At 33.3% G+C, this 243,793-nt stretch overlaps 1 protein-coding gene across 1 annotated transcript; it reads left to right on the forward strand.

Moving 5' to 3' along the window:
- Positions 1–38,203: 38,203 nt before the first annotated feature.
- RPS6KA5 (ribosomal protein S6 kinase A5) lies at positions 38,204–242,860 on the forward strand. The gene is made up of 17 exons (XM_051977407.1): positions 38,204–38,847; positions 111,608–111,679; positions 119,792–120,010; positions 142,105–142,220; positions 152,978–153,085; positions 164,079–164,162; positions 174,226–174,329; positions 184,588–184,738; positions 188,529–188,690; positions 190,304–190,429; positions 190,816–190,949; positions 192,060–192,153; positions 196,370–196,540; positions 210,931–211,122; positions 224,017–224,176; positions 234,971–235,134; positions 237,586–242,860. Exons 1-17 carry the CDS (start codon positions 38,715–38,717, stop codon positions 237,820–237,822), a joined length of 2,427 nt encoding a protein of 808 aa, XP_051833367.1. The 5' UTR covers positions 38,204–38,714; the 3' UTR covers positions 237,823–242,860.
- The last annotated feature ends 933 nt before the right edge of the window (positions 242,861–243,793 follow it).

A 243,793-nucleotide genomic window follows, 5' to 3' on the forward strand; every position in this document is an offset into this window, starting at 1 on the left:
CTCTCCTGATTGGTCTCTGTCTTTTGCTTCTCTCCTTTGCAATCTACCCAACTACCAATCTGATATTTCTAAGATAAAGATAAGTCTATGTAACAGAAAACACTTTCCTTCAAAATTCTTCAATGACATCCAAGAATGAAATACAAAATTTCTAGATTATTTAAAGCCTTTCTCAAAAGTAACTTCTATCTACTTATATTTCTAGTCTAATTTTCCTGTTACTTCTCTTTCTACTCTGTTCTAAACCACTTGTAGCTGTTTCCTATGCATAACATTCCCTCTCTCATCTTTGTGTCTTTGCATAAGTGGTTTCCCTATATCTGCAATACACTCCTCCTACCCCATCCCAAAAAGGCCCTCAGATTCTTTAAAAGCATGGCTAAGGAGCTATTTCCTACACAAATCTTTTCCTGACCCTTCCAATTATCAATATTCTTTTACTCCTGAAATTATTTGATATTTCAATGTTTATACTTTGTATCTTGTTGTGGTAGAGTTGTTTCAGTCTTGTCTGACTCTTGTCAAAGCAGTGTCTTGGTTTTCTTAGAAAAGAGACTGATGTGACTTGCCATTTCCTTCTCTGGCTCATTTTACAGAAGAGAAAAATGAGAAAAATAGGATTAAGTGACATCTAGGGTCACACAGCTAATAAGTGTTTGGCCAAATTTGAACTCAGGAAGATGAGTTTTCTTGACTCCACATTTTGTATATTTTAGTATTTATTTATTTAGATGCATGTTATATTGTCCCATTAGAACAAATGCTTTATGAGGGCCATCCACAGTCACTTCACCCCGTTCCTCTGCTCGCTGTCTAGACTTTTCCACTCATCTCCAGCAAGCTAATTTAAATTTGTGTTTACTTAGTTGGATGCATATTATACTACCCAATAGAATGTAATCTTCAGGAAGTACCCAGGCCATTCATTCTTACTTTTTCCTTTTATTCCTTCCTATTGAAGACATGCTGGTCACAAGGCAAGAACAAGAAAAAATAACTAGACGGACAGAAATCCTTGCCGTATCTGAAGAAAACAAAGAGAAGTCCTAATATATAGGTAAACATTGATGGAAAACTTTTGGAAAGATGTGGAACAGAATTATACCAGATGGGCAGGCAGAAATGAATGGGTTACAATTAGCAACACTAGAAGGAACATTGGATTAGGAAGGTTGGACTAAATGTTCTCTGAGATCTCTTCCAGCACTAAATCCTGTGATCCATGTCACAATGGGGCTATATATAGACTCAGTGTGGGGATATAGAGGACAAGGACTAAGAATTTTTCATGTATCTTAAAACTAGCAAGTGTTTAGACTTCCTTCTGGGTATGTAAGGCTCTTCATAAAGCCTTCCCAGAAGAGGTACTGAAGTTACTTTTTAGAAAGGGTAAACACATACACATTTACACACACACATTTGTCACACACAGACAAATCACTACCTGTCCTCCACCAAAAATCTACCTTCCATTCTGCCAAGAGACAAAAAAAAGCTTTGACACCCACCAGCAAAAGTATTTAACAAGGTGCTGCCTGGGATGACATATTTATGTGAAAAATATGCTGATCACTTTCAAAAGTTACAATATTTTAAATATATTACCTTTAAAATCTAGGTCAGAGAGAAACATGATTATATTTGGGAAAATGGATGGAAGGTTAATTTTGGGATTTTTTTGTTTATTTGTTTCTTTTTGGGGGGGGAGGGGGAGGTCTTATGCTGTACCTGTTTCTTTAAAACTCTGTTTTACTTTGCTCTCAATTTTCTTTTTTCCTACCTGTCTGTCCCTCTCTCTGCAACACAGAATTCAAATCCAAACTGATTTTTTAAAAATGTTTTATACAATGCAGATGTAATAGAATTGAGATTTTTTTGTCCTTAGCTTATAGATTTTTATCACTTTATAATTATAAATTATACATTTACATATTCAGTTATAAAATTAAAAAACTGACAGACCTTTAAAAGTCATCTAGTCCATGCCTCTCAATTCAAATATGAAGAAAGAGAGGACAGGAGAGAGAAAAATAATAGAAATAGAAATGCAACTTGTATACAAGTTTATTGATGCCTATGTTCTTTGTTTTTTCTACATTATAACACAATGGACATCTTTCTTTTTTCCTTTTTTTATTGTCCATCTAATTATATTTGATCTGGGTCTTAATCAATAAATAAATTGAAAAACATTTGTTAAGGATCTCTATGTATGTGACAAGCATTCTAGATTCTAGAGATACAGAGAAAAATAAATAAGAGAACTCCTACCATAGACAATTGAAGGATGTGTGGGATTTTTTAAAGAAGCTGAGGTAGATGGGGAAGGCATTCACACAATCCAGGCCTCCTGATAGTTGTAATGGCTAAATGTACTCATCAAGTTAGATAATGATATTTACAAAATTACAAATGTAGAAACCATAAGTGTGTGAGGTAGACTTTGGAATAGTTTTCTAGTTATCACACTTCAGGTCACTAATAATTTACTGAATTTACATAGAGTGATGGTAGTGAAATCCTATTCTGAGATTCGCTGGCCCTCCTTCCCCTAACCCAGGTGAGATGTGCTGATCTGATTTTGATGGGTCAGGAAGAAAGAGTTCATGTATGTTAGCAGAAGTCAGTAATGAGAGCTTACCCTCAGGGGTGATATGTAACTTGAATTCTTGATGAGGAAAAAATGTAGAGAACCAAGTCAGTAAAAGTGCACCTTTTCATACATAGTAATGATAGGAGTGTAGAGTCAGAATATTTTAAGAACAGAAAATAATAATAATAACTAACATTTATAAAGCACTTAGTATATACCAGGTACTATGTGCTTTACAATTATTATCTCATTTAATCCTCACAAGAACTGTAGGAGGGAGGTATTTTTGTTATTTCCCTTACATATAAGGAAACTGAGGGAGGCAGGGTTAAGCAACTTTCCCAGAGTTATATAGCTAGTAAGAGTCTGAAGCTGTATTTGAACTCAGGTCTGCCTGACCCTTGAATAGTACTCTCTGTACCATTTTGCTTGTACCAATTGCCCTATCACAAAGAATTAAGTAGTGGTTCCTATATACTTTTTGCTGAAAAAAAGAAACGAATCAATAAACAAATTTCTGTGGTTAAAGCTGTAAGTAATGGGACCTCCATCACCACTACCATGGAGAAATGAAAAGAAATGTGACAATAAAAAGTACACTGGTCTATGTGGCACTGGCTAAAAAAATAGTGTGGTGGATTGGTGAAATAGGTTAGATATACACAGCACAATAGTTAATGACTATAGTAATCTCCTGTTTGATAGAATCCAAAACTCCAGCTTCTGGGATAAGAACTTGCTATTTGACAAAAATTACTGGAAAAACTAGAAAATAGTGTGTCAGACTAAGCATAGACCAACATCTCATACCTTATACCAAGATAAAGTTGAAATAAGTTCATGATTTAGACATAAAAGGTGATACTATAAGCAAATTAGGAGAGCAAGGGATAGTTTATCTGTCAGATCTTTGGAGAAAGGAGAAATATATGACCAAATAGGAGATATTGAACATTATAATGCAGAATGGTTAAGTTTGAGTACATTAAATTAAGATGTTTTTGTACATTCAAAAAAAAAAACCCCAAAGTAGCCAAGATTAGAAGGGAAGAAGAAATTTGGGAAACAATTTTTATAACCAGTGTTTCAGATAAAGGCCCATTTCTAAAATATATAGAGAACTGACTCAAATTTATAAGAATACAAGTCATTTCCCAATTGATAAATGGTCAAAGGACATGAACAGACAATTTTCAGATGACAAAATGAAATCATCTATAGTTATATGAAAACATGCTCTAAATCACTATTGATTAGAGAAATGCAAATTAAAGCAATTCTGAGGTACCACCTCACACCTATCAGATTGACTAATATGACAGAGGAGAAAAAGGATATATGTTGGAAAGGATGGGAGAAAATTTGAAGACTAATACATTGCTGATGGAGTTGTGAACTGATCCAATTATTCTGGGGAGCAATTTGGAACTATACCCAAAGGGCTATAAAACTGTGCATACTCTTTGATCCAGCAATACCATTACTAGGTCTATATCCCTAGGAGACTATAAAAAAGGGGAAAGGATCCACATGTGCAAAAAATGTAGCAGCTCTTTTTGTTGTGGCAAGGTACTCAAAATTGAGTGGATGTTCATCATTTGGTGAATGACTGAATAAGTTATGGTATATAAATATAATTAAATATTATTGTTCTATAAGAAATGGTTAGCAGGCTGATTTCGAAAAGCCTGGAAAGACTTACATGAACTAATGCTGAGTGAAATTAGCAGAACCAGTAGAACATGTACACAGTAACAGCAAAATTGTGTGATGATGAATCATGATAGACTTAGCTTTTCTCAGCAATGTAGTGATTCAATTTCAATAGATTTGGGATGGAAAATGCCATCTATGTCCAGAGAGAGAGCTATGGAGACTGAATGTGGATCAAAGCATACTATTTTACCTTTTTGTTTTGTTTTGTTAGGTCTTGTTCTTATTTCTCATGGTTTTTCCCTTTTGTTCTGATTTTTCTTTCCCAATATGACTCATATGGAAATTTATTTTTTTTAAAAAAATGATTGTACATGTATAATCTATATCAGATTGCTTGCTGTCTTGGGGAGGAGGGAAGTAAGGAAGGGAGGGAGAAAAAAAGATCTGGAACTCAAAATCTTACAAAAAAGAATGTTGAAAACTACATGTAATAAAAATAGTATTAAAGGAAAAAAAGAAAATGGGCTCATTGAAAACATAGACTATGTTTTTGTCTTTCTTTGTACCCTTAGTACTTAGTGCAGTTCCTGGTACATAGTAAGCACTTAATAAATGCTTGTTGACAGATTTATTGACTGGTTGACAGTTGACAACTAGCAGTTATGTGGAAAATAGATTACAGTAGGAAGAGGCTTAAGGAAAGGAGGAGATTTAGGTCAAACACTTTAAGGATGGATAAGATAATCATTAATCAAAGTTTTGATTACCAACTTTGATCTATTTTCCTGAGAAAATCCTTTTCTTCTCAGCCTATGGCAGTTTTCCTAGGGAAGTCTGAAATGTTTTTTTTTTTTTTTAAGACCACAGATATTGTTTCTTAATGTTGCTAGAACAACTCAAACAAGGTTTCTCATATTCTTCCATAGGAGAAAGAATGAACCTAGATAAGTAACACATGTAAAAGGACATACACATAGGAAAAAAAACATGTGATAGAACATGTATAGAGTGGGTCAATTCATATCCTTGATGTTATGGGGCCATAAGTTATTCTGATAATGAGCCTATCCTCATGATCTTTATATAAGCCCTCCTGGATAGGGTATAGTTTCTGTATGACATATGGCATGTAGACTTGGTCAGTTGTTCTCTGCTGGCCTCATGTGGTCACTGATGGTGTTCCATTGGTCTTGAGGTCACTACCATATGATCCCGGGAAAGATTTCTAGTAGGACTGAGCAAAAGGTTTTGGAAATTCTCTTTGCTCCCAGAGCCTGACTTCAAATAAAGTCTTTAGCTGAGCTACCTCCACCTTCCTAAGAGGAATAATGGATACAGCTATGGGCCTCTTTTTGGCTTGAAGTTCAAACGCCTCTTGATGTGACTCTTTTTAAAAGTGGAGCCATCACATACCCAGTGATGAGATACTCTGTAAAAGTATCTTTCTTTTGAACTACTTGGCTATATAGATGATTTTTGAGACTCTTTGGAATATAGATCAGTCCTAGCTAACAGGTGCCTGTAGGATTAAATCTATTTTAGTTTCTATCAGGACTCACTCTGGCCTCTGTTTGGTAGAGTCTGGATCTTTTATTTCATGTGTGTATGAAACTATATTGCAACTTACACTTCTAATGAGTTGTCTGAGGCAATTGAAAAGTTCAAGCAAGTTGCCTAGTATCATAGCCAACAGTTGTCCTGAGACAGACCTGATCTCAATCTACTATAGCCTCTTCATTCTGACTTAAGGTTAGAAATTCCTCATAGCTTCTTGCCTACTGTTCAACTGCTAACTTGCACATAATGATCATCAGTTTAGAGTCCATGCTTCCAAAAAATTGCCTAGGGCTCTCTGTATTCAAACCTTTTGCCACCATATTGCTCAACTCCAAATTGATTTTGATTTTCCATGCAAACAATGGGAAGGAGAAAAGGCACAAGAAGAAACCTAAGTCCTAGGAATGAGGTTATTGTCTTCTTCCTGCTTGGTTGCATTCTTGCCATATGTATAGACACACACATTACATACACATATATTATACACACATAGCATACATTGCTGAGTAGCTATATATGTCCCTGGCTATTTGATATCCACATATATGGAGACAGAGAGAGACAGACAGGCAGACAGACAGACAGACAGACAGAAACACACACACACACACACACACAATCTTTTGATTTTTCATGCAAATGACTGAAAGAGGAAAAAGCACACGAACAAAATTAAGTCTTAGGAACAAGGTTACTGTCTTCCTCCTGTCTGATTGGACATAAATGCATACATATAATCAGAGAGACATGTACATACAAACATGAATATATATGTTTTTGTGAATATGTATGTTATATATAATATATTTGCTGGCTAGTTTTATTATATATATGTTGCTGGCTGTATTTATGTTATTAGATATTAATTATATGATATATGTATATATAATGAAGCGGACCATTTATATTATATGTTACATGCATATTTTATATTACAAACATATTGTATAAATATATACATATGTGAGGCCAATAACAAAGCCACAACTTTTATATGCCTTTTGGGTCTGTCCTTTTTAGCCCCACCCCACCAAGAAATATATATTTCCTGACCAGATCCACCACTTCCTTTAGCATGTTTTAAGGTTGAGTTTGATTAATTTCTTAGAAATAACTTCTAGATTAATGCTGCTCCATCAAGCAGTTCTAGAAGGAAAAGATAGATTGAATAATAATAGCATGACTGCTTAGAAGAAGAAATAATCAATTGATATAAATGGTCAGCTTTAGGGGCAAAATTAATTGGCCTTCTCCAAAAGAACCATTTCTTACATTTTTTATCTTATCTGGGCAAAGTGTAGATGTGAGAAAAGAATAATTAAAAAACTAGCTTGGGGGAAAAAAGAAAAACAAAACCTTTGTAACAGAAAAAAGAAAATTTAATAATTTTTTGAAAAAGAAACTATCTTGGGTTGCTGTGCTGATAAATATGTTTGAGTAGTTAATGGACAGCTGGAGATAGTTTATGCCTCCAAATTCAACAGCTCAAAATAAGCAATGTGAAGTACTTAATCCTTGGTTTCCTGCAGGACACAGCACTAAAAAAATTAAGTCTGTCTCAGTTCTGTTTTCAGAGGTCAGCAAAAGCAGGCTGACTCATTAGCTGCAGTCACACCTATCCTGAATTAAACTCTGCCTCTGCCTCCTCCTCTACAATTGGTTTATAGGTTCAAGCTGCCCCCTCCTTTTACCTTCATGACCAACAATCGGCTTTGCAACATATCTTCAATGCAGTTTCTTAAAATGCCTGAACTGCCTTGAATCGAAGAACAGCAGAGAGGGAATACTAGAGTTTTTACTGAGCCAAGTCCAGTGCTAGACCAAGTCCACAAATATACTAAAATATAATGAGAGCAAAAGAAAAATGTTCAGGTGAATGTTGAAAATAGTGTTTCCACTTTGTTGCATGTATCACATACCCAGCACTGTGCTAGGTACTGTGGGGGCTAGAAAAAAATTTGATACAGTTCCTTGCCTCAAGGAGTTTCTTCTTGTAAGGGAGATAAGATACATTGTCATCATCAGTTTCATTTATATAGTGCCTAGGTCTCAATATTACAAAGATACTGTAGGTGCATCATGCTGGCTATCCATCTGTTCCTTCTTGTTCTTGTTTCATTTTTGATCCACTCCTTTTCTCTTTTTCATTACATATTTCATGCACTTTACTATGGGTGACATGCTGCAGCCTATTTATACATGCCACACAACTCTTCACTACTCTTTGATCTTTTATTCTTCAAAGATTTTTCCTTGGGGTACACACAATAATTCAACAACCTTTTTGCCATGTGAGATACTATATTCAGAGGTAGAGCTGCTTTGATACTTCAATGAATTCATCATTTTTTTGGATATAGGCAAATAAGTGGTGCAACAGATATTGCCTCTAGGCCCATGAAGGCAGAAAGATCTGAGTTCAAATGTGATCTTGTGCAAATCGCTCAACCCTTATTCACTTCAGTTGCTTCAATTGTAAAATGGGGATAAGGGCACTTATTTACAAGAATGGTCTAAGGATCAAATGAGATAATCTATGCAAAGTGTTTAGTACCGTGCCTAGCACATTATAGGTGCTTATTTCCTTCCTTTGACAAAATCATATCTACATATTTACTGTGATTCTTATCCTACCTTCCTATAAATTCTCCATAAAGGATATACACAATATGCAGAAGACCTTTCTTTTATTCTATTTGTCAGTTAATAAACATTTAAGTGCCTACTGTGTACCATGCACTGTGCAAAGTGCTGTAGTTACTAAAAAATGCAAAAGATACTCCCTACCCTCAAGGAGCTCACAACCTAATAAAGGAGACAAAAAGAAGACAAATATGTACAAAGAAGTTATATACAGGAAAGATAGGAAATAATTAAAAGAGGGAAAGCAGTAGAATTGAAAAGTTGGGAAAGTATTCTTATAGAGGATGAGATTTTAGTTGAAACGTGAAGGAAGCCAGGGAAACCAGGAGTTGGAGTCGAGAAGGGAGAACTTTTGGGCATAGAATTTTCTTCCAGTTACTCTTATGTTATTGTTAGTAATGTCCTATAGCCTATTTACACCAACCATATTCAAAGTATTCCAAAAGTCTTAATGCTGTTTAAAGCTATTAAAACTACTAAAGAAAAGATCTGGGAGAAGATGGTCAACAGTATAAAATGCTGCAAAGAGGCCAGTATAGATGTACATCTATCAAAGGGTTTAGAGAAAGGATAGGTGGAATCCTATGTCTTAAAATGCTATAGAGAAAATCAACCCAAAAGGGGAAGAAAGCTATAAAAAAATCAAATTATATTACTCTCAAGAGAATTTGCTTAAAGAGGAAATAACAAACACTTTTGAATATAGAAATCTATCAGCCCACAGAAAGTAGGAAGGGAAGACTAGAAGAAAGGGGATGGACACAGAAGAGAGAATGGATTAAAGGAGGTGATAGTAAAAAGCAGAACAGACTTTTGAGGAAGAACAAGATAAAAAGAGAGAAAAGCATAAACAAGGAAAAATTAAGATGGAGGGAAATAAACAACTACTAGTCATAACTGTGAATGTGAATGGAATGAACTCACCCATAAAACAGAAGCAGCTAGAATAGATTAAAAACCAGAACACAACAATGTGTTGTTTACAAAAAATACATTTGAAACAGACACATAAACAGTATAAAAATAAGTAGGTGGAATAGAATCTATTATGCCTCAGCTGTGGTTTAAAAAAAAAAGCAGGGCTAGAAATGGTCTCAGATAAAGAAAAAACAAAAAATAGACCTAATTAAAAGAGATAAGTGGGGAAACTACATTTTGCTAAATGATGCCATGGACAATAAAGTAATATCAATACTAAGCATATATTTGCCAAATTGTATAGCATTTAAATTCTTTTTAGTAATAGTTTTCTATTTTTCAAAATATATTCAAAGATAGTTTTCAGCATTCACCCTTGCAAAACCTTATATTCCATATTTTTCTCTCTCTCTTCCTACCTCCCTCTTCCCCCTAGTCATCAAGTAATCCAATATAAGTTAATCATATAGCATATTAATTCTTAAAGGAAAAGTTAAATGAGTTGTAAAAGGAAATAGACTGTAAAAATATATTAGTAGGGGACCTCGACTTTCCTGTCTTAAAGACAGATATCTAATCATAAAGTAAGCAAGAAAGAAATTAAGGAGATGAAAAGAATTTTAGAAAAATTAGATAGGATAGACCTCTGTAAAAAAAAAAAACTGAATGGAAATAAAAAAAAAGTAATACACTTTTCTCAGTTGTACATGACAAAATTGACCTCATATTAGGGCATGAATCATCACAACCAAATGCAGAAAAGCATAAATATTACATACATTCTTTTAGACCACAATGCAATAAAAATTATATTTGATATGGATTAAAAATTAATTGGAAACTAAATAATCTAATCCTAAAAAATGAATGATTCAAAGAACAAATAATAGAAACAATCAATAATTTCATTAAAGAGAATAACAATGAGACAACATACCAAAATTCATAGGATATAGCCAAAGCCATGCTCAGGGGACAATTTATGTGTCTAACTGCTTACATTAATAAAATAGAGAAAGAACAGATGAAGAAATTAGACATGCAATAAAAAAAACTATAAAAGAATAAATTAAAATTCCCGTTCAAGCAACAAAATGTAAATCTTGAAAACCAAAGGAGAAATTAATAAAATTGAAAAAATAATAAAATAATAATAAAACAGAAGTAGAAAAATCAGAGTAGGAGCTGGTGTTTTAAGAAATAAAACAACAAAATAGATAAGCCATCAGTTAAACTGACTAAAAAGAGGAAGAAGAAAACCAAATTGCCAGTATCAAATCATTGAATAAACAATCAATGAAGTTGAAATCAATACAATTATTAAGAGCTAATTTTGCCCAAGTATATGCCAACAAATTTTATAATGTACACTTACAAAAATATGTTATCCAGACTAATAGAAGAAAAAAATAGAATACTAAAATAACCCTACCTTAGAAAAAGAAATTGAATAAGCCATACATGAACTCTCCAAGAAAAAATTCCCAGGACCAGATGTATTCATAAATGAATTTTATCAGAATTTAAAAAAATAATTAATTCTAATTCTATATAAATTATTTGGGAAAATATGCAAAAAAAGAGTCTCAACAAATTTCTTTTATGACACATATGGTGCTGATACTGAAAAAAAGGAAGACCAATTTCTCTAATGACTATTGATATAAAATTTTTTTCATAAAGCAGAATCAAGGAAATTACAGGAATATATCTCAAAAATCATACATTATAATCACGTGGGATTTATACTAGGAATGCAGGGCTGCTTCAGTATTAAGGCGCTCATGTGTGAGGTATAGGTATATGTATATAAAACAAATGACTATATCAAGAAAAAAACAGCAAAAATTATATGATTATCTCAACAAATTCAGGAGGAGCTTTTGACAAAATATAACACTCACTCCTATTTAAAAAATACTTGAAAGCAGAGGAATAAATGGAGATTTCCTTAAAATGATAAGTAGTATTTATCTAAAACTATCAGAAAGCATTATCTGTAAATGGGGAAAAGCTAGAAGACTTCCCAATAAGATCAAGTGAAGCATCTGACAATGATGGATGCCTAGTATAGCAACAAAAAAGAAAAAGAAATTGAAGTAATTAGAATAGATCATGAGGAATCTTTGGAGATGTTATGATGGTATACTTAGAGAATCCTAGCAAATAAAGGAAAAAATTAATAACTTTAGCAAAGTTGCACAATATAAAATAAATCCACATAAATCATTAGAACAACAAGTCCAGAAGAAAGAGATGGATGAGAAATTCTATTTAAGATATCTGCACATTATGTATATCTGGGAATTTACCTTCCATGACAAACTATATGAATACAATTACAAAACAAAACAAAAAATAAAGTCAAATCTAAACAATTGGACAAATATTAATTGTTCAAGCATAGGTTAAGCCAATATAATAAAGATCACAATTCTACCTAAATTAATTTGTTTATTCAGTATCATACTAAACTATTGAAAAAATATTTTATAGAGCTAGAGAAATAATAAAAGTCATCTAAAAAAACACAAAGTCAAGAAAACCAAAGAAATCATTGAAAAAAAAAAACTTGAAGGAAGATGGCTTAGCCATCAGATTTCAAACTGATATTATAAAGTGGTAGTCATCAAAACAATGTGGTACTAAGAAGTGAAGTGAAGGACTAGTAGTAAATGACCTTAGTAATCTAGTATGTGTGATAAACTAAAACATCCAAGGTTTTAGGATGAAAACTCATTATTTGACAAATGTTGCTGGGAAAACTGAAAACATTTTGACAGAAACTAAGTAGAGACTCATACTATATACCAAAAATGTCAAAATGGGCTTATGATTAGACAAAAAAAGGAGAAATGATAAGCAAATTAGGGAAGTATGGAAAATGTTATCAGATCTATGGATAAAGGAAGAATTTATAACTAAACAAGAAAAGAGAACAAGAGGAGTATGAAATAGATAATTGTGATTACATTAAATTAAAAAGATTTTGCACAAAGAAAATTGATTTTGCCAAAATTAGAGGGAAAGCAGGAAACTTTTTATGGGTGGCAAAGAAATGCCTATCAAGTGTGGAATATCTGAACAAATTGTGAAATATGATTGTGATGGAATACTATTAACAGGATGATTTCAGGAAAACCTGAAAAAAACATATAAACTGATAGAAAATAAAGGGAATAAAGCCAGGAGCTCATTGTATAGAGTATTAACAATATTGTAAAGATAATTACCTATGAATGACTTAGCTATTCCAATCAATACAATGATCCAAAACATTCCAAAGGACTTATGATGGAAAATGATATCTACTTCCAGAAAAATAACTGATGGAATCTAAATGCAGATCAAAGCACATTTTTAAAACTTTTTTTCCCTTGTTTTGGTTTGTCTTCTTTTGCAACATGACTAATATGTATGTTTTTCTTGACTTTACATGTTTCATATTGTCAAATCTCTCACCTCAATATTTTAAAATGCTTTACTTAAATATTTTTACATGAATGTTAAATATTTTTGCATGTAATTAAAAATTCATAAAATAAATGAATGAATGAATGAAGAAAGAAATGAGCAAACAAGCAAACAAAGAAACAAATAAATAAAATACATCATGAAGAAAAGAATTAAATTAGAAGACACAAGGTGACTTGCTTGTTTTATCTGCCAAGAAAAATGGTTTTTCAATTAAGAAGAATACAACAAAAATTGTTCTCATGAAGCTGAAAGTAAGAATATGCAAAATAAGAGAAATATAACTGTAGACTGGGTATTATAAGAACTGCTAGAGACCTAAATATCCTATTAAAAATTATAAAAGGCCACAAGACTAGAGGAGAATAAGGATACCCAAATTTTCATACGTGGTAAATGGAATATGCAGACAATAGATTAGCCAGTTTTCACTTTGATTCCTGGAAAAATTATACAACAAGAAAAGGTTGTTTTTTGAGAATTTAAAAAGAGAAGCAATAATAAATATAAGATAGCAATTAAGAATAGTTCCTGCCATTTCCTTTTTTGATAGCATTATGAAACACTGTAGACATAGTGTACATAGATTTCAGGAAACGATTTGACAGAATCTCTTATGTTACCCTTGTAGACAAGGTGACGGAAAGTGTGGCCTGGGTGGATTCAGATCTGATCAAATGACTGGGCTAAAGTTATCCTTAGTGGGTCAATTATAATATTAAGGAAGGTTTCTAGTGAAGGGTACCAGGAATCTGTCCTTGGCTTTCTGCTATTCAACCTTTTAAAAAAATCACAGACTTCAATGAAGTCTGTTCAAGATAGGATCCCCAAAAGTTTAGAGTCCTAGACCAGTGTCACAAAAAGTCTCAAAAGAATTTGCAGGTTCAGATCCATCTCCAGGTCAAGGGGCAAAGTTTATTATAATTGTAATGCCAATTAAAATGGGCTAAGTTCCAAAAAAAAGTTAGCAAAGAATCAGGGGCAAGAAGATAAATTTATAGGGAAAAATTAGAGAGATCAAGTATTTCATGTCATTGATAAGCTAATTTTATGGTTTAGAGGTGGAACCAAGGAGTGGTCTAGTTCTGACTTTGTTTTTTGTTGTTGTTGTTGTTGTTGTTTTATTTAAGTTTTTTATTTTTCAAAACACATGTGTAGACAATTTTTCAATATTAACCCTTAACCTTGTATTCCAGTTTTCCCCTTCTTCCCCCATGCCTTCCCCTAAATGGTAAGTAGTCCAATATATGTTAAACATGGTAGAAATATATGTTAAATCCAATATATGCATACATATTTATACAATTATTGTGCTAAGCAAGAAAAATCAAATCAAACCAGTTTAAAAAAAAAATACCAAGAGAGGCAAAATAAAATGTAAGCAAACAACAACAAAAAGAATGAAAATTCTATGTTTTGAATCACACTCAGTTCCCACAGTCCTCTCTCTGGATGCAGATGGCTCTCTTCATGACTAAACAATTGGAACTGATTTGAATCATCTCATTGTTGAAGAGAGTCATGTCCATCAGAATTGATTATCATATAATCTTGTTGCTATTTATAATGATCTCCAGTTCTGCTCATTTCACTCAGCATCAATTCAAGTAAGTCTCTCCAGGACTCTCTGCAATCATCCTGCTGATCATTTCTTATAGAACAATAATATTCCATAACATTCATATACCATAATTTATCCAGCCATTCTCCAATTGATGGGCATCCACTCAGTTTCCAGTTTGTTGCCCTAGTTCTGACTTTGTACACAGGTGTAATACCCATAATTCTCTTAGCAGAGCCCATAATTCTCTTAGCAGAGCTCACAAGAGGAACCTTCCAGAAATGTGTTTTTAGGCTTGAAATGTCATTAGGTCAAATAGCAGACACTCAATTTTGTCCTGCACTTGGGTCATCTTTAAGCACCTCATTATTGTTGTTCATTAGTCTCAAAATTTCTGTTATCACTGAACAACTGTTACCTGACAATTAGCAATATTTATAACCATAAGATGCTGATCTTATAAACTGGGATAGGATAACCTAGGGGAAAAAAACATATCATTTCCAACTACATCCCTCCCAAGACCTGGTGGTTTTGGGGTTTTTGCTACATCTTCCCTAGAAGCTGTACCACATCAAAGGGATAGATGATATATTTATCAAATTTTCAGATTGTAAGGATCTGGGAAGGATTATTTTTTCTCAATGATATTTTATTTTTCCAATTACATATAAAGAGAATTTGTAAAGTTTTTAATTCCAATTTTTTTCTCCTTTCCTCTTTTCTCTCTCCTCTCCTCAAGACAGCATGCAATCTGATATAGATTATATATGTACAATCATTTAAAACATATTTCCATATTAGTTATGTGGGAAAGAAAAAACAAAAGGGAAAAATCACAAGAAAAAAAAACAAAAAAGAGGTGACAATAGTGTGCTTCAATCCTCATTCAATCTCCATAGTTCTTTCTCTTGGTGTAGATGGCATTTTCCATCCCAAGTCAATTGTAATTGACCTGGATCACTGTATTGGTAAGAAGAGTTAAGTTTATCATAATTGAGCATCACAGAATCTTGCTGTTACAGTGTATAATAGTCTCCTGGTTCTGCTGACTTCACTCAACATCAGTTCATGTAAGTTTTTCCAGGCTTTTCTAAAAATCAGCTTGCTCCATCATTTCTTATAGAACAATAATATTTCATTAGTCATATACAGTTCATTATACATCTGCAATTGATGGGTATTTACTCAATTTCCAATTTACCAATCCCTGGTAGCTCAGAAATTTGCATTTCTCTAATCAATAGTGATTTAGAGTATTTTTTCATATGACTACAAATGGGTTTAATTTCTTCATCTGAAGATTGTCTGTTCATATCCTTTGACCATTTATCAACTGGGAAATGACTTGTATTCTTATAAATTTGACTTAGTTCTCTGTATATTTTAGAAATGTTGAAAGGGGGAATGAAGCTATTTGAGAAAATGAGAGGAATGAGATCAATAGCATATGTAGAAAGATTGACCATGACAGAGAAGGTTATTTCATTTTTTGAGGCTGAAGCAAATAAAGAGAGAATAAGTAAGGAAGGTGAATGGTAAGAGACCTCATGACATCTTCTATTTCTGGATAAAATAAAAGATGAGATCATCTCTCAAGAGGGGTAGAAATGGAACAGTAGACTTCAGGGTCTAATTTCTAGTTTGGGGAGATCAGAAACAGCCTTATGAGAATAAGGTGCTGAGTGATTTAAAGGCAACTTGAAATGATTGGAAGAGAACATAAACTATAAACTTAAACGAAAAATTACAAAACTAATCAAATTCCCCAGAGCTATATTATCCTGCCAGGAAGATATTTTCCCCAGCATTTTTACCCTGTTTCTATTCCAATAAGTATGATAGTCATACTATAAAGGGACAATTAAAAAAAAAAAAAACCCTTGCCAGAGGGCACTGCTCTCCCAGCTTTTGTATACTTTCTACAGGCAGGATCAGAGTGGGATTGAAGCTTTTGGCAGCAATTGCGTATAGTTTCTGTCCTGCCCCTCCAATTGTGATAATATTATCCCTCTTTCTAATAACCCTTTATAAAAGGAAAGGGTATATGACCTGCCCATCTTTCTCCATAAGTATCTTAGGGTTTATCCTTGCAATGGCATAGACTTTTATTCTCTGTCCAGTGAAGTACAACATGACAAATTATATTATATCCACTTCCCCAGTGTCAGCTATTTAGAGATACTATTTATATTAATAGTTCAATTGATCAATCAATGAATCAACAAGCATTTGTTAAGCATGAACTGTGTGCCAGGAACTGTGCTAGGATGCTGAACGTACAAAAATAAAAATAAAACGGCCTCACTGAACTGACATTTTCCTGGAGGAAATAAGGTGTAATAAGAATTATTATAGCATTAATATTTTTCTTTAAGGTTTGTAAAGCTCTTCATAAATATTATATCATTTTTATCTTCACAATGACTCTTGGATTTAGGTGCTATTATTATCCTCACTATACAGATGAGGAAACTGAGGCAGAGATTTAAATGACTTGCCCAACAATACACAGCTAGGGAGTGTCTGGGTCTACATTTGAATTCAGGTTTTCCTAACTCCAGGGCTCTGTACTTGCTCTCCACTGCAACACCAAACTGCCTTTATAACTAGACACCCAAAATATACACAAAGAATGGCAAATGGAAAATAATTTCAAGAGGGAAGGTATTAATACTTAGAATGAATCTTTTCACATAGGGAGTTGGTGTTTGAACTGAGAAATAGAATTGTGAGTGGTGATAGAAAGCAGTGTGAACATCCAGAATAGAAGGACAACAATTTGACCAGCTGGGCTGACATATAAAGTGTGGGCAAGATGAATAATATATAGCATACCTGGTAAAGTAGACTGGAGTCATTTTATGAAGGGCTTGAAATGCTAAACATGTATTTGCTTTTAATTTTAAGTGCAATAGGGAGCCTGTAGTGTTCTCTCCTTTTCTAAAATATGATGGTTCTTTGGGAGGAGGTTTCTCAGGGAGCTTTTGGAGGCAGCCTTAGTTCCAGCTCAAATTAATAATCACCTCAAATGCAGCCAGAAATTAAAGTACAGTCCTTTATTATTGTCTCTTCCAAAATAGCCCAGTTAGTTTTCTTAGAGGCCTCTCTCCTTGATTCCAAGAGCTCTTGCTGTTAGTCTTTTGCCTCTTCCAGCTTCAGCCTCACTTCTTCTAAATCCCCAGGTCAGCCTGACTGCAGTTTCTAGTTTCTCAATCTCCTCAACTGACTCCTGCTTTCTCCATCTCCTGAAGTCTCCTCCTCTTCCTGGAGGCTTCTAGCTTATATAAGCTCTCTAAAGGTGTGAACTCTAAAGTATGACCTCTAATGTGTAAACTCTCTTAAAGGCTGAGCTCTAATGTGTGAACTCTCCCAAAGATGTGAACTCCAAAGATATGAACCAATTACATAAGCATTGTTTCTATCAATTCCAGTGAGTTAACACTTTGTAAGGATTCTAACATCTCCCACTTTCTTTTGATTTTAGAAAATAAGGTGTCATGACCTCCCTGACTTCTCAAGGAGGTGAGAACCCCCAAAAGAAGGTGATCACGCCTTCCCTGACTGCTCAAAAAAGAAGTGAAAACACCATAAAAAGAAGATGGCCACACCCTCCCTGACATCTCAGGAAAGGAGATGAAAATATCAAAGGAAATGGGAAATCAAATCAGATTAGCAGGTTTCTGAAGGGGCTCACTCTTAAAACAGGTATACATAAATCCATCAATATGGCAGGTATTACATACACATAATTACATAAATTACATAAATATATAGCAATATAACACAGGCTAGTAGTAATGTAACAAATAACATGAATCAATATGAAGAATTTATACATGTCCATAAGTCCTAGAAATAGTCCAAAAGGAATCCATTGTTCATTAGTTCATGTGCCAGGAATCCAATAATTCCTGCAAGCTTTGAAGTACTGCAATAGTCTCATCAACAATTTTTCATCTCAAGGAATCCAAATGATTCCTGTTAGTTTTCAAGTCCTTGAAACAGTCTCATCTTGTGTTAGGGAATCCAATGATTCCTGAAGATTTTAAAGTTCTTTTAATAGTCTCATTGTCAGCCATGCTCTTTCAGTGTCAGATGTTTCTTAAATCTTCTCCTTTGTTTTGAGATTTTTCTCTTTCTGTTTCTCTCTGACAGACAAGGCGAATGCGGCTTGTTGGCACCCATCTGATTCCTTCTCCATCTGTAGAAATACAAGCAAACCCTCTCTCCCAGGCAGTTAACCTATCTAATTTCCTTCTATTTACCACTTTTAGGATTTCTCATCATCATCTGGCAATTACATTGGAGCTGTTTGCATTGGACATTGCCCTGTTAAAAAGTCTGTATTCTCCCCAACTGTAATCTCTTTCTGCCATGTGATTACTTTTAGGCTGATTGATCACCTCAGAATCCTGACCTTCTAAAGACTCTCTGGGTATAACCTCAGCTGCCATCATGCCCCACCTGTCTTTTGATTGATATCTTGGAGCTGGGCCCTGCCTCTCATTTCTCTGGGTCAATCTACATTCTAAGGCCCAGTGGAAGTCCTTGTGGCATTTTGGACATGGGGTTTTGGGTTTTCTCTCAGCCTGTCCTCTCATTCTATCTTTTTATCTACACTGAGCTCTAAGATGTCCTATTTTTCCACACTGAAAACACTGATGAGTTTCTCTAGAAGTCCCTTGCAAAGAGGGACCCTGTCTTCCCATATTCATCATAGTCTGGGTATAATAAGCATTTGTGCCCACTATGGCACAGCATTTCCTCTAAATGAGTATCTTTGTGTAGTCCCCATATAATTCTTTTGCAAATCTCATTAGCATTTTCCTTAACTAGCTGTCTGGTCATTATTTCTGCAGCTGCATTTTCTCCAATGGTTCTTATTACAGCTGTCTGCAAACATCCCACAAAATCTGCAAAAGGTTCATTGGGACCTTGCTCTATTTTTGTGAAGGCTTTACATTCATCTTTCTGTCCGGGGAGGGAACCCCAAGCTTTTATTGCTGCCTTAGAAATTTGCTCATACACTGTTATGAGATAATCAATCTGTTCTGAATTCTCTCCATACTGACCTTAACCAGTTAGTATGTCAAAAGCGATTTGTACATTAACTCCTGTTTGCCTATTGTGTCTGGCTGGACTCCTAAATAATTCATGATATTCTGAAAGCCACAACAAGTTTTCTCCAGGTTCTAAACATGTCCTTGCTATGGATTTCCAATAACTCGGGGTTAAGATTTCATAAGACAGATTATCTAGTAACATTTTAACATAAGAGGATGCAACCCCATAAAGAGTGCAACCCTTTTCCAAATCCTTAATTTTTTCCAAATTAAAAGGAGTGTATCTTCTCCTTTTTTGACCTGAAGAGCCAATCTCTTTAATCACAGGATATGCATTTATAAAATCAGATACATCTTGTCCTTCATTTTTTGCCTTAATTAATGCCTTTTCTAATCTTGCCACAGGCTCCTTAATAGGGGGTTCTGATTTCATTACTGCCTCTCCCCCTCCTCCTTCTCCTTCCACTCATGAAGGGTTAATTGAGGGGGAAGTGTCATAAGATGTGGAATGATCTAATTTCTCCTGCTGGGAATTTTTATCTGATTCTTCATCCTTTTCACCTAGTTTAGTTGGCACCTCCCCCTTCTACTCTTTCTTCTTTTTCCTTATTCTAATACTTATACAATTTCCTAAAGCCAGTTGTATTAAATTATATGTATTAAGTGTATCTTTGGAAATTGAGAAATTTGGAAATTGGAAATTATTGTAGAATTGACAAAGTTCCTCTCCTACTAATTTCCACATTGAACCATTCTGGAGAGCAATTTGGACCTATGCTCAAAAAGTTATCACACTGTGCATACCCTTTGATCCAATTCTTTTTCCATAGAGAAACAAGGACATATGTACTTTACAGTTTCTAAAAGCTCAGTGATTTGCTCCAAAATTATAATCAAACCTTGGCTTTTCATAACCTTGATAATGCTCGCTAAGCATTTTCCTTCAAGAGAAACAGAAGGCTTTTTTCTAAACATTTGTCCCATTTTAACTGAAATACTATTTTAGTTCTTTAATAAAATTTCTTTGTTGTACTCACCCTAATTTCTGGGTTGAGAAGACTCTTCCACTGAATCAGGATTAAAGGCTTTTCCACTGAAATCAAGGTCCTGTCAGTTCCACATTCAGGCGTCAAAATGTGGTGTTCTCTTCTTTTCTAAAATATGATGGTTCTCTGGGAGCAGGTTTCTTGGGAAGGTTTCCTGGAGGCAGCCTTAGTTTTAGTTCAGAGTAATAATCACCTCAAATGCAGCCAGGGATTAAAGTACAGTCCTTTATTGTCTTTTCCAAAACAGACCAGTTAGCTTTCTTTGGTTCCAAGAGCTCTCGTTGCTAGTCTTTTGCCTCTGCCTCTGCCAGCTTCAGCCTCTCTCCTTCTGAATCCCCAGGTCTGCCTGATTGCAGTATCTAGCTTCTCAATCTCCTCAACTAACTCCTGCTTTTTCCATCTCCCGAAGTCTCCTCCTCTTCCTGGAGGCTTCTAGCTTATATAAGCTCTCTAAAGGTGTGAACTCTAAAGTGTGACCTCTAATGTGTAAACTCTCTTAAAGACGTGAGCTCTAATGTGTGAACTCTCCCAAAGATGTGAACTCCAAAGGTGTGAACCAATTACATAAGCCTTGTTTCTATCAATTCCAGTGAGTTAACACTTTGTAAGGATTCTAACAGGAGCCCATGAAGTTTCTTGAACAAAGAATTAGACCTGTATTTAAGAATATCCATGGGTAGAATAGGTTAGGTCCACAAGACAGAATACAGTTAGTCAGTGACTATAGCAATCTATGATAAACCCAAAGACCCAGCTTCTACTATAAGAACTCCCTATTTAACAAAAATTGCTGGCAATATTGGAAAATAGTATGGCAGAAACTAGACACTGATTAACACTTAACACTCTATACAAAGGTAAGGTCAAAATGGGTTCATGATTTAGACAGAAAGAATGATGCTATAAGCAAATTAGGAAAACAAGGGATAGTTTAGCTCTCAGATCTGTGGAGAAGGAAGGAATTTGTGGCCAAAACTATAGAATGTTTTGAAATGCAAAATGGATAATTTTGATTACATTAAATTAAAAAGGTTTTATATGTAGTCAAGATTAGAAGGAAGCAAAAAACAGGGAGAAAAATTTTACATCCAAGGCCTCTGATAAAGACCTCATTTCTTGCAAATTAAGACAACTCTGAGATACCACTACATACCTGTCAGTCTGGCTAGAATGACAGGGAAAGATAATGTGGAATGTTGGAGGGGATGTGGGAAAACAGGGACACTGATATATTGTTGGTGGAATTGTGAATACATCCAACCATTCTGGAGATCAATTTGGAATTATGCTCAAAAAGTTTTCAAACTGTGCATACCCTTTGATCCAGCAGAGTTACTACTGGGCTTATATCCCAGAGAGATCATAAAGAAGGGAAAGGGATCTGGAAATTGTTTGTTAACAATGTTTGTGGCAGCCCTCTTTGTAGTGGCCAGAAACTAGAAACTGAGTAGATGCCCATCAATTGGAGAATGGCTGAATAAATTGTGGTATATGAATATTATGGAATATTATTGTTTGGTAAGAAATGACCAACAGGATGATTTCAGAAACGCCTGGAGAGACTTATACAAACTAATGCTGAGTGAAATGAGCAGGGCCAGGAAATCATTATATACTTCAACAACAATACTATATGATGATCAATTCTGATGGACCTGGCCATGTTCAGCAATGAGATGAACCAAATCAGTTCCAATGGAGCAGTAATGAACTGAACCAGCTACACCCAGCGAAAGAACTCTGGGAGATGACTAAGAACTATTACATTGACTTCCCAATCCCTATATTTTTGCCTGCTGGCATTTTGGATTTCCTACACAGGTTAATTGTACAATATTTCAGAGTCCGATTCTTTTTATACAGCAAAATAACAGTTTGGTCATGTATACTTATTTTATATTTAATTTATACTTTAATATATTTAATATCCACTGGTCATCCTGCCATCTAGGGGAGGGGGTGGGGGAAAGGAGGGGAAAAATTGGAACAAAAGGTTTGGCAATTGTCAATGCTGTAAAATTACCCATGCATATAATGTGTAAATAAAAAGCTATAATAAAAAAAAATAAAGACCTCATTTCTAAAATATATAGAGAATTGACCCAAATTTATAAGTATACATGCCATTCTCTAATTGTGAAATGGTCATGGGATATTGTAGTGTTCTTCTTTCTAAAATATGATGGTTCTCTGGGAGCAGGTTTCTCAGGGGAGGGGGACAGAGAAAGGAGAGGACACTTCTGGAGGCAACCTTAATTTTGGTTCAGATCAATAATCACCTCAAATGCAGCCAGGGATTAAAGTATAATCCTTTATTGTCTCTTCCAAAGTAGCCCAGTAAGCTTTCCTTGGTTCCAATAGCTCTTGTTACTAGTCCTTTGCCTCTGCTTCTACCAGCTTCAGCTCTCCTGAATCCTCAGTTCTGCCCAAGCTGCAACTAGCTTCTCAATGTCCTCAACTGACTCTGCTTTCTCAGTCTCTTAAAGTCTTCTTCACTGACTCTAAGAGCTTCTTATATATGATCTCTTAAAGGTGTGAACCCAAAGGTTGACTCCTCCTCTGAGAAAGTGGGATTGTGGGAGGTGTAAACTTGTGAATCTCCCAAACTTGTGAACTAATGTGTGAGCTAATGTGTGAATTCTCAAAGGTGTAAACATAAGCATTGTTTCTATCAACTCTAGTGAATTAACACCTTGTTTCAAGTTCTGGACCATAACAGGATAATAACAAACAATTTCCAGATGAAGAAATTAAAGCCACTTCTAGTCATATGAAAAAATGCTCTACATCACTATTGATTAGAGAAATATAAATTAAGACAACTCCAAGGTATCACTGAACACCTCTCAGATTGGCTGAAATGACAGGAAAAGATAATGATAAATACTGGAGGGAATGTAAGAAAACTAGGACATTAATACATTGTTGGGGGAGCCATGAAGTGATCCATCCATTCTGGAGAGCAATTTAGAACTTTGCCCAACAGGCTATCAAACTGTGTGTACCCTGTGATCCAACAGTGTCTCCAGGGGATCTGTATCCCAAAGAGATCATAAAAAGGGAAGGAACCACAAGTGCAAAAATGATTGTGCAGCCCTTTTTGTAGTGGCAAGAAATTGGAAACAAAGTGGATGTGCCTCAGCTAGGGAATGGCTGAATAAGTTATGGTGTATGAATGTAATGGAATATTATTGTTCTATAAGAAATGATCAGCAGGCTGATTTCAGAAAAGCCTGGAGAGACCTATGTGAACTGATGCTAAATGGAGTGAATAGAACCAAAAGAACATTGTACATAACAGCAATAAGATTATAAGAAAATCAACTGCATTTTTTTATTTTCAAAATACATGCAAAGATAGTTTTCAACATCCACCCTTGCAAAACTTTGTGTTCCAAATTTTTCTCCCTTCCTTCCTCCTTTTCCCCTTCCATTAGAGAGCAGCAAGTACTCCAATATAGGTTAAACATGTTCAATTCTTTCCAAATTATCATGCTAAACAAGACAAATCAGATCAAAAATGAAAGAAAATGAGAAAGAAAACAAGAAGTAAGCAAATAACAACAACAAAGGTGAAAATACTATGTTGTGATCGACATTCAGTCCCCACAGTCTCTCTCTGGCCACAAATGGCTGTCTCTCCATCACAAATCTACTGCAATTGGCCTGAATCACCTCATTGTTGAAAAGAACCAAGTCCATCACAGTTGATCATCAAATAATCTTGTTGCTGCTGTTACAATGTTCTCTTGGTTCTATTCAATTCACTTAGTATCTGTTTATGCAAGTCTCTCCAGTCTTCTCTGAAATTCTGCTGATGGTTTCTTATATTCCATAACATTCATATACCATAACTTATTCAGCTATTAGCACTGCCTAGGTGGATTACTTGTTTCTTTCAAGAACTATAAATGCACTAACTTACTTCACATATTTCTGAGTCCTTTTTATCTTTGTAGCATACTTCTAACAATGCTTACCAACTGGAGAATGACCAAACAAGTTGTGGTGTATCCATTAATGGAATTTCATCACTGAAATATGATGAATGTAAAGAAGTAAAGAAAAACTTATATAAGCCAATGCAGTGCACAATAAATGAAACCAGGAAAATGCAAGGACTTCCACAAGGTAAATGGAAAGAAAAGCAACCATAAAACAATAGAAATTGAATGCTTTGAAATTATAATGACCTAATTTGGCCCCAAAGAATAGATGTCAAAGGGCATTTTCACTCCCTTCTGTGCAAGGAGACAATAAGTATGGAACACTGAAGGTAAGGCCAGGCTTTTTTGATGTGTTGGTTAATTTGAACTAATTACTGGACTTCTTTTTCCACTTTTTATAAAATTTTTTGTTATAATGATTCTTTAGTAGGATTGGAGGGGGATATACTGGGAAATATATGGTAACATAAAGACAAAAAAATCAATAAAATTTATTTTTAAAAGGAGAAAAAAGAATAGCATTTTAATATAAGGAGGCATGGATTGGAGAAGGAAGTAGCTGGCAGCAAGATGAATTTGGACAGAGACAATTGCAATGGTTCAGGCATAAGGTGATAGTGACCTGAAATTGGGATGTGGCTATGTGGGAAACAAATACTGGAATATAAGAGATGTTGCGTAAATGGAATTGATAAAACTTGGCGACTGATTGGATATGGTTGAGTAGAAAGAAGAGAGTCAAAGATAACTCTATGGTTCTGAACCCGATTGATTGGAAGAATAATGGGGAAGTTAAGGAAAAAAAGCAAGCAAAACATGGTTTGTAGATATGACCTTATTTCAGGTATACCTAATCTGGCATCTGTGAACTTATTTTATGAAAAATGCATTGATAACTATTTCAATGTAATTGGTTTCCTTTATAATCCTTATGCCTTTAAAAACATTAATTTAACATGGGGTTGCCCAGGAAATCATTATATACCTCAACAATGATCCTGTTTGAGGATGTATTTTGATAGAAGTGGATCTCTTCGATAAAGAGAGCTAATTCAGTTTCAATTGATCAAGGATGGACAGAAGCAGCTACACCCAAAGAAAGAACACTGGGAAATGAATATAAACTGCTTGCATTTTTGTTTTTCTTCCTGGGTTATTTATACCTTCTGAATCCAATTCTCCCTGTGCAACAAGAGAACTGTTTGGTTCTGCACACATATATTGTATCTAGGATATACTGTAACCTATTTAACATGTAAAGGACTGCTTGCCATCTGGGGGAGGGAGTGAAGGGAGGGAGGGAGGGGAAAAATTGGAACAGAAGTGAGTGCAAGGGATAATGCTGTAAAAAATTACCCTGGCATGGGTTCTGTCAATAAAAAGTTATTTATAAATAAATAAAAGATAGTCCATGAAATTTTGTTCTTTGTTGCCTTTATATGAATGATAAAACCAATTCTACAAATTCCTTTTTTTTAACCTTTCTAACCTTTTAAACTTTTAATCTTTCCATCTAATATCTAACATAATACAAGACTATCAAGGCAAATATGATACAGTTCCTCCAAGAATCAGTCCTCTTGGTGGTCACTAAATAAGGATCTCATATTTAGAGTACTAATAGTCAGTTTATATATATATACACTCTAAAAACTGTGATTCTTAGCATCCTGTGCCTCATTTTCTTCCATGAAAATAATTACAGCATATGCAATACCATGAGTTGCATGAAAAGCTCTATGAGGAACTCTATAAGACATTCAAAACTAAATCAACATACACTGACACAAAGTGATTTCATTGGAAACTGGGGGAAAAGTAAGCATGTTGCAAATACATGGTAGTTCAAGAGAAAGAAATAAAAGAAGAAAATTACATAGAAGCTTAATGCCTTTAAATCATGAATATTCTTTAAGAAAATAGTAAGATCTGGATATAGCAAGCAACTAATAATGCTGTAAGAAAAAAGAGAAACAGATCCCTTTTAACAAATGGGAAAAAGATGTGTTACTGAAATGGGATTTATAGTGTTAAACTATCAACTTGTCAAGGCAAAGAACAAAATTAACAAAAAAAAAAGAAAGCATAGGACAAGATATGACATACACACAATTGAAAACAGCTCTATCCTGGACTATTTAAATAAATCATTAACACTACAAAATAGAAAATAAATATCAAATAGTTATATACAAAAGTTTAGCTAATATAAATCTCTTGCTACAACAAGAAGATCAATTGTCTAGAAAGTGCCAATAAATATTTGACTTACTTGCCAAATGGGGAGAGATGGCTTCCAAAGGCAGGTTAGAATATAAACTCATTTGTGAAATCATATGAAGAACACTGATGAACAATTACAGCTGTATTGTCTCATAAAGCATAGAGAAGCAAAAACTTGTCTAAAAAAAGTTTAGTATGAGATTCAACTAAGCAAAATTACCCCAAGAGTATTCAAGGATGAAAATAAAAAGAGGAACACAAACAGAAAAAAAATGGAAAGTCTGCAAAAATTAGAGTAGAGCATTTGGACCTTTCATTATGGTCCCTGAGGTGTTTACAAAGGGAGGAGAAATGGTGCTAAAAAGAATAAAGATAGAAAAAACAGCTGGATTGAATTAAGTCTATAGAGGAGATTTATATTAGATGCAATTGTAAGGGGAATAAGAAACAAATTTATAATGTATGAAAAGGAAGGAAGATATCAAAGGCATAGAAAAAAATTTGGCCTTATTGATTCCTGAAAGAGGTGATCAAGAAATAACCAATAACTTTGACCTATGTGCCTACTCTTTAACTAGATAAAATCTTTATCAGAATCATCTATACATTACTTGATGATGGTAATAGTAGGAAATAAGTAAGCTTTCTCAAGTGATAATCCGTTGATTACCATATCATAATGAACTGTAAAAAACAGATTTTGTGTTATTGTTTATTGATTAATGCATTTCCTCCCCCCCCCAAAAAAAGCAGTGAACTAGATAAACTAAATTGCCTTATGATATTTCCTGCCAAGATGGGTGCTTGCATTAGAAACAGACTGCCTTTCTCTCTCATGTTTACTCCACCAAAATGCTGAAATTGAACAAACTGAATAATTGAGAAATCCAATAAGAAGTCATATAAGTAACAATTTTCACCATAGAACTGAACAAAAAAGTCAATAAAAAATTCAGCATTAGTAGGAAAGGGATTCTCTCAAGCAAAAAGATCACTGACATGACCAGAAATTGATAATGTATAGATTGCAAAGTTTTTGGCGACATTGGAAGTCCCAGACAGCAGAAGCCAGCAGTTTTCACTATGGTGCCTTAGCATTTAGATCAGAAAAATCAAGGCCAAGTTGGCTCTGAGATCTCTAACAGTGTTATCCTGAGACATCAAAGTAGGTCCTGCAGTCTGTATTTCAAAGATCCAAGGGAACCTAACCCTACAAGCAAGAGAAGTCAGCACATGAATCTTGAAGACCAAGAGTAAAAACATGTAAGGCTAACTACCCCACCCAAAAGTGCATCAAAGAGTGAATTTTGTTCCTAGCACAAAATCTCAAATCAGGATCTAAAACCAGAGATTTAAGTAACTTGAAAACAGTAAACAAAAAAAAATCATCTAACTTTAAAAAACCTGCAGGTAAAGATACAAAGGGAAAAGTGGATTTTCCATAAATACTTAGAATACTTCATATTTCCTACATATACTTAGAATACTTAAAAGAAATGAAGTAAAAGGTTTTTTAATGAAATAAAAGCCCTGAAGAAACAAATTTATAGAAGAATGAGTAGTTTAAAAGAGAAAGTGGTAAATCTTATTTAAAAATAGAATACCTGAAAACCGGATTATGCCAGCAGAAACCCATGACTCTATGAGACAAAAATATTAGAACAAAATCAAAATACTGAAAAATAGAAAAAATGTAGGATATTTGAAATAAAAAAAAAATCTCCTACCTGGGAAACAGGTCAAGGAGAGACAACTTGAGAATCACTATAGTTCTTTAAAACCATGATATTAAAAAAAAAAAAAAAAACTTTTTATTATATTTTTTACTATTTTTAATAGTATTTTACTATACTTTTAAAAATCATAAATGAAAACCATTAGAACTAGAGACATATAATAGGCACTTAATAAATGTTTATTGACTAATTGAGAAGGCAAAGTAAAGACAGAAAGAACACATCTATATCTCCTAAAAGGAACTTTAAAAGGAAAAGTCTCAGGAGTGTTAATAGTCAAAATCCACACTTCTCATGTCAGTTAGTCATAGTGTGTATGGTAAGTATTGTGCTAAGCACTGTTGCTATTGTTGTTGTTTTGTTCTCAAAGAAGACCATGACATCAGGGAGGTGATAGCATGACATGCAAGTGAATTGGATTTAAGTGAGAGAGGGCTGTGCAAAATCATGAGTCTCAATTTCTCTTCCACAGCCATCTGAGTCTAGTAGCAAGAAATAGATCAAGATGACTGGAGATGATTCTGTATTCAGTGGAAGACGCTGACCTTTTTAAGCTAATGATAAGTCTTAGTTTGACTGAGGTAATGACCATTCAGTGATTAAGGCTAGGTAAGAATTGAGGCAGAGAATGGTCTCTTTTACCTAGTCAAAAAAAAAAAAAAAAAAAACCATTAAGGATACAAAAAAAAGTAAAACAAAACAAAAAAATGCGCTTAAAGCTCACATTCCAACTGGGGAGACAACATCCATTTTCCAGTTTTGGGGAAAGTCAGTGAAAAGTCACCAGATCTGAAGGTGGAGTGCTATATGTGAGGAACAGCAAAGAGATCAGAGAATAAATGGAGAGAATAATCAATAAGAAGTCTGGAAAGGTAGAAAGGGATTAGTCTGTGAAGGTCTTTTAAAAGCCAAAAAAAAAAAAAAAAGATATTTTATTTGATCTTGGAAGTGATAAGAGAGCTGCTGGAGTTTACTGATTAGGGAATTAATCTGATCTGATTTTAGGAAGATCAATCTGGCAGGTGAATTGAAGATGGATTGGAATGGAAACAGATCTGAGGCAAGGAAACAACTAGCAAGTTACTGCAACAGCCTAAGTCTGAGGTAATAAGGCAGAAGGGGGTATAAATGAGACATGTTGTCCTATTTATCTGAGAATTATCTACATAGAGATAACTGAGTGTATGAAAGCAGATGAGATCATTAAGCAAGATAATACAAGGAAAGAAGAGAAGTCCAAAGTCCAATTGATAATGGACAATACACTTTGTTAGTAGATATAATCTGAATCCAGAAAAAAAAAAATAAAACAACACTAAGGAATGGTCATATAGTCAGGAAGAACACCAAGAGAAAGAACTGTGAAAACCTAGAGAAGAAAGAGTATTCAAGAAAAAAGAGAGAATTCAGTTTAGAAAAAATGCTGCAGTTGTGTGTGTGTGTGTGTGTGTGTGTGTGTGTGTGTGTGTGTGTGTTTACAGAAGCAATGAACCAGGGCAAGGAACTAGTCAATATCATACAAAACTTGGCAGCTTCTATTAAAAATGAAAAGGAGGTGGTGGAGCAAAGATGGTGCAAGAAATTAAGCATTTTTGCTGAATTCTCCCAACTTAATTCTCTAAAACAACTTTTAAAAAATGCCTCCAATAAAATTCTGATAAAACAAAAAAAAGGCATAATGGCTCTCTTTTTTTTAGTCAAGGACTAGGACATCATTGTTATTCAGTCATGTCAGTCATGTCTGACTCTTCTTGACCCCATTTGGGGTTTTCTTGGCAAAGGTACTGGAGTGGTTTGACATTTTCTTTTCCAGCTTATTTTATAGATGAAACATTGAGACAAATACAAGTAAGAAACTTGCCCAGAGCTAAATGTAAGTGTCTGAAGCCAGATTTGAACTGGAAGATGAGTTTTCCTGACTTCAGCTCCTACAATACATCTATTAGGTCATCCTAGTTGTCCATTCAGTACTGATTAGAAGGAATGAAAGAAAGAGGTCAATCTACAGATATTAGGGAGGGAGCTGTCTGAATCCAGCATGTTGACAGTGGCAACATTCATGGGGGCGGCAGCAGCAGCAGCAGAAACACCAAGAGTGCTCAGCACTTAAGGATAGTAAGGTGACTAGACACTTAGAAAGATATTACAAAGGCTCTCTGTACTAGCATTGTGCACAGGACTAGGTAACACTTGGTAGCTCCTTCATCCAATCATAGTTCCAGAAAAAAAGAAGTCTGTCACAAAGGGACAGAGACCCTACCTGGATAAGGGCTATAGTGCAGACTATAAATATAGTGACCAGAACTATCCTAAGATCACACCATCTTAGAAGCACTGAAAATCTACATTGTTCCAGATCTGACCATAGACCAGACCATCCTCACATCCTTTTCCCCAGAGATGAGCATAACTCAATTATAACATAATGTCCAAGGTTAAGAAATAGGTGGAGAAAATGAAAAAAAAAAAAGCATTACTATAAAAAAAAACTTTTATGGACAAAGGGAATATGAAAACAAACTCTGAAGAAGACAAGAAGATCTGAAGAAGATCTGAAAACATCAACAAGCAAAGCCTCAGAGAAAAATGCAGAGAAGCTACATACCCAACAAAAGTTTTTAAAAGAGAGAGAGACAGAGACAGAGACAGAGACAGAGAGACAGAGAGAGATTTTAAAACTCAAATTAAAACAATAGAAAGAACTGAGAACATTGCAAGAAAATATGAAAAGAGAATGGAGGAGGAGGAGGAAGAGGAGGAGGAAGAAGAGGAGGATGAGGAGCAGGAAAAGGAGAAGAAAGAGAAGAAGAAGAAGAAGAAAATGTACACTATCTCATTGGAAAAACAACTGATCTGGAAAATAGATTGAGAAGTGAAAATTTAAGAATTGTTGTACTACCTGAAATTCGTGATAAAAATAAAAGAGCCCAGACATTATTATTTCAAAAAATATATAAAGGAAAAGTATCCAAATATCTCAAAACCAGAGGAAAAAATGTATTCTAAAGAATTCACAGATTACCTCCTATAAGAGATCCCAAAATGAAAACTCCTAGGAAATTTATACCCAAATTTCATAGCTCCCTGGTCAAGAAAATATTGCAAATAGTCAGGATCACAGAAGATTTAGCATTTACCACTATAAACAAGTAAAGGATCTGGAAAATGATATTCTGGAAGGCAAATGGACTAGGATTACAAGCAAGAATAACTTATCCAGCAAAACTGAATATAATTTTACTGGAGGCAGAAGAGGAGAAATGGATATTTAATGAAATAGAGGACTTTCAAACATACCTAATAAAAAGACTCGAGCTGAATGAAAAATTTGACATTTAAGCACAATACTCAAGAGTAGAATAAAATCACAAACATATAAAAGAAATCATATTGGACTTAATAAGGGTCAACTGTTTACCTTTTTATATAGCAAGATGATAACATATAATTCCTAAGAACTTTATCATTATTAAGGCAGTTAGAAGGAATCTACATAGCCAGAGAACATGAATGTGAATCTATTATGTTAGAGTGATCTCAAAAAAGAATGAAAGGTGAGAAAAAGGGATGTACTGAGAGAAAGGTGAAGGAAGAAGAAGAATGGGGAAAACTATCTCACATAAAAAAAGACATACAAGGAAGAATTTTTACAATGGAGGGGAAAATGAAGAGGAGGTGTTAACAATGCTTGAGCTTCAATTTCATACGAACTGCTTCAAAGAGGGAAATAAATATAAAATTGGGTATAAAAATTCATCTTATTGTAACCACAAGGAAGTAGAAATATAAGGAACTAAGGGGAAGAGGAGAGATTAAAAGGAGAATAGATTAAAATCAGTCTGTGATGAAAAGCTAAATATATTTTTGAGGAGGGGGCAGGGTTAACAAAAAAGAGAGAATGATAAATAAAAGACAATGTTTTGGAGGAAAATAGACAATTAACAGTTATCACTATGAATGTAAATTGGATGGATTCATCCACAAAATGGAAGTGAATAGCAGAATGGATTGGAAACCAGAATCCAACAATATGTTGTTTATACACACAGATTTTTAAGGGCCTGGAGCAGAATCTATTGTGCTTCAGCTATAGTAAAAAAAAAAAAAAAATTAAAAAAAAAAGTAGGGGTAGGAATCATGATTGCAAACAAAAGCAAAAATATTTTGCAAGAGCTAGAATAGATCAAATTTTTAAAAATATTCAGGGAAACTACATTTTGCTAAAAGGTACCAAAAATTAAGACTTCTTAAACTTTTTCTACTTGTGACTCCTTTTCATTTGAGGAATTTTTTTTTATAACCCTGGGTATATAGGTATACAAATCAAACATTTACTTATAATAAATCATAATTTTGTGACCCTCACATTCAGTTACCATAAGGGGCCATGATCCATGTTTAAAAAAACTTTGTCATAGACAATGAAGTAATATCAATACTGAAAAGAAATGCACCAAATGGCATAACATCCAAATTTTTGAAGGAAAAGTTAAATAAGTTATAGAAGGAGAGAGATATTAAAACTATATTAGTTAGGGATACCTTTTTCAGGTCCAGATAAGTCTAGCCATAAAATAAACAAGAAAGAAGTTAAGATAATGAGTAGAATTTCAGAAATTAGATAGATGTGATAAATCTCTGGAGAAAATTCTCAGCTGTGTATGGCAACTTCACAAAAACTGACTAGGTGTTAGGGCACAAAAGACCTTCTGAACAAATGCAGAAAAGTAGAAATATTCAAAATGATAATATAAAATGCATTAAAATTACATTTTAAAAAAAGGGCCTTTGATGCACAGATTAAATAGAAATGGGAAACTAAATAATCTAATTCTAAAGAATGAGTGGATCATTCCAAGAACAACTCATAGAAACAATCAATAATTTCATTAATGAAAATGATAACAATGGGACAACATACCAAAATTTGTAGGATGCAACCAAAGCCATGTTTAAGGGGAAAATTTAAATCTCTAAATGCTTATGTAAATAAAAGACAAAAATAACAAATTGAATTAAACTTAAAAAAAATAGAAAAAGAACAAATTAAAATTCCCCAGTTGCAAAACAAATCAAAAATCCTAAAAATCAAAGAGAATGTTAATAAAATTATAAGTTAAAAAAATGAACATATAAAACTAGGAACTAGTTTTATGAAAAATACAATAGAACAGCTAAATCATTGGCTTACTTAATTTTTTAAAAGAAAGAAACCAAATTACCACTCTTAAAAATGAAAAGCATGAATGCACAGCCAATGAAGAAGAAATTAGAGCTATTATTAGGGTATTTTGCCTTACTAAATGCTAATAAAACTGTCACTCTAAATGACATGGATGAATATTGCCCAGATTAACAGAAGAGGGAATAGAATATTTAAATAACCATATCTTCAAAAGAGAAATTGAACAAGATATAAATGAGCTTCCTAGGGAAAAACAATGCCCAGAGTCAGATATATTCCAACATTATATAAACTGTGTAAAAATAGGTAAAAAAAATACCCACCAAATTCCTTCAATAGCAAATATTGTTTTAATACCTAAACCAAGAAGAGGAAAATCAGAGAAAGAAAACTATAGACCGATTTTCTTAATAAATCTTGATGTTAAAAAAGTGTAAATAAAATACTAAAACACAGAAAGGAAGGTTTTGAATACAATATTCTAAAAGGCAAAGCATATTAGTTTACAACCAAGAGCAATGTACAATGGACAGCTGAGCATCATTCTACAAGGATAAAAATCAGTCTTTGATGGAATAGTGGAATTTCAAGCATTCCTTATATAAATGCCAGAGCTGAGTATGAATTGTAAAATACAAATACAAGAGTCCAGAGAAACCTAGAATATAAATTTAGTTTAGCAATTAGGAAGAGTTGTATGATGATCAATAACTAACATTCTAATAGAAGAATAGAATCCTAATTGAAGAACAAATGTTCCTTTAGAACGTTAATGTCTTCAAATAGAATTGAGGAAGTTAAATAACAAAACCAGAGGTCCTGGGGGTAAGTTGTTTCTTTTCTGAGGGTTTGAAGAGAAAAAAGAGAAGGAAAGGTAAAAGGAGGAACACAGGGTAGAAAGGAAGAAGAAAAAATGTGAAATTTGCTATTTCTCATAATTGGGGTATGTGAGAAGAATATACAAATATGTAGAAATTGTTGGAGGGAGTGAGCTCCAAATCAACTTCACTCTTATCTGAAATGGACAAAGGAGTTTTAGAAGAACAGAAAATCTAAAGGGAGTTCTTAGATGGACACTTAGACAATCAGTAAACAATTGAAGAAATATAGTATATGAACATAATGGAATATTATTGAGCCATAAGAAAGGACAAGAGATGATTTCAAAATATCCTGGGCAGTGGGAACTAAAGCAAAGTGAAATGAATCAATCCAGAAGAATAGTTTATAATGGAAAAGAAAAACAATTGAGAAAGACTGATCAAAGGAATGAACAACTATGACTTTGCTGGACCTATGATGAAACATCTCTTGATAGAGAGATGACGTTCCCAAGGCGCAGAAATATATATTTTTGGTTATGGTTCCTTATGTAGATTCATTTTGTTTGACAAATCATGTCACTTGCACTCTGACTACCCTATCCACTTATCCCCATTCACCAGGGCTTGGACTCTTGTCTTTGGGATCTTGGTCTCTTTGAGTAGAACTTTCACTTTGTCTTCTAGAATCCAGGCCACCTTTCCACTTCCTGGCCATATTCAATCTTATTCTATTTCTAACTTCCCTTTATGATGTTTTCCCCATTAGAAGAGAGGCTTCTTGAGGCCTGAGACTGCCCAATTTGTTTGTATTTATATCCACAATGCTTTGCATAGCACTTAGTAAAAATTTTTAATTAATTTATTTCAAAATTTGAGAAGTCCAAAGGAGAATTCAATACTGTGCTCCCAAAACCTATCCTTCTAACTTCTCTATTTCTTTGAAAGGTGTCACCATATTTTTAGTCACATAGGTATGCAAACTCAGACTTTATCCCAGATTCTTCCCTCATCTTCACCACCTCACATCCAACTTACCAAGTCTTGTCAATTTTTTTTTCACATTAGATCTCATATATATTCCCTTCTCTCCACTCATGTAGTCACAACCTAGTTCAATCTCACATAACTATTCTCCAGGGCTATTACAATAACTTTCTAATTGGTCTTCTGACCCTCATTCTCTTTTTTTTTTATTTTTATTTTTTATTTAATGATTACTTTATATTGACAACATTATTCCTTGCACTCGTTTCTTTTCCGATTTTTTTTCCCCCTCCCTCCCTCCACCCCCTCCCCTAGATGGCAAGCAGTCCTTTATATGTTGGATATGTTGCAGTATATCCTAGATACAATATATGTTTGCAGAACCGAACAGTTCTCTTGTTGCATAGGGAGAATTGGATTCAGAAGATATAAATAACCCGGGAAGAAAAACTAAAATGCAGATAGTTCACATTCGTTTCCCAGTGTTCGTTCTTTGGGTGTAGCTGCTTATGTCCGTCATTTATCAATTGAAACTTAGTTATGACCCTCATTCTCAATTCAACAATTCATTCTTCAACAGCTATTAAATTGATAATCTTAAAACCAAATTCTTATCACATTGCTCTCTTGCTCAAGAAATTTTGGTGGCTCCCTCTTGCCCCAAGTACAAAAAGAAAATTACTTTGTTTGGCATTTAAAACCTTTCACAATCTGGCTTGAGCCTTACCTTGAGGATTATTCCATGTCATTGTTCTTCATGCACATTATGTTCCAGAGAAATTTGCCTGCTTTCTATTTATCATGCATAATATTTTCATACGGATCTGTCTTTACCCCAGCAGTCTCCCAAACTTGGATTGCCTCCCTTCTCCCTACTCATCTCTGTTTCAGAGAATTCCTAGGTTCCTTTAAAGATTAACACAAATGCCACTTCCTATATGAAACCTATCCTAATGCTCCTAATGACCACTACCCTTTTCTTCTAGCATTCCATCTAATCTGCCACATTATTTGAAGCTGGGCTAGTGGTCTCATCCATTTGTTCTGCTCACTGGCTTGGTTGTTTCACTTCAATTTCCCTTATAGCAACGAGTTAAGAGTCCATTTTTAAAACAGGTCTTGCCAGTGGAACTGTTAGAAATTTCTATCCAATATCATCATTGATGGTGATTCTACATCATTTAGTATAACTTGTGAGTGACATTTCTGAAATGAGACAGATAAATGAATTCAAATCTCATAGACAGAAACTTTGACTGCATTACAATCCATTCTATAATCATTAAGCAATAATGTTCATTCATTCAACAAATAATAACTGCCATGAAATACTTTAAGTTCCACATAAATAATTTTAAATAAACTGTCTTCTTTGATTCTCACATTTATTTACTTATTATGTGCAAGGCACTTAGATAATGGGTTGACAATTGATTGGACATGGGAATGGGAGGGCTGGGGCAGAGTGACCAAGAAGAAACAGAGATGACCAAATATGTATATAGTCTTTGATAGTCATCTGATGTTCTATAATTTTCATGTTTACTTGATCAGTAGGTTATGAGATAGGTTTCTATAGTTTGTTACCTTTATCTCTTTCCAATAAAATTAAAGTTTCCTGAGAAGAGAAACTAGTCTGCTTAAAACGTTTTTAGGCACTTAATTTGTCAGTATCTGAAGGAATTTTGGAACATTGACAATGAGAATTGCTTTTTTGACACCAGCTCTTTGGAGTCTTTCTTATCTAACCAATTGTATATTAACTTCCAATGATGTTTCCAATTTTGGGGCCCCAAACTTAATTTTTACAATTTTTATTAGTTCTTTTTATTTTCATTGTTTTCAAATACTTAAAAGCCTCTTGTTAATATATTAGTGAAAAGTCATTATATGAAAAGTTAATTTAATGCATATCCTACTGGAATATATGAATCATGTCACTTCTCTTTGGGCAATGAAGAGAAATCAAACTTTAGCCACATGGGAACCAGCACTGATAGACCAGAAGAGACAAGACTGTAAGTCACAAAATAGATAGCATTCTGGATTGAGTTACATATATGGGGTGACTTGTTAAACAACTTTGTGTGCTACTTCTTTGTACAATTTGGGTTTTTTATCTACTAAATTACTTATTTGTGAGCTTTAGTGTAAGTCATATCTCCCACCTAAAGCAGTAGAAATAAGCATGTAGTGAAATAAAATATAAAATTCCTAATATTTTATATACAGTCGAAGTGCTCCTTGGAGCAATTTGAACATATGCACAAATCTTGGATTTCAGCCAGAAAGTTAGTGATTCTGAATAAACTCACAAAAGATGGGCATATACTTAACTTTTTTTAGTATTCATATTATTCTCTTTTAGTCCGTTGTCAATTTAGTCAATTTTTGAGTTGACTTCAGGTTAAAGATTAGTTGTTTCTAGCTATATCAACCAAAGCTAATTCGTTTACACTGCTTAATCTTTTTTCCTTTGTTTACTTAAAAGAAGTTATCATTTTTCAGCACTGGAAACATCTTCTAGCAGTGAAGTTAGGGGATATGAATTTGATACTTTATGCTAAAAGGACACACACGTGGGCCAGAAATGCTGTTTTTTTTTGAGAGTCCTTCCCGCTTTATAATGATTGACAGATCATACATTCCAATCAGTTTTCACCGCCCCTCCCTAGGAGAAGACCAATCACAAAACCTGACACCTCGGGATTGCAGTCCGAGAGAATGTTTACTAACAGAACCTGGTGCGGGAAATGGAGAGGTGTGGCCTGGGAGGGATGATGGGCAGAGGTAGGTACGCCTGCGCACCAGGGGAAAGGAGGCTGGGTCGAGAATGGGGCGGAATCTCGCTGCTAGTTTATCCAAGTGGCAGAGCCCCTCCCTCCTTCGCCTCCCCGCGAAGTAACAACAATTCGAGGAGCAGGGAGGGGCGTCTGATGTGATGGTCCAATGCAGGCTCGTCTTGGCGGACGCGCGCACCCTGAGTCCAATGGGCGACGTGGTTCCAATGGCTTCTCTACCTTGCTGGCTTGAGGGGGAGGGGAGAGAGAAGCTGAAGACTGGGCTTTGAGGGAGGAGGCGGAGGGGACGGGATGAGTTTGGTTGCGCCGTACTCGCAGAGTCCTCGGTAGGGGGAGGAGGCAGAGGAGGGAGTCGAACGGACAGAGCGGGAAGAGCCCGATCTCTCCGTTCGAATTCTGGAGCTGACACGCGAAGTCTGCCGGAGCTGTCAGCTTTCTGAGCGTTCTGTGTCACCCGAGGTTCCCCACGTAAACGTCCCCGTGAGATCGAGAAAGAGAAAATGGAGGAGGGTGGCGGCGGCAGCAGTAGCTGCAGCGACGGCGGTGGCGGTGTCAGCACCATCGCCATCGCTGCGGGGACCAGCGCGGACGGAGGGGACCAGCTCTTAACTGTCAAACACGAGCTGCGAACCGGTGAGTGACCCCGCCCTCAGCCGGCTCGGGCGCAGTGGGGAGGCAAGGGGGGCGGGGGCTCTCGTTGTGGGGAGGCAGGGGGAGGAGAAGACGAGGGAATGAGGTGCCGCGCGACACTGGGCCGGGAGGAGAGAAGGAGAAGGAGAGGGGGAGGGAGGCAGAGGCGGCGGAACAGAGTTATGCAGCGCAGATCGGAGAGCGACCATTCGGTCCGGGCGGGGCGGGGGGGAGGAGGCAGGGAGGGGATAGTGAGAGCCCCGGCGGGTTCGGAGAGCCGGTCGGGAGGAGTAGGAGGAGAGAGGAGGAGAGGGGGCGGGAGATGCCAGAGGGGGCGGGGCATAAGGCGGAGCCCCGCGGGAGATTGGTGGAGGAGCAGAGAATGGGGTCGAAGGCTGCAAAAATCTGCTTGGGGAGAAGCTGTGGGGATTTGGGATCAGGTGCGTTGGTGGAAGTTTTGGGGAACAGTCTCTGGTTAAAACGCCCTCAAAGTGTCTTAAATGTCTTATCTTCGGCTCTTTCTGCGTTTGTTTTCTGTAGTTGAGAGCATGTGTTGGAGCTTCTTGTAATATTAACTCTCTGGTGGCACTTTATTTCATAGTATCATTTCTAGGGCGAAAGGGACTTGTTAAAAAAATAACAAAGTTAAATTGTCGCGTAACATTTTAGTGCGTCTCTTCAAAAACAGTTTGTGGGTGTTTGTGGTTAACTACCACGAGGTAGTGTGGTCCACGGAGTCGAAGATGGGTACTCTTTCCTTCCTTCTCCTCCCCCTAATTTTAATAAGGCAGAGAAACACTAGTATCTAAGAGTGACCTGATTTTGTTTATGATTAAAATAAAACCCTATACTTAGATTTTGAGTATTTCATTAAGACTTTTAAGCTTCTGTAAATTATAAAAGCTGTGTAAGGCAATTCAAGCATCAGGATTTAGTAGATAGATGCCATTAAGCTTCTTGTTTAAAACTTATACATGGCAGTGATTACTCTAGGATTTGCCCTGGCTTCTGGATTTTCTTAGCTGACGAGAATCTCCATTTTTAGAAACACTCGAGTGGAACAATTATTAAAATAGAGGCAGTTTGGATTTATGAGTTCAAAGTTAAATCTCTGTTCAGATTGTAGAAACAAAATAATTGTGACAGTAATTTTTATTAGAATATTTATTAGTAGTGTTTATTGGGTTTATTGAATATTTATTGTGCCTATGGAGTTCTCCATCTGACACACTGAACTGTTTTTTATATAGCTGCAGAAACTATGCCATAGGTTTTTGATAGATCACAATAAACAATATAAGCATATTGTTTCTATTTTTTCCAACAGGTCAGAGAGTTAGCTTTGTCTTCCTGCTGGTTAGTTTCTTATTCCTTTTATGACACTTTGTTCAAGGTGTTTGGGTCAGTATTCCATTTAGTGCTAGGTGTGGTAACAGAATGATACCTATATATTTTTCATTTTCATCACCTAATTTCCATTGAAATCCAATTATGGTATTTTTCATTGTAATTTTTGGCGGTCACTATTAGATTAGGATGTTTCTTGAATTAATTACGCTGATCTTTTGAGTTTTAATGTCAACCTGTAGTTAATCTTAATTCTTGTTCTATTTATTAATCAGTTTTAACATATGAATAGTGTATTTATCAGTTCCATTGTATGAATACAAATGGTATTTCAAAAAAGCTACTGTAGTTTAAAAAAGTATATCGATTTTATCTTTCAATATTTTAATCCTTCAATATTTTATATGAAACAGAGATGGTATGCTACAAATGTTACTTGAGTAAGATCATTAGATATTTACCATGGCAAAAGTCAGCAAAAAGCTTTCTGCCAGATGACTAAAGAATAACCCATTTAATGGTATTCAAGAAATTGCTCAGTTTTCTTTTTTGCAAACAATGTTAGTTTTGTAGAAAATGAAGACTGCTCCTTTTTTGCCTTACTAGCAGCATATGAATCATTACCCCAATTTTACGTTGCAGACTGATAGTGTAAATTATAACGAACTCATTAATTCTATTAATTGTGAAAGGAAATGAGCATTCATCTTGGGCTCTGATTGAAAAGACAACTGGTCAGATAATGTAGTGGAAAAAAAAACACTACTGAAATCTAACATCCAAGAATTATTCATCTTTAGTCTATGGTACTGTAAAAGATTCTACAGCAGGAGTTCCTAGCCTCCAAAAGATTCATGGATAGATTTCAAGGGAGGAGAGAACTTGGATGGTAGAGAAAAAATTACCTTTTTATTTTCACTTTCCTCTAATTGAAATTTACCAGATTGCAAAAGAGACTCATGACACAGAAAGGTACTCTGGCTTCACTAGAGTAATTCAGTTAAATGTGGGCCCTGCCCTCTTTAATGTAGATATGTCAATGGTATGGTATTTGTTTACATTTCATGATCCTTTACTTGGTACTGAGCACAATGTATTAGGTGCTATGGGAGGGAAAGGGCAGCTAGGTGATGCAGATAGAGCACTGAGCTTGGAGTCAAATTGTCCTCAGACACTGTAAGCTCTGGACAAGTCTGTTTGCTTCAGTTTACTTTTTTTGTAAAATGAGCTGAAGAAGGAAATGGCAAATCACTCCAGTATCTTTGCCAAGAAAATCTCAAATGAGGTCACAAAGAATAGGACACAACAAATGGGAGTGAAATGAATCAGAAACAAGTATTTATTAAGTGCCTTGAACGTGCCAGGCATTATTCTAAGAACCTGAGGGGAAAAAAAAGCCACACCATGTTGTGCCCCCCAGCGCAGTCAGTGGTTGAAATTGGGGATGGGGGGGTGGGGAGGGGGAAAGGACTGCAATTATCTACTGAAGAGGGAGCCCAGGAGACCAGCAGATCAATTTGTCTAGTCCAGAAGCAGTAGAGACTAGTAAACAGCAGTACCAAGTCACCTGCTTCATCCAGCTGGACAGCAGATTGGCTCTTTTCACTATTACAATGCACTTTAGAAAGAATAAGCACAACTGAGCCATTGCTGTAATGGAGACATCATGTCTAACAAAAGCATGTCTAACAGCCAACTCAGATGAAAAGTAGACACTCTTACAGTAAACTTTGTGAGGATTCCAAGTTCATCAACTCTGTAGTTTCAAACTTGTTCTTTTGGGCCATATGTGTCCCTATGTTGGAGCAACTAGGTAGCACATTAGATAGAGTGCTGGACCTGGGGTCAGGAAGACTTATCTTCCTGAGTTCAAATCTGGTTTTAGTCACTTACTAGCTGTCTGTCCCTGCACAAAGTCATTTAACCCTATTTGCTTCAGTTTCCTCATCTTAGAGATGAGTTTTATAAGTAAATAACAAACCACTCCAGTATCTTTGTCAAGAAAACCCCAAATGTGATCACAAAGAGTCTTATGCAACTGAAAAATGACTGAACAAAATCCCCTACCTCCCTACCATTATACTTAAAATTAGTGCCCATTCCACCTCCTTTTGGGTTCTGTGTATGTTTATGGAAGAGTGAACCCCTGGTGAACCCTGTTTTGTAATTTATCTCTTTGCTATGCCATTTGAGTAAATGACTTTGCTAAAGAACTAATAGAGTCAACTGGCTAATTAAGGTGAAGTACCCTGGTGGGGGACTTATGCATTAGTATTTACAATGATAGCCACTTTATAAGATTACCCTTAGAATCCTAGAAATAATAAGTTATATCTAGAGATTCAACTTGCCAGTGGGGTGAGTGAACCCTAAAGAATGTTGAGTGAGAGAGGTGATTATTACCAGTATGTGTTTATATAAAAGGAAGTAGATTCCCTTACCTCTTTATAAAATCTTGCATTTTCATAGCATTGCTCTCTCCTAGTTTTCTTGTTTGTGTTAATTCTTTTCAGTCTTCTTTGTGGTTCATCTTCTACTTCCTGTCCTATTTGTACAAGTATAGATTAGAACTCTGCCCTGGGCCCTCTTCATCTTCTATAATGTCTGTCATCTCAATAGTTCCCATAGATTCAATTATTGACTATGTACATGACTCCTAAGTTTACATATCCAGCCATCATATGAGTGACAGAGCTGTAAGTTGGCATCTCTTCCTGTTCCCCGAACAAGTTTAGGCATCTCTGTCTGGATTGGGGCCCTCTTCTTGCCCTGATCCAGTCTTTCCCTATATTAGAATGCCTCTCACTACCATTGTTGGCTAGTTCTTAGACTCTGTGTCAGTGGATCTGTATGTCTATCTACCTTTGCTGACCTGGTTTGAAAAAGCAATTCATGCTGACTTTTTCCCCCTCGAATTTCTCATTCAGGTCTTGAGGTAATATAAAATGCATTTATGAGGTAGAACTTGATTATTTCTTTCTGGTACTTTACCATCTTAATTGTGCTAGAACTCATTGTTTCCTCTGAAACTTATTTTTCTTCTCAGCTTCCATGTTTCTATCTAACTCTTCTAACTGTCCAGGCTCATAACCTCAGGGCAATGTTAAACTTTTCACTGTCTATCTAGACCTCAAATTTAATAAGTTTCTACAATTTATCAGTTGTAGTCCCTTATTACCACTTAATTGAATTACCATGAGTTTCTTCTTTGAGGGGAGTGATAGTAGGAGGAGTCACTGAAGACTATTAAAAGAAAAAAATTAAAACATTTATTTTCTCTCCTTCCTACTTCTATTTAAATTTAAAAGAAATAAAATAAATAAGACCTTTGACAAATAAATATAGTCAGTTGCTACAAATTTCCACACTGTCCATGTCCAGTGTACAAGACATTCTGAGTCTTGACTATTACCTCTCTGTTAGTAGGTGGGTAGTTCATTTTTATAGTTCATTATTACATAATTCATCTGGAATCACAGTTGGTCCTTGAGTTGAAAGATAGATTCTTTTAAAGTTGTTTGTCTCCTGATTCTGCTAGATTTATTCTTCATTGGTCTTCATCTTCCTAGATTTTTCTGAATCCAATCTAACCCTTTTGTCATTTCTTATAGTACAGTATTATTACACTATATTCATACATCATATTTTACTCAGCCATTTTGCAGTTGCTGGGCATATCCTTAGTTTCTAGTTCTTTGTCATTATAAAAAAAAGCTACTAGAAATATTTCTGTACATTTGAGTCTTCTTTTTTTGATTACTATGAGGTATAAACTTATTAAAGATTTCACTTTGTCAAAGACTATGTACATTTTATTAAATTTTTTTTGTCCATAGTTCCAAATTGCTTTCCACAGTGAGTGAACCAATTTATAGTTTCACCCATTCATTATAGTTTTACCCATATCATTATGCCTGTTTTGGGTCATCTTTGCCAATCTAATGGGTATAAATTGTAACCTCAAAGTATCTTTAATTTTCATTTCTCTAATTATTAGTAATTTGAGACTTTTTTTCTCATATGACTTTTGCTGACAGGAATGTAATCCTTTGAAAATTTTGTACATATCTTTTGACTATTTATGACTTGGGGGAATCGCTTTTCTTCTTATAAATTTGAATCAGTTCTTTGGAATATCTTGAAAATGAGACCTTTAACTTGGGATGGAAAATATTATCTGCATCCAAAGAAAGAACTATGGTGGCTGAATGTGGATCAAAGCATAGTATTTTCACCTTTTTTTTCTATTTGTTTGCTTGCTTTTTCTTTCTCATCGTTTTTCCTTTTATTCTGAGTTTTCTTCTACAACATGACAAATAAGGAAATATGTTCAACTGATTGTACATGTATAACCGATATCACATTGTTTACTGTCTTGATGAAGGGGGACAAATGAGGGGGGGAAGAAAAAATTGGAAATCAAAATCTTACAAAAATGAATGTTAAAAACTGTCTTTACATGTGATTGAAAAAATAAAATACTATTTAATTAAAAGAAAAAGGAAAAGGGACCTTTATGAAAGAAAGTATTGGGGCCTTCTAATCTCTGTGCCTCCAGACTCTTTTAACAGTAATCCATCTTCCATATAATTGTTATATCTGAACTACATCATTTCCCTGCTCAACTTGAAAAGCTTTAATAGTTCCATATTGTCTCCAGAATCAACTAGTGTAGCATTTAAAACCTTTCACTATCTGACAGTAATTTGTCTTTTCATATTGTTTTCATAGTACTTCTCTTCACTTAGCATATATTTTAGCCAAGCTGGCCTATTTTTTTTTTTTTTTTGTTTTGTTTTGTTTTCCTTTACTTGGTATTCTGTGTCTCAACCTTTTTGCAAAGACATAAGTCCTCCATTCCCGAAACGTTCTCCACCTTCACATCTTTAGCTCTTGGAACCCAGCTCAAGGGCTTTCTCCTATAAGAAAAGCCTTTCCTAATATCCTCCTCCTTCCATTGTTGGTACTTCGCTTCCTGGTAAAATTTTTTTGTGTTATGTTATTGTCTTACTTCTTTTTATGTTGCCTTCCCTCACTAAAATGTAACAAGGACAAGAACTGCTTTAATTTTTATCTTTGAATGCCTGGAACATAGTAAATGCTTAATAAAGTCTTATTGACTTGATCTTTTAATTTAGAAAAATCTTTAATTTTAGAACTAATAGAAACCTTAGAAGCTATCTAAAGTTATCTTATTTTATAGATGAGGAAGTTGGGGTCCACAGAGATTAAATGAGTTGTTCAAAGACACAGTTATTAAATAACAAGAACAATCATTTGAATTCTTTGTCTCAAAATCCATCTTTTCTCTGTACCATACTTTTCCTTCCCATTCCTTTAATTATTCAGCAAGCATATATTTAAATGTTTATTGTATATTAGACTGGAGACAGAAAAAAAAAGAAACTAACTGCCCTCCTAGAGCTTACATTCTTTTTGAGGAATCAGCAAGTACACAGAGAAGTAAATACCAGACATATGCAGAATAAGTTCCTGGAGAGATAACATTAAAAATTGTGGGAACTAAGATAGATTTCTAACATAGGAAATAACACTTGAGCTGTGCTGTAAGGGAAATTAGGGATTTTCCAAAGTGAGAAGTAAATGCATTTCAAATGGGGGGAACAACTTGCAGAAACACATTGACATAGGCTTTAAATGCCATGTATGGAGAATAACATTTAGACCATATTATCTGCAATATAGATTTGTGCAAGACAATGGTGGGTGATTAAACTTAGAAAGCCTCCACTTTACATATGTTGACCTGTCTGGTTTCAATTCCATACATTATGAAGCCCCTCCCAAGATAAGTTGATCACTTCTAAACCATTCACCATTCTGCTAATTCAAGCCTTGGTTGACACCCTCAACCTTCCCTCTTTTCTACTTGAAGGCCTAGAAAGAATGGACAAATTCCTCCCAATGGAATCTTTTAGAGAATACAAAAACTCCACTTTGCATCTTTTGCCCTGCCTGGATTCAGCCACATAGAACAATATGCCCTATGCTATATGCTCCCTGAGATCTCTCCACCTTTCCTGCCTCTTTTTGTGTGTTGTTTCTCTCTTTAGATTGTAAATTCCTTGAGAGCTGGGACTGTCCTTTTAAATTACATTTTCAGTTTAACACAGTTCCTGGTGCATAGTAGGTACTTATGTTTATTGGAAAAAAAACCAGGGCCTGATTATGAAAGACTTTCAATGTCCCAGAGCACAATTTGTATTTAATTCCAAAGGCAATAGTTTTTTGAGCAGGAGAATAATGTGGTCAGATCTGTGATTTAGTAATATCATTCTTGTATGAACAGATGTAAGCTTGGAGAAGTAAGAGACTAGTAGTAGGGAGACTAATTAGAATGCTGTTGCAGTAGTTTAGGCAAAAGGTATTGAAAGTTTTGACTGTGTGAGGGAAGAGATAAGAATGGATATAAGAAGCCGTGAACTAGAATAAAGATCAAATTTTAAATATAATGTGGAAAAAATAGAAAGAGCCCTACATTTAGAGTCAGAGTAACTGTGTTTTAATTCTGGCTCTGCTGCTAAATCACTATGTGACCTGAGACAAATCATTAAATTTCTGTGTAGGCCTTAGTTTTCTCATCCACAAAATGACAGAGTTGGAGTAGTTAATAGCTAAAATTTCTCTCGGTTACAGATCCTTTGAGATAACTAAGATTATTTCTTTATTTTAATAGCCATACAGCTTTCTTCTGAGCTTGAATCTTTTCTCTTAAGGATCCTAAGTTCCTCTTTCTTTATATTACTTAACCTTAAAACACAAAAAAATGAAATATGCTTAAAATAAAATAATAAAAGCAAATTTGTTTTTTGTGATTCTATATCATTGGATATTTGATGCATAAATCAGAGGGTACCATTTTTGGAATTTTATTTGGTGGCTAATTTAATGTACAATTTTGGGAATATTATCTTTTACCATCCCGCTTAGTATTTTATTTTTTTAATTACATGTAAAGTGTAGAGCGCTGAAACTCAAAAAGGTATGCTCAAATCAGACAGCAGAACACTTAAGGCTAATTACCTACTCGATGTGAGATAATGGCTCTATATACATATTTAGATGAGCTGGTGATATGATGGTTTTCTTCACCATTGGTGCTTGCTGAATGTTTTGGTGATAAGATAATCATAGGTAAGTATTGGAGGGCTGGGAGAGAAGTCAGAGCCACTTGGCTGTAGGATGAGGAGGAGAGAGGTTGGAGGCTAGGGACTCCAGAATCCAGGATACATCTTTGGCAAGCCACAGGGCAGCTTGCCTGCCTCCTTCACTTCTCCCCCTAAAGACCAAGAACTTTGAGTAATCCTGACTCTGACTGATTCTGAGGCCCTCCAAGGAGCTAATCCAGACATTACAATAAAGATAGTTTTTAACATTCATTTTTACAAGATTTTGAGTTCCAATTTTTTTTCTCCCATTCTCCCTTCCTTCCCCTGCCCTTAAGACGGCAAACAATCTGATTGTGATATAAATATAAATATATAAATATTCTTTGCCCCCACAAAAAGAACTGTTACAAACATTTTTGCACCTGTGGGTCCTTTTCCGTCTATTATCATCTCTTTGGGATAGACCCAGTAGTGTGGAATTGCTAGACCAAAGGATATACATAATTTAAAGCCCTTCTGGCATAATTTGGGAAAAATTTTGAAGATTATTTGTATGTGTGTTTATAAGATTGAAAATGGATAGTTTCTATGAATGGTTAAAGACAAAAGAGGATACATTGTATTCTAGTCTAATTGGTGAAATTGTTAAAAGATACTTGTAACATTTGCTACAGATAATGACACTTTCTCTGTAAAATTAAAAATATTCATTTTTAAGATATATATTTTAAATTTGGAAATGATAGAATTAGGTGTTATTGTATTTTTACTTTTAAACATAATAAACTTCTAATGAATAAAATCTTTAAGTAAAAAAAAGTCTTTTTATACATATCTTTGATTTTTTGACAAATTTACGATTTTATCAGTGTAAACATTCCATGACTCTCCATCCTGTACAATATGTGAATGTGTGTGTGTGTTTTTTTTTTTTTTAAATAAAATATCATCCACAAAGAACCAAACTAACACATTGGAGACCTTTTACTTATCTTTTTTTTAATGTCTGGGGATAGGAATGAATGATATAAAAAGACATAAATATAACATTTTCCACATTGTCTATACTGAAACTTTTACTGAAAACAGACAGATAACCATTCTATGACTTATTATTTAAAAGTTGCCTTAAAGAAAAGGAAATTGAAGAAATACCTATCAGTTGGGAATGACTACACAAATTGTGATATATGAAAGGAATGATACTATTATAGTATAAGAAATGATGAGCAGGCATATTTCAGAAAAACTAGAAAGATTTACATGAATTGACACTGAATGAGGGGACCAGAACTAGGAGAATTTTGAACACAGTATAAGATTATGTGATGATTAACTGAGATACTTATCTCTTCTCAGCATGCAAAGTGCTATGTACTTCTAGAGAAAGAACCATGGAGTCTAAATATAGACTAAAGCATACTATTTTCACTTTTTTTGTTGTTTTGTTGTTTATTTGTTTGTAGTTTCCCCTTTTTGTTCTGTTTCTTCTTTTAAACAACATGACTAATGTGGAAATATATTTAACACGATTGTACATATAGAAGCCATAATCAGATTGCTTGCCCTTTGAGGAGAGGGAAGGAGAAAAAATTGGAACTCAAAATCTTATAAAAAATGAATGTTGAAAACTATCTTTACAGATTATTGGGCGGAAAATTCTTTAAGAACTAAATATAAATTACCTGGTGACACTGAGAAGTGAAATGACTTGTACTCATGGTCTCTTAGCCAGTGCATATCAATGTCAAGACTTAAACCAAAGTCCAGGTCTTCAGGAACCAGATTGATAATTTTCTATTCACTATATTTTGTTGTCTTTATTCTTTTTTATTTATATGTTTTCAGAAAGAGAAATTTTCCCTGAAAATTATTTGATTATATTTCATATATTTTAGTGCATTGTTTTATTGTCATTATTTTCTTTAAAATGATAAATTTTGGGGGCAGTTAGCTCTGAAGTCAGGAGGACTTGAGTTCAAATCTGGCCTCAGACACTTAACACTTCCTAGCTGTGTGACTCTGGGCAAGTCACTTAATCCCAGTTGCCTCAGCCAAAAAAAAAGGTAAATTTTTTTGTTTCTCAGGTTTGTTCTTGCAATCACTTGTTATTTAAGATAGTATTGCTTGGCCATAATTTAGGTTTATTTATTACTATTTTTGTATTATGATTATAAGGTTTCATAGGGACATTATGCATTTACAAAAATCTATATCAATTAGAGATATCAATTTGTTATTTTCTTCAACTTTTACTGATTTCCCTGATTTTTCATTGTTTTAAACAGTATTTGTTTCATGGAAAGTGTTTGGTGGTTATAATGATTAAATGTGAGTTTTCTTTAATCAAATTCTCTTTTATTAAAATATTTCTCTCAAATCAGCACTAAATTTTTTGGACTTGTTTTGATTGCTGTTCTTAGTTAAGCCAACTCAGATTTTTCTTTGGTTCAGGTTAATTGAAATGAAATGAGATACTTACCTTCCTTATTCTCTCTCTCTCTCTCTCTCTCTCTCTCTCTCTCTCTCTCTCTCTTTCTCTCTCTCTCTCTCTCTCTCTCGGCAGATTGAGACAGTTGGGGTTAAGTGACTTGGCCAGGGTCACACAGTTAGGACATATATCTGAAGCCAGATTTTTAACTCACATCCTCCTGACTTCAGGGTTGGAGCTCTATCCACTGTGTCATTTAGCTGGGCCCCCCTTATTTCAATTGACTCAAAAATAGTTTTCAAAAAGTATTTAGCAAAAACATAACATTAGTTCACAGGCTTCAGTTCCCTCTTTCTTGATATTTACCATAGTGCTATACCTTCTCAAAAGAATATGTTAACTTATCTGGCAGTGAGAAGACTATTAAGCTTGAGGAATGCCAACAACTTATGCATTTTGACTTTTTTTTCATTAAAAAGTCTCCAGAGTCTCCAAAGGGAGTCTCCAGAGGGAGACTATGGTATGATAGCAAAAATTGTGTGTTAACCAGCTGAATGGTAGGAAAATGGATCACATTTTTCTTCTGCAACATGATAAATGTGAAAATATGTTTAAAAGAATTGCACATGTTTAATATTGGATTACTTGCTGTCTAGGGGAGAAAGGAAGAAAAATTTGGTACACAAAGTTTTGCAGGGGTGAATGTCGAAAACTATCTTTGCATGTATTTTGAAAAATCAAAAGCTACTTTTTAAAAAAGTGAATCACATTTGGCTCTTGCCTTGTTAGCTAATCAGGCACTTGTCTCTAACATAATTTTAGTACCCCTTTCATTCTTTTTTACTCAACATCCTGCAATCTACTCCTTCATACCATTGGCTTCCTGTGGCTATTCCAGATATAGACCTCTCAGAGCAATAACCAGTCAGTCAGCCAGTCAATAAACATTCATTAGAGCCCACTATGTACCAAGCACTGTTCTAAGGCACTCACTTAGGTATTTCTGGATGGTATGAAGGTAAAATTACATTCTGCCTGCTCAGTGCTCCTATACCATAGCTTGTAAGATACCGCCCTTCCCCCTCCAAACATATATAGGCATATGTACATACATACATACATACACACACACACACATACACACACGAACCCTATATACAATTCATTTTACAGCACAAAAGAGTTAATAGCATAGGATGAGCTGAACAAGCTACAATTTGCATTGCAAATCTTATTATATTACCTTTCTTGTCAAATCTGCCATTTTCCATAACTTCGCTGTTTCCGCCAAAGATATCAGCATCCTAGTTTCCCAGATTCTTATCCTCTTTATTATCCTTGACTACTCAACTGAAAACTGCTTTCAAAGTTTCCAGTGATTTCTTAATTGCCAAATGTGATGGCTATTTCTTTTTCTTCATGCTTTTTGTCCTCTCTATAAAAGCTTTTGACACTATTGGTCATTCTCTCATCCTGGATACTTTAAGAAACCTACAGAAGAGAGAATGTGTGCTATTTAACAGAATTCTCATATATTCATACTTGAGGAAAAAGCTTGGAAATAGAATTTTCTAAGCTGTTTAAAAAATCTAAATGGTTTTAGTGGATTTTCAAATTATTTGCTAAAAATATAAAAATTTAACACTTCCCAATTAGTTTGCAAGAACATTGGGAAAGAAGGAAATTTACTAGTTGAATTTAAATTTAAAAATTCACATAACGGGTGGGATTAAAAATAATAAATACTATAATTTATTAAATAAAGCCAACAATGAGCTTCTTCCATTTTGATCAATATTTCTTTGTGAGCTATTTTTTTCTCCCAACTAAGATAGCCAATAAAGTAAGTCACTGAAATAAACTAACCTCAGAATCAAACTTTCACATCACTGAATCACAAAATGTTAAATAAAGATTTTTTAAAATAATGAAACATAGTCAGTCACATGGTTCTTATTAAGCTTCCATATAGCCACCTTCTCCTAATTTTTAACTTATATTTTTGTGTTTTATAATGGGCATATTATTAGTACAATAGTACATATATATTTTAAAAGTAGGTATACATATATTAGGAGTGCAATTAAAAAAAATTGGCACAATCTCAGCCTTAGGCAAACATTGATGCTAGTCCCATGAATCAATTAAATCAGGATAACAGTTTCATTATCCTTTTAGGAAAAAACTAGCTTAAGGGGAAAAAAAAACCTTTCAGTTTTACTAACCTACACCCCAACAAGATAAGTAGTAGATCTTGGTGCTTGGAAGATTTGTTGTTTTAACTTTGGAATTTTGGGACTTGATTCTATTTCAAGGAGAGTTGAACATAGAGTTTCAGTCTAGATACTATAAAGCTGTCCTTTTTTCTTTGTTTCCAACACTTTGGGACAGTTTTATTGTATGATTTCCTGAAGTAATCTATTTAGACTTTTAATTTCATTGCATTTTTCTGGAAGAGCAATAATTCTCAGATTTGTTCACCATACTTTGTCTTCCAGATCAGTTTCTCTGGCTTAAAGAAAATTCACATTTTCTTTCCAGCCTTGTTATTTGACTTTTTTTCATATTTTTCTTCTATTTCTTTGTCATTCAGTTTCTTATGTCATTCTTTAACCACCCCCCCAAATCAATTTTAAAGAAATCTTTAACTATGTTCTTTGAGCTATTGTTTTTATTTGTATATTTCAGTTATTTTTTGAGATCTCAAATATCTGTTCTCCTTTTCCTTATTATTGCTTCTTTTATTTTATTTTATTTTTTTAAGAAACTGGGTCTTGTTATCTTGCCCAGGCTAGAAGAATAAGGCAATTTTCATAACTGGTCTCACTCTGATCAGCACAGAAGCCTTGATTGCTATTTCTGACCTGGGCCTATTTCATCTCTCCCTGGACAACTTAGGTAGGATCTTGCTCCTGAGGATTCATCATATTAATGCTGGACTTAAAACAGAGGCTTAATCAATTTAATCTACATGAGCTCAGAACTCCTTAACTCAAGAATCTACCAGCCTCAGTTGCCTGGGTATCTTCATTCATGGATTTTAATTGATCATCTAAACCATTGGCATCAAACTCAAATAGAAAGAGATCCTGGGGAAAGCATATTGACTTATAAAAGCACAAATTAACATTATTTGTATTGTATTGTGTTTTAATTTTGTTAAACATTTCCCAATTACATTTTATATAGTTCTTCCTCAGCTGATTAACTTGAAGTTTGACAGCTTTGCTCTTAAACACTTTGGAAATTCTTGTTCCATTATAATTTCTGAGGACCTAGTTGCCTTTGCAGTATTTTCCCTCTCTGGAGGAATGTGGGATAGTGGATTGAGAATTAACCCTAAAGTCCAGAAGACCTGGATTCAAGTCCTTCTTCTGACATACACTAGCTAAGTGACCTAGGGCAAATACTTTGTACAGCTTTCAAAGATTATAAAATAGTAGTGTAATTTAGAAGAAACCTGGATGGTCCCTTTATCAAAGAATCCAAGCTCCTGTATATCCCTGTCCCTGGGGCATTTATATCACTTTCTTTTATTCCATTACATTCATTCATTGTATTAAGTTTATTTTTTGGCTTTTAACTTTATTTTTTTCTTCTTAGTATCTCTGTCAGGTTTTCCTTGTGATACATTGTTATCCTTTTCCTTTGGTTTGTTATTTTACAGTAATTGATGTCTTGTTATTTTGTGGTGATGATGATAGGTCACCAGGTCATTTTGCCCCTAATCTATTCACTTATGTTTGTTTGTTTGTTTTTTACCAATGATATTCTCATTACAATGTATTCTCCTCTTTCACATATTTTGAAAATTCATGTGTTAAAGATTTCATTGCTGCCTGCACATATTTGCTCTGTGCTTGATCTAGTCCAATTGTGTTCTGACATAATTTTCTTAAGTACAATTAGATGCTAAGGTTTTAGAGTTAAAATATATATTCCCCTATGATCAATAATGAAAATACAGTTAAATTTGTTCTATTTTTTCCTACTACACACTTTCCTGTTTTATCATACATTGTTGGCATAGTCTGGCTTAAGATAGATCCAATTCTTGTAGACTTGTTTTCTACTATTTTTCATTATTTTGTTAGGTGATGTTCTTTGTTATTTTTATTATCCTTCTATAGAACTCTACAAACATGTTCATGTTCTAAACCAGAGTTTCGTTGACTGACATATCTCTGCTTAACATGTATTTTCAGGCTGAAGCAGTTTTGGGGGCTTTGGCCTCCATGTTGTGGTGATTATTTTACTTTGAAATAGATTTTCATAATTTCTTACTCAGTGTGTTTTTCTCCTCCCCCCTCTCCCCACGCATCATTTCCTGTTTTTCAACGTCAGTAATTTATCTGAATAGGTTAGATTGGAGTCCTAATAATTGCAGTTAGTATATTATCTTCTAGTTTGGTCCCATTCTTAGTCTTCCTTCTCAATACTTCGAAGTTGGTGAGTTCTGTTCCCACCACAGCTTCAGCTATCACTTCCATGATTATATTTCAGGGTTGGGTTTCAATACTTTCCCCAAGCTTCAGATACTATTTTCAATTGTCTGTGAATACTATCATTCAGATGCCCCACTTGCACTTAAAACTCAACCTAACTAAAATTGAAATCATTCTCTTTTTCCCAGTCCTGCAGAATAAGGAATTTGTTCTTGACTCTGGGCTTGGAATGAAGACCTCATTGAGAGCATGTCACATAAATGGATTTATAGAGAAAAGAGAACCACAAAAAAAAATTTGATGAAATTTTTCAAAAACTTGGAAAAGGTATTTTTTTTTCTCTCATACCACATAATTTTCACCTTCTGACAGTATCTAAATTAGTTCAAGAAGTTTATATTTTAAAAAGCCAAGTAAAAGACAAGGTTTTATGAGAAAAGTTATTTTATAACTTTAATGATTAGGTTAGTTCCAGTAAATGAGATGCTAACCACATATTCCTAGGTTAGAGTTTTGAGGGAGAAAAACATGCTGAATAAAAATAATTGTGACCAGTTCCTTAAAGATGAATATATTTTTACAAGATTTGCATTTAATTGGTATTTGCGTCATCTGCTCTGAATCAGTTTGAATTTTTTGGTGCATCTTAGTGAGATATACTAATTCTATGTTTTGTTTAGATTTCTTCTAGTAGTATTAAGTAAATTTGATTTTTGAATAGTAATTAAGTTTTCATCAAAAGGATTAAAGGTCATTTCTCCTCTTATAAGTTGCAGAACTTTTAAAAATTTAATTATATATATATTTATATTTAAATTTTTTCATTTTTGTTAAAATTTTAAAATTTGAATTCTACATTTATATATCAGTTTTTTTATATTATTGAATAATCTTAACTCCAGAATATTGGAATGAATCATGATTTTTTTCCTATTTTACTTGGCTGTGAAAAGGCCTTGTAAAATACAGTTCTTAAATGAGGAAGTTAAGTATGCACTTGAATTTTTATGGAACTTCCTTTACTGCTGTATTAAAAACTCATTCCCTACATTGTCTTACCTTTTATGTAGATAAAATTCCAACTATGTACATTACAAAGTACTCTTTAGTTCACAATTCTATAGGTTTTGCAATCAGGGATTGGTTTCATATGTACTTATGCTAGATAGTAATTTTGCTTTTTAGTGTCCTGAAGATGTCATATCTTTGCTTTTCTGTAACTAGTTTTAGAATAAAGTGTTTGAAAATAAGGCTGTCTCTTTTTATTTCAATGCATAAAAAATTCAAATATAAATCAGATATTTTCAGTGATGGTTATTTTGCTTTAGAAAGGATTTTTTTTTTTTTTTTAACATTGCCCAGGATCCAGGTCATTAAAGTAAAAAAAAAAAAAAAAGAAAAGAAAAGAAAAATTATATTTAAAGATTATATTTCTCTTAAATTTCTAATATTGCATTCTAAGAGCCACCTGGGAATGGGGAGAATATGTCTTTCTGATTTAGCCACTTAAAGCTTGTGTGATGTTGGGTATCTCACCTCTAAGCATCAGTTTCCTTATGTCTAAAAGAGTGAATTGCCTAAAAGTGTCTAAAATAGTAAAATTGAATTGCCCCATGTTGAAAGAAAAGTATATAGTAAATTTGTTTTTCATAATACAGGGAACTTTTAAAATAAAATTGCTCACTTTTTAGTCAGACAATAAACATTTGTTAAGCACCTGCTAAATATAGGCCAGGGACAGTATTAGGCGTTAGTATTGCAAACTTTTTATGTTTGGAATTTGATATTGCATTAATTTTTTAATGTTTAGATCCCTGTTATAGTTTCAAAACTACAATGCTTTAGATTATACTCATTATTTTGCCATGTTGAAGCTATCCTTGACTGATTCACATGTGTAGGTAATTATTCAGAAGATGAACCCCAGAAAACAAAACTTGTCAGCATTTTGCATATGATAATGTGAAAAAAGCCCTGTGTATAAATCTCTGCAAGGACCCAGAATAAAAAGGCGTCTGATTGTTGATGGTTATATAATTTTAAAAGCAGGAAGACTTTCATTATTTCTATTGTTTTGTTTATTTGGAACATATTATCTTAAAAAATATTTTTTTGAAGAATTCTCCTGAGTTGTTTTTTTTCTGTTTTTGTACATTTCATGTCTTTATGGTTATGAAACCAGATGAAATAGGCAATTTGTGTAATGATACTTTAACTGTACATATTTATGTATTTAAGAATGTTATTTGTTCTTTATATTTATATTTAATTTACCTAATTACTCTATTACATGCCTGTAGTTTAAGTCTTAACTTTTAAGTTTGATTTTTGTATTGTAATGAGATAAAAAAACTTTAGCCATTTTTGAAAAGGGATAGGATCCATGTATTTTTAAAAAGCCATTAAATACTTCTATGATAAATGCGAACAATTTAGAAATTAATTTGATATATTTTTAAAAATCTCTTTTTAATAATTAGCATGAATTTGATAAACATTAATGTGGATATTTTGCTGCACAAAGACCAAAAATAAGATCTCTACTACTTATAGTTTCATTTGATAATGGTGTAAAAGCATTTTCTCTTTATTGAGCTCACTTATCTTCAATGTTATGTTTCAGTCTCACATTTTCTGTTAGAGAATAAATAAGTTCTATCAGTTTAGTCAAACTAGTGTTCTATGTGTAAGATTGTATCTCTTACAAACATGATGGATGCTATCTGCTATTCTTTCTGTCGGAAAAAAAAATATGCTTCCTTTTATGGAGAGGGTATAGGTAGAAAAAAAGTGTTTTGTTTATCCAGCTCTTACTATCTTGGGATTTTTCATAAGATATAAGAGATATATTTCATAAGAGATAAAAAAAATTACCTCAGAGGTTATTTAGTCACTTTATAACTGAGGAAATTTCTTTTCCATAGTGTAGACAATTGGCTCAGAGATAGCAGATTCAGGATTCACACCAAGAAATTCCAAATCCACTGTTATTTCCAGTATTGCATATTGTCTCCCCAGAGAAGTAAAGATAAACAGCTTAGGTTTACCTAAATCAAGAAAGACCTAGTTCCTGTCTTTCCTTCAGGCGCTTGCTGTGTCACACTGGCAAATCACTTAACCTCTGCTGGTCTCAGTTTTTTATTCTATATAACAACAGCACCTACTTTCCAGGGTAATTGTAAGTATAAAATGGAAATAGTTGTAAAGTACTTTGCAAACCTTAAAGCGCTATATGAAAGCTAGCTGTTGTTATTGTTGTTATTTGACAGGTTCATATTCATTCTACTTTAGGTGAATAAGTGTTTTTACATTTGCTGATTAAAGTAACCTCAACCCAAGGGCAAGTTCTAACTTGAGCAATGGAAAATTATAATACTATACCCACTGAAAGAATCTGGTCAGAGATAGTTTGTAATGGAGATAGGAAATGCCAGACAGAATCAAATTATTAGCAGAAATTAATGTAAAGGAAAACATCATGGTCAGTAAATTGGGTTCTGAAAAATATTTTTTTCACATACAATTATATTTTTAAAATGTACAACTTTTAAAATTTTAAAACAAAATAACCATAGTTTATATAGTAAAATATTCACCAGTCTTGAAAAGTACAAGTACAATATTTTTCTACTATCTTCAGTGGGTAAAAAAAATACCCACTGTGCAGATATTCTGAAATGTTTTCCAGAGTGGGGTAGAGCCAAGATGGCGGAGAGAAGCCAGGAAGTTGCTTGAGCTCTCCCCAGTTTCCCTTAGAAACTACAGTAAATCAAATCTCTAAATAAATTCTAGAGTGACAGAACCCACAAAAATTCAGAGTGAAATAATTTTCCAGTTTAAGATATTCTGGAAGGACTTCAAGAAAAGTCTATCTCATTTTGGTAAAAAGGGAATGTGGCCCTGTGCAGATGGTGCAGGGAATGTAGAGGAAGGCTCTGTGTGGCTCAGAATGGTGAGGGGTCACCATTTAATTAAAAGCTGGAGAGATAGCTAGGAGCAAAGCAAAAGTTTATTGTACATTTTCATGAGAATTGGGTGCCACACCCTTCTAGCAGGCAATTGAAGGGAAGAGGCACTTTCTGGGACAGGGTTTACACTTTAAATAGTTCCTAACGCAAATACCCCTCCCACCACTGACCATCATCCTCATTGGTTGAGGGTCTTACATTTTAAACGCGGGAACTATCCAAGAAATTGAACTTGGCCAATAAGTACATATTTCCCATATTTGATTGAAGTAGAGAGAAAATGATGTCATGGGAAGATAGCAGGAAGGGGACTTAAGTGTGCCTTTGAGTTAATGCTCAAGGACCTTCAGGCCCACTCCAATTCTGAAATAAATAAAGCATTACTCAGTTTTTATAACTGTCCTGAGAGATTTCACCTCATCTTGTTCAGCTCTAAGCCACAGTAGAGACCACCAGTTGAAGTCCTTCTGTCCTGGCTTGGTGAGCACTGGCTTGGCAGACCAGTGTGAAACCTTAATCCCAACTGTGGAAGATAAATTGGGAGCCCCCAAACTCTAGCTACCTGCACAGTGTACAGGACTAGACTAGGCCAACCTAGCATAATTGAAAAACTGGCAATACCTAGGACTACATAGTGGAAAGCCAGTAAGAGGCTCCAATCCCTCTGCAAAAGTAGTTTGAGTCTGATCAAAGATGGAGCCCCTTTGTTTCAAGTCCTCTCAGCCATTAAATACCTTAGTATGGTTACATCACTACAGCACACTGAGCATGTGCTAATTATAGTAGCATTACATCACCACAGAACACTGCACAAGTATTAACTATAAGCATCTTGCCATTGATATGTAAATATCTCTTACTGCAAGGAGGGTGAGAATGCCAAAGGTAAATGGGGAGCCAAATCAGACCTTGTCAGCAGGTTCTCTCTGGGCTTAAGGGTCTTATACCTTACCAGAGTTTCCCCACTATTTGTGGCCCTCTACAAAAGGACAGCAGAAAAGATCTATGGTAACAGGTGGGAATCCAGTGCACAATCCCAGTGCAACCCCAGCCCCAGGACCAGCAAAGCAGTACTCTGTTGCTTTAGCATTCTAGATCTTACAGTTCTAGTGAGGAAGAGACACTCTTGACCATTCCAATGCAGAAAAAGACTATTTGTGGTCAGGTTCCTAGAAAGATTTCTTAAAACAATTGCACAAAATCCCTGAAACTTGGCACAGTGCATCCTCCACCCTGGAAACAGAACCTTACTTTAAAAAAAAGTTAAAAGTTTCTTAATGAGGTTTAGAAGTAGGGATAAGGGAAAGAATCTGGAACTCAAAGGTTTTAAAAATGAGTAGACAACAAAAAAGTTTCTGACCATTGAAAGTTACTATGGTTACAAGGAAGATCAAAACATAGCACTCAGAAGAAAATAACAAAGTCTAAGTTCCTATATTCAAAGCCTCCAAGAAAAATAAAAATTGGGCTTAGACTGTGGAAGAGCTCAAAAGGGATTTTGAAAATCAAATAAGAGAGATAGAGGAAAATTAGGAAAAGAGTTGAGAGAGTTGTAAAAGGAAATACAAAAAGTTCATGAGAATACCTTAAAAAGCAAAATTCACTAATTGGGAAAGGGGGTACAAAAACTCAGAGGAAAATAATTCCTTAAAAATTAGAATGGAGCAAATGAAAGCTAAAGACTGCATGAGAAAAAAAGATACAATAAAGAAAAATGAAAATAATGAAAGAAATAAGAAAAAATATGAACTATCTCATTGGAAAAATAACTGACTTGGAAAAGAGATCCAAGATTTTTCTTCCCAGGTTATTTTTACCTTCTGAATCTAGTTCTTCCTGTGCAACAAGAAAACTGTTTGGTTCTGCACACATATATTGTATCTAGGACTGCTTGCCAACTGGGGGAGGGGGTGGAAGAAGGGAAGGGAAAGGAAAAGTCAGAACAGAAGTGAGTGCAAGGGATAATGTTGTAAAAAATTATCCAGGCATGGGCTCTGTTAATAAAAAGTTATAATTATTAAAAAAAAAAAAAAAAGAAAAATTAGATCCAAGAGAGACAATTTATTATCTTATTTGTTTTTCTTTCTTTTTTTTTTTTTTTAACATTTTCATTTACTTACAACTGAAATTCAAAATAGATAAAGAAAAACTGAAAAGGAAAAAAATTGTCATGTGCACAGTAGAACATATTGAGAACATTCAAAATATGAAACAATACATTTCCATTTCAAGAAAGCATAAATAATAAACACTATACATTGTATTCAGAATTGTCCATTTTTTCTTTGCTTCCTTTTAGGTTTTCTTGTTTTCTGCTATGTACTTTTTATTCTTTTTATTCTCTTTCCCCCATCCCATCCTCAAGTAGACAACAGTTAAGTGCAGATATATGTGTGTGTATGTGTTTATTTGTGTGTATATTCATCCATATATATGCATGCATATGTATATAAATATATATGTATAATATATATATAGATATATAATCATATATACATATACACATGTATGTTGTATATACTTGTTTGTTCATGGTTTCTCTAAAAGTGGATAACATCATCCTTCTTAAGTCCAAATCTCAGGACAGATAATTTAAAAATTGGTGGTCTACCTAAAAGTCATGATGAAAAAAAAGAGCCTGTACATCATCTTTTTAAGAAATTATCAAGAAAAAATGACCTGATATTATAAATCCAATAGGTAAAATAGGAATCCACCAATCCCCTCCTGAAAGAGATCCCAAAATGAAAACTCCCAGATAAATTATAGCCAAATTCTGGAATTCCCAGGTCAAGAAGAAAAATGTTGCAACCAGAAAGAAACAATTCAAGTATAGTGGAGCCACAGTCAGAATAACACAAGATTTAGCAGCTTCTACATTAAAGGACTAAAGGGCTTAGAATATAATATTTTGGAGAATAATGGATCTAGACTAACAGCCAAGAATCACTGACCCAGCAAAACTGAATATAATCCTTCAGGGAAAGGAGGGATTCAATGAAATAAAGGATTTTCAATCATTTGTGATAAAAAGATTAGAGCTGAATAGAAAAATTTGATTTTCAAATAAAGGACTCAAGAGAAGCAAAAGGAGGTATCAGAAAAGAGATAAAGGGACTTAAGGTTTATATATTTACATTCATGCATGGGAGGGTAATATTTGCAACTCATTAGAACTTTTTCATTATTATGGCTGTTTGAAGGAATATATATATAGACAGAGCACTGAAGGTATGAGTTGAATGTGAAAGGATAGTATCTTTTTTTTTTTTTTTTAATGATGACACTAAAGGAATGCATTGGGAGAAAAGGAAAGGGAGAAGTGGAATAGTGTGAATTATTTGCCATTAAAAAGAACCAAGAAAAAGCTTTTACAGTGGAGGGGGAGTGAGTGAACTTCATTCTTATCAGAATTGACTCATAGGAAATAACATACTTAATATGGGTATAGAAATCCACCTTACTTTGCAGGAAAATGGGAATGGGGGGAGGGTGAGAAAAGAAAGGGCATATTGGAGGAGGGCATGGTCACTAGCAAAACACTTTTCAGGAGAGACAAGGTGAAAGGAGAGAGAATAAATGGGGGGAAATGCAGTTAGCAATAGTAATTGTAAAAATAGTTTTGAAGCAAATTTCTTTGATAATGCCATATTTCTCAAACAGAGAAGAAACTGAGTCAAATGCGTAAAAAATAAGAGCCATGCCCCAATTGGTAAATGATCAAAAGATGTTATCTATGCCTAGGCTCTAAATTCATACATATCCTTTGACTTTCAAAAATCTATTATACCTAACTTTTCTAAACTTTTCTAAAATTCTAAAATTCTAAAAACCCCACACACTTTATCCTAACAATATCACTACTAGGCATTAACATAACATTAACATAACATAACATAAAAAAAGAGATTTTTTAAAAAGGAAAAGGACCTATATGTACAAAAATACATAGTATATATAGCAGCTCTTTTTTTAGAGCAAAAAATTAGAAACTGAGGGGGTGTCCATCAATTGGGGAATGGCTGAATAAATTGTGGCATGTGATTGTCATGGAATATCATTGTGCTATGGGAAATGATGAGATTGATGCTCTCAGAAAAAAAAACAAAAAACAAAAAACAACAACAACAACAAAAAACAAAAACAAACCCTGGCAAGTCCTCCATGAACTCAAGCAAAGTTAAATATACTATATACAAAATAATAGTAATGTTCTGGAATGACCAGGTGTTGGAATCTTTACAAATTGCTAACTAATTAGAGTTGATCTGATCTTACAAGAAGATGTTTTGGGCCAGAACCTGAAACAAGGTTCTAAGTAGAACTAATTAGTACAATGCTTGTGTTTGCACCTTTACTCATTGGAGTTCACAAGTATGCCAGCTTCACAAAGTAAACTTTGTAACTTTGTGAGTTCACACCTCCCTTGAAGCTCTTTGGGCCAGAGAGCACTATGGGAGAAAACCCATAATTCCATTCTCTCAGAAGAGTCAGATATAAGGCCAATGAAGAGAGATCTATTTGAGAATATTTTCCACTTGGCTAGCTGGTGGCCGAAGAGAGTTCAGCTGGATTGGAGAGGAGCACTCTGGTGCAGACATAGAGCACTTTGGGAGATTGAGAGCCAGAAGCCCTCTCTCTCGGTGGCAAGGCAGATTCAACTTGGAGCTGGATTGAAGGCTGAAGAAAGCAGAGGCAGAGGCTGAAGGACAAAACCCTTGGATTTGGAGATATTCAGAGGGCTCTAAGCTAAACCGGCTGTGTTTTGAGAAGAACAAGAACTCCAACATTTGAACTCCAACAACCAGGTATAAATGACTTTCCTATTCTCAGAAGTACAATAATTCACAACTATTCTGAAGGACTAATGATAAAAAATCCTATCCATACCCAGAGAAGAAACTGATTGTGTCTGAATAATGTTTGAAGCATTCTTTCTCTGTCTCTCTCTCTCTTTCTCTCTCTCACTTTTTTATACTTTAAAAAATTATTTTTAATAATAGCTTCTTATTTTCAAAATATATGCAAAGATAGTTTTCAACATTCACCCTTGCAAAACCTTATGTTACAAATTTTTCTCCTTTCCTTCCCCTCACCTCCAATATACGTTATAAGTTTATTTTTCTTGAGGGTCCCTTTCCCTTGCCCCCAATATATGCTTAATTTTATTTTTCTTGAGAGGTTTTAAAATTAGGATTAGAGATTTGCATTTTCTTTCACAACATGACTTTTATGGAAATGTCTTCCATAACTTCATATGTGGTTTCTTAGTGGGGTCTAGGAGTAGGGTTAAGGGAAAAGAATCTGGAACTCAAAAGCTTCAAAAACAAATGAAAAATCATTTTGAATATAACTGGAGGCAAAGATAAGTAAATTTATGTAAAAAAGCTAACTGAACAAAATAAAAATTTTAAAAAATAATTCATAAAAAATTCATTTAAAAAGAATTGAACAAGTGGAAGCAAATGACTTAATGAGACATCATGAATCAGTAAAACAAAATTTTAAAAATGAGAAAAAATAGAAGAAAAGGTAAAATACCTCATTGGAAAGACAATTGACCTGGAAAATAGGTCCTGGACAGATAATTTAAGAAGTATTGGACTACCTGAAAGGCATTCTCAAAAAAAGAACCTAGAAAAGATATTTCAAGAAATCTACAAAGAAAACTGCTCAGATATCCTAGAACCTTTAAAACAGTAGTCCTCAAACTTTTGTTTTCAGTATCTTTATTCTATTTAAAACGATTGAGGATCTGTCCGAAGAGTTTTTGTTTATGTGGGTTATAGTTATAGATATTGATCACATTAAAAATAAAAACTAATTATGAATTTGTAGACTCTCTGAAAGGATTTCAGAGATTCCCAGGCTGCTCTGGACCAGACTTTGAGAACCACTGCAAATAAAAGGTAAAATAGTCATTGAAAAATCCACCCATCATCTCCTGAAAGAGACCTAAATTGAAAACTCCAAGGAATAATAAAGCTAACTATCAGAATTATTAGATCAAGGAGAAAATACTTCACACAGCAAAAAGAAACAATTCATATATCAAGGAGTCACAGTATTATCTAGGATCAGAGAGTCACAGTATTATCTAGGATCAGAGATCCTGATATGATATTCTGCAAGGCAAAGTAGCTTAAAGTACAATTAAGAATCAATGACCCAGCAAAATTAAACATTTTTTTTGGGGGGGGGAAATGGACATTCAATAAAGTAGGGATGTTCAATCATTTCTAATGAGAAGACTAGAGTTGGACAGAAAATTCAGCTTCCAAATAAAGGACTCAAGTGAAACATAAAAAAAAGTAAACAAGAAAGAAAAAAAATGTTATTTAAAGGTTAAATTATTTCACTGCATTTCACTTGTAACTCTTGAGAACTATATATTTGTTTAGTGAAGTTAGAAGGGATACAGGTAGAGGGTGTGTATATACGTTAACTTTGATGCAATGCTATACAAAAGAAATGAAGGGTGGAAAAAGGAATGTCCTGGGAGAAGAGGAAAGGGGAAGTAAAATTGGAGTAAATTACATCACATAAAGAAGCACGAAAAACCTGTTACAGTAGAGGGAAAAAGGCAGGGGATGAGCATTATTTGAACCTTAATCTCATTGAATTTGTCTCAGAGGGAATAACTTAATATACCCCATCGAGTATAGAAATTTAGCTTACCCTTTAGGGAAGTTGGAGGAGGAAGAGAAAAGAAAAGGGAAGAGGAAAGTCTATTAGAAGAGAGGGCAGAAGTAGAAGGGAAACAGGTTAAGGGAGCAATGGTAGAAGGGAGAGCATATTGAAGGAAGTGAGGGTCAAAAGCAAAACACTAGTGAGGAGGAAAAGGGAGAAAGGAGAGAAGAAAGTATTAATGGGGAAAAATAGGATAGAGGGAAATACAGAATTAGTAATAATAGCTATGAAAGTGAATGATAGTAGATTAAAACCTAGAATCCTACAATATGTTGTTTATAAGAAACACATTTGAAGCATAGCAGTCCTGATATGAGACAAAGCAAAAGCAAAAATAGATCTAATTAGAAGAGATAAGGAAAGAAACTACATTTTGCTAAAAGGTAACATAGATAATGAATTAATATCAGTATTAAACATAAACGAACCAAGTGGTATAGTATCCAAATTCTTAGAGGAAAAGTTAAGTGAGTTGCAGGAATAGACAGCAAAACTGCACTAATGGGGGAATCTCAATCCTCTTCTCTCAGAGCTAGATAAATCTAACCATAAAATAAATAATACAGAAGTTAAGGAATTAAATAGAATTTTAGAAAAGGTAGGTATAATAGACTTTTGATGAAAACTGAATGGGAATAAATAGAATAGAATGTACCTTTTTTTTAGTGATACATAGCACTTACGCAAAATTTGATCATATATTAGGGCATTAAAACCTCATAGTCAGATGTAAAAGGAGAAATATTAAATGTATTCTCTTCAGATCATGAGGCTATAAGAATTACATGTAATAAAAGGCCATGAAAAAATAACCAAAAAATCAATTGTAAGTTAAGTAATCTAATCCTAAAGAATAGATGTGTCAAACAACAAATCATAGAAACAATAATTTCATCCAAGAGAATGACAATAATATTGAGACACATACCAAAACTTATGGGATGCAGCCGAAACAATTTTTAGGGAAATTTTATATATTTAGATGCTTACATGAATAAATAAAGAGGATATCAATGATTTGGGCATGCAACTAAAAAAGCTAGAAAAAGAATAAATTTTTTAAACCCCAGTGAAACATCATAGTAGTAATTCTGAAAATCAAAGGAGAGATTAATAAAATTGAAATTAAGAAAATTATTGAACTAATAAATAATAAAAGCTGGTTTATGAAACAACCAACAAAACAGACAAACCTTTAGTTAATTTGATTAGAAAAAGGAAAGAAGAAAATCAAATTGCCGATATCAAAAATGAAAAGCGTGAAATTACTATCACTGATGAAAAAATTAAGGCAATAATTAGAGCTATTTTGTTATGGGCCAGGACTTGAAACAAGGTACTAAGTCAGTGGAATTGATAGATACAATGATTATTTAGCCTGGTATTTAACAGTTCTCTAGTTCAGTACATGTACTTAATACTTACTAGAATTCTACAAGATTCACACCTTTAAGAGAGCATATATAAGCTAGGAGCCTCAACCAGGATTCAGTCTGGGAGATTCAGAAGTCACAGAAGGCAGTCGGGGAGATTCAGAAGCCAGAGAAGGCAGTGGAGGAGAACTAAGGAAGATAGAGAAGTGGTGGCAGGCTGTCCTGTGGAGAACTGAAACCAAGATCGAGAAGGCCTCCAGAAAACTAGTGAAGGAGATAAGACTTTGAAGGAGATAATAAAGGATTTGGACTTTAATACATGGCTGCATTTGGGGTGATTATTGAACTGAAATTAAGGCTGCTTCCAGAAGCCCCCCAAGAAATCTGCACCCAGAGAACATTACATTTTAAAGAAGAATATTACACTGTTTTGCCCAACTGTACACCAGTAAATCTGACAGTCTAATAATGGATGAATATTTACAAAAAATATAAATTTCCCAGATTAACAGAAGAGGAAATAAAATACTTAACCCCATTTTAGACAAAAAAATTGAACAAGCAATCACTGAATTCTCTAAGGAAAAAAACTGTCCAAAGGCAGATGGATTTACGAGTAATTTCTATCAAACCTTTAAAGAACCATTAATTCCAATACTATATTGACTATTTAGAAAAAATAGACTAAGAAGTACTCCTACCAGATTCCTTCTATGACAGATATAGGGCTGCTACCTAAACCTCGAAGGGCCAAAATTACAGACCAATTTCCGATTTAATGAACATTGATGGGAAAATCTTAAAAGAAATTTGGCAAAGAAATTACAGTAATTTATCACCAGGATAATATACCATAACCAAAGGGTATTTAGACCAGTAATTCAGAGCTGGTTCAATATCAGGGAAGCTATCAGCATAATTGACCCAAACAATAACAAAACTGATAGAAATATTATGATTATCTCAATAGATGTAGAAAAAGCATTTGACAAAATACAGTACCTCTTCCTAAAAAACCACTAGTGAGCATAGGAATGGAGTTTTCCTTAAAATGATAAGTAGCATCTTTCTAAAACCATCATCAAGCATATGTATTGAGAATAAGCTAGAAGCATTTCCAATAAGATCAGGGGTGAAATAAGGAAACCCATTATCACCACTGGTATTATATTAGAAATGTTAACTTTAGTGATAAGACTTGAAAAATTAATTGGAGGAATGAGAGGAAGCAATGAGGAAACAAAAATATCACTATAGGTGTTAAGATGTTATTTAGAGAATCAACTAAAAAACTACTTGAAACAACTTTAGCAGAGTTTCAGAATACAAAATGAACCCACATAAATTTTCACTATTTCTCTATTATCAGAAAAGCTCAGCAACAAGAGATAGAAAGAGAAATTCCATTTAAAATAATTGTAGACGGGGCAGCTAGGTGGCACAGTGGATAAAAGCAACAGCCCTGAAGTCAGGAGGACCTAAGTTAAAATGTGGCCCAGACATTTAATACTTCCTAGTAATAAAGTGGTGGATCAGTGAAATAGGGTTAGTTACACAAATATATAAAGAACTGTGTCAAATTTATAAGAATACTAGTCATTCCCCCAATTGATAAATGATCAAAGAATATGAACAGATGATTTTCAGATGAAGAAATTAAAGCCATCCATAATCATCTGACAAAATGATCTATATCACTATTCATTAGAGAAATGCAAATTAACTCAGTTCTAAGGTTGGCTAAGATAACAGGAAAAGATAATAATAAATGTTGGAAGGGAGTGGGGGATAACTGGGATATTAATGTATTCTTGGTGGAGTTGTGAAATGACCCAGCCGTTCTGAAGAGCAATTTGAAACTATGCCCAAGGGCTATAAAACTGTGCAAACCCTTTGATCCAGCAGTGCCATTAGTGGGTCTGTATCCCAAAGAGATCAGAAAAGAGGGAAAAGGACTCACCTGTGCAAAAATGTTTGTAGCAGCTCTTTTTTTGGTGGCAAGAAAATGAAAACTGAATGGATGCTCAGCAGTTGCAGAATGACTGAATAAGATGTGGTATTTGAATGTATTGCAGTATTATTGTTCTATAAAAAATGATAAACTGGCTGATTTCAAAAAATCTTGGAAAGACTTGCATAAACTGGTGCTGACTGCAGTAAGCAGAACCAGAACAGTACACACAGTAACAGGAAGATTATGTGCTGATCAAATGTAATAGACATAGCTCTTCTCAGCAATATCTAATCTAAAATAATTCCTATAGACTTGATGGAAAATGCCATCTGTATCCAGAGAAAGAACTATGGAGACTGAATGCAAATCAAAGCATACTGTTTTCATCTTTTTTTTCTCCTTTGTTTTTTCTTTCTCATGGTTTTTTTTTTCCCTTTTGTTCTGATTTTTCTTTCCCAACATGACGAATATTGAAATATTTTAAAATTATTGTATATGTATAATCTATATCAGATTGCTTGCTGTCTTGGGAGAAGTAGAGAAGGAGGGAGGAAATTTTTGATACTCAAAATCTTACAAAAATGAATGTTGAACACTATCTTTACATGTAATTGTAAAAATAAAATACTACTGAAAAGTTAAAAAAAAAAAAAAAGAAAAAGAAAAAGGGAGGAGGAATTTAGTACCTCCCCCCATCCCAACATGTATTTGTACATAATTAGGTTTTAAGGTGTAAAGAAGCTGGATCTGTACTTTATGATCCCAGGACTAAATAGAAGCTTTGACAATAATAGCAGTCTGTATGCATGTGTTTATGTCTATTTGGAATAACTACTTCAATTCTACTTCTTCTTCTTCTTCTCCCCTCCCTTTCCTTTCCTTCCCCCTCTCTATCATTCTCTCTCCCTCCTTTTCCTCTTACTCCCTCTTCTTTCTCCCTATCCCCCTCCTCCCCATCCCCCTCTTTCCCATCCTTCTCTTCCCTCCTCGTTCCCTCTCTTCTTCCTTCTCCCCCTCTCCTCCTCGTCCTCTTCCTCTTCCTCCTTCTCCTTTTACTATTGAGTGGCTTGTTCAGACATAGCTAGTAATTGTTTATGGCTGGATTTGAACTCAGGTCCTCCTGACTCATTGGCCAATGTTCTTTGTAGCTGTCCCAACTACTTCAATTCTTGTTTTTCTAAGATTTTCCTTTCTACTGCAATAATTTAGTCAACTTTTTAAAAATCTTTATGTTCATTCTTTCATTTACTGCCAAATTTTTTACTTTACTCCTTTTTTGTAGCACTCCTAATTCTTCTTTTACAGGTAGTTTAATCCCTTGGTTCTGTAGTAATGTTTATCCTTTTAGAGCAATATAATTTGAAATTCATAAGTTTTTCAATTTTAGAAATATTAAATTTCCATTTGTATTGCTTTTTCCCCCTCCTTGACATGCTCCAGATGGAACATATTTATCTAGAAAATGTATAGTCTTTTGCTCTTGCAGGGCAATTAAATGACATTTTAGAACTATTTAGGAATATAATTATAATATAATTAATTTTTGCTCTTCACACAAGATGGTATAAAATAACATTATTAGACAGATAATTTGTTGCCTTATATAAATGTTTTATCTATGACAGTTATTTGTTGTAAATATAATGTTCTTGTTACCTTAAATAGGAGGTTTAATTGATCTTAGAAATAAACATGATGGTAATAGTGTTTTAAATGTACATTTCAAAGGAAAATTTGCAATAAATTTAACATGAAGATGTTTGCCAAAGCATTTTAGATGGCAAATTGTTTATATTGATACATGAATGCTATATGGAAATAGTTTGCTGTTTTTCCTTTAAATATTATGAACAAAAATGATTATTGTGGAATTCTTTAAAACAATTTTTTTCAACTAATTGAGTTTTGTTTTTCTAGTTAGATTTTTTTCTTAAGAGATTACTCAGAGTTTATTAGTTTCTATTAAATTAAAATAAAAAAATAAAAGAAATTAAACAACGTTACTAAGTCGACTTGGATAACTTTTCTTGCCTTCACTTTTGGTGTTTTGCTTTTATTTTCCTTTTAAAACATATACATACACACACACATCCTCTTCACACTTAAGCATATTGCCTTATTTAAGAGTCAGAGTGGAGAAATGAAAAGATAGGAAAAGAGAGAGTAAGGGAGAAATAGGTTGCATGGATGTACTGATTCCCAGTGTACTTCAGAAGGAGGACTTTTAGGGAGGAGAGAATACTCCTGCTCAGACAGAAGGCCCAATCTGGTTTTGCTGGGTTCACTGACAAGCTGCTTCCTCATGGCCTCCTGAACCAGGTCACAAGTGATTGTGCTATGAACAATGTAGAAAGTTTTCCTGAGTCCTCTGGAGATTCCAATCCAGTTGTTATGAATGGGAGACTCAACTTCCTAAAAAAAGCACGCCAATAATGATCTAAATCTGACTCTGCTAGACTTGGGTGGTGAGGGATCATTTCTCTAGAGTATTTGTACTGCCATAGAAGCTGTTCCTGGAAGTGAAACTCAGATGTTTTTGGTTGGAGTCATGGGTTGCTACAAGTGAACCATAGTATAGGATTGCCATTTTACTTGTCTTTATAGTTTGTGATGATATAAATCTTAGATTAAGTACAGAGTAGCCCCTGATTTCCCTGTTAGGAAGTGGAGAACATGGCTGATGATCACAAGTATCATTCCATTACAGAGACCATTTGAATTGGAAATCATTGGAGATTATACCACAACAATCAAAATGTGAGAATTTTTTGTCTCTTTCCCCTTAGAAATTTAATACAATTTTTTTATTTTTAGTATTTTTGATAGCTTTCCTAACATTTTTGCAAATTTTGATCTTTTTAAACAAAGTTTACAGAACATAATTTAATATTTTCTTGATGAGTCAGTTAGCATTAGTTAAAATAGTCCCTGCCCGAACCTTTATTCCTTCTTGGATGTCTAGCATAGTACTTTGCACACAGTAAGTATTCAATACATTTGAATGAATTCATCATTATTATCAATTATTATGTTGTACAATAATACAGTCATGGCTTCAAATACTGTTGAAGTGTATAGAACTATTTACCCCTTTATGCTATGCCATTATGCTAAATAGTCCAGAATGAATTTATAGTTCACTGTGGGATAGCTTTTTAGGGGAGGGTAAAGGTGGTTCTTCAGGCATCAAGTATTTGTTAATTGCCTATTAAGTTGCAGGCATTCTAGGTATAGGAAATACAAACACAAAAGTGAGAGTCCCTATCTTTAAAGAGTTTCTACTATACTAGAGAGATGCAGAATGTCCACAGTTAAGCAGAAAACATGTACACAACAAATGTAAAGTGAATATTTTAGCTGCAGATGGCAGAAACGTTAGCAAATTAAAATGACATCTTGAAAGAAAAATGTACATGCATAATTGACTAGCAAGATGATAATTTTTCCAGAGAAAATTAAATACTTTAATAAGCAAAAACACATTTTAAAAGTCCAACACATTTCTGATATGAAGATTGCTGAATTGCTAAGTTTAAAAATCCTCTTTGGATAGGAGAACCGTGCCACCTGTAGCTGTTGATATGGTTGAAAACAATACTTGGTGAATCACTACAAAACAGCTTCAAGTAATAAAAGAGAATTGTTCATTTAAGATTCCAGATCTTGAGGAAGAATTGTGGGAAGATGATGGAATAAGTCAGAAAATTCCACATTCTAGATTTCCCCCACAAACAAAAGAAAATGATAACTCAGAGCTTTAGACCTCTTAAAAACAAAAGAGTTGGGACAGAGCAAGGGTCCTCCTAAGATTACTACTGAAGTTGGTGTTAATGATCCTAGGAGAGGATTAACCCTTGTGAAGTAGAAACACCTTCAAGCTAGCTCCTGAAACTGTAAGCAACCTCTGTAAAGTAATCTCTGTAGTGGAGAGTAACCAAAGGAATTTTCACCTTCTGGACAGAATAAAGAGTGGAAAATTGGAGCAAGGTTTGGCTAGTGTCAATGTTGAAAAATTATCCATACATATGTTTTGAAAATAAAAATTTTAATAAAAAGTACATAGAAAAATATAAAATAAAAAAGAATCATATCATATTCAACTCTAGCCCAATCTTTCTTTTTTTAAAATAATTTTTTTATTTTCAAAATATATGCAAAGATAGTTTTCAACATTCACCCTTGCAAAAATCTTGTGTTCTAAATTTTTTCTCCCTCCCTCCTTCCACTCTTTCCTTTAGACTGCAAATAATTCAATATATGTTAAACATGTGCAGCTCTTCTATACATATTTCCACAGCTATCATGCTGCACAAGAAAAATAATATTTAATAGGAAGAAATAAAACAAAAAGCAAGCAAATAACCAAAAAAAGTGAAAATACTATGCTGTGATCCATACTCAGTCTCCGCAGTCCTCTCTCTGGGTGCAGATGGCTCTCTTCATCACAAGTCTACTGGAACTGCCCTGAATCGCTTCAATTTTGAAAAGAGCCTTGTCCATCAGAATTTATTATCATAGAATCTTGCTGTTGCTGTGTACAATGTTCTCTTGGTTCTACTCATTTCACTCAGCATCAGTTCATGCAAGTCTCTTCAGGCCTCTCTGAAATCATCCTCCTAATCGTTTCTTACAGAACAATAATATTCCATAACATTCATATACCATAATTTATTCAGCCATTCTCCAATTGATGGGTGTTCACTCAGTTTCCAGTTTCTTGCCACTACAAAGAGGGCTACCACAAACATTTTTGCACATGTGGGTCCCTTTCCCTTCTTTAAGATCTCTTGGGAATATAATCTTAGTAAAAACACTGTTGGGTCAAAGGTGTATATATATCCAGTTTGATAGCCCTTTGGGCATAGTTCCAAATTGCTCTCCAGAATGGTTGAACCAATTCACAACTCCACCAACAATGTATTAATGTCCCACTTTTCCCACATCCCTTCAACATTAATCATTCTCTTTTCCTGTCATTTTAGCCAATCTGAGAGGTGTGAGGTGGTACCTCGGAGTTGTCTTAATTTGCATTTCTCTGATCAGTAGAGATTTTAGAGCACCTTTTTTTTTTTTTTAATTATAGCTTTTTATTTACAAGATATATGCATGGATTATTTTTTAGCATTGACAATTACAAAACCTTTTGTTCCAACTTTTCCCCTCCTTCCCCCTATCCCTTCCCCCGGATGTCAGATTGACCAATACATGTTAAATATGTTAAAGTATAAGTTAAATACAATATATGTATACATGTCCAAACATTTACTTTGCTGTACAAAAAGAATTGGACTTTGAAATAGTGTAAAATTAGCCTGTGAAGGAAATAAAAAATGCAGGGAGCACCTTTTCATATGACTAGAAATGGTTTCAATTTCTTCATCTGAAAATTGTCTGTTCATGTATAATAGGATTTTTAAAAGGAAAACCATCTGGAAAAAGGTGAAAATAGTAATTAATACTATATAAATAAGTGTGATAGCAAGAATCAACACAGAGGAATTAGATGGGGGAGGAGGGCTAGTAATTATGAAACCTACTCACATAGGGAATGCGTTAAAGAGGGAACAAAACATACATATATACATACATATATGTGTGTATGTATAATATACACATGTCATATATATATATATATTAAACACACACATACACATAAATATATCTGTGCTTAACTACAGCCTGCTTGGAGGAGGTTGGGGAGAGGAAAGGAAGAAAAGAGAATAAAATAAAAAGTGCACAGCAGAGAACAAAAGAAAATCTCCAAAGGAATAAAGAAAAGATGGACAGTTATTAATATAATATTTTCAATTATTACATATGCTTTTATAGAATGGAAATTTATTCTTACATATTTTGAATCCTTCCCAATATTCTGCTGGGCACACGATAAGTTTGGGGTTTTTTTGTTGTTGTTTTGTTTTGTTTTTTAATTTGTTTTAAATAAAAGCATTAAAAATAAAATAAAAATTTAAATTAAAAAAATAAATAAGATGAATGTTTAAAAAAAGAAAGATTCCAGATCTTAGTAATTCAGAGGCTATGCAATGCAATCCTCTCATTTTATAGATAAAGAAATTGAGGCCTAACGAGATTATGGGTTATACTCAAGTATTAAAGGTCAGAGGAGGAATGTGGATCGAGGTCTTTGTACTCCATAACCTGTGTTCTTTGTGTTCTAATAGCTGAATTGCAAACAGACTAACTACAGATATCATTTAAAAGACAGTCACCTAATTATGTGCACACATTAGTGAAGATTTATTTATAAATTTATTGATAGCTGTGTTACATTATGAAATCTTCCATTTAAATTCAGTGAAAATTATATAATATAAATAAAGTATATCGATGGAATTTTTTAATGTCAGAACTAAACACATGTTTACAAACACTAGATAACAATATGCTTTTCATACAGTCTGGATATGTTACATGTCTAACAGTCACTTATATAAAGAAATATGAGTAAGGAGTTACATATATTTTTCCAAGTTGTATTATAATAGTAGTCAGCTTTATTTAAAAAAAAAAAATCCATTATAAGAAAGGATCTTAGAAAAATTGTGTGATAAAGTGGAGGCAAAGCTCAGGGCACTTGTCTTAACATTTTCAAATATGCTTTCTCCTACCAGAGTACTTCAAAGGATATTTGTGCTAAAAAAGAAATTGCCATTTTTTTTGTGGATGATGGTAAAGATGAAGTTTGTTGCATAATTTTGAAAAACTAAGTATTAAGTAAAGCAATACACAATCTTCAAATTTGTACTCTGCTACAGGATGATAAAATAATTGCATTTATGAAAAAGTTAAAAGCTTTGGATAACAAATTAATAAAAATTAATAATAAAAAATATTAGAATACAAAATTTAACATTTTATTTGTTTTTTGATTTTTAAAAATTTGCCTTGCAAAAATAAATTTAAAGAAATGTCTGTTAATTACTTAAATGGCTTGCAATAGCAGTTTTCACTTTTACTTTTGAAGGCCTACGAGTTTTAAGGAACTTATTTACTAAGGATAAATATGATCCTTTGGTGTTGATCTGTCTGATCAAAAGTGGTTTATAGACTTAACTTCTAATGTTAGGTTGAATGAAGCATTTAAGCTTGAACATTTCCATTTCACCACAGGTAAATAAAGAATTACCTGGCTTATCAAAATAACAGAAATCTTATGATTTTTCTAACGGCTTATTTGTGTGAAATGGGATTTTCTGTTGTTGCTATTACAAAGGGGAAAAATTTCTAATACTTTGTTATTGTGTTGAATGTTTAAAACTTTGTAATAAAATTATGATATTAATTTTATTTTAATAAACCATATGTTTTTAACATTAATTATATATGTTATTTTGTAAAATTATATGGAGCCAGGTATTTTGTTTGAAAAAGGATGAGCATGTTACTACCTAAAATTTGGAAGCCACTGTATTCAAGTATTTTTTCTCATAAGTTTATAAAAAACACACATACTACTAATGTGTACTTCAAAACTTCAGGGCAGTATGGCACAATAGAAAGAGCCCTAGTCCTGATGTTAAAATTGGGTTTGTGTCTGTCACAGTACTATGTAATTCAGGGCAAGTAATTTAATTTCTCTAAGCCTTGACTACCTCTTCTATAGAATGGGAATGATAATTCTTGTAATATTTATTTCAAAGGATTTTTGGGAGGAATGCATTTTGTAAATCTTTACACATTAAATAAATGCAAGGCGGATTTAGGTCACAGCAATGTCATTTACTGCTTTATGATCTGGAACAGATCATTTAACTGCTCTTATACTCTTATACTCCAGCTTAGAAGTGGAGGTACATTGACTCATCTCAAAAGTATCTGTTCTAAAATTCTATGGCTGGATTATTTGTAGGATGTTTCATTTTCAGAAACATCTATAGGATAAAAAAATTGATAAGTCATAAAATCACAGAATACTAAATAAAGTAGGAGAGGACTTTGAAGATCATCTAGGCTAAACCTTTTATTTTTCTGGTGATGTAATTGAAATGCAGAGAGGTAAGTTGATGTTTTTTCAAGATCTCACCTCTTTAGTTTTGGGGGTATAATTAGAGTCTAAATCTCTTACCTCTTAATCCAGTTATTATTCAATTATACCACACTGCCTCTCATGAATACCTCCATCATTTCATAACAAATGAATAAAATGTTTACATCATTTAGAAAATTTGAGGTAGAATATTTTCCTGCTGAATTATCTATAGTATTAGATTGAAGAATGGAATTTTCCTCACGTATGTTTTCCTCTGGGATCTGGCACAGCAAATTTCAAGTTGTAAACTTTTTCCTGAAGTATTGATAAACTAATTTTTTTCTTTTTTTAAAAAAGTTATTTTATTAAAAAAAAGAAAAAACAGAAAAGGAAAACAAAATAAAATGGAACATTGTCATGTACCCAGTAGACCATCCAGGAGGATACAAAATATATAACAATAAATTATCAGTTCAAGAAAGGATATATAATAGTAGAAAACATTATATTAATGAGTGTCCATCTTTATTTTCTTGTAGGTTTTTTTTGTTCTCTGCTGCCCATTTATTTTACTTTATTATTTTTTCCCCTTTCATCTCCTCTCCTTTCCCCAAGCAGGCTATAGTCAAGCAGGGATATATTTACGTATACATACATATAGATAGATATATACACACATACATAGATACATACTTCCCTGCCCACCCCCCCCCCATACAGCCATACATATCTTTCCTATCTTTACTAACTCTTTGCTTTGATTCTGCTCCTTAACTTGCTTTCTTATTCTTTACTTTCCCCCACCCTTATCTTCTCCCACCTTTTGTTTTTCCCTCCACCCATCCCTCCCTCCTTATTTTGGAGGATACTATATCCTTCATAGTAGATATATAGTGTTGCCTATCAAACCCATTCTGAATATGAGTGGGTTTTCAGAACTGTGAGCCCTTTTCCTCCTTATGTCTCTGTGCCTACTCTTATTCTACACCTCATTTGTATAATATAATTACTATTTTTACTTAACTCTTCCCCAATCTTTCTTTTGAGCTACCCAATTGCTGATGTCAATCTTAAACATATGATATACATTTCCATGTAAAAAATATAAACAATTTATTCAGGTTAAGTTCCTTGAAATTGATCTTTGATATTGGGTCTGTTATTAATATTATTAAGTATTAAATTTTCTATTGAGTTTGGGTTGTTGAAATAAAGTCCTAAAAATGTGCAACTTCATCAAATGTCCATTTTTTCCCATTTGATATTATGGATAATTTTGGCCGTAGGCTGAGTTGTTTTGATTGCTGGTATATGTGATTCCAGGACCTATGGTCTTTTATTATGGCTGCTGCTAACTCCTGTGCAATTTTTTTCTTGTTTCTTGCATAATTTTCTCTTTGCTCTGAGGGGTTTGAAATTTGGCAATAATATTCCTGTGCATTTTCCACAAAGGATTTCTTTGAGGTGGTGATCAGTAGATTTTTCTTGTTTGTTCTTTCTCTTCATGTTCAATCACTCAGGACAATTTTCTTGGATTTTTTTTTTTTTTTTTTTTTTTTTTTTTGCGTTATTCTGTCAAACTTGACAGAATTAGGTCTCAGCTTTCAGTTAGTCCAATTATTCTTATATTTTCTCTTCTTGATTTATTCTCCTGATCTGTTGTTTTCCTTATAAGATGTTTCGCATTCTGTCCTATTTTTTTAATCTTTATATTCTGTTTTATTATTTCTTGTCTCTTACAACTTCACTGGCTTTTCCTTGCCCAATTCTGATTTTTAAAGAGTTATTTTTGTTTTTAAGACTCTGTATCTCCTTTTTAAGTTGGTTAACTTTTTTTTCATAATCTTCGTATTTTCTTGGATGGTTTTTATTTATTTATCCATTTATTTATTTATTTATTTAACTGGTTTTTAATTTATTTGTTTATTTGAGATTTTGCTTGATGTCTCTCATTTGATTTTAAAATTCTTTTTTTCCCCCCATTCTTCTATAAATTCTGAGCAGGGAGCCATTTAACATTCTTCTTTGGGATAGAAGAAACTTCTTTTAATTCAGTGTTCTTCTCTGAAGATAAGCCCCGGTCTTCCCTATTCCTATAATAAGTTTCTGGGGTTGGTTATTTCTTCTTTGCTGGTTCATCTTTTTTTTTTTTTAATGAGAAATATTAGTATAAGCATTTCTAATTATGGGATGGTAGAATGGTGCTTCTAGCTTCACTTCAGCTCTCTCCTCTGACCTAGAACTCCAAAGCAAGAACTCCATCCTCCTATAAGTGCCCACAGCCAGCAGCATCCCTGCCCCACTGCTTGTGTACTCATCTGGTATGCTTGTTCCTTCTCCCATAGGGCTGCTTCTCTGCAGCACAGCAGGAACTTCTGTGGCATTCTTGATCAGCTGAGGTTCTATCACTTTTCCCAGACTCAGATCCCCGACCCCTCAGGAAAGTTTCTGTGGTTCCTATTGAGGCTTCAGTCAAACCCAGCTAATCCTAGAATTTTCCCCTTGGTGTTTCTGTTGAGCTAGTCTGGAGATGTTTGCACTTCATACTGGTTAATCCCCTGCCTAGGGTCTTTCTCCAGATATTCTTGGTTATACCAGGAGGATCCCTATTGTACCCCAAGTCTTCTTGATTTTTCACCAGTCTATGTTTGCCCTGAAGCATGAATTTGTTCTATTTGGGGAAATAATCTGGAAAGCTTGAAATTTACTGACCTACTCTACCATCTTTCCATAATCCTGCCCATAAATTATTTAAACTAAAGAAAGACTTGGTAAATAATAAGAGGCAGAAATGTGAACATCTAATTTCTGAGTGAGCCTCTTGTAAGTCTTAAATTTTGATCATGTAATTAACTATTCTATTATACAGGTTTCCATGAATTTATACCTTTGCTTATACAGATCTAATAGAACATAAATTCCTTTGGATTAGAAAAATTTTTATTTTTATCTTTATATGCATGGTACATAGCAAATTATCAATCAATTAGTCTACAAATATTTAAGAGCCTCCTATGTGCTGGGCACCATGTTTAGTAACTGAGAATAGAAAAACAAAAAGTGAAACTCCCTATTTTTAAGTATCTTAATGTTGGAATCCTTACAAAGTGTTAAGTCATTAGAATTGATAGAGATAATAATTATCTAATTTAGCATGGTTCAGTATGATTGATCTGATCCTACAAGGAGATGTTATGGGCCAGAACATAAAACAAGGTACTAAGTGGAATTGAGGAGACAATGTTTAAATCCAGTTTAGAACTGATTTACTCCTATAACAAATAATAGTTTCCCAGTGCATAAATATATCACTTCCAAATACCATGTATTTAATAGATTAATTAATTTAATTTATATTAAATACATGGTATTTGGAAGTAAGGACTAGCAATTAGAGTGATACAGAAAATGATGCGTAAGCCATGTCTTAAAAGAAGAAAGCAACTTCTTAAAACACTAGAATTAAGGAAGAATGTGTTCCAAGTGTGGTGGACAGCCTATTCAAAGATGTTTGAGGGATTGAGAGGCCAGTTTAACAGGTGTGTAGAATTTAAGAGAGAGAGTTAATGTCCGTTGAATCTGAAAAAATAGATTGGGGCCACATTATTTAGAGCTTTAAAAACTCAACAAAAGAATTCATATTTTATGCATTTACTATTTCTGCCTTTCTGCATTTGATTTGAAGTCTTTATATCCCAATATATGGTCAGGTTTTGTATAGGTTCTATGAACTGCTGAGAAGAAAATGTACTTCTTTCTGTCTCCATTCAATTTTCTCCAAAGAGCTATCATATCTAGTTTTTCTAGTCTTCTGTTTACCTCTTTAACTTCTTTCTTATTTATTTTATGGTTTGATTTATCTAGTTCTGAGAGAACAAGGTTGAGATCTCCCACTATTATAGTTTTGCTGTCTATTTCTTCTTGCAACTCTCTTATCTTCTCCTTTAGGAATTTAGATCCTATACCACTTGGTGCATATATGTTTAATATTGATATTGCCTCATTATCTATGGTACCCTTTAGCAATATGTAGTTTTGTTCCTTATGTCTTTTAATTAGATCAATTTTTGCTTTTGCTTGATCTGAGATTAGGATGGCTATCCCTGCTTTTTAAAAATTTCACCTGAAGCACAATAGACTCTGCTCCAGCCTTTTACCTTTACTCTGTATGTATCGCTCTGCTTTAAATGTGTTTATTGTTAACAATAAATTGTAGGATTCTGGCTTTTAATCCAATCTGAGAGTTCACCCCATTTACATTTATAGTTAAAACTTCTAATTCTCTATTTCCTGCCATCTTATTAACTCCAAATTATACTTTTTTCTTTCCTTTTCCCCTTTCCTTCCTTCCCAGTATTTTATTTATGAGCACTACTTGCCTCAAGCCGTCCTCCCCCTTTAGAGACCCTCCCTCTTTTTTATACTTTTCCCCTACTCTTTTCCCTTTTTAGTCTACCCTTTTCCTTTTCCCCTTTCCTGTTTCCCCTCCCACTTTTCTATAAGATGAGAGATGTTTCTCATTGAAACCAAATATATCTAATATTCTTTCTTTGGGCCAAATATGATGAGAGTAAGATCAGGATGCAATAAAAATTACATTCAGTAAAGGGCCAGGGGAAAATAGACCAAAAAGAAATTGGAAATTAAATAATCTCATCCTGAAGAATGAATGGTTGAAACAGAAAATCATAGACACAATAATTTCATCCAAGAGAATAACAATAATGAGACAACATATTAAAACCCATTTGATACTGACTAATGTAGCCAAAGTGGTAATAAGGGGAAAGTTTACATCTCTAGATGCTTACTTGCATGAAATAGAGAAAGAGAAGATCAATAAATAAAATAAAATAAAAAAGCTAGAAAAAGAACAAATTAAAAACCCCCAATCAAATACCAAACTTGAAATTCTAAAAATAAAAGGAGAAATCAATAAAATCGAAACTAAAAAAACTATTGAATTAATAAATAAAATTAAGAGTTGATTTTATGAAAAAACCTTTATGTAGATTATAGATAAACCTTTAGTTAATTTGATTAGAAAAAGAAAAGAGGAAAATCAAGTTGTTAGTCTCAAAAATGAAAAGGGAGAACTATCCACCAATGAAGAGGAAACTAGAGCAATTATTAGGAGTTATTTTGCACAACTTTATGCCAACAAATTTGACAGCCTAAGTGAAATGGAAGAATACCTACAAAAATATAGATTGCCCAAATTAACAGAAGAGGAAATAAATTACTTAAACAGTCTCATTTTAGAAAAAGAAATAGAACAAGCTGTTAATCAACTTCCTAAGAAAAAATCCCCAGGACCAGATGGATTTACATGTGAATTCTACCAAATAGTTAAAGAACAATTAACTCTAATACTATATAAACTATCTGAAAAAATAGGGAATGAAAGACTCCTACCAGATTCCTTTTATGACACAGACATGGTACTGATACCTAAACCAGATAGGATGAAAACAGAGAAAGAAATTATAGACCAATCTTCCTAATGAGTATTGATGCAAAAATCCTAAATAAAATTTTAGCAGAGAGATTACAAAAAATCCTCCCCAAGATAATACACCATGACTAAGTAGAATTTATACTAGGAATGCAAGGATGGTTCACTATTAGGAAAACTCTTGGCATAATTGACTATATCAATAATCAAATTAACAAAAACCATACTCAATAGACGCAAAAAAAAGCATTTGATAAAATCTAACACCCATTCCTAATAAAAACATTAGAGAATATAGGAATAAATGGACTTTTCCTTAAAACAGTCAGGAGCATCTATTTAAAACCATCAGCAAGCATCATATGTAATGGGGATAAACTAGAACCATTCCCAGTAAGATCAGGGGTGAAACAAGGTTGCCCATTATCACCAATACTATTCAGTATTGTATTAGAAATGCTAGCTTTGGCAATAAAAGATGAAAAAGAGATTAAAGAAATTATAGTAGATAATGAAGATAAATTTCAAATTATCACTTTTTGCAGATGATATGATTGTATACTTAGAGAACCCCAGAGAATGTACTAAAAGCTATTAGAAATAATCCACAACTTTAGCAAAGTTGTAGGATACAAAATAAATCTACATAAATCACCAACATTTGTATACATTCACTAACAAATCCAACAGCAAGAGATACAAAGAGAAATTCCATTTAAAATAATTGTCATTAGTATAAAATATTTGGAAATCTATCTGCCAAAGGAAAGTCAGGAACTGTATGAGCAAAACTACAAAATACTTTCCATACAAATAAAGTCAGATTTAAAGAATTGGAAAAATATCAAGTGCTCTTGGATAGGTCAAGCATATATAATAAAGGTGACAATACTTCCTAAACTAATGTATTTATTTAGTGCTATACCAATCAAACTCCCAAGAAACTATTTTACTAACCTAGAAAAAATAACAACAAAATTCATCTGAAAGAACAAAAGGTCAAGAATTTCAAGGGAACTAATGGGGAAAAAAATCAAATGAAGGTGGCCTAGCTATACCAGATCCAAAACTATATCATAAAGCAGTAGTCATCACAACCATTTGGTACTGGCTAAGAAATAGACTCGTTGATCAGTGGAATAAGTTAGGTTCACAGGACAAAATAGTCAATAACTATAACTGTTATGAGCCAGAACTTGAAACAAGGTGATAACTCAATGGAATTGATGGAAGCAATGCTTGGGTGCTTGGGTTTGCACCTTTAAGAGTTTACACATTAGAGGTCACACGTTAGAGCTCACACCTTTAAGAGAGTTTACATATTAGAGCTCACACATTCGAGTTCACAAGTACGGGAGATACACAAAGTTAACTTTGTAACTTTGTGAATTCGGAGGAGGAGTCAACCTTTGAGTTTACACCTCTAAAAGAGCATGAAAAGACTTCAGTCAGTCAGTCAGTTAGTTCAGAAGATTGCTAGGAGTTGGAGTTGAGCGGGAGGCTAAAGCTAGCAACAAGAGTTCTTGGAACCAAGGAAAGCTAACCAGGCTATTTTGGAAGAGACAATAAAAGATTGGATTTTAACTCCTGGCTGCATTTGGAGTGATTATTACTTGGAACTGAAAACTAAGGCTGCCTCCAGGAAACCTCCCCTAGAAACCTGCTCCCAGAGAACCATCATATTTCAGAAAAAGAAGAGAACACCACAATAACAATCTAGTGTTTGACAAACCCAAAGACCCCAGCTTTTGGGATAAGAATTCACTATTTGACAAAAACTGCTTGGAAAATTGGAAACTAGTATGGCAGAAAGTAGGTATAGATCCACATCTAACACCATATACGAAGATAAAATCAAAATGGGTTCATGAAATAGACATAAAGAATTATATTATAAATAGATTAGAAGAACATGGGATAGTTTACCTCTCAGACCTATGGAGGAGGAAAGAATTTGTTACCAAAGAAGAACTAGAGATCATTATTGATCATGATAGATAATTTTGATTATATTAAATTAAAAAGTTTTTGTACAAACAAAACTAATGTAGACAAGATTAGAAGGGAAGCAATAAACTGGGAAAACATTTTTACATCCAAAGGATCATTTCTAAATATAGAGAATTGACTCAAATTTATAATAGTTCAAGCCATTCTCTAATTGATAAATGGTGAAAGGATATGAACAGACAATTTTCAGATGAAGAAATTGAAATTATTTATAGTCACATGAAAAGGTACTCCAAATCACAATTGATCAGAGAAATGCAAATTAAGGCAACTCTGAGATATCACTATACACCTGTCAGATTAGCTAAAATGACAGGAAAAGATAATGATGAATGTTGGAGGGGATGTGGGAAAACTGGGACACTGATACATCATTGGTGGATCTGTGAACAGATCCAATCCTTCTGGAGAGCAATTTAGAACTATGCTCAAAAAGTTATCAAATTGTGCATACCTTTTGATCCAGCAGTGTTTCAACTGGGATTTAAAGAGATCTTAAAGGAGGGAAAGGGACCCACATGTACAAAAATGTTTGTGGCAGCCCTCTTTGTAGTGGCAAGGAACTGGAAACTGAATGGCTAAATAAATTATGGTAGATGAATGCTATGGAATACTAATTATTCTGTAAGAAACGAGCAGCAGGATGATTTCAGAGAGGCTTGGAGAGACCTACATTAATTGATGCTAAATGAAAATGAGCAAAACCAGGAGATCATTATATATGGCAACAACAAAATTATATGATCAATTCTGATGGACATGGCTCTCTTCAACAATGATATGATTCAAACCAATTCCAATTGTTCATTAATGAAGAGAGCCATCTACACCAGAGAGAGGACTGTGGGAACTGATTGTGGTCAACAACATAGCATTCTCACTCTTTCTGTTATTTGCTTGCATTCTGTTTTCTTTCTCAGTTTTTTTCTTCCTCCTTGATCTGATTTTTTCTTGTGCTACAAGATAACTGTATATATGTGTGTGTGTGTGTGTGTGTGTGTGTGTGTGTATATATATATATATATATATATATATATATATATATATATATATAGTATCTAACATGTATTTCAACATATTTAACATGTGTTGGACTTCCTGATTCTAGAGGAGGGGATATGGGGAAGGAGGCGAAAATTTGAAGCAAAAGGTTTTGCAAGGGTCAGTGTTGGAGAAATTACCCATGCATATGCTTTATAAATAAAAAGCTTTAATTTAAAAAAACCTTAAAAAAGAATTCACGGTTTATTCTAGAAATGGAAGAGATGTTTAGAAATAGAAATGGAAATATTTCTATATAGAAACTGGTTGGATATGTGTGGTGAGGAAATAATGCCAAGTTGGAAAGACATTAGAAAGACTTTGGAAAGGAGGTTATACCTTGAACAGAAATAGGGAAGTCAGGAAGAAAGAAGAGTTTGGGAATAAAGTTTTGAATGTGTTGAATTTAAGATGTTTCTGAAACATGTCATTTGAATTACCTAATAATAGGTAACTGTAATCTGGCAAATTGCTTAATTAATAAGTTACTTAGTAAATAAATGTGTAGAATTGAATAAATCTGAGTACTCCCTCAACTAATATGAAATGAAATTGCTTTATACCTTAGGAGGTGATCATTACAAGTTCTTGTTCCTGAAAAAAAATGTAACAACTGGTAGAAAGGCATCTAGTAATTATATAGTCTTGGAGCTGAGTTAATTTTTTCTTTGCTATATATAATCCATTGTTGGGTCCATACTGGATACCTTTCCAACATGGGGTTGGAACTGTTAGGGGTTGGGCTCCTTTGTCTTAGCTTTTAAGAACCCAGAACTTCTTTTCTGTAATGAAACATCAGAAAATGCTATTAACTGTATATAATAATTCTTATGTAGTATGTTTTATCTTAGTAACAATAGCTGTTGTTCTTGTCCCCAATTTTCAAATGAGGAAACTAAAGCTGAAAGAGGTTAAATCACTTGCCCAAAGTCATTCAGCATCTGGTATAAGATTTGTACTCAAGTTTTCCTGATTTCAAGTCCACACACTCTCCATTGTGCCATGCCATAGGTGTTTCACATTCAGAATATTCAAAATAAAATTAATTATCTTTCCCATCAAGTCTCTCTGTCTTCAAAATCACTTATTACTATTGAAGTTTCTGTTATCTTCTCAGTTTAACAGATATGGAATCATCATCCTTAATTCTTCACTTTCTTCCTACATATACAGTCTGTTGAATTTCTACATCATTTTGCTAGGGGTATGAAACTGTTTCCTTTTGATCTATAAGATTAGCACTCTGAAATTCTGTCCCCTTTGATTCCTGACCACCTTCCCCCCCACCCCCCTCCCCGTCTCTCAAGAGTCTATCCTCCTGGGTGGGCCATTTCTAAGGCAAATCACCTCCATTGATAGCCAGATTTCCATTCAAATTCAGGCTGAAAAAAGCTTCAAAGCAATTTCATTTAGGAGATCCTGGTCTGATCAGCTCAAATTGCCCCAACCCACTTCCAAGATCTGCTCATATAATAGGTTTCTGTTTATTCATTTCTTTGCAGAAGGTCAAAAGTAGCATGCTCTGCCTCTTTGTTATAATACAAGGACCCTGCCCGCTGAGAAGGCATTCTCTTCTCAATGACAGCTTCCATTTCCCTAATAGGATTTTGCCACTGAAGAAGTCAGTTTTTCTAACAAAACTGACTTCTCATCCAACAATAACGTTCCATTTTTGCCACCTAAAACTCTTCCAGTTCATGAATTCTTTCACGAAGGGCCTGCATCAACCAAAAGGGGATTTCCACAACTCTCTGACTGCCACTAGGACCCCATCAATCTCAAGTCTTTTCTTCTTGCCTCTCCCATTGATCTCCATAGTTGAGGCCCTCATCACTTCTTGCCTAGAGCAAGGGTGTCAGATTCACCTTGGGCAGCAGCTTTTGCCCTGCCAGATTAAAGTATAATTGAGAAATGTTTGACAAAATAAAAATACAGGTCAGCCTAGATGATATTAATTAATGGTTTTCTAAGTCAATCTAAGGCAACAGGATCTGTTTCTATTTGAGTATGACAGCTGGCCTAAAGTATTGCATTGGGCTTTTAATTGATCCCCACTGTCTTATGTCTTATATTTTACTCCCTCCATTCATTGTATGATCCAGCAACATTGGCCAAATTGCAGTTCTTTAAACAAGTTTCCTCATTTGAAAATTGGGGACAAGAACAACAGCTATTGTTACTAAGATAAAACATACTACATAAGAATTATTATATACAGTTAATTGTGATTCTTTTCCAAGTATTTGCAACAAATGTATCATTTATATAAAGGGAATTATATTTTTAAGAGAACTTATTTCTAATGCCTCTTTAATCCATGCTTAATATTAACCATATAACTGAACATGTTGAACCTTCAGAAAGAAGGTTGTAAATGCTCCACTTCATGTCAAAGAGTTTGTAACTGAAAGTTTTTAGGTTATTTATGTTTTGAGAAATAGTAGTTGTTATGGGCCAGAACTCTGAACTTGAAACAAAGGATTCTTACAAGGTACTAAATCAGTGGAATTGATAGAGACAATAATTATCTAATTTAGCATAATTCAGTATGATTGATTGAATCCTACAAGGAGCTATTATGGGCCAGAACTTGAAATAAGGTACTAAGTAGAATTGAGGAGACAGTGGTTAAATCTAATTTAGCATTGTTAATCCTACAGCACATAATGGTTTTATAGTGATATAATGATTGGTTTGTACTCAATGTGTAGCATATAAGCTATAAGCCTCAGCCAGGGAGATTGAAGTAGGCAGAAGGCTGGAGACTGAAGACTGGAGCACAAGCCCTTGGACTCAGACAGATTCATCTCATCTCACACCACCTTGGTGGCAGGCTCTCCTCCTTGGCTTCCCCACTGAAACCAAGATTCCGGAAGACCTCTAAGAAAACTAGCAGAGCCCCAAGTGAAGGAGTTGGGACTTTGAAAGAGATAATAAAGAATTTTAACTTTAATACCTAGCTACACTTGTAGTGATTACACTGAACTGAAACGAAGGCTGCTCCCAGAGACCCCAAGAAAACCTCTAGGGACAAGGTGGTTAATATCAATCAAGAAACATTTATTAAGAACTTACTATGTCAAGCACTATGTTAGGTACTAGGGATCTAATGAAGTAAATAAAATAGTCCCTATTCAAGAAACTTACATTGTTTTGGAGGAGGGAGGCAATGTATACATATTAAAATACTGTGCAAATTCTTTATATATTGGGGACCTACTATGCTATACCTTTGAATGTATATTATACTTAATCCTTTCTTTACTTTACTCTTCCCTATTTGCTTAATGAGTATTGTTTCATACACGGACTTTATAGTAACAATGTGATGCTATTTTTCTTTTTTTGCAAAACCTTTTCCTTGGAAAATAGCTATTTTTAGGAAACTGTTAACTTTTCTTGGTTTCCAGTAAATTACTAAGTAAAAGAGTAGCTGAATAGCATTAAAGAATTTTAGTGTGGCTTCCTAGCCTTATTTTATAATATAAGTTGAATGCTAAAGTCCTGTAATTTTGGAAGTGAGCCATTTTTATGCAAACTTGATACCTAAATAAATAGGAGGAATGATGACAAAACCATAGGTGATATTCTAAGAAATACATATTGACCTTACTAACTTAATCTTAGAAGGGGAGGTCTCTAAAATTATTATTTGAGATGAGAAAGGATAAGGGGAACAATGGTGGTTGTTGTTCCTATTTCTTGAGTAGCTGTGAATCCTTACAGTGTACTTGTTCCCTTCCTTTTCTTTTTTTCTAAAGCCTAAAGTTCTTTGTTGATAGGATACATACTATCAGTGAAGAGAACATGATTCATGTTGGAAAAAATGGGGAGCGTGGTACAAGACTGTATTATGTTCTTTTCACTCTCCAGATGTACTGAGCTTTTTATCAATAGTAATGCATTTGATAATCCCTCTCATGTAATCCTAGTGGATAGAAAATTTGGAGGAAACAAGTACAAAGTGAACCTAGTCTTCTAGATATTTTCCCCTCTGCAAGTCTGGACAGGAAAACTGTAATTAAGAGGTGTGAGTAAGAAGATAATCCAGTTAGGTATATTCGGAACTAGTTGAATAGCAGAGCCCCACATGCCTATTTAGGCATTAATGATTTAATGTATATTTGGAAGAAATTCTCTAGTAAATGCCACAGCACATTTTCTTGGCCTTGTGCTGCATAACATTTTTATAAATTACTAAATAAAGGTATGGAATGTCCACAATGAACACTTAAGGTAGTGAATCATATTAGAAACCTGAGAATGTTGTGCTAATTAAGTAAGATTTTCATCTTTTATTTTCATCTTTTTTATCTTACTTAAGATAAATGTAGTCTTATGTGGGTTCAAAACATCATTCACAAGATAAGTTGGAAAACTATTGTTGGACAGCATTTCACCTGAAAAGATCTCAAGCTTAATTAATAACTCAGTAACAAAGGTAATGTGATTTTAAGCTTGAGTAAGAGAAGCATAGGATCCAAGAATAGAAGATAGTTCTATTATCTTCCACCTTGATCAGACTACATAAGGAGTCTTGTTTTCAATTCTGGTGGCTTAAGTTTAGGAAGCACATTGAATATCTAGAGGAAGTCAATCATAATGATGGTATCTTGAGATTGTGTCATAAAAAGGAATTGGTTGAAGTAATTAGGAATATTTAGCCTGGATAAAAGTAAAATGGTGGGCAAGTTGAGAAGAAGCTGGGAGATGACATTTATTTTCTTTTTTTTCCATCATCGACATATTTTTTATTGTTCTCTAAAAAGCACTTATGACATGCTTACTATGTGTCCAGGCATTGGTTTTTATTATTATTGTAGCTTTTTATTTAAAAAGCATATGCATAGGTAATTTTTCAACACTGACCCTTGCAAAACCTTCTGTTCCAACTTTTTCCCTCCTTTCCCTCCCCCAGATGACAGGTAATCCAATATATGTTAAATATGTTAAAGTATATGTTAAATACAATGTATATATACATATTTATACGATTGTCTCACTGCACAAGAAAAATCGGATTTAGAAAGAAGGTAAAAATAACCTGAGAAGAAAAAAAAAATGCCAGCAGACAATAATAGAAGGAGTGGAAATGCTTTGTTGTGGTCTACACTCATTTCCCATAGTTCTTTCGCTGGGTGTAGCTATTTCTCTTCATTACTGAACAATTGGAACTGATTTGGATCATCTCCTTGTTGAAGAGAGCCATTCCATCAGAATTAGTCATCATATAGTATTGTTGTTGAAGTATATAATCATCTCCTGGTTTTGCTCATTTCATTTAGCATCAGTTCATATAAGTCTCTCCAGGCCTCTCTGAAATCTTCCCAATGATCATTTCTTACAGAAGAATAATATTCCATAACATTCATATACCACAATTTATTCAGCCATTCTCCAATTGAAGGGCATCCATTCAGTTTCCAGTTTCTAGCCATTACAAAAAGGGCTGCCGTAAACATTCTTGCACATGTGGGTCCCTCCTTTCCCTCCTTTCAGATCTCTTTAATCCCAGTAGAAACACTGCTGGATCAAAGGGTATGCAGTTTGATAACTTTTTGAGTATAGTTCCAAATGGCTCTCCAGAATGGCTGGATCCATTCACAATTCCACCAACAATGTATCAGTGTCCCAGTTTTTCCCACATCCCCTCCAACATTCATCATTATCTTTTCCTTAGCCAATCTGCGAGGTGTGTAGTGGTATCTCAGAATTGAGATGACATTTATTTTCAAGTGTTTAAGAGCTTGTATGGAAGAGGGCTTGCACTTGTTTAACTTAACCTTACAGAGAAGTGTAGAATTTCTGGGAAGTCAAATTGTACTAAATATTTGGAACAGCTTTTGAACAGTTGGATCTAGCCAAAGATAGAATGGGTCACTATAAGTAACATTGAGGTTTTTTTCTTAATAGAAAAGCAATATGGGGACTTCCGGTTAAGATGGCGGAGAGGAGGCTCACAGCTGCATAAGCTCCGCGCTTTCTCTCACTATCCACTTCATTACAAGCCTCTGAATCAATGCTTGACTGAAAAAAAACCCACATATAGTTACCAAGAGAAGCCATCCTTGAGATTCGCCAAGAAAGGTCTGTCTTTACTGGAGGGCTGGGGCGGTTTTAGATCGGGCGCAGGCGGCAGGCAGCGGCAGTGAGAGCACAGGAGCAGACTGGAGAGGGGGTGGGGAGTGATCGCAGCCGTCTCTGCGGGGAGAGCTTCGCTACAGGTTTGGATACTTTGCTCTGGCAGCAAGTCAGCAGCCCAGCAGAGAAGCTAAAAACACCGGGGGGTGAAGAATACAACCCCAAACAGCTGGAGTCTCTTGGGACCTGACCGCTCCCCCTCTTCCCCCCCCCCCCCCCCACAGTGACTCAGCACGCTCTGGGATCTCAGAGCGCAAGCGCACACAGTCCTGCTAGTGCCTCACTGCTGCCCCCTGCAGTCTGGAGAGGAAGCTCGATAACACACCCAGCCCCTCCCCCAAAGAAAGACTCCAGTTTTTTCTGTTTTTCTTTGCTAGTTTGTCTCTGATTATTAGACAGAATGAGCAAGAAGCTGAAGAGGACTTTAACCCTTGACAGCTTCTATACAGATAGAGAGCAGACTCTAAATCCTGAGGAGACTAAAAACAGGCAGTCTCCAGGTGAATCCCCAAAGGAGGAGATCATCTGTTCCTCAGCACAGATGAACCTCATAGAAGTGATTAAAAAGGCTCTCACAAGGGAGCTAGAAGAAAAATGGGAAAAGGAGAGGGAGGCTTGGCAAAAGAGCCTGGAGAAGTCAGTTAAAGAGAGAGTGGATAAAGAAGTAAAATCCTTGAAAAATAGGATTGGTGAACTGGAAACAGAAAATAGCTCTCTAAAAAACAAAATTGGCGAAATGGAAAAAAATTCCACAGAACAAAAGAATTCAATTGGACAATTAGAAAAAGATCTTTAAAAAGTGAGTGAAGAAAACACCTCACTGAAAATCAGAATTGAACAAGTGGAATTGAATGACTCGAGGAGACAAGAAGAATCAGTCAAGCAAATCCAAAAAAATCAAACAATGGAAAAGGATGTGAAATACCTTCTGGGGAAGACAACAGACCTGGAAAACAGATCCAGGAGAGACAATCTGAGAATCATTGGACTTCCAGAAAAGAATGATGAAAAAAAGAGCCTGGACACTATTTTCCAGGAAATTATCAAAGAGAACTGCCCAGAAGTCATAGGAACAGAGGAAAAAATAAACATTGAAAGGATTCATCGATCACCCACTGAAAGGGATCCTAAAATCAAAACACCAAGGAATATAGTGGCCAAATGCCAGAACCCTCAGATGAAGGAAAAAATATTGCAAGTGGCTAGAAAAACCCAATTCAAGTATCAAGGAGCCACAATAAGGATCACCCAGGATCTGGCAGCATCCACATTAAAAGATCGAAGGGCCTGGAATATGATATTCCGAAAGGCTAAGGAACTTGGTATGCAACCAAAAATAACTTACCCAGCAAGAATGAGCATCTTTTTCCAGGGAAGAAGATGGACATTCAACAAAGTAAGCGAATTTCATCTATTTCTGATGAAAAAGCCAGAACTTAACAAAAAGTTTGATCTACAAATATAGAACTCAAGAGAAATCTAAAAAGGTAAAGATTAATCTTGGGAACTATATTTTGACTATATAGATGTATAAAGAACACATGTATACCTTGTTCTAGAAATTGATGTGGAAAGGACATTGTACCAGAAAAAGGGTAAAGTGGGGATAGTACATCTCATGAAGAGGCATAGGAAACCCATTATATCTGGGAGAAAGGAGGGAGGGGGATGAATATAGTGGGTATCTTACTGCCTTCAGAATTGGCTTTAAGTGAAAAATCTTAAGACATATTCAATCTATGGTGAAACTTCCCCCACCTCATTGAAAAGTGAGAAGGGAAAAGTGAAAAGGGAAGGAATAAGCTAAGCGGAAGGGAATACGGGAACTGGGAGGGAAAGGGGTAAGATAGGGGGAGGATCTCTAAGGTGGGGGGAGGGATACTAAAAAAGGGAAGGCTGTGAGAAGCAAGTGGTGCTCACAAGCTTAATACTGGGAAGGGGGGGGGGAAGGGGAAAGAAGGGGGAAAAGCATGATCCACGGTTAACAAGATGGCAAGCAATACAGAATTGGTCATTCTAACCATAAATGTGAACGGGGTAAACTCCCCCATAAAGAGGAAGCGGTTAGCAGAATGGATTAAAAGCCAGAATCCTACAATATGTTGTTTACAGGAAACACACCTGAAGCGGGGAGATACATGCAGGTTAAAGGTAAAAGGTTGGAGCAAAATCTACTATGCTTCAGGTGAAGTCAAAAAAGCAGGGGTAACCATCCTGATCTCAGATCAAGCTAAAGCAAAAATTGATCTAATTAAAAGAGATAAGGAAGGGCACTATATCTTGCTAAAGGGTAGCATGGATAATGAAGCACTATCTATATTAAACATATATGCACCAAGTGGGGTAGCATCTAAATTCTTAAAAGAGAAACTAAGAGAGCTGCAAGAAGAAATAGACAGTAAAACTATAATAGTGGGAGATCTTAACCTTGCACTCTCAGAATTAGATAAATCAAACCACAAAATAAATAAGAAAGAAGTCAAAGAGGTAAACAGAATACTAGAAAAGTTAGATATGATAGATCTCTGGAGAAAATGTAATGGAGACAGAAAGGAATACACTTTCTTTTCAGCAGTTCATGGAACCTATACAAAAATTGACCATATATTAGGACATAAAAACCTCAAACTCAAATGCAGTAAGGCAGAAATAGTAAATGCATCCTTTTCAGACCACGATGCAATGAAAATTACATTCAACAAAAAACCAGGGGGAAGTAGACCAAAAAATAATTGGAAACTAAATAATCTCATGCTAAAGAATGATTGGGTGAAACAGCAAATCATAGACATAATTAATAACTTCACACAAGAAAACGATAATAATGAGACATCATACCAAAATGTATGGGATGCAGCCAAAGCGGTAATAAGGGGAAATTTCATATCTCTAGAGGCCTATTTGTATAAAATAGAGAAAGAGAAGATCAATGAATTGGGTTTGCAACTAAAAATGCTAGAAAAGGAACAAATTAAAAACCCCCAGTCAAACACTAAACTTGAAATTCTAAAAATAAAAGGAGAGATCAATAAAATTGAAAGTAAAAAAACTATTGAAATGATTAATAAAACTAAGAGTTGGTTCTATGAAAAAACCAACAAAATAGACAAACCCTTAGTAAATCTGATTAAAAAAAGGAAAGAGGAAAATCAAATTGTTAGTCTTAAAAATGAAAAGGGAGAACTCACCAGTAACGAAGAGGAAATTAGAGCAATAATTAGGAGTTACTTTGCTCAACTTTATGCCAATAAATTCGACAACTTAAATGAAATAGAAAAATACCTCCAAAAATATAGCTTGCCCAAACTAACAGAGGAAGAAGTAAATATCCTAAACAGTCCCATCTCAGAAAAAGAAATAGAACAAACTATCAATCAACTCCCTAAGAAAAAATCCCCAGGACCAGATGGATTTACATGTGAATTCTACCAAACATTTAAAGAACAATTAACTCCAATGCTAAATAAACTATTTGAAAAAATAGGGATCGAAGGAGTCCTACCAAACTCCTTTTATGACACAGACATGGTACTGATACCTAAACCAGGTAGGCTGAAAACAGAGAAAGAAAATTATAGACCAATCTCCCTAATGAATATTGATGCTAAAATCTTAAATAAAATATTAGCAAAAAGATTACAGAAAATCATCCCCAGGATAATACACTATGACCAAGTAGGATTTATACCAGGAATGCAGGGCTGGTTCAATATTAGGAAAACTATTAGCATAATTGACTATATCAATAACCAAACAAACAAAAACCATATGATCATCTCAATAGATGCAGAAAAAGCATTTGATAAAATCCAACATCCATTCCTAATAAAAACACTTGAGAGCATAGGAATAAATGGACTTTTCCTTAAAATAGTCAGGAGCATATATTTAAAACCATCAGTAAGCATCATATGCAATGGAGAAAAACTGGAACCTTTCCCAGTAAGATCTGGAGTGAAGCAAGGTTGCCCTCTATCACCATTATTATTTAATATCGTATTAGAAACACTAGCCTCGGCAATAAGAGTCGAGAAAGATATTAAAGGAATTAGAGTAGGCAATGAAGAAACCAAACTATCACTCTTTGCAGATGATATGATGGTATACCTAGAGAACCCCAGAGATTCTACTAAAAAGCTATTAGAAATAATTCATAATTTTAGCAAAGTAGCTGGCTACAAAATAAATCCCCATAAATCCTCAGCATTTTTATACATCTCCAACAAAACTCAACAGCAAGAGATACAAAGAGAAATTCCATTCAGAATAACTGTTGATACCATAAAATATTTGGGAATCTATTTACCAAAGGAAAGTCAGGAATTATATGAGCAAAATTATAAAAAAGTCTCCACACAAATAAAGTCAGACTTAAATAATTGGAAAAATATTAAGTGCTCTTGGATCGGCCGAGCGAACATAATAAAGATGACAATACTCCCTAAACTAATCTATTTATTTAGTGCTATACCAATCAGACTTCCAAGAAAATATTTTAATGATCTAGAAAAAATAACAACAAAATTCATATGGAACAATAAAAAGTCGAGAATCTCAAGGGAATTAATGAAAAAAAAAATCAAATGAAGGTGGCCTAGCTGTACCTGATCTAAAATTATATTATAAAGCAGCAGTCACCAAAACCATTTGGTATTGGCTAAGAAATAGATTAGTGGATCAGTGGAAAAGGCTAGGCTCACAAGACAGAATAGTCAACTATAGCAATCTAGTGTTTGACAAATCCAAAGCCCCTAACTTCTGGGAAAAGAATTCATTATTTAATAAAAACTGCTGGGATAATTGGAAATTAGTATGGCAGAAATTAGGCATGGACCCACACCTAACACCATATACCAAGATAAGATCAAAATGGGTCCATGACCTAGGCATAAAGAATGAGATTATAAATAAATTAGAGGAACATAGAATAGTTTATCTCTCAGACTTGTGGAGGAGAAAGAAATTTGTGACCAAAGATGAACTAGAGACTATTACTGATCACAAAATAGAAAATTTTGATTACATCAAATTAAAAAGCCTTTGTACAAACAAAACTAATGCAAACAAGATTAGAAGGGAAGCAACAAACTGGGAAAACATCTTCACGGTTAAAGGTTCTGATAAAGGCCTCATTTCTAAAATATATAGAGAACTGACTCAAATTTATAAGAAATCAAGCCATTCTCCAATTGATAAATGGTCAAAGGATATGAACAGACAATTTTCAGAGGATGAAATTGAAACTATTACCACTCATATGAAAGAGTGTTCCAAATCATTATTGATCAGAGAAATGCAAATTAAGACAACTCTGAGATACCACTACACACCTGTCAGATTGGCTAAGATGACAGGAAAAAATAATGATGAATGTTGGAGGGGATGCGGGAAAACTGGGACACTAATGCATTGTTGGTGGAATTGTGAACGAATCCAACCATTCTGGAGAGCAATCTGGAATTATGCCCAAAAAATTATCAAATTGTGCATACCCTTTGATCCAGCAGTGTTTCTATTGGGCTTATATCCCAAAGAAATACTAAAGAAGGGAAAGGGACCTGTATGTGCCAAAATGTTTGTAGCAGCCCTATTTGTAGTGGCTAGAAACTGGAAAACGAATGGATGCCCATCAATTGGAGAATGGCTGGGTAAATTGTGGTATATGAATGTTATGGAATATTATTGTTCTGTAAGAAATGACCAGCAGGATGAATACAGAGAGGACTGGCGAGACTTACATGAACTGATGCTAAGTGAAATGAGCAGAACCAGGAGATCATTATACACTTCGACAACGATATTGTATGAGGACATATTTTGATGGAAGTGGATTTCTTTGACAAAGAGACCTAACTAAGTTTCAATTGATAAATGACAGGCATAAGCAGCTACACCCAAAGAACGAACATTGGGAAACAAATGTGAACTATCTGCATTTTAGTTTTTCTTCCCGGGTTATTTATACCTTCTGAATCCAATTCTCCCTATGCAACAAGAGAACTGTTCGATTCTGCAAACATATATTGTATCTAGGATATACTGCAACATATCCAACATATAAAGGACTGCTTGCCATCTAGGGGAGGGGGTGGAGGGAGGGAGGGGAAAAAAAATCGGAAAAGAAACGAGTGCAAGGAATAGTGTTGTCATTATAAAGTAATCATTAAATAAAAAAATAAATAAATAAATAAAAGAAAAAGAAAAGAAAAGCAATAGCTATAATGCTACTTGTTAATATAGTGTTTATATAGTTGTAGTTCCTTAGCTAGAGGGCAAACTATGATTTCTCACTTTGCTTCTAACTTTGACCTTGTCAAAAAGTTTGCAGTCAGAGAAACAAGGTATCACAAAAAACTTTGTTTCTGAGAATAAAAACCAAACTCGCAATGTAACATACTTAAAAAATAAAAAAGAAGAGCAACTACATTCTCAAAATAAGGGTAGAGGTAACAGTAGATTTTCAGGTGAAAAAATTAAGCTAGTGCCTTAGGAAAAACAAAACTTTATTTTTTTCACATTAAGCTCTAATTTGATACTCAGAATGTTACTTTTGATTTTTTAATGTATTCTTTTTAAAATTGTGAACCTTTATTAAATGTGTGATTTTTCTTGAACATCTATAACATTTTTGCCTTGCCAATAATGGCTTTTAAAAATTAAAAACATTTTCTTTCTTTCTTTTTTTTTTTTTTTTGTTCTGGGCTGTGATTTCATTGGTCAAGGGGCCTATCACTGGGAAGGACCTGTCGCTGGTGAAGATCTCTTGTAATTTATAGTTCTAGAGAGTTATGTACTCAATTTTAGAGACTTGATCAGTGTCATGCAACTGCTGTGTGTCAAAGACTGGGACTTGAGTCGAAGTCTTCCTGACTCCAAGAATGGCCTTTTGCTCACTATCCCATTATTATCTCTTTTCTGTGTTTTAATTTGAGAATCAATCTAATCTGTCAGACTGTTCATTATAGATGCATTTTGATTTACATGTAAGACTATATATCACCAATTATCCATTGGACATGTTGAACTATATTTCCACAGACATCTCCACTTCAACATTTCTAAAACAAAATTTATTATTTACTCCCTCAAACCCATTTACTTCCAAAATTCCCTTTTGTTATCAAGAATCTAACCATTCTTCCAGTGATCCTAGATTTGCAAGTTTTGGTGTCACACTTAGTTCTTCATTCTCACTCACCCTACATATCCTTTTGGTTGCCAATTCTTGTTTCTCATCTTCACAGTATCACTTACAAATTTCTCCTTCCTGTATAGCCACCACCCTAATTCAAGCCGTTATTACTTTTTATTTAGATTTTTTTCATTAATCTCTCTTCTATCCTCACCCCAATCAGTTTTCTAAACAATATAATCTTTTACATGCTTTGGCACATATTGGCACACATTGCCTTAAAAGGACTTTCCTAGAATCTGGGTTTCATTGTAGCATTATCTTACTCAATTAGCTACAATGATGATTCATTACCTTTTTGTGAGGCAGTGACCTTTATCCAAATTAAAGTTAGAGACTCTCAAGATTAAAAAGCAAAAAGGATTTATTACAATCCCACAAGAATGGGCAATTCTCAACAGAAAAGATATCATCAATAGAGGAATAGAAAGCACAAGCTGCGAAAACAGGATTATATAGACCTTAATGTGGAAGTCCTTTGCTCTACTGGGATCCATCCTTGTCTTTTTAATACTCAAATTCAACTGGACTTTCTCCTCCAGATTGTTCAGTCTTTAAAACCATCTTGGCTAGTGATGTCTGTACTACCCTTATAATAAGCTGTATCACCCAGGGAAAGCAGATAGGGAGTAGTGTTACTCCACTTAAAGCTATCAACAGGAACCTAGAACCTGTTTCCTCCAGCTGCCTCCAGATCAAGACTATCAAGAGATATTAAATGGTGAGAACCAGATCCGGAATGGGCATAGGCCCATTTTCTGATGTCTTTGTTGATTTCCTTCACTACTTGTCCATCATCATCGATTTTCATACAGCAAGTGGATAGACTTAATTTCCCCCAAACTTCACCTTCTTTAGTCAACAAATATTCTAACATCAATCTCTGCTGGAGTACTGCTCTTTTGTCAGAGTGGTCTGGTCTGCTAACAAATTCAGTGCATTTGTCGTCTGGTTAGTAATTATTTTGACCACAACCTGGAGTCTAATGAATCTATTCAGCATATAAATTGGGATTCTGTACCCCCAACTTCCACTTGGGAGCCATCTATCACCCCTACCATTTGCATCTCCAGTAATTGGAGATTACTCCAATTCTAGATCCTTCACAAATCCTTCACAAATAAAGATATCTATCACAAAAGTCAGAAATAATAGAAATGTTAAAAATAATAGGCACATGCATCTAACAACAGATAAATGACTAGTCCAAATACTTACCTACTTATTTAGGATATAATGACTACATATTTTCAGACTGAAAACTGCAAGATCTTAACATACGTGAATTATGCTTATGGTTTCTACTGGCCACTTTCTCTTTACTATAAGAGGAAAAAGTAGGGACATGATTATAATAATATCAAAACTGGTCTTTTAGCCCTTAGCTTGAGAGCCCATACATGACAGGATAAAGCATCCTTAGTTCAGTTTCACAGTTGATAAGCAATCTTGTCATAACAATTCCACTTTATAGCCAGACTCAAGAATAATCATGTGGATTCTTATTCAAAGGAATATCACTTGGAAACAGAGTCAGAAAGATCCCACCTTAAGCAGAGGCCAAGTTTATTCTCCCAACTCTTGCCCTGATACTAACCTCCACCTGTAACAATTGAAGATCACATTTCTCTGAATAGCTTGTGGCAGTGGGTTACTGACTTGGTGATCCATCAGAAAATCATACCTGAATTCAAAACTCCAAATTAGCTATAGTCCCAAGAGATTTTATCTCCAATAGAAAGTCTCATTAATCAAAGTTTCAGGTGAATTTAGCTCTCAAGGATCACATATCCTAAATAATATTGACTATCATCTTTGATAACTGTAAGAGATTCATTCTAGAAAGTTCACAACTTATCTTCATATCTAAGTAGATGGTTTAAAATTAAATTTTACACAAATAACTTTACTTCTAGATGCTCAATAACCAATCTATAGCAAAATATGTTCAGGTGTTAACCGTATTCAAAAGGACAAAGACATAGACCACTGTTCTCTGAATCCCCCTAAACAATGAGAACAGCTTTAAGATAATTCAGTACAACCAATTAAAATTCACATAGAAAACAGAATATACTGTCCTAATTTTGCTTTAAAGTACCGTATCAGAATTAACATTAATAATATCTTCATCCTAAAAAATGTTACTTTAACTTCATCTAATTGAGGAGGCCCTATAAATTTTTCTGGAAATATAAATAGCAGGTACAACACCAATATTGTTGAAATTTTCTCTAAATGCAATTAATTTCGCCTCCCACCAAAACATTCCTAACTGCAAAATCAATTTTAGAGTTATAAATTGTCTTTAACATCCATTCTTGAGGTTCTTCCTTTAATCCTTTAATCTTAGCATAACAAGTCCATTCCTTCTTAACCTATGGACAGCAGTCTTGATAATCAATAACATCTGATAAGGTCCTTCCCACTCTCTTCTTTTCAGGACTTATTAAGCACCCCATCTCCTGGGACTGCAAACTCCAAAGATGTTGTCTGGGCCAACAATCCTTGCTTCCTAAGGGCTCTCTTCTGGGATGCTAGATTGGTTTTTAGAGCCAAGTACCTTAGATTGTTCCTTGGTTCACAGTAACTTCCTGTGTTCTTTGGTGGAGGACTCACCCAATCTTACCAAAGAGAAATGGGAGCACTCTTAAAGACTCCTAACTGATTAGAGTCTTCCAACCCCACTATCCAGGCAACTCACTAGTTCTTGTCAAAGAGAAAGTACACTTATGGACTCTAACCACTTAGAGTCTCCCCATCCCCAACCAGTTTCTTGCCTAGCTGGGTTATGCACACAACTTACATGACTGATTTCAAACTTTTCTCTGATGGCTTATCTCTAGAGCTGAATTAGTCCTATATTTAATTAATATTAAGCCTAGTCACAGAGCTCTGTTTTTTCATTTTTGCTTTTTCTGAGTGTCTCTGAGAATTTACCTACCAGAGCAGGAATAGCCGAGTTGAATCAAGGGACCATTGGAGAACTCTCTGGAGGGTATCTGTGTAAGGATTTGATATGAGACAGACCTCTCATAAACAAATAGCAGGTACAACACCAATATTGTATTGTACAAACAGGAAATAGTGCCCCCAAAGCTGTGGGGAACAGCTATCCTTACCCAAATTAAAATCAGAGACTCTCAAGGTATAGGAGTGCAAAGCACAAACTGCAAACACAGGATTCTATGTAGAAGCTCCCACCTCCTTCTGACCTTTTCTTCCATTGGCTGCGGGAGTCCAGGCTCCCATTCTAAGTATGGAAATCTACCTAGAGACAAAGAATCCTAGCCAATGACACACTCTTTTCCATATTAGGAATTTAATGTTAATTGTAGCCAAAAGAGCAGGAGGAACAGGAGGGAAATATATGTTGATATAAGATAAGCAAATACCTGCAACTTTTGACTATACACAAATAATAAGTCATAATTAGGGTATAGGTCAAGGCCACATTCTTATGATAGGTTTTCACCCAATTTAAACCATTCACCTCTAAGATCCAAATACAAGTTCTATTGTTTGATATTTAGAATTCTCCCCCCCTGATTCCTTCCTATCTATTCAATCTTATTACATATGAATATTCTCCATGAAATCCAAGGGTCAGCCATATTAATAGCGATATGTTTTCTTTTGCTTGAGGATTTTCTTAATTCCCTCAGCTTTCAGTGTCCCCTTTCTAAAGTTAACTTGGATCTGATTTCTGTGTCTTTTCTGTATGCTATTCTATGTGCATGCTTTTTCTCATCTTTTAGAATGTAGTTTCTTGAGGACATGTTTTGTTATTATATTTGTATCATTTGGGACAGTGTTTGGCATAATAAGTGCCAATAAATGCTTGTTTAAATACAAAATAAGAAAAAAAAATTTCTACATGCACAACAGAACATGAGAGGATTCAAAATATAAAGCAATAAATTTTCAATTTAAAAAAGCCTATATAATAAGTATTACACATCATGTTTAGAGCTGTCAATTTTTGCTTCCTTGTAGGTTTTCTTTTGTTCTCTGCTGTACACTTTTTACTTTATTGTTTTCTTCTCCTTCTTCCCTCCCTCCAAGGGGGGTGAGGGGGGTGGAAAGTACATACATATATTTATACACATGCACACATATATACACACAGATATCTGTAATCATACACACACACATACACACACACACACACACACACACACACACACACATTCATATGCCTCTATGTAAGACAATACAGTGTTTGTTTATCCTTTGTTTCTCTGAAGGTAGATATCATCTTCATAAGTCCAAGTCTTTCCAGATTTTTCTAATTTCACCAGCTTATCATTTCCTACATCACAGTAATATTCCAACAATATACTGGTTAGAATAACATTGATTAATATGACTATATGGTATAGCTAACATGGTATAATTTCCTTATTTTCCTCTTTTGATTAAATCTATTTTAGTTTTAACTTTATCTGAGATTATAATTATTACCCCTGCTTTTTTATTACCTAATAATTTTTTCTTGTATTTATTTTATATTTGTAGGTATCTCTTTTTTGGTTTTGATCTGTTTTATTTTATAAATTTTTATTTTGCTATCTTTTTAGTTTTCAACATTTTATTTTGTTTTCATCATTTTGATTTCCAACGAGGAAGGCCAGGAGATCATTATATACTTCAACAACAATACTATATGATGACCAATTCTGATGGACGTGGCCATCCTCAGCAATGAGATGAACCAAATTAGTCTCAATGGAGCAGTAATGAACTGAACCAGTTATGCCCAGCGAAAGAACTCTGGGAGATGACTAAGAACCATTACGTTGAACTCCCAATCCCTCTATTTTTGCCCACCTGCATTTTTGATTTCCTTCACAGGCTAATTGTACACTATTTCAGAGTCCGATTCTTTTTGTACAACAAAATAACAGTTTGGTCATGTATACTTATTGTGTATCTAATTTATATTTTAATATATTTAACATCTACTGGTCATCCTGCCATCTAGGGGAGGAGGTGGGGGGAAGGAGGGGAAAAACTGGAGCAAGAGGTTTGGCAATTGTCAATGCTGTAAAGTTACCCATACATATAACCTGTAAATAAAAGGCTATTAAAATAAAAAGAAATCATTTTGATTTCCATTTTTTCTCTTTCCCCCTCTTCCCTGAGCCTCCCCAAGACAACAGGCAATCTGATATAAGTTATATATGTACAATCATATTAAACATTTCCACACTAGTTATGTTGTGAAAGAATTACAACAAAATGGGAAGACTATTAGAAGAGGAAAAAATGTGAAAGTGGTATGCTTTGATCTGCGTTCAAACTCCACAGTTCTTTCTCTGGATATGTATAATACTCCATCATGAGTCTTTGATCATTGTATTGCTGAGAAGAGCTGAGTCTTATCATAGTTGATCATCATATAATCTTGTACTATACACAATGTTCTCTTTGTTCTGTTCACTCAGCATCAGTTCATGTAAGTCTTTTCAAGTTTTCTGAAATCTTCCTGGTTATCATTTCTGTACATTCACATGCCACTTTTTAGCCATTTTGTATTTGATGGGTATCCCCTTGATTTCCAATTCTTTGCCACCACAAAGAGCTGCTATAAACATTTTTGAAAAGTGGGACCTTTTAATTTTTCATGATTTCTTTGGAATATAGACCTAGTAGTTATATTGTTGGATGAAAGGGTATGCACAGTTTTATAGGCCCTTTGGGTAGAGTTTCAAGTTGTTTTCCAGAATGGCTGGATCAGTTTATACACCACCAACAAAGCATTGCTGTTCTAGTCTTCCCACAAACCCTCCAACATTTATCATCTTTTCCTGTCATTTTAGCCAATCTTATAGGGGTGATGTGGTACCTCAGAGCTGTTTTAATTTGTATTTATCTAATCAATAGCAATTTAGAGCATTTGTTCATATGTCTATCGATACCTTTAATTTCTTCATATGAAAACAGACTATTAATCATCTTTGACCATTTACTAAATTGGGAGTGATTTGTATTCTTATAAATTTGACTCAGCTCTCTCTATACTTTAGAAATTAGGTCTTTATCAGAAACACTGTGTGTAAAAATTATTTCCCAGCTTTCTGCTTCCCTTCTAATTTTGGTCACATTGGCTTTGTACAAAACTTTTTTTAATTTGATGTAATCCATCTCTTCTGTTTGGTCACAGATTCTTCCCTTCTCCATAGATTTAACAGGTAAACTAGTCCTTACTCTTCTAATTTGTTTATGCTATCACTCTTTATGTTTAAATTATGTAGTCATTTTGACATTATCTAGGTATAGGGTATAAGATGTTGATCTTTGACTAGTTTTTATTCTCCTATTTTCTAGTATTCTTAATAATTTTTATCAAATGGTGGGTTCTTATGTCAGAAGCTGGAGTCTTTGGGTATATCAAACAGTAGATTACTATAGTCATTGATTATTGTGTGTCGTGTACCTAACCTATTCCACTGATTCTCTACTCTTTTCCTTAGCCAGTACCAAATAGTTTTGATGATTGTTGCGTTATAATATAGTTTTAGATCTGGTATGTCATTTTTTTCTCTCAATACTTCCTTTGATGTTCTTGACCTTTTGTTTTTCCAAATGAATTTTGTTATTTTTTTTCTATCTCTATAAAATAAATTTTTTGATTTGCTATGGCACTGAATAACTAAGTTAATTTAAATAGAATTGTAATTTTATTATATTAGCTTGGTCTACCTTTTAGCAACTGATGTTTTTCCAACTGTTTAGATCTGATGTGATTTGTGTGAAAAGTTATTTTATAATTGTGTTCACACAGTTTCTGAGTTTGTCTTGGCAGGTAGATACCCAAATATTTTATATTGGCTTTAGTTATTTAAAATGGAATTTTTCTTTCCATCCCTTGCTGCTGGACTTTTTAGTAATATATAGGAATGCTGATGATTTATGTAGGTTTATTTTATATCCTATAACTTTGCTAAAGTTGTTAATTATTTTGAGTAGTTTTTTTTAGGATTCTCTAGTGTATATCTTTTATTTCCTGTGCCACCTGAATCCTCTGCTTTTTCTATCTTGCCCTTCTAACCTGCTTCCCTTCCAAGGATCCCTCCTTTTCTTTTTCCCCTACTCTTTCCCCTTGCCCTCTTGTTTCTATCTGAATTTAAAAGATTTTTATAGCCTTTCAGGCATATATGTTATTTCCTCTTTATCCCATCCCCATTAATCTATACAACCTTCTGTACACAACCTCTTATCCTTTTCTTTCACCCTCTTATTTTTTTCATAAATTTAGAAGACTTCAATTCTCTTCTGAATGTGTATGTTGTTCTCTTTTTAACCCATATCTGTTGTGAATAGGGTTTCCTTCTAAAAATCCCTCCATTATCCTTTCCCTTTTCTCTAGCTACTTATCCTCTTATTTTTTTGAATTAGAATACTTTTGTGCCCTTTTATTTCATATATATATATATATATAACCCTCTTTAACCCCTTCCCACTAAGAGTAAAGTTTCAGAACTACCAGCCCTTCTCCCCCATCTAATTCCTGTGTCGATTCTTCCATTTATACCTCATTTGTATAATGTGATTATTTTTCTTACCTTTTTCTATATGATTTTGCTTTTTAGAATCATATAATACTCAGCTCTACCACAGTCTTTCTTTTGAACTTTCCAATTACTAATGATAGTCTTAGATATACAGTTTACATTTCTACATAAAAAAATAAACAGTTTGTTCTTATTGGGTCCTTTGTAATTTGTCTTTGATGTGTACCTTACCTTTCTCTTTGATCTTGTATGTTAAATGACCTGTTAAGTTCAGGTCTTTTTGCAACAAAATCCTGAAAGTTTGGCAATTCATTAAATTTCCATTTTTTCTCATTCAGGATTATGCTTAAATTTGCTGGGTGTGATATTTTCAGCCACAACTCCAGTTCTTTTGTTCTTCAATATGCTAAATAAAGTCAAAATGGGTTCATGATTTAGACATAAAAAGTGATATTATAAGCAAATTAGGAAAGCAAGGGATATTATAATTACAAAATAGTTTTTACACAAAGACATATCTTAGTATCTGGAGAAATATTAATTGCTCATGAGTAGAACAAGAAAATATAGTAAAAATGACTATACTATCTAATTTAATTTACTTATTCGGTGCCAGACCAATCCAATTACCAAAAAGACTACTTTATAAAGCTATTAAAAATAATAAGCAAATTCATATAGAGAAACAAAAGATCAAAAATGTCATGAAAATCAAATTTTAAAAATAAATGGGAAGGAAAAGAACCTATTGATATCTCATGCTCCAATCTCATACTCTAATACAAAGTCATACTTGTCAAAAACAGTTTTTACTGGGCAAGAAATAGAGAAGTTGATCATTGAAATGGATTAGGTACATAGTATAGAGAAGTGAATGAGCATAGTTAACCTAGTGTTTGATAAACTCAAATATGCAAGTTACTGTAACAATAACTCACTTTTCAATAAAAACTGAAGGGAAAATTGGAAAATAGTCTGGCAGAAATTAAATATAGGACAACATCATGATAAACTCCAATTGATATGTAATTTAGACCCAGAAAAAAGTGATATCATTACTAAAATAGGGGATCATGGGAGAAATCACCTGTCAGATTTGTGGATGGGGAAGAATTCATGACCAAATAATGCAAATGTTTATTAACTGACGACCAAAAAAGAGAGATAAAATGGGCGATTTGATTATATAAAATTAAACTTTTTACTCAAAGAAAACCAATGCAATTAAAATGAAAAGAGAGATAGGAAATTGGGAGCAAATTTTTGCAGCAAGTTTCTCTGATAAAAGTCTCATTTCTAAGATTTACAATGAACATAGTCAAATATTTAAGAATTAGAATCATTCTCCAATTAATAAATGGTCCAAGTATATAAATAGACAATTTTCAGAGAAAAAAAAACCAACACTGTAAATAGCTTTTGAAAAAAATGCTCTAAATCATCCAAATTAAATAAGTTTAAGTTAAAATGATTCTGAGGTACCATCTCACACCCATCAGATTGGTTGTTGTTCAGTCTTTATTTTCAAAGAGAACCAATGATATCACAGGGTGATGATTTGCATGTGAATTGCATTTAAATGAGGCAGTCATTGGCTTTATAGTAATGCTGCCACTCGGTTTATACCCCCCAAAGAAGTTAAAAAATAAAGGACCCATGTGTACAAAAATATTTATAATAGCTTTTTTTTTGGTATGTGGTGGCAAAAAAATCAGAAACTGAGGTGTACTTGTCTTTGTTGATATCAATATATCCAGTATATTTGCCATTGTTATTTCCATATGTTCTTCATAGGTATGAGTAGTAATATCTATATGCAGATGTTTTGTGAATATATATTTATGTCCTACTCTTTTTCTGAAGTAATTTATTACCTCAGTTTAATATTTTGTTGTTGGCTGGCTAGAGTTTTCTAGTTACCATTGTATATTATCATAGACATACCTAAAGCATTTCAATAATTTAAGACTGCAGATATATGTGTATATGTGTGTGTGTGTATAGTTATATGTATGTATATAGTTATGTGTGTGTAATTTAACCCTCTCATTTTTAAGATGAAATTATTTAATCTCTGTTTAAATTTTAATTCTTTCTACAAATACTCTATATTGAGTATAATATTTATTGTGGTGGGATTGACAAAGAATATTTTTAACATTTCTAATTTTCTTCATTTGTTTGAATTTATTTTTATACCCTAGTACAGTTGGCATTTTTTGTGTGTGAAGGTGACCTGGACAGATGAAAAATATGAATGTTGCTTTTTATTCCCTTAAGAGCAACAGAGACCCATTATATAGGACATCTGAAAAGTCTTGGTCCAATTTTCCTTCTGGAATATGGTGTTCTAGGCCCTCAGATCCTTTATTATAGAAGCTGTCAAATCCTGGGTAATCCTGAATAATTTTTGTCTGGTAGCTTGCAGAATTTTTTCTTATAATTGAAAAGGCTTTCTTCCATTCCTTAGCTCTTGCTTTTTTCACTAGTTCAGCCTTCAATCTTGGTTCTTAAGCTCCCCCCCCCCTTCTTTTAATCCCTCTGTCTTCCTCTTTGATTCATTTTCTAAAGATGAAATCAGTTTTGTTTGGCACTATTCATTTCATGACTCTACCTTCAGGAGACCTGAGATTTTTAATTGCTATCTTACCTAGAAATCCAGCACCATGTAAATTAAAATTACATCTATTTATACCTCTCCCCCCTCCCCGCCCCCATCAGTTAAATTGCTATATGTAATGGTTATTTTGGTTAACTTTTTAGTGTGGCATCCATTTTTACTGTAGACCAATGATTCATGTGCTATTTCTGATGTACTGATTTCGTGATGCTGGACAAGCCCCTTAACTTCTCAGTGCCCCTAAACAATGCTTAAGTTGTAGAACTGTTGCCAGTCAGCCTTAATTATGGCAGTTTCTTCTCCAAATTCCCTACACCAATGAAATCATAGGTCTGAACCAAAGAAACAGAGAGGAAGTTATTAATTCATGTTATAGACAAAGGTATATAACTGTACCATAAATAGGATGAGAGGCCAACCCAGAGGCCACCAGGAAAACCTTTTTAGGTGACCTGTGGGCTTTGGACTACATATTATTTAAAAATCATACAGAAGAATATAACTTCATTGTGATAGTAAGTAATTATAAGATATGTGAATAACCCATTATATACTAAAAAGTAGTCCATGTTTTCACTGAACTTTATGGTTAAAAACCACTTTATGGACATTGTTATTATTAATAAAAAAGTATTAGTTGTTTACATTATAATGGACACTGTTATAATTAATAAAAAAGTATTAGTTGTTTACATTATAATGGAAAGTTTACTTCCATTCTCCAAGATAACTCAGGTCCAGGGATTGAGGAGATTATGGGTAATTTTAGGATACAGAAATAATTTTAGAAATTTGTACCAGTTAGTTCCCATTCCATGACTAAAATATTGGTATTGGAGGGAAAAAGTGAATATTAATCTTTGTAATGTGTAAACAGATGTCCCTAAATATGTTTTAATTTATATTTTTAGACATAATAAATAATATAGATTATTTAGTAAAGCACTGTGCGGTGGTACACTGGATAGAGTATGAGGCCTGCAGGAAGGAAGACCCATCTTTCTGAGTTCGAATCTGGCCTCAGACACTTACTAACTATATGACTCTAGGCAAGTCATTTAACCCTGTTGGCCTCAATTTCCACATGTGTAAATTGAACCAGAGAATAAAATGACAAATCACTCAGTATCTTTACCAAAGAAAACCTCAAATGATTAGAGAAGTGTAAATTAAAACAACTTTTGAGGTACTTTACACCTCTCAGATTGGCTAAGATGATAGAAACAGATAAATGATCAATGTTGGAGGGGATGTGGAAAAACTGGGGCACTAATACATTGTTGGTGGAATTGTGAACTGATCCAACCATTCTGGAGAGCAACTTGGAACTATGCCCAAAGGGCTCTCAAGCTGTCCATACCCTTTGATTGAACAGTGTTTCTACTGGGCTTGTATCCCAAAGAGATCTTAAAAGAAGAAAAAGGACCCACATGCACATATGTTTGTAGCAGCCCTTTTTTGCAGTGGCAAGAAACTGGAAATCGAGTGAATGCCCATCAATTGGAGAATGGCTGAATAAGTTATGGTATATGAATGTACTGGAATATTATCATTCTATAAAAAATGATGAGCATGTTGATTTCAGAAAAACCTGAAAAGACTTACATGAACTGAAGCTGGGATGAAGTGAGCAGAACCAGAAGAATGTTGTACACAGTAACAGCAAACTTGTATAATGACCACCTCTTCCCAGCAATGCAGTGATCCAAAACAATTCTAATATATCTGGGATGGAAAATGTTGTCCACATTCAGAGAGAGAACTATGGTTACTGAATGTGAATGGAAACATACTATTTTCACCTTTTTGTTTGTTTGCTTTTTCTTTCTCATGGTTTTTTTCCTTTTAGTCTGATTTTTCTTGATTGTTTAAAATCATTGCACACATTTATCAGATTGCTTGATGTTTTGAGGAGAGGGGAAGTAAGGAAAGGAGGAAGAAGAGTTTGGAACACAAAGTCTTACATAAATAAATGTTGAAAACTATTTTTACGTGTATTTGGAAAAATAAAACATTATTGAGAAAAAAAAAAGAAAAAATCCTAAATGAATTCACAGAGAGTCAAAAAGTCCCTAAAATGACTGAACAAATTTAGTTAGAAATGGATGTCATTATTTTAGAATGGAACTTTAGATACAAAAAATATACTGCTCATTAATTTGTGTGAGCTACCTGGTAGTTTAAAAAATGCTTTAGAGTTATTTTAGAATGGAGCTTCCGGTACAAAAAATACACTGCTCATTAATTTGTGTGAGCTAACTGGTAGTTTAAAAAATGCGTTAGACTTGGAAAGATAAAGAGTAGTGGTGTTTTTTAAAACAGAATTATGATTACTCTAGCCCTCATTTTAGAGTTATCTTGATGTCCAGTAACCTCTGAGGTCTTTTTTCAGTTTTAAATCTATGATCCTATAAATCCCTAGACCAGGAACTAAGTGCTCTTCACATAATGCATTCTCTATAAATATTACTTATTTATTGTTTCACAAGCATATATTAGTTGAACTATACAGAACTTAAGAACTAGTTTATCTTGAAATACATAATTTTGAGAACATTTTAACATATCTTAGGCTCAAATTTTATTAAAATATTAATAATCATAGGAAACTTTTGAGCAGTCTGTAATAGCAAGGAATATTTTAAAAGGATTTATGCAAAAGAATAATTTTTGTGAGTGCATATAGTTTATTTTTTAAAATATTCTTTAGTACCTATTTTCATAGGATTTTAAAAATGAAAAGCATCTTAGAGATTACTGTAACAACCGTGCTAGCACCCAGGATACCCAGAATCAGCCAGAGCAGGATAAATAAAAGTCTATCTTTATTCTTGGTCCCCAGGGGTAAAAGTGAAGGGAATGGAAGAGAATCTCTGCAAGTGCCTTCTCCCTCATCTACCACCAAGCATGTGTCCCTGACTAGCTTTACTTCACCCTCTAATCCCTCCTACAATCCTCTATACACCAATCATTGAGCCAGTACAAAAAGTGGAAAGGACCATTTTCCAAGCATATGCCCAATGAGTATTGTCCAATCAGTAGTTAGCCTCAAGCGCTCAGTAGTCCTGACCTCAGTGCATTGATTCAATAGTTCCAGCCCTCTACAGATTACATAATCTAATTCTGGCATCATTTTCCAAATAAAGAAAAAAAACCCATGAGTGATGTGCCATAAGTTAACTTAAGTGATACCAATTAAGTTGCACAGCATATTAGTAGTAAAACTGCTGCTAGTCGTAGGAATATAGGATGATGGTACATTATCTTGCTTATTTTTGTACTAGCCCCTCTGTTAAAATGACATTTTAAAAATATTTAAAAGATACCAGATAAAAGTCAATTTATTTTATTTTCAAATATTTTTGTGTATTTATGTTAACAGACTTTTAATATATGATAGTATAGATATTCAATTTGCTAAATTGATATTTTTAACTTTTTTTTTGTTGTTGTTTTTAGCTAATTTAACAGGACATGCCGAGAAAGTGGGAATTGAAAATTTTGAACTTCTGAAGGTTCTAGGAACAGGAGGTAAGATTTTAGGTTGCATTTTCAGAATAATATTTATTCATAGTTATTTTTCATTCATTAGACTTATAACAAAGTTATCAGTGAACAGATATTTATGAAGTTTCTACTATATGCCAGAGACTTTGCTAGTCACTGGGAATATCAATATAAAAAAAAGAAGCTTACACGGAAACAGAGGAGCAAGAAATACATATAAAACTATATGCAGAATAAATATAAATAAATGCAAATAAATACAAAATAATCTGTAAAGAGGGTACTGAGAATTGTTGGGGATGAGGGTAGATTGTGCTTAACCCTGAGTCTTGAAGGGAGAGAAATATTCATTAACGAAGGTGTCATGGCAGATGACCAGTGCAAAGGCATAGTTGGAGACATGAGATATGGAGTATTGTTGTAGGACAGTTTTCCTGGATCTCAATGTGTATAGTTTTTTAAATCTAAATTCTTTAAGTATAGGAACTTCAGGGATAACAAGGAATATTTAAAGCATGTACACAAAACTATAAGGTTAAAAAATGTTTTTATCTTTAATATCCAAAAAAAGAGCACTTATACACAGCATAACACAGAAATAAAATGGTAAATTTCCATTTCATATTGCTTATTTTTAAGGCATATAATAATTTCCATATATTACTTTAAAAAATGTCTTACTTATCGTTGTTTCTAATCTTTATTTTCTCTTCTGTGAATTTTTAGTATGTCAGTGCCCTTCTTTTGTTGTTTTTATCAGTATTGCTAACTTTTCCTCTCTATTAAAGAGAGAGAAAGAAAGGAAACCCTTATAACAAATAACACATAGTCAAGCAAAGCAAATTCGTACAGTAAGTAGCCATATACAAAAATATATGATTCTTTCTAGATCTTGCCTTCCTAATCTCTGTACTAGGTAGGTTATGTGCTTCATTATAGGTTTTCTAGAGATATGGTCACTGCATTGGTGAGAGTTAAGACTCTTTCAAAGTTGTTTTTCTTTATAACTTTTTTATCCTTATATAAATTATCTTCCTGATTCTGGTCTCTTAACTTTACATTAATTCATACTACCTAGGATTCTTCCTCTGTAATATTTTTTGTCATTCATGTGACTTAATATTCTATTTGATTCACATCTCATAACTTATTCATGTGTTCCCCAATTGATCGACACTCCCTTCAGTTTTATTTACTTTTCTTTTCCCCTACTTTAGGATCAAGATATTTATTTTATGAGTGTTTCCTCCCTATTAACCTCCCTCAACCTCTATATCCATTCCTCCTTATTTCATTGCTGTGGTAAATATATTTCTAAATCAAATAGTTGGTGCATATTGTGCATGTGTTCAGTGCTTTCTTATTTATTTCAGATAAGTGAAGTTCATCTGGTGCTTGCTCTCCTACCACTTTCCCCATTTTTTATATTATTTTTCTCTTGTATCCCAATTCTTTGATTTTTATTGACTCATACATTGAAGCTGGCATGTATTTATTTTTAACATAGCATTTTATGTGCATATGCATATTATATATATGATACTTTTCTTTCTCCTTGAGAGGACTCTCAAGGGTCATGAAGGAAATTAAATTTTAATCTTAATTGATAGATTTTTAATAGCACTTTTTAAAGCATTGAAGTTATTTTTAGAGGTGTTTTGTTTTTATACATATAAATAGTTTAAAATTTTTTTTCCTAATACATACAAAGATAATTTTCAATAATTCATCTTTGCAAAACTTTGTGTTCCTGTTTTTTCCTTCTCTTTTCCTCTCCCCTCTCCTCTATAGCAAGCAATCCACTATAAATTAAACATGTGCAATTCTTCTAAACATTTTTCCATATTTGTCATGTTGCACAAGAAAAATCAGATCAAAAAGGGGAAAAAACCATGAGGAGAAAAAAAAAACAAGCAAAGAAATAATATCACCAAAAGAGGTGGAAGTACTATGCTTTGATCTACATTTAGTCTACACAGTTTTCTCTCTAGATGCAGATGGCTCTTTCCATTACAAGTCTATTGGAATTGCTTTGAATCACCTTATTGTTGAAAAGAGCCAAGTCCATCATAGTTAATTTTATTGTTGCTGTGTTCTCCTGAATCCATTCACTTCGCTTAGCATTAGTCTTTCCAGGGTTTTCTGAAATCAGTCTACTCATCTTTTCTTACAGAACAAAATATTCCATTACATTTATCTACCATAACTTATTCAATTATTTCCTGTAGATAACTTGCCCCCCACCTACCAAAACATCTTATTTTTATTGTGTGATCTGATCACTGTCCAGTGCTACTAAAAAAAAAAATAAATAACAACACAGGGTATGGTACACAAAGCTTGACTGCTTCTTTTGCTGTTGTTGTTTAATCCTTTTTGGTATTTTAATTTTTTGCTTTCTATCTTATGATTAGACTCTGAACTTGTCTTAACATGCACTTGGTTCTTGATTCTGGTCTTGTTCTTAGTATTTTTCTACCAGTAGTTCTGCCAAAATGTCAGACATTCTGAAGGATTTCTAACGCAGACTATTCAAGCTTGGATTGTAGAAATGTTGTTTTATATTTGTTTTGAATAATTAATTAAACCAAATTTTTATTTAAATTTATAATTTTAATTAAGAATTAATCAAATAAAACATTTTAAAGTTTGGGCATTTGCAACCTGTAAGTTGCAGAGTTTATGAGATCTTTGATTCTGTTGTTTTAAAACAATTTTGCAAGTGCTAGAAACATGTTTGCTGTCATTAAAATTTTATATACTTAATACCTCTATGACCTTGGACAAGTGACTTAATCTCCTGCATCTAAGTTTTCTCATTTATTAAATGAAAAATTCGAACCAAATGATATCTGATATACCTTCCAGATCTAAATGTATGATCCTGTGCTCTTATCATACTTCCTGCAGCACCTATTCCAAATTTTCTCTTCTCAGTTCACTTAAATCACTCCATTTTCCTTTCCTTCTCAGCAAAAAACTTTGCCTCCTTGTTCACTAAGAAACTCAAGACCTTAGGGGCTGTTAGGTGGCGTAGTGGATAGAGTACCATCCCTGAAGTCAGGAGGACCTGAGTTCAAATCTTGCCTCAAATATTTAACACTTCCTAGCTGCATGATCCTGGGCAAGTTACTTAATCCCAATTGCCTCGGGACAAAAAAAAGAAAGAAAGAAAGAAAGAAAAAAAGAAAGAAAGAAAGAAAGAAACTTGAGACTATTCACTGTGTCTGACCAGTAATCAACAAAAATTTTTTGTGTCTACTATGTTCCCTGGTGTTATACTAGATAATCCAGGTATAGTCAAAAGTGAAATAACTCATATGTGCAAGGACTATATATATTCTATTGGGGTAAACAACATTTATGTATTTAAGTAGGTACAGAATACATACAAAATAAAAACAAAGGAATATTAGGGGAAGCCACTAACATCTAGAAGAGAGGGAACCTCTCTTTATAGAAAGTGGTATTCAAAGCTGAGCTTTGGAAGAAACTAGTAATTTAAAAAGATAAGGAAAAAGGGAAAGGTAAGTGAAAGACCAAGTTTCCTGGACCAAAGTTAGAAGGGATATATAAGATAGCTGGAAAATTGGAGCCATATTTTGAAAAACTTCAAATGTATTTATTTTTGATCCTAAAGGCAATTAGGAATCACTGGAGCCAATTGAGTATGATTTATGTAATGTTTTAAGAATGTCATATTAGCAGTTGTGTGAAAAATAAACTAGAGGGGAAAAAGACTAATCAGGGCCCAACTTCAGAAGTATGAATGAGAGGTAATAAGGCCTCAATTGTGGTGCTGATGTGCCTAGAGAAATAATTGTATGTGAGAGATTTTATAGATGTTGAGTCTTCAAGATCTGGCCACCCATTGGATATGCTAAATAAAAAACAGTAAAGAGTCAAGCAGAAGATTGAGATTGCAAACCCGAGGCTTTGAATTCTCACAATGTCACTTCCCTGCTCAAGCTCTTAAGGGACTTTTATGTTGATTATAGAATAAAATTTAAATTTCTGGCATTTAAAACCCACTTGTCAGTGCTTTCTCATAAATTATCTTTAATTTATTATTTTTATGTTTGTTCTTTTTTCTGATCAAATAAGATCATATTTGTAAAACACTTAACTTAGCATAGCCCAGCATAGAGTAGGCACTTAATAAAGGCTTATTCCTCCTTCTCACCAAATAGAATGAAAACTACTAAGGAAATAGATTTTTTTCCGTTTATTTCCCTTCCATATAATAGGCAATTAACATTGAACTGAATAAAATTGGTAAAATGGTAGTTCATAATATTTATGAGGATATAGGATAATGAAACTAACTATAAAAATAATAATTAAAAACAATTGAAAGTATTATATCACATATATCTGGATTTAATTCACATTTAATGGCTATACGTAGATTTTTTTCTTTGCTTTGCTTTCCTTCCCTTTCTTTTTCTCTTTTCTTCCTTTCTTTCCTTTGTTTTTAGTCTTCCCTTCAAGATTATGAACTTTATGTTATTTGCAACTCTTTCCTCTCCAATACTTCCCTCTTTTCATTTTTTGTTTCCTTATTGAGTTTAATGTATATCTACAACATCTGTTACTATGTATGTTCACTCCTTTGCCCATTTCAGATAAGAATTAAATTCATCTGGTACCCACTTTTGATGCCCCCCTCCCCACACGCACACACATCCTCTATATTTTGTAGTCTCACAAACATTAATTATGAAAAATAGTAAGTTCTTCCTCTCCTTCTTCCCTTCCATAATAGAACATTCCTGTTTTTAGCATGGCTGCTTCTGTTATCATTACTTTCTGTTTCTAAAAAAATCTAGTCAGTTTTATTTGGTTTTTGAAACTATAGTGCATGTTTTTCAAGAAGTTCAATAATTCTTAAATTATATCTTCTAAAACTTTAGGTCAACTTTTTTTTTATGTTGTATATGTTAGAATTCTTTTTTTTTTAGTCTTGATTCTATATTGGTATTTCTTTTTCTCTCTTGGAATCATAGGCTTTTATTTAATTTACACTAGTTTTCAGGGATTCTTTTGTGGGTTCCCATTCATATTTCAGAAATTCCAATAAACATTTATTAAAATACCTAGTGTGTGTTAAGCACTGTGCAAAGCACTCATAAAATAAGAAACATTTAGTTCTAGCCCTTAAGGAGCTTATAATCTAATGAGGAAAGATAACACACAAAAGGAAATTGTAAAAGGGGAGGGGGAAAAAGGCAGGTACACTGTATCAGGGTGATGGTAGTGCAGTTAAATCTAAAGAGTTTATTTAGTTCATGGGAAAAGAAGTTGTCTGCCTGGCTGACACCTGGGAGGAATTTTTTGCTCTGCCTCCCAGCCTGTCAGTTGAAGGGGTAGAGACAGCAGAGTAAACTGATGAGATAGGAAGGCCAAAGCTGATCAATTTCCATGATACTGAGTTTCCTGGTGATGACCTTTTCCAAAGGAGAAGGAATTAGAGGGGGAGGGGAATAAGATGATGGTGAAGTCAAAGAGAGAATCCAACTAGGGAGAACATAAGGTTTACTGCTTTCTCTTCTAAACTACTTATTCTTCTTCCAGTTTTTTTTTCTTTCTCTTCAAATTCATACTGCTCTGAGATGTCTTCCTTAAGATGAAGACCTATCTCCTTTCACCCTTATCTTAGATGAGGTGGAAGTATTCCTTCTCTTTCCCAAGTCAAACTCCTGTCTCTGCATGTGTAAGTGATCCCTGTGGCATTTCATGTCCTTTCTGTCATTTCTAATCTTTCATTAATCTTCAATGCCTTCCTGTCTGTTGACCACTTCCCTAGTGTCTAATATGCCCATAGCTCCCCCATACTCAAAAACCTCTCAATTGACCTGTCTTCCTCATTAGCTACCGTTATTTGTCTCTCCTCTCTTTTGTTGCTAAACTACTTGAGAAAGATTTCTACAATTGATACTTCTCCTTCATCCTCAGCTTATCAGTTGCTCTCATCTTTTCATATCTAATACCTTCATAACATCTCTCATACATACCTCCTTCCTTCTGGCACTGCCACCTCATTATCTCACATGTGGACCACAATAGTCCTAGTCCTTCTAATTGATCTCCCTGCTTTAACTCTCTTCCCATTCCAGTTCATCCTTTTTGTTGTTAAATTGATTTTCCTAAATACAGGTATGACTACATCACTCCTTCAATAATGAATCATCCCACTGCTTTCCTTTACCCTAGGATCAAATATGAAACGCATTGTCATTACTTTTGATGCTTTTCATACCCCTTCCTATTCTTTTAGTCATATACCATACTATATCATACTTTCTCTCACAGAGTCAGCCAGTGACACACATTTTTTTTAAATTTAAAAAAAATTGTCATAAATTTGATTTTCACCAATAAGGACAAATAAACAGGTAAACAATAAAAATTTTTATGATATTGGTATTTAATAGGAAACTCATTAACAGTAAGCAAAAAAGAATGTACTCTCAGAAAGAACACTGGGAAATGAAAAAAACTGCTTGCATTTTTGTTTTTCTTCCCAGGTTATTTATACCTTCTGAATCCAATTCTCCCTGTGCAACAAGAAAACTGTTCGGTTCTGCACACATATATTGTATCTAGGATATACTGTAACCTATTCAACATGTAAAGGACTGCTTGCCATCTGGGGAAGGGGGTGGAGGGAAGGAGGGGAAAAATCGGAACAGAAGTGAATGCAAGGGATAATGCTGTAAAAAATTACCCTGGCATGGGTTCTATCAATAAAAAGTTATTTTAAAAAAAAAAAAAAAGAATGTACTCTCTTACCCAATATAAGACTGAAGTTCTACTATCTTTAGCTGTGTTTTCTTTATTGGTTTCGGTCACTAGATATACAATTCTGGTTCTATTGGTCTTACTTTTTATCACTTTATACTTTTTGTATATATGCTCATTAGATCTCAGATAAATTTTAAAGAAATAGCTGCCATGCCAGCATTGGGTCATGATATCTATAGGGTTTATGCAATAGTATCTGAGAATCTATGTGATGAATAATTTAATTTATCCTAAAAAATTTAATATTAGTATTATACTCTCTATGTGTCATATTTGTTATTACAATTCGAAATCACCCTACTGGGTATTGAACATGTATTCTATTACATTGTAATATATTCTTAACTTCATTATGATACTTTTGGATAATGTTTATAAATACATTTTTTTTTTATCAACTGGGGTCAAGATATTGGTTTTTATGGTTTTCATTTTTCTAATTCACTTTTAATTTTCAAATATTTCAACTTATACTTGTCTTATGTACAAAGTCAGTAATAATATTTTAGCCAAGTAAAATGCCAACCTCTCGTTAATTTTTTTCCCAATTTCCCAGAATATTCCCTATATGTTATTGATATTTCTTGTAATATTCTTAATTTTGTGAAAAATCATTTAGTAATTATTTGAATGCAGAAATTCCATAAATATTATACCAATACTAATGATAAAAAGGGAAGAAAGATAACAGAATGAAATATATATAAATATATATTTCCTAGTCCTTTACCTCTTCTACTCTCTTTTTAAAGAGAGCTCATTGTCCTCATTAAAAGAGGATAAAGGTTATTTATGTATATATGATCCTGAATTGAGTGACTTACTCATTTACAGGCTATTCCTCATAATGTTAAATCAAGATCAGTAATATTTGGTAATGTCTCCAGTATATATAAACTTCTTCAGAAGGTCATATATTTCATCTATCTGTTCTTTACTGGTGATAATATATAGATGCCTTGAGATTTTATGTGAATCTAAAGTGTCCAAGTTTCAGGAATGGTTGTGGTTAGTTCATCATAACAACTGTGGCTGTTTTCCTTAAAAGCTAAGGAAATTAGCTAAAATTGGTGAGAATAATAAAGAAGAGTGCCAGCATTAATGCTTCCTGTCAACTGTAGCTAAATGTGTTAACACTGAAAATTCTAGTTAGAAACAAATCTATTGTCTGGTTGAAGGAAGTTATTAAATAATTTTATTCCAAAAAGTATTGAAATTAATTTTTGACACATCTATAAAGAATACATATATGATAATGATTGTATTTTCCCAGAAATTGACTTATATTTTATGTTGAATTTTTATTTCCATTTTACCTCTCCTTGATTTCAGCCTATGGAAAAGTATTCCTGGTTCGTAAAATAAGTGGTCATGATGCTGGAAAGCTGTATGCTATGAAAGTTCTGAAGAAAGCCACAATTGTTCAGAAAGCCAAGACAGCAGAGCACACAAAGACAGAACGGCAGGTGCTGGAGCACATTAGGCTATCACCCTTTTTGGTTACATTGCATTATGCTTTCCAGACAGAGACAAAGCTGCATCTCATTCTAGGTGAGTATTAGCAGTTTCAACCTTCCTATGGAAACAATACTTTTTTCCTTTTCAGAAAACACTTTGTAAATTTTTGGTATCATTTAGTGAAGTGTAAAGTAACTTTATAAGTTTGAATTAGAAGAAATTTTGTTGACCCTTTATCATTGCTGTCTTCTTGGCGAGTCTGTCTTGAGCACTGTAACTCTTTTTTAAATAGTATTTAATTTTTCCAAATATATGCAAAGGTAATGTTCAGCATTCACCTTTGTAAAACCTTGTATTCCAAATTTTTCTCTCTCTCATTCCTCTCCCACCTTCCCAAGACAGCAAGCAATCTGATATAGATTAAACATAGAGCACAATAATTCTTTAGGACTTTGAATATGTGAAATTGTAAGCTGAAAACAAAAGGATAATTGTAGTGATTTATTGATAGGTAGAAGAAGTTAAAATTTGGGAAGAATAAGATTATTGATTTTTTTTAAAAAAGCAACATGGATATAGTGGATAGAGAATTGATCTCAAAGCCAGAAATTTTTCTGACACATACTTACCTATGACTTGTACAAATCATTTAACCTCAAGGTGATCTAGACAACTCTGTAAAATTATAAATTACCTGCATAGGTAAAAGGAATTTCATCACTATGAAATCAGAACACAAGTTCTGATCTGAAAAGTGACTATTTAGATGATTTGCTAGCCATCTGATTTTATCTGGAGAAAGCATATAGATCACCATTAATTTAGAGTCACACGAAAGGTTTAAGACCCACTTTGGTCACTTAAATCACTATTTTTTTTAATTAAAATTTTGTATTTTCCAAAGGTATACATGGATAATTTTCAACATTTACCTTTACAAAATCTTATGTTCTCAATTTTTTCCTACCTTCCCCCTACCTCCTCCCCTACCTAGACAGCAATAAACCAATATTTTTAACTCACTATTTCTGGGTGATCTTGGGCAAGCTAAATATTTATGAAATGGGGCAAATATTATTTATCCTTAATTACCTCACAAGTTTTTATAATTCCAGATGAGATATATATTTTATACATATATAGTTTATAAAACTATAAAGTCTTAAGTAAATATGAACTATTGTTGTAATTATTATGAATTGTTAAAAATATAACTTTATCTATAAATATGGTCAGGCTTGCTTTAGAACTTATAGAGTAGCAAAGCAGGCTTTAAGCTTTTATTCCTCCAGTGCATATATACATCCTACTTAATAACTGGAGAATACAGCAAAAGACATAAATAAATACTGCTTTTTTCAATAGGTCTTATAGATTTTACTTCTAAATGTGGCCTTGAATTCCCATCATCAATGAGAGTCACTAGAACAAGGAAATGAAAAGAATTTATTATCTCGGATAAAAATTATAAAATAGATAGTTAAGGATATCAAGCCACTGTTCTCTGAGTTATAGTTTCTTATTACAACTGATAGCCTAGAAAGTACTTTCATTATTTACTTTTAGCATGAGACATGTCAAAGTATGTATTTAGCATACAACTATTAATAAGGGGTAAAGTCATAGCATCCACTGGCAGCCAAGTGAATATAAACTTTCACCTCTACTTCTAGAGAATACTTAACTCCTTTCACTGAAAAACTTTATACCATGGGTATCCTCCCCCACTCTCTCTGTTAACCCTTTTCTTCTCTCTTTATCCTTTGCTCTTATATTTTAGAGTTAGTAGAAATCTTTATAGGTAAGAGAATTAAGGCTTTGAAAAGTAAAGTGATTTGTTTAATGTCCCAGAATTACTTCATGTCAAAGTGAGGACTAGAATTTAATTTTCATCATTCTTAGTCCAGGTATCTTCCTAATGTTATTCAGTTTGATGGGTAAAAATCAAGTCTTAGTTTCCCTGTAAATAAGCCCAAAGATACATATTAAAATCATAAAGTGTGCATGATAGGTGCAACCACATTGGGAACTTTTTTCACTAATCTTCTGAGAGGCAATAGCTGCAAAGTATAAAACAGAAAGATTTATTTTCCAACACTGACCACCAATGGCATTGAGGATGTCCTGCCCCAAAATTTAAATGGAATTCCTTTACACATGAGATTATGCAGATACTCCTGTTTATAGATGATATTATTTTCCTTACACTTAACTTTGGTACACTATACAGACATCTTCGGAAGATGCATGGTCATTCAAAATTCACCCAGGAAAAGCCAAATAGATAAAGAATTAATATTTTAAAAGTAATCATATTCAACTGGATGATAATCTTATTGATCTAATCCATTAGTACATATATCTTTGACAGGATAATGAACTGAGACCAGAATTGAATAATACCAGCAAAGTTACATCAAATTTCAATTTCCATGATCCTATTCAGTTCTGCAAAATCAGTTTTTAAACACCACTTCACTTGGATATAAATCACATGATACAGTTTCTGAAAATTCAGAAATGCAAATGATCCAAAGGACATTGAAAGAACACATGGTGGTTGTAAATAGGCTGCATCATATTGTTGGCAATGATTTTTCCTAAAGAAGTGCCATGAAGGGGGAAGCTAGGTGACGCAGTGGATAGAGCACTAACCCTGAAGTCAAGAGGACCTGAGTTCAAATCCGGACTTAATACTTCCTAGCTATGTGATCCTGGACAAGTTACTTAACTCCAATTGCCTCAGCCAAAAAAAAAAAAGGAAGAAAGAAAGAAAGAAGGAGGAGGAAGAAGAGGAGGAGAAGAAGAAAGTGGCATAAAGAAATAGCAATACATCTGCTCAATAATGGGGGAATGGCTAAATAAATTGTTTTTTATGAATTTAAAAGAATAAAATGTGCTATAAAAAGTGAGTACATAAGTAATTTCTAAAAGACATGGACTTTTACAAGCTAATGCATAGCAAATTGAGCAGAAGGAAAATAATTTATACTATACCATATGCTACAAAATCAACAAAATTGTAAAACAAAAAACAACCAGATAATATAGAAAGCTATGAGAACTCCAATAAATTTGATAACCATTTATTATTCCTGAGGATCAATGATGAAGCATGTTACAAACCTCCTAGTAGGGAAGGAATGGATTCAGAATCCAGATTGAGATATATATGTATATCTGTCTAGAAACACACACACACACACACACACACACACACACACACACCCTACACACATAAAATTCTCCCTAAATTCAGTTGCTTTTTACTTTTTCCTTTTAACCTAGTTTAGCAGCTGGATGGCTCAATGGCTCAACACCAGATCTGAGTCAAAAAGAACTTTTAGAGATGGATGAAAAAAATTAGGGAGACGTTGTTTAAGTGACTTGCCAAGGTCACATAACTAGCTAGTTTGAGGCTGATTTTGAACTCAAGTCTTCCTGGTTCCTGGTCTATTGTCCTACTCAGTGAGCTACCTGTCTGCCAAACTAGTTTAAAACAGAAAAGTAAAAAGCAACTGTTTAATGATAAAACTGAGTTTTATCACTTGTAATAATTTTTTTTTCTTAGATTTTTAAGTTTTCCTGGCCCTTTAATTCTCCAAAATTGGTTTCAAATACACACACACACACACACACACACACACACACACACACACACACAATTCCCTATGTCAAAATAGTTGGAAAGAGCATATTTTGTCAATATTCTGCTTTGCCTTCTTTTTTAATTTGTATGTGTTTTTGAATGGATATATATGCATGGTTACTATTTATTTTTCTTATGTTGAAATCAGATTTGGAAATTTAAGAATGAGGAACATTTTCCAGAAACTGGGAAAGCAGGATTATTATACAAGTTATTTTTGTGGCTAAATTCATTTGTATCAAAACTCTAAAATCTACATTATCTTAGTGGTCCTACATACTAGCTACTTGATTCTTTAAAAAAAAAAAATCACTGAAAAAACTGACTTTAATTATATGTGCTTATGTTTCCAGCCATAATTTACATTACTAGTATTTCTAAGCTATTCAGCTCCAAATGATTCTTTTGTTTGAGTGATTAATTTTAGACTTTTCCAAACTTTCTATAAGAAGGAAATATTCCTAATTGTAAATTATTTTCTTCAAGATAAAATTAATGATAATAGTTTCTATTGTCTTACCTATGATTTGTTTAATAATGTGATGATACTAGAGAGAAAAATCACTAGCTTTTTGCCTGGTTCTTAGAATACACTAGTAGGATTTGTTTATCTGTAAATGAAACTTTGATTTCATTTAAATTGTTGCGACAATATAGTAGAACTATCAATTTTCCTTATTTTTCACATATTCCTTTCAAATCCAAGATTTCATAGCATATAGATAGATCTTTTATATACTTTTGTACAACTTATGATTGCTACAATAAAAATGACATGCCAATGCTCTGATCTAGTTTAAATGGAGTTATTGTTCACTTCAACTGTCATGTGAGAGAGAATTCCACATGGAAATAACTTGGGTTAGGAAATTTTAAAAATAATATTTGTTCTTTGTTAGTGGTGATTGTCTCTATTTAAAATAGCAGGAGAAATAAGACTATATAAATTGTCAGATTAATCAGTGGAATTCATCATGCTAAAGAAACAAATCACAAAGTCACTTATAAAGGTATTGCCAATGAATAGACTCAGTAATGAATGCCACCCCAGCCTTTTAGAAAGTTCAGTCATGAGTCATCTTTTTCATGAGAGTTAAAAAGCAACTAAGTTTTAAGACATTAAAACTTCATTTGTAATTTAAGCTAAATCATTATAATATTGAAGATACTTGCTGAGATCATTGCAGTGTTATAAAAATTCATAATATTTTCTAGGAGGCAGTTTCTCAAAACAAAGGCAAGACCAGTGCTTAAAGAAGCTTAATTTTTAAAGTATACAGATAATGCTTTAAAACTATCTTTTCTGTAACTCAGATGCGTTTTTTACAAGGTGACTATTAGAAAGATCAGCTTAAGGCATGGTATTAAAAAGCATCATTAAAAAAAGGTTTCAGTAGAAGAACACGAGGGAATAACAGAAAGATTTAGGTGGATGAGAGGGAGGAGTGTGTAGGTAGAAATAAGCAGAGATGGGTGGGTGTTAAAGATAAGAGACATTTCTGCAGGAATAAAGGAAATTTATAATTTGTTCTTTTTATGCCTATCTTAATTCCTTTTCTTCTTCCAAATAGGGCCTTCATAGAATGTTAGAGCTGGAAAGGACCCTAGATATTGAATTGTGATTCAAACTAATCATTGTACATATTATAAATTGATACCAAAAGAGGTGAAATGAAGCGCATTCAAAGTTGTTTTTGTAGCAAGTTTAAAGCCAGATTGCTAACTCCGATTCCAATATTTTTTCCTGCTAAATCATGATGCCTCTGTTTTGGTCAAAATGCAATGAAAAATAGGGAAATCTTTAACAATTAGAAATTTGAGAAGAAGTAGGGAGGGAAGGAAGGAGAGGAAGGGAAATTCTGAAAAATGAGAAATTGATAAGTTGCAGTAAAAAGGTCAAAAGAGGCAGTGATCCAGTCTTTGAATTAGGAATACCTGAGCTCAAGTCCCATTTCTGATACACAGTGGCTGTGTGACTTCAGGGAAATACATGTAACAGTTGCTGATCTGAATTGGTAGACAAAGTTTCCCCACCAGGAAGTCTCTATATCAATGAAATCATAACTATAGAACAGACCAAAACAAAGGCCAAATCCTTGGGAAGTTTGATTATCTCTCTGCTCCCTCTGCAAAAAAAAAAAGAAAAGAAAAGAAAAAGAAAAAAACGATAAGGGAGAATGAAAGAACATTAACGTATCCTTAGTTATATTATAGCCATAAGTGAGTCAAAGGTTGAACATTTTCTGAGTCAGAAAAATTTATCTTTCTAAGTTCAAATTTGGGCTTACTAATTATGTAACTTGGGCAAGTCACTTAATCTTGTTTGCCTCAGTTTCCTCATCTCTAAAATGAGCTAAAGAAGGAAATTGCAAATCATTATCTCTGCCAAGAAAAACCCAAATAGACTCATGAAGAATCAGACATGATTGAAAAATGACTGAACAACAAAAAAATATTATTTAGTTCATAGAATTGCTATGTATTTAAACATCCATGAAAACCAGTTAGTCAAACAAAAAATATTTATTCAGTTCCATAGATGAGCCAGGCCTTGCTCTAGTAGCTGGGAGGGAAAATGCTATATAAATATATAGATTTGATCATATTGGTTCCATACTCAGAAACCTTCAGGATATTCAGTTCCTACTCAAGAGCCTAGTCCCAAGTTTTGGTTGGCTCCAACGAAGAATGGTTTAATCCAATTTACATAGCCTGTTATCTTCCCTGCATCTCTAGGCTCATATTAGTCCAGGGCTTAATTATTACTCTATCTGTTTTACAATCTAGTACCCTCCTATGTAGTTCATTTTATTCCCTTCACTACTTCAATCATTACTATTCTTTAGCCAAGCTGAATTCTTATCTGATCCCTGATTCCATTCTGCTCTCTCCTACCTCTGTATAATTTTGCCTATAGTCTACCATGCCTGGAATACAATTCTTCCCTATTTCTGTTGAAATTCTTCTTTTCCTTCAATTTCCATTTTAGTGCTACTATCTCCAGATAAACTTCCTTGATTCTCATGTCACCTATATTCCTGTCTCTTGTGGAAAATGATCTCTTTCTCCTCAAATTTCTTCAAGTACTTTGTCCTCTCTTTTGCCTTTACCTTATACTTATATTCTACTCTGTTTAATGCCTACCTTATATACAGGTCTTAATTCTCCCTATTTAGTTTTCTAAATTTTGAAGAAAAAGGGGCTACTTTTTACCTTTGAATCATTCTCACCAGCATAGTTCTTGACACCTAGAAGTTTAAATATATGCTTGAATTGAACCAATTGAACAATTAAAAAAACAAAACAAAACAGATATCACCAAGGACTTTTCCATTCATATTTATCTGCTCTTTGTTTTGGTTTGTTTTGGTTTGTTTTGGGTTTTGTGAGCCAATCAAGGTTAAGTGACTTGTCAGTTCAAGTCTCTGAAGCTGGATTTGAACTCCCATTCTCCTGACTCCAGGAAAATAACCCAGAAAAAATAATTCCTCTAATTTTCTGTGATATCTAAGAGCTTACTATAGTCAATATCTCCACTGTATTCCAACTTCTCCATTATTGAACAGAATAAACAGTGAAGAAGACCATAGAAATAGTGTAAAAAGTGTGAGCAATTTAAGATAGCTCTGAAATAATGATGGACTTATTTTCTTCCAATTTATTAATGATATTCCAGTATAACTACTAAGTTGCAGAGATATTTTTATCAGTGTCAATAGAGGATGTAGATGTATATAATGAATAACCAACAAATTCCCAAGCATCTGACTTTGAAATATTCTTAATCAAATTAGACTGTACTAGCTCTTAGAAAAATATACATAATCTTACTGAAAATGAGTAGATATTTTTACTTGAAAGGATTTGTGATCTCACCCATTAGGGAGTTATAATCTTATAAGTGTGCAGATTTCATTTCTTCCATGTCTGCCCATCTTGAGAGATTTTTGTCCATATCTATCCATATTAGAGACCTTCCTTACTTTGTTTTTACATTTTAGAGGTGCTACCAGAGCACATGGATTGTCCACCTTTGATTCCTCATTCTTGCTATAAGACCAGCCCATCTCTTCTTTCTATCTTTAATATTTCTTGATTACATCTTTTACTCATGTTCTTCAGAATTCCTCACTAATTCTATAATGCATCATATTTGCATCTACCATGCTGCTTTCCATTGCACTTTGTATGATTCTCAATTTTAGTTCATTAGAGATAATTGTATTCCATGGTTTGGACCCTATAGCAGCACTAATAAAATTACTCAAAAGTTGGGCCTTTATTTTCATGGGAAGCTAAGGGATCATCATAAGAATTTTCTAATTTCCTTAAGGCAATCCTCCTTATCTCTTCTATTCAACTTAGGGTCCAACTTGTCTCTCTTGATAGTCTGTCCCAGATACACATACTGATGGACAAACTCTATAAATTATTCATCCTAAGACATATTGAAATCAAATAAATATTCTTCATGCAGTTGGAATTTCCTGTGTGGATTCAAAGAAAATCAGTCCTTTGAGAGTAATTCACAAATCTCTTCCCAAAAACTTTGCAGTGTTCTGGAGTTTGATTTGATCAAAATAATGTCATTCTCAAATAGGAGCATATGGAAGACTTGAACAGATTCTTTTCTTTGATTTGAAGACAAAATCTGCTCCAGATTTAAGCTTCCCTTCAGCTCACTTTGTCCTTATAATGATGAACTTTGGTGAATATACACCTTTCTATTTGAAGCCTCACTTGATGTTTTTATTATGAGTGAGCCATAAAATAATAAATAGTAAATATATGTTTTTTTTGTTAAGTATAACATGAAAATTTTTATTCTCTAATAATCTCCTTGATACAGTTCATTTGATTTGTGTATAGATGAATCAGAGTGAACATATACTGGTGAAAAACCAAGAAGACTTGAGGCAGAACAGGGGAACTCCTGATACAATTCAACAAGATCTGAAGAAAGACCCTGGGCTAGGATTAACCAGTCTGAAGTGCAAATACTTCCAAGCTAACTCCAGAAACTTCCAGTGGGGATCCCATGGGCTGAGTGTGGTTGAAGCCTTGGAAAGACCCATAAATATTTTCACCTCAGGGACTGTTTATCAAGTGGGTGTTTGAATCTGGGAATAGTGAACCTCGACTGATTGGGAACACCAGGCCCAGTTGTGCTGGTAAGACATAACCTTGGGTGAGAAGGAGCCAGCACTTCTTTAGTGCAGTCAGTGAGGCAGAGCCACTTCTGCCTATGGGCACTTGCAGGAGGGTGGAGCTTTTGTTTTTGGGATCTTGGTGAGCTGAAGGGAAGCTTAAAGCATCATCTTCCCCCCTGCCCCCCCCATCCCACAATTACAAGGGCTTACACGAATACATCTTATTTTTTAAAAAAATGAATTGGCAAAGAAAAAATAACCCCACCATTGAAACATAGTGTGGGAACAGGGAGGACTTTGATTCATTTTCAGAGGACACTTTAGTTAAAAAAAACACAAAAAACAAACAAACAAAAAAAGCTTTTACCCCAAAGAGTAACATGAAATGGCTCCCTGCCCAGACAGAATTTAATTTAAAAAGGCAAAAAAGAATTAAAAAATCATATGAACGACATTGAGGAAAAGCCATTCAAGAAAAACAAGAAAATTATGAAAAAAAAAAAAAAGTTAACCAATTAGAAAAGGAGTCTTAAAGGTATATATATATATAGTTTTTTAGTTTTTCCTTTTGCTTTTTTTGTTTCTTCAAATAAAATAAATTTGGGAAAAAATAAAATTAGACATATAGATTGTTATTGATAATTTCTCCCTTTTTCTTAATAATATCTGAATTTCTTATACATGCCTTTTGTATCTTCTTTCACATATTGAATGCCTCTTCAATGTCTCCACAATTTTGTCACCCCAGCAAAATCTTTATATATAATTTGGTCCAAGTAGCTTATTTTTCTCATCTTTGTCTTCTTAAGAACTATTTATACCTTTTCTATATTTCAATCCAAGACTCTGATGAAGTAGTTATTCTTTCTTTTGATGTAGAAAAGAGTATTGTTATGATTTTTGCAAAACTTTCTATTTATCCTTTGTTTGTAGTAGTTTTTCCATTTTCATCCTTGAATTCACTTTTGATGATTTTTTTTTAGTTTGAAAGTTTGTAAAGCTTTTTTTAAACTTGTTTTACTTTTCAGTGTTTTTGCTTTGTAAGACAGTACTGCTTATCTTCATCTAGCACTCTTCTACATAAGATTTTTCAAATGAGTTTACTTTCAGCAGTCTTCCCTTTCTGTTCGGTATATAGGTTGAATGACTGATATTTTTGGGGTGTCTTGTGATGGCAGTTAATTTATATTGCTTAAATATGTGAATTAACATTCTAGTTTGTGTGAATGTATTTTCTCTTTTTCATTTCCTATTTTTATGGTTATTTGTTTACATAAGTTATGGTTGTTATTTCAATTATACAGAATATCATTTTCCCATTTTTATTTCTTAGGTAACCCCCCTCCCCTTTTTCTAGTTTTTAGCTGAAACACATCAGTAACTTTACACTGTACATAGACAGCATATTCAAGGATAACTCCCACATCAATAACAAGTCTTTCCTATCTCTTAACATAATCTTTTTTGCTCTTTGCAGAATTATTTGCTGCTTGCCACATTTAGCACAGACTAATTTTAAATATGTGTGTGTGTATGTGTGTGTGTGTGTGTATATGAGAAACTTACCTGTAATCTACAAGTTTTTGTCTTTTCTCTTTACTTTTTCCTGAAGCATGCTTTCCCATCTTTATTTTTTGCTACTTTTATATTGAAGTCACCAAGTATCAAAGTATATATTGATTTAATATGTTCTCTTTCTTCAAGTTCTTTTTAAAAATTTCTCAACCATTTCATATTCAGTCACTGGTAGTCATGTACATAATACAGTTATTTTTATGGTGGTCTTTTAAAAATTCTTATTATTAGAACTGTATTACCTGATGACCAAATATCCCATTAATTAATTTTTGTTGGCTTTGAGTAAATGATAAAACCTACTCTACCAACTTCTTTCTGTGCTTCTCCCAGAAGTACCTATGAATCATCTTTTCAATTAGCTGCAACTTATTTCTTTCTCCAGGTCTTCTTTATAGCAAGAATGTCAAGGTTATTGTTATGATTTAGCATTTCCAGAAATATGTCCAGAAATATTGGAGAAAGCTCACAGAATAGAGGTAGTCAAATTAAAATTTACTAATTCTAAAAACTGTATGATTCATAACAATTTCTAACTATCTCCCTGCCACTCTGGATACTGTGAAAGCAGAAATAGAAAATTACTGCACAAAAATGAGGATTATTTATTATTATTTTTTTTTCATGGATGAGTTGCTGTGGGAAAAAAATTGAGCACCAAATGGTGGTCAGCATACTAATGATGTGTACCTCTCTACTTTTTAGCTGACTTAGTTCTTAAAAGATAAATTTAGACTGTTTTCTATCATGACATATCCTTCTAAAATTTAAATTTTGATCTTTGAGAACTCAGGTTTACTACACATCATAATGAGGTATCAGAATGAGACTTTATGATCAAAACATACTATCTCCTAATATATAGCTTACAAAGATCTCACTTCTAAGTTCAGATATGTTCTCTGGGTTTTGGAGAAATCAATAAGTTTGTGAAGACATTGTGGTCAAGTTTCCACAGTTATTTCAGAATGAATTTATAAAGAATAAGTCTTCTTTAACCACCACCCCCTCAAACATACACATTAGTCAGGTATAGTTTATACAGAAAACTTGTATCATTTAAAAAATGAAATAGTTATAAAATAGGCCATATTGCAATGAAATGTAAAATTACATCCCCAGTAGCATAATAACATAGCATATTAAAAGAATTGATATCTCTTTGGAATTGAATATTCTTGGTAAATGAGAGAAAAAAATGTTTATTTAAAGAGAACTGAAGAAAACTTGGCATTGTAGTGCTGTAGATTTAAAATCCAGTATGTTGCTTTCAAAAGAAAACTAAAATATTTTAAAGAAACTTGAAAAAACACAATAGTACTAGTTTTATTCCTCTTGAGTCTAAAGTAATTTGATTTTGCTAGTTGACCAAAGTAGGGGTTAATACTTTTTTGCTTTGATGTTTTCTGCCAGTAAATCCAGAATACTGGTTAATTCCTAAATATAAAAAGTCCTTACTAACTCTTCTATTGAAGAAAAAACAGAGTTGCTCTATAGACTGAGAAAGGGGTCAGTAGTTCTGGGTTCTCTGTCACATAAATTTGATAGGAAGTCCTTCTGACCACTAGTTAACAACTTTTATCAGACATTTACTATCCTCCAGGTACTGTGCTAAATACTGGGAATACAAAGAAAGGCAAAAACATGGTTTTTTCTCTAAAAGAATTCACATATTATTGGGGAAGACAACATACAAATAACTGATACATCTTTTCTTGTCAGTGCCTTAACCTTTTTCATGTACAGTCTCTAGCATAAGGCTAGTATTTGAATATAGCTCTTTATCTTCTTACTGATGCTAAAACCTGGAGAAGTTGGATTCCATGAATTCAAAACTCACATAGGGCTATATTAGTTTAGACAGTTGTTAGTGAATAACTGAAAATTGCCCTCTCTTATTTTAAAATTTCCATCTACTTAATTGTTCTATTGTATAGCCTACCAAATGCTTTTTAAAAATCTAGATAAACCATGTGATGATATTATGTTTGCATTAGCAACCTCTTTTTACTCGACACCCTTTCATTTCATAAACCCTTATGTAGTTTCCCATCCATTGCTCATATTCTACATTTTACATTACTTTGTCCTCTTTTCATTCAGCTCTTTCCAATCTACATTGTTCACATCATTTTTTAAGTTTAATGTAAATTATCCCCTTATTTTCTCTTCTCTTCCTAGCCCCACTTCCTCACTACCCTTAATAATGTCCATCTCTTGAAATCCTTGCTTTTCTTTGATATTCATCTCAAATGATATTCTCTCCATGAAACATTCTTGGATTCCTCCAGATAAAAGTGATGTTTTACTTCTTAAATTTACTTTACTTGGATTTTTCTTCATACTTTTACAGAACATTGTTATTTGTGTACTTCAGGTCTTTCCCCTGTCCTTAATAAATGCTTGTCGTGTTTACATAATTTTAAAAAGATATTTGAAAGTCTCCCACAATATCCTAATCAGAAAGATATGTATAATATAATAATACACTTTGGTATATTTGAATCCCTTTGAACAACTGTACTTAAGGGATTTTGATTATGAAACAATGACCTGTACCACAGTACTAGAGATGTGGAACAAATTTGTTGTATGTGCATGGAAATAGCTATCTGCTCTTTAGTACATTATCACTGAAGACTTAAGATACCTGGCAAAAAATTTATTCTTGAAATGTTTTTGGTTACATATAACATAGATAAATCAATATTCTGCTAATCCAGCAACATTTAGCTGTGCTGCCTCCTTTTTCCAGATAATTCAATAAATATGGAAGTGTGGTAAAATAATGGAACAGAAATGGCTTACATAGGATCTAGAGCTGGAAGGAACCTCAGATGCCTTCTAATCTGTTCTCTCATAGATTAGGAAACTGAGGCACAAAGAGATTAAATAATTTGTCTATTGTCATAAATTAGTCATTTAGCATTATATCCCTATGCTGTAGCAGGTACTGCTCTAGGTATTAGAAATATAAATACAAAGACTAGAACAATAATTCTTCACAAAGAACAAAGACAATAAGTATCAAAGGTAGGATCTGAAAAATGGTCTCGTAACTCCAGGGTGGATACCCAAGATAAGTGCAAAAATAAGAGAGCACTTCATTGTTCTAGATTTTTTCAAGTCATCTGACCCAGATGAACCACATCCCAAGTACTAAAGGAACTGAAGAACCACTTTAAAGCTTGTAGAAAAGACAGATTTTTTTTTTTTTTAATTTGGGCAAGGGCAAATGTCTCAATTTTCAAAGAAAGGAGAAAAGAACCTGCAAACCATAGGTCAGTGAGCCTGACTTAGATTCTAGGGAAATTCTAGAATGGATCATTAAAAATTGCTGATAAATATGCAAAAAAGAAAGAAGTGACAAAGCCTACTTGATTTCATCCATATCAGAGAATACTTAATTCCTTTTTTTTTTTTTTTTTTTAAAGCAGGGCTACTTAACTGGTAGATGAGGATAGTTTGATAGAATTTATCTAGCTTTTAAAGCATTGCATTTGATCCAATATCTCATTCAATTCTCCAAACACCTATAGGTACTTAGGTATGATTTTTAAAAGAATAATGTACTGATGTGAGAAGGAATAGGAAAAAATACAGCCAAGCCATCTCCTATAATGTCTCCAAAAAGATATAAGAAAATAAAATTGTCTGAGTCCTAATTTGGAAATCTAAGGGGAAAAAAATCAGAGTAGTTTTTGCTGCCTGTGTCAGTATGTGACAGAGAAATCTACATTCAGTGGAAATGGGGTCTAGCTAAGTATGGCTTTTGGGAGCATTTTAGCACAGGAACTCAGAGAGCTGAGTACTACTTCTCACTATGGTAATATGAAATCACAAAGGGACCTCCTTTATGCATTATGCTGAAACCAGCTAGCAGATTTATCATTCAGTACTTAGTTCTCAAACTAAGTCCCTTTGGGAAAGGGACTTGTGTCCAAGAGAGACATTCCTGGTTGAATAGCTGTGGTGGTCCTAAGCTCTGAGAACTTAATTAGTGAAGAGCAATGGTTTCATAAGGAAGTAGCCATTGTTTGGTTCTGACTATGAATTTGGTAGTGGAATAACTAAATGCATGAATCCAGGCCAAATGGGAGTTTACAGTTCTGTCACTGTGAACCAGGAAAGCTTTTCACTTTGCCAGCAGTCTCCTGGAACTCCATTGTAGGGCTAGTCCACAATTATGTTGTTCAGACCCAAACCTGAGTCAGGAACTTTAAAAGTTCAGACTATAAAGACAGTACTCAGACTTTAGCCTGGATCAGACTACTTTAGAAGCCCTAAAAACTTGCAGATTCCCAGTGTAAACTGTTCCTGAAATATATGACAATAACTGTAATGGGCTGAAATTGAGTTGATGCACTGAGGTCCTAGCACTTAAGGCTAATTACCAATTGGACAATACTCTATTAGCATATGCTTGGAGAAAGAATGGCCCTGCCCACTACTCTGGGCAGGCTTGATCTGTTGTATAGGAGATTGGGTGGAGGATTTAGAAGGTGGAAGGAGAAAGCCAGAATCACTCCTGGCAGATTCCTGTTGCAATTCCTCTCACTTTGTATTGCCATTCTGTTCATGTCCATAAAGAATAAAGATTAAAGACTTTTGCTGATCCTGACTCTGGCTGATTCTAAAGTATCCCAGCTGCTAATGTGCTCATCACAAATAGCCACCAAAAAAATAATCCTCAAAACAAAACAAGAAATAACAAGACCCAAAAGGACAAAAACTCAGCACAAGCATTCTCTTTAAAAGTGCAGAGAACCCAGCCCTAACATAATCAGTGGTCAGGAAATTGTCCAGAAGATTAGCAAAATAAAAATTTTACCTTGAGTTATTATGACAACCTTGCTTAAGATACAAACCTAGAAGAAAATGACCCAGAAACATCTATGATGAAAGCTTTTAAGGTTGGAAACACATTCAAGTAGAATTTCTAGAAGAGAGGCATGAAAACTTTAAAGAAAAGAAAGTTTAAGGTGATTTTTATAAGTGAAATGAGAGCACTAGAGGAGGAAATTGGAAAAGAAATGAGAGTTATAAAAGAAAAAAATGGAAAGAAAAATAACATGTTGGCAGAAGAGGCATAAAACCCTACTCAAAGGATAAACTTCCTGAAAATAGAACCAAATGGAAGTTAATAATTCTGTGAGAAATATGAAAATAAAGTCAAAATACTGAAATAAATTGAAGAAAATATAAGGAATCTCATGTTGAAAACAACTGACCTACAAAGAGATCAGGGAATAGTTTAAAAATCATTGGATACCCTTTGACCCAGCAGTGTTACTACTGGGCTTATATCCCAAAGAGATTTTTAAAAAGGGGAAAGGACCTGTATGTGCAAGAATGTTCATGGCCTCTTCATAGTGGCCAGAAACTGGAAACTGAGTGGATGCCCATCAATTGGAGAATGGTTGAATAAATTGTGGTATATGAACGTTATGGAATATTATTGTTCTGTAAGAAATGACCAGCAGGATGATTTCAGAGAGGCCTGGAGAGACTTACATGAACTGATGCTAAATGAAGTGAGCAGAACCAGAAGATCATTATACACTTACACAACAAAATTATACGGCAATCAGTCAACAATGAGATGATTCAAACCAGTTCCAATTGTTCAGTAATGAAGAGGGTCAGCTACACCAAGAGAGAGGACTATGGGAAATGAGTATGGACCACAACATAACATTTCCACTCTTTCTGTTGCTTGCATGTTTGTTTTCCTTCTCAGGTTTTTTCTTTATTTCTAGATCCGATTTTTCTTGTATGTAATGTTCTTGTTGGGTTTTCTGGAGGTCTCTGCGGCAGCCTTCTTTTCAGTAATCACCACAAGAATAACCAGGTGTTAAAGTCCAAATTCTTTAGTATCTCCTTCAAAGTCCTATCTCCTTTACTTGGGGCTCAGCTAGTTTTCTTAGAGACCTTCTGGAGTCTTGGTTTCAGTGGAGAAGTGCAGGAGGCCAAGCCAGCCACAGTGCTGATGAAGATGGAGATGAATCTCTCTCTCCTTCCTTGGCTGAATTTGTCTCAGCTTATATGCTCTACACTGAGTATAAACCAATCATTATATCACTAGGAAACCATTATTGTTGTAAGATTAAATCAATCATACTGAACTTAGAGAACTATTAAGCATCATGCTAAACTAGATAACCATTGTCTCATCAATTCCACTGACTTAACATCTTGCAAGAATCCTTATTTTAGAGTTCTGGCCTATAACACTTGTGTAGCAAGATGACTGTATAAATATGTATAAATATACTGGATTTAACATATACTTCAACATATTTAATATGTATTAGACTACCTGCCATCTAGAGGAAGAGGTGGAGGGAAGGAGGGGAAAAATTGGAAAAGAAGGTTTTGCAAGGGTCAATGTTGAAAAATTTCCCATGCATATATTTTGTAACTAAAAAGCTATAATTATAATAATTAAAAAAGAAAGGATGCCTATTACTTATGGAAGCCTTAAAAAACTATGAATGAACAAAACAGAACCAGGAGAACATTATACATGGTAATAACAATACTGTACAATCACGTACTATGAACAAATTGACTATTCTCAACAATACAATGATCTAAAATAATTCCAAAGACCTAAAAATGAAGCATACTATCTCCCTCCAAAAAAAACCCCAAACCCTCAAATATGCTATTTTTTTTATTTTAATTTTCATTTTATAATAACTTTTTATTGACAGAGCTCATGCCAGGGTAATTTTTTTTACAACATTATCCCTTGCATTTGCTTCTGTACCGATTTTTCCCCTCCCTCCTTCTACCCCCTTCCCTAGATGGCAAGCAGTCCTATATATGTTAAATATGTTGCAGTAAAATATGCTATTTTTTACTTTGTTTTTTTTCTTTTATTTGAGTCTTCTTGTATAAAATGACTAATATGGAAATGTTTTACATGATTGCTTAATTTCTGAGGAAGAGGGGTGAGAAGGGAGGAAAGGAGAGAATTTGGAAATCAAAATTAAAAAAAACTTCAATTTGTTTTAACATGTAATTGGGGGAAAAGTTTTATACATATGCGTGTGTGTTAAAAAAAAAAAAAAAAAAAAAAAGTCCCACTTATCCTTAGATTAAAACACAAATTACCTAGCCTGGCTTTAAACCTTTTAATATTGTGACACTTTTCACCTATCTTTTTAGACTTACATCATGTATTTCATATATTCCCTTCATATTCTCTAAGATCTAACCAAAGTAGCCTACCAGCTACTCTGAATCTGACCTGCTACTCCTTTGGTTCAGTAAATACTCTTCAAGTTCAACTTACCGTATTCCTCTTAAGTAAAGCTTCTCCTAATACCCACAGTTGTTAATTTTCTCTCTTCTTATTTTCTTATCACTATATACTTTGTCCCACAATAGAATGTAATCTTGAAGATAAGGATAGTCTAATTTTTGTTTTTATGTTATTTACTATGTAACACAATGCCTTGCACTTAAAACAGATACTTAATAAATAATATTTGAATTAATTTGAAAAGCAATCAGGGAAGCCCCATTGTACTTAAAGACAACATATTAAATTGTCTTTAATCCACAATTTTAGCAAAGTTATAGGATACAAAATAAATCCACGTAAATCATCAGTATTTTTATATATCACTAACAAAATCCAACAGCAAGAGATTCAAAAGAAATTCCATTTAAAGTAACTGTCGATAGTATAAAAGGGAATTTATCACTAAGGCAAAGTCAGAAACAATATGAACACAATTACAAAGCACTTTCCACTCAAAAGTCAGATCTAATCAATTGGAAAAATATCAAGTGCTCATGGATAAGCAGAACTAATATAATAAAAATAACAGATACTACTATTCAGTGCCATACCAATCAAACATCCAAGAAATTATTTTACAGAGCTAGAAAAAAATTACAACAGAGTTCATCTGGAAGCACAAAAGTCAAGTATTTCAAGGAAATTAATGAAAAAAAACACAAATGAAGATGGCCTAGCTGTAACAGATCTAAAATTATATTATAAAGCAGCAGTCATCAAAACCATTTAGTACTGGCTAAGAAATAGAGTAGTTGGTCAGTGGAATAGGTAAAGGTTCACAGGATAAAATAGCCAATGATTATAGTAATCTAGTGTTTGACAAACCCCCAAACCCCAGCTTTTGGAATAAGAACTCACTATTTGACAAAAAACTTCTGGGAAAATCGGAACTTAGTATGGCAGAAATTATGCATTGAATAATACCTAACATTCTTTACCAAGATAAGGTTGAAATGAATTCATGATCTAGACATAAAGAGTGATATTATAAGCCAATTAGAAGAACATAGGATAATTTACCTTTCAGATCTATGGAGGAGGACCAAAGAAGAACTAGAGATCATTATTGATTACAAAATAGATAATTTTGATTATATTAAATTAGATCAAAGAACAAATCACTGAAACAGATAATTATAGGAAGAAGAGTAATAGTGAGATAGCACACTAGAATTTTTGTTACTCAACAAATGAAACCTTAGAAGAAAATTATCTAAAAATAGATAGATTATTTAACATGTAATTTAAAAATGAGAAAGCCAACAAATAACCTTCTTAGAATAAAAGTCTAAATTTTTAAAAAATCAGAGGAAATAGTTAAAATTGAAAACAAAAAGATAGTTCTGATGAATGAATTTAAAGTTTGTGTTATTATAAGACTAACAAAATCAATAAAATATTATCTAATTTAATTTCCCCAAAAAGAAAGAGAGGAAAGCCAAATTACCATAACTTAAAAGTGAAAAGTAGGCATTTTCTTAAAAATGAAGAGGAAATAAAGAAAATTATTGGAAACTATTGTGCCCAATTATAAGGCAATAGAACTGGAAAAGTTTTTAAAAAATGACTTCAAAATATAGTTTCCAATTGAAATATAAAATCAAAAAAAAATAAAAACCCTGTTTCAGTAAATTTTTTTCCTAATAAATTTGTTACTAGGAAAAAACCTCAATAAACATTTAAAGAACAAAACATTCTATACTATTTAAGGTGTTCTGAAAGACATGGTTCTGACCCTACTTCTGTCATTGATAACAATGACCTGTCTGTTGAACAAGTTGTTTATCTCTCTAGGTCTTGAGTTTGTTTTTGTTTTTTTCACCTGTAAAATGCAAGGAATTTGTTGATCTTTAAGTTCTCTACTAGTTGTGAAATCTTATTCTAGTCTTTGTCCAGAATGTGGAAGTATATATCATATTAAACCATGTAGCAGAAACACTAATAATGTATATTTTTACATGAAAAGTTTTGTAACTACTTATTTCTGACTGTTTTCTAACTAGACTTTTTAAAAAAGAAAATTTTAATTGTATTATATTCCAAATATTTATTTTAGTTATTTTTTATAAATTTTTACAAATCACTAATGCCTCATTTTGGATGCCATTTATTCAGGAGTACTACATTGTTTTTAGGTGTATTGAAGGCATTAGGAGATTGAGATTATTCTTAGTCTGGATCTGTTCCTTGGTATAGGAATACAAGGGAGGAAATACAGTTTATAGAATTGGCCAATATATTGAGAAGCTAGGTGACTCACCAGACAATGACATGGAGCCTGTTTGTTTCAGCTGTATGGCTTGAACTCAGGCCTTCAAAAATCCAAGGACAGTCCTTTGTTCATTATGCTAGATTCCCTATGCCTGGCAGGAAGTTGTGGGAGAGTAAATGCATTTTATGTCTAATTTTCTTTATCTTTGAAAACAAACTGGCTTGTTTTTTTACTCTAGTGTTTTATTGGGGTGTGGGGATAGGGGACATTGAATGGAGTGGAAGGATGCTTTTACTTCATTACATTTTTACCTTATGGTATGATCCAAGGGAACACTAGAGGTGAAACTAAATCTGGCAATTTCAGGCAAACTACTGCTCTATAAAAATACTGATACAGAATAACTTTTCTGAACTAAGTAATTGGTCCCCTTCCAGAGAAATCTATTTTCTTTATTGGTTATATAATATATGTCCTTAATTTCTTCTGTGGAATATATATGTGTGCACACATATAGGGTGTTCCTTAAAAAAAAAAAAAAAAAAAACTTTTAGAGGTTAAAACTGCACTAAGAACCTGAAGTAACTAAATAGCTAAATATGTTTATATATGAATAGCTAATTACATATGTATATGTTTTGAGAGAAAAAAAAGGGGAAGGAGAGAAGGAAGGAGGGAAGGAAATATCAGTTTAAGGATTATTAAAAACAGTACCATGACTACTGTCATTCAAGAAAAAACAGTATCTGCTTATCATTATTGTAGTGATATTTTAATACTCTTCAGTGAGCTTTGTGCTTCTGTACATTAACTAAGTACATTTTTTATGTCCTTTGGGGAATAATATTAATAAATGTGAGTTCATGGGATTTTTTTGGTTTGTTTTTCTGGATCTCATTGAAGGAACTCAGTACAAGTTGACATCTTCTTTCAAAGAATAGTCTTAGTTGCCTGTGGCTTGAAGGTTGAATAACTTGCTTGGGGTCAACACAGCCAATGTGTTTGAGATATGAGGTTTGAATCTTTATCTTTTTGACTCTAAGATCAGTTTACTGTCCACCATACCAGGCTGTCATTTATAAATATTTTCAAAGGCTATGAACAGACAATTTTCAAAAAACAAAATTAAAGCCATCTGTAGTCATATGAAAAAATGCTCAATCACTGTTGATTAGAGAAATGCAAATTAAGACAACTTTGAGGTACCATCTCATACCTCTCAGATTGGTGAAGACAGAAAAAGGTAATGATAAAGGTTGGAGAGGAAGTGGGAAAATTGAGACACAAATGCATTGTTGGTGGAATGTGAAATGATCCAATGATTCTGGAGAGCAATATGGAACTATGTCCAAAGGGTTATCAAACTGTGAATACTCTTTGACCCAATCATTACTGGACCTATATACCAAGGAAATCATAAAGGAGGGAAAAGGATCTACATGTGCAAAAATGTTTGTAGCAGCTCTTTTTGTGATAGCAAAGAATTGGAAAATGAATAGAGATGCCCATCAATTGGGGAATGGCTGTACAAGTTGTGATATATGAAGATAATGCAATATTATTGTTCTATAAAAATGATGAACAAGATGATTTTAGAAAGATTTGGAAAGACTTATATGAACTGATGCTGAGCAAAACAAGCAGAATCCAGGAACACATTTTACATAATAACAGTACGAATGTGTGATGATCAGCTGTAACAAACTTTGTGGTTCAGTGATTCAAAGCAATTTCAACAGACTTTGAACAGAAAATGCCATCTGCACCCAAAAAAAAAGAACTAAGGAGACTGAATGTAAATCAACACATGCTATGTTCACTTCTTTTCCCTGTTTTTCTTTTTATCTATCTCATGGTTTTTCCCTTTTGCTCTGATTTTTCTCTCCCAACACAGTAATGTATTTTAAAAATAATGTATTTTAATAATAATGTAATGTATTTTAAAAATAAATAAATTTACTAGGGAAAAAATAAAAATAAATAAATGTATGTAGTTTTACTTAATAGCTCAAATTGAAATGTCAATTAAAAAAAAGTTGATCCCCACTTATTTGGCAAATACTATTTTCTGCCATAGAGGTAGTAATTCTTATCAAAGCTTCCCATTTAAGTTATTCAGATTTACTTTGTTGTGTGAATATGCTTACAGCATAGTAATTTCAAATATATAAAAAAATTGAAATGTAGGAATAAGTAAGTACTGTTTCTACAGTGTCCTTAAGAGTAACAAAAAAAGAACATTTACTTTTTGATCATGAGTTCAAAAAAACACATGTATTTTGTTTATAGATTACATAAATGGTGGAGAACTTTTTACTCATCTTTCTCAAAGAGAACGTTTCACGGAAAATGAAGTACAGATATACATTGGGGAAATTGTGCTTGCCCTTGAACATCTCCATAAGGTAAGCAAGCTACTTAACTTCCCTAACTTCTTTTTCAAGTTAGCCCTTATATTGTTTCTATGTTTAGACACATAAGTTGAGCATATTTCTTAGGGTATTACTGATTTCACTAATTGCATTCTCTTTCCTGGTGTATAAGCTCTGCACCAAACTAAGAAGTATGTTCCAAGTAACTTTTCTTGTAGAGGACTGAAACTCTGAAAAGGTGTGTTTGAATCAGACAGCAGAGCACTTAAGACTAATACCTGTTAAATGTGAGATAATGACTCTATAAGCATATACTTAGATGTTATGGTAATGTGATGGCTCTCCTCATGATTGGCACTTACTGAATGTTTGGTGGTGAGGTAATTGTAGGCAAGGATTGCAGGGCTGAGGGAGAGAGGTCAGAGTCACTTGGCTGCAGGATGAGGAGGGGAGAGTCTGGAGTCTGGAGATTCCAGACTCCAGAATCCAAGATACATCTTTGGCAAGCCACGTGGCAACTTGCCTGCCTCCTTCACTTTTCCCCCTGAAGATCAAGAACTTTGATTGATCCAGACTCTGACCAATCCTGAGGCCCTCCAGAGAGCTAGCCTGGATATTATATATTGGCGACAATGTGGACAAAGAACCCTAATTTCAGTGAAGAAGTCCTTGTGACCAGGAACTAGGAAGAGTATTAAAATAGACAAGCAGGAAACTTTGTTAAGGGGTGAAATGGGGCAGATACTAGGAAAAGAGCCTCCCCCGCCCACCCCCATTCACCCCCATTCCGAAGGAGCTCTATAGAAGGCATACTTAGGTTAATAAAGAGACAAGGTTTGCTTGCAACTTGGGAGCAGATTGGTAGACTCTTAGAAATATTAGAATGCATGTCCCCTTGGTTCTCCAAGGAACATGAAATAGAGGCAGATAATTGGAAACTAGTAGGAGAGCAACTAAGTGAATATTACAATGATAATGGTCCTGATTCAATTTCTAAGGAAACATTCTATATATACAACATAATACATTTGGCCTTAAAGAATCCCACAAGTTCTAAAAAAAGAAAAGAAAAGTTTTAAGGAGACTAGCCAGACAAGGAAGTTTGAGGAGAAGAAGGAAGAGAAGGGAGAGGGTAATGAAAAAATAGCCGAAAGACATGGGGAATTGAGTGAATTTAAAGGATGTGGTGATTCTCAGCTTCACCTCTGCCTGCAGCCGAGCAGGCTCCTTGACAAAGGAAGTCAACTTCACCTTCCTGGGTAGAGGGAGGAGGAGGAGTGGGAAGGGCAGTGATATCACTAGCAACACCCCATGACTCCATTACAAAAGGCATCACTTAAAGCCAAAGAGGAAGGGCAGAATGCAGTGATTTGAGAATAGAAACTTAACCTGTGATTGAACAGCTTAACTCTTCAGGTAAAGAAAAAAGAATATACACTCCTTTTGATCTAGAAATAATCAAAGATCTGAAAAAGGCTTCCATTCTTTATGGGTCTACATCATCTTATGTTAAGATGTTATTAGAGAATTTGGTTTATGAAATTTTAAACTCTAGTGATTGCAAATCTATAGCAAGGACATGTTTAGAACCTGGACAAAACTTGTTGTGGCTTTGTGAATATAATGAATTCTGTAAGATACAAATCCAATGAAATAGGCCACCTGGAGTTAATATGCCAGTCACCTTTCATCAACTGGAAGATTTAGGTCCTTATTCAGACACTTCAGCACAGATTAATTACCCCATAGCAGCGTATGAGCAAATTGCTTCTGCTGCTATCAAAGCATGGGGCACCCTCCCAGGAAAGCAAAATAAAGGGAAAGCCTTCACAAACATAGAGCAAGGTCCAAATGAATCCTTTGCTGATGTTGTGGGACATTTGTAGACAGCTGTCATATGAACTATTGGTGAAAATGCAGTAACAGAAATTATGATAAGGCAACTTGCTAAAGAAAATGCTAATGAGGTTTGTAGAAGAATTATACTAGGACTACGCAAGAATGCTCCTTTAGAGCAGATCATAGGACACTGTGCCTCAGTGGGCACAAATATCTTTTATAGCCAGGCTATGATGCAGACTTCCCAAGATAAGACAGGGTCCCTTTTGGCAAGAGGATTCCAGAGAGATTCGTCAATGCTTTCAGTGTGGTAAAGTGGGACATTTGAAAGCTCAGTGTTGTCATAGAGATAGAGCGAGAAGACAAGGTGAGAGAACAAGACCCAAAACCCCATGTCTAAAATGCAACAGAGGCTTCCACTGGGCCTCAGAAGGTAGATTGATTCAGGGAAATGGGAGGAGGGGCTCAGCCCCAGAGCCCAAAACAAAACATACTTGGGGCATGATGGCAGCCCATGCTATACCCAAAGAGTCTTTAGAAGTTCAGTACTCACTGTCAATAAAAAGTTATTAAAAAAAAAATAGAAGTTCAGTACTCAGACATGACCAATCCAGCCAAGAAGCAATCTGATGGAGAAAGGGATTATATAATCAATCAGCCAGGACGCAACCTGATGGGAGGAAGAGATTACACTTGGGGAGAGCAGAGTTGTATGTAGCTAAGGATACTGAGATGTCCTCTGGAGAGTTGAAATCTGTTTCTCTCCAGCCTATGGATCCCTTCCCTCCAGGCACAATAGGCTTGACCATTTCACCTCCTGAGAGTACTTACAAAACAGTGTCCATCCATACACTGATGTGGGAAACTAGGGAATATGTAGATAATATCCCAGTCACTAATACAGGTAGACAATGTGTGACTTATCAACCAGGAGAAGTAGTAGCATCAGATTTACTGATACAGACTCCTAATAGGTAACCTGGTGATAGCTGCTCAGATTCTGACTCCAAGCAACAGAATCCAGAAATATTCTGGACTGCAGCAATTATAGATGACTATCCTATGCTCACTATCTATATAAATGGCATACCATTAGAAGGATTGGTAGACACAGGAAGGTAGATTGTACAATCATTTGAGGTGCCAACTGGCCCAGTCACTGGCCAAAGATTAAGGCAGACATCTATATATCTGGCATAGGAGCATCAATAGCAGCTGAAGTTAGTGCTGCCCCTATGAGATGGACATTTGAAGGTGAAACAAGGGTTTTTATTCTTTTTATAGTTGAAAAAATCCCCATCAATCTGTGGGGAAGAGACATCTTACAACAGTTAGGATTACAATTGAGTACTTCAGGTTTTTAGGCAGGGCTGCTGTTGAAGGCCTGCTGACACTCTCACCTGTTCCTATTCAATGGAAAACTGATATACCAGTGTGGCTAGAACAGTGGCCCTTAGCTAGTGAAAAAATTCAGTCCTTATTAGATATAGTACAGGAGAAACTTGACAAGAACACTTACAACCTTCTCTAAGTCCTTGGAATTCCCTTGTATTTGTTGTAAAAAAAGAAATCTGAAAAATGGAGTATGTTGACTGATTTAAGAAAAGTAAATGTATAGATGGAAACTATGGGAACTCTTCAGCCTGGGCTTCCATCTCCTACTCAGTTTCCTTGAGAATAGCCTCTTTAGGTTATAAACATTAAGGATTGTTTCTATTCTATCACTCTAGATAAGGAGGACAAGAAAAGATTTGCCTTTTCAGTGCCCAGCATTAACTTAGCTGAGCCTTATAAAAGATATGAATGGAGAGTTTTGCCACAGGAAATGAAAAATAGCCTATTATGTGTCAAATGTATGTTGCTGCTGCTCTTCTTCCAGTAAGAAAAACATTTCCAAAAGTTATGTTGTTACATTACATGGATGATATATTGGGATGTGCACCTGAGGAGCAAATGTTAGAAGTATGTCTACAAAAGACCATAGAAACACTAAGGAACTACAAATTGCATATAGCTCCAGAAAAAATTCAAAGACATGCTCTTTTTCAATATTTAGAATATGAAGTATACCCTAAGTTGCTTACAGTACAAAAACAGAGAAGCTAAACACCTTAAATGACTTTCAGAAATTGAGAGGAGATATCCAATGGATGTGTCCAGTGTTAGGCTTGACTACCTATCAGTTGCAACCATTATATGACATTTTAAGGGGAGATAGTGCTTTAAACTCACCACGCCAGCTTACAAAAGAAGCTCAAAAGTCTTTGAGAGAAGTTGAACTGGCTGTATCCAATGTGGTTGAAAGAGTCACTCAAAAACCTTTGGAAATAGCAGTTTTTGCTACAAAAGAGGCACCCACAGCAGTCCTTTATCAAGGAGAGAGTGTGATAGAGTGGGTGAACCTCCTAGCACAACTAGAACAAAGCCGTACTCCTTACCCAGTGCTTGTGGCTAGAATTTTATTAAAGGCCATTAAGCAAGTAGTACAGTTATCTGGGATAAGACCTGCTGTGAAACCATTCCAGAATGGCAAACTTTATTGTCCACAGCTCCAAATTTTACACATAGGTCTCCATTAAAGATAACCTGACTATTATATAATTGGCATGGATTCTTGAAGAAAAGGTTTCTTAGGTTCCTCTTACAGGACCAACTATATTTACAAATGCATCCAAACATAATATTTGTGTTGTATACTCTCATGACTTTACTATAAAGAGAGTAGTCAAAGCTCCTTTTCAGTTCACTCAGCAGAATGAATTGTATGCAATCATTCTAGCTCTTACTTATTATCCAGAAGATGTAAATGTAATATCTGATTCAGCCTATTCACTAGGTATGATACAAAGAATTGCCACAGCCCAAAGTGAAATTTGTAGCTTCTAATTATATATCAGTTCTTTAAGGAACTTCAAGAGCAAGTGAGAAAGCATCCAGGTAAGAGTTGTATCTTGCATGTCCATTCTCATAATGGACTTCCATGTCCTATTTTTTATAGTAATTCAAAAGTAGATTGCCTTCTAACCATGTTAGCCAATACTCCTTTATTTCAGGCAGCCCAACAATCTTATTCTAAATATCATCAGGCTGCTCAAGCTTTATGTTCGCAATTTGGGATAACAAAAGAGGAAGCTAAGAGCATAGTAAAAGCCTGTACAACTTGTCTTCCTTTCCACGTTCCTACACTCTCTCCACAGAAGAACCCTCGTGGTTTGAGACCCAATGAAATTTGGCAAATGGATGTGACTCATTATAAATCTTTTGGTCATCTGTCTTTTATCCATGTTGTGGTAGACATCTTTTTAGGATTTACTTTTGCAATACCAGCAACAAAAGAGACAGCCTGAGTGGTCACCGAATTCCTTATACAAGCATTTGCAATTACGGGTGTGCCAAAAGCAATAAAAACAGATAATGGACCTGCATGTACTTCTAAACATATGGCACACTTTTGTGCACACTACTGGCATACCCTTTAATCCACAAGGACAGGCAATAGTAGAGAGGAGAAACAGAGACAACAGAACAATCCCCAAAAACAAAAGAAAAGGGGAGCCACAGATAATCCTAGAGAACTTCCAAATTTAGCTCTTTATACAAATAACTTCTTGATTTTTGATAAAGATGCACTGGCTCCAGCAAACACGTTTTATAACCCACTGGAAGGGCAGTGTCCAGTGTGAGCAGCTCCACTATCTTTAGATAATCGCCAGGTGATGTCGAGAGACCCAGAAAATGGTGAATGGAAGGGACCAGATAGGTTAACTGCTTGGGGGAGAGGGTTTGCTTATATCGCTACAGATGGAGAAGGAATCAGGTGGGTGCCAACGAGCCGCATTTGCCTTGTCCATTGGAGAGAGATGGAGCAGACCCTTGAAACGAAGGAGAAGACCCAAGAAATATCAGGTGGTTCCAATGCTGATTATGCTCACCACTGAAAGAGTATGGCAGTTATGGCAATTGATTCATGGACATCAGAAAGTGTTCATGAAACTGATGCAGAACTTCAAAACCCTCAGGAATCATTGGATTCCATGAGACATGATAAGACTGTTGCAGGACTTCAAAATCTGCAGAAATCATTGGATTCCCTGACACATAAAAAGACTATTGCAGAACTTCAAAAACTTGTGGGGATCATTGGATTCCCTGACACGTGAAGTAATGGACAATAAATTGGTTTTGGACTGTCTCTTGGCTGCTGAAGGAGGTGTATGTGTGATTGTTGTTTACATACCCTCCTTCTAGGACTTCTGGAAATCTTTTATAATACCATGTTGATTTATATTGTTTGTGATATCACTACTTGCATGTACAATTCATGCTTGTTACACCACATTGAGCCTGCACCAGCTGTGGGGAGAGTCATCACTAATAGCCTCTGCGTTATTGGTATGTGCTTGTGTAATACCTCCCATGCTGATGGGTTTGTGCATACCTGTTTCTAGTAAGACCCTTCAGCCCAGAAACCTGCTAACAATATCTGGCTTGACTCCCCATTTCCCTTTGGTGCTTTTCATCTCCCTTCCTAAGAAGTCATGGAGGGCGTGATCATTTCCTTTTTAGTGCTTTCACCTCCCTTCCTGAGAAGTTGGGGGGAGAGGGACATCATTACCTCCTTTTTGGTGTTTTCATCCCCTTTCCTGAGAAGTCAGGGAGGGTGTGATCACCTCCTTTTTGGGGTTCTCACCTCCCTGAGAAGTTAGGGATGGCATGATCACCTGTGTTCTAAAACAAAGGAAAGTGGGAGATGTAGAGGGCTGAAACTCTGAAAAGGTGTGTTTGAATCAGACAGCAGAGCACTTAAGGCTGATTATCCATTGGATGTGAGATAATGGCTCTATAAGCATATACTTAGATGATATGGTAATATGATGGCTCGCCTCATGATTGGTGCTTACTGAATGTGTGATAGTAAGATAATTGTAGGCAAGGAGTGGAGGGCTGAGGGAGAGAGGTCAGGGTCACATGGCTGCAGGACAAGGAGGAAAGAGGCTGGAGACTCTGAATTCCAGAATCCAGGATACATTTTTGTCAAGCTGCATAGCACCTTGCCAGCCTCCTGCACTTCTCCCCCTAAAGATCAAGGATTTTGATTGATCCAGACTTTGATTCTGAGGTCCTCCAGAGAGCTAGCCTGGACATTATATTTTCTGTTTTACTAAGGAGCTAAAAACAATTTTTTTTTAACTTCTATCTCCTTTCCCTTCCTACCTCAATCAAAATTGAAAAAAAGAATAGCACTATGGATTTTTATTTTTCAGTAAAGAATACAAGAAGTTTACTATAGAAAATATCCTATTTAATATAAAACCACAATTCCTATTGTGTGTTTTCCAAACTGAACCTTCTATATCTGAACAAACACTAATTGGTCTAAGGAATAAGAATTGCTTTTTTCTTATTGGTTGAGACTCCCCTATTTTCATTTCCTCTGTTTCCATCTAATTTTTTAATGTTTGAAACTTTTTTTGTTTCCTTTCCCCACCTCTATGTAAATTAATCTCAGCTATTAAAACAAAATATTCAAGACTTGCTCACAGTTTTGTAATTCATGCTGCAAAAATTGGTATTTCTTATCTTGTTAAAATATTATTTATCTAGATTTAAGAAATTTTAGTTACAATATTCATATTTTTGATTTAGATTTTAGAAGTGTTTGTTATCTATTGAATTGGTATCATATGTGGGAATTATATTATTAAAGGACCTTAGTTGTAACAGGACGTATTAAAATTGTCAAAAGATCTACCTATAAGAATAAACAGCATAATTTATGAGAGGCATAAGTTAAAAATAAAACTTGTCACACAAAAACATGAATATTAAGACTGTCCATTTTATATAGTGCTTAATTCTATTCTCCTTGCTTATAATTTTAAGACATTGCCATATATTAACAGAATTAGACTCAGGAGCCAATTAAAAGAGATGTCAAGTGCTTCAAGTGTAGAAACACAAATTATGATCTTTTGTTTTCTGTAAACCACGATGAAATCACCTTTTGGAATATATTAGAATTTAGTATTTACTACTTAACATGAAAAAAATCAAATTCACTTTATGAAAGAAAAAATATATAAATACATACTTAAAATAATGACTCTACTATCTATATCAGTGAGAAATAATGTCATTCAGGTGTTACTGAGGAGCTTGTAGTCAAAATCAATTATGTGACCAAAAAGTCTGCTCAGACTATCTTTCATTTAATGTGTTCAGTAATATGTAGTCTATAATCAGTAGGTTGTCCTGGAAAATTATGGGTAAAATTACAGTACAAGATTGTGTATGTATATTTATGTATATATTTGTATAAGTGTTATAATTGTGTATATGTATCACACATGCATATGCATATGCCTTATACATAGTACTCACTTAATAAATTATTATTTCCTTTTAATTGTTAAGGATATTGTCATCCTCCCAGTCCCTCAGGTTTGCAACATTGATGTTATCTTTTACTTCTTTCTTGCACTTGTTACCCAATTTCTCTCTATTGCTAAGTCTTATCATTTCTGCCTTCATGACTTCTCTTCTATATGTTCTGTGCTATTTTTATCACATATACAACTACTACATTGGTACAGGCTGTTATCACTTCATCCCTGGATTAGTACGAAGCCTACTCATTGATCTCCTTTGTCTTAATTTTCTCCTCATTCCAATCCACATTTCCCTCATTTGCTGAATTGATTTTCCTAAAGTGCAGGTCCAACCATAAAGTTCAAATATCTACTGTTTTGTTTGATATTTAAAGCTCTTCATAAATTGGTTTCTTCCTTCCTTTCCATCCTTTTATTCTCTGTTCATGTATTCTACAATCCACTGTCATTGTTCTCACTATTCCTTGCACAAAATGCTCCCTATCTGGACTCTATGCCTTTTATTCACTCAGAAGATTCTTCCCTCCTTACCTTTATCTTCTGCCTTCCCTGACTTAATATAAGTCTCAAGTCAAGTTCCACAATCTGTAACAGCCTTTTTTTTTTTTTTTTTTTTTTTTTTTGGATATCCTTTACTTTTCCTCTGAGTACCTTCTATTTGCATATATACATACACACAAATATATACACACATGGCATATGTCTCCCCCATCAGAATATGAGCCCCTTGAGGTCAAAGACTATATTTTACCTTTCTTTTTTTCTCCAATACTTACTATCTGACACATAGTAAAAGCTTAATAAGTGATTTTTGACTGACTGATCAATTCCTAATTAGGCAAAATTGAGACATTTGAAGACACAGGAAGACAAAAATATAACATTAAACATCTGCAAGCCTCCTTTGAATATCAAGTCCTAAATACAAATATAAAACAAACATGATAATAAATATCATCATCAATGAAAAGCAATAGCAGCAAAAGCATTAAGTATCATTAAGCTCTTACTATGTACCAGATGCTAAGTTCTGGTATGAAAAAGAAAAAAGCTTAAAACAAGGTTCCTGCTTTCAGAGCTCAAATTCTAATAGGTGATAACAATATACAAACAAATCTGTTCGTTTTCTCCCTCTCTCCTTCCCTCACTCTCCCTCTGTCTTCCTTCTTCCCTCTTCCTTTCTCCCTCTCTCCCTCCCTGTTTCTCTCCCTCTTCTTCCTTTCTCCATGGATCATACAGCTAAGTAGTATCTGACGACAAATTTGAGCTCAGGTCTTGCTGAATCCAGGTCTAGCATTCTATCTTTTGATCTACCTAGCTGCCTCTTAGAGTAAAATGCTATATATGCAAAGATGATTGCTAAGTGATTACCAAATCAACATGATTCTAAATATTAAATATTGAATATAAAGTATTTCTAGTCCTTAGGTCCAAGCAAGTAAAGAATTATATATATCATTGGACTCTAGGGTAAATAATTTGTATATGAAAAGATATAAATCCATCATGATAGAAAAGCCTTTTTCTTTGTTGTGTTGTTTTTGAATTCCCTAGTCCCAAACAGACATTTGGGGAGGAATAGAAGGGAAATGATAGGGGATGATGCTTATCACTAAGTGCATTTTCTAGTGTTCAGTAAAATAATTAGATAATCTAGAGATTTTTATCTCATCCTAATATTAACATATATTTATTTTATTTCTCTCGCAGTTATCTTTAAGTGCCATACTTTTTCTTTGAATGGCAGTCAGTCTAGGACTTAGGCATATAAATCAAATTGATTGATAAATATTTCCTCATACATTATCAAGCAGAAAAGGTTGCTTATTGGAAACAATTGTCTTGTATTTCCTATATTTAAATTTGTTATCAAAAATTTCATAGCCTTGATATTGATTTAAAAAAATACATTTTCTTTGTTTAGAACATTTATTTTAGGTCAAGAATTCATCTTAAGATGGAATGTCAGATAATACTGAGAAACTAAACTGGCAATGATATAAGTTCTGTAAGAGATGAGGCATTTATTTTTTGATCAGTGATTGTACACAAAATCTGTCAGAAAACATACAGGAAAAGCTAAAGGAGCTGTGATTTACAGATAAATGTGGTATAAATCATATATAAATGGTGTGAAACATTAAGTTAAAAAATGAATTTTGGGGGCTACTTAATCAGGAAAGGCTTCTTAGAAGAGTATATTCAAGGAAGATCTCACTTGAAAGTGAGAGAAGTTTTTTCCTGATGGGGAGCAAATACATTAAAACAGGGGCAAGTATGTTGTAAGATGATAAAGGGAAGAACATTGACCTTACTAGATTGAAATAAAACAATATGGAATACTGAGAAATTACATTAGGTAAAAGGAAACTCATAGAGGACTTTTCATGATGGACTTTCCTAAGAGTCATTTGAATCATTCTGACTAGTGATAGGAAACTACTGTGGATTCTTGAAGATGTGGAATGACATGATTTTTTAAAATGACATTTAAGAATTTTTATTGTTACTTAAAGAAATTGTTGTTTTAAATAAATGCTTATTTGCTTCCCCCCTCTACAGTTGGGCATTATATACCGTGACATTAAACTGGAGAATATTCTGCTTGATAATAATGGCCATGTGGTACTGACAGATTTTGGTCTAAGTAAGGAGTTCCTTGCTGATGAAGTGAGTATTGTATATATATTTTAAATTATTGATATATTTATGAATAGAAAATAAGTTTTTATAAGTTTCTGAAGAAGATGATTTGAGAATTTTTTGGTGGATTGCTTTTAGAACTAGATTGCTATACCATGTATATGTTATTTTTAATAAGTAAACATTTTAGAGATAGATGTTCACTTTTTCTTAGCTTATAAGGGTAAGCATTAAAGATTTAGAGTCCATTGATACAGTCCAACATTAGGGTAAGTAATATTTTTGCATTTCAGCTAAGTATAATTATAGCACTTTCTTTGAGAATGCTTTGTAGAAGTTCTTGCAACTTACTCTCATATGTGTAATCAACAATATGGTGACGTTGGCCTCCTTGCTCTGCCTCACATACACAATCCCATCTCCTTTTTTTATACATTTTTATTGGCTGCCATCTCATGTCTGGAATTTTTTCCCTCACGTTTACCACCTGGCTTCCTTCAAGTTTCAGCTAAATATCCAACTTTTACAAGAAAGATATCTTCAGTTTATCCTGGATATATTTTGTTTGTTTATAGTTTGCATATTTTTCCCCATCACACTGTGAGTTCTTTGAGAGCAGAGACTTTTTAATTTGTTTACTTTGGTTTGGTTTTTGCCTTCCTTTATATCCCTTCCTTTTTATTTGGATTAATACAGTGCCTAGAGCATAATATGCATTTAAAAAATACTTACTGACTTGACTTACTATCATGGAAATAATACTAAATACTTTTTGAAGGTAGAAAGTGACTTACCTAAATAAATTTGGATTTTAATTGATTTCCACAAAGCAGTTTAAATGGGCAAAGAAGAGGAACTTCTTAAACTTCAGACCTCTCATCTCCTATTCACTATTCTTTTGAGGCTAAAAGAGTAGTGTTCTCCACGTGTTGAACATTTTCACACTTAGTTATTACCTTCATGTCCCAGCGATTCTGAATTCCTATAGATCATTATTTAAACTCTATTCCATATCTACTATCTTACTCCCATCCCCCCAACCCTTCTACTCTAAAGTTTCTAACTCCATCAGCTCTTGCACCTTGTCCTCCGAAATGCCTGTTCCATAGGCAGCAATTTCATCACAAATCTTCATTATAAATCTATTCTACCCCACTACTTCGATCTATTAGCTCTTACTGAAACCTGGCTTCTTCCTTGACCTAACCTCCTTTAACAATTCTTTCCAGTATCAGTTGCACCTTCACTCATTCTCCTTAGCTCACTAGTTGAAGAGAGAGTGTTGGAATACTTGATCCCATTGCCAATTCTAGGTTCTCCCCTTTCTTCCATGATGGAACTTTTCCTTTGAGGTTAATGCTATTTATATCTACCACCCAATTAAAATCCTCGTAACTGTTTTCTACACAGTCCTAATCATTTCCTTCCTTCCTCAATTAATTTGAAGCTTGGCTTCCAATTTTTTTCTCCTCCCCAGCTCTTTCCCTAATACTTCAACATATTTATTCAATATACTCACTTCTCATGAGCTACTGTTTTACTCCACCTCAACCACAAATAGGATGATACTTTTAATCCTTCTTTCATTCACACATATGCTGCTTCCATTTTTGAAAATTTGGAAATTCCCTTATCTGATCACATAACCCACTGACTTTTTGCTCTCCCTATATCCCCTTTACCCTGTTCTTTATCCCCATTGTGACCTCCAATCTCTTTCCCAAGCCATTTCCCCTGCACTAATCATTCTTTCCTCTTCTCCCCATCTTGAACTTCAGAAGCAATTCAACTCTATACTGTTTTCCTCTCTTGAACTCCTAGCCCCTTATCATTTATGGGTTACTTCCAGCCAAGTTCCCAGCTAATCTTGGATCATTCCCACCAGTCTTCATCTTCATTCTTACATATGTGCCGCTAAACAAAAGTAAAGAAAATCATGCCATTTTTCTGATTGGATCCACTACAAACTTATAACTGGGCCCTCAATGTTGATAGACAGTCCTTCTGTTAGCAATACACTACTCCAGTTTCCACAATGGCTTTTCCAAACCTCTTAATTCCTCTTTAAATCTTCTATAGGCCTTCCTCTCCCCCATCTGAACTCTGCCTTATGTTTTATAGAAGAAAAAAATTGATTCCACCATGACTCTCATTTTCTCCCTTCTTCCTCCTTTCCTTCCTTTTAGGTTCTTTCTGCCATTCTTTCTTTCACCCTTGTCTTACATGATGAAGTGGTCTTACTCCTGGCCAAGACTGACCCCTCAACTTGTCCAAATGATTTCACTTATTTATTTCCTCTAAATCTAATTGCCCACTCTTTGTTTTGTCACTTTAGCCTCTCCCTGCCTCCTGGCTACAAACATTCCTTAAAAAACTTGACTTTTGACTTTGTGTTAAGGACTAGATTTTATTACTTCTATAAGAAATGGCTATACTGTATTTGGTCTTATTTTATGTTCTCTTGTGTCGTGAGGCTTCTTTCTTGCTATAATGAATATAATATTATTCTGAGATTTGGGATAACCTGTAAGTTTTCAAGGTTCCCACAGTGGTCTGACCCAGGGTCATCAAGCCAGTAAATATTAAGTGCCTTCTTTGTGTTAGGTTCTGAAGATACAAATAAGAAAAAGAAAGGCATTCCCTGTCCACAGGGAAACTCATGGAAAAAGACAACACTCAAAAAGGGAGATGAAAAGGGGGGAGAGTCAGAGAAAAAGGGGACTGGGATACATCTGTATGTCTCTTTCTAATCAAAGGAGAAAGGAGGTTACAGGTAGTGGGAAGATTTTGCTTATCCAAAGCTGAGTAAGCAGCAGAGTAAAGAGTTTTCAACTGATCAGCTTATCCTGGAAGAAGGAACATCTTATTTCATGAATTGAAACTAAATGGATATATAGAAAGTGAAGTGAATCAGAAAGACCAAATTCTGCTTTCTAAAAAGGAAAGTTTTAGAAGGAATTCAATCCTTCTACGGAAAGAAAGCTAAAGGGGCTGAAAAGGTATTAAGAATCTGAGTTGTCAGCATGATAATGAGATTAGAGCAGCTGGGGCAACTAGATGGTACAGTGGAAAGAGTACCAGCCCTGGAGTCAGGAGTACCTGAGTTTAAATTTGGTCTCAGACTCTTAATATGTATTAAATGTGTGACCCTGGGCAAGTCACTTAATTCCAATTGTCTCTCCAAAAAAAAGTAGAGACAGCTAGGTGATGCAGTGGATAGAGCACCAGCCCTGAAGTCGGGAAGACCTGAGTGCAAATCTGGTCTCAGACACTTAAACTTCCTAACTGTGGGACCCTGAACAAGTCACTTAACCCCAATTGCCTCAGGAAAAAAAAAATCGACTTACTCTGGGAGAAGCATCTACAATTCAAAACAGACACTATTGGTCACCTCTCGGAAAAATCCCCCAAATCCCTGAAAATACCAACTTTATATCTGAATATATAAAAAAACAAAGTATCACAAGAGTCAGGAGAGATATGAAAAGGTAAATATGAGTGAGCAATCATAAAGAATTAAACAAGAATAAATTGTTTTTACATTCCCCTATGGAGAGATGACATAAATAATCCCCTCAGAATCTTTTTATCTTCACGATTCACAGAGAAAATCTAACAGCATACAGATCATGGAAGATTTTTTAACTGTTTTATGTTTTGATGATTTTAAAAGAAGAATTGAAAGAGAAAGAATACACTGAGGGTGAATGAAGAGAAAAGGTGGGGAAAAATATCTCACATATTTTCTGTGGAGAAGTAAAAGACTTGAAACACTTGAACCTCATTCTTATCTGAACTAGTCAAAGGAAGGGAAAATATACATATAGAAACACAACTGGGAACAAAAATATATTTCATTTAGTAGGAAAATAAGAGGGAATGAGAAAAAGGAAATAGAGTATATAAAAGAAAGGATTCAGAGCAGAGGCTTATAATCAAAGAAAGGATTAGAATTTAGTGGTAAGGGTTTTGGGTAAGGGAAAGAGAAGAGAAATGGGAAAGCAGAAGCAGATTGCTTCAAACCTAGAGCCCTTGTGTGGAGCATATTCCTCACCCTCCTTGTCATTGATAGGAAATTAATCACCATTATGGGTCAGACATGATTCCACATGATTCATTATGTGCTGCCCACCTTGACAGAGAGGTGATGGACTCAGGGTGCAAATTGAAGAATTCTTTAGCATGGATAATGTGGGTATTTGTTTTGTTTTGACTACTCCTATTTGTATGTATAGTAAAAAAAAAAATATGTGTGTATATATATGTATACATACATACATGTATTTTAAAAATATAATCATATGGGACAGAAATAGAAGTGTTAAAATACATTACAAATCATCTGTATAGAAGGGGAAAATAGATGAGTTTAGGAAGCATATCACAAACTTGACATGAAGCCATGGAATAAGGATAATAGAGAATTTCAATCATCTAGATCTAATGAAGCTAGATCTCTCCATCCATCCCACCTCAAGCCACTGTTCTCTTCCTTTTGCCCGCTTCCTGCCAGTATCAAAATAGCTTTATCTTTTTTTTTTAAAATAGAGGAATAAGGAGACAATGATGTTTCATATCTATGGACAGGGAAATAGTTCAAGACCAAAGAAGGGATAAAGAGGATCACAGAAGATAAAATGCTCAATTTTGATATATTAAATTGAAATTTTACATAAACAAAAACAGTATAACTAAGATTAATTGATAACAACTAAGCTAACTGATAAAAAAAATTTTGTTTCTATGATAAAGGTTCCTTTTTTTCCAGAATATTCCAGAACTGATTCAAATTTACAAAATTTACAAAAATAAGAACCATTACCCAATTGATAAATGATAAAGAATATGAACAGGTATTTCTTAGGGAAAAAAATTTAAGATATCTTATAGGCATATAAAATAATGTTCCAAATCATTAATAATTGTAAAAATGCGAATTAAAGCAACTTTGAGGTTCCACTTCACACCTATCATTGGCAAAGTTGATAAAAAAGGGAAAATGACAAATATTGCAGGATTTTGGAAAAACAGGTGCCTTGATAGAGCTATAAATTAGTATAGAGCCATTCTGGGAACCAATTTGGAATTATGCCCCCAAAGTTGCTAAATTATGCAAATGCTATGACTCAATAATACCACTTCTAGGCCATTACAACAGAAAGATTGAAAAAAGTCCTATGTGTCCAGCTCCTATTGTGATGGCAAAGAATGGAAAATTTAAAGAAGTGTCCATTATTTGGGGATTTATTGAAAAAAATCGGTACATTGTACTGTAAGAAATAAAGTAATAGTGTCAGGGAAATCTGGGAAGATTGATTTAGACTGAAGTGAACAAAGGAAAGAAAATAATTCATACTAAAGCATGAACACTAAAAATGAACAGTTTTAAAATATTTAGTTCTGGTTAAAATATCAGTTTAATTCCAGAGGATTGATGATGAATACTGTAATATATCTCCTAATACTGATGTAATGGACAAATATGCAGAATAAGATATACATATTTTTGGAAATTGCCAATATGGCACTTAAATTTATTTGATGTATTTATCAGAATTTTATTTATCTTTTTTCCTGTCCATGGGAAGGGAGAAAAATAAATACTTGATAATTGACAAAATTTAATTAAAAATACACAATAGAGGAGAGAAGAATGTTCAGAAGGAAGCACAGATAAGAAGGACAATTTTATTATTTTCATGTTAAATTCAGCTTACACTTTAAAGAGCTATGTGTGATAGTAATTTGTTCTATATAGTATCTTTTTTCTATTCCTTCTGTATTATCAGTATGTCCATGTTTGTTCAATTAATAATTAAAAATGAAGCAGAAAAAAAAAGTAGGACATAAGAGAGCTCTCAACTCCCTTGCTAAGAATTAAAGTTACATGGACCATATAAATTACATTTTTGTATGCTGAAAAAACTGGTAGATGTGTTTGGAAAGCTGTAATATTTCTAAGGTCATGTAGAATGAGGAAGATACTCCTGGATTGGAAAAAGGCAAATGTCACAATTTAAGAAAGAAAAAAAAAAAAAGGAAAAAGAAAAATTGCGGAGTCTTACAACTGTAATCTCAACAGTTTGTTTTAAATTCCTCATAACATTCTAGAAATATGTAAAAATTAAAGGAAGGATTAGTGAATATCTAGAAAAGGAAGCAATGATTACAAAGAGCTTTTATGACTTCATTATGAATAGATCATGCTATTTTTCCTGTTAGACTAAGGAAACATAATAGATAGCCTAAATTTTAGTAAATCATTTGACCAAGAATCTTGTGCTTTTTTGGAAAAAATGAAAAAAAGGTTGATAGATGATAGTGTAGATAAGCAGATCAGCAACTGGCCAGTAGTAGTCATTAATGGTTTTATTCACTTAGAACAAAGTCTCCAGCAGAGAATCACAAGGAGCTTTTATGTTTGACATCTTTGACTTAAATGAAGAAATACGTGTCCTGCTTATCAACTTTGCATGTGACAGAAAGGAATAGATGATGCTATCTGATAGTCAGATTTCAGAAAAGTCTTAACAGGCTAAAGTGGGCCAAAAATTGATTGGACCAAATATGATGAGATAAAATTTAATGTTTTTTTGTTTTGATTTTAGTTCATATATTTTTAATTCACTTTCATTGAAATGTCTCTTATCTTTTACAGTTAAGTTTTATTGACAATGATAAAATTTAATGGTGATAAATGTCATCTTGTTTTGGAGTTTTAAAAAATCAGTTTCACACAGGCAAGATGAAGGTTTGAATAGATAATAGTTTGAAAAAGATCTAGAATTTTGGTTGAAAATGAATATGAATCAAGTTAGTTAACAAGCATTTATTGAAGTGCTTACAGTGTACAAAGCACTGTACTAAGTTCTGGGAATGCAAAGTAATGCAAAAACATGGTCCTTGCTTTCAAGGAATTTCTATTCTATAGAAAATAATATGTAATATGTACATACAATATATACCTAATATAGATGGAAGGTAACCTGAGTGGGTGGCAAGACACTAGCATCTGAAGGTATGAAGAAAGACCTCTTCCTAAAGATAGGATTTGGGATTTCACAATGGAGAGACAGAGTAAAATGAGAGTTTAACAACCCCAAAATCCCTTTCACAAAAAACAAAAGAAAAAAAAAGGCCAAAATGAATTCTGAGTGGGAAAGCCAAGGAAAATTTGTGAGTCATTTTTCCAGCTCAAAGCAGCTTAGGAAGATAGAGATATCTATGGACAATAGGATAGAGAGATCTTTGGACAACATCTAGCAACGCAGCAGAAGTGGCACCAGGCTGTGGGATAGCAGTAGCAAGGAGCAGCCTAATACTCAGGTACAATGAGGATACTGAACATCCAAACAAATGGAAATCCCAGGATGTCTTGTACTATACCTGGGAGCAAGAACAAGGACCATATGAAAGCTCTTTCACTAATTATCATTTTCTCAATTGCAGTTTTAGAGCAGAGAGAAGCAGTCCTGTTCACAAGGTAGCAAAGACCTAGGATAAGGAATAAGACACAGAGTAGGAGTGTAATGAACAGACATCTACCTGAGTAAATCATACTAAGTTGGAAGAACTGGAAACTTACAGGCTTCCAGAATGAGCTGTGAAAATAGAAGGACATAAAAAAATAAAACCTCAGGCTAGTCACTCCTTCCCCCCAGACTCAGAGGAAAACAGACCCAAACTCTAAGTCCCCAGTCAAGAAATAGGCAGGAAAAATGAGCAAACAACAAAAATAGAGCCTGAGCATTAAAAAGAAGCTAAGTTACCCAATGGATAAAGTGTGGCCCTGAAGTCAAGAAGACTCATCTTCTCAAGTTCAATTATGACCTGAGACACTTATTAACTCTGTGATCCTGGGCAAATCCCTTAATCCTGTTTGGGTCAATTCCTTATCTACAGAATAAGTAGAAGGAAATGACAAATCACTCTGATATCTTTGCCAAAAAAATCCCAAATGGGGTTAAAAAGAACTGGACACAATTTAAACAACTGAACAATAAAATAAAAAACTGTTGTGACAGGGAAGCTTGACACAAACTTAGCAGATAGTGACTTGAAACCATCTACAAGTAAAGCCACAAAGAAAAAAGCTTATTGGACACAAGACTAATGAAATTCTTATAACAACTAAAGAGGGATTTTTAAAAGAGCAATAATAACAATAACAGCAAAGATTTTTAAAATCAAATAAAAATAGTAGAGGAAAAATTAGAGAAATGAGAAGTATGCAAGAAAATTATGAAAAAAATTATAGCTTCGTAAAAGACATAAAAATACTAAAGAAAATAACTTCTTAAAAAGTATATTTTGCCAAGTGAAGTTAATGACTTCAGAAGACATCACGAAACAATTTTTAAAAATTCAAAAGTCTAAAAAAGTAGAATATGTGAAATCTGGAAAATGACTGACCTGGAAACTAGGTGGAGGAGAAATTATTAAGAATCAATGAACTACATAACAGTCACAAACAAAAAAGGTCCTCGGCATCATATTTCAAGAAATTACAAAGAAAAATTGGCCTGATAATTTAAAAGACCTTATCAATAACCTCCTGAAAGAGATCCCAAAATGAAAACTCTCAAAAATATTATGACCAAAATTCAGAGCTCCCATTTCAAAAAAAAAAAAAAAAAGCAGTGCAAACAGCTAAAGAGAAAGAAATAAAATATTGGAGAGCCACAATCAGGACCACACAAGATTTAGAAGTCATCATTATTATAAAGGAGTAGAGGGCTTGGAACATGATATTCTGGAAGGTAAAGGAACTAGGATCACAATCAAGAATAATCTATCCAGTAAAACTGAGCACAATTCTATTAGGGAAAATGAATATTTAATGAAATTGAACACTTAAAAGCATTTCTGATGAAAAAATTAGAACTGCTAAGAAAATTTGGCATGCAAACATAAGACTCAAGAAAATCTTAAAAGGTAAATATGAAAGAGAAATCATAAGGGAGTAAATAAGCTTAAATTGTTTATATTCCTATTATGGGAAGTTGATAGAGTAATCCCTAAGAACTTTATCATCACTAGGGCAAATAGAAACAGTCTAATTAGATGTCTTGGGTTTGAGTTTATTATGCTGGGATGATCTCCAAAGAAGAATAGAAGCATGAGAAAGAAAGATACACTACAAGAAGGAAAAAGGAAAGGAAAAATATAGAAAATTATCTCATTTAAATGAAGAGTTTATACAGTGTGGAAAGAAAAGGAAAGAGAGAGCAGGCAGTGCTTGAACATCACTCTCATTTGAACTGATTCAAGAAGGGAAGAATATAAATATACACACAGTTAAGAACAGAAATCCAACAGAAAAGTAGGGGGGAAAGAAGGTAAGCTGAAGGTAGAATTTGAGTTGATTATTGAATAGAAAAAAAGGAAGAAAAGATACATAATTTTAGACATTGAACTTGTTTTACTTGGTTTCAATGAGGATCAACTAAAATGAATTAATAGAAATTGAAGGAAAGCAGATTTTGCTTTATATAAGATAGTCTGATTGCTTCTGTCTGAAATTGGAACAAAATGAGACATTCATAGTCCATCTAATAGGAAAAAAAAGTTTGTGGTATAAGGGGGAAAAATATTCAGAGCAGAAAAAAAAAGATACTCATCAAGAATACAGTCTTGATAGCTAAGTGCAGCTCTTCTGTACTAAGGTTATATATGTTCCTGGCCTTTGGTCAGAAGCTTGTAGGGAGAGATAGAGTTGCTTGTGTTTTATTTTTGTGCTCAGATGACCAGATAGATATATCAGTGGCCCCAATTTTTCTCTCCTAAACCAACTAAAATCTCAAGGATAGTTTCACTACTTTCTAAGCAAAAACTGGCCTCTCTCTACGGAGCAGGGCCTTAAGTTGTCAGTACCACTACAGATTAATATAAAGAAAAATTTCCTAACAATTAGAGCTGTCAAAAAGTTGAAAAAGTTACCTCAAGTGCATTTTTTAATTACTCTAAGAAAGAGACTTTTAGTCCATTCCCTCTGACCCAAGATCCCTCTGTTAAATATATATCCCAAGGAAATCCAAGGTAGAAATAAAGAGCCTATATACATTAATATAATTATAGCAACATTTTATTTTGCAGTGACAAGGAACAGTTAATATGTAGCTATTCATTTTTGGAAATGGTTAAAAAATTCTGCAACATGAATGTAAGGAAATTATGAAAATGAAGAATATAGAGAATGATAGTTGATAGAATTAGTAGTTGACAGAACTAAGGGCTAAAGAGGTTGAATGACCATCCTGAATTCACACATACTACAAGGCAAGATTTGGAATTATGTTGTGTGACCAAAAATCTAATACTCTTCATAGCAGCACATCATTCCTAGACATTGTTTAGACTCCTAGAAGTATTTATCTTTTATGTATTTATATGTGCATATTATATATAGATATATCCATTGTAATTTATATTTTATACCTATAGATATATTTAATATTTATGAACATATATTAAATTGTTTTCTACATTATATTGCAAACTTTTAAAATAGGCATTGATTGATTTTTTGTGTGTGTCAGGGTCCACACAGTACCTGACACAGAGGAAGTATTAATAAATACTTGTTGATTGGTGGAATGGTTAATAAGAAGATTCTTGAAAAAAATCCAGTTCCAAAGAAATGAGTAGAGTAGGTATGGAATTTCAAAGATTAGGAGTGACATTTTTTGAGAGCAGAGGAAACTTTCTTGGTGGTCTTCCTCCTACCATATGTACCAGAGGTGTCCAACAGATAATCCCCAATACTTTTTACCAAACTAGGTTAAAATACATAATAAAATAAATAAAAACACAATAAAATATAGATAATGTTGATATGTGGTTTTTCTAAGTTAATATTCAGCCGAAGAAGGGTAGGTATTTCTCATTTCTATTTGAATTTGACACCTCTAATATAGATAATTACCTTTTTCATCTAAGTATAAGCATGGTCCTAACCATTTCATGTTGTATTTTTTATTGTATTTTGTTGGAATATAGTGAAATAACTTTTTTTTTTCAGACTGAAAGAGCATATTCCTTTTGCGGAACTATAGAATACATGGCGCCTGATATTGTCAGGGGAGGAGATGCAGGACATGATAAGGTATTCTTTATTTTTACTTTCCTTTCATTTTTCTTTATATACAGATTTAATTATAAAAGTTTTAGCTACTTAAATTATCTCTCTGACAGTCATTTCATCTTGTTTATTTACCTATATTGACATTCTTATCTTTGATACCTTTCTTTACTCAGTATGCCAGAAGACTAGGTAGTGCAATAGATAAGAGTGCCTGTCCAAAAGTCAAGAATATCTGAGTTCTAATCAGCCTCAAATATATACTAGATATGTGACTGTGGGCAAATCACTGAACCTCTATACCTCAGTTTCCTCATCTGTAAAATGAGTATTACAGTAGTAACAACAATTCCAGGATAATTGTGAAGATAAAGTGAGTTTAATAATTATAACTATATATTATATTCAATTGTTGTAATATATATTGTTATATGTTATGTGATTATTCTATATTCTATATTACATACATAATGTAATCATAAATAAAATCCTTAGCATAGTCTGGCACTTGGCTATTGTTATTATCCTCATTATTAACATTATTTAGTGCTTTGTTGGATGAGTTTGCCATGTATATCAGCTTGTTCATCTTTTATTGATCATGGTTTTGTAATAGAATGATATTAGGCATTTAGTATTCTAAATTACCTCTGAGAACCACTATATTGTCTGGGTATGTTGGAGCTTGCTCATACTGAGTTGAGAGAGCTGATTGTTAAAATTTCAATATGCACATTTATACCTTAGAAATAGGCAAATGCTATAAATCAGGGATGGATTTATTTCTTTATTGTCTACATTTAGAAATTATGAAGAAAAATTTAATGGAGGAGTTTAACTTTAAACATGTCTTGTACATACTTTTTTCACAGAGCTAATAGTTAAATTATCTATATTCCTTGCCTGTATTGTCCCAATGTTATGTCATTATGATTTTGCTATCTTTTAAATCATCTTTTATTGATTATAATCTGAAAAGTAGTACATAGAAATTATTATTTTGTATTTACAAGAGCTTTTTAGGCCTGTATTATAAATTTTTGTGAGATCCCTGTGTACATAAAAAAAAATGTTCTTTATCTGATCATTCTCTTTAGTTCTCTCCAGAGATCTTATAATTTCAGATTGTGAATTTTGTTAAGGTTTAGGCTTATTGCTTAATTAATTTTTTTTTCATTTAAAAAAAATTTTTTTAAAGATTTTATATAAAGGCACTTTTTAAGATTCATTTTTTAAAAACTTTTGAATTCTGAATTCTCACTCCTTCTCTCCCTGAGATGGCAAGTAATTTGATTCAGGTTATATACATGTACAGTCATGCAAAATGAACTATTTGTGAAAAAAATACCAAAAAAATTCCCAAGAAAAATAAAGTTTAAAAAAAAGGTTGCCTTACTCTGCATTCAGATTCTATCAGTTCTTTTTCTTTGGGTTTAAAGACATTATTCATTATAAGTCCCTTGGAATTATCTTGAATCGTTGTATTGTTGAAAAGAGCTAAGTCATTCACAGTTGATCATTGTACAGTATTGCTGTTTCTGTGTACACTATTCTGGTTCTGCTCATTTTACTTTGCAACAGTTTATGTAAATCTTTCTAGGCTTTTCTAAAAGCATACTGTTCATTATTTCTTATAGCACAACAACATTTCTTCACCATATGCTACAGTCTGTTCAATCATTCCCCAGTTGATGGGTATCCCTCACCACAAAAGAAACTGCTATAATTTTCTATATTTGTTCTTTTTCCTTTTTTAAACATTTCTATGGGATACATAATTATAGTATTGCTTGATCAAAAATATGCATAGTTTTATAAATATATAATTCCAAAATTGTTTTTTAGAATGGGTGAATTTCAAGTTCACAACTCCACAGCAGAGCATTAGTGTCCCAATTTTCTCACATTTCTTCCAACGATTATCATTTTCCTTTTCTGTCATATTAGCCAATCTGATAAGTATGAGATGGACTTCAGAGTTATTTTAATTTGCATTTATCTAATGAATAATGATTTAAAGCATTTTTTCATATGACTATAGATATCTTTAATCTCTTCATCTGAGAACTGCCTCTTTCTATCCTTTGACCATTTATCAATTGGAGAATGACTTGTAGTATTATAATTTTGATTCTGTTCTCTCCGTATTCGAGAAATGAAGATTTTTATCAGGGAAAATTGGTGTAGATTTTTTTTTTCAGTTTTTGGACACTAATGCATGGTTGTTAGAGTTGTAAAATGATTCAGCCTTTCTGGAAAATAATTTGGAACTTTGCCCAAAGGACTATCAAACTGTACAAAGCCTTTGATCCAGCAGTATTACTACTGAGTCTGTTTCCCAAAGAGATCATAAAGGAGGGAAAGGGACGAATATGTGCAAAACTGTTTGGAGCAGCTCTTTTTATAATGACAAGGAACTGGAAATTGAATGGATGCCCATCAATTGGAGAATGGATTTATTAGCCATATACATGGATGTAATGTGGGATATTATTATTCTGTAAGAAACGATGAGCAGGCTGATTTCAGAAAAGCCTGGAAAGACCTACATGAATTGATGCTGCAATGAAGTGAGCAGAACCAAGAGAACATTATACATAGTAATAGCAAGATTATGTAATGATCAGCTGTGATGGACTTGGCTCTTCTTAGCAATTATTATTAGGGACAGTTCCAATAGACTTGGGATTGAAAATGCCCTCTGCATCCAGAAAGAGAACTATTGAGACTTATTGTGGATCAAAGCATTAGTATTTTTACCTTTTTCATTTGCTTTTTATTTCTTATGTTGTTTTTCCCTTTTAGTCTGATTTTTCTTGCACAACATGACAAATATGGAAATATGTTTAAAAAGATTGTGTGTGTGTGTATGCGTGTGTGTGTGTGTGTGTGTGTGTGTGTATATATATATAACACGCCTATATTGGATTGCTTACTGTTGGGTTGGGAAGAGGTAAGAAAGGGAGGGAGAAAAAATTAGAACACAAAGTCTTGCAAAAACAAATGTTGGAAACTAGCTTTACATGTATATGAAAAAATAATACTATTAAAAATAAAAGATTAAACAGAAAAAATTTAAAGGATCGTATATATTTAACATTTTAGATTACTTGTTTTCTTGGGAAGGGACTTGGTAAGGGAGAGAGGGAGAAAAATTTGGAACACAAAGTCTTACAAAAATAAATGCTGAAAACTTTACATAAATTTTCTAAACACAAAATACTATTGAGAAAAGAAAAAAATTCTGAAAAATTTTTTTCTACAAGAAAAAAAACTGAAATTTTGTTTATTTTTTTTATTATTTCCCTTCATTCTATTTTTCACGCATTTATCTTTCTCTCTTTTTTCCATTTTGTCCTTCCTCCAAAGTGTTTTGCTTCTGATTACCACCTCCCCCCAATCCTCCCTCCTTTCTATCAGCCCTACCCTTTTCTTATTTCTTATATACCCTGTCCTATTTCCCTGTAGGATAATATAGATTTCCAAATTTGAGTGTGCATGTTATCCCCTTTTAAGCCAGTAAGGTTGAGAGTAAGGTTGAAACAGTATTCCCTACCCTCCCATCTTCTCCATTGTAAAAACTCTTCTGCTTCTCTTTTATGTGAGATGATTTACCGCACTCTATCTCTGCTTTCCCCCTTCTCTCAGTATATCCTTCTTCTCACCCCTTAATTTTATTTATTTTTTAGGTATTATTCCATCATGGCCAATTCACACCAATGACCTTTATATATACTCCTTCTAACTGCCCTAATAATGATAAAATTCTTAGGAGTTAAAAGTATCAACTTCCCATGTAGGAATGCAAACAATTCAACCTAATTGAATTTCTTAAGATTTTTCTATTCTATTTACCTTTTTAATGCTTCTCTTGACTCTTGTATTTGAAAGTCACAGTATCTGTTCATCTATGGTCTTCCCATCAGGAATGCTTGAAATATCACTTTGATTTAGTATTCATTTTTTCTCCTGAAAGATTATCTCAGTTTTACTGGGTGGGTGATTTTTGGTTCTTATTCTAGTCCCTTTGCCCTCTAGAATATCATATCTTAAGTGCTCTGATTCTTTAATATAAGTAACAGGTAAATTTTGTATTAACCTGATTGTGGTTCTACAATATTTGAATTGTTCCTTTCTGGCAGCTTTTTTTCTTGACCTGGTTGCTCTGAAGTTTGGTTATAGTATTTCTGGGAGTTTTCATTTTGGGATCTTTTTCAAAAGGTGATCAGTAGATTTTTTCTGTTTCTATTTTACCCTCTTACCCTAAAATATCAGGGCAGTTTTCCTTAATGGCACCTTCAAATATGATGTCTAGGCTGCTTTTTTGATCATAGCTTTCAGATATAATTCTTAAATTAATTCTCCTTGAGCAGTTTTTGAAGTCAATTGTTTTTCCAATGAGATATTTCACATTTTCTTTAATTTTTTATCTTCAATTTTTTTTTATTATTTCTTGATATCTTATGGAGTCATTAGCTTCCAGGTGCCCAATTCTGATTTTTAAAGAGTTATATTTTTCAGTGAGCTTTTGTACTTGCTTTTTCATTTGGCCAGTTCTGTTTTTTAAGGAATTCTTTTCTTCAGTCTATTTTTGTACTTTTTTTCACATGGCTAATTCTGTTTTTTAAAGAGTTCTTCTCTTCAGAACCGTATATGGGCAATGAAACGGAGTCTTGCACCAAGTACCAGCAAAGGGATTCCTGTAATATCCTTCTGAAACAGTTGTCTAACCACTTTATCATCTATGGGATGAGAATTCTGGAAGATAACGCTATTTATTCAGTTGGACTGTGCTCCACTCTCATCTAATGAGAAAGATCTTTTCTGTCAACTTTGTATGTTGTCTTGGGGTGGAAAAATTGTTTTACTCTATTCTTATGTTATTGGTTCTGCCATTCCAAAATCTGCTTTGAGACAATTATTTTAAAGTTGTTTGGAGTGAAATATTGGAGAAGTCAGGTGAGTCAGGCTAGGGCCTTTACTCCACCATCTTGACTCCACTTCTGTTTAATTTTTGTTTGAATTAACACATTCTTATGCAGCTTTGTTAATATTATAGATTTTTCTATTTCCTTGTATTGTCTTGTCAATTTTTCTTTTAAGAATTTAACTCATGTTATTTATTTTAAAAAGTTAAATTCATATTCAGTATTCCACTAAGTAGCAAAATCATACTCATTTGTTTCATAATTTACTATCTTAGGAATGAATAAAATTTAAAAATCAACTAATCTAATCCCTTATTTTACCGATAATGAAATTTAAGCCTAAGAAGATAATGTGATTAACTGGAGAAGAAGTTTTGGAGCAACAAAGTTCCAGAAATTTAGCCTTTGACTCTCTGAGCCTAAGAGCAGAATGGATAACAGGTATAACTTTAGTCCTGAATTAACCTTCAGAGGAATAAACTAGGCCAGTCAACCAAGATGAAGAAGTAACCAGAAGATTAGTAGCTTTGAACCTGCAGAATCTTTCAAGGACTTATATTGAATGAGTCCTACAGCAGTCACAAAAGCTCAATCTACAGATCCAAACTGGGTGAGGAACTTGAAGAATTCATCATAGAACAAGAGGGCAGTGCACAGATTTTTCCCCAGATCACAATACATTGGGAGTACTGACAACTTACAGGATATCAGACTGAGCTGTGAAAGGAGAGGAAGGACATAAAAAAATAGAATCTCAGGCCAGACATTGCTTCTTCTTCCCCCATAAGTGAGCAGAACCCCTCACAACAATAAGTTCAAAGTCAAGAAATAGACTGTAATGAGCAAACAAACAAGCAAACAAGAACCCAACTTGTAACAGGGATGCTCAGGATACAGACATGGATGACAGTGATATGAAAACACTTACACACAAAGCCTTAAAAGAAAAATGAAGATTGGACATATGCCCAATAAGAATTCTCAGAAGATTTTAAGAGATTTTGTTAAGAGAACAAAAAAGAAAAGAAGATTTAAAAATCAAATAAGAGTGGTAGAGGAAAAATTGGGGAAAGAAATGAGTGCTCCTAGCTTCTTCAGGTGAGATGAGAAACCAAAAGGTCTCTGACAAGGAATTTTCCATCTTCCCCAAAACACTTCTCCTCTACAAGGAATCTGCCACTTCTACTACTACATCCTTGATAGTCTCTTCAAGTGAGAAACTGAGCCAAAAATTCCTGGTGCCTCGTGCCTTCCTTCTTTTACTTAGCACATACTTTATATCCCCTGAGGAAAGGCCAAGGGACTGGGCATCTTCCATGGTTCCTAACGGTCTTCCCCCTACTACTAAGCAATAACTTCAGTCTATACCAGCACCAGCTCACTTCTATTTCCTGCTGCCAGCTTGATCTCCCAATCAGGATGTTAAGAACCTCTAATGCAAAGAGGAACAACCTCTTTGATCTCAAGCCTTTAACTCCTTCTATGTTTATGCTTGGAGGAAAAAGGAAGAGGATTGTGGGGGATAAGGATCCCCTTTCTCCTTCTGTGAGATTCAACTTCTATCTCTTTCTTGTGTCCTTTTCCTGTATAATCTCCACCCATCTAGGGAAGAATGAAGCAGGGCCTCTCCAAATGACCATCTGACTGACTGTGACTCCTACTATTTCATTTTATACTTGTCTTCAGATCAATTTCCAACATTTTTTAGGAAGAATGGTCTTCATGATGAACATTTTCATACCTAGTCATACTCTTCAGATCTCAGCAATTTTGAACCCTGGTAAACCATCACACAAACCCCATTCCTAATCCTGCATCACCTAGTTCCTTAGTACCTCTCTCAATCCTCCCATCCTGAGTTTTCAGCCACAATCATCCAGCCCTTCCACTGTACTTTCTAGAATGTTTATTCCATGGGGAACAAACTTCTCTTCATTCTAAACCTTTTCCTCCTCCACTCCTTTTATGTACTAAATAGTATTAAAACTTTTCTCTACTGAGATGAAACACATTCCTGATCATCCTTTCCAGGACTAGCTGCACTTTCATTCATTCTCCTCAGTTCAGTAGTCAAGGAATAACAATACTCCTTACCTTCTCTTGCCACTTTTAGGTTTTCTTCTTACCTCCATCATTCAGTAACTTCTCTTCCTTTGAGGTTCATGCCTACTAATATCTACTCAATAAAAATAAATAAAAATATAATAGAACATAAGTAATACTAATATGTGGTTTTCTATGTCAGTATATATCCCTATAAGAATCCTTAGGTTGTTTTAATAGCCCATTTCTATTTGAGTTTGACATCATTGCTGTAAAGGTTATCATCAGAAATATAACATTGGAAAAAAGGTGAGCCAGTCATTTAACCAGAGTGAGAAATAACTAATAATGCACATGCATCTTTGGTAATGTTAAGAGGAATAAAGAAAGCCACCTCCTCCTCCCCCAGTATGTTTAGTAGATGATTTACAGAACAATTAAGACAAAAATCACACAGGATGAGAAAGCATTAAATAGATTGCTTTTGGTATTATTACCGATAGTCTCCACATTAATGAGATTATTAATTCATGGAAATATGAAAATTAAAATTCACAACCCTATGAAGTACAAATATTATTATCCCTATTTATTTAGATGAGGAAACTAATGTTTACCTATGTTCACACAACTATAGTAAATATAGTTTATTAGATATCTAAGTCAGAATATTTACCCAGGTCTCCTCTTTCCATGTCTTGTACTCTTTACCTCAAATCACAATGAGGGCCCATAATTTTTGAAATTGCTCAATTAATTTCACTATTTTTGTGTGCTTTACTTTTTGTATTAAAATTGAGGACTTGGATTCTAGATGAAATTATGAGAAGTTAAAAATTTCAAAAATTATTACTCAAGGACTAAAAAAGCAATTTTATAAAGAAAATTATGTATTCCAACCTGTTGTTTCTGCTTATGTAGTCCAACCTTTTTTTAAAATTAAGAAGCTAAGAATAATATTGGTGAAATTATATTTTATTCCCTTAATAGTTTTTTCCCCTAATTCAGTTCAGTTCAATAAACATTTCTTGAGTACCTGTCATGGTTTTTATGAAAGGTATTTTTACTCATTTACAATTATCTTTCAAACATCAATATTTCTAGATGTTGCATTCTATTTCTTCTCAATATATTTTCTTCTGTATGTGATATTGTCATATACTTTAAAATAATTATATTTTGTATGTTTTAAATCTCCTGAAATTTTAGCTTATTTTGGTATAATAAGAACAATTCAAGTGCAGAATTTTTAAAAGATTAAAATTCAATTGAAAAAATCCATTTGGGCTTGAACTTTGTCTTCTGTGGTCAGTTTTAACTAATCTGATTTTTTCAGTAAGAATAATTTTCATTATAAATGCATTTTTAAAATGTACTTTTCCATATTCTCAATCATATAATGCCAATTATATATTTAGACTGAATATAGGCCATCCCTAAAATTATATTTCTCTGAAAGAAACAGCAGTATATAGGCTGAAAAAATAACACCAATTATCAGTCTTATATTAGTGTTTGTACACACTAGATGTAGGAGAAAGCTACCCATATTCAGGTCATTTAGCTATATCTTAAATATAAATTTATGATTCTCCTCCTTACAGATTCTAAATTATATTTGAGACACTTTTTACAAGGAAAACTGATTTAGGAAATTTCGGAATCAAATAATCAATCAATAACAAACATCTATTAAACCAAGCTCAAAGATCCTGGAGATGATAACATTCTTCATTGTGACTTTTCATCCCCTTTTGTTGATCTAATTAAGGGACTTGATTTGAGGAAGGGAAATATTTTTTATTTGAATTTAGGAGCATGCTGAAAATGAAAACTTTTGTTTTGTGTCACTAGTTAATCATGACTATAAATTCTTCAAAGTCATGAATTCCAGAATTAACTGGGGAGACCAAATGAAGTTATTAATTTTTATGATAGCTTTTAATTTTTCCAAATGCATGCAGAAATAGTTTTCAACATTCACCTTTGCAAAATCTTATTCTCCAAATTTTTCTCCCTCCCCTAGACAGCAAGTAATCCAATATAGGTTAAACGTGCAATTCTAAACTTAATTCCATATTCATCATGCTGCACAAGAAAAATCAGATCAAAAGGGGAAAAAAACCACAAGCAAACCAATAACTATGACCAAAAAAAAGAAAAACGGTGAAAATATCATACTTTGATCCACATTGAATATCCATTGTTCACTTTCTGGCTATGGATGGCTCTTTCCATCACAAGTCTATTGGAATTGCCTTGAATCACTTCATTGTTGAAAAGTGCTAAGTCCAGGGGTAGCTAGGTGATGCAGTGGATATAGCACCAGCCCTGAAGTCAGGAGGACCTGAGTTCAAATCCGGTCTCAGACACAACACTTCCTGGCTGTGTGACCCTGGGCAAGTCACTTAACCCCAGTTGCCTCAGCAAAGAAGAAAAGAAAGAAAAAAAGAAAAGAGCCAAGTAGTGCATCACAGCTGATTATCATATGATTTTATTATTGCTGTGTACATTTGGTTCTACTCACTTCACTTTTAGCATCAGTTCATGTAAGTCTTTCCAGGCTTTTCTGAAATTAGTCTGTTTATCATTTCTTACACAATAATAATATTCTATTGCTTGCAAATGCCATAACTTATTCAGTCATTCCCCAACTGATAGGCATCCACTCAATTTCCAGTTCCTTGCCAATTACAAAAAGGGCTGTTAAAAAAATTTTGCACATGTGGGTCCTTTCCTTTTTTTAATAATCTCTTTGGAATACAAAACCAGTAGAGACACCGCTGGATCAAAGGACATGAACAGTTTGATAGCCCTTTGGACATAGTTTCAAATTGATTTCCAACTGAAGTTATTAATTTAATTATATTATTACTTTTGCCCCTTTTCACTTTATGTGAAAAACAGATTATCTTAGTTGTTTTCTCATTTTTTGTGCATTTGATAATTTAATCTTCCTTAATTTTTGCTCACATGTGGACATATATGTGTATGTGGAAATAGTATAAAACTTTGGGTTAAAATATTTATTATTTTAATTTTTATTATGGAAATGATTGTCCTTTTTAATCTTATTTTTAATAATTCTACAAAATGCAATGATTATTGTTTTATAGGCAGTGGACTGGTGGAGTTTAGGTGTTCTTATGTATGAGTTACTTACTGGAGCATCTCCATTTACTGTTGATGGAGAGAAAAATTCCCAAGCTGAAATATCTAGGTAAGTATAATAAAATAAATGTATTGTTTTTCATCGAAACTGATTAAAGTGCCACAAGAAGCAAACTAAAACATAAATCATTTCAAATTTGTTGGAAAAGCTTATTTGGGGGATTTCCATATAGTTAGTACCATTGTATTCAGAAAGAAATATGTGATTTTTATTTATGAAGACTGACTAGTAAAAATTTTGATTGATATATAAGAAATGAACAGAAACAAATAATATAAAAATCAAAATTTTATTCTTGGATAAAATTTACACAGTTGCTTTCTTAACTATCTAAAGAGTTTTATTATTAATTATGCTGAAACAGATTTTTAGGTTGTGTGGAGATAAATAAATGAAAATTGCAACATTGTCAGATACAAAGAAACTGTATCATAAATGATTCCCTTTCTCTCTTTTTTAAAAAAGGTTGGATATGATCTTATTTTTACATGAATTATATTGCTAGAAATCACAGGTCTTAAATCTTAATTATATAATTTAACACTAACTCATTAAATGATTAAATTACTATTTTAGATCAAAGTTTTCTCATTTAAAAAGGTGGTGCTATTTTACATTCATTAAATTATGTGAGAAAACCAGACAAAGATTTGTTTAAATTTAACATGAATAGTTTTTTTAAAAATTATTTTATACCACGTTACCTTAAAATAATACCAAATACTTCTTTTCATTTTAAAGAATTTTGTAACTGAATATTCTTTATTACTTTTGTAATGGCCTAACTTGTAAAAACTAATAAGCTTTAAAATATTAATAGATGTGCATTGTTAATACCAAATATAGAACTTACAACACAGACTAATTCTATCATATTGTTAAATGTTTTGAGGACTTAGATTTTTTATCCATGAACTAATTTTTTTTTCATTTGTATAAGAAAATTCTGATGAGAAACTTGATTTATCATATTAATTAGCAACTTTTTCAGTTTCTAGTCTTGAAGAGCTTTCTAGGCACCAAAAATTTGAATTATTTGCTTTATAGGTCATAGAAGAGAGTTAAATGCAGGTCTTCCTGACTCTGAGACCAGATATCTATTATGCTAATAATAGATAATTAAATGTATATATTTTTTAAAATATGACCATACAAACACTAAAAAAAATAAAAATATAATGAAAGCCATCTTTGAGCTTGGTTTAATAGATGTTTGCTATTGATTGCTCAATTGATTCTGAAACTTCCTAAATCAGTTTTCCTTGTAAAAAGTATCTCAAATATAATTTAGAATTTGTAAGGAGGAGAATCATAAATTTATATTTAAGATATAGCTGACTGACCTGAATATGGGTTGTACCTTTCCCCTACATCTAGTGTGTATAAACACTAACATAAGACTGATAACTAGTGTTATTTTTCAGCCTATATACTGTTGTTTCTTTCAGAGAAGTATAATTTTAGGGATGGCCTATATTCAGACTAAATTTATAAATGGCATTATATGGTTGAGAATATGGAAAAGTAAATTTTTTTTAATACCATTTCTAATGAAAATTATTCTTTCTGAAAAGTAAAAATACATGGTCACTATCCAGAAAAAGCTCGAGATTGTTGAATTATTAATTGATGTCTTATTGTAAACATTGGGTACATAACAAAGACATAGAGGTACGAATAAGGCATATGGATGAGAAATGTAATAGGTATAGTTTCGTTGAATATACAAGGTCCTAACCCAATCTATTCAATCTCTGCATATTTATTCACCTAAAATTCACAAGAGACAAAATAACCAAAAGTATGAATTCATGCACACATGCTAGTCAGGTGAGAGATAAGGCCCAATGTCCATCACTGATGAAGATACCACAGACATTTCTTCTTCCTCATTCATAAGCTTCAATGAGATTGAAAAGTAGTCTAAAAGTTTTATATACATACTTGTTTACATTTCAATAGCCAAATAAAAGTCATAATCAGATAATAAGCTGTTAAAAAACTGAAAATACCAGCATATTATTTGAAGTAGGAGAGAAAGGACCTTCTATTACATATGTCTGGAAGCAATCTTTGAGTTTTCAAATGTTTTAGCACTGAGCAGTGCTTATTATGCATGCTCCAACTATGGAATAAGAGTTCCAAAAATACACAGTGGAATGGGTGAGAAGAAACACAAAAAGAGAATGTTTCAGGTGAATGAGAATGAGAGAATGAGAAATTGGGATTAGGGAGATGCATGCCAATTATTTCTGGCTTTTAAAATGACTTTTTACCAAAAGTAGGCTTAATTTCTATTTGAAAATATTGTGCTAAGCCTCTTATCGAAGTTAGGTTATCCAAAATCTGAAAGCTAGAGAAGATGATGAAATTAAAAAGGATACCTTGATCAGTTATACATTGAATAATATGTTTAGCAATTTTTTTGTAATTCTAAAAATCTGTTTTAAATTATTTTTGTTGCACTTTATAAACATAACATAACGCTAAATTTTCCTCTCAAACTAATCACTCTCATTCTATAGTTTTCTCAACTTAAGTTATACTGAAAACATGTAAATTCTCTACCATGAACCACTAAAATTTTATATTCTTCCCTCCTGAATGGGAAACTCAAAATAATGAAAGCTCTTTCCACCAATGTAGATGATCAATAATTCATCTTTAACTTACAATCTTAACAGTGTCTCATATACACCAAGAAATTTAGTAACTTGCCTGTGGTCACATAGCTAGTATTTGTCAAATATAAACCTTGAAGGCAGGTATTGGTGACTCCAAGAACAAATTTCTTTAGCTACTATATCAAGCTTCTAGAAGTTCGCAAAATCATATAGGCAATATACATGTAAATGTTAAGTATTTTTATACTTCTTTCATTACTGAAATAAAATAACTATATCAAGAATTTCTATTTAAAGATAGAAACATAAATGTCATATGAATATATATAATGAAATTGCAGAATTTGAAGTAATCAATATTGTTTTCTTGCTCACTTAATTTTCTTTTCATATTAAATTCATTTCCAAATGAATTAAAAAAATAGAAAGCACTTTATCAAAGCTAATCAACACCACAACGAAGCTGATTGCATATAGAACACTCCAGACTCATAGCCATCTATCTCTAGTATGATGGAGGAGAAATAGATTTTTCTTTTCTCTTCTAAGTCATTTGATCATTGTATTTGTACAGCATTCAATTTCTTTTTATTTTAAATAACCTATTTCCATTATTATAGTCATTGTGTGGATTTCTCAATTCTGCATATTTCACTTTTCATCAATGTTCATATTATTCTATATTTCTCTTAATTCTTGATATTCAGCTTTCTTCATTTTAACCTGAGATGTCATTGGTAAAGGAAATTTCCAGCTAAGAAACTCCTCTCAATATAAATTGGCACCTGCCCTACAATTTGTAGTCTATTAAGATTTGCCATTGTTTCTTCATATAGCCCAATGTTCATATTATTCTATATTTCTCTTAATTCTTGATATTCAGCTTTCTTCATTTTAACCTGAGATGTCATTGGTAAAGGAAATTTCCAGCTAAGAAACTCCTCTCAATATAAATTGGCACCTGCCCTACAATTTGTAGTCTATTAAGATTTGCCATTGTTTCTTCATATAGCCCAATTTGTTTAGATAGACCTTTGTTTCTAGTTTCTTTGATATTTCAATTAATAACTCGATCACCAAGTATTTATTAAACACTCATTTTGTGTTAGGCACCATGTTCGGTCTTGGAAATACCGATAATACAGATAATAAAGTAATAAGGAAGTACAGATAATAAAATAATCACTATTGACAATGAGCTTATATTCTAATTCACTATTTCATACTTTTAAATTTCTAATGCTTACTATTAAAATTTTAACTATAAGGATTAGAGGAGGGCCTGCTGCCTTTTTATTTTTTAATTTTAATTATTGTCAAGATAGTTTCTTGCTAATAATTATTTGAAAAACAATTACAAATGATTTTCAAGTAATAAAACATTTCAAAATAAAACATATCTTTTGATACTTTATTTTCAGAGTTTTGTTCAAAATGGTTTACTTTCTAATTTTCTTTTTCTTTTGTGTTTTGTCTTCAGATATTGAGAAAGCTTTGTTGATTTTATACATTTATTTGACAAAATATTGTTACAGATCACAAACTGAAATTTTGATTTTGTGAATATGATTACTTTGAACCAGGTCAACCACTGAACCCAATTTTAAAATAAATGAGCATTTATTATATTTATTACAATAAATTAGTATATGATAGTTTGGAAGAAACAGATAATTATGGTTTTAAATAGTTGCACACATGTACTAAAAATGGGAAAGATGTGCTTAAACAAAACAGCTTGATTGGCATTGTCCAAGAAAGCATTATATATATCCATCTATCTATATTACTCATACATAAAATTTTGCTGTAATCTACTGTCCTCCAATTTAATCTCACTGTTTTCTACAGAAGTCCTTGTACTTCCAGAATCCTACAGGGGGGAATGATCTATTTTTTAATGCTTTCATTTCCTCATTTTTTTTCTCCTTGCATTCTGATTTCTAGCATTACCAGTCTACTGAAACTGTTCTTTCAGATTATCAGCAATTTCATCAGCTAACTCTTTTCACATTTTCTCAGTTGTAATTGTCAAACTTTTTGCAGTTTTTGACATCAGTTTCTCCTTCCTCTTAGATATTCATCTCATCTCCTTTAACAATATGCCCCTCTGTCATCCCAACTTTATCATTGTTCAGTCTTTTTGTCTAGACTTATTCCCTACTGCCTACAAACAAGCCCTTGTGAAACAACCCTCATTTGCCTACTTCACTTGATAATCTCATCAATATCGGGATTTTTCATTTTATTTTTCTTACTTTTTTTTGCAACATGATTAACATAGAAATATGTTTTGCATATCTTCACATAGATAATTGGTATCATATTGCTTGTTTTCTCAATGGGTAGAAGAGGGATGGCAAGGAGGAAAAAACTTTGCAATTCAGAATTGTTTTAAATTAATATTTAAAATAAAGGTTTTTTAAATTGCCATCTTGCTTCAGGCAATTCCAATGATCTTGTGATGAAGAGAGCCATCTACGCTCAGAGAACTGTGGGAACTGAGTATGGATCACAACGTAGTATTTTCATTTTTTTCTTATTGTTTGCTTGCTTGCTTTTAGTTTTCTTTACCTTTTTTTTCCTTTTTGATTTCGTTTTTCTTGTGCAGCAAGATAATTGTATAAAAAAATATATATATATATATATATATATATATGTTGGATTTAACATATATTTTACCATGTTTAACATATATTGGATTACTTGCTGTATAGGGAGGAATGGGGGGTAGAGGAGAAGGAGGAAAAAAATTGAAAAACAAGGTTTTGCAAGGGTTAATGTTGAAAAATTATCCATGTGGAGCAGCTAGGTGGTGCAGTGGATAGGGCACCAGCCCTGAAGTCAGGAGACCTGAGTCAAAATCTGGTCTCAGACACTTAACCCTTCCTAGTTGTGTGACCCTGGGCAAGTCACTTAACCCCAATTGCGGAAGGAAGGAAGGAAAGAGAGAAAGAAAGACAAAGAAAAAGAAAGAAAAATTATCCATGCATGTGTTTTGAAAATAAAAAACTTTAATAAAAAAAAAAGAAAAAAATTGCCATCTCTATGCTGATGATTCTCAGATCTACCTAGACTGCCCTCAAATGTCCAGTCTTACATCTCCACTTCCCTTTCAGATATCCAGGACACACCTTAAACTCAATATGTCCAAAATGAACTTATTATTTCCTCCTAAATTCATTCTCTCTCTCTCTCTCTCTCTCTCTCTCTCTCTCTCTCTCTCTCTCTCTCTCTCCTACTTTCCCTATTACTATAGAGGACAACACCATACTCCCAGTGACGCCACCTTGGCTATTTCATATACAAGACTTTTCATCTCCCAGGTATTTTCTCTAGCTATCTCCAGTGCTTGGAATATTCTCCCTTCTCATACGACTTCCCTGACTTCCTTTCATTTTCAACTAAAGTTTTATACATTTTGTACAGGAAGTCTTCCCCAACCTCTCAATTCTAATGCCTTTCCTCTATTAATTATTTTCTGTTTATCCTGTATACATATTTTATTTGTATGTATTTGTTTGCATGTTGTCTCATCTGTTAGACTGTAATTCCTTTAAGGATTTTTTGGAATTTTTGTATTCCCAGCACTTAGCACAGAGCCATGCACATAGTTAGATACTTACTAAAAGTTTATTAATTGATTGATATTCTACCCTTCCTTGGCTCTCATGCAATTTGTATCTTGATGGTTCTCCTATCTGTCTTTTCCTGGATTTTTCTATCCCCTACATCCTAAGGGTAGCATTTTCTAAATGCCTAGTCCTATGCCTTGTTCTCTGCCTTTACTCTTTTCCTTGGAGTTCACAGCAGCTTCTGTGGGTTCACTTATAATATTTACACTAATATGTCTCAAATCTATATATCAGGTTTTAATCTCTCTCTCTCTTGAATTCTAGTCATCCAGCTGCCTGCTGTACATTTCCTCTTGAATATCCCAGCAACATGTCAAATTCCTGCTCAAAACAGAAAAAATTATCCTTTTTCCCAAACCAGATCCTTCTCCAAACATCTCTAAATCTACCATCCTCCTAGTCACTCAAATCATCAAAATCATTTTTGACCTTTCAAACAACCTGCTTTTGCATAGAACACCATGCTAATTCTGATCTGTTTTACCTATGTTCTATTCACATAGTGCCACTCTTGTTCAGGTCCTTACCTCCAAATTGAACTATTATATCCATCTATTTGATCTTCCTACTTCCAGTTTCTCCTCTTTCTAATTCTTCCTCATACAACTATCAAATTAATCTTCCTAAAACAAAAATCTTTCTAGGTCATTGTCCTCCTCAAAAACTTTAAGGGGTTCCCTATTGCTTATAGAACAAATTACAGACTCTTCAGCTTAGCATATAAAACTACTCACAATCTGTTTCCAATCTCCCTTTATATTATATGATATCACATCCCTTGATACATTCATTTTTGCAGACAAACAGAACTCCTAGCCGTTCCTTAACTTGACTTTCCATCTTCCTCTTCTTTGCATTTGTACCCAACTAGAATGTATTACCTCCACACTTGCCCTTTATCTTCATTCAAGGCTCGGTTCTGGGCCACCTCCTTGGTGAAATAAATTCCAGCAAACAATTGCTGGAATATCCCCTGTCAGCTAGTTAAAAAATTCTTCAGGTTAACATTGATAGAACTGCAGGCTCATTCTTGTTCCTTGCCTTAGTGTATTTATCTTCAGACCTTGGCCCAGTCTGGTGGGCTAGAGCTAAATATGATCTGCAATCTAGGGACCATTAGTCAATTGTATGTGTCAAATGTCAGTCAATCTGCAAGTTGTTAAATGCCTATTTTGTGCCAGGCAAAATAGGGGATAGGGATAAAAATACAAAGAATTAAATACTCACAATGAGCTTACATTCTAATGGTGAAGAAATAAATAGAAATAAAAATATATGCAGCATAAATATAAAGTGACCAATACAAATGTCGTTAAATGCAAGGTAATGTGGCAGAGAACATGTTAGTACTTGGGAGAATAGTGCAAAGGGAATTTGCCTCAGGAAAAGGCTTCAAGTAAAATGTGATGCCTATACTGCATCTTAAAAGAAAGTGGGATATTATTTGTGAGGAATAAAAGAAATCTACTTTGGCTGGATCCTAAATCCTAGAGAAGGAGTAATGTCAAATAATCTTGGACAAATGAGTTGCAATCAGATTGTATCAAGCTGTTAAAGCTAAACAGGAGTTTATATTTGATAACAAAGGCAATTGGAAGCTACTGGGTTTGGTTGAATAGGGAGATCACATAATCATGTTTAAGTTAAAGAAAATTGTTTTGGTAGTAGTATGTAGAATAAACCAAAGTGCTGAAAGATTTGAGGGAGGGAAATCAATTGCCTATTGTAAAAATCTAGAGAAGAAGTGATGAAAGTCACATAGCTGCCCCTTATTTCTATTCTGCTTCTTCCCCTGAATAGAGATCTAAGACATCCCCTACAAAGACATGACTGAGCTCCAAGGTTCCATCTGTTCAGCGGCAGGCTGGCTCATGTTCCTGTTCCACACAAGGTATATAGCTTAGGTCTGGTCTGTTGCTGTTGCTGTAAACCATCCCATTCCTTTTCCTGGTTTACAGCCTGGAAGCCATCTTGAAGTCTCTGTATAAGCTTTCTGAAATGTTTTCTCTCCTCCGTGTTCATAGACCTCTGGCTTTTCTCCCTGTAATAATACAAGCTTGAAAAATGATTTACTGTGGTTTCTTCTTGATTCTTCATCATTATTTGGATTGGTGCTCTTCCTTGATCTTTATTGAAATAGTTGTGGGAAAGAAGGAAGGTCTAGTGATTTTTCATATTCTACCATCTTTGCTGGTTTCCTCTACTATTTAGATTTGGTCTTCATTCTAAAAAACATGAAATAAAAATGCAATTCTCTTACTTGTGGAAGAGGTATAGCACCACTAAAATATCTAGTCAAAATTTATTGTGCCATTGTTATGTTCCTTTAATAACTCTTACTACTTGTTTGAAGCCAAGGAGGGGAGTTTAGTTTTGCTGCGTGCCTGCTTAGAAATAGTTAATTGTGGTATTAAAATAGAATAATTATATGCTTTTTTCACCCATTTAGGGGAAATTTTTCATCTAACCCAAGAGATCAAACAACCTGTTTTTTTTTTTTTGGGGGGGGGGTTGTATTCATTTTATGCCATATTTATTATACCTTTGAGCTTTTAATAGTACTTCCCACTCTTTTTTGAATGTAATTTCATAGTTTTTATGTTGTTTTAACCTAGATCTATGATTTCAGGTACTCCTTATTCAAGGCTGGTACTCTATCCATTGCGCCTTCTTGCTATCTCTGTGATTTAATCAGTTTAGATCTCTTAGTTATCTTAGTTAAATTAGTTAGTTAGAGAGATCTCCCTCTACTGATATATGCTATGATTTGTAGTCTTCAGAAGTTATTTGGTCTTGAAAAGTTTAGTGACTTGCCTAAAGTCATATATCTGATGTTAGAGATGGAATTCAAATTCAAGTTTATCTGATTTTGAGATAAGGCTTCTTTGTATTATGCCACATTGTCTCTTTTATCTTTGAATTTTACATAATAATGCATTTTTATTATATTTATTAGTTCATGACTCATACAGAGAAAATATTTTATAGTCCTTAATGCTATAAAGTGACAGAACCTATGTATGTGTGTATTGTGTATGTATATATAAGTAAATATACATACATATACATATATATACAGAGAGAGCTTATTTTGTATCTTAAAAGAAGATGGATTGCCATATGTGAAGAAAAAGGACGTTCATTTTGTCTGGATCCAGTGTCCTAGAGGGGGAACAATATCCAACAAGACCAGACAAATAAATTGAGATCAGATTTCATAAAGCTGTAAAATTTAAGTAGAGGATATATAATGTTTACATATGGATATGTAAAATATAGGATTTGCCCCTCTTATATCATTCAGGAGAATAAAACATTTTCTCTCTATGAAGGATTTTATTCTTTTCTAGTATCAGAAGTCATACATGAGAATAATTCTGACTGCCTTCTTTACTACTTCCTACATTCCAGCTAACCCTGACATTTGATGGCATACAGGTTAAAAAATTAATGGAAGATGAGTATGATTTGTTTTTCCCCCACAATATTTACAAATTAAGCACTAATTTTAGTTGTGATGTATGCTATGATGTTTTTAAATTGAAAGAGATCTTAAACTTGGGCAAATCAATTCTGTACCTTATGTCACTCTATATTTTAATCCAATAATGTATGTTGTTTATAAGTGAGAGAATGGAAAAGAAATGGAAACAACAAACAAGTGCAGACTCCTCTAAGACTTTTGAGTTTAAACAGAAGAAAGGTTTAAAGGTTTAAGGGGATGATAACTTCAAGTATGGGTATTTTGTTTTTAATGAATGGGGAAAGTTGTAAATGATCAATGATAGCAAGGATGGAGTCAGTAGAAAGAAAAAAAATCAAGGTGTATTTACTTTTTCATTTAAGGGTGACACCTTAATTTCCATTCTTGATTTCCTTCCATTTAAGAAACTAATACCTTATGTTTAAACATGTTTCTAAGTAAAGTTTTTCAAGGTCTAATTCAATCTCAAGCATCCTATATATAATGTTTGTTTTCTTGAGAAAATATTTAATTTAGCCATCCACAGTGGGTGCTTTATTTTAATAAGAAATATTTATTTACAGGAGAATATTAAAAAGTGAACCTCCATATCCCCAAGAAATGAGTGCTTTAGCTAAAGATATAATTCAGCATCTTTTGGTGAAAGATCCTAAGAAAAGATTGGGTTGTGGTCCACGAGATGCAGATGAAATCAAAGAGCATCCATTCTTTCAGGTGAAATGAATTCAGTTAATATTTATTGTGGCTTCTGTGTGTATAATGCTATATAAAATTATTGTTCATAATCCTTTCCCTTAATCATTTTTATTTCTATTTTCTTTTAAAGGCATTACAATTCTCATATCATGTTAAAATTTGATGCTATTAAACCATATTAGTTGAATCCAGAAATTAATTTTTTATGTATTCTATATGGAAAAGTGTTCCATATTTTTTACATCACCCTCAGTTTATGTGATATTGTTATCACTTCATCAATTTTTATGCAAGTAAATTTTTTCTTTTACAATAAGGCCTCAAATATGGAGTATTGTGGGATTTTTTCTTAGAAATATCTCAACTAATTCAGAATCTACATATTTCTTGATGGTTTATCTATGGTAGTATAGGATTGAATTTTTTTTAGTTTTTATAGTTGTTTTTAACTATGATTTTTTTAAGATTAATAATTGTAATTACCAATTTAGTTGTTTGTTTTTATCAGTATTGTCCAGAAAAATTCCAGAAGATTGTCATTGACAAGGTTTTTTTTTTAAACTCTTTGTATTATGATACTGACAGGATAAATCCATCAAACTTAGTATACTTCTAAAGATGCTGCATTGTTAGCTTCTAAGCTATTGGTTTCAAAGCATTAACAGCTAGGTAGTACAATAGATAGAGTGTTGGACCTGAAATCAGGAAGTCATGTATTCAAATGTGGTCGCAGACATTTACTAACTCTGTGACCATGAACAAGTTACTTAACCCAATTTCTTCAGTTTCCTCATTTGTAAAATGAGTTGAAGAAGTAAGTGGCAAACCTCTTACTTATATTTGCCCAAAAAATCCCAAATGGGGAGTTGAACAAGACTGCAACACTTGAACAGCAACAATGAAGTATGGCCTTCCAGTGTTTATAATCCAAAGTTACTATCAACTTTTTGATATTTTTTTCCCAAAAAATATCTTGCTATGATATCTGTCCAAAAGAGACATAGGGGAAAAATCATTGAAACCAAGAAAATTTTTTGAGTTTAAAAAAAAAAAAAACTGCTATTATTATTTTTCGGCTCCCAAAATAAATTCCTTGAGTAAGCATCAAGATTCTCTATTCAGAAGAAAACACTTGCTCTAAATTATTTTCAGTTTACATTACAGGCTTAAAAAATGTTGTACTTAAGTAAGTACAAACTTGAAATTACTATAAAGATTACAAAAAAGTAAAAATGTGATTATGAGGATAAACTTTGGCTAAATGATATCAAAATTTTCAAAAGTTATTTTAAGAACTGCTTAGTTTCAAAGATAACCTACATTCTATGATAATAAATAACTAAACACTAAAAATAAAGTGACTTTCTCAGGATACAACTGCAACCTCTGAAATATCATATACCTAGAAAAATTAGTATTTAAATTGGCAATATCATCTCTCTTTTCAAAGATGAAATTGAGCAATTTGATTTAAAAATTAACCTAAATCAGTGAAATTCATTGAATTTCTGAATTGGGAGATGTCCCAACAATTCAGTTCATAACTGAAAAAAAGATTGATTCTCTCTTTGACATTCTTGACAAATAGATGTCCAGGCTTCAAAGATTTCTAATGGAGAAGATTAGTCAAATATATCCTGAACCATACTGCCATAGATTTAGAGTTAGGAAAGACCTCATTTTATAAATTTTAACTAAGAATAAGATAAATGACTTAGGTGCCTTGCCAAACGGGGCCCAACTTAATATCTGGGTGTCTGAGACAGGTTTGAATTCAGCTCTGCTTGGTTCCAGAGGCAGATTAGATGATTTATTGGATGGTGTATTTGCCCTGGAGTCAGGAAGACCTGGATTCAAATCTAGTCTGAGATGCTTACTAATTAATCTTTGTTTATCTGAGTCCACTGAAGAAGGAAATGGCAAACTACTTCAGTATTCTCACTTAAGAAAATCCCATGGACAGGAGTGGAATGCTATGGACCGCAGAGTCATGAAGAGTCAGTCAAACTGAACATCAACAATAACTTTTTGACTCAAGTTTTTCCACAGTACTGTGTAGGCTTGCCTAAGTAACTCATTCTACTTCTGGATAAATAATTGTTAAGAAGTTTTTCTTTACTTCAAATCTTTTTTTCTTTTAATTTCTACATAACACTCATAACTCTAACGTCTGGACCTAAATAGAAAGATTCTGGTCATTATTCCAGGTGACACTCCTTAAGTACTTAAAGATCTTGACCATATCCCTTGTATATTTTTGTTTCTCCAAACTAAACATCTCCATGTCCTTCACCTGGTCATGAACTCAAAACTCTTCAATATCCAGATCACCCTCCTGGATGCTCTCCAACCATTCAAGGATCCAGGAGATGATTCATTTTGAATGGAAACCATTACTGTCAGTGAAAACTGCGTTGAACTTGGAGGCTTGATTTACTATAACTAGTTGATCTAAACAAATCACTTTCTTCTCTAGATTTTTTTCCCCTGAGGCAATTGGGGTTAAGTGACTTGCCCAGTTTTACACAGTTAGGAAGTATTAAGTGTCTGAGACCAGATTTGAACTCAGGTCCTCATGACGGCAGGGCTGGTGCTCTATCCAGTGCGCCACCTAGCTGCTCCTTCTCTAGATTTTTAGATGGAATTTTTATTACTAAAGAGATTGGACTAGAATGAGCTTTAAGGGTCCTTCAAATTTGAAAATTCTTTGATCATATTTATTCCCACTTCTTCCACAAGAGGGCATAAGAAAACATTTTGTATTAATGGATTAAATTTAATAGAATAGTGTCTATAGGATTATATAGGTTCATCAGATTTTTTAAATTAGTTTCCATGCTATTAATTTCTATTACATGGTCCCTATTGTTCACTAATCACTGCCTCACCCTTACATACCAAAAATGATTTTAAAAGATTTTTTGAAATAAACATTTAGGGGAATGTATTGAGATTATGGGTTTGTTTTTTTAAGATTTTATAAGATTGAACTCATTGAAGTACTAGGAAGGACAAAAATATAAATGAAAGGTGTCAGATTATAACTTTAGTCTAGTGCCATCAAAAACTTTTTATAATCAGTGTAAATATTGCTATGGAAAAATAGAATTAAGGGGAATTGAGAAAAAACTTGAAAATGATGTTTTATTATAATATTTTTAGTATTTAGAAACTCCTTAAACCCTCCATGAGACCATATATTCTTTCCTCTTCTAAATATCACTTTCTTCACAAACAATCTATTGTCTGGGGGTTGGAGAACTAAGGAATAGGATCAGACAACTTATATTCAGTGCTGAAAAGGAAAGGGGAGGTGATCATTAGGGGAAAGAATTGAGATTTGAGATTGGTGAGAGTTCTGTGTTTTTTGGGAATGAAGAATGAAATTAAGGGCAAGAAGAGGACTTTTCACAATTCTAAATTGTATCAGAAAAGAACAATTTAATAGCAGCTGATTTCTGGGAAGAACTTAAATTTTTTTTGTATTTTTGCTTTAGCTTGCTACCTTTCAAGAAACTTCTGGATCAAAGAATTTTTTTTCTTTTTGATTATAAACTAAGATATTGCAGTGCCCCCTGGAGGCTACCATAGTATTTTAAAACATATGGTATCTTTTAGAAGTTGCCTTCTGAAATAATCCTGTGATAGTTGTGGTTTGAATTTTTTTAAATTATTGAATTTAAAGTTTTAACTACCTTTATTTAGTCTAGTTGGTTAAAATTTAGTGATTATATTCAAAAACATGCCTTCTTTTATTGTCTTATTTTGTTAATTATTTCTTAATTTTAATTTTCCTTTTTTGTTTTAGAAAATAAATTGGGATGATTTAGCTGCCAAAAAAGTGCCAGCACCATTTAAACCAGTAATCCGGGATGAGTTAGATGTCAGTAATTTTGCAGAAGAATTTACAGAAATGGATCCCACATATTCTCCTGCAGCTCTCCCTCAGAGTTCAGAGAGGCTATTTCAGGTAATCTCAAGAAGCACATTTATCTAAATACATTTATATTTTCAATGCATATGTGTTTAGAAAATAAATTACTTGTTTTTCCCTATTTTTACATAGTTTTGACAGTCATTTAAGAAAATGTTTTTAAAATTTTTCATAATTTAGTTCAAGGGGATATTGTAAGGCTACAATTATAAATTATATTTGCTAGATATTATGGTTTATTAAACACAATGTATTTTAAGAGTTTGATATTGCTTTATGAGAAGCAGCATGGTGTTCTAAGTAGAGAGCCACCTTTAGAGTCAAGAAGACCTGAATTTAAGTTCTACTTCTGATACTTAGGGACTGTAGTCCTCAGTAACCCATTTAAAATTTTCTGTGGGGGCAGGTAGATAGCACAGTGGATAGAGCACCAGCCTTGAAATCATGAGGACCTGAGTTCAAATCTGGTCTCAGACACTTAATAATTCCTAGCTGTGTGGCCCTGGACAAATCACTTAACTCCAGTTGCCTCAGCAATTGGCAAAATATTCTACCAGTGTTCTAGATGTTTTCTGCATTGATAAAATCATAGAATCAGCCCCCATCCCCAAAAAAGTTTGATATACAAAAGGAATTAATTTATTTGTAATAAGTGAAAGCTTTTTATTTCTTTTTTTTTTCCCTGAGGTAATTGGAGTTAAATGACTTGCCCAGAGTCACACAACACAGCGAGGAAGTGTGAAGTGTCTGAGACTAAATTTGAACTCAGGTCCTCCTGACTTCAGGGAGGGTGTTCTATCCAAATGCGCCACCTAGCTGCCCCAGACTTTTTATTTCTTGAAACTATTTTTAGAAAGTGTGCTGAATTATTTTATTTCTGTAAAGAATAAAATGTTGATCTTTTCTATTGTTTGGTTTCATATTTTATGTTGCTTAATAATTAATCTTAACCACTTTCTACTTAAGAGCATTTTTAAAAGATTTTACAATTTTAAAAGGACTTCTACTATACTCCAATAGGTTTTATTTCTTTAAATCATGGAATATAAATACAAGTAAATATATTATTTGTTTGTATTATCTAAGATTAAGCATAATTATTCTGTATCATTGCATTGGTGTGCTATGTCATGTTTGTGAGTTGAATGAAACTTTAATTTTAAATTTAACTGGGCTAAATTAATCCAGAATAGGATCAAGTGTTCATAAATTGTTAACTTGTTTGGTGAAATCCACTTCCCCAATTTAAAGTAGCACTTGTTCTAATATCAACCCAGCTTGTTTTTAAGATCCTAACTATATATTTCTTTGGAATCTAACCACTTTGAAATGTGTGTATTTGTCACCAATGAAAAAAGAATTGAAGTTAGGAATCTTATTTTTTATTTTAAAATGTCTTGATTTTAAACTAATTTTAACTATACCAGAAGATGGTATATTTTTTCTTCTAGAAAGCTACTACCTACCTCTTGATTTTTAACAAAAATGTTTCTTAACCTTAAATAAAATAATAACTATCCATCTCTTAATTGTTATTTTATCTTTGTTCAAAAATTCTAGAGTCCTAGAATTAAGCTTAACTTAATGTTTTCAGTCTTTAAGATCTAAACCTTTATCTTTATTTTTTTTTAACTTCTCTCCACCTTCAGGGATATTCTTTTGTTGCTCCTTCTATCTTATTTAAACGCAATGCAGCTGTCATAGATCCTCTTCAGTTTCACATGGAAATTGAACGTCCAGGAGTGACAAATGTTGCTAGGAGTGCAATGATGAAGGTAGATAGATTTTTTTTAATGCAAAATAATGTATTTATGATTTGAGTGAATTTTGATATGAATATTTTTAACAGTAATATTTTTTTTCTTAAGAGGGCTTTGATATATTAAAGTTCTAATGTGAGAAAAAATATACCCTGAAGATGTGATATTTGTACCTTTAGTTCCAGAAAATTGTTGAAGGTTGGTATAAGCTTTTAAAAACAATGTAATAGGATTACATAATTTAAGTGAATTTTAACAAGGATGAAAGATAAAAATGAAACATATTTTAGAACTTTATTTTTAGTGAATATCAAATATTAATCAATATTCTAAGATTATTTTACTTTCAGTTATATGTTAATGTCATTTCTTTAAGTTATATATTGTTGATTTATTTCCAGGACTCTCCTTTTTATCAGCACTATGACCTAGATCTTAAAGACAAGCCATTGGGAGAAGGAAGTTTTTCAATTTGTCGAAAATGCTTGCACAGAAAAAGCAACCAAGAATATGCAGTCAAAATAATAAGTAAAAGGTATGAATGTTTTTGAAAAAAGAAATTTGTGCTTTTGTACCCCATAACATCTAATTAATTTTATAAATGAAATTGTTTTTAAAAATCATGAATCTAAATATTTTTAGGATTGTACTCAGAGGGTCAATTCTTTGGTTTATAATAACATACTTTTATTTAATACTTTACATCACAATTTAACATACATTATTTTATTTTTCACAATAACTCTGTGAGAACTAGCTTATACATGTATTTTTATTCTAATTTTACAGATGAAGAAAACTGAAAAGTTAAGCAGCTTAATCAAAGTCATATAACTACTCATAAGTGGATGATTCATAATTTTAACATTTTTCTTTTATTTCCTTCTCTAGTGTCCTTCCCATTATACTGTTTCAAAATAATATTTTAAATTTGATATTGTGCTGTATGATAATAACATTTATTCAAAGGCAGCATGCATCCTTATAATGCATTTTTAATTAAAAAAAGGTTCTATGCTTCAGACACTGATGTTTAACTGGGATAGTTTTATTTGGTGTTATAATAATCAGATTTACCTGGGCTTTTTAGATGCTATTGAATGTATACAATTACTTTCCCCTAGAAATTAGTCTAGCATTGCCAAAGTATATTGATTTGTTTTGCTTTACTTATTTCCTTTTTATAAGGGAGGGTTTTTTTTTGGAGAGCATAGTGTGGAATGAGTCATTGAAGCATGACAATATTTTTTAAATCATTAATAAAACATTTCCAAAATAAAAAAAAGATATTAGCTTATCAAGGGTTATTATTAGAACTAGCATAGAGATGTGTTCTTTTTGACAAATGATTATTTTGATGTCTATGATTGTATTATATAATACAATAACCAAATTATAAGAAATAGGGAGTGTTGTCATTTGACTGGCTTTTGGGAAACTGACAGTGATTTTCTCTGAAATAAATGGATTACATGTCCAAATGAACTGTACAAGTCATTACTTTCACAGAAATTTTGATTTTCTGCCCTGACACTGATATTAAGTTCTTGGTACACATTAAATAAAACAAAATTAGATTTAGAGTAGTATTGAATTGGAAATATGCTTGAATAGATTGGTACAATGTGGCTGCTTCATTTTACAGAATGGAAGCCAACACTCAGAAAGAAATAACAGCTTTGAAACTCTGTGAAGGACACCCCAATATAGTGAAGTTGTATGAAGTTTATCATGATCAGGTATTTCACTACTAAACATGAACATTATCATTTCTTTGCCTACCATTAACTGATAGGATGGTTTGATATAAACATATACCATTTATATACTAATATTAGACTACATATTAATTTTCTCTTTTATGTACTTTTAAGAGACTCTCCAAAATCAGTGAATGTAGGGGGTATCTATCCTTTATTTTTCCAGTATCCCTCCCTTTAATCCTCAAAATGTTGAGAAGTACATTTCCTTGATCAAATATCTAACTTGTCTGTAAACATTTATTTTGTATTTTGTCCATATTTCTCCTTTTTTTGGTGGGTTCCGGTAGTTTTAAGGAAGTGACTTTAACAAAAAATTGGTTACTTCAAATACTAATAGCAATTAATATTCAAATAGTATACCCTGATGGTGATTTATTTTTAATTTGAAAGAATACCTGTTGGCAAAAATGAAACCATGTAGCTCATTTGGCAATCTTTTTATGACTTTAATGCCATTTTGAGAGCTATTACAGGTTATGGTAGGAAAGAAATTCTTCATCCCATTGGAGCAACACCCATTCCCCTCTTCAACATCTTTATATCAGATTTATATACCTATCCAAACTAAGTATGTAGTTATGTGAAATTGCACATAAAATGAAAGAAAACCTTTAATAAACATTTCATCTTTGTTTTCCTGTTGCCTAGTACATACCCTAACTCATATAGTAGTAACCCTTGATAAATGTTTATTAAAAGGAATCAAATTGCACTTAATTAAAGGAAGGAAGGGTTGATGATGGTACAAGGGTTAAATGTTGGAGGCATCTGGACAATGTTATCACTGCTGCTAGCTACATTTTTTAAATGATTAAACTACCATAGCTATAACCTAATTCCTAGGAGACCTTCCTTCCCCAGAACTGCATAGATAGTTTCTCAGCAGTCCCTTCTTTCCCAGCAGAGCTCTTGAAGCCTCACATCCTAGCTTCTTTAGGCAAATAGTAAAGGAGACTCCAAAAAGTGGGAACTTGTTCTTATTTACCCTATTCTAGATAGTAAAATCAGTTTGAAACCAGAGTTCAAGTGCTAGTCTCTATTTTTCCTTTTCTCCCAGCATTCTCTCAGCATGTCTGAACCATGATAGGACAACTGTAGTGTGATACCCTGATTGGCTGAAATCTCCCACAGTAACTGACTAGTATAATGGAATTATAGTGAGGTCAAGAAACAGATTGGTATGAGCAGCCTGACAAGAAAAGAGAAGTTGCACTGAAATACAGCTAACCTGATAGAGAATATAGTATTTGGGGGTCCCAGAACATTGGGTCTGCAGTTATCTATGCACTTGGATGCAGTGTCCTTTTGTTCTTGTCAAGCATCAGAGAATTTACTTAATTGAAGGCACTTGGGACTTATAGCTCTGAAAAGACATTCCCAGTGTCAGAGCCAGACTTTCGTCCTGTACCAGTTCCTATTACTGGCTTTTTCTTTCCTTCCTCCCTTCCCCCTGCTTATTCCCACTTTCAGGTGTTGTTAATGTGCTAAATTATGAGAGGCACTGTATCTTCCTTTCCCCATATCACACCAGAGATGCCAAGGGGCATGTGAAACCTATTTCCAATCTAAAAGTCAGAGGTAAGACTTGCCAACTAGAATTCTGAAGCTACTATGCATTGAAAAACCTTAGATTAATCTCCAAGCAAGTGGCATTACTGGGGATTGACCCTTGACTAGCAGGTTGGCAGCAGATCTCAGGTACCAGATTCCTAATGCCATGTGTGTGTTTATAGAATCAAGAGTTAATGTGTTTGTACTAGTTTTGTGCTACTTACTACTTTTTGTACAGAGGAGCTATCAGAACAAATTGCTTTTTATGTGATATAATCCCATACTTTATTATATAGATTTGATATTCTTCTCATTTTGAAGATTCTATTAACACATCATCAGTAGGATTTGTGTTTAAAATTTTTTTCTTAATTACTTGAATGCAGGGATTATGTCCTTTTTGTGTTTATATCCCTAGTACCTACCACAGTATGTAGGCATTTATTGGTTGATTGATTTTCTATTAGAGCTGTTGGATTTTCTTGAGCCATCCTATCAGATCATCCATTTTTTGTAACAATAACAACAGCCCTATGAGAGGTATGGCTTCACACTACGAATGTTAATCGTATTGTCTTTATGAAACCAGCTGGCTCAAATGTATATTCAGTATTTAAACTTTTCCTTCTTTCTATGAAAAATTATTTCAAATTAGCTTAGTCTTTGATAAGCTAAGAGTTATTTTCTTAAAGAGTTAAAAATTCACTTTTAAAACTTCCTCATTATATGCTGAAATGCACTTAACAGACTATTCATTGTATTTTTTCTTTTTTTTACTAAACAAAAAAGAAACATAGTATATTCAAATAATGTTAGATGTCAGTGAATTTCCATCAGTGTCTTGTATATCATCATGAAATGGCGGTGTCCTTGGGCATCTCAGAGTCAGTGCTAGTAGTGGAAAGTCTGGAAAGCCTTACCGAGATAGAGTGGTTTGGAGGATGACTTACCAACATATCTTCTCTTCATCATTTTAGAACTAGTTTAGTTAAGTTGAGAGATGCTCATCATCAAGTTGGCTAAAATTGACAAAAAAATTTTTGCCACTGCAACTGTTGAAAGCTAACTTCCAAGTTGTGATGACAAAGGATATATGTAACTCAGATGAAATCACAGATCCTTGAATTATTGAAGAAGATAACAATGGAGCTATGCTTAAGGTTTATAATCTGAATTTTTAATCTGGCCTTTTTTCTAAACTTGAAAGTTCTTTAAGATTTCATTTTAAAACTGTAGTTTTCCAATAGCTTCTATGATAGAATAACATTTTTATATCTTTTGAAGTTAAATCTGATATTAAATGGTTATATCATATTCTCAGTTAGGCAGGGAATCAAGGTAATTGTTGTGATCTTTATTTTTCAGAGCACAGACCAGACCAAAGGGGTATTATTTTTATTTCTTAATAAAAGAAATTAGATTGAGAGGGTTGAAGAAGTACTTCCATAAAGAAGGGATACCTAATCTTTTTAATATCATTGACTCCCAGAGACTTCTTCTAAAAATGTTTTGTTTCCTTACATTCATAATTGAAGAAAATGAAAAATTTCAAAAAGTAGTAGAAATAAAAATGCAGTTTTTCCTCCCATCTAAATTCCTGGGCTCTCTAAAATTTCTCCAAAGATTCAAAGTTAAAAACCGAGACCATCTAGGATTATGGATTTAGAATCAGAAGAGACCGCAAAGATCATCTAGTACAATTCTTTGTTTTACACATGAAAAATGGGCTGAGACATGTGGTTCAGCTACAAATTCTGGCTCAACAGATAATAAGTAGCAAAACTAGGTTTTAAGTCCATGTCCTCAAGCTTAAATTTCACCATTTTTTCTTTTATATAGCACCAATGAATTGCATGGAATTCCCAGGAAAACATAAAAGGAAAAAATAAGCAAATATTTTACTATGGTATTTTAGATTTTTCCATTATCACCTAAATGAAATTATAAAGAGACATAATTTTCCTCTTTTTCCCTTTATCACTTTGAATATATGTTATTTCAACAAGGAGATTATATATTTTGAAATACATATAAATTAAGGGATTTGACTGATTTTATGGCGAGAGAGCCTTAATAATCAAGAAAAGCAGAGTTGGAGTCTTACCTCTCACAAACACTGCCTGTGTTACCCTGGGACAATCATTTTAATATCTCAGTGATGCTGACTACTCTTTAATAAGATTTTGAGTTGCAAAACAGTTGATCTGTACTGATAGAGTTTCCTTCCCATAAGTTTCCTATACCAGTGAAGTCATAGATCTGAACCAAAAAATTTAAAAATAAAGTAAATTTTAAACATTTCACAAACCCTAATTATTCAGTGAAAATGAGGGACAATAGATAGACAGGCCAAGTGTTGCATCACACCTCTGAAAAGTTCTCCGACAGATTAGGTAAACCTTATATGAATGAATGATGGAAAATCATGGACTGAGTACAAAATGGGAACATTTGAAGGGATCATGAATTGTATCAACAGAAAATAAGCCTTCACTGACTAAACCTTTGACTTATCAAAGTGTAAAACACAATTGATAATGCTCATAATAAATTATCTAAAATGTTATAAAGATTTAACTTAACTTTAACAACAGACTTACTTGTATTAAAGATTCCACACACAAATGTATTTGTTTTCTAGCTTCACACATTTCTGGTGATGGAACTTCTGAATGGAGGAGAACTCTTTGAACGAATTAAGAAAAAGAAACACTTCAGTGAGACCGAAGCCAGTTATATCATGCGGAAGCTTGTTTCAGCTGTAAGCCACATGCATGATGTGGGCGTGGTACATAGAGATCTGAAGCCTGAGGTATAGAATAGTATGATCTTACATAGCATCATTATTACTTATTCAATGATTTGTTCTTTCTACTTCTAGGGTATCTTCTTAAATAGAAAAAAAAAACCTAAAAGCATGCTTCTTAGATTTCTTTTTTCCTTTCTTTTTTAATCTCAAAGGAACTATTCTTTTTTTTTTTTTTTTTTTAACCAATTGATCATCTTGAAGTTATACTTGTAAGTGTGAGAGATCCTTTTATGGAATAAACACTTTATGCAACAGTTGTAAACTAAAATTAACAGTGGAAATTTTATAACAAAATTCAAGAAATATTGTCAAACATACATACTGTATTAGGGATTTTTAATGATATATTTAGAAAGCATTTTTTTTTTTTACCTTTCCAATTTAGTTTTTTCTCCATGAATAGAAATTTAAAGAGTTGCATTGCTAATATCTTAATTTAATTTCCTTAGTTTATTTAATTGTGTTATATCCACATTTTTAAATGCTGTGGTGGTATGATTTATATTAACTATGCAATCACTTCTACAATTGTAGCAGCATTTTGTGGATTTCTCATTTCTAATGGATTAGTCTTTCAAATAGATCTTTTTAAAATAGCAAATTGTGAACTTTAAAGCCTTCTTTAGAAAACTAAATGAGAAAAACAGTAATTTTACTGTTTTTGAATGAACCTATTATTCCTGTTATTATATAACTGATAATTTTATACTAATGAATTCCCATTAGCTTAGCACAAAAACATTTGTTCTCTCTTTTAAAACATATAGTTATTTTTAATGTTCAATGATTATATTGTACCTTAAATAGCATTTAAATAATAATTTATTTGAAGCTTATTTCCACATTAGAAAGGCCATAGCAGATATTTCTCTAGAAACAGAATTCATGGCTTTAATTTAAATAACTTGGTTTTTTAACACAGGTATCTTTGGATCACACAAATACAGTTATAAACATATTTAAGATTTAGTTTTCAGTGGCTGTAATAGCTCATATACTTATATTAATATTAAAGATAATGCCTAAAAGGGTGTCTTCCATATATCTTCAACTCTTAAGGCAGCCTCTGTGCTTCCTTCATTGCAGTTCTCACTCTCCTACTTGCCTCCCACTGAAAATATGGTGTTCTGTGTTAGAGATTAGAGTCTATTTTTAAATGTGAAAGCACACCACTTAAATGTTTTCTTGATAGATAAAGAACAAGCATAATTTTTTAATTGAAAAGTGTTAAGTATCATTTTAAATCCATATAGAACCACACATTTTCACATATTAAATTTTTTAGTGATTATCTCACATATGTATATATGTATGTCCTAAATTTGACTTTTGGTCATATATAATAAATGAAAATTATTATACTTTTTTATCTAACACTTAAAGATTTTTTATATTTTAATTTAGCTCTATTGTTAGCCTATTTAATACATTCTTAGGTAAATTTGCAATAATTTGTAATTGTTTTAGAGTTATAAGAAACTATACTTTATTATTTCATTTTGTGTTTTAAATATTAGAATATTCTTCTGAAACTAAAGTGTTTCTCACAACTTTGATTCCATATTTAATCATTAAGATCAGAAATTTATACTTCTTTCAGTGACAAATTATATGGCATTTATTGCTAGTTTCCTTTATAGATAAAATCATTGCTACTATATGATATCACTAAGTATTTTAATAAGATTCTACATATTTTTAAAATTATCATTTACTCATTTAGAATTTCAAAATTAGTTACTGATGCCAAAGTTTGTTTTTATACTTAAGATAAAAAACATAGAAATGATAATGCTTATTCCCTATTAGCTCTGACTATATACATCCCCAAACCCAATACCTTCTTCTAAAAATCTGTTTAATTTCTACACTATGTACTTTGGGGAAAGAGGAAATAAAAATTAGGAAGCAGTCTCCACTTTAGTGTGTAGATTTTCAGAACAGAACAGAATAATGACTATTAGAGTCACTAAAAAATAAAAACAGTAGCCACATGCCTTTAATCAATCAAACACATTAGCATTCATTAAGTTTCTACTATGTGCTGAGCACTGTACTAGGCCCTTTATACCATCTGCTTTTTGAGCAGTAGTTTTAAGAGCATCATAGTTCAATCACAATACAGAATAACTTTGGGTCCTTCTCTAAGATGTTTGTAATATTTTAACATTTCTATTGTAATAAAAGATCATTAGCCTATTCTCTTCCCATGTCCCCAGCTTTTAGACATGACTTATATGTACTTTTTTAGTGCTTAAAGAATCTTTATTGTTACTTTTTCAGCCTCTAGCAAATGATTAAATTCTTAATTTTGGTGAATAATAGTGCATGTGATCATAGCAAATTTGAGATCACATAGTTAGATTTTTGAATATTATAAAATCTAATATACCAAAAATGTTGAAATGAGTAGTTTTAGCTTTTTTTATTTCTTTATTATTCCTCCTGATTTTAGGATGAAATCTTCAACAATTAAATTTAATGACAACTAAGCTCTTTTTAATTGTAAGCTTCTTGTTCAGTGCTTCCTTTTTTGCTAGATCTCCAAAAATAAAGTCTTCCTATCCTTTAAAAAATATATATATTTACTAGACTCTACAATGCCAATTTTCATCCTGTATATTTTCTGCTTTTCAATGTCAATCTCTTTTAAAAAAAACTTTTTAAAAAAACTCTATTCTTTGCCATTAGTTCCTTTACCTTTCACCTCATCTTCCAATTGAATCTGCTCTCTTGAAAGTTACTAGTGATTTCTTAATTGCCAAATTTGATAGCCTTTTTTAGTCTATCCTTCTTAATCAGAATTGAATTTCACCTTTACATCCTGAATACTCTCTCTTCTCTTAGTTCTTGTGATATTACTCCAGTTCTATGCCCCAGGGTTCTGCCCTTTTCCTTCTTTCATTTTCTCTCACTTTGTGATGACTTTATGATCTCATCACTTCCAATTGGTTCAGTTATCATCTCTATTCACAAGACTCCCAGAAAAATAATGTCAAGTCCAAGTCTCTCTTTTGAATGCTATACCAATAACTATCAGACTAATTTAGGTAGAATTGTCATTTTTTGCTCTAAACCACTATCGATTAGAGAAATGCAGATTAAAACAGCTCTGACATACCACCTTACACCTCTCAGATGGGCTAAGATAACAGGAAAAGAGAATGATAAATGTTGGAGGGGATGTGGAAAAACTGAGACATTAATGCATGGTTGGTGGAGTTGTGAACTGATCCAACCATTCTGGAGAGCAATTTGGAACTGTGCCCAAAGTGCTATCAAACTCACAAGAACTAAGAGAAGAGATCTAGCAGTGTTACTACTGGGCCTGTATCTCAAAGAGATCATAAAAAGGGAAAGGGACCCACATGTAAAAAAAAAGTCTGTAGCAGCTCTTTTTGTGGTAGCAAAGAATTGGAAAATGAGTAGGTGCCCATCAATTGAGGAATGTCTGAACAGGTTGTGGTATATGAAGATAATAGAAATCCAAAAAAAATGGATCCAAAGCAATCCCAATTAGACTTTGGACAGAAAATGCCATCTACATCCAGAAAAAGAACTAAGGAGATTAAATGTAAATCAGTACCTGCTTTGTTCACTTCTTTTTCTGGTTTTTTTTTTTTTTTTTAATCTCCCCCATAGTTTTTCCCTTTTGCTCTGATTTTTCTCTCCCAATGTGATTCATAAAGTAATGTATGTTAAATATATATATAAATGTACTAGGGGAAAGAAGGGCTTCCCTGGGGTAATAGTATTTTATATGACTTTGAAGGAAAATAGCTAAATACAGAAAATGCATTTCAGTAGTAATGGAAGTTAGTTTGTGCAAACAGACTAACAGAAACAGAAGATGGATATCTTATGGGAAACAGGAAAAAGTCTTTTTTGACTAAAATATAGTTTTAGTAAATTAGATAGTATGCAATAAGCCTGGTAGGTTGAAGCCAAATTGTAAAGGACTTTAAAAACCAAACAGAGAAGTTTATATTTTATCTTAGAGGCAAGAGAGAGTATGAATGAATGTGAGATATACTAGGAAGGTAGAATCTTTAAGGCTTATTAGTTGATTATATATATTTTAGTAAGTAGGGGAAAGAGTCAAGGAAAACTAAAAGGTTACAAAAATTAGGTAACCGGAAGGATGGTGGGTTTCTTCAATAGAAATAAAGAAGTCAGAAAGGTGAGGAAAATTGTAGGACGGTGAAATAAAATAATGTTTTGTTTTAGAAAAGTACAATTTCAGTTTCTTAGAGGATATCCAGTTGAATATGTCTAATAGGCAATTAGTGAGGCTAGACTGAAGTTTAAGAGCTAACTGAAGGCTGACATCTAAAAAGTCATCTATAAAAAGATGAAAACTGCTGTAATGAAGAGATTGCTGATAAAGGGGCATATAACAGAGTCTTAGGGCGTATATACCTAGGTAGCTCTCCCATGCTCTTAGTATTAAAAGAAAATGACCAATGGTTCAACCCATTTCTTAAAATATTGTTGGGGAAACAAAGCCAAGACAATAAACAATTAAATAAGAAAAAATGTAATTCAATTCAACAAATATTTATTAACCAGTACTATATGCAAGATACTTTGCTAGGTACTGGGAATACAAAGACAAAAATGAAATAGTTTCTATCCTCAAGAAGCTTTTTTTTTTTTTTGTTAAGTATCATATGTTTAAGATTTTATTTTGTTTTTTAGGATAATAATATGGGCAGTCAGGAAAGGAAATGAACAATATTGATTTGAATTATTGGAAAAGTTTAAGGAAAAATTAGAATTTTATAAAGATCTGATCTCCAGATTGAAGGAGTAGTATAACCACAGACACAGTTTGGAATTAATCATTCTGTAGTCTGAGAAAAAAGTAAAGAATAACCTGAATGAAGAATAAAATATGTTTGGAGGATTCTAGATGTCTTGATATGGCTTTTTAATTTACTCTTAAGAATAGATAAGTTAATCACCGTTAAGTTTTAAACAAAATAAAAATTCTAAAAAAAAACTAAAGAATCAATAAAAGATAAAAAGCATATAAAAGGGATACATAATTAGAATTTAAAGAAATAAGGAAAGTGGAGGTAGAGGAACACAATTGAAAGCACCATGATTTATTTACCATAGAGTTTTGAACAGGGAAGTAATATCAGGAGATATTGTTTTAGGAAGATTAGTCTTTCTAAAAAATGGATAGGAAAAACAGGAAGATTGTTGCACCTATCCAAGTGTGATGTGGTATTATGAAGTATTGGATTATGTATTTAATGGTATGTAAAATAAGGAATGAATCCAAAAGAGGTTTCAGGAAAAATGTTTTACGGAATTAAAATTAATCCCTATTACACAAGAAATGAAGAGTCCATGAAATATTGTTTTTTTATGATACTTTAGTATACATAGATACTTCATCATAAACTGATGCCATGTATTGAAAATAGTCTATTTATCCACCCCACTATAATCTACTCTGGTAACACAATTTGTCGTGTCTAGTTTGAAATTTGTATTATGTTTTATAAAGGCTTAAATTTTTTAAAGGCTTAAAAGTCTTAATTTTAATACAATTTTTTAATCTTTTACTTCCAAAATTTATTAACTTAAGGCCATTTAGCATTTTTTTAATATGTCTGCTATTTATTTGCAAAGTGTTATACCAGAGCTAATTAGAAACTGTATTTAGATGGTAATTCCAAAGTAGGAACTAGGAAGCAGAAATAGACATTTTTAGCTCTCTCCATAGCCTGAAACACTAAAAATTCAAAAAAAGGTTAAAAAGTCAATTAACTAACAGAGAAAGTCACTATTCCCCATCCCCTAAGGGCCAATTAATATCCCTGCGCAACTTCTCACATTCCCTGACAATAAGGTTGCTGTACAAGCTGACCCAGGGCTCATAATGGAACTCAATTCCATGTTCCAGCTCCCCTATCCTTCAATGTCTTTAGAGATCCATATTCTATTCAGAGCAGCAGAAATGTCTTGATAGCCATCTGGCAACAATCTATGCTTGTAGCAGAGCACAGCCTGAGTGAAGAAGCAAGGGAAATAGGGTTGAACATATCTACTAGTAATAGAATTCAACTCTTCTCCCTGACACTCTCTTCTCCTAGTGTCTCAGAGAGCCAGATTCCAAATGGCAAAATTTTGCTGAGGCTGCAGTCGTAGTATGGCAGCACTCTGGCCAGTTGGCCAGAGAACTGAGGATCAGAGGGAACTAGACAAGGCATGTGTTGGGACATTATGCAGCATTTCACTAAGATTGAAAGAAAGAGCTTATCATCCATCTGAGGTTAATTCTATCTTGCCAGAAGGAAGTCCCCTGGGGCTAAAGTTGCATATTATGAACTGTGAATTTTTCAGTAAGGTAGAAGACTAAAACACTTTTGAGATCGAGGTACTAGAGAACCCACAAAAGAGTCAGAAAGGGAGCAATAGAGAAAAGTAAGTTGCGGGGAGGGGGGGGGGGGGAGGAGAGAAGGTAAGTCTGAAGAGGAAGAAATTAAACATAAACATATATCAACAGGGAAATCATTAACAGCAGAAGGAAATATGACCTCCAGATATAGTAAAAAACAAAACAACAACAACAACAAAAAAACACACCTTCAGGAATCTGTAAGTGCTACAAAATTAAGGGAATTGATTCAACACCTAATAAGAGAACCCTGTGAATTTTGAAGAGATCATGGACCACAGCACACTGTCCCTGAATACTCCAAAAGAGGAGTAAGAATTGAGAGAATTTATTGCCAGCATAGTAAAAATAATTGGCAAAATGGAAAAAAATTATTCCACAGTGATGTCTTATTAAAAGAAACAAAAGAAAGAATAATTCACTGGAAAGCAAACACATAGAAGTAAAGAATAATATGGAAGAAAAGAAGCAAAAAAGCAGTAACTTTAAGAGAAACATGTTTTCCAAACAAAACATACTGATCTTGAAGACAGAATGTGTAGAGATAATTTACAAATGCTGTCTTCGAGAAAAACTTGATAAGCCAAAAAAACCTCCCCAAAACCTATATACCATAATGCAAGAAAATAATACAAGAAAATTGCCCAGAATGTATGAAAACATAAAACAAAGTGCCAATCAAAAAATTTTAGATTATCCTAGGAAAAGAACAATTAAAAAAAAAAAACTGAGGCTGCAAACTTTAACATTTTAAATGTTAACATTTAATTTTTGACAATTTCCATTGAAAAAAAATTATAAACAACCAAGAGAAAGGCCTTAGATATAAAAGAAAGGAAATTTGAATAATCTAGGACTATTCTACACCCTGCAGGTAACACCAAAGGAAATAGCTTAATGTGTTCTGATGATCTGTAGAGTTCAAGATACAGCCTAAAGTGGCCTATTTTGAAATCTGAGCATAACTATGAATGAAAAAAAAAAAAAAGAACATTCAGTAACAAAGAGACATTCAAAAATATTTTTAGGAAGAAAATCAAACCTGAAGAGTTGTTTTTTTTTTTTGCTTTTTAAACCTTCCAAACAACAAATAAAGCATTGGAGAACAACAGCTACAATGTTAACAAAATAATAACAGAAAGACTATTTAGAAATTAGAGGGTAGGGGGAAAGAGAGGAAAAATTGGAACAAAAGATTTGGCAATTGTCAATGCTGTAAAATTACCCATGCATATAACTTGTAAATAAAAAGCTATAATAAAAAAAGAAATTAGAAAGAGACTACTTTCTAAATATACATAAGTAGATAAAGATGGAAAATTAGTCAAATAGAAGCAGTAGTAGAGAAGCAGGATGGACAATTCAATTCATGAATGAAATTTTATAGCACTCTGCCTATAAGTGAATAAATGTTGTTTTTTTAAATGGGACAATATTGCAGCCTGAAAGGGTGTGTTAAAAGGAACAAAAGAGGAAGAAGATAGAGGAGTTATGATGTACCCTGTTCTAGTCAAAGGCTAACAAAGAGAGAAAATAAACTCCTTTAGTCTCTTGGGAAGAAGGTCCATATGATATTGAGTAAAGAGGCAAAGGGAGAGAGTAAAAAGGAGAAAATCTAGGTATAGGTCAATATCCTACACCATATACCAAGAAAAGGTCAAAATGGGTTAGACATAAAAGGTGATACCATTATCAAATTGGGAGAGCAAGGAATAGTTTATATCTGTCAAATCTGTGGAAAAGGAAAGAATGTATGACCAAACAAGAAAAATAGAGCATTATAAGATATATAATTGGATAATTTGATTACAGCAAATTTTGAAGATTTTACATAAATAAAACTGATGAAGCTAAGATTAGAAAGAAAGATGAAAGATGGGAAGCAATTTTTATAACAAATATTTCTAGTAAATGCTTCATTTCTCAAATATATAGAGAACTGAGTCAAATTTTTAAAAATACAAGTCATTCCCAAATTGAGAAGTATGAATAAACAGTTTTCAGACAAAGAAATCAGAGCTATCTATAACCATATGGAAAAATGCTCTAAATCACTATTAATTAGAGAAATGCAAATTAGGACAGTTCTGAATTATCACCTCATACTTATGAGATTGATTAATATAACAGAAGAGGAAAATTATAAATGTTGAAAAGGATATGAGAAAATTAGAACACAAATGCATTGTTGAGAGAGTTGTGATTGATTCAACCATTCTGACAAGTAATTTGGAAGTATACCTAAAAGGTTATAAAATAATTACTACCTTTAGTAATTTAGTAATACTATTATTAATTGCATATCCCCAAAAAATTCCCCTCCAAAAAGGGAAAGGACATAATTGTAAAAAAAAAAAAATATATATATATATATATATATATATATATATATGTATGTATGTATATATATATGTATGTATGTATATTTATGGCAGATTTTTTGTGTTGGCAAAGATTGAAAAATGTGGGGAGACTCAATAATTGTGGAATTGCTGGACAAAGTTATAGCATATGATTATAATGGAACACTATTGTTCTATAATAAAATGATGAACAGGATAATTTCAGAAAACTTGGAAAGACAAGAATTGATGCAGAGTAAAATGAACAGAACCAAGAGAACAAGATGCACAGTAACAACAATATTGCACAACAATCAGCTATGAATAACTTGATTATTCTCAGCAATATAATGATCTCAGACAATTCCAGAAGAATCATGATGAAAAATGCTATCCAATTCTAGAAAAAGAACTGATGGAGTCTGAATAAAGATCAAAGCATACTATTTTTCACTTTTAAAATTTTTTTCATGGCTTTTTTTCTTGTTTATTCTTTCAGAACAAAACTAATATGAAAATATATTTTACATAGAGAACTTGGAACTAAAAGAAATGTTAATGAATGCTATTTTTTTTAAAAAATGAAAATGTTTTCTCATTGATGAGAAGGGGTATCACTGATGACTGGTCTTATAAGAAAAGAGAGGTCCAAATAGCAAGATGTGGAGATTATAGTAAATATTAGCTATAGGAATTTGGTGCTTAGAGAGACCCCTTCTCATTCTTCAGAAGAAGGAGAATCAGAGTACCTGGGAGCAACTGACACCTAGAAGAGAGGAAGAACATGAATCCAAGATCAGTAATGAACTGCACAGTCAAGTACATAGGAAGAATCCTACAGTGGATGATATATCTTATCTATCACTTGTAGAAATTATTATTTCTTAAAAGTGAGACACAACAGGAAGAAAAAGATGGGAATAGGGTTGGGGGAAGAGGGAATCATGAAACTAGCTCTGAAACTAGCAGCACAGAAATTTTAAAACTTGGGAAAGTTAGTTCCCCATTCCAAAAGCAGAGCCTCACTTTAGTATTGTTGAAAAAAGAAAGAAAGAAAGAAAGAAATAGGCTGGAAAAATGAGGAAACAACAAAAAATTCTGACTGTAACAAATTACTATGGGGACAAGAAAGATCCAAACACAGTCAGAAGAAAACATCAAAATCAAAACTGCTCCATCCAAAGTCTCAAAGAAAAATACTAATTGATCTCAGGCTATGGAAGAGCCTGAAAAGGATTTTAAAAATCAAGTAAAAAAAGTAAAAGTTGGGAAGAGAGATAAGAGATGCAATAAAATTATTTTAAAAATTCAATAGTTTATAAAGAAAGCACAAAAAAAAATTAAGAAAATAACATTTTTTTAAAAAACAAAATAGACCAAGTGGTAAAAGAGATCCAAAATTCCAGTGAGAAGAATGCTTTGAAAACATAATTGGCCAGATAGAAAAAGAGATACAAAAATTTACTTAAGAAAAGAATTCTTTAAGTAAAATTGATCAAGGAGGAAAGAAAGTAAAGTACCTCACTAGAAAAGAATTCCTTAAAAATTAGAATTGGGGAAATGGAAGCTAATGACTTTATGAGACATCAAGAAACAATAAAACAAAATCAAAAAATTTAAAAAATAGAAGAAAATGTGAAGTTTCTTATTGAAAAATCTACTAATCTGGAAAATAGATCTAGGAGAGAGAATTTTTTAAATTAGACCACCTGGAAGCTTTATCAGAAAAACAAACTTAGATATCATCTTTCAAGAAATCATCAAAGAAAACTGCCTTGATATTCTAGAGTCAAAGGATAAAATAGAAATTGAAAGAATCCATTGCTTGCCTTCTGGTAGACATCACAAAATAAAAACTCTGAAGAATGTTATAGTCAGATTCCAGAGCTCCAGATCAAGGAGAAATTACTGCAAGCAGCTATAAAGAATAACACAAGAAATTGTATAGAGTCTCAATTTTTCCACATGCATTCCAATATTTGTCATTTTCCTTTTATGTCATATTAAGCCAATTTGATAGGTATAACTCACCTATTTTAATCTGTATTTCTTTAATCACTAATGACAGCATTCTTTCATATGACTATTGATAGCTTTTATTATTTTATCTGAAAACATATCTGTTCATGTCCTTTGACCATTTATTAATTGAGGAATGAATCTTATTTTTATAAATTTGACTCAGTTTTCTGTATATTTGAGAAGTGAAATCCTTATTAGACAAACCTGCTGAAATTTTTTTCATAGTTATATTTATTGTGTATTTCCTTTCATCCTATTTTCCCCATTTAGTGTCTCTCTGTCTGTCTCTCTCTGTCTTTCTGTCTCTGTCTCTCTCTCTCTCTTTCCTTTCCTCCCTCCCTTCTCTCTCCCCTTTCTCCTCCCCTTCTTTTCTTCTCTCTCTCCCTCTGTCAGCAAGAATTTTGCTTCTTTTACCTAACCCAGTTCACCCTCCCTTCTATCACTCTGCCTTCTTTTCTTATGCTCTTTTTTTACTTTTCTATTTCCCCTCTCATATGAATTCTAATAAGAGTAGGGTTCGTATACTCCCATACCTCCTTATCCCCCATCTTAATCTCCACAGGAAAATCTCTTCATGCCTCCTTTATGTCAGAAAATTTACCCATTCTGCTCTCCCTTTTCCCTTCTCCAAGTACATTCCTTTCTTGTCCCTTAATATTATTTTTTAGATAATCATCCACTTACACCTATGTTCTCTATGTATATATTCCTTCCAAATGCTTTAATGAGTTTTTAGAAGTTAAAAATATCATTTTCCCATATAGGGATGTGAGCTTATTGAAACCCTTGTATACATTTTTAAAAATTATTTCTGTTTACTGATGACACAATGGCATACTTGGAATATCCCCAAAATTCAATAAAACAACTAGTCAAGACGATTAATAGCTTCACCAAAGTTGCAGACTAAAAAATAAGCCCTCAAAAATCAATCACATTCCTATGTAATAATGATAAATATCAATATCCAAGAGTAACAATAAAAAGGGAAATCCCATTCCAAATAACTACAAAATGCATCAAGGATCAGTTTCAGTCTACCAAAACACTTGAATAGATTCAATTACAAAATGCTTCTTAAAGAAATTAAAATAATTTAAATTAGTGGAAAACTATTCATTTCTTATATCTGGGCCATGTCAATGTAATAAAAATGATAGTACTACAAAAGTTAATTTCCACATTTAATGCTATGTCAATCAAATTGCCAAAGGGATATGTTATAGAACTTGGTAAATTAATTATGTTATTCCCTTGGAAAGCAAAAGATGAAAAGAGATAGAAATGAAAGGGAACTTTCTAGATCTGCTAGACTTCAAACTATATTACAAACCAAAAGTAATTGAAACCACCTAATAGGATCAAGAAAAGGAGAATCACAAGCAATAGAACTAACTCAGTGTTCAATAAACCAAAACATTGAAGTTACTTTGAAAAGAATTCCCAATTATGAAAATTGGAGAAACCAGAAAATAATCTGACAGAAATTAGGCTTATTCTGCCAATTTACACCTTATTCCATAATGTATTCTAAATGAATATGCCCCCTTAATATGGAAGATCATAATATTTTAAAAGTTAGAAGAGAAGCAGAATACAAATGTATTCTTACCAAAGGATAAAGGCAATTACAAAAGATAAAATGAATAACTTTGTTCACTTGATTCTGAAAAGCTAACAAATTTTTTTCTTTCACCTTTTGATCTAATTTTTATTGCACAGCATGACAAGTATGGACATATATTTAGAAGAATTGCACATGTTTAACCTATATTGGATTGCTTCCTGTCTGTGGAAGGGAGTGGGTGGGGGGAAGGAGGGAGAAAAAGTTGAAACACAAGGTTTTGCAAAAGTGAATGTTGAAAATTATCTTTGCATGTATTTGGTAAAATAAAAAGCTATTAAAATTGGAAAAAATATAATTTATGATAAAAAATATATGATATATGATAAGATATAATATATGATAAAAAAAGAAAAGCTAACAAAATTGATTCATCTGAGATAGAAAGAGAATTTGTATGGGAAAAAATCAAGTTTTCTATAAAGATTTGGTATCCCAGATAGATAGAGGGGTGTGTATGTGTATGTGTGTGTATGTGTGTGTGTGTGTGTGTGTGTGTGTGTGTGTGTGTGTGTGTTATGTTTTCTCTCTATATAGGAACATTTTATTTGTATATGTACATATATATATTTCAATAATAATCAGTAGCTTCAGTAAGTGATCTCAATTCTCAATAACTAATCAAGGGATACAAATCAGTATTTCTCAAAAGAATTGCAAAGTATGAGGCAGTTAGGTGATGCAGTGGATAGAGTGAGTACTTAATGGATAGAGTGGATAGCCCTTAAATCAGGAGGACTTGAGTTCAAATCCAGCCTCAGACACTAAACACTTCCTAGCTGTGTGACCCTGGGCAAATCACTTAATTCCAGTTGCCTTAGGAAAAAAAAAAGAAGAAGAAGAAGAAGAAGAATTGCAAAGAATGTATGACTGCAGGAAAGAATGCTCCAAATCACTAATAATAAGAGAAATGCAAATCAAAACAGCCATTTTTGGGGTTTCACTTTTTACCCTGAAAATCAGAAAATATGAAAAAAGTCAGTGTTGGAGGAGTTGTGGGTAAATTCACACTGAAGCATTATTGGAGAGACTGTGAATTGATTCAAGCATTTTGGACTTATGCAAATAAAACAATTGAAATATTATAGAAAAATATATTTTTGACTCATAAATTCCATTTTGGGACTTAGATCCCAAGGAAAATACTAAAAGTATTTACAGTATTACTCTTTACTGTATAGCAAAGGATTAGAAACAAGGTAGATGTCCATCAATTGGGGATTGGTTAAATGAACTATGGTACATGAATATAATGGAATATTATTGTGCTGTAAGAAATGATGAATGTGATCTTACAGAAAAATATGAAAATATTCACATGAACTAGTGCAGAATGAAGTAAGCAGAGCCAAAATACATATACACGATGAATACAACAATGTAAATGTTAACAAAAACCACACACAAAATCAAAATGAATGTTGCAAAATTATAAAGGATGAACATAACTTGAATGAAAATAAGAATATATTCTTAATACACCCCTTTATGAAGGTGAGAGGTCTACAAGTATTGAACATTGTACAATTTTCAGACTTTTTCAAAGTAGTGACCTAGAAATATGCATTATCTCTTTTTGTTAGATGACATACAAGAATAGGAAAAATGTGTGTTTGCCCATTGTTGAATGTTTGTTATTTTTCATAAAGTTAGAAGTAGAATCCACCTAATCCAATGTTCACTAAGCTACTGTACTATCCTACTTCTCTAAATCATAGCTATAAATAGCATATATTTAAGGATCTGTTTCACTGGGGAGGAAAAGGTAGAAAGGTTGACCCTGGAATAAATAGAAATTTACTCATTCCATGATAACATACAGTTTCCTCATCTATAAAACAGGAGTAATAATATCTGTAGTACCAGCCTCATAGGGCTGTTGTAAAGAATAGATTAAATAATATGTGTAAAGTATTTGATAAACATTACACAAAGGCAACTGTTATTACATAATATTAATTATTAATCTCACTTCCATGTTTTTATCTTACAGAATTTATTGTTCACTGATGAAAATGATAATTTGGAAATTAAGGTAATTGATTTTGGATTTGCACGTTTAAAGCCACCTGATAATCAGCCTCTTAAGACGCCATGCTTTACCCTTCATTATGCTGCTCCAGAACTCTTAAATCATAATGGCTATGATGAATCTTGTGATCTGTGGAGCTTAGGAGTCATTTTGGTGAGTTTCTTTCAATGTAATAAATTTCAATGTAATAAATAAATAAGTAGTTGAGCATATTGAATTGATATCTCATTACTGAATTTGGTAACACCAGTGGATTAATTGTTCAAAATACACAGATGATTAAATTTCTAAAAAGAAAATCATAGTATCTAAAAGATAAAAGGAAACTCAACTTGTGCCTCACCATTACTACATCCTAAAGAATTGGTAATCCAGCTTTTGCTCAAAGAAGCGAGGGAAATACTCATTTTCCAGAGACAGCCTGTTTCACTTTAGAAACAAGTCTAATTATTAAAAGTTTTTCCTTGTTTTGATCCTAAATCTTCTTATCTGTGCCTTCTACCTGTTATTTCTAGTTCTCCTCTCTGGGGTAAAAACAGAATATATCTAATTCTTCTTCTGTTTGACAGCTCTTCAGCTAGTTGAAGATAGCTGTCAAATCATCCCTTCTTTTCTCCAGTCTCCTTTAATCAATGTATGGAATGTTTTTCATTCCCCTTACCATTCTGCTCACCCTCTTCTGGACATATTCTTACTTATTTTGCCTTTTATTTTATTTAAGATTGTAATTTTCATAGCCTGACAAATTTTCTTCATTTACTTAAATATGTCATATATCCATCTAGAAATGTCTCTTAAGCTATTCATAGTTTCTTTTTATATTTCTTTTGTTGCTTGTACTTCAGCCAATTCATTTGCTAATATGTTTAAAATGTATTAATTGTTTTTGTTCATTTTGAATTTGGTGAGACTCATTCATTAGAATTAAATATAATGTCTTTTATTTCCAAAAAGTATTTGTTTTGTGATATGAATTAACACAAATGAATTGAATTCTAGTTGAAGAAGGTAGAGTATAATATCAAAATAAACTAACAGTATGTTTTATATAACATGAAAGTAGCATATTAGAGTTGATATTATTTAGTCTTTCATTTAAACCATAAAATTGTAGAAAAGTTTTATCCTGAGAGGCCATACAGCCTAAAAACATAAATCCAAGCATTATTTAACTAAATTAATTAGGAATGTTTAAAGTACTATATTTCATGATCTCCCATAGCTCTAGTGACACAAAATATCAGTCAGTAAGAACACTGTACTGAATAAGCAATAATGTGTCCTCTGATGCCATTTCCTATTATTCTTGCATTCAGAAGATATTTATTAAGTGCCTACATATATACTAGATTCTGTGAGAAAGGTAAACATAAATAAGACTTGACCTCACTCTCAAAAAACTTACCATTTAGTAGTAAAGATAAGACATGCACCCATACAAATATAATAGTATAAATTAGAATATAATTAGAATGCATTGGAAAAGTACAAAGTGTTATGAGAGAAAATGGGAAGAGATTACTTCCAGTCAGTGTATTATTTCTCTCTCTCTCCTCTAATGTCTTATAGCATGAGAGTAACCTTGGTTCTTGAAGATCATAGCATGGGGTAATATCAGTTCTTGAAGGCTATGCTATTATACTGTGAGTTGTAACAGGGCTTACTAACTAGAAAGAATTCGGAGGTGATCCTAGTTATGGGATATGGGATTTAAAGAGGTTCATTACCAGGAGTTTGTTTACTATGCAGTAAATGTTTGGGACATGGCGGGGAAGGGGAAACAGAATAACTATTAAAATTGTACTAAGGCATGGAGGGGTTAGTCTGTGTTGCTTAAAGGTATCATCCATATTGATGAAATTGTAAGTATTTTCTATTTAAGCAGTGTTAATCCTTAATTGTAATTTTTTGTAAAACCTTCAGGATTTATCATTTCAACAATTCTGATATGAAATTTATATAATCAAAAATCAGCTTATTTTGAAAAACACAGTATTAGCTATTTTTTCTACCTAAGTGGATCCAAATCGCATTAATTTTAATCATTTAAATTATTACTCTCAATAAAAAAGGAAGTGAAGTGGGGCAAAGAGAAGAAAAAATATAAGCAAATAGGATTTAGGAAGATAGATATGAAGTGGAGCCAAAATGGTAGAGAAATAGAAGAAAGTTACCTGAACTCTTCCAGTTTCTCTTGAAACAACTAAATCACATCTCAAAGCAAATTCTGGAATAATAGACCCACAAAAATCATGGGGTAAAATAATTTTCCAGCCCAAGATAACTTGGAAGGAACCATAGGAAAGGTTTGTCTTACTATGGTGAAAAGGGAACACAGCCCAGTGCAAGTATTGGCTGGGTAAGCCAGTGGGAGACTCCTTCTAACCCCCAGTATAGTTCAGCAATTGGGGCTCCCACATCCCTGGCTCAGCAGGCCAGAGGCACAGCAGGCCAGCTGTAAAGCTTCTAGCTTCAGCACAGTAGGCTAGTGGTCAGGCCTGGCAGGTCTACAGTCCCCAGAACATACAACTAATTTAGACTAAATGACTCTAGTACAACAGAACTTCTAGCCCCCAGAGATCCTGACACAGAAAGCCAGTGACCAGACCTTGACCCAAAGCCCCTGGCAGAAGAAGCTTGAGACAGTGCCCCAAGAGCAGAACTCAACTTTTAAAGTTGTGAAGTAGACTAGAAAATAAGTGAAAAAAAAATGTTTAAATAGTCCTGACCATAGAAAGCTGCAATGGCAACAAGGAAAATCAAAACACAAACTCAGAAGAGAACAACAGTGTCAGAATGCTTATAAAGCTTTAAAGAGAAATATGAATTAGTCTCAGGCCCAAAAAGCCTACTAGAAAAATTTAAAAAGGATTTGAAAAATCAAATAGATGGAGTAGGAGAAAAATTGGGAAATGAGAGTTATGGAGGAGAATTATGGGAAAAAGAGTCAACAGTTTGGTAAAGGAAGCACCAAAAAAAAATGAAAATCAATATACAAAAATTCACTGAAGAAAAGAACCCTTAAAAAGCAGAATTGGCCAAATAGAAAAGGAGGTAGGGATAATAAATCTGAGTTATGACTGTATGAAAAAATACTTTGTTATTAATACTGAGAGAAATTAAAATTAAAAACATTCTAATGTTCTGTCTCACAGCTTGGCACAGATTGGCAAATTTCACAAAAGTAGAAAATGATTTATTGGAGGGACTGTGGGAAACTAGATACATTAATGCACTGTTGGTGGAGCTGTAAATTGACACAGCCAAGCAATTTGGAATATGACTCAAACTCACTAAATTCTGCCAGCTATGCCTCTAGTCGGCCAAACACCAAAAAGATCAAAAGAAAAGGAAAAGGACCCATTTTTACATAAATATATATAGCATATCTTTTTGTAGTAGCAAAGAACTAAAAACTAAAAAGAATACCCATCATTTGGGGGATAAGTGAACAAATTAGGCAGCTTAAATATAATGAAATATTCTTATATTTATAACAGCCTTTTAAAAAAATCTTTTGGCCTACTTAAGATCGTCATTGTATAAGCATGGGTCTTTGATGATTTAGTGTCATAAATTACAATCCTCTTATTTGGGAGGGTAAGGAAGTTTTAAAGCATATGATTACTCTTCCTCATTTCCTAATGTACTTAAACAGACACATTTGTTATCACCATTCTTATTAGTTTGTCTACCATCTATTACATTTCAGATGTAAAATCTCCAGATATTTTTATTATATTTTATTTTTGTTGGTTTTTTTTATATTTTATTACCAAATCTCATCTTTAAACTGAAACTGCTAGATCTCTAAAGTTATCAGTGATTGCTCATTTGCCAAATTCAATGCCCTTTTCTCAGCCCTGATCACTCCTGACCTTTCTATAATTTTGGCACTGGCAATTGGATAATGGTAACTCTATTGTTCTTGATATTCTTTCTTTCTCTAGGTTTTTTTGATGCTCTTGGTCTCCTCCTGGATCTTTTGCAAAGTTGTGCCTACTGGCATCTTTTAGTTTTCTTTATCACCAGCCTCTCTCTAAACCTTTAGTCTTACATCTCCAGCTATCTCTTGGGCATCTCAAACTGAATATCTCATAAACATGTCAAATTTGTTATGTTCAGACCTGAATTCCTCCTTTTCCCAAAATTTGCCCTTTTCCTAACTTTCCTGTTACTCTTAGGGCTACCACCAAACTCCCAGCCATAGGCTCACAATCTAGATGTCATCCTCAACTCCTCACTCTCTCTTTCTCTCTCTCCCTTTCACACACACACACACACACACACACACACACACCCTCCCCATCCAATCTGCTGCCAATTTCTCTTAATTTTACTCTTGTAACATCTATCAGATATGTCCCTGCCTTGCCATTGAAACTACCACCATGTTGGTGCAGACCCAATCTCGTCACCTCATGCTTACAACCTTGCAATTGGTTTCTTGTTGGTTTCCTGGGCTCTAGTCTCTTCCTACTCTGGTCCATTCTGCACTGTGCTGCTTAAATATTCTTCCTAAAGTAAAGGCCTGACTATATTACACATATCCCCAATTCAATAAGTTCTCTTGGCTGCCTGTTACCTCTAGGACCAAATCTAAAATCCTTTGTTCAACTTTTAAAGACCTTGCTACCTTGGCCCCTTATTATTTTTCCAGTCTTTCTATAATTTACTTCCCTCTCCATATTCTGTGATCTAGTAACACCAGCTTCCCTGCTGTTTTTTGCTTCATACTCTTATCTTCTAACTATGCATACTTACTGTCTGTCCCAAGTCCTGGAATACTCTCTCTTCTTATCTCTGTCTTCAGGCTTCCCTAGCTTCCTTTAAGACTTAGCTTAAATGCTACCTTCTGCAAGAAGCCTTTTTCATTTTTCTTAATGCCAATAATGCCTTCTCACTAAAATTATCTCCAGTTTATCTGTATATGTTTTGTTCAGACATAGCTGTTTGCAATATTTTTCTTCCATTAGATTAGTAGTTCCTTGAAGATAAAGACATTTCAAGCATTGCACAATGCATGTCATATAGCTGATTATTAATAAATACTAATGATTTAATTTATATGTTTATTTTATCTCTAGTAGATGAATGAGATATTTTACTATAGAAGATAAGAGTATTAATTAACAAATACTAAAGAAGCTTTTGTGAATGAGAATTTTTGTCTGAGAAAAGCATGATTTGAAGACATAGGGAGGATGTTTTCCTGCTGCTCCAGGAAAGTAAATAATAAAATTGAAAAGTCTTATTAAATAATACTGCCTATCACAAATTGATATAGGTCCTAGAAAAAAGGCAATAAATATTAATATGCACTTAGAAACAAAGTCAACATTCTATTCTGTGCTTTATTTAACTTGGCCAAAAAAAAAAGGAATTCTTGCTTTCTCTTAATCTTTTTATCTAAATTTGGAAAAAAGAAAGTAGGAATCTTTTGGCATGAAATGAACAAGCCTAGTGCCATAGAGATTTCTGAGTGTGTGCAAAATGAATTCTCTAGTGAAGTACTTAGCTCTGAAGCTGGATATAATTTTAAAGGTAGCACTGAGTGTCTAGATCTTAGAACTCAGATGGAAAGGCTTAAATTTGAGTATCAGTTCTCTTTAAATGACTCCAAATAAGGTCTGGCTCCAAAAGAAACTCTAAGGATCCTTTTGGCTTTATTAGTCCATGATTCAGTATAGTGTACATGACATTTAAAAGTGAAGAACATTTTGTCTAAGGGAAGCATGATTTGAAAACATAGAGCAAAAAGTTGTTTACAAAGTGTATTCTGTTGCCATGGAAAAGAAAATAAATAGTAAAATTGAAAAGTCTTACTAAATAATGTTACCTATCACAAATTGATATAGTTCCTGGAAAAAAGGCAATAAATGTTATCATACATTTGGAAACAAAATCAACCACACTGACATCCTATTCTGTGCTTCATCCTTCACTCAAAATCATCATGGTTCCTGAAGTGGAACTAGAAGCTAGAATTTTTTGTATGGGGCTTTTAGATGTCCATCCTGTGTCAAATGCACCTGCACTTGAGCTACCATGACATGTGGGCTATTGTTTCCTTTTTTTTCAAAACATATTTCCATATTTGTCATGTTGTGCAAGAAAAAGAAGACCAGAGGGGAATTTTAAAAACTATGAGAAAGAAAACAAATAAAAAGGTAAAAATATTATGTTTCGATCAACATTCAGCTTCCATAGTTCTCTTTCTGGTTGTGATTGGCATTTTCTATCCCAAGTCTATTGGAATTGCCTTCAATCACAGCATTGTTGAGAAGAGTTTAAGTTCATCATAGTTGATCATCACATAATCCTGTTACAGTGTATGTTTTTCTGTTTGTACTCACTTCACTCAGTTGCAATTCATTTAAGTTTTTTCAGACCTCTCTGAAATCAGCTTACTCATCATTTTTCATAGAACAATAACATTCCATAATATTCATATACCATAACTTGGTATATGCTCCAAGAATTGATGACCATCCTTGAGTTTCCAGTTCTTTATCATTACAAAAAAAGCTGCTACAAACATTTTTGTGCATATGGGTCCTTTTTCCTTTTTTCCATCTCCTTGAGATTCAGACCCAGTAGAGAGAAGGATCAAAGGGTATATGCACAGCTTTATAGCCCTTTAGGCATAGTTTTAAATTGCTCGCTACAAACTGGAAGCTGAGTGTGTATACTCATCAGTTGGAGAATGGCTGAATAAGTTATGGTATCTGAATATTATGGAATACTATTGTTCTATAAAAATGATCAGCAAGATGATTTCAGAGAGATTTGGAGAGACTTACATGAACTGATGTTTTAAAGTTCTTTTGACAGTCTCATTGTTAGCCTTTTCCACCTGTGAAAATATAAGCAGATCCTCTTCCCCAAGCAATTAACCTATTTAATTCTCTTCTATTTACCAAGTTTGGGATTTCTCCTCATCATCTGGTAATTACATTGGAGTTGTTTGCATTGGATATTGTCTTGTTGTCTTGAAAAGCCTGTATTCTTCCCAACTGTAATCCTGATTGCTTTTCTGTTGGTTGATGACATCAGAGTCCTGAATTTCTAAAGTCTCTCTGGGTGTAACCTCAGCTGCTATCATGCCCCACCTGTCCTTTGATTGATACTTTGGAGCTGGGCCTTGCCTCTCATTCCTCTGGGTCAATATACATTTAGAGGCCCAATGAAAGCCTCCGTTACATTTTGGACATGGGGTTTTGGGTTTTCTCTCACCCTGTCTTCTCACTCTATCTCCATTTCTACATTGGGCTCTCAAATGTCCAACTTTTCCGCAGTGAAAACATCGACGAGTTTCTCTAGAATTCCTCTGCCAAGAAGGACCTTGTCTTTCCATGTTCATCATAGTCTGGGCATAATAAGCATTTGTGCCCACTGTGGCACAGCATCTAATGATTTCCTCTAAAGGAGCATCTTTGTCTAGCCCCCATATAATTCTTTTGCAAACCTCATTGGCATTTTCCTTAGCCAAACATTTAGTCATTATTTCTGTTGCTGCATTGTCTCCAATGGTTCTTATTACAGCTGTTTGTAAACGTCCCACAAAATCTGCAAAAGGCTCATTGGGACCTTGCTCTATTTTTGTGAAAGCATTATTTCCATCTTTCTGTCCAGGGAGAGAATTCCAAGCTTTTATTGCAGCCTTAGAAATTTGCTCATACACTGTTATGGGATAATAAATCTGTTCTGAACTCTCTGCATACTGACCTTCTCCAGTTAGTTGGTCAAAAGCAACTTGTACAATAGCTCCTGTTTGCCTATTGCGTTGGGCTTGAATCCTACATAATTCATGAAACTCTGAAAGCCACAATAAATTTTGTCCCGGTTCTAGACAAGTGTTTGTTATGGATTTCCAGTCATTCGGGGTTAGGATTTCATAAGACAAATTATCTAGTAACATCTTCACATAAGATGATGTAGCCCCATAAAGAGTGCAACCCTTTTTCAAATCTTTAATTTTTTCCAAATTAAAAGGAGTGTATCTTCTCCTTTTTTGACCTGAGGAGTTGAGCTCTTCAATCACAGGATATGCATTTACAAAATCAGATATATCTTCTCCTTCATTTTTTGCTTTAATTAATGCTTTTTCTAATCTTGTCAAATTCTGCTTTATAGGAGAAGCTGACTGTGTTTCTGCCTCTCTCCCTCCCCCTTGTTCCACCCATGAAGGGTTAATTGCGGGGGGAGGGTCATGAGATGTGGAATCACCTAATTCCTCCTGCTGTGAAGTATCATACTCAGAATTGTAATTAACTCCATTCTCATCTGATTTGTCCTCCTTTTCACCTAGTAAAGTTGGCACTTCCTCCTGTACTTTCCTTTTCATCATTCTATCACTTAAATAACTTCTTATAGCCAATTGTATTACATTATATGTATTAATTATTGAGTTAGGCCCATTTTTATCATAGAATTGACAAAGATCCTCTCCAACCAATTTCCATTCATTTAGATCTAATTCCTTATCAAGAGAGAAACAAGGACATATGTCCTTTACAGTTTGTAAAAGTTCAGTGATTTGCTGTAAACTTATAATTAAACCTTGGCTTTCCATAATTTTGACAATGCTCTCTAAACATTTTCCTTGAACAGAAACAGACTGTTTTCTAAATATCTGTCCCATCTTAGCTGAAATTCTACTTTAACTCTTCTAACAAAATTTCTTTGTTGCACTCACCCTAATTTCTGGGTTGAAGTTTTTTCCACTGGATCAGGATCAGAGGCTTTTCCACTTGAATCAGGATCGGAGCTTTTCCACTGAAATCCACTGAGGGGTCTGTTTGTCCCACGTTCAGGGCGCCAAAATGTTGTGAGCTTTTTCTTCTCAAAAAGCAGCCAGGTGATAAAAGTTCAGATCTTTTATTATCCCAATATAGCCCGGTTAGCTTAGAGGCCTATCTCTCTGCTTGGTTCCAAGAGCTCTCTCCAAATGTCTTTAAATCCAAAGGTCTGGTCCTTCAGCCTCTGCCTCTACTTTCTTCAGCCTCCAGCCAGCTCTAGTCTTCATGCCATTCCGGTGAAAATCCCGACTTGTAGCGTCTTCCTCTCTCCAGAACTCTCCGACTGGCCCATTGGCCTATTTATGCTCCTTCCAGAGAGAGGGATTATGGGTAGTTCTACTTAGTACCTTGTTTCAGGTTCTGGCCAAAACAACTTCTTGTAAGATTAGATCAACTCTAATTACTTAGCAGTTAGTAAGGATTCCAACACTGATGCTAAGTGAAATGAGCAGAACTAGGAGATCATTATACATGGCAACAAGACTATACGAAAATAAATTCTGATGGATGTGGCCCTCTTCGATAATGAGGTGATTCAAGCAGTTCTACTTGTTCAGTGGAGAGAAGACTGTGATTACAGCATAAAATTCTCACTTCTTTGGTTGTTGTTTGTTTGAATTTTATTTTTTTAATCATTTTTTCCTTTTTGATTTGATTATTCTGGTACAGCAAGATAATTGAATAAATATACATGCCTGTATTGGATTTACATATATTTTTTTTTACCATGTTTAACATTTAAAAAAGAAATCCAATGATAAAAAAAAAATAATAATAAATTGCTCTCCAGAATGGTTGGATCATTTCATAAGTCTACTAACAATGTATTAGCACTCCAGTTTTCCCACATCTCCTCTAACATTTATCATTCTATTTTCCTGTCATCTCAGCCAATCTCAGAGATCTCTTACTTCGTATTTTTTTAAGTAATAGTGATTTAGAGAGTTTTTCATATGACTAGATTTAGCTTTAATTTCTTCACCTGAAAATTGTCTGTTCATATCCTTTGACCATTTATCAATTGAGGACTTGTATTCTTATAAATTTGAGTCAGTTCTCTATATATTTTTAAAATGAGCCCTTTATCAGAAACACTGACTATAATTTTTTTCCCTGCTTTCTGCTTCCCTTCCAAAGCATTGGCTTTGTTTGTACAAAACCTTTTTAATTTAATGTAGTCAAAATAATTCATTTTGCATTTCATAATGTTTTCTAGTCTTCTCCACAGAGCTGACAGGTAGACTATCCTTTGATTTACTAATTTGCTTAGACAAGGAAACAGTATAATAACAAGTAGAGTAGAGATACCTATAATAGAAGGGCAGATGAAAGGGGCAAATACATTTTTGTTCATTTTTTCTCTCAAGGGAATGGAATTTCTGGGAGTTTGAGGATTTCTTCTGAAGGATAAATATAAATTATTTCAATACTGATGATTTGGAGTTGGAATAAACAGAAAATGTTGATAATGGTTAGGCTGGCAACATGAAATCAAGCTGATGTTTCTAATTGAGGCATCGCTTTGAGGAGATGTTAAGCTCCGTTAATACTTAAGTATTATGTTAGTTTCTCAAAGATGTCTGCATTATATGTGATAAGTTTTCAAAATATTTTAGGGTTGATATTTCTAGTACAACCCTTTATGTCTAAATCATGAACCCATTTCGACCTTATCATGGTATAGGGAGTTAAATGTTGGCCAGTACCTACTTTCTGCCATACTATTTTCCAATTTTCCCAGAAATTCCAGTCTAATAATGAATTATTATCTTAGAAACTAGAGTATTTAGGTTTATCAAACACTAGATTGCTAAAGTCAATGAAGGTAAAATTGTTGTTTTTATTATATTAGCTCAGCCTACCCATGAGCAATATTTTCCAATTGTTTAGATGTAATTCTGTTTGTATGAAAGGTGTTTTGTAACTGGTCATGTAATTCTTGGCTTTGTCTTGGCAGATAGAATCCCAAATATTTTATATTATCTACATTTTTTAAAATGGGATTTCTCTTTCTATTCTTTGCTGCTGGGTTTTGTTGGCAACATATAGAAATGCTGATGATTTAAGTGGGTTTATGTTATATCCTGTAACTTTGCTAAAGTTGTTAATTATTTCAAGTAGTTTGTTAGTTGATTCTCTAAGGTTCTCTGACTATACCATCATATATCATTTGCAGAGTTTTTCTAGTACAATGTTGAATAATAGTGGTGATAATGGGCAACCTTGTTTCACGCCTGATCATAGTAGGAATACTTCAAGGTTATCCTCATTATATATAATACTGATAGTTTTAGATAGGTGCTACTTATCATTTTAAGGAAAACTCTGTTTACTCTTATGCTCTCTAGTGTTTTTATTAGGAATGGGTTTAGTATTTTGTTGAATGGGCTATTATTTTCTACAGAGAATGAGTGACTGACAAGTAGTTTTGAATGACAAGAATTTTGAATACATACCATATAAAGTTTGGATAAGGAAATGAAACAAATGATATTATCTCTGCTTTTAGGAAGTTTAGAATCCAGTTGGTGAGAAAAGATAAAAAGACATACAGGACAGTGCTTGTTAAGTATTTCCCTCATTTGCTTCTCCACCTTTTGAGGGATAAAATTCTTACTAAATTGAGACAAACACAATGTTTTGTGATTAGAATGAGCATTGCTTTAAGAAACAAAGGATCTAAGCTTTAATTTCTGCTCTACTACTCACACTATTTGTATGGTCTTGGGCAGTATCTTATAAATAATAAAAAAATATATAAATTATTATATACAATAAATATAAAAAATAATATGTTATATAACACAATGCATATTGTATATAATATAAATAACATAATGCATATAATATTATATGTAATATAATAGAATCATTATAAATAATAAAATAAGTGTTTGTTCAATTTGATCAGCTAACTTTCTTAAATGTCTGCTATGCACCAGGGGCCATGTTGGCACTGAAGTCACAAAGATAAAAACAAAACAAGCTCTACCTTTACAAACTGACATTTTAATGGATCAGACAAGATATACATATATTGGCAAATATAAAACACAAACAAAACATACAAAATAACCTGGAAGAAAAGTATTAAGTAGCTACAATGTGTCCAAGGTTGTCTTGAAGCTGAGTCCTGAAGGAGACCAGGCTTTCCAAAAGGTGGAAGTGAGGAAGAAGAATCTGCCAGGCATAGGGGATAGAGTGCAAAGGCATCAAAGAAGGAGATGGAGGGTGATGTGTGAAGGAACAGCAGGGAGGCTAGTTTGATTTAACAAAGTATATAAAATGGAATCATGTAATGACGCAAGAAAGGTAGGGTTTGGTTACAAAAAGTCTTAAATACCAAATAGAATTTTTATTTCATCCTAGAATTCATAGGAAGTCACTGGATTTGTTTGAGAGGAGAAGAATAACATGGTCAGATCTATACCATAGGAAAATCATTTTGCTGGATTTTGGAGGCATTGTGTTAAAAAAAAAAAAAAAAAAAGTTCTCCTGGGCTCTGTTTTTTCATCTGAAAATTAAGGGTTTGAACTAGATCAAAGCTTCTTAAACTGTGGTTATGACCCTAGATGGAGATATATAAGTGAAAGTGGGGGTCATAAAAAATTTGGTGACTGTAAAAAGTTTCCTAATGCAACAACCAAAAATTAATTCAAAATCAAATGCATAACGAATCCAAAGTGTTTTCTGGCAGCCCTTACCTATATTTCATCACTTACCTTCACATACTTGGTTCTGAACACACAACATACACACTTTGCGCTGCATGTGAATGAACATTGCCAGAAACACTTCAGCTCAGATTCAAGATGAAATCGTGAATAGAAAAAATTTAAGAAGCCCAGGACTAGATAACTCACAAAATACTTTACTGCTCTGAAAAGTTCTGTCACTTTGTTAACAAGTTATTTCACTTTTAAAGAAAAATTTTTTGACAAATTTTATTTTATTTTTCAATACTGTGTATATAAGAATTCAGATATATGATCAAAAACAAGAAAAAAGTAAGATAAGCAAAAATTTTGCAAAAACAAAACAGCAAAAATCTACCAACCTTTTTCATTAGGATCTGTAAATAAACTAATTTGTTAAATGCAGTGATGACATTATTTAATATTTGAATAGTAATTTTCATTAATAAAATTGTCACTGTTATCAGTTATATCCTTAAACATTATCAATAGTAACTTTAGAATCATTCTGTTATCTTAATTTAATGTTGCTTTCTTTTTCTCTTAATAGTATACAATGCTATCAGGACAAGTTCCATTCCAGTCTCATGACAAAAGTTTAACATGTACCAGTGCAGTAGAAATCATGAAGAAAATTAAAAAAGGTGATTTTTCTTTCGAAGGAGAAGCCTGGAAAAATGTATCCCAGGAAGCCAAAGATTTGATTCAAGGTAAGTAGGTTTTGATTTTTTTAATACTTTATTAGAGTAAATGATTGTAATTAAGTTACAAGTTCCTGCATATATATATATTTTTTGGCCAGGAAATCAAGTATACTTTTTCAGTCTCAAACTATTATACACTTAAATTTTAATGTGTATTTTTTTTATTTTTATTTAATAATTACTTTATAGTGACAGAATCCATGCCAAGGTAATTTTTTTTACAACATTATCCCTTGCACTCGTTTCTGTTCCAATTTTTCCCCTCCCTCCCTCCACCTCCTCCCCTAGATGGCAAGCAGTCCTATATATGTTAGATATGTTGCAGTATATCCTAGATACAATATATGTTTGCAGAACCGAACAGTTCTCTTGTTGCACAGGGAGAATTGAATTCAGAAGGTATAAATAACCCGGGAAGAAAAACAAAAATGCAGATAGTTCACATTCGTTTCCCAGTGTTCTTTCTTTGGGTGTAGCTGCTTCTGTCCGTCATTTATCAATTGAAACTCAGTTAGGTCTCTTTGTCAAAGAAATCCACTTCCATCAAAATATGTCCTCATACAATATCGTTGTCGAAGTGTATAATGATCTCCTGGTTCTGCTCATTTCACTTAGCATCAGTTCATGTAAGTCTCGCCAGTCCTCTCTGTATTCATCCTGCTGAATTTACCCAGCCATTCTCCAATTGATGGGCATCCATTCATTTTCCAGTTTCTAGCCACTACAAACAGGGCTGCTACAAACATTTTGGCACATACAGGTCCCTTTCCCTTCTTTAGTATTTCTTTGGGATATAAGCCCAATAGAAACACTGCTGGATCAAAGGGTATGCACAATTTGATAACTTTTTGGGCATAATTCCAGATTGCTCTCCAGAATGGTTGGATTCGTTCACAACTCCACCAACAATGCTTTAGTGTCCCAGTTTTCCCGCATCCCCTCCACCATTCATCATTATTTTTTCCTGTCATCTTAGCCAATCTGACAGGTGTGTAGTGGTATCTCAGAGTTGTCTTAATTTGCATTTCTCTGATCAATAATGATTTGGAACACTCTTTCATATGAGTGGTATTAGTTTCAATTTCATCCTCTGAAAATTGTCTGTTCATATCCTTTGACCATTTATTAATTGGAGAATGGCTTGATTTCTTATAAATTTGAGTCAGTTCTCTATATATTTTGGAAATGAGGCCTTTATCAGAACCTTTAACTGTGAAGATGTTTTCCCAGTTTGTTGCTTCCCTTCTAATCTTGTTTGCATTAGTTTTATTTGTACAAAGGCTTTTTAATTTGATGTAATCAAAATTTTCTATTTTGTGATCAGTAATGGTCTCTAGTTCATCTTTGGTCACAAATTTCTTTCTCCTCCACAAGTCTGAGAGATAAACTATCCTGTGTTCCTCTAATTTATTTATAATCTCATTCTTTATGCCTAGGTCATGGACCCATTTTGATCTTATCTTGGTATATGGTGTTAAGTGTGGGTCCATGCCTAATTTCTGCCATACTAATTTCCAATTATCCCAGCAGTTTTTATCAAATAATGAATTCTTATCCCAGAAGTTAGGGTCTTTGGGTTTGTCAAACACTAGATTGCTATAGTTGACTCTTCTGTCTTGTGAACCTAATCTTTTCCACTGATCCACTAATCTATTTCTTAGCCAATACCAAATGGTTTTGGTGACTGCTGCTTTATAATATAATTTTAGATCAGGTACAGCTAGGCCACCTTCATTTGATTTTTTTTTCATTAATTCCCTTGAGAATTTCGACTTTTTATTGTTCCATATGAATTTTGTTGTTATTTTTTCTAGATCATTAAAATATTTTCTTGGAAGTCTGATTGGTATAGCACTAAATAAATAGATTAGTTTAGGGAGTATTGTCATCTTTATTATGTTCGCTCGGCCGATCCAAGAGCACTTAATGTTTTTCCAATTATTTAAATCTGACTTTATTTGTGTGGAGACTTTTTTATAATTTTGCTCATATAATTCCTGACTTTCCTTTGGTAGATAGATTCCCAAATATTTTATGGTATCAACAGTTATTCTGAATGGAATTTCTCTTTGTATCTCTTGCTGTTGGGTTTTGTTGGTGATATATAAAAATGCTGAGGATTTATGGGGATTTATTTTGTAGCCAGCTACTTTGCTAAAATTATGAATTATTTCTAATAGCTTTTTAGTAGAATCTCTGGGGTTCTCTAGGTATACCATCATATCATCTGCAAAGAGTGATAGTTTAGTTTCCTCATTGCCTACTCTAATTCCTTTAATATCTTTCTCGACTCTTATTGCCGAGGCTAGTGTTTCTAATACGATATTAAATAATAATGGTGATAGTGGGCAACCTTGCTTCACTCCAGATCTTACTGGGAAAGGTTCCAGTTTTTCCCCATTGCATATGATGCTTACTGATGGTTTTAAATATATGCTCCTGACTATTTTAAGGAAAAGTCCATTTATTCCTATGCTCTCAAGTGTTTTTATTAGGAATGGATGTTGGATTTTATCAAATGCTTTTTCTGCATCTATTGAGATGATCATATGGTTTTTGTTTGTTTGGTTATTGATATAGTCAATTATGCTGATAGTTTTCCTAATATTGAACCAGCCCTGTATTCCTGGTATAAATCCTACTTGGTCATAGTGTATTATCCTGGGGATTAATGTGTATTTTTAAAAAAGAAATTATTTTAAAGAAGAGAATCAGTGGAACAAACAATTTTTAAAAATCAAAAATAATCAAACTCATTAACCCAGCATTGAATCATTTTGAAAAACTAAATTATCTAGATTGGAACTCTCCATTTGATGAGACTTTTGAGGAAAATTAGAAAGAATTCTGGTAGAAATTACATATAGACATAAAATCATAAAATAAATTTGAAATTCATATGTGAAATGAATATTAAAATCATACCACAAAAAAGAGAACCAGATTAGGTACCTTTCATAGCTATATGACTACATCAATAATTAAGCAAACAAGGGATAAAAATAGTTACAAAATATAAAATAGATAATTTTGGTTATATTAAGTTGGAATGCTTTTATATTAATAAACTTAATATAATTAGGAAAAGAAGGAAAGAGATTGAGGGAGAAACCTTTGCAACAAACATAACTGATAAAGGTCTGATGTATAATAAATCAGCTAGCAGAAATATATAAACCAAAAGCTATTTTTTGAGTAATTAAGTGGTCAAAATATTCGAAGAAATCATTCACACACAAAAAATTGCTATTAACAATCCTGTAAAAGGTATTTCAGATCACTAGTAATAGTAGAAATGCAAATCAAAAACAACTTGAAAGTTTCAGGTCACACCCAGCAAAATAGCAAAGGTGACAAAAGATCAATATAGTCAGTGTTGGAGAAGCTGTGGAAAGACCAGCTCTGTGGGGAGAATTACGCATCTCTCTGACTATTCTGAGAAGTAATTAGGAAGAAGAGCAAAAATAGCAGAATAGAAGGAAGCAGAACCGCCCAGCTTTTCCTCAAAACTACTTGGACAAAGATTGAGAAAGAGCATTAAACTGAACAGTAATGGGGAAATCCAAAGAGAAACATCAGGGGACCATTTTCCTAGTAAGATTGAGCCTACTGACAAGAAAATAGGGTGAATATATAACTCTCGTTATGACCCTGGAACCGGAACTTAGCTTAAGCCAATAGATAAAGGGCTGGACTAATGTTAATATGGTCACTGCCTACTTAGATTCTGAGGTTTGTAGACTCCTGACCGTGGTTTGAATTCAGGGGAAAAAAAAAAACAAACAAACCTAGACTTGCTGCTCTGTTGATGGAGCTTCCGAAGACAGCTAGCTGTAGGTCGCCTTCCTTATTATGTAGCTGGAAGAGCGGCCGAACTGTTAACCAATCTCTCATCCACACTCTCTGTCTTAGTTACTAGTTTATGGGTTGAATCTTCTCTTGGGATTTCAAATTGCTATTGGGATCAAGGATTAGCCACAGAGCTTTCGGCTACTCTCTGTTCCCAAATCCTTTTAATTCTACCTCTTCAGAGTTTGTAGCTTGAGCCCCTTTTAATATCCTTAATAAAAACACTACTCAAAACTCAGCAAGAGGAAGCCAGAAAATACATATTAGATGTGACCATACAAAAATCCTACATTATCTACAGAAGTGCACAAATTCCCAATTGGGAGAAGACTGGAAAATAAAGAAAAGTAATAGCAGCAATAAAGAACAATGATGGAGCCAAAGATGCCTAAGACACAAATTGAGAAAAAGAGAATTACTCCAGACCTATAAGTAAAGCCTGAAAGAAAAACATTTGGCAAGATTGGAAGGAATGAAGCAAAAAAAAAAAAAAAAAATTAAGACTTTTGGAACTCAAGGTTTTGTAAAGGTAAATGTTGAAAATTATCTTTGCATATATTTTGCAAATTAAAAAAAGTTATTTTAAAAATTTTAAAGATTTAAAATTTCTATTATATGTAATATCTGGGCTAGCTCTCTGGAGGGCCTCAGGATCAGTCGAAGTCCTTGCTCTTTAGGAGGAGAAGTGAAGGAAGCAGACAAGCTGCCACTCAGCTCATTAAAAATGAATCCTGGACTCTCAAGTTTGGAGCCTGAAGTCTTCTCTACTCAGCATGCTACGGCAGAGAGACTCTGATCCTCTCCCTCAGCTCTCCAATCCTTGCCTACAATTATCTCACCACCAAACATTCAGCAAGCACCAATCATGAGGAGAGCCATCACATTACCGTACCATCTAAGTATATGCTTATAGAACCATTATCTCATATGGAGTAGGTAATTAGCCTTAATTAGCTGTCTTAGATTCAAGTATACCTTTTCAAAGTTCCAGCCCTCTACATTTATCAAATCAAAGAGAGCTCTAGAAGAAAACTGGAAAAGAAAAGAATTCTTGAGAAAAGCCTTCAAGAGATGATTAACAGCTTAATACAAGAGAGACAAAATGTTAAATTAAAATAGACCAACAGAACTTAATACTCCATAAAACTCCAAAAAACTCCATAAAAGAAGAAATATTCAAATAAATTCAAAATACTGACAAATATAGAAGAAAATATAACAAAAACAACTGATCAGAGAGTAAAAAAACTAAACATTACTGAATTACTTGTAAGTCATAATAGAAAAACAGCCTAGATAACATATTTTAAGAAATCACAAATTATTCTAATATTTACAAGAATCAGAGAGAAGAGTTAACATTGAAATAATCCATCAGTCACTTCCTGAAAGAAACCCCCAAATGAAAATTCCAAAGAAGGTCCTTTGGGTCAAAAAACAATACGCGCGCGCGCACACACACACACACACACACACACACACACACACACTGCCAGCAGCAGAAAGAAAGAATTCAAATGCTGAAGAGTCACAGTCAAGATCACTCATGATTTAGCAGCCGCTACAATAAAGGAATAGAAATGTTGGGATATGATATTCCAAAAGGCAAAAGATATATTCTGGTGACCATAAGTAGCTAACTCAGCTAAATTGAACATAATCTCTACATGAAATAAAGGGCTTCCAAATATTCTTGATTAAAAAAAAGACCAGCAGTTAGTAGTACTTCAAAATACAAACACAGGAGTCAAGAGAAAGTAAAAATAGTATACTTTGATTTGCAGTCAGTCTCTATAGTTCTTTCTCTGCATGTGGATGACATTTTCCATTCAAAGTCTATTAAAATTGTCTTGGATCATTGTATTGTTGAAAAGAGCCTATCTATCATAGTTGATTATTATACAATCTTGCTGTTACTGTGTACAAGGTTCTCCTAGTTCTGCTCACTTTAGTCAGCATCAGTTCATGTAAGTTTTTCTGAAATCAGCCTGCTCATCATTTCTTATAGAAAAATAGTTTTCCATTATATTCATATAGCATAATATATTCAACTATTTTCCAATTGATGGACAGCCCTTCAATCTCCAATTCCTTGCCATCACAAAAAGAACTTCTTACAAACATTTTTACAAATGTGGATCCTTTTCCCTTTTTTGTGATCTTTGGGTATTTGTCATAGTTTTCATAGCCCTTTGAGCATAGTTCCAAATTGCCCTTTACAATGATTGGATCAATTCACAACTCCATCAATAGTATATTAATGTCCCAGTTTTCTCACATGCCCTCCAATATATATCATCTTCTTTTCCTATTATCCTAGCCAATCTGATAGTATGAGGAGAGTCTCCAGAGTTGTTTTAATGTATTTAATTTTTATTATAATAATATTTATTATAATTGATATATAATGATGTAATTCTAATAAATATTATTAATTTGATTAATTAATTAAATTTTAATTTAATTTCTCTAAATCAATAGTGCATATCTAAATTCTTAAACGAAAAGCTGAATGATTTAAAAGTACAGATAGTAAAACTATAATTGTTGAGGACTTCAGAGTAATCTTTCAGATGCAGATACATCTAACAACAATAAACAAGAAAGTACCAGATCTTAAACTTTTTTATAAAGTAGTTTATCATCAAAGCAATCTGATGCTGGCCAAGTAGATTAGGCATAAAACATATTATAATAAATGGCTATAGTAATTTAGGGTTGGATAAGTCTGAAGATAGAAGCTTTAGGGATAAAAACTCACTATTTGTCTAAAACTTTTAGGAAAACAATATGACAGAATCTAGTTACAGAACAAAAACATCATTTAATGAAATATGGTCAAAATGAGTGTGAGTTAGACATGAAGAGTGATACCATAAACAAATTAGAAGAGCATACAATAGTTAATCTGTCAAGATCTATCAATAAAAAAGAATTTAGGACAAACAAGATAAAGAGCATTATAAAATATAAAATAGATAATTTTGATTATATATAATTTAAAAGATTTTGCAAACAAAACAAACAAAATCAGTGCAATCAAAATTAGGAGGAAAACAGAAAATGGGAGGGGGGGGAGAGAGAGAGGAATTTATAGCCAGTATCTTTGATATAGGTCTCATTCCTAAAATATACAGAGAACACAATGATATTTATAAGAATTATAAGTCATTCCTCAACTGACTAAAGATCAAAGTATATGACAGTCAGTTTTCAGACCAAAAAAAAAATCAAAGCTACCTCTATAGTCATTTGAAAAAATACTTTAGATAATTTTGATTAGAAAAATTGATTATTGATTAGAAAAATGCAAATTAAAATAAGTCTGAGGTACTATCTCATGCCTATCAGATTGACTAATATGATAGAAAAGGAAAATGATATCTATAACATAAAATAAAATTAGATCTTTCCAAAAAATCAAGATGTATCAGATTGACTAAGATGGCAGAAAAAGATAATGATAAATGTTGAAGATGATGTGGGAAAACTGGAACACTAATTGGATTTGTGATTCAGTCATTCTAGAAAACAATTTGGAACTATAACCAAACGACTATAAAACTGTGCATACTCTTTAGTCCAGCATTGTCTTTGCTGGGTCTATGTCCCAAAGAATGCAAAAAGAGGGGAGGGTACCCATGTGTATAAAATGTTTGTAACAGCTCTTTTTATGGTGACAAGGAATTGGAAATTGAGTGGATGTTCATCAGTTGGTAAATGACTGAATAAGCTATGGTATATGAATGTTATGGAATATTATTGTTCTGTAAGAAATGATGAACAGGCTGATTTTAGAAAAACCTGAAAAGATTTACATGAACTGATGCTAAGTGAAGTTAACAGAACCAGGAGAATATTGTACATAACAATAGCAAGATTATGTGTTCAGGATAAACTTAGCTCTCTTCTCAGCAATACAGTGATCCAAGACAATTCCAATTCACGTGGGATAGAAAATGATATCCTCATCCAAAGAGATAACTATGGCGACTGAATGCTAATTGAAGCATAATATTTTCACCTTTTCTGTGTTTGCTTTTTTTCCTCATAGTTTTCTCCTTTTGTTCTGATTTTTCTTTCACAACATGGTTGTTATGAAAATATGTTTAAAATGATTGTACATGTATAACCTATATCAGATTGCTTGCTGTCTTAGGAAGGGGGGAGTGGGAATGAAGGGAGAAAAGAAATTTTGAAACTCAAAATCTTACAAAAATGAATGTTGAAAACTATCTTTACATATAATTGAAGGTACAATATTGTTGAAATTTTTTTTAAAAATCAATAATGTTTGCTACCAGCACTACTAATCAGTGAAGTGTTAGGAATATTTATCGTAACAATAAGACAAAAAGAAATTGTGGAATTAAGCATAAGCAAAGAACAAAAAAATGACACTTTTTACAGATAAAATTATGATTTATTTAGAACCCTAGAGAATAGAATAAAATAAATATATATGCATATATTATTTGTCATATATATATATATATAGAGAGAGAGAGAGAGAGAGAGAGAGAAACAATAATTTGAGCAAAGTTCGAGGATATAAAATAAATCCACATAAATCACCAGCATTTTGTATCTTACTAAGAAAATCTGTCAGAAAAAGCTAGTTTTAAAAAATTCCTTTCAAAGTAACTACCAAATATACATATATATACACACACACACACACACACACACACACACACACATATATATATATATATAACTAGGGAAGCTACCTAACAAGGTATACAGGAACTATATGAATACAGCTACAATTTTTAAAAAATTTTATTTCATTTTACATTGTTTTTAATTTAACAAGCACTTATATTCTTGCCTTTTTTACTTTTGCCCTCCCTTGGGGAAATAATAAATGAAAACAAAACCTTTATAGCTAATATGCATAATCAAGCAAAATAAATTACCACAATAGTGATATTCAAAAAATGTGTGTCTTATTCTGCATATTGAATCCTGCATTTCTGTCAGGAAATGGGTAGAATGCTTCATCAGTAGTCCTTTATAATTCATTGCACTTTTCATGGTTAAGTTTTTCAGAGTTGTTTAAAAAAATGCTTTATATGTAAATAAACACCTAAATAATTCGAGATATATTAATTGGTCATGAATAAGTTGAATCAGTATAAATAAAATACTAACTAAATGAATTTACCTATTCAGTGCTAGACCAATCAGGCTATCAAAAGATTTCTTTACAGAACAATAAAAAGTAATGAAATGCATTTGAAGGAACAAAAGGTAATGAATCTCAAGTGAAAATTATTTTTTACATTGGGTCAAAAAGGGATCTATAAGAACCATGTCCCAAATTATACAAAGCCATAATAAAACTGGCATTGGTTAAGAAATGGATGAATCAATGGAACAGACTAACAAACAACACATAGAAGCAAATGAGCATGTTAGCCTAGGGTTTGATAAACCCAGACACCCCTTTTGCTAGGATAAAGACTGATTACTTGTTAAAAATCTCTGGAAATCATTCTGGTAGAAATTAGATTTAGACTAATACCTCAAAACCATCTAACAAGATACATGCTAAATAGATATGTGGCATAGATATTAAATGATGACATCATAAACAAATTAAGAAAGCAAAGAAGAAATCATGTCTATGAATAGAGGAAGAGTGCCTCTATTCACTCAATGGATAGGGAGAAGATAAAATGAGCAGTTTTAATTACTTAAAATAATTTTGAATTAAGTTGCAAAAAAATTCATCAGATTTCTCAGATAAAAGTTTCATTTTCGAGATATATAAGTGAAACAGAAGGAAAACTGTTCCTTTTACTGAAGTTGTGTTCCCTTTAAGAAACTCTATTTCCTTTTGATCTATGATCCCTTTGGAATCTCATCCCCTCCTGCAGAAAGCCTATAAGTTATCTTTCTGGGATGCCAGAGCCTTTGATTCAATTAGAAATCCTGGTCAAAAAGCACCCCTTTTGAAGTGCCATTAATTCCAATAGGGAGTCTGAGCTGAAAACTGATAAGAATCTAAGCCAGAGAACCTCGGCTCCTGAAGCCCCAAGACTCTTTAAAAAGGGCAGTCTCTGGACTAGCTCCTTGCAGATGGCCCTAGGTAGTTTGCTCAGTTGCTGGGACCCTTCTGTCCTCTGAGAAACCATTCTCAGCGCCAAATTCCATTTCCCTAATAGGTCTTTGCCACTATAAAAGTTAGTCCCTTAGCAAACTGACTTCTATCCAACAACAAACTTTCATTTTGCAATTAATAATTTGGGAATAAGTGAATTCTTTCACTTTTAAACCTATGGCCAATTAAAGGGGACTTTTAACAATTTTCTTATTGTCACAAACCTCATGACCACCAGGAATTGGGGACATTCAAAATGCATCATAAGGAACTCAAATTTATGAGTAAAAGATTTTCTTTCCTTGTTAATAAATGATCAAAATGCATGAATGGGAAATTAAAGGAATTGATAGTTAATTTATTTTGCTAAATTGCTTTTTTCTGCATGTATTCAGAAATGATAGTGATTCTGAAAATGATATAGACCAAAATATATTGTTTAAAATTGTTTTAGTGATTTTATGATAGTTGAAAATGCATTTAGTCTTTCTGCATTTTCCTAGCCAACAATTTAATATCACCATTTAGTGTTCAAAGAAGGATTAATTTCCAATAAAATGTGATGTTTCAGGTTTGAAGATTTATAGACCTCCTCATGTTACATATCTTTCAGATTTATGTTTATTCTTAAAATTTACAAATTTCAAATATTTTAGGTATCATCTTTAATACTAAGTATTTGGACTTTTTGTTTTGTCGTATCAGTCGACTAGACTTAGTTCCTTGAAGACAGAACTTATGCCTTATTTAACTTTGTATTTACAGAATTGAGCACAATACCTTGCACAAAGTCACACTCTTTGTTGAACTGTATAAAATAAAAATACCTTATATATTTCTATCAGGGCTTCTTACAGTGGATCCCAATAAGAGACTTAAAATGTCTGGCTTGAGGTACAATGAATGGCTTCAAGATGGCAGTCAGCTATCTTCAAATCCTTTGATGACTCCAGATATACTAGGATCTTCAGGAGCTGCTGTGCATACCTGTGTAAAAGCAACCTTTCACGTAAGAGCAAATTACAAAATTTACAATTGCAGTTTTAGAAAGTATATGCCCTATTTTAAAATTATTGGACTTATAGTAACAATTAAAATCTGTGTGGTAGCTTCAATATATACTAACATATATAGAAAATAACATTTAATAGATTGGATTCTCTTCTGGTTTCACATAACTCTTTATTTGAACATCAAAAGAAATTTCAAAAATTGTAAAAGTTGGATGTTTTACTTAATAGTTCCATAATCTTAAATAACAGATTTAAATTGTTTGTATTACTTGCCATAATAGAAAAAGATTCCATGTTGTTTCCTTAAAAAAACAAACATTCATGTGAAACCACAAAATCTATACTAAAATAAAGCCATTCTTTCATCAGTATTTATTATGTATGTAACATTCTACATAATTCCAACTTGAATACAAAGGAAATAGAAGATCCAATCCTACCTCAACTAGTTTGCTGCCCAGTTGAGGAAATAAGATAGGTTTATTTGTGAGTGTGTGTGTGTGTGTGTGTGTGTGTGTGTGTGTGTGTGTGTGCTGTAGATGGTGTCATGGATCCGTGGTGGATCTGGAGCCAGGAAGACTTGAGTTCCCATGTACATTCACAGCTGTATGACCCTGGGCAAGACTCTTAACTTTCTGTTTGCCTCAGTTTGCTCATCTGTAAATTGAAGATAGGAACATCATCTCCACAGGGTTGTTGTGAGCATCAGATGAGATAATATTTAAAAAGCATTTATCACAGTGTCAGGCACATAGTAAATGCTATGTAATTAGCTGTCTTTATGTTGTTTTTATTAGTGAAGAAACTAGATAAATTTTTTTTTAAATCATAGTGTCATTGTTTTACTTTTTATTTTTATTTTTTTATTTTTTTTTATTTTTTTTTGCTGAGGCAATTGGGGTTAAGTGACTTGCCCAGGGTCACACAGCTAGACAGTGTCTGAGACCAGATTTGAACTCAGGTCCTCCTGACTTCAGGGCTGGTGCTCTATCCACTGCGCCACCTAGCTGCCCCAGAAACTAGATAAATTTTAAACCTAACATGAAGTGCATGTTATTATAGTAACTGATTATAGACAAAAGTGCTGAGCAAATCTTAGCAATTCAGGAAAAATCACTTTTGTGGGAATAATCAAGAGCTTAAAAAATAGAATCTAAAAGATTCTCTAAGAAAGGAGGAGGGCATTGTTTTCTTTGAGACTGAAGAGAAGAATAAGAGAATAAAGGTCAGCATAGGGCTATGTGTGTTGAAGAAAAAAGAAATGCTGCTAGGAGAGCTTTTTGTAGGTGACCTAGATTTTCTAATGATGTACAAGATTCACAGACTTCATAGCTACAGAATAGCGATGGGGATAAAAGGATAGGTAGATGTGACAGTGGGTAGAGTGCTGGCCCTCAGACACTGACTAGCTGGGTGACCCCAGACAAATCACTTAACCCGGTTTGTCTCATTTTCCTCATCTGTAAAATGGGCTGGAGAAGGAAATGGCAAACCAATATTTCTGCCAAAAAACCTCAACTAGGATCATAAAATAATACATGACTAGAAATGACTAAACAAAAAAAGCAGGGGCTGGAGATGTAAAGAGAGTATTATCAACATAGTCGTGATAAGGGATTAACCAAGGAATCAAAAAGGAACTTGTAGTAACCGGGAACAAGTATTGGGCACAAAGTACTAAACAGCCATTTAAATTAAATTGAACTATAATGAAGCATAGCTACTCATTTTGGGTACTTGATGATAAAAATTTCAAAGACCAAACCCAGTGCCAGTAAAATGATGGTGTTCTGAATTGTGAGTATTCCTCAGATATTTCTAGTTAACCAACAGTTTGCTAAATTGAGTCTGATTTCTTCTGGGGATAACATAGAATCATTGGCCCACACATAGCATTTGAAAGGGGGCAATTTTTTTATGCTGCATACATTTTAGAAGTATTACTCGAACGACCTACTTTATCATCCTAAATAATATGGAAGTGGCTATTTACAGAGGCTTCTCCCTAGCAAAATGGGCAGAAGGGTTATTGTTGTTATTCTGTCATTTCCAACTCTTTATACCCCATCTGGGATATAGTAGCAGAGATACTGGAGAAGTTTTCCTCTGTGTTATTTAATTGTTTCAAATATATCTGACTTTTTGAGGCCCTGTTTGGGGTTTTCTTGGCAGAGATACTGGCATGGTTTGCCATTTGCTTTTCCACTCATTTTCAGCTGAGGAAACTGAAGCAAACTGAGTTATGTGACTTACCTACGGTCACCCAGCTCATAAGTGTCTGAGGCCAGATATGAACTCTGGTCTTCCTGACTCTGGGCCCATCACCCAGTCAGGTAGGAGGGAATGCCAAAATGTTGGCTCTTATTACAAGAAGTCACGACTTGTTGGTGGAATTTAAAATATGAATATATTCTTACTCTAATATAGATCATTTTTATTCCTAATAGGCCTTTAACAAGTATAAGAGGGAGGGATTCTGCCTTCAGAATGTTGATAAGGCTCCTCTTGCAAAGAGAAGGAAAATGAAGAAAACCAGCACAAGTACGGAGACCCGCAGCAGTTCAAGTGAAAGTTCTCACTCTTCTTCCTCTCATTCTCATGGTAAAACAACACCAACAAAGACACTACAGCCAAGTAATCCTGATAGCAATAATCCAGAAACCATCTTCCAGTTCTCTGACTGAAGAATAACAGTGGTGGGATGGAATTGGTGATACACTGCACCTTTACTTCCCTTGGCTTAGAATTGAGTGATGTCTATTGATTTAAAAAAAAAAAAATACCTGCCATGTCATCTTGCTCTCATTTAAATTCTGCCTTTTAATGGATTTCTTTTAAATAATCTATTTGGTTTGTCCTTGTCCAGTTATTCTGGACACAGTTTATTACTGTGAATAGAGCTAGTGTTAACACTGTTTGGAAATCAAGAATAATCTCAACAGTACTTTTTTTGAAAGAGCAAAGCTTTCTGTAAATTTAACTAGAGGTTTTCCTCAACTGGTTAGCTTTGAGCTGCTTACAAAATATGTCTTCAGTTTTTTTAGATGACTGCTAACAGATTGGCCTGTCCTAAGATAACCATTTGTTTTCATTTTGGATGGTATGGGGTATAAAAGAAAACTTTGCAACCTGTGCTCAATGACTTACCAGTGAGAATGTCTGATTTTTCATAAGGATTTTGTGATGAACCTAATGCATTAAATACATTTGTTTCTTGAGGGAAGGTTTTAACTTACTGTTTCTAATTAACAGTTACAGATAATAACATATAAATGTAAATCTTTTTCTAAAAAGGATTCAAAAACATAAGATCCCTTGGTATGTATTTGGAATCCTTATGAAATGCATGTTGATCTATGTACATTTTTAACTACACACTGCTCTTTCCTAGCAATTTATTTTAATGGTGATTGAAAAACATTAGGGTACATTTATCTCTTTTCTAAGTCATATTGCACTTTATGAAGGAGTGTTACAAAAGGAAGCAAGCTGTTTTATAAAGTGCACAGCTTATAGCACATGTACTGTATTTTAACCATTTTTTCCATTATCTACTTTAAATTACTCCTCACATCTCTTTTCTACTTTGGATGCAACAAATAGAATAGGCCTGGCTATATGGTTAAATCATAAGCCACTTATGCACTGATGTGAGGATAAACTAAAGGGAAATTTTACTAAACACTGTGCTTCATAACTGTACACTGTGTTGTGCTACAGGGAGGGATTTCCTCCTGTGGTAGTTTATTATGTATATAATTATTTTAGCATCATAAATGTGATTTGTTTTGAAACATTTCAATTGTTAACTTTTAAATATGAAAAACATTTTATAAACTTATGCAGAGCACTTTTAATTGCTCAAGTTCTGAACTCATATGGAAATCTTAAGTGCTAATTCTTTGTCTAAGAAGTTTCATTAAGAGCTTGCTGCATTTTAAAGTAAATAAATCCATTCCCTATGCAAAAAAACCAAACACACACAAAAAGGTTATATGAATTGTAGTTAGATTTTATTTCATAGAAATCACAGGGAGTTGTAAGGACTCTAAAAATCAAAATTAGCCATGTTTACAGGAATTATACGTAACAAAGCCAGGCTAACATTTGTTTTGTGGTTTTAAATCAATGATAACCTTTTGAGTATTTGGGAAAGGATTTGGGCATGAACTTACTTTATTTATTATTTTCTTAATAATAACATCAAAGATAATAGCAGCATTAACTTTAGCCTGATGTGAATACTGAAATATTGCACTGTTTATGTAGTAATATATTTAATATTAAATCAATATGTAATTGATGTCATTGGGAATTAAATGGCCAATATTGATATTTTCAAAATGTTGATATAAATTTTATTCGCATTTTCTTCTTAATGATTATTAAGAGTAATTTTTTCTATTTTTGGAAGAGCCCATTGGTTTCATAATTCTTATTGAGTCAGGGACTGTTATTTGTGCACTAGGTATTTAAGGTAATGATGAGAAAATCTAGAATGAATTACTACAGTCTACAAACAGTTCATAAAATATGCAAATGAAACATAACTTTTTAATATTAATTAAAATTTCCATTAATAGCAAATGTTATTCTATGAGTAAGTTTTTAGTAAATAATGCAATTGCTGTACAGACTTAAAAGAATTTCTTATATAAGGGAAATGGTTAAGAAAAAATTTCAAACAATATGCTATTGGTAGTATGGTTGATGCTAGTTTAAAGTGAACATTTTGATAGATATAATTTTCATTTCTTCTTTTCTCTGATTTCCTCTGATGGAAAAGCTTATAAGAAATAAAATAACAAAAAAAGGCAGAATTAATGAGGAAGAAAAGGTTCCGTTAAACCACAAACTAAGAAACCATCTCTTAATCAAGAATTAACTCTGAGAAAGCTTTAAATTAAGTCCATAGTGATGCTTCCCTTTTCAGAATTCTTCCCCTAATTATAAATGCCAAAAGGTCACTATTTAACATGATATGTTTTTATAATTAACACCATTTCAATTTGGATTCAGACTTTTATAATGTAAAATAAATTACATTTTGAAATTGATGCTTTCAGGTTATTAAAATAGAAAAAATTGTATGCATGCAAAATGTTAAGATGAAATGATTGTTGTCTTTATCAATAGATAATGAAAATGCATATGACCAAAAAGAAATATATGAATACTTTTATACCATTAGTGTGGCAGATGGGACTGAATGTACCACACTATAACTCTACCCAAGTCCACTACTGCCACCTCCCACAGCATTTTTACTGTATGAATGTGCTTATTTGGGGAATATGTGACTTGGCCCATTCTGTAAGTTCTAGTTAATGGGGTTCTGTTTTCTTTTGAATCTTAATGCTAGTGATTGAGATATGAATAAAAATGATACTAAAGGAAAGAACTAAGAAAGGAAAGATTTTTTTTTTAGCTTGCTAGAAATTATGATTCTCCAGAGTCCATCTTTATCCATAAGATGAGATTCTTTTTGGTGAGTAAATATATATGATATTCTGAAATGCATTAACTCCCTAGGTTACCTAAGAAATATGGGTCACACCTCAGAGAGAGTAAGTTAGTAAATTATGTACTTATTTTCCTGAAACAGTTAATGCACATCCCAATATGTCTGTCTTGAATTCCAGTATTAGTTGTATTTCCACTTGAAATTAGTCTTAATTTTAATACTCCTGATGTTTCTAAAATGATTACATAATGAATGCATTTTAACTGTATGAGAAATTATTTTAAAAGACTAGTAAAATTGCAATAACTTTTTATTTATCAAAGAATTATAAAATCTATTTTGAATGTCACATTATTTTTAAAAATATTCTCAGATATTATTTTATGAGAACATAACTTCGATTTAATATATTCTTGTTCACTTCTTTCAGTTAGCTATTTAGACATTCACTAGGAAAAAGGTTTTTATTGGGAGATAATTTCTAATTTATTGTTCATTTCTATTATCCAGATATATTTTCAGTATAGTCTTCTCTTGACTGGAAATAAGAGAAGAGGTTTATGTAATCCAATTCCTAATAATCACTAATTCCTAAACAATTAAAATTATTTATGGCAAGCCACTTAAATTATGGCAAAAATAATTGTGAATTAATTCTGTTATAGTGTTATCAAATATTTTTTCATTTAAAATTTTTTTTATAAATTTGGAAAAGTTATGTTTCTAAATCAAATATTTCCTTGTGATAATTAAACATATCCTTCACATGTATGTCTTGTTCTTTAGGGAAACAACTCTTAAAAAATTAATATAGCAGAAAGTTATTGAATCAAGAATTTTAATAAGAGCAATTTTTAAATTGCTACAGCTCATGCAATGGAAAAATTAACATAGAGAAAGAAATATTGATTAAGTATGATACTGTAAATATTCTTAACCCAAAGAAAAAAGTCTCTGCAACTATCTTGTAAGTTTTATTCAGCTATTCATTTTCCTAATCAAGTTCACCTCAAAATGTGATATTTTTTAAGAAACAAAGGATATGTCCCCCAAAAGATGGTTTCTTTAAAAAGTACTTTTAGATATGGATTTCAAGGAGAAAGGAACAATTTTTTCATAAGAGCAGTTCACAAGCCTAATTTCAGTCATGTTCTGTAATGTTTTTCTTTTGAGCTAAAGCAGGTAATTCCTTCTGACCTACTTCCTTCTTTTCATTTATTTGCTCCCAGTTGTATTTTTAGCTAGGTGCTTGCCATTGCAGTTTATTTCCTTGTCTAAAGTTGTTTGTCTATACTGTTTCATGAATCTCTTAGAAATTGGCCAGCTCCCATTGTACTGTATATTGCTTCTGTTGGAGTTGAGGTGAACATATTTTTGAACCAAAAACTTAAGTCATGTTAAGAGGTATAATTCTTTCAAAAATCTCAGTTTTTTAAAAGCACACTTTTCTCCTTGAATTTGATACCGTTCCAGAAAAAAAAAAAAAAGGGATGTGTGGATAGACGACAATAAGTACAGTTAATAAAAGCTGTTTCCGAAACCCTTCACTTCTTCCTACCTGTGCAAAGTTGAAGATATTAACAAAAAAATAGTTGATCCCTGTGATTTTGCTTTCTATTTTTCATGACAATATATGTAAGAATCCAGATTAGTATGTGAAAGCAACATGTATTAAAAAAAAGAAGGCTCTTACTACTAAAAATTGAACATTTCTGGTTTATCATGACTGAAAAAGAATGTTATCGATTTGAACATGTTGATGGAATGCTTTTTTTTTTTAAGTGATTGACTTGGTATAGAGTAGGTCAAATGTGTTTAATTTATTTCTACATGTCTAGACACTGTGGCAATAGTATTTTATATTTTGTTAATTTTCTTTTGTTATTAAGGCCCTTTTCTGTGCATTGTATTTGATTGTTACAAAATCTGTCACCTCACCAAATATCAATTTTCTTTTTAGATCACTTCCTAAAGTTAATGAGTTTTCTTTTTTTTAATTCATATTCATTTTAAATTCATTTTAGATTTAGCCCCCAAATGTATATTGAATTACATGATTGAAGAAGTAATATTTGATTTTACATGAATAATATCCTAGTTCTTAATTTTTCACAATAAGAAGTTGAACATCTTTGTTTGCTGCAAAGAGGTTGTCTCAATCTTTTCCCCACAAATAGATGTTGCTTTGTAGTAGTATTTATCATAGTTTTTTTTTTTAAATACTCCATAAAGCTTTAATAAACCATTTTCTCCAAAGAGTTTAAAGTGACCTGTTTCATGATTATTTTTTAATCCCACTAAGGAATACTTGGGTACTTTTGACATTTCTGACTACATTTTATTTCAAGGCAAAAGATTAGCTTAGTAATAATTTAGATTTTTAGTGGCTAATTATATGATGCTTTTTATCATTGTTGTTGCTATTATTGTAACTTGTGACAATTTTAATTTTTTTAAGTAATAATATAAATTTTGGATTTTGAAAACAGACATTTCCCCCATTCTAACTGATACTTTGATATTCATGATTGTTCAGGTTCCACAGTGAATCTGGATAGATTATTTTTACATGTATCATAAATACAAAATAAAGTAAAATTAAAATTAAAGTGTAGAATAGTTTTTGTTTTGATAAATAAGCAGAGAAATATATATATATGTATATATGTATATAGGTGCTATTTTGCTGAAAAGCTGTTTTTGTTGCAATCCCCAAATTTAGTCTTTTTTTCTTAAAATATTGCTTATTTTATGAATTTAAGGGAAAAAAAAGGTAGGATAGAAAACCAAATGAGAAAAACAGAAATTTTAAGTCATTTAGAATTTTAATTTGATATAATGAGTGCCTTTAAACTTCTATTTAAAGCTCTATATTTTCTTAATCATTGCTTTTTAAAATTAATTTTAAAAGAATACATTTTAAATTACTATAATTTTATTCTATATAACTATGTAAATTTTCCCGCAACCTTAATGAATGATGAGAATGTGATTTTAAGTAAACTTCTCCATTCCTTATGTCTTAGCAAGACATAAAAAGAAATGGTTGAATGAAAGAGTTTTTTGTGCCTCCTAGAACACATTAATAATTAAGAATAAACATATCCATCATCATTTTTAAAACCACATTTGTTAGTTGATTTTTTCAAATTTCTGAGTGCATTTTCTCTTTTTCTACCCTCTCACACACA

The sequence above is a fragment of the Antechinus flavipes genome, chromosome 2 (assembly GCF_016432865.1).
Source record: "Antechinus flavipes isolate AdamAnt ecotype Samford, QLD, Australia chromosome 2, AdamAnt_v2, whole genome shotgun sequence".
In the NCBI taxonomy this organism is placed as follows: Eukaryota; Metazoa; Chordata; class Mammalia; order Dasyuromorphia; family Dasyuridae; genus Antechinus; species Antechinus flavipes.

What these genes read in the sequence shown, in the direction of transcription:
- RPS6KA5 (XM_051977407.1), top strand. Translation starts at nt 38,715, where the DNA reads ATGGAGGAGGGTGGCGGCGGCAGCAGTAGCTGCAGCGACGGCGGTGGC. An exon ending in CAAACACGAGCTGCGAACCG is followed by an intron (nt 38,848 to 111,607) that starts GTGAGTGACCCC and finishes TGTTGTTTTTAG; the next exon opens with CTAATTTAACAGGACATGCC. An exon ending in GAAGGTTCTAGGAACAGGAG is followed by an intron (nt 111,680 to 119,791) that starts GTAAGATTTTAG and finishes CCTTGATTTCAG; the next exon opens with CCTATGGAAAAGTATTCCTG.